This window comes from Lathamus discolor, chromosome 5, assembly GCF_037157495.1.
Source record: "Lathamus discolor isolate bLatDis1 chromosome 5, bLatDis1.hap1, whole genome shotgun sequence".
NCBI classification, from domain to species: domain Eukaryota; kingdom Metazoa; phylum Chordata; class Aves; order Psittaciformes; family Psittacidae; genus Lathamus; species Lathamus discolor.
In genome coordinates, this window is record NC_088888.1 from 45,145,538 (window position 1) to 45,433,895 (window position 288,358).

The window sequence follows — 288,358 nt, forward strand, 5'->3', positions numbered from 1 at the left end:
AGGACAGAATTAGAAAAAAACCCCACCCAAACAGTGATTTAATTGTATTAATTCAATGTCAGTTATTAAAGTACGTTTATAAAAATGTATGTCTAAAGTCCAGGAATCCCTGGAACAGACCTCTCTTCTCCATTTTTAACTTCAGTCTGTGTGGGTTTTTTTGTAATTGTTTTGCTTATAGCTGGAGTAAAGTGTAAGTTCTATTTGACTGAAAGACCTTCTTTGTCTTTTTGGTGTTTTCTAGGAAGGCTACGTGGAACTCCATCCTGGTTTTGGCAAGTGTAATGGCTGGCCGCGAAGACAATGCAGAGCATGTTAACTGCTAACTGTGCTCGTGTTTAAGAGTGATTCTACAGGTTTGCTCTTCATTCTATACTATGCTTTTCACCTAAAAGTACTAAGGGATAGATGTAGGAATGTTAAAATATATAGACTCTAGGAGATTAGATTATGCTTTTGCAGTGGCTTATTTTGACAAAATTTTAATGAGGCTATAGGATATTCTCCTAAGAGTGATAGTCTGAGATACGACATGCAAAGAAGCATAGTGCCAATGGAAAACCACTTTGATGTTATTTCTGTAAATTACAAAACAATGAAGATTTGCTCCAAATAACAAAAAGAACAGATCAATCTTTTTTACTTTGGGGTACACTTTATGTAGGTCCAAAATCTTCAGTCATTTCACTGGGGCAATTTGACTGCTCCAGTGTGTGCTATTCACTGTGAATTCAGTAAAAAGCTGGAAAGCATTTTGCTAACTGAACTACCAAACTGTGCCATGCTGAACAAACATAATACTGTTTTGTGCTGTAATGGAAGATGAGGCTATTCAATAACCAAGTTATTTTTTATTTGGATTTTCTTTTTCCTTTATCCTGGATTGACTCCACTTAAACACAAAGTTGGGGTTTGCTGAACAGTTCACTGAGGCAACACTTGGTTGCAGAGAAACCAGCCAAGCTGAAACTGCAGTGGGCTTGTCTCTTGAAAGAAGGGATTTCTTTGAAAGTACAGTTCACTTTATGTTTAAGTTATGATTATCTTGCTGTCTCCCTTTCATTATGCCATTGTTCTGGGGAGCCAGAGATTTTGTAAATTATAAGAAAAGGACGTTGCCAAGGGTGTGGGTGGAGAAAGGTGTTGACATGATTTCAATGGAGTTAGATTCCAGCTTTATAACAGAGGGGCAATGAACCATACAGAGAATAGGCTTTCCTAGCCTGCCCTTAAAAGAAGTTCAGTTATGAATTTAATGTTGTAAATGGCTATTTAATGGCTTTTTTTAAAAAAAAAACAATTGTTTCATATTATTTTTAAAGAGGCACTTTCCTGTGTAGATGGTAAAAATGGGCTGTTACTTTTCGCTGTCTAATAGCCATTGTTTCTAATGAAACTCTACTTAATTTAGTGGAAAATGGGGAATTCAGAAAGCCAATACAGTCTTCAGGGATCGAAAAATCATGCTGCTGCTACAGCCAGTTCCAAGCAGAAGCCTTGTTCTCTGAAAATTCGCAGCATTCATGCTAAAGATGAGAAGTCTTGCTCTATGCATGGATGGGGACATACCAATAGTGGCTCAAACTACAAATCAAGGTCTCTTGCCAGAAGCTGCCTTTCACACTTCAAGAGTAGTCAGCCTTATTCATCTAGACTCGGTGACACTGTGGTGAAGGTCTCTAAAACCAATGCCCATGCCAAACACAGGGCAAATGCCTCAGGGGACTACTACCAAGGAAGTAGCACGGTGTTTTTGCCAGAGAACGGTTTCCACTATATTGGCCTTCAAGCTGGAAGCAATCACACTGCCTCTCGAGAATGCAATGGGCACATTTTAAATTGCTACGGAAAGAATGAGATTCTTTCATCAACCTCCCCATCAGAGGACAGGAGAAGTCCAAAAGTTCTCATTAAAACATTGGGAAAGCTGGATGGTTGTTTGCGGGTCGAGTTCCACAATAGCAGCAACAGCAAGGTACCAACTGAGGAGTCCAGTGGACCAGTCCAGTTGCTGAGGTATTCACCTGCGTTGGAATCTAAGCCAAATAACCTGCTTGATGTTAGGAGGAACTCCAGCACAGACTGTTCTTCAAGCCATCGTCTGTCACCTACTGATTCAAGGCTTCGATCTAGTAAAGGAAGCTCCCTCAGTTCCGAGTCTTCATGGTATGACTCTCTCTGGGGAAATGCTGGGGATATCAATGAGCTGGATGGTCCATACTTGACCAGGAGCACTCCAGATACAAGCATTCATGCAAGTTTCCCAGCAAGTGACAACAAGAAGTCCTTCAACCAAAGTTCATCTCTTTCCTCACTCCGAGATCTCTATAAGGATACAAATTTGGAAAGCACTCCTTCACCTGGGATCAGGCTGTCTGACGAGTACATTGACACTCATGGAAGCCTAAGCAACCGTGTCTCATTTGCCTCAGACATTGATGTTCCCTCCAGGGTAGAGCAGGGAAGTCCTGCACATTACTCCTCCTACACGCTCCCATGCAGAAAGTCCAAGCCCCTCAGTGAGGATGCATCCAAGAAGGATACATTAAAAAACCGAATGCGACGCATCAGTGACTGGACGGGAAGCCTCTCGAGGAAGAAGAGGAAGCTGCAGGTATGTAGGAAACCCCAGCTTAAGTGCCTGAAAGTTGGTTTGTAAATTCTTCTTACAAATGTAGCGATTGCATCATGTTTGTCTTTCTCACAAGATAATTACTTGCTAATCTGATTTAGTAATTTGTGGAATTCTGAGAAGCATTACATCCCTGGAGCTGTCTGAAATTACAATAGCAAAAAAAGATTAATGTTAGTATGTGCAAATTTTCCCTTCCTATTTTGTCAGTTTCTTAGTTAACTTCAGTCTCTGCAGCCTAATCTCTCAGTGAATTAGCTTTTGAAATAATTTTTTAAATCATTGCATCACTTAAAAAGTAACTTGGAGTTTTTAAGCCTTCTCTTTTTTTCACCTGTGCCATGAATCAGCATATGTTTCTGAAGAGTGTGGAAACAGCAGTGGAAGGAGGATGTTATAAATATCTTTGAAAGTATTCTCTATTCGTATTATTGGCTTTACCATTCACTTTGGTTTCATTGCCGGTCCATCTCTAGCAAGCAACTGTAGAGTATGGACTAGGGCTGCTGGTTCTGCCTCCACCTCCACTAAGGCATTACATGCTGCTTAGTTCACCAGATGGGAAAGCTTGAGTTGGCATCTGGCTCGCTGGGAGATGGTGGTGTGAAGAAAGAGATGGGAGGGGAGGATAAGATGGAGGGAAAGGATGTTTCCTTAGAATTTAAGGCTAATCCCATTAACAGGAATTTAGGATGCCTGTGGTTAGTAATGAAATTCTCATCTCTAGCTGTAGGTCCCAGAACTGGCTCTTTAAATGCCAGACTGTGCCTGGACTTCTGCCTCTGAGTTCAAAAGCTGAAATGGAGGGCACAGACTGATTTTGGTTTTGGTTTGGATTTTTTTTATTTATTTTTTAATTTTTTTAATCTTCCCTGGTGTTTCTTGTACAGGAAGAGTCACTGTGCTTTCCTAAATGACGGACCTGCTCCTTTTCAGAAACATTGGAGTGCTGACCGCTTCAGAAGTGAGCAGAGTGAAGGCAACGCCTTCTTCTGTAACTTAGGCAGGAGCTATGCAGTAGATCATAACACATGTTTTATGTGGCATGTAAAGCAAATATTGTCTCCCGTGTTGGAAATTCAGACAGGTATCATGCTTAGCAGGCACCTGTCATTGCGATGTAAACCACTGACAGACCCTTAGGCTCAGAAGTAAGGTCAGCATAAGGTTTGACAGTGTAAATCCTAGGTATAGGCTACAGAACTGGGAAGATGAAAATGAAAGCTGTTTATTTGGATCACTTCTTTTGTGAGTTGGTGCTCATGTACTTTAGCAGATGCTGTCTCCTCACCTTTTTACTCTGCTGCGAAAGAGAAGGCAAGGCAGAAAAACCGGAATCAGTGAAAAGCCTCAGCACCTAGATAGAGCTGGGATTCTTCACTGGTTTCAACATCTGTAGCTGTTCTGGATTTTACAGCCAGGCTTTACATATGATCTTTGCATCCCAGGCCTTTGCCATGTATTACTTAGTTATGACATTTTCAGAATGGTATTTGTGGTGCACGATTCATAGCTGTTTTGAATTCACTCTGCAGTGAGCTGACTTCAGACGCAGCAAGGAAATTTGGCTGGTGAGATTGCATCAAGCTTGAATCTGATTCTGGAAGAAGGAAATGAGCCCTAGCTCAAAAATGGTGATTTCTTAGAAAAATGCATAGGGTATAGTAATTGATTTTTATCAGACAAATACCCAGTGACAGGAAGGATAAGAGGGGTGCTGAATGCTTTATGGTTTTGCCTTCCTCATGAGGCTTGGTCAGTTCCTTTCTGCCTTGCACACTTTCAGTACCTGCCATCTCTTCTGGGGGTTGCTGTGTTGTAGTTTGGTAATGATTAAACTCTCACTGGGTCCTTTGGCTTAAAAATGCAGAAGTACCGTGTGCGGTTATGATGTGTCAGAGGGTTAAATCGCTGTTTGTAAGACTGTTAATCACAGTGATTGTAGCCTTCGTGCTTTGCTCTGAACAATGTGTCCCTTCCTCAGCACATTACTAATAACTGACTGTGAGTCACTTGGGCTGAATGTAGGTGAAAGCTGGAATATTTCCCTATAAGTAGGCCTAAGCACCGGTGGATAGGTCCCTCCAGCTGACCTAGCGGAAACAAGGTGGCCAAGCCTCCTGCTTCGCAGGGCACAGGATCAGGAGGCGCAGTCTTGGGGTATTGAGGCCAGTGCCCTGCTGCTAGAAAGGCAGTGGAGTTTAATCTCCTTTGTGAGCAAATTGCAATTTAAAATCAAGTGGGCTTTTCCCCATCTTGAAGCCTATTTCCAGATCCTCTTACTCCACTACTTGCTAATTCGTAGAGTAAATGTAGTCCTGGCCAGTTTGTTCTGATGCCAGCATTGTCTGCTACATTAATTATTCTTCCCTATTATTTAATCTGTTATGATTTGGTTAAAGGGAGAAATGGTTTATTTTCTTGGGCCACATTTGAGGGGTTATGCAGACTCTTTTTTGTCTCCTGTCTGAAGATAGGAAGTCTGTTTCCTTTTTAATTCTGGCACCCTTCCTCTGCACCTGTTTTAAATCATCCATAAACAGATTTGGAAATGGGATATTTCAGAGGAGCCTATGGCTGTACCCTGTCTAGTGACTTGGATGTTTCCTTATGTCTGACTTGATCTGATACTTGATCTGATATATCCTGGAATTTAGTTTGCCTTTCTAATAATGATCTCATGTTAAGACTTGCAGCCATTCTGTGCCATGACCCAGCTTTCGGGGCATGAGAGTGTCCCAGTGTGTTCCCTGGCGCTCAGCTGCACAGCATGTCTTCACTTGGTTTAATCGTTGCTGAAATGGCATTAGGTAGATGATGTATACATTCTGTGTGAGCAGCAAGGTATATATGATGCATGTGCAACCTGTGGAGAGAATTTAGGCAGACTTGTTGCAGAGTCAGCCACCGCTAATGTGGTGGTGTAAAGTCAGTGTGCAGCTGTATAACATGGAGAAATTGCTATCTATAATGAAAATCCAGCCACCAGATACTGCTGTTGTAGATAGATTAAATAGTAAATAGTTTCTCTATGAGAATAATTTCTGAAATTTCCTGACTTCATAAGCCAGAGCCTTGAAGTGTGGTGTAAAGAGAATTTGAAGTAAAAGTACTTTGAGACAACCTCTTTCTTTGGCTTGAAAATTAGTATTAGATTCTACTTTGAGCTTGGGCCCTAATGAATTTAGCAGGCTGCATTGTTTCCTGTATTGTTCTTCACAGCTTATTATTACATGCATCACTTTGTCTAATTGATATTTTAGCCACTCTTTCTTTTGCATAATCTACAACTATTCCAGGGTGTATCTCAGACATTGAGAGGTCTCCTTGAGTGCAGCTGAGCAGAAACAGTGGCAGTTTCCTTTCACTGCTAGATACAACAGAGAGTAAACAAGTGGTGAGTTGCCCGGCAGGGAAACCACCACCAGCAGTAATTTGGGTCAGACCTTTTCGGTGGTGAACAGATACTGCTACAGTGACACCCTCACTGAGGACCAGCAGAGACTGTGTGACTCTGCCAATTCTGTTCTTTAAAGAGAAAAACAAAATACAAGTGATGTTGTCATGGTGAACTGCACATATTAATTTTGGTTCCTGTGTTTGCTCTGCTCTGGTACTTCCTCATTTCTACCCTTTCTGCATGCATGGAAAAAAATTAGGATGTGGTTAGTGGCTGTTCATGGAAAGGTTGTATCCCACCCTTTTCATTAATGCTGCTTGTTTCAGTAGTGGCCCTTCACAGGAGACACCCTCTCACGTTGTTTTTCTCACTAGTGCTTTGGGGCTGAAAGAAACACATATTTTTAATAAACTGTATGTTAGTCTTCTAGAGGACACTGTCAGTTAGTTCCTGGAGAATAATCAAACAATTAAAATAGAGGCTTTTGGCACACATGTACAGTGACAATAATTAAAAAGAGGATGAAGAAAGCTTCCAGTTTCCCACTGAACTGCAGATGGCCGGCGCAGTTGTACGACATGTACAGTCGCTTTGTGGGCATAAACACGTTGCACGTGTGATTATTGCCTTCCCTCTATTTCTCTCCCTTTACCACATAGAAAGCAAAACTGCTGATATTTAGGGAGTTACTCTGCCTAGGGAGATGTTTAAGGAGTTCTGTCAGAGAACTCTGATTAACAGTCTGCAACAAGATTTGAAGATGGTGCTCCATTACCAGAAGAATTGAATTCTTGTCACCAGACACAGTGATCTGAAAAGCCAGACTTGAACTTCAGTGCACTTTAAGAGAATGTGGGTTTCTGTTCAAGTTGGCTTTTGTGAGGCCATGACCAGCAGTGTCCTGCTGTTTGAGAAGTGGCTTGTCTGGTGACACTTGGGAGGGTGTGTGATCCCAGTGTTGCTCTTGGCTCCATTCTGGAGGTCCTGATGCTATCAAAACATGGCACAGCTTTTCCACTGAAGTCTTGAAGAGCACTGGGTAGGAAGCAAAGGAACAACAAAGTAGTTGCTTTCAAAGCAGCTGATGAGTGCAGCTCACAGGAGACCAAGGTTTATTTACTTCATTCGTGTACAGAAATCTATGAGCAAATAAATACTCTTAGAGAGGCAGTCTAAACTTGAAAGTGTAATAGCTTTATTATTACTGAGGCTAATAGCTTTGCTTTTTGAATTGTTGATAGCAGTCTCTTCCCTCACATGTTTACTGCGAAAGGCATCAGGTTCTTTTGTGTTCTTAAATCATAGTTGCTTTTAAAAAGCATCAGCAATGCTTCAGTTGAGACCTCACTTGGACTATTGTGTACAGTTCTGGTGTCCTCAACATAAAAAGGACATGGAACTGTTGGAACAAGTCCAGAGGAGGGCCACGAGGATGATCAGGGGGCTGGAGCACCTCCCGTATGAAGACAGGCTGAGGAAGTTGGGGCTGTTCAGCCTGGAGAAGAGAAGGCTGCGTGGAGACCTCATAGCAGCCTTCCAGTACCTGAAGGGGGCCTATAGGGATGCTGGGAAGGGACTCTTCATTAGGGACTGTAGTGATAGGACAAGGGGTGACAGGTTAAAACTTAAACAAGGGAAGTTTAGATTGGATATAAGGAAGAAGCTCTTTACTATGAGGGTGGTGAGGCACTGGAATGGGTTGCCCAGGGAGGTTGTGAATGCTCCATCCCTGGTGGTGTTCAAGCCCAGGCTGGACAGAACCTTGGGTGACATGGTTTAGTGTGAGGTGTCCCTGCCTATGGCAGGGGGGTTGGAACTAGATGATGTTAAGGTCCTTTCCAACCCTAACTATTCTATGATTCTATGATTCAGTTGGAAAGACAATAAATGGCTTTGTATGATGGATGATGTGATTCTCAATAGTGAAGTTAGACCAAGGGGTCTAACCAAGGATGAAAATCCCTGTCCATTACTGGACCCTGGGAGAGTTGGGACCATTCAGCACATTACTGGGAAAGGCTTAAGAAAGAAAAGGCCTAATCTGCCGACAACGTCCCGTGTTAACAAGCAATTGCAAGAAATGGGCTTAGGTTAGCATCTATACCATCAGGTCTAAGTATTTCAAATAACATTAGCCAGCCCTTTCAATACAGGGGATGAAGTTGCACAATGCAATTAGGAGAAACGCCTGGCAGTGCTTGATGAAATAGTCAAGCTTCTGAGGGGTTTCCAAGAAGTAAGAAAATGCACACCTCTGCGGTCTGGAGACCGGCTTTGTGCCAGTCAGCAAGCACATCTTTTGTTTTTTTAATCACGTTAGATTTTTGCCAATTGGTCAATACTGTCAGCTAAAAATAGTCTCAACTTTTGACCCTTTTTGTGTTGGCTAAGCGAAGTTTATATGGCTAATAGAAAGTGAAGGTAAAATCAGCCTAGCTCTGCTGAAGCTAAATATAGGTGTCACCAAAGTATTGAAAATCCTGCAATAATAAAGAAACTTGTTGTAACACTGTTCCTGCTTATATTCAAACAGGCATGTAAGTAGTGGTTGTTGGGTTTCAGCTGGATGATGTGGTTGTCTCCTGCAGTCCCTCAGGTTTCAGCCAAAGGAAGCCCAAGTAGTTAGTAGTGAATTTGGGTATTACTCTCAGGTGTCTGGCTGACCACAGACTTAGTGGTTAAAGTTTAACAGGGTCCTTTTGAGAAAACTGTAAATGGTGACACTGTCAGTGTCAGTGACTGCTGAGGCAAAGCCTATGATGTAATGATGAAAAGAGGTGGCCCTTGATGAAGGATTTGGCTGTGGCTAAACTTGAAGGAAATTTAAATACCAAATATGTGTGTCTTTTCATCGTAGCTCTGTTGACTGATCGCCGACAAATTCCTTTTTCCTTTGCACAGGAGCCAAAGTGTAAGGATGGGAGTGAATACTTTGACAGCAGAATGGACAACTTCAGTACAGACATGTTGGCACCATCACAGCTCTCTGCTTTGCTGTGGTCACCCGGCTCCAGCCACGTCCTGTCCCAGAGAAGCGAGTCGACCAACGCAGTCAGCAGTGATGCTCTGAGACAGAACATTTATGAAAACTTCATGCGGGAGCTGGAGATGAGCAGGACGAACCTAGAGAACACTGAGACTTCTTCAGAAACAGAGGACTCCAGTGGCGAGTCCCTCAGCTCCTTGGAACAGCTGGATTTGTTGTATGAGAAAGAGCAAGGAGTGGTGCGCAAGGCAGGGTGGCTGTTCTTCAAGCCCCTGGTGACCCTGCAGAAGGAGAAGAAGCTGGAGCTGGTCACACGGCGGAAGTGGAAGCAGTACTGGGTCACACTCAAAGGTAAACCATCGTGTTGCTCGTTAGGCTTGGCAGTGGCAGTTGTTTTCATTGTGTCTCGGCAACTTTTCATGCGTGCTGGTTCCTGTGGGCGGCTTAAGTGGGATCAGAAGTTCGTGCCTAACTTTACATGGTTTACATATAATGCTTAAAGTGGAGCATGTGCCTAAGCAGCCTGCTTAATCGAGGTGGTGCTCATGTCTTTGGGATTGTATGTGCAGGCTTGTGGTTCATACCATGGCAAGAGTGTTGTTTTGTTTGACTTCCCAGTTTCTAGAACTGGAGGTCTAGAAGATCCTTTTGGATGGAGGAGATCCAAGACCAAACTGAACCAAAATTGAGAAAAATACAGAAGCCACACCACTGTCTCAAGGGGAGTCAAAATTTAAGGATCAGGACAAGTCCTGGGTGCCCAATTCCCAGTCACAGGCACACAATTCCCTGGGCTTTGCTATGAGGTTTACTTAAAGTTGGGTTAAGTTAATGTGAAAATTTTTAATTCATGTGCAGAACTTCATGTTGCAACATAGTGAAGAGGTTAACTCCCATGCTAGAGCATTTACACTGAAAAGTGTGCAATTCAGGGCAAAGGAGGCTGAAGCAGGAGCAGGGGAAACCGTGAGGTGCCTGAGGCTTAGCTGCCATGGACAACATGAATGCCATGGCTTGCCATTCTCCCTCCTTTCCCCGATGACCTTTCACTTTACCCCGCAGTGCCAATCCCTTCTGGCTTTCAGCATGCCCATCTTCCCATTTTCCCTGCCTGCTCCTGCTGTGAAACAGCCCTTTAGGAGGGGAATCTGCTTAAAAGGGGCTGCTGCTAATGGGGCTGTGGTGCGATTGCTGCTCTCACAGTGCACACGCGTGGCTCAAAGTAATCGAGCAGGTAGGTGTGCCGCAAGAAGTGCATGGGTGTCAGGCAGTGTGAGATGAAAAATAATATCTATTGTGGGGAGGAAGAGTAATTTAATGGGTGAGTTCATAGTCTTATTTTTATTTTTTGAATTGCATCCAAAGGATTTGCCTTTCAGTAAATATAATGCTAAGTTAATGAGTAAGGAAATGATCAAACTTAATAATTTCCTAGCATATCTGTGACTGGAAGAGAGAAAATAACAGCTTTCCCACAGGTTGCCCTTTTCAAAATCCTGCATGGGTGTAGACCTGAAGGAAAATGAACAGCAAACAGCAAGTGTTGGGCATGTTGCTGTTGATAGCGCTGATTTGAAAGAAGCACACATGCAGGAATGTAGCAGTTCTGCCTAATAATTCAGAGACCCGTTATCAAGGGATCAAAATGTAGGCAGTCTTAAGAGTTTAAATCACTTATCTTGATCATCAGATAGCGTGATTCATGCTTGCAAGCAGTGTATACAAAAGGGAAACACAATATCTGAGTTCTACCCTCTTATTGTATGTGTTTGTGTTCTGGAGTATGAATATGAGTTTGATTTGCCTCTTCTAAAATTCAAGTAATTTCTAAACTTATCAACACTCTAAACTGAAGTACATTCTATACTAGTACATGCATTTATAGGATAATGAAGCTCTGGAAAGGAATTTAGGTACTTCATGTGCAGTTCTTTGCTATAAAATTGGCCCATTGGTGACCTTGAACAAGTGGCATCCCTTCTTGCTTCCTGAATTTTCCCAGCTATAAAAAGGAATAATAAAATTCTTTGAAATAAACTTTTATTAACATCTAACATTATAAGAAGTATTAAATACAGCTTTGTACTTCGAGTGCATGATATGGCTGCATTCGTGGTGCAGAATCTCTTCCGCTTTGTTAGCTGTTTTAAATATACATTCCTCATTTCCTTGATCTTGTACCTTTATTGTCCTGTGGCGACTTCTGATGCCAAAATAAACTTGCCTGTCTGGATATCAAGGCGTAGTTCTGTTTTCATAATATGCTATATCCAGATCAAGGTGCTTGCTTTGGTTCTCCTTATACCGAGTTTTGAATAAATCTGTATTTAATTTGTTCTTGAAGTTTAAATAGCCAAGGTATTTAAAAATATGGCTAAAAATAGCCATGTATGCAAATGGAGAACAGCATGTTTCTTTGCACTCCGTTGAGATGTGTTTAATTATAAATATGCAGAAGGCTTATAACCATCTGGTTACCTGCCAGACTTCAAAGTATACATGTCCTGAGGCCCCTTGCTCTACTTTCAGGGCCACCAAGACCTGAGCTGGAATAGAAACCCATTAACAAGAGGAACTCTCTTTTCCATCTGTCCTGTCTAATTAGTTTATTTTAACAAGGGAAATTGCATTCCCATTGCCCTCCCCCTTCGGTTCCAGTTCTGATTAAAGTGCTTGGATGCTTATCATCCCAGTGGGTCTGTCAGTTTATGAAACTAGCTGCTTCCTGGGATCACTTGGCTTGACCTAAACATATACCTGGGGTGCCATACACCTGAACACACATGCATGCCCTTCAGAATTTTTTATTAATGTACATATAAACTGTCAGGATAAAAGTGACATATCTTTAGTTACCTTTTTGATAACACATAGGGGAGCATATGGGAGTTTAAAATAGAACTTAATGTTCTTTCCTAAAATGCAGAACTTGAAGTGGTTGTACAGTCCTGCTACTGCTGCTGAGTACAAGAGGGGACTTGGTTTTGTTGGTGTAGTTTGCACTGTTACGTTAAAATGATGACAAGTGCCATGCCTGATATGCAGAATATAACAAACCATATCCTTCTTTTCCAACAGCAGAGATTTCCAATTGTTTCTGTGTCCTAAAGATCAAGCAAGGGCTGCTAAGGGGAAAGGATGGGACCAACTCTGTAGGATTTGTTCTTATCCTAAATATTCTGCCAGAAACTCTGGACACTAATAGGAAAAGTTGCACTGAAGTAGTATACAAGCATTTCTATTTGTTGGATTCCTTCCTTTGACAACTGTTCAACTATCAGATGATTTGGTCAGTAAGCTCTGATACATACTTCCCTTTTTCTTGTAACTGTACATTAGCACTGGAGAATGTGACAGCCTGAATGCAGTGGAGGAGCAGGTATAAAGTATTTCCATTGAGGATCAGTGGCATCTGTCTCTTCCAAACATAGCAGCAGAGAGCTTCTGGCCCTCTGGAGAGTTGTCCTGGCCATTTCCGATGCTTGTTCTGCGATGGACCTCACTTTTTGTACACTTGAAATCTGGGCTTTGTGAGGGCAAGTGTATTCCACCTCATAACTTGTTACAGCAAATGTGTTCCATGAACTCTAGTAGGCCCAGCTTTCCCCTTTATTGGACAGAAGAATCAAAAAATCCCCTTGATTTTGTTTCTGATGTTGGATTTTACCCTTGAGGAAGTTCCCCTCAAATTTATGTGGCTTTAGATGATGTGTTTGGGATTTTTAGTGCAGCATTAAGTGCAAATGTTAGAGAACTGCTAAAATAAAGTTTGAACTCTGGTTTTACCTAAGTCTTGTGCAAGCATTCACAGAGGAAACATTTCTGTTTTACAAGTTTTGCTATATCCCCTTGATACACTCCTAGGTGCATGTGCACATATTGTGTCACACAGAGAAACACCAAATGACTGAAAATCAGCATGTCAACCCAAAATCTCAGTTTTGGTGCTGCCGTGTGTTGTGGTGCCTTTTTGATTTTAAAGAAAAAACAGCAAAGAGCAGTCTAGATAGACGACAGTGCTGTAGCTCTAGCAAACTCAATCCTTGTATTGGCTGAATTTTAAGTCCTCTACTGAATATGTATTGGTCCTACAGAAGTAATATATACATGGATTACTAGGCCCTAAGGGACCACTGTGATCCTTTGGTCTGACTTGCTATGTAAAATAGCCATAGGTCATCTTTAAATTAATTCCTGAATGAGTGTGAGCTTATCTTTTGGGGAAGGCTTGCCTTCCTGGAGAGTCCATCATCAGCCTCAGATTTTTCTAACTGCTTAGATTATCCTCAGTTTTCAAAATGTATTTACAGTACCTGGTCTTGGTTCTTCCAGCTTAAGCCTTCAGCCACAGTATAGTATTAATTATCTTCCAAATTAAAAGGAAGAAAAAGGCACCAAACCCTCCATTATTAAACTGCCATTTCCCAGGGGTGAAAGTGAGGATTATTTACTTTTTTTCTGGATGCATAACTAGCCTTAGAAATTCTTGAGAAGTCTAATTTAGAGCTAGATTAGTTTAGTTGGTGATCCCTTGAACAGTCAAATTGATGCATCTTAGGGGAGAGTGGATTTTAACATGAGGCAGGAATGGAAGGGCTAGTGGGGATGGAGGGGACAAGGCCTCCTTGAGCCAGCTTCCCTCCTAAAGGCAACATGGCAGTGTAGTCATATTGTCTAGGACTAGGAACAGGTCTCCTGTGCTGTTCTCCAGAAGTGATTCCTGTTGTTACACTCAGGATTGTCATCATCAAGGATGATGCATGCTTTCTCAATGCAAGTTTTGTACCTTGGATATTACACTGTTTGCAAGACTGAACAGCCTAAACTCAGCCCCTTTAAACTTTAAATTAATCAGAATTGTCTTAGTCTCCAGTTTGCGGATAGGTGCAGGGAAATCCAGTTTAAATTTGAGAAGTTTATTCACTATGCATGTTGTATAAAGGTAAGAGTTTCTGCAAATCATTTCAACAAATACAAAGATTTCTTAGGTGCCTCTTACGAAAAAGTTGGTTTAATCTAATAAACAGAAAAGCCAATTTAACTAAGCAGGCATGAATCTTTTCTACAGGCTTTAAAGTTTTAATAAACTGAGTTTATTCATAGGATCACAGAATGGTTTGGGTTAGAAGGTACCTTTAAAGACACAGAGTCCAATCCCCTATCGTGGACATCAACATCTTTCACTAAATCAGGTTACTCAAGCCCCATCCGATTTGACCTCTGACACTTCCATTCTGAGTTATCCTATTTTATTTTTTAAATCCACGAATGTTTATTATGTCCCTACCAGATACCTGTTCCAACTTTTCATTGGCAAATTCATCACTGTCTTTGCCTTTTTTCCAGTTTAGATGATCTTCATTTGTTCTTTTTTGTTCAGAAGAGGGACTGATCAGATCTGATGTTCCCAGTTGCTGAAGGATGTCTTAATTAATTCACAAAAGCATTAAAGTAAGAAAACTCAAATGGGAGATCCAGAACTTACCTTCTCCTTCTATTTTTTTTTCCTTTTGTTCTCTGAACTGCAAAGGTTGCACTCTGCTGTTTTATGAGACCTACGGAAGGAACTCGATGGAGCAGAGCAGTTTGCCTCGATACGCCCTGTTTGCAGAAGACAGTATAGTCCAGTCTGTTCCAGAACATCCCAAGAAAGAAAATGTGTTCTGTCTCAGCAATTCATTTGGAGATGTCTACCTATTTCAGGTAACAGCATGTATACGGAAGTTTGTAGTTGTTTCTATTTTAGAATGTATTTATGAGTATGGACATGGGTACATGTGTTTGTATATACACATGCACACAGACATCATGCTTGTGCCTTTAACTTAAAAAGAATAGCATAATCGCACTATTACACTCTGCTATTATAATACTGATTTATGTGTATGACATGACTTCAGGTGTATGATATTTCACCAGTTGGCTCAGTCAATTATGGTTCAGATACAAAAAGAAGAAAGATCACAAATCTGCAAAACCCTTTTGCTACATGGTTGTTACAGGCTTCTAAAAAAATCAGCTTTTTTATCAATTTCTTTTGCATGTGTTAGCATTCCACCCTTACAGAATGGTGTGCTCAACCCTGAATCTGCTGGCCTTGAAGAGAACATCCCAAAATGTGCAAAACCGAAAGCTAAAAGTAATCTAAAGATCTTGGCTGCTTATCTGCACCACCGGCAATGTTAATGAAGAACAGCATTATGTAGAACAGCCTGCATAGAAACATGTTGATTCATAGTCAACGCTTGTAAATAACTCCAGAGATAGCTTGTGCATAGATACCTGTGTGTTCTCTCTCCACTAACTTTTTTAAGGAAGGAAACACTTTTCCTCAGACCTTACATGTACAGTCTTCTCTGTTGCAATGTTACCCGCAGAAGAGGAGGTTTATCTTTGTAGTCTGGTGGGGTTTACCTTAATTAATTGAGTTACATCTTTCCCACAGCTCATGAGGTTCTGTTGTGCTCCTGGAGCTCTCAGACCTTACAGGTCTAAGAAGCAGAAGGTGAAGATTGGAAGCAAGTTATGGTGGAGTGGAGGAAAAGCTCAAGCTTCCTTTCTTTGCACGGTTTTAAAGATAAAACCTTATTTCACTTGTTTTAAGATAAACTCCTAAGATCACAGAGATCCTGTCAAGCACTTCATGTCCTAGAGCTGCTGATTTTTATTATCTTTTTTTTTCCTCTCTTTTCTGGTCATAATGTTGTGCTGTTGATTTGTTTCACAGGCAACAAGCCAGACGGATCTAGAAAACTGGGTTACTGCCATACATTCAGCCTGTGCTTCCCTCTTTGCGAAGAAGCTTGGGAAAGAGGACACCGTTAGGCTGCTAAAAAATCAAACCAAGAGTCTATTCCAGAAGATTGACATGGATGGCAAGATGAAAAAAATGGCAGAGTTGCAGCTTTCAATTGTTAGCGATCCAAAAAACAGGAAGGCCATAGAGAATCAGGTACTGGAAATAATATTTTTACATGAGCGTATTTACCATTATTTTGGACTCTGACTGATGCTAGCAGTTTATTTAGAGTGAGCTGAAGAGTATTAATGCTGCTTTTTAATATCTGCTAATTAGACGCTCTGTCCTTGACAACTGACATTGTTTTCCAGCTCAGTCCCTGGAAGAAGTTGGCTGTATTTTCCTGGAATAGAAATCCATCACTAGGGCTGCAGATTTATGCCTGTTAATCTTCTGCCTATGAAAGAATATTGAATGAGGGCAGACCAGAGAGACAGAGTGTGAGATGGATCATGTGCAAATATCCACTAGTTAGCAAATGGTAAATCTATAATGAGCCTTTCCTCTGGTCTTGATCCCTTTGATCTTTATAAAATCTTACCTTACTGTTGCTGAAGCTTTGTGGCAAAGTCACTTCAGGGAAAAGTCAATAGATAACTGGGTTTCCTAATCTTCTGATTTGACATCTCAGAGATTGACTTTTGCAAAGAAAAAAAAAGCTTGATGCAATTAGTAACCAAGAATTTTTGATATACTTAGTAAGCTAACAGTTCTGAAAAAACATTATTCCGGAGGGAAAGGTTTGCATGTATGTAGCTCAGTTGCTTAGTAACTGTGGTTATTTAGTTGTCTTTTTCCCACTTTGAATAACAAGAGGAATATGAATTCTGTGTGTAAATTTTGTGGTGTTTTCAATCATGTGGCAGTTACCATTCCACCATGCTGATGTATATTGTATTGCTAACACTGTAGTTTATAAGCTTGCCCTACGTCCTGTGCTGGAAAACTTCACTGGTGATATATTTTGGGAAGTCAGCAGAAATAGTATTATTGACTTCAGAAGGCCCATGGTGGTTTTTTTATGTAGAAAAATGAGGCACAGTCTTAATTTACTTCCACTGGGGAATTACCTTGGAAACTGTGATTTCTATATCCTTTCTCGTTTTCCTTCCTCTTCCTCAGAAAAGCAACCACCCAACCTCAACTTTCTATTTTCTTTCAAATCTGTATTGATTTAAAACTAATACTTCTTTGCTGAAGACTTGGTAATTCACTGGGCTTTACAAGCAAGCAAAACCTTTTGTTTCACAGTTACCATCACCCAAAAGGCAGTTGCAGTATGTAAACCTGGACTTCTAAATTTGCTATACCTGTTTTAATGTACATACATGTTTCTTTTTGGTGTTCAGCAAATGAGCGGGAGAAACTCATCTGATAGAGTCTTCTAAATTTGGTGGTTTTGCAGGTTATCAATTGATAAACCTAGTGCTAAACAGAAATGCAACCAAAAAAGTTCCAAGGAAAATTTGGGTTTTCTTAAAGTAATGATTGTATTGAACTGCTTGAAAAATGTCTTCAGCCTTGTGGCCTAGATCAGGGAGTCTTGTCTATCTGGTCCAGTAATAATAATAGACTTAATAACTGTTTAAGAGAAAATGGCAGCTGTTCACACAGCTGTTGGTATTTTGGGGCAGTTTAGAAGAGGTAAGTGAAGCATCTGCAAGAACATTGTACATAGAGCAGGTAGTACCAGTAGTAGCAGTGCCAGTGCCACTGGCAGTATGGCTGGAAATCCCAAGTTGGCACATACTACCTACAACCACATGTGTTTCTGTTTCTATATGCAATAAATATGTTGTGGGTGTTGGTATTCCCTCAGGGTGTAACTTCTCCCCTAAACTGAAGAGAATTAGGATGAAAGTTTGAAAATCCCCTGGCACCAACATGAATTTCAAAGCCTGTCTTGAAGAAAAAATTACTTTTTCCTCAGTGTTTAACCTGCTAGAGAAATCACTGTGCTTTCTGTGAGTATGCAGCCCTGACTAACTGCTACTGAAATTAGTGAAATGGATTATTAGCATTTATTTGGAGCTCTTTTAACAAAATATTGCACTCTAAGTCTGAAGTGGGGCTGTCTGTGCCTGTAGAACTGGTTTTAAGGGGATGGAAAACCTACCTCATAGTGGGGGCACCACAGCTCTGGGTGTACTTTATGTACTTGGTACATAAATCTATTCCATTGTCTCACTTTAGAGCAATGATATGAACAATAGTTGCTTGAAAGCATTATGGGGTTTTCTTTTCAAATTTAAATGTGTTGGTACAATCATGTTTTCCAAGCTATTCAGAGGTTTCTGATGTGATTCATATTTTCTTTGTACATGATACTCAACTTATCAGATGGGTTATGAACACAGGTATTTACTTGCAGGCACTGAAATGATAAGGCATTAATGAGAAGAACAGGCACATGCTTGGAGATATTTTGAATGGAACTTTTCGTGTGTCCTCCAACTAAAAGTTACTGTAAAAAAGAAAGGGGGGACGGTGTAGGTAAGGTGGTAGTCTGTTTACTCTGGGCAGTCATTAAATCTGTTAGTACCTTTCTTCCCTTCCATTTAGTGGTCTTTGGCTTTTTACACAGAGCGTAACTTCATTAAATTTTTTCGTTTAAAATGTACTAGACCCTTTCTCTTTTCTCTCACATTTATAGGAAGAGGACAGGTATAGTTTGGGGAATTTTATTCTTCAGGCCTCCTAAATCCCAAGTTACATGTCTTAATTTTCTGTAAACCATCTGATGAAGACTCACAATAACAACACTCAAAAAGAATCTTTTCAGGGAACTTTGCTAATATTTGCCAGTTTTGCCTCATGCAAATTCAACTTGAATCATGATACATAGTTACTTTTTTTCCATACAATCCTACACTAAAAAAAAATTCATCTAAACTGGTTAGAACAGTCTTTCAGGTTGGGTGGTCTTTGAACTGGCTAGAGCAAGGCTTCACTTGCTGAGAGGTTCAGTACTCTTTTCAGGTATCACTCTTCAGTGTAGGATGGTCCCTCCCTGCATCATTCACAAAATCCTTCTATTTAGTGGTAGTGGACTGTCTCTAAGGAATGAAATGAGTAGGCAGACAACAGGTTAGGGGAGGTCATCCTCATTCTTCTGACCATTCTAATTACTGTTTTGCAGATGGATGAATTTCCGTCTTTGTATTGCAAGGATTTAGTATAAAATAATGAAAAATGAATAAACTGTTCCTGAACATGGAGTTGCACATCATGTACAATGAAGCTGGTGGGGGAAACGTGTAGGAAGGGCTCATCTTCTGGGGTTTTTTTTTGAGGGAGTGGCAGCTGATTAATAAGATTCATTGGCTTTCTTAATTGCATCCCTAGCTGTAGATATACATGTGGTACTGCCAGTTTCGATCGGATTATTAACAAGAATGTAAATTGGGTACATGTGTGTGCAGTTTTGTGCTGTCCGTGGTATTGGGAATAAGATTTGCCCTGTGCTGGTTAGAAATAATGAAAATGCTGTTCTCCCACAGCAAGCAGAAAAATAGCATTTATTGTGAAAAAAACTATTGTTATTTCAGGAACTTTTCTTAATAATTTTTTAAGTCACTAGGAAGAATTAAGATTAAAGGGTATTGCTAATTGCGCATCATTGTTATTGAGCTCTATTATGTTCCCTTTTTATTTCTTTGAGCTAAAAGTTATGATGGTATCTCTGTCGTGTCCTTTAAAGTAATGGAATTTCTGGGAGAGTGATGTTTTTGCTTCTTTGAGTGTTCTTTAGGAAGTAATGACAATAAAAATCTTTTTCTTGTCCCCAGAAACCAAGTGACTCATTTATCCAGATGGATACAGTATGAATTGTGTCTGAGAACCAGGGACTGGAATGCAGTTTGGTGTTGTTTGTAATGTGGTTGAAAAGCTGTTCATATAAAACAGCAGCAGAAGTTCCTTTTAAATCTGTAGAGTTCCCTACATCAGCTTGCAGAGATTCTTTCCATCTGGGAAGATGATGTTGCTTAGGGGAAAATTCTGAATTTTTTACTGCTATAGATAGTGAATTGTGTCAGCCAGGAGCTCGTGTTTCTATACGGTATATGAAGTGTTACTAAATCCAGTCAGTTTTTTTTAAGCACTGAGAGAAGGCCGTCCTTCCTGTGTGTCTTCTTTTGTGTAGTCTTAAATAAGTGCCAAGTGGAAAACTGGTATTTTGTTATTAGCTGAGCTCTCCAGGAAGTTTCTTGTGTCCTTCCTGGAGGTTCTTGAAGTATTGCTACTTCCAGTTGATATGGTGTCATTTCTGGCACTGCTTTTCACAGTTCATGTACTGGTTTGGCTTTTATTACACTGAACTGCTCTTGCTTTTTACAAAACAGGTTTTTGAAAGTGAGACAGTCCTTCCCCAGCCACTCAAAAGATGCTGTTTGCACTGTAGTGTAAGATGGGCAAGGAGACAGGGACCATTCCAGAGCCATACTGTTGGGTCTGTAAACCGTAAGCATGTTCAAGTGAAGGTACACTAGAAATGTCACCTACAGAGAGAACTGTGTAACATGTAAGAGCTATGGATCTCCGTATCGCCTGCTGGAAACCATAGATCTGTATTGTCTAGTCTGAATGTATTTACTCCTTTACTGTTCCCAAGCTCCCACTTCAGAGTTTACCTATAGAAAACCTAGCAGGGTTATTGAATTAGCAGTCACCTGCTTTCAAGCATCTTCCTTTATGCCATCTGTTCATGAGATTTAAAATGTAATTAATTTACAATTGTTTCTTGGTGTCTGAATAGATTTTTCATTAACCTGGAGGACAATCGGCTATTTATGTTCTGAAATTGGTCATTCCAATGAAAGTACTGCTGAAAGTATCATGCTGATGTTCCTTTGTATGGTAACTCTAAACAACTCATTCCTGAAACTGTTTCTGATGCAAAAGCTTGTCCCCTCACTTAGCACTCCCCATGTAATTACTGTCTTGCTCCTGCATGAGGCTTACTTGCACGAGTTCTTCTGGGGGCCCAGGCTAAATAATTAATGACCCTAATTCTTAAGGTTTTCTACATTTTACTCCTTTCTGTCTCTCTTCCACAGCCTCCTTTTCATCTCTGCCTTACAGGGCTCCTGTTAGGCTGAAGATATTTATTTGGGTGGCCCCTCCTTGCTTTTCTCCCAGGCTTTCCCAGGCTGCCACTAAACCTAGAAATTCTTGCCTAGCATGTGCCTGTACTGAGAATGACATCCTCCCTTTCCTCTAGGAAAAGCCTTTAATGCTCTTACTAGAAATTCACATGGAGGTTTTGAAGCAGTGACTGAGAGAGGATGGTTTGGATACCCTGGGTACTGTAGCTGGTATTACAGGCAACAGCTGAGCAGGTCATGTGGGGAGCATTTCATGTGTGCTTGGTTGTTTTCGTGTGCCTTACATTGGGACGTATATCTTACCTCTTTGCAGACTTGTTTCACACTGCTATTAGCTTTGTCACTCATTGTTGCTCTCATGGCTGCCTGGTGCCTCCACTTTTTCCTGTTTGCTTTTGAGCAGATTTTGAAAGGGCCTTTTTGTCTGTGCATGATGAAGTTAAGCCCTTGAGCATCTTTTGGGCAGTTCTCCCACGTGGGGTGGAGATTTGCCTCACACAATAGCAGAATAAGGATAGCAGTGGCTAGTCTGCAGGCTATAAATTAACTTCATGGACCAGGTCATACTGTGCTTTGAAGTTGTTGCTTTTTTATTTGTGTGCTTCCCCCATTTACTCTTCAAGAATATAAATCTTTACGAAGAATTATCATAGTTTAAAAGGCTTAGACAAATAGCAGCTGGTATTGCTTCGTGGTCTCCAATTGTTTCCAGACATCCCTGGTTTTGATAAGACTACAAGACAATCCCAGAAATTCCCTGCCTACAGCTTTTGCTAATGCCATTAAATGTAACATTGTGATTACCGATGCTTTTGGAGCTGATTAGCTAGCATCCTGCGTGACTGATAAACACCGTAATTTAATTATTTCTTCAGAGTGTCCTTGTGTTATACCCCACTCCCTCTTCTTTAGATTATTTTTATTTTAAAATACAACTCAGTACAGTGTTTAATGGAGATTTTGAAGAAGGCCACAGAACCAGATGGATGCCTGTGTTCAGCTTGTGCTCAACAGGGACAGGATGCTCCACTCCAGCAGCATCCAGAACAAGCCTTGCTCTGTTCCTGAGCTATTAGAAGTTGGATTGGCTCTGTACCCATGAAGGTGTCATCCCAAAGGGAAAGACTTCACCGGAGCTTGTAGCTTTTGGCTTTGTGAATAACTGACAACCACGTTTTCATTCTGGTTGAGTGCTGACACAGAGAAAGAGCTCATCACAAAACCTCCTATTGGATTTGTACCATCTGTAAAGTACTGGCAAGCAGAAACTTGTACTCTGTGAGGACTGTCTGAGAGCACAAAGGAAGCAAACTAAAGGGCAATGATCAAATAAACCAAAGAAAAAAAATTGTTATCCTTTCAAAGATGCATGTTTTGAATGTTTGTGGTGAGAGATTAGATGTGCCATCTTCACAATGTGGATATGTCTGTTCTTTTTTTGTGGACTTTGGGGAATTGCTCTCATAATATTTTGTAAATTCTGTCTTTTGCTTTTAATATTGATTCCCTGAAAAACTCTTTTTTAGTGTGCTGTAAATCATAATTTTGCATTTGCAAATGTACAAAACAGTATCTTGTCTTCCCTTTCTTCACTCTACCTGCTTAATAAGTTTACCTCTTCCTTCCAAAAGTATAGCCGTAACTGATAACACAGTTTGTGAGCACACGTGTAAGAAAGCCAGCCTAGGTAAGGTTTCTATCAGTTGTAGTACAAGTCTCAGCACTGTTTTAACAGGGCCGTTTTTTTCCCTTTTATTGCTCACTTCTTCATGGTTGAAAGAAGCAAGATACTCGTTTAGCTCTTAGGATATTTGGCAGCATTATAAGGAAACAACTGATTTTGCTTCTAGATGAGCCTGCAGGTCATAGTTCACCTGAGATTTTTATTTTGTGTGTCAGCTTGTTTTCTAAGTCACAAAGGTGCTTGCCCAGCCTTGGCTAATCTCAAAGCAGGGTGATAATGTCCTGTGTGCACAGGGTCAGGCAAGGTGTGCCAGGGAAAGGTATGAAGTCAATGCACCTTAGAGAAAATATTAAGAACTTTCTCCACAGCCCTAAACCACTGGTTGAACAAACAAAACACAGTGATTGGAGCAGATCAGCATTGTTAGAAGATTTTCAGTATCTTCAGTACATGAACTTGGTGTACATTAACCTAATGGATGTGCCTTTTCTGCCTTCCCGTGTGTGAATGTACCTACTCCATTAAACACAACTGCCTTTCTATTTGAACTATTGATTGTTATTAATGGATATTGTACACTACAGGGCAAATTGTAGCTGCAACTACCAATCTATAAGTTGGGGAAATGAAAAGGAAAATTTTACTTTCTTGCAGTGCATAAGCATACGTGCTTGTGTAAATGAGTGTGTATGTACACAGATACTTAAGATCTGTCATCTAAGCCTTGATTCAGAATTTTATCTGTCTAGTAAATATTTAAGTCTCTTTCCTTTGCCTATTTTTACGTTGAAACTGGATTAAGCTGTCTGTTACATCTGTACCTGTGTTAGATATGTTCAATAGTTGTATGAGGAGTATACGTACGTTCTTACTTTTGGTCCAGTGGTTTGTGTCATGTGTATATATAGCTCATATTTGCAGTTTGCCAGAACATAAGCATGTTCTAACCTATTAGTCAGACAAAGAACCACACATGCTTGTGTTGGCAGTATTGTCTCTTGTTCACAGATAGCAAGGCCATAGGATGGTAGTAAATTATGAGTGAGACCTATCAGTGTTACTTCACTTTGCCCAGTGTATTGGTGTAGCTATGCTGCTTTGCTTTCAGCCAGCCAGCTATACAATCTAAGCTTGTAAAAATGAAGGAAACAAAATTAATCTCCAAAAGGGAGAGACAGAGAAGTGGAGAAACAACAACAAAAAAAAGCCTTCATGAACCACAGGGTTGTGTTTTTATGTAACTGCTTTTGTGACTATCAAACTACCCGAAGTTCATGGTATGTTCATCTTGTCAGTATGCATTTAAGACCACCAGCTTTGTTTTATTTCAAGCCATCTTTTGGGTTGATGTAACACAATATGACTGAATGTGTCTTGGCAGGGAATAACTAATCTAATCCATACACTAGCAGATGAAAGTAATTTACTATGGGTTTGGGGAAGAGCTTGAATTTTCAGTGCAGCCCGCAAAGACATTTTTTCCCCCTTTTAATTATCCCTTTTTATACCTAAACAGATCCAGCAGTGGGAACAGAACCTGGAAAAATTCAACATGGACCTTTTCCGAATGCGATGTTACCTAGCCAGTTTGCAAGGTGGGGAGCTCCCAAACCCAAAGAGCCTTTTGGCTGCTGCCAGTCGTCCTTCAAAATTGGCACTGGGACGGCTCGGCATTTTCTCTGTCTCATCCTTCCATGCGTTGGTAAGTTAAATGCTCTTTTCATGTGTGCGTTGCACAAAGTCTTTGTTAGTATTGTACTTAGATGTGGAACTGTGCTGGGGTAATAAGTGGTTGCAGCCTCATGCATTGCTTAGACAGTCCTGTTCCCTTCTCACTCTTTTTGCCTATCCCTTGACTGCAAATAAGTTGTCTTCCCGAGACAGACTTTGAAACCATCCCTATATGGCTATGACTTTTTTTGGTCCCTGAGGACTCCAAAATTGGGTACTTCCGACCTATGCCAAAAAAATAAAAAAAGAAAGAGACAAACCAAAATATTCTGCAGATGTAAATGAATCATTGTGCTGGAATGGTGTCACTGTGATTTCACCTGCATTGAGTCAAGAGTTTATAGGAGCTAAGCCGCTTCAAGTGGCTAACACTGAAATTTCCAAAAGTTCAGCTGGTCTTGAGCTGGCTTTTTTTGGAGGTGCCAGATGGCTCCATTTTTCAGAAACAGTCTGAATACCCTCCTGAAGAGGAAGTATTTGTAGAAGACTAAAAGTAGAGACAATCCAAAATTGTCAATCACTTTTTAAGAACTGTGGGCTGTGTTTGCAAAGAAGAATGAGGGAGATCCTCAACTGCCGTGAGTTGTCACCCTGTTGGCTTCAAGGGAAGTACAGCAACAGCAGGTTCAGCTCTGCTGTTTAGCCTTGGCAGGGTTGTGAGGCTGATCTTGGCAGAGAGGGATGGACCACATTTGCTGCCTGAGAAATCAGGACTACCACTATCTTGGAATGTGTTTCTATCTGCCACTGGTTTTGTCTGTGTGGTTTGTGTCATTGCTTGTTAATAACTTCATGCCATCACACATTTATCTCTGGCAATTCTGAGAGTCTTTCTTCCTCTAATAATTTCATATTTGAATTGATAGGTTCTCATTCTTCTTCAGAGCCTTTTCATTAACTTCTTTTGTTGTAGAATGCAATATTTTCTCAGTTCCTCCCTTCTTATTTCACCTCATGACAAAAAAATTACACTATCACACCGTTAGAATATCAAAATAAGCATCACTGCTGAAAGTTTAAAGCATTGTCCTTGCACTTTGGCATGTTACATTGGGATGAACTGAAGTAACTCTTATTTGATGTCTCATGCTGAAATAACTGCCAATATTTTGCTGTTATGAAAGTGATATAGAAAGGCTTGTCTCTGTTTTTAAATAGATCTGCTCCAGGGATGAAGCTGCTCTCAGGAAACGTACCCTATCCCTGTCACAAAGGGTCCGAAATAAGAAGGGTTTATTTTCTTCGCTAAAAGGACTGGACACATTGGCAAGAAAAGGAAAAGAGAAGCGACCTTCTATAACTCAGGTATATCTTGTTTGCTGTGGATAGCATAGAATTGTTTTTTTTTCTGCTGGAGCTCATCCCACAAAGTGCTGTTGCTGCATGGGGTAGGAGATGTCTGTCTCTCAAACCTGTGTTCGCAGTTTCAGTACACATGGCAGAATTGTGATGGAAGCATCCAGTTGAGAAGAATGTATATCTAATTTTGTGTTTCTTTGTGATAAATAAGATTATAGTGAATGAGAGGTTTGGCCCAGTGGGTTGATTTATTAGCAGCAGCACAAGACCATCAGGTTTGAATTTGTAAGAAAACCTGTCTTCTGGCACACCGCATACTGGAATCAGGGATTCTTTGGAGACAGCCTGTATGCACAGTCCTTAACACAGTGAGTGCTGGTTTAGGATTGAGACTCTGAAGTACTACTGCAATGTAATATAGAGTAACACAAGTGAGTCTTCAAGGAAGAAACCAAAGATACGGCTGCAAAGACATCAGTCTTTGGTATGGCCTCTCAACACACGCTGCTTGGAGAAACATTTTAGCCAACAAGAGTATATTGCTGTCATGCAGGAGGTCAGCTGTAAATGTAGACAGCTGGCAAATAAAGCCATGCCACTTTATACCAGATGAAGGCTTGGTGCAGGTTTGATGTGCTAGATCAGGCTGGCCACAGGGAGAGGGGCTGGGCTCATGTGCCCCCACTGAAGGGCTGCATTGCTAATGAAATGACAGCCCCTCGCATGGTTTCTTTCTCCCTGTGAAATAAATGCCCCATGCATGCACATAGTGTAAACCTTGCACTTCAGGAGTCTGCATTTTCTCAATAAAACCACAGTGAAATGTGGAACAAAAGTTGGCTGCCTTCTTCATGGGGAAAAAAAAAAAGGTAAATTACAACAGAGACGATCCTTTGATAAGAAGGCAGAATGTATATTGGTGCACCCACACTCAGGACATTACTGATTTTACCAGCCCTGCTATGTCTGCTCTTTCTCCTGCAAAGCAGTATCATGTGCATTGTTTATTAGGTGACTATGTTCCTGTTGTTCCCTGGCCCTTGTATTTTGATTTTATTAGTCAAGAAATCTATGATCAGCACTTGAAAATTGGCTGTTTCTGCATGTCTGGTAATCTGCTTGTGGAATATTTAAACAAGCCTACCTGTGCACATACTACAGTAGTCCCAGAGCTGATGCAACAGATTTAATGTTGTGAAATAACATGTCAGGATTTTCTGGTCTAGTGGTTTCTATTTTTAATAGGTAAATATTTATCTATATGTTACACTAGGAGTAAGCTTCCTTGGGTGACTGTTGCACATTTTAGCATATCGATCAAGAAACATGGTGAAACTGAATAAGAGAAGAACTCAAGTCAGTCTTATGAAAGAAGGAATTGAAGGTGAAATTTTGTCCAGGCCATCCATTTCACGTTGTTTTCCCTCTGTTCCCCAGTAGTCGAGGCTGGTCTGCAAGTCCTGCACCTTTATTTCTCTGCTCGAGAGCCCTGAGGGAAGGAATGTTATGCCCCTTAGCTCTGTTCCCAGCAGAGCTGATACCTCACACTGTCTTAACTAGGCAATACATCTTCCCATATGCTTTATAGTCCATGAAGGGGATTCTGCAGAGCTTGGGAATAGGGAATCTTATATCCATGGCAAGGAGAGGAGCCTCCTGCTGCCCTCCCAGCACTTTTCCAGGCATAGAGGAGGGAGCCATGGCACAGGTGAAGGTGTCCTTGGCATGTCCTCACTCTCCTTATTCCAAACCTTGCAACCAGCTGGCCCCAAAGCATGTTCATTTTTAATCCATGAGGTAAGTTCTTGCCTTTTTAATTTTATTTTTTTTTAATCAAACATCCTACAGTAAAATTAAGGAAATGTAAATGCTGAGCTTTGCATATGAATAACTCTGGGCTATGACTCATACTCATAAAAGTAAGGAATTTTTAAGGGAATTTCTTGAAAACTGACCCTTAAACCTAAGAAGGTAGCTGAAAAGGGAGTCACATCCTTGCTCAGACTTCTGTGTTTGCACGTAATTGTATAGCAAAATCAGAATAGGCCTGAGGCTGCCTTTCTTCTTTTCTCTTTCAGCCCACTGGGAAACTGGGTTAAGCAGAGAAGCAGAGCTTGCTTCTCTGCTCATTGTGCTGTGATGTCTGTGTCAAACAATAGGTTAAAAATCTCTTGCCTTCTTGGATTTAATTAAATTTCATTTGACAGGAGCTGGTATGTTTTAATCTGCTGTACCCTGGCTTCAAACTTAGTTGGTATATTCTTGAGCATTATTGTGTCAGAGAAGTTTTTAATTTTATCTTAAGTTTAATTTTATGGTATTAATAAAAAGAGGTTCAGAGATTCTGTGCTGGGAGGCTTTTGTAAACATTAATGAGTCTTTTACAAATCAGTTAATAAAACTGCACCGTAGCAGATGGGGGATGTCTAGGCTCACATTATCCTCAGTTTCTTAAATGCTTATCTGCTTTCTTGTATCTAAATACTAAAGTGTTCTGAGGAATCATAAACAATAAAATACTTTGTATCTGTGGACGAGACAAGGAAGAGGAAGTTCAGAAGTGGTGCTTTTTATTTGCATTGGCAGAAATTGGATTTTGTATGAAATTTTTGAGAGAGTTTGTTGTTGTCTTGGATTATCCAAAAGGCTTTTGCTAGTACCAAAAAAGAAGAAAAGAAACAAAGCTCATATATAAGTTTGGTATTGTCTGATGTATTGACTGAGAACTGTAATGTTTTTACCTGCACATCTCAACATTACGTATAAATTGTGTAGGTCTATCCATGTGTTTTTACGACCCTTATCATCAAAATATCTGATTGTATCCATAGCTATTTATTGGATCTTTAAAAATGCCATTAATAAGCCTAAAACCTTTGGGAGATACAAGCACTTAAGCTTTCAAAACAGATGGGGAACGTAAGTCTCAGTTTCTGCTTTCAGCACTTTCAAAGCAGACATGGTAGTCAGCTATTTTTATTACTTCATAGTGCAGGTTTTGGGTCAAGTATGCCTTTAAAGATAAGCTAAAAGTTTCCATCAATACTGTCAAGCTAAATGCTTGGTTAGAAGAGATGGAGAACTATAGGGTAAGAAGTTTTAGAAAAAAAGCAACAATTATTTGAAATAGTTCCTTTATATCATTATGGGATTTGTAGCTGTACCTAACAGGATCCCAAAAGGTGAAACTGTTACTTCCGGCATAGTACAGGATTTGAAGGTAAATGACTTCAGTCTTATTGCTGAACAGTAGATAGGAAAAACCTATGACATTAATGCTTTTATACATATTTGAGTGCGAGTGTGCATGGAGCCTGAAAGAGAACACTCCCTTAAATTTTCCTTATAGAAGATCTATATTTCTTTAATACTCCTTCCAGTCAGAATAAAATGATAAAAAATTCAAAAGTATCTCCAGGTTTTAGCAGGTTGATAGGTATTTATTAATTTTGTTTTCATTTTTATTTTTTTCAAAGAATTAACACAGGAAACCCATTTATTCATTTGTAATATTTTTAATAGATTTTTGATTCAGCTGGAGGACATGGATTTGCTGGTGTCCAGGATTCGGCCAACTCTGCTGAGGTAATATATGCCTGTCCTCATTCTGCACCATCTTGGTTTTAAATTCCTGAATGTAGATCACTAAGCATCTCATCAGACTGGTTCAGAAACCCCTCAGAGTTTCGTAAAACGCAGTTAGCATTAGATAGCAGGATTATAACTGTGCTAATGAAGCCACTTTAACTAAGTTTCTGAACATGCGTGGTAGTCTTTTTTAAAATAATAATGGTTTAAAAAAATTCCTGGAATCTTCTTCATAGCACTAATCCTTACAAAGCCTACACTCTCTGAGAGAGATTTGGTACTGACCTTGTTTGAAAGCATCCTTCACAGTATGGTGAAACCCAAGGTGTATTTTTCCCAATTGCGTGCTTCAACAGAACCTGTGTATTTTGGGTATGAAGCCTAATTAAAGTCTGTGGAGAGTACCAGCAGAGAAGCGTGAGTTAATGTATGGCTGGAGACTGCCCAAGCAAAGGAAGAGGAAATGATGTCCCCTCAACAGCATTACTCAAGTAAATAGCTGTGGCTGATGTTCTCCAGTGCTCAGAGGAGGAGAGCTGCTGCTCATCCCTGCCTGGTGTGAGTCACAGTCCCTCTCAGCTCCCACAGCCTCCCTGGGGATAACATCACTGTGCCCCAGTCTGGAAGCAAAGCAGGATGCTCCAAAATCCATAACTACATTTAGGACCACTGTTTGTGTACTGTGGGGCTTATGCAGACAGAGTCCTTCTCCCTTGGTAGGCTTGTGCAGGCTCTAAGTGACAAATTCAAACTAAGTCTTAGGCACAGGATTTCTGAACTTCGTTTCCTGTATGCTGCAGCTGGATTTCTTTAATGGCAACATCTGCTGGACTCAAAGGGGTATTTGTCTTCCCATCTACCCCGTCTCTTTTCCTCCTTTGTTCCCTGAACCAGATACTCCCCCAATACAGTTTAAGACTTGAAAGAAGACTAAAAAATGATCCCACAGTACTGTTCCCTCTCAGCTGAGTTTGTGTGCCAGGTATTTGACAAAAAGTCAAAACCTGCATTTAAAAATGAAATATTACTCTTGAAAATTATTAACTATAATGAAGACCTGTAATGAATCGCATGAGGGAGGTTTGGACAAAGTTCATAATTTCTTACACGTTTTTAGGTTGGTTTTCTTGTATCATTATGTGCTACATGGTTTATTTTCTCATCAAGTGTATTCATTTAATGGCTAGGTAAGAAAGAAATGTATAATTACACAGAAGTTATACCACTGAGAGAGGCATCTCGCACTGACAGCAGCTAATCCTATAATGCTGTTATGTATCCTCAAAGGATCTTCACGTTTTGTCTGCTCTTTGAAGAAATATATTGAAACACTTGAATTCCCTGAGTTACTTGGACCACTTGCTCATTTTTTTTTCCTGGGGCAGGAAAGCATTTAAATGAAATAACTCCTCTCCTTTCAAAATAAATTATAATTATGAGGGATTTTTGGGTGAAATGATCTCCTGTAGAGAGCACTTACAAATTCCTTCAGAATGTACCACTGGGTGTGGTGTGAGATGGCATCTATTTCCCACCCTAGAGACAGCAAACTCAATTCATTCCTGCCCAATCTTGTTAAAACATGGACAGCTTTGGTCCCTTCTAAAACTGAGAACAGGCAAAATCTCTTGGGTGCACTCCCTGAAGGTTTCTCCTGAAGGGATGTGAGGCCAGTCCCTCAGTTCGGCACCGACCCTCTCAGGGCTGGGAGATCGATGGCGCTGCCTTATGCAGCGGAGTCTGCCGTGGGTCACTGGTCCTCTGGCCTAGCAAGAATATCTGTTTTTCCTGAATCCTTCTGAGGAGACACAGAAAGGTACCAGGGAGAGGCAAAATTAAATCCTTTCCCTTTGGTGCCATGTCAGGGAATGGATGAAGTCTGACTTCCTGACCCAGCTCTGGATAAAAGCATCTTCTCCAAATTCAGGCAGGGGCTCGTAGCCCCACTCCCCAAGCAAAGGGGGACAGTGTCACTTCAGATTTTGGGCCGGGCTTTTACGAAGTTTGGCAGGGTTGTGTTTCAAAACTTAAAACCCGTGTCAATTTAGGTGCTGAAGCAGACCTCTGGAGCTCAACCTTATTTCTAGAAAAACTGTTATTATTATTTCAGCCTTATTTCTAAACTTTTTTTTTTTCTTTTTAATGGCAATTAAATATAGCATGGGCATTTGTAAGATCCTGACATTTGGTGATTCATACGACAACTCAGAAATGATTCATCATAACTCTGAAAACCGTTACCTTGGCATCAACCTGGTTTCACTGGCTGATTTCAAAAGAAAAACAAACTGGCATCAAAACATTTATAAACTGTTACCTGAGGAGTGCAGAGAGTGACAAATAGTGAAGTCTGCCACGGAGGCTGTCTTTTTCCTGAAAAAGATGATAAAACCAGAAGCAAATAGGGGAAGGAAATTATGAAGTAACCTATTGGTCCTGCAGCTGCCCTGTGGCACAACATGTGACAGTCTGCAAATCCTGGCGCCTATTTCTGGAAAACTGGATGGGTTGTTATAACTTTATGTGGCAACGAATGAATGAACTATTGTAGAATTAGTCACTGCAGGCATAACAGGAAAAAAACCCCTCTCTTTTCATGTCAGATTTTCTGAGATGGAAAATGTGGGTGAAGCAACAGTACCTTGACTGCAGTTAAGGAACATAGTCATGTTTAATAACAGAGGCCAGTTTATGTCAAGGCATATACTTGAGCACCAATGTACATGGCAAAGAAGGGGAAGTATCTCACACTGGCTGCAGAACTTTATGTCCTTTCTTAAAAGCTCCTGAAACAAAAGGTGGCCTTAAAAACCTCTTTCTCGTCACCTTAATCCTCAGTGTTTTGGGGTTTGGTTTGGGTTGTTTTTTTTTTTTCTACATGTCTGGCAATAGTATTTCAGTTGCACAGATTTGAAGAACTGCTATTGCAGTGCAATAAACCACTGTGGCACTTGCAAACCTCTGAGCTGCTGGGAGCATCAGCCTTGCTGTGGCAACTTAGCTTTGGTTTTCCCTAGAGGAAGCCACTGGAGAATTTAACCTAACTCATTCTTGCTAAACTCTCACAGCCTGGCTGCCTTGGCCTTTCTCTTTTCTGTTATTTACATCGTGGAAGGAGGTCAGCATTAACTCCCAGTACTTGATTTAGTGCTGAGAGGACCACATTTCTGTGGGAATTACCTTCTTCAACAAAACCAGTGTGTTATGTTTTATGAGCAGTCTGGAACCACAGATACCAAGGTGAAACTTAACCTGGTGTAGATTTAATCACTCCGTTAATTGCAGCAGCCTAACAGGATTCCTGTTATATTTAGTAGTTGCTTGAATTTTAGTAGGATTTCATGGACCTGTGTTAACTGAAGTTTCATTTTCAACTAACTAAAAGGAACAGTTGAGCAAGAGATAGATGATATGTGAATACCATTAGTTCATTAGTATTATTCCATCAAAACTAGCATTACTTTAGCATCAGATTGTTAATGTGCCATACTCTGGATTGGCTGCAACCTGAATTTCTGCATTGTTTGGTAATTATCTGGATAGGACTGCTTACTACATTGTTTTCATAGCCATGGTTGTTATTTGAAAAACAAAATAATACTGATCTCTGTTGCTACTGGTAGATTGCTGTCAATAACTTTGCTGCCTGTAGCTAAGGAAGCAGTCCCTATGTAGTGATTTTACTACAGCTTTTAATTGCAGTGCACCCGGGACTTGTGTCCCTGCAGAGCCAGGAGGAAGAATTGGATAATCAAGGGGCTTTATGTAGGCACAACCCCCCTACTTCCCCACACCAAAACAAATATTCACACAAACATACAAAGAAAAAGCATTAGGGAGGTAGGTGCTACTGAGAACAGCTCAGGACATCTGAAGATATGTCTTGGATGGCAGTTCTGCCTGTTTATGGAGTTATTGTTGCTTTCCATTGCCTATAAGGGGAATCGAGGGACCCTACCTGCCTAAATTTAAATGCCTTGATATGGGTATTTAAGTGATGTGCAGAATACGCAGACACCAATATCAAGATGAAGTTCCAAATTCCGAACGGCTTTCAGTGTTTTAATTCTCCTTGTGTGGTGGCTTCCTTTGAAACCTGTAGCCTGAAGTGCAGTACAGGAGGAAGTGTGAAAATGAAGGGTGAGAAAGCGACAGGGAATTTATTCAGGGTGGATACTGTTATTTGACCGAGTGGAGTGTCTTTGGAACGAGGATGACTGTGAAGTTGAATGGTAAACAAGCAAATATCCTGTGCAACCAATGAAAGAATTTGTTCTTAAACTCTAAATAGAATACGAACACTTTGTTCCTGCTTTAGTCCTTTATTATGTTATGACAAGCCTTGCTCCACAGTGCTCTCTGCTGGAAGTTTACTATGTTATTTTCTGTCAGCAGTAATTTTGCTTGGTTTTTTACATTTGTGAATTAGGTAAAATTGTAGTAGTTGGTTTTCCTTAGGAATTTGTTCCCACTGTGATATAGTGAAATCTGTTTCAAGATTTCTTCAATCAAGAGAATCAAGTCTTTGATAGTGAATGAGAGCAGGTAATAGAACTTTGTCCCTGTCTTGCCATGGGGAAACACACAGTACCATCAAAATACATATCCACGGCAAACTGCCAATATAAGTGTACTTTTGGTGGGTTTGTTTTGGTGGTTTTTTCAACATCCACATATGTTGAACATTTCTTCCTTGTTCCCAGCAGCAAGTCGATGACTTTTTGAATGTCTACTGCTCAGTGCCTGAAAGCATCCAGAAGGAGAGTGCTTGGGAAACACAGACGTATGTTCATTTCTGTGATGGCCAAGGAGTGGCACTGACCCTCAAGCCAGAGCACAGGGTGGAAGATGTTTTGTCTTTGGCATGCAAGGTACTCGTTTTTTTGGTGCATGATTGCCCTTTGTTAATAGATGTGGACTTGAGAAAGAATGTAATATATCAGAGGATGCCTAAATAGTGAGAGCATAATACCAGCATCTCTCTCTCACTGTATTTAAGGACAGTCTCAAGTTTCCTTTAGTTGTGTCATTTATGTGTTGCAGCCAAAGAAGCAGGGCTGCAGAAGGGTTTTCAAGAAGCATTGCTTGAGACAACACACAGGGAATACTTAAAGAGCAGTGGTGGTTTGCCAGGTAGTCAGCGCACGTCATTGTGCTATGTTGTCATTGCAGTGAACCCAATTGTTCTGTGCAAATTAATCACAGAGGAGTAATGAGGACTGGTTTAGTTAATGCTAGGAGATTAGACATTCAAGACTGCTGTGACAAAGGCTATCATGTATGTTTGTTCCTTAAAGAACCCTTTTAAGCTTTTAATTAAATGCCAGCTCTACTTGTGAATGTCAAAGAGTGCATTCCCTTCTGAAAGCAAGTGCCAGCAATTTGAGAGGGATTGCTATGGATCTTAGGACAGAAAACTGAGTCACAGGTTGAAGATAAAGTAGAAATATGAATTTTAACTACAGGCAAAAGACCAGCACCTCTAAAACATACCAATGTGCCTGGCACCTTTGTCTCTTCACGTGTCAGTGCTTGAATTTAGCTCTAATGAATCATGCAAAAAAGCTTTTTAGAAAAACTAGCTTCTTACACACATGTTCAGTTTTCTGACAACTGGTAAATACAGTTTATTTACTTCACGAGTACAGGGGAAAACAGGAAAAAGGGAGTCCTGCTCCGTACAAAATCCAGCTGTAGTTTTGGCGTCAGTTAGCGTGAACTTTCAGGTGAGCTCATTCAACTGGCTTGAAGTTAATAACTTCTGAGTCTTCTAATGGAGGAAAGGACCCAATTTAATGGTTCTTTGCAGCTGGTAATGTTATAAACAAACCAAAAATTATACAAGTTTTTAAAAATCCGGGGTGAACTATGTTTTTTTAAATCAAAACCAGCACGCTGGTTTAGCCAAGTGGCAATGCATCTCCCTGGCATCACTGAGAAGAAATTATCTCCTCATTGCTTTTGCTGGTGGAAACTGAATCCTGGAGAAACAGTTTAATGCCTGGCTTTACTGTTTAAACAGTCACTAAAGCAGTTGTCTGAGATGTTATTTGACCACGAGATGGCACGGTAGAGCTGAAACATTTGGAAACAGTTGCAAAACAGTGCTTTGCGAGACCCCTGAAAGAGGAAATAAAATTTATAAACTTAGAATTAAGTTGAAAAGGAAATTCCTTACCTCTCTTACTCCATCATTCCAAAATAGTTGTAACTGTGAAGCTGTTTTGTAATTTTCATTGTCTGTATCGCATTAAAAAAAAAAAAATAGTTTTGAATTATTTGATTTTTTTTCTTAAATGTTTTTCTGTTTTATTTGTTCTTTCTATTTTGTGTGTAAAGCTTTTCATAAGCATTCTCTAATGCTGAATACTTTCTGCTCATCTGTCCTGGTTGTTTTCCTTCTTACATTTTCATTCTGCTCTGGTGAGTGTAAGGAATCTTTCTTCTTAACAGAACATGTTTGGATTTTATGTGCGTAAGGATAAAGTTCAAAGGGGTTGTTGTTTTTTTTTTTTCCCCCTCTTCATTCATACTTTATTGGGTTTATACTTTTCTCATTTCTCTTTTCCATCCAAGGGTTTTGGATAGCACATATAGGAAAAAAGTACGTATTTGAATATAGTTGTTAAGGATACAGAACATATGCAACTCGTAAACTGTTGCACATAATAAAACTTTAAGGTAATTACTAGTTACTCAGTAGATTTAGATTTTGTGAGCTGCGGAGATGCGTTAAAGAGGTTAAATAACCCTCAGGGATGCAGTCATTCTTCGTCTTTTAGAAATGTTGCTTCCTCCTGCTTTAGAAATGTTGTTCTATTAATAAGCAAAAATGAAATGCTTTTGTGCAGTGGTCTCACCAGCATCCTGATTCTCAGAGACTTCCATCAGGGGCTCGGAACTTTCAGGCTAATATCCTTTGGGAATATTCTTATTTCCCTTTGACTTCCTGTTAAGACAGGATTTTTGCTTTGACCTCACGTGGTGAAAAAAAAAATAGGCAAAACTCTCTGATCGTAGATTAAAACCAGCAATAAAAATAAAATCCAATAAAGGTAAACCCTTAGGGAACCTGCTTTCCATCCCATCCCCTCTCCTAACAGCCCATACATGCATATACATATTCTACATCAGAAGAAAAAGTTGCTGAGCAAAACTGAGTCATTAAATATAGTCACAGAAAAAGGTGGTTGTGAGTGCAAGTTCAAAAGGACAGAAAATAGTTCTGGTATCTTTGGAAACATACAGTAGTGCTCACTTAATCTAATAGCCAAGATACAGTGTTTATGAAAGGATTTGGGAGGATCATAAGGGAAAATGGAAATTGCACTTGAACCTTATCTTCTAAGCAATGCAGCTAGTTTTGTTTATACCACAAAAATAGTTAGAAAATGACTTGAGGATTGCTTTTGCATGATTTCTAGAGGGGGGGTTTTGTGTGTGTCACTTCTTTGTCTTCTGGGACTCTGGAAATCCAAACCCCGTTTTCTTTATTCCTTAGATGAAACAGCTGGAGCCAAGACATTATGGCCTACAACTCAGAAGACTGGTTGATGAAAATACTGAGTATTGTGCTCCTGAACCATATGAATACATAGTAGACCAGGAAAGTGTGACTCCTTTTAGATAAAGCTTCATGATGTCTGTAACTACAGTTGAATTATCACCTAGGGATGTGTGAGATTTATATCTAAATGGAAGTTTTAAAGCTGTTCCTGGATTGCATTCTACCATCTTCATTCGCACACTCCGTGCCTATGCAGACATAAGTGGGGTTTCTGGTGGAAAAGCAAAGTGTCAGTCTCTCCTGCAGGCTGGGTTTACTGTCTTTAGCTTACTATGCATTTAGTCCCACTGATAACAGTGATGCTTGCACAGTAATGCAAGTTCTATATGTAAAACGAACAAAGTTTAGCTCTTTGTTGATAGAAATAATATTATGCTTATTTCTTGTGCTATACGTTTGGGTTTTGATGTTTGCAGTTTCATAATTTGATGACTGCTGTTGTTTTTTCCCAACAGGTGTATGATGAAATAGAAATTTGTCCATTAAATGTTTATCACATTCATCTTACAAAGACTGAAAACATAAGTGATTTTGGTAAGCTCTCGGGAATTTTTCTTTTTATTCTTCTCATTACTTTCTTTCTTTCTTTAGGACTTTTCTATATCTGAGAGCAGGTAGAGCCATCCTTGATAGGTCAAAGTCTAAGTCTGCAAAGGATTTGAGGCATTACAACAAAGACAAAACTGGTTGTTTTACACTGGCAAGCAAACTTTTTATGTTTGAGAAGGGTCCACTGCTGCGCTGGGAAAATGACTGAAGCATGGAATTATCACAAGACAAATGTCCTTTACCAGGATTAATAAAATTGGTCAAGGTCTGCCCTTTTTTGGTAGTGGGATCCTCTGTTGGCACACTATCAACAGTGTGTCTTTTGGCACAAATTCTAACAGGCTTTTTATCTGTGGGAGAAAGTTATACCTAGGAATAATTATGTCCCTTGCAAAGATACTTCTGTAAGGCTGTTCTTTAATTGCAAGTGTGTTGGTATAAACTATTCTTTTCTGGGCTGTCTCACTCATGGTGTATATGGATTTTCTGCTTTACAGTTTGGGTTTCCAGGTTTTGGATCTCTTTAAGACACCTCTATACCTGATGGATGCACTACAGAACTCTTACTGTAACAATGGGCTGTGTTATTGAAATGTCATATGGGGCTGAGGTAGAAATATTTTTTTAATATAATTTGGGTTTTTTTACAGCACAGCGTGACTTTTCCTGGAAGTCGAAAAGTTCTGTTAACTTTAACTTAACCTCGCAATGACTGAGAAACAATGTGAAAATTTCTTTGCTCTGTGGGTGTGTTCTCACGAGAAATATTCTTCCTCTTGTTGTGTGCAGCCTTCTAAATACACACAAAAAAGGGAAATGTTCCCGAGGGAGTTTATTTTACTTAAACCTCTTTTGCTTTAGGCTTTGCTGTCACAGCACAAGTTGACGAAAATCAGCGTCTTGCCCATATATTTGTAAGTGATGTTCTCCCTGATGGTCTGGCGTACAAGGAAGGTATTGTATCATACTTATGTTCAACTGTACTTCATTATCTTTTTAAAGCCCCAAACATGAAGGAACTTTAGTACTGCTGTCTGAAATGGTTCTTGTCTTTTATTATTCATAGTTTTCTTTCCTGAAGACCATGGAAAGCATGTGATATTAGGAAAGATAATGTACAAAGAGTAACTGAATTATCCTTTGAATATAGCTGGGAGAGTTCTTGTTCACCCTTGGAAACAAAACCTTTGTTCAGCCGTCTGACCAAGTGCTTTTGCTCAAAGGAGTTCATCTCACACTGGGGAACCTCGTGGGCTTGGTCAGTCTCCAAGACCCATCATTTCCACTTTTGCTGGCAATGCAAAGTAGCCTCCCTTCCCAAAACAGTTTTCTGCATATGTTTCTGTGAGTGCCTTCTTTACTGCACTGCTCAGAAACTGTGCTTCTCTTCATTGGCACACCAGGATCACATGAATTCTGCTCTTCAAAAAGCAGAGAGAGAAACCTGGAAAAAAGACAACAGTGAGTTCCATCTGCTGTCTGAGGGTAATGACCTCTTGGCTGTAGCTGACCTTGAAAGGCAGTGATTGCCACTGTTTAGATTTATACAAAAGCTGAGAAAGACTCCATCCCCTGTTCTAGTTTTGCATGAATTATTTGACCTGTGTGACTAGTGCCTTGTTCTTCCCACGTAACGAACTAGGTGTTATGGTGCTATACACTGGTGGTATCCGATTCATGAGAGGTGCCTCTATGCTAATCTTCTTGAAAGTTGTGCTGCCCTCTCATCTGCAAATTCTGTAGTATCTTTTGAAAGACACAACTCAATTGCTTTACTGTGTGTAACACCTATCAAAGTAAGCATGAGGTCAGTGGGTGTATTTATAGCACAAATAAAGCTCCCATGGATTCTAATGGATTTCTTGCAGGATTAGGCTATTTGAATTAAAACCATAAAAATAGAAGGTGAATCAGTGTAAGCTTTGTTTTGTGACCCTTTACAATTGTATTCCCTATTTTTTTTTTCTCTTTCTCCTTCTTTCCTTTCATATGCTCCCAGGGCTCCGAGTAGGCAATGAAATTCTGAGCGTAAATGGAGAGGCAGTGTCTGATCTTGACCTCAGGCAGATGGAGTTACTGTTTTCAGAGAGAAGTGTAATGCTCACTCTGAGAATGAACCAGTATGGGACCCAGCAACCCTTATGTGCGTCCTGGTCTGATAGTGACATTTCCAGGGACCCAAAGACTTTGTTGCCCCCTCCAAACCAGTCACAGCTCCTAGAAGAGTTTCTAGATAACTTCAAAAAGAACACAGCAAATGGTAAGAGGTTGACAGTAATTCCATTAATTCCACCTTACTTCCACTACCACTGTTTTTTAAAGCTCAGTTATGTTTAAAATCCTGCGCTTGCCTTAGTGAGAAACCCAAGTACAAATTAAGTTCCATTTATGCTCTGCATCCGTTGTTATATTAGTTTCTAGAAAGTAGAAATGGAAGAGAATATGAATTTCTGCATGAAAATTATATTCTTTTAATCTGTTTAGTTGCACATCCAGTATTACCGAGTGCTCTCTTAACTGTTCTGTGTCATTTTGGGTACCTCTAGTGCATCTATTTCCCAGGTACTGGTGGTTGAAATGATGCAATGACTTTTTGAGGCAGAAATATTGTTCTATGTTTACCATGCTTTACATATGGTAAAGTACCACATGCATTCAGAGTACCTTAAATGCAAAAATCATCTTTGCCTCAGAAAGGAGTCATTTAGCTCTGCTCCCGCCCAATGATATTGTGTTCCCATTGGACACAGCTACTCACTGCGTAGAAGAAAGTCTGTGAAAACAACTTTCATAGGAATTGTTTTGCTACTACCTGCTAATATTTCTTACTTAATGTGATATCACTGTATTAAGCATTGCATGGAGGTCATATTCTAAAAATGCTGTTTCAGAGTGAGCTCTTGATGAGTTTCCATATGAGGAGCATCAGGCAGGGAAGGTGCTAAAAGCCTACATGATAAGAACTGCTCCCGGATGGCACACGGCCCTCCCTAGCCTCCAAGAAGGTTCTAGTGCTCGCTGCTGGATTGCCTTTTCATGTGAAAATAGATGGTGCAATATAGAGAGGTACTGCTGCACTGGGTTGAAGAGAGCTGTGGTCACCCTTTCCTTCCTTTAGCTGCTCTTACTTCATATGAGAATCTCATCTTGTGATAACAGAATACTTGCAGACGCCTGTCTGAAGTAGAAAGTATGTGGGGATTTGCTCTCCTTCCTTCCCACGTCTTGATTATTTTTCAAACAAGATAGAAGCAAATTCTCTAATTTCTTGACTGTAAAAGGTGCAGTTTCCTAACTGCACCTCTGGGGGATGCTAGTAAAATTCTGCGGGAAGGCTAGTCAATGTGCACAGCTGTGTGAGGAGAGCAGCAAGAGGTGCAAAAAGGGATCCTGATTTTTGTATATAATTGCGGTGGCAAGTGTTTTCTGATTGGATTTTTTTTCGTAATTAAAAATGGGAGAAGAAAAAGAATCACATAGGAGAAGTTGTTAGAATGGATTTAATTATAAAGCAATTTTATTAGGTCATCTTTTGAAATTAAAAGAAATCTGAATGCAAGATTTGTGATATAGTAAGTAGCATCTCTCTCAGGGGCCTTGTTTCAATTTAAAATGCCATTAAATTGACTAGTGGCACATAAAAGTTAGTGTCATAAACCAAAAATTATGATAGAGCTAATTAATTACATAATTATACCAGGGCTATCATTCAGCTTGTTGGCTTGCTATCATAGGCCAGCATTACCTGGAGTATTCCATATAATAAATGTATGTGTCCATTCACTAGATTCTTCATTCCTTCGGGATAAATTTGCAACCTGTGCAAATATTCCATTATAATAGGAAATTACTGGAGTATGTATTATACTCTAAGCACTAGTGGATAAAGGGACATAGTGTATTTGCTTTTCTGCTTAAAAGCAACTAAGGAAGATTTATTTTATTTTGCAAAGGAACAAATAGTTCTAAATTAAGCTTCGTGAGAAGGACTTTCATGTTTATTGAACTCAGTGCTTAGTGTCCGATCACCTGATCGAGTTCAAATAGAAACAGAAGAAAATGGCATTACTTTGAATTAATAGATAATCATAAAGGGTTTAACTGTTCTGTGTCCTGTTGCTCAGGATTTTAATAAGATTTTAGATAAGAAGAGGGAGTGTTTAATGATCCAAGCGGGGATTTGGGGGCCGGTGCCTCCTAAATTCATATCCAGTGTTTAATACTGTTCTGTCTCCTTTGGTACAGTTGAGTGAGTCACTCTTAAGACCACAGCTGAAGGAAATAATTTGTGACATTTACTTGTCCATGTTGAGCCTGTTCTTCCAAGGCAGTGCTTTTGAAAGTCAGTTAATGCCAGCGGAGGGGAACATCTTTCAAAAATCAAGCACGGTTTGGCTCAAGGTACATACCTGGAGTTAAAAACATAAATGGTTCTGCTGGCACCTGCCTGCTTTTAAAAATTAACTGACTGTATTTATCTTTCTAGAGTATTATGAGGGTTAATGAGCTAAAATTAACAAAGTGTTTGGAAAATGGAAATTTTCGGCACTGAGTCATATGGTAATACCCTGCCTCGTGCTTGGTGGCAACCACCAGGCAAAAGCAAACCAGAATTTACTTTAAATCAGTGGCTTCATATAACTTGGATGGTAATAGTTTGTCCACATTTGTTTATGGTTTTGTAACTGCTTAGCATGACTGTGATGAATGCCTTTTTCTATGTATTATGCTATCTTAAGGATACCCAAGTATATCTCATGGCAACTTTGGCAGCCTTTACTGTACAGAAGGGAAGTGATTGACTTTCTCCAAAGCCGCTAGCTCTGCCGGTCCTAAAAGTAATTCCCAGGGAATTTTCTATGAGAGTGATTCATTTTCTCCAAGAGGTTGCTGTACCCTTGTTATAGCTGTATTTTGGACCTGCTGTGGTCATATCATTTGATCTCCCACATGGCAATGCTATGTGGTGACTGTTTAGCCACTTGGCTAGCAATAAGCTTATCCTGGAAAAGAAATGAGATCAAGTACTTTTAAAAAATGCACTTGTAAATGTGGAAAACCAAATAACAGAGCAACTAAATTTGCTCCAAGCTCCAGTGCTAAGGAAATTAAACAAATATTTGTGTAGAAATAAAAAATGAGGGAATTGGACTGGAATTCTTATAACTGGGGAAAAAGAAAAAGCCTCATTTTTTCCTCCCAGTGGATATTTGAGGAATAAACAACAGAAAAGGCACAAGATTGAAAACTGTATATTTAGGGCAATCCTGTGTGGGTTAATGGTATATCTATAGAGTGCTGAGGTAGGAGGTAGAAGTGTTAGTAGGTGTGAAAACCCATTGCAGTATGTGGGTTGCTGTCTGAGTAGTACTTACTTTTTTTTTTCCCCAGAAAGTGGGGTTTTGCCACAAAAGCTGTCATTTCTGGTTAGCTGGCACTGTTGAAATCAACCCTAACTTGTAAATAGGTCTCTGTGATTAAGAGTTAAAAAATAAAAAGGGGGAAGGAGAGAAAAAAGTGGTGAATTGCAGTTTGGATATGCTTTAATGAGTTAACACACTTTCATCTTGGTGGGATAGAGAGCTAAATGGGAAAAGAAAGATGGTCGTACTGTTCCTTTGCTCCCTGTTGTAGTCCTCAGCTTTGGGGAAAGGCACTTACCTTCTGTATGGGATCTTGGTTCCTGTCTGGCCTGTCTTTCTAGAGGTGTGGTCCCAGGAGCATGAAGAAGTCTTGGGTGCTGCCGACAAAGGGGAGGCTTGCTCCTCCTCTTCCTCCTCCCCTGCACTGCCTTAGCCTTCCCTTCCAGCCCCACAGCACTCACCCCACCCCTGTGCTGGCAGCGGCACTTGCTGGAGCCTTTGAAGAAGCTAGTTGAGGAGAAAACTTTCTTTCCCCCTCCCCTGCAAACTCGGTGAGTTGAACCAGTGGGTGCAGAGGTCTGACAAGAGCCAGAGCCAGGCAAGGAGGATAAGGATGAGAGTGAGCAGGCAGGTGCCAGGGGAGAGCTGGTTGCAAGGAGAGTTACTGTCAGAGAGGGCAAGCTCTCTTTCAGTTGACCTTCCCACAGAACACCTCTTCAGCCATTTTCATAGAATCCTAGAATGGTTTAAGTTGGAAGGAACCTTAAAGATCATCTAGTTCCAGGCAACCTGACATGAGCAGGGAAACCCTGCACTAGGCCAGGTTCCTCAAAGCCCTGTCCAACCTTGCCTTGAACATCTTCCGGAAATGTTCCCATTTTGGAGCATGGCTTTTGCCCTCTGCTTTCCCACCCCTTGCACTGATTCCTGAAAAAGAGCATAGTCTGTGACATGCTGTTTTGAGTCACTCCTGAGGAACCTGTTTCACATTGTATAAAGCATGGCTGGAGTCAGAGAGTCAGTCTTCGTGGTGTTTGACAAGTAGCTGGGATGTGTGTTGGAGAGGAGCAATGACATTTCAGCTCTTAATCTGCTGAGAACCGAGATATTTTTGCAACATGCAGTTGCTTCAGGAGGAGGATCAGGAGGATCCCCCTCACGTGGGAAGTGGCTCTTCTGTTTCTGAAGACATGAGCCATTTCTGATTTTTATCTTAGTAAGCACTCACGGAAGCAAAGCACATCAGCCGGCCACAAGCGAAATTTTGACATGACTAAATCGTTATTAAGACCGCATTTTTTAAATTAATTGGTTTGGATTAAATTCCAAGGTGCTTTCTGTGTCAAATGAGCTTCACTAGATGGTTTAGATGCCTCTGTAAAGTGTAATTGCGACTCACAGCTTCTCCAGAAAACTTTGCTCCAACCAGGTTTGTCAGATACCACCAAGCTGAGGGAGGAAAAGAAGGGGGAGAGGTTGACTCTGCAGCCAGCTGGCTGTATGCATGTTGCTGTACACACCTCCTGAGGCAGCAGTCCCTGTATCCTACTCCAGCCCCAATCCAGCCTGAATATCAGAAAGACCTGTGCGTCCCTCTTAAGAATAGAGATCAGTCAGGAGGATGTGAAACTAAGATGGTCTATAGCCTCCAGCAGCTGGGAACTGCCTGGAGCACTGTCTCAGACCACTCTGCTTGTTGCTGTTTGCCTGTAGTTTTTAAAGCATTTTGTATGTGTCTTTTAATATAAAGTTTTGATATAAAGTTTAGTTTTTACAAAAGTAAAACTGAAACTTAACTGAGAAACATTTCTAAAATAACTTCTATGTTTAGCTGTTCCCAAATGGAGTCCTGTTTGTTCACCTAGCTGCTGTTTCAACATTTAAATTCTCTTGATTGTGCTGTAGGTCATGGCCTTCTTTCCATTCCATGTGTGGGGAATCAAAGAAACTTTTTATTCTTTCACAGGAAACTTTTGAGCTCAGAAGAGGTACATATTGCTTCTTAGCTTCCCAAGTTCTAAGGGCACCCTCAGTCCTGATCTGTTAGTTGTGCAGGTCTGCACACATTGCTCACTCTTGCCTAGTAGGTCTCATCCGGTGGTTTTGTGTGGTGTGAGGCAACACATTAGAAATGCATTGCTTCTTTTTAACATACACATATAGTTGCCTATGCAGCATGACTACTTATTTGTCTGAAGGTAGATGACTGCTGTGTTTTCTTGTTTTTAATCACTACCTAATTTACTTCAGCAGGAAGCCACATAGATGTGATTGAACACTCAGTGGCTGTTCGTCAAAGCAAGCTCAGAAGTGAGGTGTGTGTTTACAGTAGTCTTGGACAATTGTGGGAGGTTGGCTCCCACTCCAGCCATTTGTGTGCTGTTAATGCAAGTCTCTGTCCTGTGCTCATATGAATCACTGGGAAAAGACTAGGTCTGGCGTGTGACAATACCCAGAACCTTAGCAGGATAAAGGTTAATTCAAAGAAAATGTTTGCCTCTTCAGTATATGCTAGCCTTCAGAAGCTGGATCTACAGGAGCACTCATTGCCTGCTGCATGTTTTGCAATGCAGAGTGTTTCCCAAGAGTGTTGGTTTAATGCGCTCTTGCTGGCACTTGACAAACTGTCCTGTTGGCTTCCTGCTAGATGTGTATGCTGCAAATTAGAAGATTGTTTATGCTATAAAATGGAACAGCCTTAAATACTCTTCATTGTGCTTTTCTAATGAAAGAGCATTCTGTTCTGCTTTGCTAAGTGATGCTATGATTTAGTCCCTGTAAAATCAGTGGGCCTAATTGTTCTTTCCTGGTATAAACTCCATTAAACCATGTGGAGCTGCACCTTCAGGCTCGGTGACAATATGTAAGCATAAATCATGACATTGCCTGTCCTACTGAATTCTGTGGCATGATAATATGGACAGCAAGAAGATTTATTATGATGATAAAGTTGGAGTCATGACTTACAGCACATCAGCAGATATTTTGTGTTTCACAGAGGTAAGATAGGTTGAGTAATTATAAAACCTGTTTAAGCTAGCCGCAAATTCTTGCTAAACTATTAAGTAACTTTTGGGGGGTTGTTTTGGTGGTTTTTTTTTTTTCTTTTTTCTTTCTGTTTTCACTACTTTTATGCCTATGAATCTGAGATGAAGAAGAAAATGTACCAGTAAGGTGGTACACTTGGTACCTGGAAAGGGCCAGCTCCATTTGCTTTCCAACTCTCCTCAGTGCAAATGACCTCTGAGAATGGCCAAAAACATTCTATGTGAGCAGTCCTACAGTAGCAGCAGAAACCAGGAGAAGAACCACTGGCAGCGCCTCTGCATGTCCAGTAGCCCCAGCCTGGAATCCTAATGACAACTGTGGGCTGCAGCCTTTGCTGACACTTGTAGAGGACGGTGGCCACCCAGCATGGGCTCTGCTACATCTTCTTCCTCCATATCCCAAGCACATAGCCCCAGTTGTTGAACTGGAGTAGAAAGGTGATACATAACTACAGCTAACACTGGCTTCCAGTGAGACTGTATAAAGAAGGCATTTGTTATGCACTTAGGAAATTAATGTATTTAAGTAAGAATTTGAGAAGCAAATGTGAAGCATTAAGCTTAAAACTGAAAAGCCTGAACAGTCGTCCGACTGGCAGAACTTGGACAGAGAAAGTTTAGAAAGCTAAATAACCTTACATAAACATACCATTGACATGCAGAGGGCTAATAGGCATTGCTACAGAATTGCAGGCAGCTATTCCCTATTATGTTGCTAATTTGTATCTCCTATGGATTACTGAATTAGCAAATGAGTCAAATTACTTTGCTTCATCATGAACAGTTAAATTAACAAAGGAACTCCTAAGGGATCTAAAGGACTCTGCTCCAGCTTCAAAATGGATATTTCTGCAGATATTAAAAAAAATACAAACCCCAAAATACCCCCCAAAAAACAGCATAAAGCAACCTACAGAAAGTCACACTTGCAGAAGTAGGTGGCTGACTGGAGCTAAGCCACTGTTCAGCATGTGGCACAACATGTCTTAAGCAAGCTGTAAGATACAAGAATATTTGCATGAACATACTGGCTTTTTCTAAACAAGAAAATGTGGCGTGTTTAAAGGAAAGCATCACTTGCCTCACTGAAGGATGAGAAAAAAGGAGAGTCTTGTCCTGCCTGAGCATTTCAGACCCTGTCCAGAAGTATGAGTTTCTCTTTGTCTAGGCAGTATCAGATCTGCAAAAGGAAGCAGCCTGGTTGCACTGTCCTTCGGGAAGCGTGTAGAGCACCTTCCAGTGTTTCCTAGTTTGCTCCCTGAAGGCAAAACATATGCATGAGAGGGGCCATGAAGGGAACTTTCTTCTCTGGCCTGTGATTGCATGTCTTGTTTGGTAACAATTTGTCATGTCAGTGACAGGCATCTAGTAATTCTGTGCTCAAGAACCCTATTTGAAGACTGGTGTTATGACAGCTGTATGCTAATTTTCTTCCCAGATTTAACATCTTGAATGAATTTCTGAATGAAGTTTCTAGCTACACCGAAGAGTCAGTTGTTACAGCCTTTATGCTAAGCTGAGAACATACCTTCTAGCCAGTCCCAAAACAGGTTACAAAATGCCTTGGACGGCAATAAATGATAAAAGCCAAAATACCTTGCAGAGATTAAAAGATTTCTGAATTATTAAAATCCAGCGCATTTTTTGTGAATTTTCTTTAACGTGTTTAGTTTTAATTGTCTAGAAACTAAAGTTATATCTACTAAGAGACTCAAGTCATATTAATTCAGCAATATGTGCTAGCTGGTATCTGAAGTTAGGTCAGAGGCTTTCAGAAGAACTTGAAAATTTTCTAGACAAAAAGAGGAATGGGTTTTGAATTGGTAACAAATTTATTGTTTCACTATCTTTTTATCTGTTGGCTAAAGCAGCATGAAAGCTGTAAACCACTGTACAGTTAATAATCACAGTTACCACCCACAAATTGATTTTAATTTACTTCGGCATTGGAGTGTGAATGCCTAAGTAATAATACATGCCTGTTAGTATCAGCTGTGGGGTATAACAACTGAATTGGCACTGTGCAATAGTTAAAAACTTTAATAAATTCCAGTTAAAATTACTGAATTGAACTAACACTCCCATAAGTCTACAAAACTTAATTGGAGATTAATAGGAGCCTACACTTAGGGTCCATGGTACCTTACTTATTTGCCCAGATTCACAGAGAACCCCAGTGAAGATGAAAGGTGAATCAAATTGCTCTGGCTTTCAGATTGATGTTTCGATTGGTATTTCTCATACGTGGCTGCAACCTACCTGCCTTCTCTTATATCTGTTTCCTTAGTGCAGAAGGTACCTGGAGACAACTTTTAGTCTAGAAATGAAATGTGGCTGTAAAAAATCTTTGTGCTAAGCTCAGTGCTTAGCAGCCAGTTTTCATATATGGAGACTTGTACTGGTAGGGCAGAAGAGTGCAAAAAACCCCCCAAAAACAAAGCCCCAAAATTATTTGTTTGTTTGCTGCTGCGACATGCAGAGGAAATAGATCAACAGCTTGAGGTAAAGTAGGACCTTTCAGTGTACTTTTCCTAGGTGGAAAGTAGCTCTTCAGACATCACTTCAGCTCGACCATTCTTCTGCTACAAGCTCTGAATTTTTTTCAGCTGCCTTTTCATTGAATTTGTAGTCATCATTCTCTGGCCAAAGATGGTTTAGAGGAAGAAATCTACTTTCATGTGAAGGTCTTACAGAACTTTATGCCTCCAAATGCCTCCTGATGTTTCCAGACACGGACCTTCATGATGGAAACTCTGGAGCAAGTCCAGTATCCTCTTGTATTACAGCTTTACTGAACCTACCTAGCTTTATCCCCACACCTCATCTTCTAGACCCTCCTCACTTTTACTAGCAATTTCTCCAGTGCAAATGGCTGTTGTGGGACAGTTAATGAATCCTCCATGGGAGTTTGAATTCTCCTTCCAAAACTCTCTTGCTTTTGTCCTGATCACAGTTAACGTGCTCTTTGCAACCTATATAGAAATTTAAAGGACTGCAGAGATTGCATGGGCTCTGTACTGGATGCCAGTTACAGGCTGTTCCCTGCTGATCTCAGGGGATAACATGAGCCAAAAGAACTGAAAGGTCTGATCTTCAAATAACAAGACGCATGAGTTATGAATAACTGAACTAGTGAACCCAGCACCCTTCATATCTCTCTGGTGAAACTTGGATGCCTTCTTTAACAGAGATTGTGAGAATGTCTCTTGAAAGACATTCAGTAAATTCCTTCAGATCAACTGTTACTTTCTGAAAGATCTCTCTTGAAGTCAGAAAGGAAAAGCAAACAGAAGGAAATGCTTACATACCTATTTTTAAACTTCACTACAAAAGAATAAATATACTGTTGAAAACCTGAAATATATTTGGTTGTATCAAACCAAAAGTAATAAGCACATATATGCTACCTGCCAGGTTGGGCCATTTAAGTTATAGGTATTAGACCTAGAGTTAGAGTTCACCACACTGATACTTCTCCAGGCAATGCTGGAATGCTTCACCTACCACTCCCTGTTTTTTCAGTAAGTTTGAAGGCATTAAGACCACCAAGGCTTTGTACCTTTCTGAGAGTTGGCTCAGACTTTAGTATGATTTGCACCAGGGATTTTGGAAATACTTATCTTCTCTTGGAAATTTACTTTTCTCTTGATAGTAACATTGGCTAGAAGAATATGGGAACTGCAAGCTTATCATAATTAACTGATCAGTCTGGAGAATAAACACAACAATAAAAAATGCAGCATTCCATACACCTGGCTCAACTTTATTACCCAAACGTAGTATCTCATTTCCATCCAAACCATGCAGCTGTGTTATGGAAAAGCTCTGTAATGGGGAGGGGGAGAATATTCTACATGCTGAAGATTGGCTGTATTGTGTTTTATTGTCAGTTTCTAGAGCATTTGGGAATTAGTGAAAATATTGAATGCATTCTTTCCTAGTGGATAGACTGGACCTCCTATAATTCCTTGTAATTACAGCTCCTAATTTTTTTTCAAGCTAAAATTCCTATTAGTATTCTCAGAAATAAGTTGATGCCCACTTTTTTGGTAACAGCTATCTGAAATCACTGGATAATACCAGTGTTTAAAAATGCTGTCAGTTGCTCTGATTTGAGATCAGGGTATCTGTACTTTATAGCCTAGACCAAGCTCGAAGCTCTGCGTGTGTGTTTTAAGTACTGCAGATAAAAAACTGCATCAGCAAGGACATGAAATGAGAGCCCCATTTCCCTCTCAGGTGCCAAAGAACTACAAATGAGAAAAAGATCAGTTTGTAGCAGAATAACCACTGGAGTTCATTATTAAATGAACATCTGAGCTGGAATCAGCAAGTGACTGGGGTGTAGGGCAGCTCTTGGCATTTCTTCACCAATGTGCACTTGTGATATAAGCATTCTTTTACCCATAAACACTCTTTGCCAGTATCTTTACACACCACTACTAATGAAACTTAAACTATTTCTTGTGCTCTACTGAACAGACAGAGCCTTTCAGTGATGTGTCCATGCAGCTGTATTTGGGCATCTGTGTAACACTTGTGCTACATTGGTGACAGAGAAACATAGAATGGGAAAGAATTTCCAGACTCAGTGAGCCCAGTACTCTGCTAGTTGAGGCTTTCAGCAACCCTATTGATACATTTATCCTATTCCATTTTTAAATAGGATAGAGTGTTTTGTTGTTTACTCTCAGGTAAGTTGTTTATGTGATGGTTGAAAGCTAGTCTTTTAACTGAAGACATATATATTGAAGACAAGTATATTGAAGAGAGGGGCATATTCCTGGCCGATGTTATAACTGAACAATATCTGCTGGCCTTGACAATTGCTGAAGTAGCTCTATCTCACAACTACATGTTGTTAACCCCTTCTTCACACTTCCATGCTTCTTTTCTTTCATGTTTCCAGCTGAGGAGCCACAGCTTATAGAAGGAATTGCTCTTACTGGTCCCTGATACCTTGTTCTATGTAATTTCATTATGGCACTGTGGCCCCATCTTCAAGGTCATCTTGCACCTCCTTTATGCATCTCCAGTCATGCTTTTAATTAATGCTGTGTATTAACTTTGAATGATTAAAGTATTTAATAAGAATAATTCCTATTGTACTTTCTTTAATAAAACAAATAATGAAAACACTAAGTAAAATTGGTCCCCAAATCCATGCTAGACAAAATCTATCATTAGCTTCTCCTGGGCTTAGAAATACATTCAGGCTGATCTACTGTTACATTATCTGCTAGCAGTTCTGCCTTAATTCCTATCCTTTTCATTTTAGCTAATAATTTCCCTTGGGATATTATAAAGACTTATTTATTTATTTACTTACTTTTTTATTTTTAAGTAAGTTTCCAGAAGGTTGAATTTACCAAAGGCAGATGTCAGGTTAGTTTGACACGGTCTGTTTACCCATACCATATGTATATAACTTTCCATTTATCTCCACATTGTAAATTTTTCTTTCCTAAAATTGATTGCAAAAGCTTTAGATTACTACATAGGTCACAGATCTCATTAGATTTCCCCAGCATTTTTGTTTCTTCTTTAAACATAGCTACTGCTTGTTATTCACCAGCTGCATCATCCACTTTTCCCCATCATCAGTAAAATCATTTATTAAAATCAGTGCTCTTTGAGTTTCAATTTCATATGCCAGGTTTACAGTGTTGAGAGCTAAAGAAAGTTTAATCCTCTGATGAGTTGCATGAGTTCAAATCGGATTGCACCCACCTCAGATATGTAATTTTCTAGTCATTAATTGCTACCCTGCCTCACTCTCCTCTGTTGAGGACAGGCAAATTTCAGCCTGAGTCAGTCACATCCTATGGGACTAGCTTTACCATGAACTTTAGGCTCTGAATCTATTCGCTGTAAGGAATGTTTGGTGATATGGTTAAGTGGATCGGTGGAGTTGTGGATACCAGGAAAGATTTACAGCTGCTAGCTGTTAATCAAGCATCTTAGCTTCATTGAAACAGACCCAGGTTTGGTTTCCTCACCTGAATCTGACAGAACAGGTGATTTCACCTCTTTCTCCTGCATCATGGATAAACATCTTGGTGTCAAGCTACTTCTTTTTGCTCTCTGTTAAGGATAATGTAAAGGATATGGTTTCATTCTGATGCAAAGCAAACTGTCTTTGAAATCTCAGAAACACTGCAGAATGGAAACCTGATTTTCTTTATTGGCATAGTCACTATATTTTTACTGAGGTCAGGACTGCCTGTCAGGGCGCCTCTACTTGCTGAGGGTAGTTATCAAGTGATACACGGAACTGCTGCACCTGCTAGGCCTGAAAATGATGCCCTACAGTGGTCTTAGTTTGTCTTGGAATGAGAGACTGAGTACATTTAATTTTGCTGTGTTATCTTCTCATGTAGAGCTAGAAGGAATGTTGTGTTCTATTATCATTGTCTAGAGTGGCAGGTGGAAACACACCCTCTTGCTGTAGTTTGAAAAGGGGGTGGTTACACCACCTGCGTAGTACTCGACATGTGATAACACTTGACATGCTTGTGATGGCTATTTGGCATTTTTTTTTTAAATTAGTGAAAAAAAAAATATAAACCAGAACAAGTTCTGAAGTATTATGGGGAAAAAAGAAATCATTAAAGAAACAGGATCCTCAGTTCCTATTTTCTTCTCATGGTAATTTTGCCTTTGCAGTGAGTGGCTAAAGTGGTAAGAGCAGTGCTGACTAGAAAGTAATTAAGGCTTCTTCATTAATTAAACAGAAAAAAAAAAAAAGAGAGATAAGTGACATTTGCATTTGTTGATGGCTTCTTTATGGTAAATGAATTGCCGGATGGTCGATGTTGATGTTTTCCAGTTGATTTCCTTTGGTATCTTGGCTGGGATTGTAGCACAGATTATTATTGTCTCGCACATCTGCTAGAGGATGTGTTTCCACTGTACCTCACTGCTCACAAACATGTGAATAACTTCCATATTGACCACTTGTATGTGTATCACCACAGTGATGTGGGAAGAGACATTGCTGTAGGCGTACAGAGCTCCAGGATATGCTGTATGTGTTTGTTTTTCTCACCAACTGCCCCATCTGTGTGTTCTATGCCTACTTTTAACTGAATTGTTGAGTAGTGAGGAGCATGACTTAGGAAGTATGCTTTCTTTCGGTTTTAAGTGCTTACATTGTAATTTCTCTTGAGTGACTGTGAGTCACGTATCTGCCTGCGAGCAAGACACAACATTGTAGGAGTAATGGCATTCTTCTTTGGTGATGCCATTGGCAGATGAAGGTGCTAAGCAGGTTCTTAGTACTTGGTTGTTCATTCCTAGAAACCAAGCAAAAAGTTCGTTACGCATTTCATATGATGTAGTTAATTAAGCTTTTCACATAATGGCATTTTCCATCTGTACTTTTCTAAGAATTTTAGTGTTTATCTGAGGTTGTGACTCTTCTTGTTTGCTGACTGTATTGGGTTTGCGTGGCAAGGTTTCAGTAGTGGGGACTCTACAGGGGTGGCTTTTGTGAGAAGCTGTTAGAAGCTTACCCTTGTGTCTGATAGAGCCAATGCCAGCCGGCTCCAAGTTTTGTTTAACTCAGTATTATCACTCCCTTTTTTCTTCCAGACAGGTTTATCACAAGTATGTTAATAGAATAAATCTGATGTACTACTGTAATGGAGCTGTATAGTCAGACTGAGTCATGGTATACTCACCACTACTATGCTGGAAAGCCCTTTAAGCAATGTTTCCAGAAAAGCAGTCCGTGTTCTCTTTAACTAGTCAGTTAATGTAATTATAGTGAGGTAAGTAATGTTAGAGAGCTTTCTAAAAATAATAATATTAATTAAAAAAACTGTCAGGAAGTGCTGATTTGACCTCACATTTGGATGATTTTTAGGAATGTGTATCTCCTTGCATTCTTTCCTGTGCTCATGCCCAGTAATAATCCAGAATATTATATACTGGAATGATTTCATATTCTCACAGTTTTGAATTAATTGTGTTCATAGTCTCTGCAGTTTTATTGCTAGTTTTCCCTGAAAGGATAGTGGTTACCTGCCTGTAAGGTAACAGTTTACACTGCTACTTTTGAACATCTTTGTTAGTAAGAATCCCATTGTAGAGCTAAATCTAAATTTGAATGTTCAAAGAAAATACCTTTTGTGTGGTTTGGCTTGATGCTCCCTTTCCGTGTAGTACTAGAAGCAGAGAGAATTCCAGTATTAAACTTGCTGCTGTATTGATGTCCTTAGGCTTTGCACTTGAAGTTACCCATTCTCCAAGGTAATACTCATTTTCTTTGCCCCTTCATTTGGTTGGGGTTTTTTGTTTGTTTTGTTTTAGCTATGCAGCTGATACTGGTGTTTTGTGCTCTTTGGGGATAATTTGGTGGTTTATAGAAGCAGATCCAAAGGAAGTCTGCTTCCACAGTAAGAGAAGGAAAGGGAGACAGGATATGGATGCTAAACTGATCAGCAAGCCATATGTCCTTCCTTCCTTCCCTCCCCCTGTTAGTTTGTCATGCAACGTGCAGTAGGATGTCCTTTTTCACCTTGGATCCTTTCCATGTAACTTTTTTTAGGTTTTACTATTTAAAATAACATTTACTGTTGCTTACCCTAACTACCATCAGCAACGCGTTCTGCCAATAGCAAGTGCTATAAAAATGCTAAAAGCTATATAGACCTACTACTGACAGTCCTATAGACTACAAAGGAAAAACAAAGATTGGGGTGAAGGGCGGAAAAGATATATCATCTGGACAAAGTGATATAATGTTCTGTTTACCTACTTGGGTGGTGTTACCCTGATTTCTTCCGTTCTTGTTGTCTGCTGATCATTTTATCTTGCTTTCCTCTTCCTACTTTTATACTTTCTCTTCATTGCTTGCATAGGTTAGTTTTACTTCCTGTTTTGTAGAGGACAAATGTGTTGAATGCTCACTTTGTAAAATCAGAGAAAAGACATAAGGTTTTTTTCTCATTAGATAGTTACCTAAGGTTAAACTCTAGATCTTTTATGCCACTGCAGAATCTGTCTCAGTTGCATGTTCCTTGGAGGTATAGCGAAGAGTGATAAAACCCAGAAGGCAAGTACAAAGAGTACAACCAAGAAAAAAATGGGAAATAATAATATCCTTGGCATTGGCTCACCCCCAAAAAAATGTTGTTTAAAAGTCAGTTCAAATTTTAGGAGTTGGCTTACCTTTTGTATACCCAGGAGTAGACAGTGGTGAAAGTCAATAGGCATTCCTGGTTTTACCCATATATGGAAGAGAGACTCAAAATTACTACAAAAGTAGAGGGCAGGAGAAAATTTTTCACGCTTGGTGGAGGAAGAGGGATAAAAGCATAATAAAATAAATAGGCAAGTCACACTCCTTGTTAAGTTCTTAAAGAAGGTGGGTGGTTGTTTGATGGAGCTGTGTAAAATGTTTTTCCTGCAAAGATGGTAACTTGGGGTATTGCATGTTATGTAGGCTCTGAAATATCAGGAGCCACACCTGTCTCCAGGGAGAAAAGGTAAAAAGCTTAGAGTAGGGAAAAGCAGTGGGACCTTGGTTCTGCAAGGATGAGGAAATAACAGAGTAGTCGCATCTTTGGTATCTGGGTGGAAAGTGTCAACCTTTATGCTAAGCTTGGCATAGGCACCTTAATAACATATGGAAAAATAAAATATCAAGGTGACATCATGCTTAGGTATTTGCATAGGTCTGTCTGCCATGTTTAGTCTTCCCAGGAAGACTCCTCATGGACCTAAGGTGCTCTTTTGGCCATAAAATTCCCATTTTCCTCCCTGCTTCAGTCCATATTTGTCAATTCTTGATGAGAGGAGCTGGTCCTGCTCTGCAGGGACAACAGCAGCACCGAGGCAGAGAGATACTATTGTCCTTCACAGTTCATTATTGCTAACTCTCATAATTTTGCTGCAAGATGAGTGATATTTAATTACCACCTCAGTTGCTGGAGTCAGTGATTAAATGAGAATCTTGCCTTTCACTTAAAAATAAATCTCCAGCATTTGTAGGTGTTGAGAAAGATCTTGAAAATGTGGTAATATGGTGTGAATTATACCCTAGAGGCTTAAAAGCTAAAAAATAAAGCAGCAAATTAAAACAAGGCTTCATTTTATTACTATTTTATCATTTGAGGCTATTCAGATTGATAATACTGCAGCTCAAAAATCAGTTCTTCAGTTCTAGGAATTTTAATTAGAATTTCCATGTAAATGTCTCTGCAGATTTTAAGCAGCCAATTGAGGAACTGTAAAGAAAAAACCCATCATTTTTATACAAATGTTCAGTATTGTTGAATAGATCTTGAGTTTACACATAAATGTTATTAAAAGCTACAGTGTGTCAATAAGTAGAGCAGGGCAGCGCGGCCTCTGGTTTTTACAATGTGCCAGCTACTATGTGCATGGACTCCAAACTTAGTAAACTTGGTGAACTATTAGTAGCAAGAAGAGATGGTGTCTCTATTATGAACTGTGGTGCCTATTCCAAGGCAAAATTCTCTTTTCTTAAATCTTTAAGGGATTCAGGATGTAAGTCACGATGAACAATAGTGTGCTCATCTGAGAAGAACTACTGAGTGCATTTAATTATCCTCACTGGTTGTCTCAGCACAGAGTGTGCTTATTACAGTTAATGCTACCTTTGAAAGCACACTGCTAGAAAGAGCGTTAGGTTTATTTTGGTAGATCAGATTTGTACATTGCTTTAGACAGTCTTAGGTGCCCAGCTGCTGTTTTGAAAACAGAGTTTCCAGGCATAGTTGCTCCTTGCTTTGACCTTTTGTGTTTTTTTCTGGTAGGTGGAGAGGATCACAGATTTTGTATTCCTTCTCTACTATTATTTTGGCTAGTACCAAAAGTATTTGCAGATAAAAGCAAATAATTTTCCTGTTCCTGTCCTATAACCCTCTAATTTCTTTATTTGTTTTCTTTTGAATGCAGACTTTAGTAATGTGCCTGATGTCACATCCAGCTTGAAAAGGAGCAGTACTGATGGCATTCTGGACCAAGTGCCACACAGGGAGAAGACTGATCCACCTTTCAGGGTAAGAACATGCTTGATGTAATGGTCATTATGAACAAAAAGACAGTGTTGTAGTGTTAACGCTCTGCATTTTGTGAGAAAAAAATTAATGTATCCACTAATTTTGGAAAAAAAAAAAAAAAAAGGAAAGCCCAACAAAAACAAAGAAACAAACAGGCAAACCCCCCCCCCCCCCCCCAAAAAAAAAAAAACCAATTATGTGTATTACCTTTATTTAGTGTTTTATTATCTTGAGGTCACCTGACAGGTCGTCGTCTTTGTCATAGCTGCTGGGTCACCAAAAGCAGTGAGATGAGCGCAAATGGCAAATAGGTTGAGACTTGTCAAATTCATCTTTCTTTGTTGCTTGAAGCCAGTTCTCAGAGAACAGTAAAGCTGCTACAGCCTTCAGATTGATTCAGTTTGGTTCATGTTTTCTTTTTGCTTGTACTTCTATGGCTGTTGTTAAGACTGCAGTGACCATAGCAACACTTGCTCAATGTCAGTGGTTTTAGACTGGACTGCAGACTTGGAGAGGAACAGTGTTTAAGAGCCCAGTCTCTAATTTGGAGTGCCTTTGTGTGTCTGCAGCTACTGTTTGACTTCAGTTGAAGTAATGGATGCTCAGACCTTCTCTCAGTCAGGACCTTGGAAGGTGAGGCAGGGACCCCCAGAATCAGTGTCCACCTTCAAATGTGTTGGTCTTCTAAGAGCAATTTTGGTCTCAGAGCAATTTTGCTCTGAGCCAGTCAAATTGCAACTTGTGTCCAACGCAAGCGTATATTGTTTTGAACCCCATAACTGCTACTGTGGGAGTGTTTTCATGTTGGTGGCCGTAATTTTACTAGGCATTGCAATCCTGACAACAGAAACATTTTTTTACTTCTGTTGAGTTGGTTATATCTCCAAGCAAATTTATGATAACACTTGCATTACACTCTTGCATAATACAAATGAAGTTATAAAGTTCTTATGGTTCTGCAATATATTACTGTCTTGTACTAGGTTGTATGAAAAATTGGTAGAGATAAGGCAGAACGTAAAACCTCAGAAGACGAGAATAGGGAGCTGATCCTCCCTTACTTTTGGAATTATTTTGTAATCTGCCTTAGTCTATATAGGTGACTTTATGCAGTTTCCTGACAGAGTAAGGAGAAGCCCAGTGACTGTGACTCTTCAGCCCATCTCCTGCTGCACAGGGGATTCCCACAGAGATAGTCTATATCCTGTGAAACGTATTGCTTACACTACTAAAAGTCTCTGCAACCAGACAAGAATGAACTGGATTTTCCTCCCCCCAGGACACATTGTTCCTTTGGAAGGGGAAATGTGGATTTCTGTACTCTCCTGTTTCAAGGCTTCTGCAGTGTTTTAGGGGCAAGGATCTCTGCAGAAGCACAGAAGAGGTGACCCCAAGGCTTAGGATGACTGTACCTGACTGCACCAGCAGGCTAGTGCTTGGTCAGGTTCCCCCAGGTGCCTCGGGGTGCCCTGCTTGCCCTGGCTATGTGCACACCCACTCATACACTGTATGGATATACGTGGCTGAGCTCCTGTGCTGATAAAGGGGAGGAGGTTTTGGAGCATCAGCTTTACTTTAGCAGAAAAACAAAGCCAGTCCTGATCATCTGTGTCAAATACACCAGATGACAGAAAGGGAGAGTTCAAGAGGATTTAAATACACCAAAACCAATTCATGTACACTAGTTGTTGCGCTGAATGCGCTAAATATGCTCCAGTGCTCTAAATGATGTGCTGCAATTAAAGATATAAAAAAAGGAGAGGGGGAAACACAGGTCCACTCCTTGCCCTCTCTGCAGCCTCAAATCTGTCATGTCTAGCAGTATTAATGGCTTGTACACAATTTGCTGAAGTAATGGGCTAGTGCCCTTTTAGAAAATTATCTGAAGCTGTCCTAGTTTTGTAGGTACAAGGGGAGAAAACGGCTTGGCAGAGGCAGTCTGACTTGAACTGCAGCTGTAAACGAGCCTGTGACAGCTCTACAATTTCTGCAAATGGTTTGTAATTGATTGCTGTCTTTCTGTTGGAAGGTGCCTATTACTGTCAGAGCTTTTTATCTGAGCTTTTTGATTTCTCCAATAGATGTGGAATTAAAAACACCCAGACCTTACAGTAAATGTAGGTAATGTGTATATAGTAGGTGCTTTTGTGGTTGGCTATTAAAGGAATTAAAATGATTTCTGTCTTTATAGCTGTGATTTGAGACTGCTCGCCAGATGAACAACAGCTATTGCTAATAAAAGCTACTTTGAGGAAATTGTGCAGCCTCCAAAAGCACGGCATCTGGATTTGGGTTTATTTTTTCTTTTCTCCTTTGCCTTCTGTTTCCTGCACGTGCTAACTTGACCCACGCCTGTGGGAGAGCAGGAGTGCAGACACCTCAGCATTAGGCAATGCTGCAGAAGTATGGGGGAGAGGAGATCTGTAGGCTCTGCTCTGTAGAGGAGACGTTGGTGGCGCTAAGAGGTTCTGAGCACAGCCTGGAACAGGCAGCTTGGGATATTTCAGGGGAGAGACAGCTAGAGATGCTCACTTCCCAGTTGACAGAAACTGTAGATACAATTACTTGGCTCTGAGGGAGCAGACTCCTTTGAAGCTGGGTTGATTTTTGTCCCATAACATGTAAGTAAATAACGGAAGTCTTAAAGCTTTTGATTTAATGGTTGCATGTCTGATTTCTAGATTTTGTGTTTTTCATTTGGAGCATTTTTGTTTGTTTTTCATTATTATCCTTTTCATCTGATACCAGCCTAAGCTTAAGCATCATCCTAACTGAAAGTACAGTGAGGCATTTCAGAAGTTCCTTGTAATCTCACAAGAATGAGTCTTTTGTTGCATGTGTGCTACATTCAAACATGGGTTCATTCAGTCATTCATTTTTTGTAGCCGAAGAAATGAATCATTTTAGAATAGTTGTACGTTTGTGTTTCATGTGAGAACTAAGAAATTAATTAGAAGGGCAATAGAAGATTGTTTCATTTGAGAAAAGGAAGCCATTCCTTAAGTTATAAAATAATATTAAAAACACATGGACATCAAGAGCCATCCATTCCAGATGCTCATTAGTTTTGTCAGCTCTGTAGTTCTGGGATGCCCATTTATACCTTTAATACCTTTAACACCTTTAATTTTATTTTCTGTTTTATTTAACAAGGTTAGGTGTTATATTTCTAACACGTTCTAACACGTACATTTTCAAACTGTGCTAAACCACTGTTTGCTGTGGCATATCGTCCTTACAATTGTTGGTTATGGATTATGTAGGCGTGCTGTTGACAGAAGAATAGAGGACCTCAGAAAATGTGGGAATTGAGTATGCCTGTCAGTGCAATTAGTTTTAGTTGTGTTTATTCATTTTGAGAAGTAATTATCTGTGTTTCTGGTGCTCAGTTAAATCCTGGTATGTTGACAGTTGCCAAGAATCAAGTTCTCTGTACATCCAAGTAGCATGAAGCTGAATAAATAAAAAATGCAACTTTTCCTTTAGCTACTCATGATTTCTAATTGCAAACTGCATTGGTTAGAAATAGTTTCTCTAACCCACAGTTTCTTTAAAGATGAAGTTTAGTAGTCTGTTACTAATTAATTTGTATTTTCAATGTATTAAAAATATCCTTTTATGAAAGACAAACATAGCTAAAAGGTGAAATTTTACCATATAAGTAGCTCTTATTCTATGGTCTCTTGTAAGAGTGCTGCAGTCTGACTTCCGGTTGCTCTGAATCTTTTGAGTGTCATCGGAGATAAGTATTTCCAAAATCATATTAAATTTGAACAGACAGAAAGAAGGAACTTCATATAAATGCATGTGTGAGGGGGAAGATATTTTACAGATCTTAAGAAAAAGCCTTAAAGTCTGTGCAAATATTTCACATACCTTCATTATATTCTCAGCTGTATCTTAGAGTTCTTTATGAAACCTAAGAAACCCAGTAAAAATAGCTAATGCAATGCTTTGTAATCATGATAAAAATAGTAAATGAATGCAGAATGGTTTTATGCTGGCATCTTCAAAAATTAACATTGCAGATGCAGAAATGGAAGCTACTCTTCTCAGTGATGAGACATTTTGGATGTTAACAAGAATTTGCTCTCTAAAGAATGGCCAACTGGTTTGATTTCATAATGTTTTTGAAGTAGTGCTGTATTTCTTTCAAACAATGAAGCAAAATTGATTCTGGCAATAAGTTGGGCATAGAGACTTACAGAAATTGCCTTTGCTTTACTGTTAACTCTTAAAATAGTCAGTCTACTCTCAGGATGGGTTATTGATCATTCATTAGTACGCATATATATGGCCAAGTCTATCCCAGCACCTCTTAATAAAAAGTAAGTAGAAAATACTACACACTGCAGAGGGAGAAAACATTTTTTCTTGGAACTACCATTCTTAATGCAATGAACAGAAAATATGATGAAAAATTTCTGAACACCTTTCGTTAGCATGGACTGCTTTAGATTAACTCAGCTCACTGCTTCTCCACTCCTGTGTTCACTTTCCGTCTATCTGGTGTGGGAATGAAGGATTCGTGACAAGTCTGGTCAGCAGACCGAATGGCATCTTTGGTAAATGAAAATCTTCATCTCCTGCAGGATGGAACAGTTTCATCAAATACTTTCAACTTTTTATAGGGACGAGATGCAGATTAGTGTTATGGCCCTACTTGAAATGTCTATATTTATAGATATAAGGGAAAAAAATAAAGTACAAAAACCTTTGTACTTGGGCGTTTCAGAAGTCTGCTTTTGGATGCTCACATTTCCTGTGCAATGTCAAATCATCCTTCCAGTGCTGTTGAAGTTTGTGTATACTGTTCATTGTGATGCCAGTTGTGGACAGTCCTCCATTTGCCAGACAGGAGTTTTTGCAAGTGCAGTGAGAAGCAGATGTTTCCATGAACTCTGTGTGTCTGGGACGATGTTGAGGAATCTGATTTTTGGTCTTCCTGCATACAGTCCTGCTTCCTGTGCTCAAGGAGCCAATGTGCAAATGTGCCTAAATTGGATAACTGTCGAGGTTTTTCTCCAACCCTTCCAATCTAAAGTGTATGTGCAATTGAGCTGCTGATTTGCATGTCAAGTGCTGCCCAAGTAGTGTGAATGCTGAGGCTGAGGCTGGGTCAGAAAGCAAACCCATATTCCCACTTCTGCATCATCCAACTACCACCACAAGTTTCCCAAGATAGTGCTTTCAACAGATGAAAAACATGTGTCATGATTTCAAAAGGGAAATCCTTGTGTTACCTATTAGCTGACTTCATATGGCTATTTCTGTAATGCAAATCAACAAGTATTGTAAAGAGTTTGCTACATTTTTGGTTTTGGCCTCTTGTATATACAGCATACCCATGTACCCAAGGGATGGCTTTCATAAATTGAAGAAATTAGTATTTTATCTTCAAAGTGGCTCAAACTGATTTTGAAACCCCTTCATCAGAAGTAGTGCTAAAGCCATCAAGTTCTCATTCAGACAGAGTAATTTAAGGGTAAAAATCCTGAGATATAATATGCGTTCAGGTCTAGGTTTAAACCTGAATTAAAGAATGTCTGTCCTGTTACTAGTGGCTGAATTCTCAATTGTTAAACTGAAAAATGTGGTTTGATTTTTGGGGGGAGGAAGTGGGCAACTATGACAGTTGCTATGGAATAGTAGAGGCAAAAGCAGTTAGTAATCGTTATTCATGTATTCCAATCCCAGCAGAAAATTAACACAGTTGTTCAATGTTTATGGTTTATTGGAATGGTATTTTATTTTCCAGAAGAAAGCAAGTGAATGCTAGGAATGATATATTCTTCTTACTTGTTACCTAGAAAACATTGTACAAGCATGTGATTTGTAGCATATGTGCTGTAGGATAGCTAAGTACACCATTACTCAAAACATACCCAACGACCTTCTGTTGGCACTGCCAGGAAATGCTGTATATACGGTCATGGTGGTTAAATTACTTATTTTGATCTGGTGGCAACACTCACTTCCAGAGATGAGATAAGGATCATCAGTCTGAGTGTGTGTATTTAAGATTTGGATGATTGTCTTTCAGTGGGTAAATGTCAAGAGATGCGGGGTTTTTTTCCCATCAAAGTCCAACAGCTTCCTAGTAAAAATTTTCAGAGTGAAAGTTAAGGATTTACCAAAATATACTGAATCAGAAAGAAGGTTTGCAATGATATGGTGCATAAAACATAAAAACTGACAAGTACAAATTGCATTTTGATTACATTTAGGATGGTGTGGCAGTGTATGTATGTATGTCAACATGTGTCTGGTAGGTTTCAGAGCCATATTTCTCTCCATTTGATATAAGTGGCATCCTTTCTTGCTCGTCAGTTAGTGACCTTTATACCCAGAACATCCCAAAAGAAATGTTAACATTGAAATAAAACTCAAGGAAATCTAAAACAAACCAACCAACAACAAAAAAGACACCCCCCCCCCAACAAACAAACAAACAGAAAAACCAAAACAAACCAAAATAAAAATGTGTGTGGGTTAATTTTAAGCAGACTGTAAAATGTCATTCTTCAAGTAAACATCAATTGTTGAGTTACATTGAAAGAAAGCCAAGCAGAAATGACCAGAAGCTCAACAGAGGTCCCTCTGGGAAAAGTAAAATAAGAGGAAGAAAAAACTACTGGGATGCCCATAAGGCTCCAAACCTATTTCTTGCATGGAGGCAATCTCAGTTAAATGATGTTCATGGTGATAGCTTCTCATTAGCTCTATTTTGCATTGCCCAGGCAGTTTGCACTTGCACAGCATGTCATTAATTGCAGGAGAGCTGCCTGCCTGAAGGTTTACTCAGCATCCATAGGACATTAAGATCTTTATTTTAATTGTGAGAACTTCGTTTTAGCAGTTGATGAGATCCAGAAGCTTGGGGAGTAGTCTGCAATTAACATCCTTTTTTTTTTTTTTCTGTTCTTTGTAGGAAGGGGTTTAGCAATGTAGTACTCTCAAAATCATGTATACTTCTCTGCAATACAAGTGTCATTTCCTTCCAGATGCAAGATGTATTTAGGGAGTGTAAGAGGTAACATGGGAACGTCGCATGTTCCTCAGCAGTGGTTTTCCTTGATTCCATTGTGCCTGGAGGAGACAGTTCTGCATCAAAAGCTAAGGAGAAGCCTGCGGGGAGCTCTGCTAATTATTGTGCTTCCCTTGCAGACAGCCCAGCCTATAGTGAGCCCAGCCAGAGTTGCTGTCTCCAGAAGTGTGGAGCCATGGCTGGGCCCCTGCTCTGCCCTTTCATCATGTGCCTTTTGAGAAGAGTATCAGTGATATGAATGAAATTGTAGCCTGTTAGAAGTCTGTAAGATTTTTTTCTAATTAATTTAGGTTTCAGTATTTTATTCCATCCCTCAGAGAAGACACCAAAATTGATGGGTTTACGGGTTACAGACCTGGATTTCACTGTGTTGGTTTGATCCTGTAGTTCTTTAAATGCATCAGACCCACAGTATAGATTGTGCGAAATTCAAATACAGCAGTTGACTGGCTAACACAGCAAGGAGCCTTGAAACCATAAAGCTCAAAAATGAAAGGTGCTATATTTAGAGTGAAATCTGTAGCCAGATGTTAGGTCAAGATAGGGTCAAGGATGGAGACCTGTATGCATAGTTACTGGTAGTGAGGCACAAGAATTGCAAGAAAGAAGAGCAAAGGGAAACTGCAGTTCTTGCATGCAGAGGTGTGAACTTGTGTTGCTCTGTTTTGTGGTATTACACTGAGTCACTGGCATTTGGGGGTGATATTTGTTGTCTTTCCTCTGGCTGAAGGAAATGTCCTTTCAAAAATACCATGGCAGTTGTTGGTGCAAAATGTGCAGATGTTTTTGATCAGGAGAAGAAATTGTGATGTGTGGATGCTTGCAAATGAAAGAAGCCAGCGAGAGAATCACTTTCAATGCAGCTTTTCTTTGTAGTCTTCCGGGAAAAATCCACAAGGCTTGCCTGCAGGTGAAAAGAGAAGCATATGACAGCAGTCCTGGTTCATTGCGACAGGATACAGTTAGCAGTGTCTCTGGAGATGCTTGTGACTTCACTGATGAGGGGCAGGAAGTTGCCTGGGAGCCCACCACCCTGGGCCTCCAAAGGCTATCCTTGTCACCTGCAGTGCAGGATATGATGGTAGCCTTTCACTTTGCAATGAAAGGCAGTTATCTAATCGCACTTCTGACAGACCCAGGGAACTGGGTAACCTCTTTGCCCATTGTAGATTATTTGGTGGGCCTGTTTTAAGACTGTGATACTATTCGGTTACTGTGCTGACTATAATGTATGTGTTTTCCCCTTGTGATGCAGAACATTGGAGCACAATTTTAGTGCATGTCAAGGTATGTCATGTTGCCCAGCAGTTACCCATAAGACACAAAGTCTCTTAAGGTTTCACAAAGTTGCAATACAGAATTTCAGACAAATATCGCATCCTGAGTGCTATTACATAGTTCAATGAGGCTTTGATCCGTGTTTTGTGCTGTCAGGAATATGTAAGACGCCAGGTAAACCTGCAATTCCAAAACTTAATAAAATCTGCTACCTGCAGCTGATTCTGCAAAATCAGAGATAGATAGTAAGAGGTCGGTTGAGTCAGATGCACAGGGAAGCTCCATCAGATTTTCCTGTTTTGTTACGTGTTGTCCATAGCACTGTGTGCCTGCCTGTACTTAATAATTTACATAACCTTTACTCACACGGTGATTATTTTCTTCTGAGGAAGCAAAATCCTTCTGTAGTGCCTAAATGAAACCCCAACAAAACTAGGGGAGTGTGATGTGGAGTTTGGAGGGTCTGTATTTGTATTTTACAGAGATATTATTTGGTCTTTTAGCATCTGAAACACAATATACCTGCTACTAACAAGAAGAGATTAAGTGTTGCCCTCTCTGACTCCAAAGAAGGCACAGCGCGAAAAGATATTGTGAAAGATGAATGCAAAGATAATGTCTCAGTGGTTGCCATAGTTTCTAATTCAGCACTCGAGAAAAGTTTTAACATTCAGCCCAAACCACTTTGGGTGAGAATGTTACAAACAGTATTTCAGATGCTTGGAATTAAAAATTAAACAGTAATTCATTTTAAACATTTGGAATGTTAACTATTTTTTTCAGCACTGGCATTCAAGTAGATGTCTTCACTGTGGCAAATTATGCTTTGAAAATACATCTTGAAGGCATTTAAAGGCCATGTTATTAGTATAATAAGTGCAATAGAAAAATACTCAGAAAAATCATCCCTCCCCCTCCCCATTTGAAAAAAGTAAAAAGCAGAGCCCCTCTAGATCACTGTAGAGATTTGGAGACCAGCTGTATTAAATCTGAGCTTATAACGCTTAGAGACCACTAATGTCACAGGGCTTCTCTTAATCCAAGATACGTATGTACATATTGTACGTTAATGTAGATATGTGTATACATATGTATGCATATATGTACATATATACACACACATACAAATATCTAAAAAATACAAAATGTATATACAAATTATGCTTCTGCTTCACTGGTGGTCCAGACTGAACTTACAAAGTAGCCTGCAAGTGCTCAGAATCGTCCCGGAGGCAAGCTGCTGTTTCCTTTCATTCAAAGTATATACAGGCCGAGCAAAATTAGCCTTTTTCCTTCATGCATTAAGGGCAGAAGCAGGATGGGAAATGAGCTCGATGACGGTAAGTGCACCTAGACATATCAGGACAATAGAGGGAAGCCTGTATTACAAAGGATGTTACTGTTATGTTAACTATCAAGCCTAGTGCCTCTAAAATGAGAAGATGAAAACCAGATGTCTGTAAAGGGAATGTGTGTTACTCAAAGCACACAGGAACAAACAACAAGGCTATGTAATTTTCCCAGTCGTCTTAGAAGTATTTCAAGGTGATTGATTATTTTACATGTACATTTTACATAGGAGACGTTCTTGAAAAGGGCTTGAGTGTGTGTTTGTGTGCTTCTAGAGGAGAAGAATGGCTAAAGAAAATGCTTTCATTAACTTGGCTTATTTTAGCTTCTTTTTAACTTTTTTGATTTACCCAATGTCCCTCAATACAAGCTGGAAGGATTACTAAAACATAGTTGGGTTTTATTCTAATGAATGCATACTTTTAAAAAAGCTGTTAATTGGTAACATCTTTTAGCTGGCATATGGCTAGCTAATAACACAGGTTTAATTAACAAATCTGGGCAGAATAACTCCTAATATGGAATTGAAAAGGCCTGTCATTGTTTTTCATCAAGATTGACAATATTGCTTGGACCTGAAATTTAGCAGCCTGGCTTTTTTTTTTTCCCAGGTCCCAGTGGATGAGCTGTGTTTTAAGACATAAACTGTTATGAGCTTGAAATTGCCACAACTCATGCTGATAGGAAACGAAGAAACAGTACTTTTCTAGACAGTATAGTTATATTCTTAGTAAATGTGGATCTGGTGACCTGACCTGTGTTATTTTTAAAATGCCATATGTGGTGCTGCAAACCTTTAATTTCCGCAGAGTAGTGATTTTTTCTTTCCTTCTCTTCAGAACTGCTCTGTGTATCTATCCCTAGGGTCTGTGGACTACTGCAAAAGCAACCACTGATGGTGGATAAGAAAAGCCTCGTAACGAAGGTTGTAAGAAGCCACACAGTAGTCCATATAACTGGATTTTTAAACCAAGCTGTGTGACCATTTTAAAATGAAATGTTAGGGAGCAGGTAAAACCTTTCTCAATTCTTTAAGGCCATTTCCTCAGTTTTCTGTTACATAGTCTTCTCACCCATTGAATCTGTCTCCACAAAGGAAGAAAGGGCAGAATACATCAGCTAAGCAAGAGGTTCCTACTACATCATTATCAGCAGAGTGTTGTTTCAGGGCTCGCATCATTGTTCCTCTGATAAGCAGCTGCTCAGCAACTGAGCTCTGCAGTTTGGCAAATGCTGAGCTGTCAAGTTGTGCTAATGATTTGGAAAGAGATGGATGTAAGTTTAATTGCAGTAATTAAAGGAGAAGGCTGCACCATTCACTTGCTTGTATGAAGGTGAATATCCTTGAAACCTCTGAAGCAGCACCCTCATAGCCAAGGATATAGATACCCAGGTTGGATGTATCATTTGGGTTCTAGAAAAGAGTTTTCTGGAGAGCAGTAGGCTGTCACAAGGGCAGTGTGGAATGAAGCCTTATAGCTCAGCTTCATTGCATACTCTCAGTGCTGTGACAGACGGAGCATTAGAGTTTTATTATGCCACTGGTATTGTTGTCTTTTCAATGAATTGCTTGTCAGTCTTATAACTTAAGCTCAGTGGTGTCATGTCCTATTACATTTTGTTTAAAGTTACATTGGTTTTAGAAAAATCTATCTGTAGACCTGATTGGTTTTGTGAGAATATGTATCAGCATGCGGACTTTGCCTTTCAAGCCTGAATTTATTAGTGAGCACAATTTAGATTTCTTTTTATTGATGTAATTATGACTAAAAAGTTCAAACAAAGGACAAGCACAATTATGTAAAGAAAACATCCAAAGAACTGCCTGTTTGTTTTTCATTTTATCATTGTAAGAATATTTGTATGCCACACCTTTTAGCAGCATATACCCTTGAGGGAGCATCAGTACCATTGATAATTCATGCTGACCTTCAGGGCGGTCAGCACCCTCTAGATATTTTTAGGTATTTGGCTAACTTTCTCAAAGCACCTGATGTTTTGTTTATGCAGTAAATTTAACAGGCAGGTACCTTTCTGGGGAGCTAAAACCCATCTTCCCTTGCCATGACTGCACTTTGTCCTGCATTCACTACATCAAGCTATTTATAAAAACACCATTCTCATCTGGCACATTTTCCCTGCATTTGTAGTAATAAAGGGGGAGGCATTGCAGGTCTGTTTGTGCTCTCTTGTACGCTGCTTAGCTCTGTTACACTGGTATGTCATCAGTGTCTCCGATTTTTGTTAATTGGCACAAAAGAGAAACTTGAGCAGCTGAGCTCAGAGAGAAGGTGTGTTTGTGGGGGATCGCAGCGTCTGTGGCTTCCTTCTGAGGGGCCTTTTCCTTTGGCAAAGTTTGTATTCGCAAGCCACAATGCCCGCCTTCAGGAGGAGTAAAGCCAGAGCTAAGAGTTTGGCGCTGGCTCGCAAAACCCAGCAGCAGGCAGCAGCAGCGTACGGCTCCCTGCACAGGATGTTTTCTGTGGTGAGTTCTGCAGCGGCACGGGTTAAGCTGTGGGGTGCTACTTAATTAGGCTAAGGTAGATGATGGGGCTGCAGGAGCATTCCAGGCTGTCTGAGCTTTATAAGCAGTGACTGTCGCAGCATTAGTAATCAAATAATGGAGTCAGGTAAGGTGTAGTGTTGGGTGATTTTTCTACCAGTACTCTGCATGAGAAAAGGCTTGGGCTTTTTGAAGTTTGGGGGAGGGAAGGGTGGGTTGGTTGCCTGCACTGTTTGCTGCTGGGCTCAAGCAAATAGTTATTTCTCACTTCTGTCAGAGGAAGGACTAAGTCATGATCCAGATTTTGACAAGAAGTGGGATGGTTGTAACAAGATTCTTCAGGGAAATTTGGAAAGAACTGCAGCAAGAATGTTGTAACTATTTTCCTGGATTTTCACAAATAATGTAGGACTGTGGAAACAGGGATAAAAAAAAAAAATAAGAGCTACAATCAAGGTACTGCTGTGGGAAGTGGGAATATAAGAAGGATGTAAATATGTTACCCAGGCGGTAGAAAAATAAATTAAAAGTTGACAACATCAGGATAAGGACATGCGGAATGAAAGAGTGACTATTTTCACAAGATCAGAGTTTGGGAAAACTTGCATTGTGTGCTTTAATATTGCCTGACAAGAGTCTCCTTTTTGTGACCTGGGCTGTTAAGGCTCCTCGCTTTTCATTTTACTGATGTTCTGAGCTTTACAATTTGTATGGTCAGGATTTAGCATTCCACAATAGAAGTGACTTCTGTTTTGCCTTTGACTTTGTTATGCACTGGGTCAGGTGACTTTGGAGACTGATTTTAGAGAAGCTGAGCACAGCATCTATGCAAGTGGGAGCTGCTGGTCCTTGGGACCTGGTCGATGCAGGCTCCTGGGCCCAGATCCCTGCTGTGTGACTTGGTTTGTAGCAACCATTTCAGTCAAGTACCCAAATCACCAGCAGTCCTTCCTTTACACCCAAGGAGAAGGATGGGCATCTCTCTCTGTATGGCAGGTGAGAGGGAAGATTTGTTACTCCGCAACTCATTTTAATAGTTCAGGCACCATGTTAGGCAGGTTGCATCTTGGCTGTAGAGTGCATTCAAGCCTTCTTTCAGATCTTGGTCTGTACTGTCAGGAAAGAGTTACTAGGTCATCAACCCCTCTTCTTACTGCACTTGTGATTTCTAACTGAGGTTGGTGACACCTACTTGAGTTATGGAACAGGTTGACTTTGCTAATGTCAATCTCCCTGAAATTAGGAAATTCTGACTCAAAGACTAAAGCTGATAGTTAATTCCTCCCCTGTTGGCTGGTCTGGTAGTGTTTGGTAGGGCAACTTTTCATAATGCAGTGTAGAGGGCTTGTTTCTTCCTCTTTAAAGCATTATTGTAACTATGCTTGGCTTATTGCTACAAAGGATCTGAGTGGACACTTTAAAAAAACTACCTTTTCTTTAGCAGTGTTTTACACATTTTAATTAGAAGACATACAAGATACACGGCAAAACAAAACAGACCCCTAAGATTTTGGAAGTGTCAGTCAGGAACAGTTTCATGTTCTTGGAAAGTGGGATAAAAAAGAGAAGTGCCAAACGGTAAGCGATGACTGAGGCTACTACTTTGTTTTAGCTTCTCTTGCCTGAAGCTGAGTGGCAGTTTTGCCCAGATACATGTAGTGGAGTCCCACAAGGCATTTTTTAGTAAAACTCTACTAACATTTTTAAGTCTTAATAAACAGTTAAGGGGAGTGCACACACTGCATTGGTGCATATTATAAGGCAGTGGTCTTCAAGGAAGCTAAGCCCTGCAGCTCTGTAGGCATTCACATTGCTTGGTTACAAAGTACTTCCTGGTCTGAGGATGACAGAGATGTCTGTAGAGTGATGGACCTGAAGAAAAAAAGAAAAAAAAAGGCCTGTTGTGACTGCCTTTGTTCTGGAGAGAAGCATCTTCTAACACAAAGGAAAAGTGATGGACATCTCCAAAAGCTTTCTCTTTCGGAAGACTGAGGATTTTAAGAGGTCTCAGGCCAGCTGTTCAGTTCTCAAAATCCCATGTAATTGTATTTGTTCTGTTGAATGGTGCATTCAGTCTTCCCGGAAATACATACATCAAGCTGAGCTGAACTGTTAGCTGTTTGGGTTTGGAGGGTACAAGACTAATCTGTTTCTGCAGGATGTTTTCTGAGCATGCTTCCTCTTTGGATAAGGAATTTAAAAGACTGGTGATCACCCTGTAGATGTGGGCAATGTCCTGTGCAAGGCTACAGAAATCTGGAAACCTGCCAAAAGGCATGGCTTTAAGCCCCCCCCCGGGCTCTTTCTTAAGTTGTAGAGTTTTCTAAGCCTACTCAAAATACTCTTTTTCATCACTTTTTTCAAACAAACCCTGACAGAGTGATGGAGTGTATGAGGTGTATAAATGAGGGTGAAATAAACAGCAATGAGCAGAGACACCATAACGCTAATTGACCTTGTGCAGCATTTATGCTCAATCAGTATCATTCAGTAGAAAGTCACAGGGTAGCCATGAAATTGTTCTACTGATGCTTAACCACTGCTGATTAATGTCTTCTGCTCTCTCACCAATTAATTTTATGGAGTTTTTAAATTCTGGTGGGGATAGCACAGCCTCAAATTATGATATGCTTGTCTTCAAGAAGCAAAGAAAATCCGCAAGAGGTTCTTTGTAAGAGTATTCTTTTGCTCAGTTTAACGGAATGATCTTTTAACATTTCATATTAGGAGTATTATTGAAAATGGGATGTGCTTCATCTCCATCTGACAATCTGAGCATCACTGTGATAGCTGACTCCTATGGGTCAAGCTGACAACTATGTGCACTGGAACTCTCCCTTCTAAGGTTACTGTGAGCAATCCACATTCACAGAGAATACTCCCTGCAAAAGGACACGGGTACAAGTCCAAACATCCAGGGATGAAAAAAAACTCCATTCTCAAGGCTGCTTCTACACATCTGTCTGTTCTCTTAGAGGCCAGGAGAGAGGCAGGAGGCTGTTTCCCTTAACTGCTAGGTCTGTAGAAGGATTTATACAGCTTTGTGGGAAATCTGTGAAAACGGCCAATAAAACTGTACAGTGCTGCTTAACTTCATCCTCTCTAGAGTGCAAGTATTGTTTTTTTTCTATAAGCCCTGCATAAGCTCCAGTTGTCTTTCCCAACTCTTATCACTATTAGTCTAAATTTTTGCATTTTCAACCTTACCTGTTTCTGTTCAGTGCCAAAGGTAAGCTGAAGATGCTTGCAGTCTCCTGCGCGTGTTGCTGACAGTGGCATATGTGAGCTCAAGTGACGGATTTTGGAGAAAGTTTGTAGCTTCCACTGTATGCTCTCCTCAGCTTTTTCTCTGCACCCAGTTAATTTGCAGCCTTGCTCATAGTCAGGCATCTGCACTTTTCTTTTTTTGTCAGTGTAAATTATTTTGTTCTGATAAGCTGCACACTATAAAGGTTGTCATAAATAATTTCTTTTTGCCATTTACTAAGTAGAGACAGTCTTGTTGAAAATAAAAGAAGCTATATTCTTGAGGAGTTTAGCAGATGTACAAGAGAGTCACATCTGCCTGTGTTAGCTAATGCAGTGTCATTGTCAGAGCAAATTCAGGGTTAATTCAAGATTATGGTGAGTGTCTGTGGTATCAGCTTGGGACTCCACTTGAGACTTCTTGGCTTAAGGACACTGGACTGCTTGAACTATGCTTTGGCATCCAGAATGCCCAGGTAGTTTTGGTAGCTTTGAAATCGCAGCTACAATCAGTAATGGGGCAGAGGCTGAGCCTCTTCTGCCTATACATAAAAGTTATAAAGGAGGTGTTCACAGGGGTTGTGACTAGAACCTTTCTAAAAAAGATTTGTTTTAAACAGCAAAAATAATGGAGTGCAGGACATTCTTTAATGCAGGAGGCAGAGAGTAGCATCCAGAGCAGTGTGGAAAAAAGTAGAGATCCCAGCCTGGGTGGTAAGGGTGTTTTGGGAAGAAATCTAAGCAAGAATGGCTTATATTAGTCTCCACTTATTTGTTATGATGAAATTTCTTATGCTCAAATAGTATTTATGTTGAAGGATATCATCTCTTTCCATATGCTTTCTCATCGAGTGCCTCTTGGTGGCAGATGCAGCTCTGGCCCCAGAATGGAAGAGGATAGAGAACATAACATGTTCTCCAGTGTCTGCCTGCCCTATGTGCAAAGGTAGTTTGGGAAGAATAGAGGACTTCTAAGTCTTCCTTATAAAGTTGCGCCTCATGATGATGTTTATGACTCTCTTTCAATAGGCTGTCTCATATCCTTTAGTGTCCTTGACTGGGTATCCAGTAGCTGCCCACGCACATCTCGAGCTGTAGAGAGAAAAAAATCTGAGTAATTCTGATACAAATACAAATCTTTCTGACGTCAGAAATAAAGAAAACAAAGCTCAAGTACATTGGCATTCAGCTATTTAAAAGCTGCTTTAAAATACACACACATTTCCTAAATTAGGATGTGATTTATTTGTAAAGCAGTAATTAATTTTAGTGTCAGAGTGTGGCTGTGATTTCTAAATATATTCCATCAATGTGCAGCTGTAATTCCAGCAAACATTCAGTTTACGTTATGTTTTGTTGGGTCCTAATAAATGTTGTAAATACAGAATGTATCAAAATTTCATAGTCGTGCAAGGACTGTGAAGATGGTGGCACATATTAGCGAGAAAAGTAATTTTTTTTTTTTTTTTAGGGTCATGGCATTGTTAAAAACTGGGGGCTGGAAACTACAGAGATTACATTTGATACTTTAGCATATATTCCCATCATATGCGTGTGATGTACTTATGTTTTGTCACATGAATGTTTGTGATTTAGTATTGTTAGTGCATTTAGCCTCCACCTTACAGAAGGCTTTGTATAGCTCAGTTCAGTTTTAGAATAACTTTTACATTTGCTTATTTGATGGCCTAGTATGTTGGTGAATCTAGCTATACAGACAACCAGTGGTGAATCAGGAGACCCCCAAAAAACCACTTGAAAGAGCATGGGGAATAAATTAGTGCAGATTAAGACAGTTCTGAAATGCACTCATCCCAATTTCTTAACTGAAACACAACTTCCACTTGAAATAAGGCAGCGTTAATGTATTCCTCATTTGCACGCATTTGCTCAAGAAGATATATATAAGAATATAGAAGATATTAGATGGCACAGCCTTATGAAAGACAGTACTGAAGAATTGTTTCATGTAGTACAAAGAGATGGATACCAACAGCTGTTATGGTAGAATTGAGTAATGGCAGGAATACTCCAGCTTTCAGGAAAACATCATGTAAGGAGAACAGTGGAATAATTTTCAAATTAAGCATTAACTATTATTGCCTGCAGAAGTAGCTCTTGGATATTAGTGGTGGCGATCATGCAAGAGTGAGCTACACAACCATTTCTTATTGTCAGAAAAATCTCTTTCTCTTCCATCTTTTCCTTACCAGATTAACTGTTGTTCCATCTCAAATTCCTACCTTGCTTGAAAATTTCCTGGTGTTTGGGGTTTTTTTTGGTTTTGGGTTTTTTGTTTTGGTTTGGTTTTATTTGGTTGGTTGGGTTTTTTTTTTTGTTTTGTTTTTTTTTTGTTTTTTTTTTTTAATCTTTATCATTCTTCCAAAGAATCTCAAAGGTTTTTGTTTCCATTTGCCATTCTTGAAAGCAAAAAATCTTGATATGTATTTGTCTACTTGGAGAGAAAGCATCTAAACATCTTTTGACAACCCAGGACATTGGAATCTGAACCTTCAGCTCCATGTCTCATTGTCTGAAAAAAACACCGCACAATGTAGGCAGCAGGTGACAAATAAAACATGCTTAAAATTCTTTCTGTTTTGTGAAGTCAGTGTTGCAAAATAAGAGAGATGGAAAACAGTGTGATGCTAGTGTCATAAGAAGCAAAGTATATGATATACCTTAGTGCTCTCTCATCTTTTGCACCCCATAAGCTTGTATCTGAAGACAGAAAATAATCTGTGCTGGAAAATCACTAGAAAATTTTCATTTCATTTTACTAGTGTGATCTGGATCTGCTATATATTCAAGCTGTTTGGAGCTGTCAGGGTACATATTTGACAAAAATCAATGGCATGCTCTGGCCTCTGAATTTGGAACATGAGCAAAATTTGAGAAATAATTGTAGTATAGCTTGTAGTCTAAAACGTTGGCGCTTGTCCTTTCCTCTCGTTTAACAGAGTGCAGAACAGATCAGTGCGTTGTGCCGGAACTTCCAAGAAGTCCAAACAAGCAGTATGGAAGGGCAGAAGGACAACCAGGACCCACCACCACGGCCACTGGCTCGCCACCTTTCTGATGCAGATAGATTGAGGAAAGTCATCCAAGAACTTATGGACACTGAGAAATCTTATGTTAAGGTAAAAAGTAAAATAAAATCTGGCTGCCTACAGCCTTGTTTTTGAGACTGACTGTGATTTACGGATGGTCTTAACATATTCATGCTTACCCTTTATATAACCAGCCCTCTACAAGGGTCATAAAGTCTGCTTTTATCCTGTTGTTTTCAACAGCCTTGCTCCTGTAATAGAGGCTGTAGGATTCAATCTAGTACCTTTAGGTCTAGTCAATTTGTATTGATATTGGAGAGTGGCAATTTGTGGGGAGTAGATACCTGCAATATGTTAACATAGGGGTTTTCCAGGGGATGTTTCCCTAATTTTCAAGATTGAAAATAAATCTGGTAGAGGAACAGAATATTCTCCTACAAAATGGAAAAAGGTTTAATTGTGGAAAATGATGCATAATTATTTTTTAATCAGCACAACTAAAAGGCACGACTCCAGTTGGTTGTAGCATCACACGTGTTATTTCTCCCTTGATAAGTCCATGATTTGTTAGATGTATGTCTCTTCTTTCTGTAAACCCCAAATTCATGTGACTGGATGCCAAAACCTGAAAACATTGAATTCACTGACCTTCAGAAAGGAGGAATCATCTACTTCACCAGATCAAAGCACATGCTTACAGATAACAGTACTTACTGCAATAATGTATATGGAAAAAAGAGAAATCACTTCCAGGCTTTTATTATTAGTACCTCCATCAGTGCACTAATGCAGCCATATGCTGAAAAGCTCGAGGAAGCATTACAGAACATGAACCCCCACATATGTCCAGCTGGTGTTTATTGTAGGGGAATTGCTTGGAGAAAGACATGACCCTGGAGGTCACTGACATATGGGAAATTTTGCACCAGGCAAAATCCTGGCACATACTCATTGCATATACTCATTATGGCATTCTCAGGGAGATGCTCATTACTCCTCCATAAGAATTGCTGCTGTTTCCTTTCTCGGCACCAGAGAGCCCTTTGTTGGATCTCAGCCTTGCTGTCATGCTTTGGTATGGGATAGTAAGTCTTCAGAAGTGGCACCAATTCTTTGAAGAAGTGACTGAAAAAGCCCTTGATCACATCCTCCCTGAAAACATAACTGAATATTTTAATAACTAATAGGATTTTAAAATCTTAGGTGTCCTTCTGAATAGTACTGCTGAAGTTTAAATGAGTGGCTATCTATGTGGTTCATCTAACATACACGATTAAGACATTTGGTGCTGTCCATATACATGGACTCTTTAGAAAGCTATCATCTTTAACATTTCTCCTTGTGCTATTCTGAGTATAATTCATTATAATCGAGCTGTAAAGCCTGAAAGATGAAACAAAAACATTACTCAAATCAATTTGTGTCCAATTTAGCAATCACTTTAGGGCTAGTGACATGCAGGTATTATTTATTATAGAAAAGCATCTCTAGTTTGCTCCCAAAAATTATCCCTATCCCACAGCTGTCACATAAAGAACAATTTCAAATGGTTACATAGAAGTGAACAAGTTCTCTCTTTTGCAGGACTTGAGCTGCCTCTTTGAGCTATACTTGGAGCCTCTTCAGAATGAAACCTTCCTTACCCAGGATGAGGTGAGGGAAAAACTGAAAGATGTGCTTTTCATTCTTTTATGGGTTAAGAGTTTGCCGCTTGGGTTTTTTGTTGCTGAGAGCATGACAGAAAAAGCAAACAACAAAGATTACAATAGGAATTACATCAGTCAGTGCCTTTCTATCTTGTGCTTCAGTCAGTTTAAAGGATAATTGTTCTTCTGACTTAACTGCTGAGAAATCCTTGCTTTTTTGTGAGGACTTTTTTAATAAAAAAACAGTTTGAAAAGCATTAATGAAGACGTTACTGGCCTTTACAACCTCTTTGTGTGCACATCTCCATATGGGACTGTATTTCTCAAGACCAGTGGTAGGTGCATGAAGTGCTGTCCCTCATAGCCTGATGTTTTTCACAGATGGAGTCCTTGTTCGGCAGTCTGCCAGAAATGCTGAATTTCCAGAAGGTGTTTTTGGAGACCCTTGAAGAAGGAATATCTTCATCCTCAGATTTTAATACACTGGAAACGCCATCCCAGTTCCGGGTAAATATTTTGTCATTTAATACTTTGTAGTATGCCTGCAAATGTTTGTGAAATCTGGCTTTAAGAACTCTAAGTTTCATATGGCTGCTTTTATGTTTAAAGCTTTACTTAGGATTACAGACATCTATTCAGCTGTGAAAGTGCATTTTGTCATGGTTTTATCTTCCTCTTTGCCATGGCAGAAAATGAAATGTAGAAGATGCAGAGTAGACTTTGAGTATGTTATAAACTAGCAATGCTTATGATGCAGAACTCCTTTGTAGAAAGGTTATGTTGCTCTGCTGAATTCTGCCCTGTCAGGTGCACCTCCCAGCTGTGCCCAGTTCACCCACTACTGTCTGGGAGCTTTTACTGTTAAATGCTGCATGAGTTCCTCATGTGTGGCTCGGGACTGGGTGAGACTGTTGGCAGGTCTCCCAGACACTCGCTGCCTTTTGTGGAGCAAACATTGATTTAAAGAGGGAGAGGGCTGCTCTCCTCTTCCTCCTCCTCACTCACTACTCCTCTTTCTTATCTTTGCTTTGTGAAGCAGTTTTCTAAAAACATCTCCCTTGTGATTGAGTCCCTCCCACATCTTCCCAACCTCTCCTTCATCCAAGAACATCAGAGATGCCCTGTGATTACCACCTCATGAAAGAAGGAAAACAGCTGGAAAGCAATCCTTTGTGTTTGTTTTACACTGTCCCCTCTGGCTTTGGCACTTTTATGCCTTGCTTCCTATTGCTCATGCTTTTTGCCAGCACAGTATATCCTGCTATGTGTCTGTTAATTTTTGTTCCCATGCTGCCTGAAGGATACAGTAAGACAAAGTATCTGCAGTGGTGTTACCTGTTTGGGCAGAAAGGAGAAAATTGAAGGGTTTGACTAAATAGGCTGAACTCTACACTCAGAGAAATGCAGAAACGTCATGAAGTTACTACCAGTAGTGTATTCATGTAAAATACATATACATATAAAAAATATAGGATATATATAGAAAGAGCAGACATGTGTGCTATGCACCTGAATATTTATTTATGATTCTAGTAATGAATTAATATTTTGACTGTGTTTTCAGAAATTGCTCTTTTCCCTCGGAGGCTCCTTTCTGTATTATGCTGACCACTTTAAACTGTACAGCGGCTTCTGTGCAAACCACATCAAAGTTCAGAAAGTTCTTGAGAGAGGTAATTTACTTTCTTCATTATTGTAATTAGTTTGCATAAGTTTAAACTGCTGAGAACTACTGTAACATCTCATTGACTTGTAGAAAATATTGGTGCAAAGTAAGGACTAATAGATGTCTTTCAATTGAAATAGCTAAGATCTGCGTTTCTGCAGAACTGAAGGGGTAAGATCCTCTTTGTAACATCCAGGCAGTAGCTTGAAGAGCTACAGAAACATCTTCCACAAGTTTGTCCTGCTTGCAGATCCAACTCATGCTCTAAAAAGCAGCAACAAATGGTAGAATAAGTTACTTCCTCTGTCATCCACTGCAGTGTGGTGGAAAAATTGCATTGGAAGATAATCTTATCTTGATATAATTGCTGTCTTAGCCCTTATATATGTTACTTAATGCAGGAAGTGATTATGAAATGAATAGTGTGAACTACTTTGTAAACCATCTATTAAAAATGGTGAGGCTTTTGGTGTGGTTACAAGTTGCAATTCTGTGTTTTCAAATGATTTTAGCTTCTACTGTGCTTTTGCCAAGAAAGGTTGGACCAGATGATCCTTGAGGTTTCATCCAGCCTGGTGTTCTGTGATTCTGACTTCCATGTTCAACTGACTAACTATTTTATTTACTTCTAGCTAAAACAGATAGTGCCTTTAAGGCCTTTCTGGATGCCCGAAATCCCACAAAGCAACATTCTTCTACATTGGAGTCGTATCTTATAAAGCCAGTTCAGAGAGTGCTGAAATATCCTCTGCTTTTAAAAGAGCTGGTGTCTCTGACAGACAACGAGAGTGAGGAGCACTATCATTTGACAGGTAACTTCCTCTTTTTTCTACAGGAATGAATATGAGTTAAAGTTTTCTTTCCAGCCCTTTCTAAAGATGCAGGTAGCCATTCTGGTAGATAGCACAGACTTGTCAAAAACCTAGAGGAAATTCTCTCTCTCTTTCCTTAAAAATACGAAGTAAATTTTTCATGCTTATAGCAAAAAGTCCTGCTTGGTATGTCCAAGTCCCTTTAAGAAGTAGATATGCCCAGGATTTGCCGTGACAAATAGGACTGGCGTCTTTCTCCTCGCTTCCTGCGCAGGAGCATGTCAGGTCAGTGTCGCTTTTTTCCCCACTTGGAAACACTGAGCAAAGCTCCATCTTGTGGTTATTACTTAGCTCTTGAACTCAAAGTTGAAGAGTGCCACAGAAGGAAATTTTAGTTGTTTGAGGTTGGCTGTGACTCTTGCATGCATAGAGGAGATCTGTGTCAAAAGCTTTGCAGTCTTCCCATGTAGAATGACATGTTTGTCTAACGTATATTAGGATTGATTGCTTTTCTAGGCTCAGATGCTTGTGACTTGACCCTGGCAAATTCCAGTTCAGGTCTGTCAGCACCTGGTAGATGAAAGTCTAGAGATCTATTTCATGGTTGATTGTCATTTTAACAAAATACATTCAGGCAAAATACACTGTCAGCAAAAAGTCACAAGGCTGTTACTGACTTTAAAGGGAGTTTCTAATACTGTTCCCTTGCGCTTACAACCAAGCTGGGGGTAACTTACTTGCAGGTCAATTACGAGCTGGTAGGACTAGAGAAATCTTGTCCAACTCCTTTCTAAATTAACACAGAAGTCTAATGAATTCTAGCATCATTCTTGCTTCGAAAACAAAAATTAAACCTGGCCCCCAGCATTTATTTTATACATACAGTCTATAAGGCACTTATACAATCTAGCACTGTATTTCTTTGTCCGTTCTGTGGTGAGCCAAATGGCCCTATATATACAAGAAGCAAAACTTAAGTGGGGTTACTATCATGTTGCTATAAGTATCTGCTATAAATATCTGAGGCTTATAACTGGAATACTACTGAAATCTTTCCAGGCACTTATGACACTACATGAGCATTTTTCACTTACCCTGATCAGGAAGCATTTCTTCCACTGCTGCTATGAGAAAATACTGTCCACCAAACCTTGGGGACATTGGGTCATTTTGCCTGCCTCAAGTGGAATTCAGTAAAAAATGTCACGTTTAGAAAATACAACTGAATTACATAGCTGTCTATGAAATTTTTAAACCTTGTAGAAGCACTGAAGGCAATGGAAAAAGTAGCAAGTCACATCAATGAGATGCAGAAGATATATGAAGATTACGGCACTGTATTTGACCAACTGGTTGCAGATCAAAGTGGAACAGAGAAGGAGGTAAGAGAAGGAACAGCACTTTTTATTCATCTCACTTGCCATTGGGTCTTTATCTCTCCCTGAAGTTGGTTTTGGCAAATTATTTGTGCTGGGCTACCTCCATTTTCCTTTAATATTTTAACTTCTATTTCATATCTGCCTGTCAAGTTTCTTTTTGTCAGCAGGTTACGGTAAAATTTTCAGACAGCTGCCAGAGATGCCTTCTGGACTGACAAGAATTGCAAGCAGGAGTAGATATAGTTCTCAGTAGGAAAAATCTTCTCAAATGTTGCACAGATTATCCATGCCCCAAGGCATTCAGGTTTTATGCTATAGAATTCTTAAGATATTTTTTTCACCCGTATAAATGAAAATGGCAATTCAAGGGATTTCACATTGAGGTCTGTTATTCTCATTCTCTACACTTCCAGTGCTGAGGCATCCATGGGTATTTGTCAGAGCAAAAGCCATTAGTTAAACAGACTGTGTGCATGCATCTCCCAGAACTGGGGCAGCAAGGTCTAAACTTAGCCATTTACATCAAACAATTATAAGCAGATGAAATCCATGAAGGTAGAGATCAAATATGAGAGATGCTGGCTCAGTTGTTTTATTTCCTCCTAGTAAAAGCACCAAATTGCTCCCATTGGCTGCTTGGTATCTCATCATTTATGGAGAAACAAAACTTGACAGCCTGGGAGATTCTTCACAGTGTCATGTTGTCCCACAGAAGAAAGCAGCCCCAGAGTACACGACCTCCATTAATTCTGCCATTGGCAGTGTCATTAATACTAATTACTCTATAGAAATTAAAGATACTTACAGCTAATAAATCAGCCAGTTCAGAACTGGCTATATGTAAGTGACAGATCATCTGATGTACTTAATATTCTTCTAAGTTATTAACAGTAAGAACTTCTATCCAGGTTCCATAACTCAGGGGCTATTACTTTTTACAGCTGTTACCTATTTTAAAAGGGAATTACTCATGCTCATCCTTCTGTAGTACAGATCTCTCTGCCTTTCTCTCTGTACATACATAGAGAAAACATAGTTTCTTAAAGTTATTGATGTGTGCTCATTAATGTTTCACTCACATATTATCTACTGTTTTAATTTAATATAGGTGACAGAGCTTTCAATGGGAGAACTTCTGATGCACTCCACAGTTTCCTGGCTGAATCCTTTCCCATCTCTGGGAAAAGCAAGAAAAGATCTTGAACTTACAGTGTTTGGTAAGTGCCTTCCTTAATGACTCGCTGCTCTTTCAAATATAAAGATTACCACATTAAATCTTCTAACAAGGTGAAAGCCACCAGCTCCTTTCCCTGTAGCCATGTGATAATCTAGGGCAGACTTACCATCTGAAAAAGTACAGTCGTATTTGCTAATATGAGAAAAGTTTCCATTCATTTGCTTGCTGTTGCTGGTTGCCCTGTAAGCTAGCCTCAGCTGCTCTCCTGCCTATATGTAAAGTGTGGAAAGCAGTGATTTTCAAGAGGCAATATTGTCATTAGAGCAATCTGCTAAACCAAGCTTAGGAAGGAGGCTGGTAGAATAATTGTGGTTTATTCTACTCTTGTGTAACTTCTGCTTTACAATTACTGCATCAAAATCCCTGTTCAGATTATTTTAACCTGAAAAATGGATGTGGAAAAGAGAGCATACAAACAAGAGTTTTATTTAATAGTATATATGCTATTAATCATTTAATAATTACCTAAGTAATTAAATCTTCCAGTGAAACATCTTAGGCACTTGTCCAAAATGGATAAACTATGACAGAATAACTCCAGGTTGACAAGACACAAGTTTGTTTTTCTCAGGGCTGTCATGCACTTCTTCCCTCAGAAGCATCATGGGTTGGAGACGGGTTGCTCCTAACAGAACAAACAGTAACTACATGCCAGATTCCTTGGATGAGCTTCTTGATGATCTGTGTATGCCACATACTTCCCAGAAGGACATGTATGAATGAAAGGACTCTGGCCTGATGCTTAGTTTAGACTGATCATCTGCCACTTGGGAAACCAAATTTTATTCTCACTTTAAACCTTATATGGCCGCTTAGAAAATGTACCTAATATGGAACCGAAAGAAACTGACAAGCTCTAGGGTTAATGCTGTGCTTGCTATGGTTGCATCCAGGCTTTTCATGTTGGGATGACAACTGTGTATCATCATCATCGTCATCATCCCTCTCTCCTCTTCCACTGGAAGGAAATATGGATGCACAAGTAGAGCTATACTGCCCTAAAGTCCAATCTGGACTCTGGTACTGCTCTGTAGAGCCATCCCCTAGCTCCCTGAAGCTTCATTGCCCCCATGTTTCTGTTCCTCCTTACAGCTGAGAGAGAACATGTCCCTGCCTCCCTGGAAGCTGAAAGATGAGGTAACATTAGTAAGCCACTCCAGTCAGATGTTGTGGAAGCCAGAGAATTCCTGCAGATGGAAAAGTAGGAATTGAGATGTTTGAGTTTCCAACAAATGCTGAACTGCAGGAAGGACAGACTTAAGAGTCCTTTTACATGGCATTCCCTTGCTATATAGGCCTTTCTGATTATAAAAAGGAAATCTGAGCTTTTGCATCTAACCTACATCTGCTATATTTGTTTATGTGAAGACTTACAGGAGACAAGTTGCTGCTAATTTCAGAATAATGTGCAGAATGGCTTAATCCTAAATGTTCGGAACAAAATCTGAGGAAATAATACTGCCATTGCATGAACAAGTGTAGGATGAAAAACCTAGTTGTCATTTTAATGCAAGGCAGGTGCTTTTAAATCCATGTGCTTATCTCATCCTTCGCATTCCCATGACTACAATAAACAGCTTCTCTGAGACAGTATGTTCGTTGAATATTACACCTTTAATTAAGTTTTCCTGTTCTGATTTCTTTTTTAGTTTTTAAGAGGGCTGTAATACTGGTGTATAAGGAGAACTACAAACTGAAAAAGAAAATGGTAAGTCAGGTATCAGTGGCAGTGGTGGGTGTTTAAGCACAGGATCCTACTGCAGTGTGCGATGCACACCACCAGCATTGAAGGGGGAGTGACTGTGGTGACACCACATTCCCTTACTAAGCTGGAATTTTACCTATCACAGCCAGAACAAGTGCGTCAGTATCTGTGTACCCATAAATATTTTTTGTTACTTAGTAAGCAGCAGCATCTTCTCTGCCTGAGCCCCATTTTAGTTTTGTCAGGTGGAATATGAAGCATTGCCATGTAGGAATCATTAATTCTTTCAGATGGCATTTATAATGGCCTCCTTAACATTAGTGCATAGGCTAAAAACCTCTGTTTATAGACACGTGGTCACCTTGGAAGGGAAGGAAAAGGGGCATTATAAACATAACCTCCTCTGTCCCCCATTTAAAAAACTGGAATGCTGAAGTCAAGTAGCAGGTTGCATATTCTGAGTACCAGTGGTGAAGTACTGCACCAAGACTATCATAACAGACGGAGGGGCTCTAAAAGTAGCAGCAGCAGCTACATGATTAATGTATTCTGCTAATCAACAGTCTGCGGGTTCCTTCATGGAAGGCTTGTTCACTAGTAGTACTTATACGCAAAGTATTATTTTTATCCATTAAAAACAAGTGCTTTTAAAAGTTGAAGCAATTACAAATTCCAAATGTTGTGTCTATCACCATTTCAGCTACGTTTGCAAGCACGTATTAGGGTACCAAAGTCTAATGAATTTAGTTTCTCTTCAGAGGCAGGTCTTCAAGAGTAATTAAAAAAAAAAAACCACCCAGTTTTTTTACTTCTTGGAAATATCCTTGGTTGTTTTCCTTTTTGCAGCCTACTAATGTTCGTGCTATACATAATTATGGTGACTTGGATCCATTTAAATTTCGTTGGCTGATTCCTCTATCTGCTCTTCAAGTTCGACTGGGGAACACAGCAGGTAATCCCCTCCGTCTGAATAATTTAGGGTTGAATGCTTTTCTGGGATTTTGTAATACTGCTTCTTCCGTATGTCTTTCTGGAGCCTCTGGAAACAGGCAGGTGCGGAGAAAATACCATCTGCTGTTGTGTCTTGCATGCAGAGGAGCTTGATACATTAACAGACTTTCTTCATTTGGTATGTTGGGGTCTTCCACAAGTTCAGGAAGATGCAACATGATGTAAAGGAATGACAGAACGGAAATCCACAATGAAAAGATACCATGAACAGAAATTTACTGTGGTTGATGTCCTGGTGATGCCCTTACACTGTGTGTGGGCTGACCCTTCTGTTTTTCCAAATGTGGGAAAGATGACTGTAATTTGTGGTAGTAGAGGGCTGCGCTTTTATTCTCCCTTTGAGTTGATGTTTATGATCCTATCCAGTTCTGTATCTTCCGTAAAAGGTGACACGAGGTTTTTAGAGGAAAATTCAATGCTTTGTGCACCCCAGAACAGGCGCTTAAGGCTGGAAAGCAGCAAGAAGCAGTAAGAATGGGGAAAGCAACTCTCCAAGAAAGCACCTTTTAAAGGGAGTGATAGGCTGCTGCAACAGGAGAGTTCAGGAGACTTTCCTTTGGGTTCCATCTTGGGTGAGGTCTTCTGTGGATCCACCCATGGCTATGTTAACACCACCTTCAGGAGTGAAGGAGCTCTACACTCATCTTTCTAATGACAAAGGTTTTGTGAAGTATATACAGAAATAATGTTTTCTTCCATGTGCAGGAACAGAGAACAGCTGTATCTGGGAACTGATTCACACCAAGTCAGAACTGGAAGGCAGGCCAGAAACAATTTTTCAGTTGTGCAGCAGGTAAGTTTTACATGAAGGTTGTACTCGATGAATCACATTAATGGAATTAAAAAAATTATATATATTTTCCCCTGCCGTGACCCTTGCATCAGTACTTCCAATGCATCTCTCCTTGAATCCAGGCCCTATGCCAGCGTTTAACTGCATAAAGTGTAACAGTTTGAAATTGGAGGGAATTTGGCACAGTGATCCAGTGTCAGAAATCTGCACAGACATATGATCATAAGTTCCAGTATGAAATGGGCAAAGTAACTGCTTTTATCAGATTCTCAGTTGCTTAGCAGAAATTACTTTCTGACAAATGCCACTTAAGGGGTGATCCCTTTGTATAAAGTTACCTTTCGGGCTGTTTGTCTAAGGGGAAGTAACTAAGATCTTGAAGTGTGTGAAACGCCTAGTAAGACATAAAGATGTTAGCTGCAAAACCACTCCTAAAGCAAGTTACTGAAAAACCCCACTGCACTAAAGCATGTCAGCAGAAAGAAGGCAAGCAAAATTTATCCCAGTAGTGTCTTCTTCAGAGGGGAAAATTAAGTAAGTTATCTGTTTCCTTAAACTTGCAGTGACTGTGAGAACAAGACTAACATTGTGAAGGTGATCCGTTCTATTTTGCGGGAGAATTTCAGACGCCACATAAAATGTGAGCTACCACTGGAGAAAACAAGTAAAGATCGCCTTGTTCCACTCAAGAACCGTGTACCTGCAACAGCCAAACTGGGTAAGAAAGAAATGTGTTCTCAAAGTGAAAAATGGAGTCTGTTCTTCAGCACTGGCAGGTTTGCAATGATTACCATGACTGTAGTGTGTCATGGTAGAATTTCACCACCACTCAGTGCATGGCAAAGGCTAGAGGAGATAAGCAGGCTTTCCATCCCCCCATGCTGTGCTGTGTCATTAGCTCTCTTAAGGAAAGACTTAATAAGGCCCAAATTAATTGTGCTGGGAAGAAACAGACTCCCTTTGGCATGCAGTATTAGTGTTCTTTCCTCTGGGTTCCCTTTTGTAACTCAGCCCTGATAACATTTAGAGCTAAAACAACTGGCAAAAGGCAGGAGTCTTGCTTCTTTCAGTGCCCTAAACTGGCATCCCAGCAGATACCCTAATTAAGTACAGGCTTTAAACATTCTAGTTAAATGAGTAGGTACTAGTATTTCAAGTTTGCCATCTGATCAGTTGTCTATAAAATCCCCTTAACATCACAGGAACCAGGACAGCTCAACCTCCACCTACAATCTGGCCTTCCAGTGCTTGAGGTGCCTGAATCAATCTTGCTTTCCTGCATAAGTATATAAATCATTACTGCAGTTTTTGGAAGATTTTGTATATAGTACACATGAAGGCAAGCATAGAGCCCTGGGGTAGGTAGAATGAAAACTCTGTGGAATTGCACTGTATGATACGGGCAAAGTAACTTTTAAAAAAAACTAACAAAGTAGCAAAGAATGCTGCCACATCCCACCTGGGATGATTATCAAATGAGACTATGTATGCTGTCATTGTAAGTGGGTGATTGAGACAAAGAGTATAACCAGCTGATGTTCTGCTGCAAAAATAAACATGTCTTTTTCTTCTGCACAGCTTCCACGAGGTCCTTGAAGGTACTGAAGAATTCATCCAGTAGTGAGTGGAACGGTGATCCAGGGAAGGGAACTTTCCAGGACTCTGATGAATGCAGCCTGAGCAGCAGTACTCAGAGCAGCAGCTGCCACACCACTGAGAGCATACAGGAGCCCAAAAATTCATCTCTCGATAAACATGGACAGAGTTGTGCATCTGACTTTTCTAATGTTCTTGTCAAAGAATCTGATATTCTCAGTGATGATGATGATGATGATGATGACTATCGAAACCTAAAGAAGGGCAGCCCTACAAAAGACATTGAAATACAGTTCCAGCGGCTGAAAATTTCAGAGGAGCCAAGTACTGACTCTGAACGGGATCAGGCTGCTGAAAATGAGGAAGGAGATGGCTTTGAGACAGGAGACATGCACGAGCATCCAAAGCTCGTGCGTGGCCATTTCTGCCCAGTGAAGAGAAAAGTAAACAGTACAAAGCGCAACAGGGGAACTTTAATGGCAATGCAAGAACGCCACCAATCCCTCGACAGTCACTCTGATGCTGCAAATCTGGATCTGAACTGTATTTTAGAGAGAGAATTTAGTGTCCAGAGTTTAACATCTGTAGTTAATGAGGACTGTTTTTATGAAGCGGCGGAGAGACATGGGAAATCCTAGCTTTCTAAGCACTATTTTTAAAATATTCATTTGAAGTCCGCATAAAATTCAACAAACTTATTTTGCTTTAAAACTAGTAAATTCATGGAAGCTGCAGGAAAACTTCTGATTTTGTGCACTAAGACATTTTTCCACAAAAACAGCTGTAAAGGATTCTTAAGTTATTTTAATTTATTGTGGTTCAAAAATAGATTAAGTTAGCCAAGGTCTGTAAATTAGTTCATCCCTTTCAAGCAGTTATTAAGATGATGTAGTATTCCAGGGGAGGGGAAGGACGGCCTCATTAGTAGATTAAGTAAGTAAGTAATGTAGAAAAGGTGCTAGCGAGCGGCAAAAGGGTTTACAATGGGAAGCAGCATTGCAAAACGAATTTTTCAATACCTTGGGCATTTGAGTATTTTGGTTTTCATTTTTGCTTTATTTAAAGCAGAATTAAGTTATTTTAATGTGTTTTAGTGCACAATAGTGCAAGAATTTCATTTTTGTAAGTTTCAAGATGCTGTTTATACTTTATACATGTGTGTAAATACAAAAACAAAGCTTGGCCTGTAATCTTTTATTTGACTGTATTTTTTATTTTCTATACCAGCCTGTACAGTAAAAGACAAATAAGTATTGTACTTAGCCATGTTCTCTACTTTTTATTGTGCTGCTTTTCCCTAGTTGGAGCTTTAAATCCCAAATTCTTTGCTTTTGCATAAATGAGGAGAGTATTAGCAGACCTTGAGACAATCTGTGCACTTTACCCTCCTGTAAGCCCGTCACTTGAGTATATTTATACAGGAGTTTTGGTTTTTGTTTTTTTCAGTTACCCTGCACAGTAGGCTGTTCCAGGATAAAAAGAGCACAAAACACCAAATATTGTCTACATGCTGGAGTATGAAAAGTATTTTTTCTTACATTTTAATAATGCACTTTCGTTCATACAGAACTGAGTTATTTCAGAAGTATCCCAACTTAATTCCATGTCTTACAACATACCTTGTTCTTGGTATGTGTTCTAGCCATTCCCCTGAAGTAAAAAAAACCCATAGGCACCTTGTAACTGGACTGTCTTTTCACTTTTGTCTGCAGCTGAATGGAATGAATAAATAAAATGGGAAAGCCCTTTCTCTCCACCACTTTCTCAAAAGTAATTCTTCCAACCCTGCACAGATGTAGGAATATATAAACCTCCTTTTACTGAATCAACACCTCTCGATTAAGGAGTTAAAACTAATAAAAAAATCAGTCTGCTCCAATTACAGCTGTTACAGCTCATTTTCCTCTTCAGTCTCTTCAGTACTTTTAAGTAATTTTCTTGTCTTCTTTTCCTTTAGTTCTTCTCTATAATTGTACACAAAAAGGCTAGAGTCTTCATCACACATTTTCCTGTATGTATTGCACAGATTTCTAAATTGTGACATGGAAAGCTGAAAAGGACGCAGAGTTGGATCAACATTTGCTGTCATCATCAGCTGTTCTGTCCTTTTCAAACGTCCACTTTCAGGAAACAAGGTCCTAAAAGGTGTGAGGAGAAGACAACCAAATTCAGAGTTCAGACAGACAATTCAGTTTCCCTTAAGAGTAGCAGAATCCTTTTAAGCATGTACTTAATAGTAAACCTGTATTAAATATGTCATTATTTTAGTTTTAGCACTCAATATAGCTCATTATCTAAGCAAATGGAAATATGTAAGGGCCCCTTTTCTGCAAATTATGACAACATAGAAAAGCATATACATACATTGTATGTTAATGTTAACAAACAGTAACAAACACGCATGTGTTTAAAGGGAGCTTTGGGTACAGATACAGTCACAGAGTTAGAATTCACCTCATATTTAGAGAGCAACAACAGATTAAACTGTGGGAAACAGATCAGATCCAAACCATCTGACTTTCATGGTAAGTAAGTGTTTCATTCCCATGAGAAAAATATTATTATCACTTGTCATTAATATTGTAATTCTAATGCCAGAAAAAAAACAACAAACCAAGGAGGAGGAAAGGAATATTTAATTATCATTCACTTTTTAATATTTAGAACTTGGAGTATGTGCTAGGAGTCCTAGATTTTGTTTTCAGCTGTCACTGTTCAGAGTCGTATGAGTTAATCATCTACTCTGTTGCCAGATGCATTAGCACCTCTCTCTCACAAGTTCCCTAAATTTCAATGAATAGTATTAATTCGAGTAATTTTAATGTCTCAGAAAAACGCATACTACAAAATGCAAGCTACTGAAAGTACTGGCTTTTATTAGCAGTAGCTCTCAGTCTACAATGGGTCAGGAAGGCAGAAAATTTGCACATGGTTGAGGTGTATGTCTCAATTTTCAAATGATCTGCCTCTATCATACATACCTAAGACCTATAAATGCTATGCACCTAATACATTAACACCCCCACGCTGTGTTCCACAGGTTGGCTGGACAAGCTACTCAAAATGTTTTGTTCAAGTAAGTGATAGGTGGCTCTTGGTGAGCAGATGGAATACAAAGATAAGAAAGGGTTTAAAATTACAAGAGAAGGATGGAACTTCTAGGAATAACCCGGTTTCAAGTATGGACTACTCCAGGCCTTGGTCAAAAACATCTCCATTACTTCAGCATCTAGGGCAACAAGGTTAAAATGGACCAATCCTTCTTTTGATATCCCTCCTTAACTTACTTACTCTGATTTGCTAGTTGAAAGAAGCCAGAAATGCTTAATCACCATTTATATACAGAACCATCTTATAAATGTCCATGAACATCAACTTGTGCTACAATACATTTCTTTGTGAATTTAATAGCTTTATACACTATGTCTATCTCAGATCCCAGAATTTACACACAGATGTCAACTGATTCTATTACCTTGGTTTTGTACAGTGTATGTGATGCATAGGTAGACAAATACCTTATAATGAACTCAAGACTTATTACACACCAAAATGTGCTATTTTTTTCAAGTCAGCTGAAGAATAAGAGGATTGTATTTCTTAGCTGCACGCTAGGACTAAAGCAGAAGTTGCTATGGGATATGTGATGTGCAAAAGTTCAGGCTCCCGCTCCTCGCCTCAAAAAAACCCCATTGAGCAGTTAGTTAGTAGCCATTTGAGATTAGTTGGTTTGTTGTTTCTTTAACTTTGCCAAATATATTCTACATAAAGTAGATAAGCTAACTGCACATGCCTTCTGCTTACACTGTCAACTGAAACGAGAAAAAAAACCAACAAAATAAAAAACCCAAACCACCATCCTGTAAATCAAACTGATCTAGAGATTGACTACATCATTTTCTAACTACCTTAAACCTTAACACAGGTAAATTAATACTCATTTTAGATCCAGTGTCTGCCTCCATTACATCAATGGCATTTACTACTTCAAGGAAAAAAATAACAACCCCACAAAATTTCTATAATCACTTTTAAAATAGTGATAGTTAAGGCTTGTAGTTCCATAAGGTGGCATCCTTTCTAACTCTGGACTACATGAGGGCCAAGACTATGCCCAGTAACATTCAGCTAGCCCACCCTGCAACAGCACACCTCTAGTCCTACCAGCAGCAATCTCCCACATTCTACAATGCTGAATGCTGGGTTTTTCCCATACCAAGCCAGACAAGTGGCCATGCTGGAGTTTTAACAGGATCCTTGGTGAACAGGCTGCAGATTTCTCACATTGCTTAGAGAACCTAGTAAATTCCCTCAGTAAACCTAGGGATTTTTAAAGAGTCAGTAAGAACTCTATAAGCAAGCACAGAAAGAATTTAATCTTTTGACATTAACCCCAAATAAGTAAAATTTCCCACAGGCGATGCTCTCCCTCCTCATGCTGCCATCTTTGGTTCTGAATTTTGACACTTAAATTTTGTAACGCAACAAAAAAATGCCATAGTTTTTGTTGTTTGCTTCTTTCCGAGACATAAACTATCACTAATTTATCCTAGTAATTTTAACAACTTGAATTACACTAACAAAACCACACAATAATTACTACATAATTACAGAAGAGATTCATCTCATATTTTGTCTCCAGAAATTATTCAGAAATGGAAAGATCTGATAAACTATGATGACAAATTTAAAATGGGAGGAATAAAATCAAATGTATATAGCTGTAAGTGCCGATGCATTTTCTAAAACAGTATCTGAGACTTTATCATAAGAGATCCTTACTCAAGTCCACGGAAGCAGTATTTTCTTCTAAACTGAAAAACACTTTGAACCACTTTTTCTACGAGCTCAAACGGCTGCTCTATCTTTGGTTGTACCAGTGGAGTGAAATGCACCACAGCCACATCCACCTATATGGAAAAGAAAGAGAAATTTGAGTAGATATATTCCTCTGAGACACATTATTTCTATGTTAACTGGCTAGACTTGAGGAAACAGGCAGAACATAGGAAGACATTATTGTGACAGGTAACGTAACTGCAGTGACAAATGTCATGGTATTTGAATATAAAAATTCAGCTCAAATTTCATGGCCCTACAGAATTTTAGTTGTACTTATCTACATATTTCCAATTAGTTCACATGCCATTAATACTCAGTACCTTTTTCCCCATGGCACTTCCTCAATCTAGAACAACTTCCATGTAATCTGTAAAGTAATTAGCACTCTGTTCTTCAGATCCTTCCACAAGATAATTCTGACATGATATACAAATTGGGCAATATTTCATATACAGGCTGAAGGGCAGCTGGAGAAAATTGGTATTATAATTAGAAATCAAACCCATTCCCTATATGTTTTCTGTTGCTCTAGGGCTTTTCTCAAATGTAAGCCAAGGAATTAAGTTTTCAGCATACTAGAGTGTAAAATTCTTGTTCATTTAAAGGAATGGTAGGTAAAAATAAGTTTGCACCCATTTTAAGTGACCATACAACTCTGTATTTATAGTGTGTATCACAGTTCATCCAAAATTACATCGAAATAATTCTACAAAGACCTTTTTCAACTTTATTTTTTATAGTTCTAAAATCAGCTCTGTTCACAAAATACTTTCCCTTTGTCTGAAAACACATATATATAAAACCCCAAAATATGTATATATGTCATGCAGTTATAGAGATACTGTATTACACAAAGATACCCTAAATTCAGACTTCCGTATTAAAAAAATAGAGGCTGTGCTAAAAATCCAGTTCTGCACAACACCAAGTAAAGCAGTTTGCCTTCCATGCTAGATATTAACAACAATATAAATGAAAAATTCCTGTGAAGAAGTACACTGACAATTTATATGATTTCTACAAGTACTGTTACTATATGACTACAAAATTTTTAAGTTCCAGACTTTTAAAAATATTCAGTTTCTTATTAAAAATGTCTGCTAGTATGATGGACAAAAAATAATCCATCTTTTTAAAAGGTCTGAAAGCCAATATTGTCATTCATGGAACAGTCTATGTCACATTAAACTGAAGACATGCTTGTTCTGGCTGAAATAAGAGATACACTCAGACCAAAGAACACCTTTTGTTCTAAGCACATTCTCAGTGTACCAATTGTTTGAGAAAACCCATAGCAAAAGAGTACTTCAAAAAAAGTGAGGTTTTTTTCTAATGCTTTAACCAAAACTGCTCTAAGTTTGTGGAGGGTTTTTAAATCAATTAAATAGTAATAACCTCTGATGTGGACATATTCTTCTGGCACAAACATACCACCCATTCACGTTGTACTTTCAGTGAAACAGCTGTCGAATACATCCATCCACTACAACTGCTCCAACAACAGAGGTATTGTATTTGCTTTCAACAGAAATTATTAAATTCAAACAAAAAGTTTCTTCACATAGACAGAACTTATGAAGCTGAATGAAAATACTAGCTAGGAAAAGGAAAAAACCCACTGATTAACGGTGCTGATGAAAAAAACTACAGTAAGTTTCCAGTATCAGCAGTGCTAACCTAAGTAAATGTTACAGATGATGGTTTTTTTCTGTTTTTCCACCTTTTCTGAAAGCTAGAGCTAAGAATAAGATAGGAAAAAACCCGATATATTATTAAAATGTAACTACACAAGAACTTATTTAAAAATTATGTAACAAAGAAAATTTGACATATGGAATCTGCAGTGAAAGACACATAAACTTGTTTTCCAAAGCAGTCTGTGAATTTCTGAAGTGCCAATAGTTTCTGCCTTTGCCACAGGTTGCTGATACCTGTCAGGGAGACCACAGGAAGGCAGCGAAACCTTGTGCTGACACTGAGGCAGAACAGGGCAAATACGTATTTCACATAAACAACCAGCTGTTTTCACAGACATACTGTAGGCTTTCATTCACACATGTATATGTTTACTTCTGCTTTAGTCAAGAAATGAAACAAAGTATTTTTTCCACAAAATTAGGGATAAGAAAACAACCAGAAAGACCTTTGGAGACCTCAGTTTTGTAGAACTGCTCACAGGTGATATATGAGGTCTCTGAGAGCTGGAGCTGCACCTTTAACAAAAATTTCTGAAGAAGAAAAAAAAAAAGAACACTACATGCCGTGTACAGTTTAAAAGAAAAACAGCTCAATTTGTAATCTCAAGGCCAGTGGGCAATAATTTCTGCTTCTGAAACAAAACACAGCACTTCTCAGCATTTGTTCCTTTATAAACGCTGTTTTCTTTCGACCCCAGGAAAGCTGGCTGGTTACTATAGCAACAGATACAGGGGAAAGCTTTTGGCTTGTAATTGGCCACTCCTTTAAAATTATACATGCTATTTTTCTCTAACCTTTTTAATATGCATAGAGTAGAATTATGAAAGCCAATAGAGTACACAACAGCATACATTAATTCGCTGATAATTTTACCAGTAAAACTTTTCTTTTTCACCCTACCAAGTATGTCAGAAATATTTACAAAACAATACTCAATTCTCACAACATAATGAATATGAATATTACTCAACTCATATACCCTGAACTGTCAGTAGTATGGCAATTATTCTCCCCTTGCTGGCTTAGGGTATCTGAACACTGAAGGTTTATGCTCTGGTAGGGTAGGAAGAACACAATTTAATTCAGAGAAGTCTGCTGCCTTACTGGTGAAACCAATACTATAAATCAGAATAAGCTTAAATGAGGCAACTTCTACTTAATAATTGTTGACAAATAAGGGTCTCATGATGGTCAATACATGTATCTTGTAACAGGGCTGTATTAAAAGAAACCCAAAGATCCTTTTTCAAGCTACAATTTCCTCACAGGGAACTGAAACCTAAGCAGCATATTACAACTTCATTAAAACAGACTGCTTGAGATCTTACTAAGACACTTCTAAGCAAGCACTCTCACCAGCTAAATGTTCAGTACCAGCATTTTATCTGTCTACTACAGATAAATGTTACGTCTAACACCACATATGAGTACCTCTTAGCAACCTTGCTCTGATGCGAAGGTTTCATTTTGGTTCACTTTTCAGCAGAAAATAACTGTGCCACTACACTAATGGCAATAATCTAATTCCTCTGTAAGAACAGCTTTGTTAATTAGTCCATTCATACTAGGATCACAAACAGGATCACAGGAAGCTAAAAGTCAGGTGCAGAACCCATGTGTATATATCACTGCTGCAGTTGGCAAGATTTTTCTCCTAACTTCTTGATTTAACACAGCAAATTGTCAAGGACACTTCTTTGATGTGCTGCAGTTACCACACAAGCCTTTCTAGCAGCTTTATCCTTTCATCCTTTTATACAGACTCATACAAAGGTAGTAAGTTATAGAATGACCTACAGAAGGCCAAGGCTACCAAGAATAGACAAAAAGTAGACTTGAATAGAAATGCCCTGCTGTTCCAATTACAAGTTAAAATAAATTGCATAGTTCTTTCCCAGGAAATTTAAACTCTTAATAAGATTATCTGTGATGAAAAAAACCCAAAACCAAACCCCCTCCCCCCCAAAACCCAACAACTGACAACCAACAAAACCCTCTGGGTCTCGGTTCAACTTACATGAAACCTACCCTCCCCCCTCAGCATCTAACCCACCTCTCACCCCCTCACCCCCCAATCCCTAAGTTTACAGTTTCTGGATTCCCAAGATTTTATTCCTTTTAATCACTGTTCACAGTTTTCAACATAGAACACAGAGCTTTCATCACAGAACCTGGATATCATTATGTATTTAGGACTAAGGGCCTCTATGTGTTTTCCTCCATAATCTCTTTGCTTTCCCTAACTGAGCATTTTGTCAAACAAAACTCATTAAACAAAGTACTCCTTTATTCTCGGGTGGATGGAACTAAGGGAGCGAACAAACAGCAGTAATGCACTTGCTGTAGAGAAGAGAAAAAAAACAACATTCCAAGAAATTTTGCTAATGCAGTTTTATATGAGAAAGGACAGTTCCATTCAAGAAAAACTGCATTTTTCTAGGACATCTGCAGTGAAGAACACATCTCAGACCTCACATCCAGCAGTAAGTGCTACAAAACCAGGAATGAAACATAACTATTTTTTATTACACTTGCAGTGCATATACTTAGATTTATTTGCTTTAATTTGGTTCATCACATTAAATGTAATGTATGACTACCACTTGCAGTGATTTGCATTTATGCTCGTGTGTTTTTATATGCTAAAATTTTAAAAAGGAAGCAATGAAAAAAGCTAACTCAAGACCCTAATTAGCTGCCCCAGAATATGCTTTTGAATGAGTTCCGAGCTACCAAGACATGTCAGTTCCTTCTGTAAAAGGAAGTTAAGCAAGTCATCTTTCTCATAGGCCTGATACAGCAAACAACATACTCTTCAGTCTGAACAAAATTAAGGGATTTGGAAATAGGCATGTCTGTGAAGGAAGATTTTAAGAATAAGTAGCTGTGAATAGTCAAATACTTAACTATAATAATTTTTAAATAGATGTATGCTGGACAAAATGAGCACATCCTTGAACAATTACCTGGACTAAGTACAATACATAAATTAGAGAATTACATGTTATGTAATGCCACCAAATACTGATACATACTGATCAGAACCTTGCTGTCTTAAGTATCATGGAGTATAATGTGACAAATACCGTGTTCAACTTATTTCAGCCTTAACCCTTATTATCAGAGCTTTTCAAAAAAGTTCTAATGCTAAACAGCAATTTTAATATTATTGTTCATATTTAGAGAGAATGTCTCAGGAAGCATAATCCAGACAAAGGACTACCCTTTCTGTTATCACTCTGATAAAAGACAAAACTTGCCAATCACACAGACCCACTTGAAAGGCAGGCCACCATTTCTAATCCTCCTTACAGAGATCTAAACCCATTGTTCTTCATCTGCTGTCCCAATGGTCCAGCTGCTGTAACAGCAATGGTTCTGTCTTCCCAGGTGCAGTTATCATACTGCTTAAAATGTTCTCATCTGGCAAATGAAATTTGACTCTTTATGCAGGAATAGCAGGGAGCATTTTTTTAATGAATTTTTAAAACTGCCACTTCGTAGCAAATTTGTAAATTCTTTCAGACAGGTAAGTGACTGATACTGCTGCTCTAAGTCAAGGACTGAGAATCACTGACAAAATAAAATACTGATTTACAAAAGTCACAGGACTTAATTGTGAAAATACTGCAAAAAATAAATTCAATCCTATTCTCCTTCAAACCCAGGAAATGTTGTAAATTATTAAACAAAAGAACAGGCAATATTAAAATAACTGAAATAAAGGGTTACCTTTAACCACTCTTCAAACAAAAGATTATCAATAGTCATTGTAATAAAACAGTCAACAGGAACTGACTACAGCCATAAACACATTTAAGGAAGGTACTTGAAGGGTAGAATACATTTTCTACCACAGTGTTTTTCTGCAGTGATTTCTAATCTGCAAGTTTCTAATATTCCATTGACAATGCACATTTGTCTAGCAAGCCTGCAATCTGCATACTATTACTACAAACAACTAGAGTAAAATAAGTTTTGCCTAATGGCTTGCAATCATGTAGGAAAGGGCAGCAGCTCCTTGTTACATGCAATTCTAAAACACTGTCCATTTGCCATCATTTATGCTCAAGTACCTTGTGTACAGCTGCTCAGCTGCTCTCATCTGCTTCAGGGTCATGTTCAGATATTAATTCAGATAGCTCTAATTTTAAATGCAAGCTTTTGTTGTTTGCTGATTTCTTTTTCTTTCTCCTTCGCATTTCTCCTCCCTCCCCTTCCTCCCTGTTACACAGGGCTACAGCCTTGGCTACGAAGCTACCGACCAGTTACACTCATTTACAAGAGAGAAAGAGCAGACAAAAGGTGACAGCAGATAATCAACATGGCATCAGCAAGTCTGCAGTTCTTTGCTTTTATTCTGGCTTTGTTTGGTGTTTTTGGAGATATCACAGCCACCTTGCTACCAAACTGGAAGGTAAATGCAGATGTGGGTTCAAATATCATAACAGCTATAACACAGATGCAAGGACTTTGGATGGACTGCACATGGTACAGCACTGGGATGTTTAGCTGTACCCTAAAATACTCTGTTCTCTCTCTCCCCATCTACATTCAAGCTGCACGGACCACCATGGTACTGTCTTGTATCTTATCGGCCTTTGGGATCTGCATCACTACGGTTGGAATGAAGTGCACAAAGTTGGGAGGGAACACTGACAGCAAAAGTCACGCCTGTTTTGCTGGAGGAGTCTGCTTCATTCTTGCAGGAATTTTTGGATTAGTACCAACATCCTGGTATACAAGAGAAATTATTTCAAATTTTCTGGACCAGACCGTTCCAGAGAGCAGTAAACATGAACCAGGAGGCGCAGTCTATACAGGCTTTATTTCAGCAGGGTTTCTGCTTACTGCAGGTGTTATCTTCTGCACTTCATGTTTTAAAAAGCAGCAAGGAGCATGGATTTACCCTCCAAAGCAGCACCATTTCCCATCTACAGAGCAGGAGAGCAACACAGGCTACAACCTGAAGGACTATGTGTAAATACAGTTATTTCTATCCATTGACGCAATTTTTTTTGTGCTAAGTGTAGTTTGATTATTTCAAAGAATGTGTAACATAGCACTTTACTTACATCTGAGCTGAAGATATGTTTAAGCAAAGTACTTAATTTACAGCGGCATTCACAAAAATAATAAAATTAAGAAATAATGCTTAAGTCTGCTACAAGAGTACTTTTCTGCTGATTTTTCAAACCATTCTTTGTGACTTTCCAAGTAACATTTACTGAAGAAAACAGGAACTATTTAAAAACATAATTGACAGTACAGTTAATGTACTGATGACTTATTGCAGCAAAGATGCTTAAAAACTAACTGCCTTCTATTTAGCAAATTAGGCTATCAATAACATATAATGTTTTATAGCGTATTTTACATTTTGATCTTTAATTATGGTGCAAGGAAAAAAAACCCTCAACCACTCTTTGTCCAAGGAGCCAAATTGAGTGGTTTTTAAATAGCAGACCAATCTGCTTTTAATTTTCAGTTCTAAATTGACTCAGTAACTAGATTTCTTAAAATACAAAACAAAAAAACCACACAAAACCCTCAAAACGAAACCCCCAAAACAAAACCCCACCAAAACTCCGTAAGCTCCAAACCTCAACTGCATTGTATATTCTGCATATCAGACTGAAGAATCAGCAGTGCCATTCAGATCTTGCCAAAAATGGCTCTCCCGCCCCAAATTGCCACCTGCTGTGGGTTTCATTTATTATTCTTAAAGAAATGTCTACTCGACATTCGGTGAACTAACAGCTACTAATCTATCACTACACAATGAATGTTAGATTTGAGGAGCAATACAACAGAAATGTAACCACAACTATGAAAAACACCTGCAAACTGTAACATACAGGATACAAACTACATAATCTATGTTCAAAACAAATCTGGAAACATTCTGGCTTACACTTTCTCAAAGTAGCTTTTAACAGCCCAAATAATATAGCTACCATTTATTGTCTTCTACGTTTCTGGCCACCTAAAAGAACTTTGTAAGTCTTTTTAATTATTACTTTAGGCTCTCTTTCAGGCCCACACCCACATATTTTGTTACTGTAAGATGTTAATATACAGTGGTGATAAGGAGACAAGTAACTCCCTTATTTTGATTAATAATCTTAGATCCTTTAACCTTTTCTTCCAACACACAGATTTTGTTTTGTACTGATCTCTGGCAGAGTATGGTCTATCTAAATGCTTCCCTAAATGAGAATGAAACTGATGTGAATTTGCTAGCACAGGTAAGAGAATGAAAGGGGTATAATACAGGCCTTTAATTTTGGGAATATGATAATGCTGGACAAGTCATTTAACATGACAGACTGCCATTTATTTATATACAACTTAATATACAACTTTCATTTCCCATATTATTAGCTTGAAATTCGCTAAAACAGTATAAAGGGGCCTTAACATTATATGTATAGTTTGATGGAAAAAGATCTTCTGTTATAGCATTTGAGAAAGTGGAATGTTTTATGCATCTAATGTGTAAAGAGGCTTTATTCTAATACACATAGAATGGAATTACACCTTGCTTGTGTTACTAACGTTACGTAATTGCTTTGAGTTTCCTATGTATTCATCAAGGAGCTTGTTTTATGCTAATCCTAATGCTAGTATCAGTAGTTATTCAGCACTGCAGAGACCTAACTGACCAAAAATCCAAATTTTCTTTTGCTTAGACAGTGCTGTGCAGCACCATTCCACTCCATAAACCAAGAGTCTTTTGCGTCTCAACATCCATAGTATTGTTGAAATACTATTCATTCAATGAGCAAATGAGGTAAACAACTCATTCCCAAAACCATGCATTTCCACCTGTTGTAAGGGGGTTGACATGACACTGATGAGTGATCACTGCTATGTACGTGAATTAAAATTAACACTGTAAAATAAGAACCAACAGCATTTTTACATGAGGGCATAAGTGAAGTGGAAGAATTGTAAAATATAAGCAAAATGAAGTATTCATTGGTTAAAAAAGCAGTAAATTTTATACAGAAGTACCTAAACTTCTTTTCATACTTATGAAACAAAAATCAAACACTGAGCCATTTTGTTCAAAATATGCTGAAGAGCTTTCCGCGAAAACAAAAGATTTTATCAGAAATGGAAGTACCTAAACCCACATGTCAATCTACAGTTAAAAGAACAGGGACAAAGCAGAGGATCCACGTAAAACAGAAGTTTGAAGGAAATAAAATATATTGAAAACAGGTGCTAGGTCTGTCTGAAAAATTTGTACTTTCTGCTTTTGCAATATAAATGGTGTTTTAAGTCAAAGAAATATATTAAATAAAGATATGCTTGCCTTTAGTGGTACTGACTTTTTTATTCAACAGAGCACCAACTGACTGTAGGATTTTGCTTATACTAAAACATTTATCAGAATTTTATGAGTTATCTATCCCTCAACTAATTGTTGTCTTTTCAGCACAGGAAAATGGGAATATCGGGTATAGCTTCCTAATTCTGAGGCACAGTCTGCACAAGACTTTTGTCTACACTTGCTCTACTGTGCCCTCACATTGCATCCACACCTGAGAAACCACCATAAAAGTGGAATTTTGGCCTTATTGGAGATTTTTTTCACATATTTAAAAGCGAGATGATATACTGAATTTATGTTTCATTCACTTAGGAGACAGGAAAAAATCCCCACCACCAATCTAAAAATGTAAAGCAAAAAATGTCTTAAGCATGGTCATTCTTCTTCAGTTATGAAGACTGCTGTCACGATTAAAAACTGAACACACTTGATCAATTACTTGCTCAAAAAATAGTAACAAAACTTTAAATTATCATCAGAGTATGCCCAGATAGAGGCCTTAAAATTTATTGTGATAAATCCAGAGGGGCTATCCAGAGGGACCTTGACACACTTGTGAGGTGGGCTAATGCCAATCTTATGAAGTTCAACCATGCAAACTGCAAGGTCCTACACCTGGGTCGGAGCAATCCCAGGCACAGCTACAGGCTGGGTGGAGAAAAGATTCAGAGCAGCCCTGCGGAGAAAGACTTGGGGGTGTTGGTCAATCAGAAAATGAACATGAGCTGGCTTCAGTGTGCACTCACAGACCAGAAAGCCAACAGTATCCTGGGCTGTATCAAAAGAAGCATCACCAGCAGGTTGAAGGAGGTGATCCTGCCCCTCTACTCTGCTCTCCTGAGACCTCACTTGAGTACTGTGTACAGTTCTGGTGTCCTCAACATAAAAAGGACATGGAACTGTTGGAACAAGTCCAGAGGAGGGCCACGAGGATGATCAGGGGGCTGGAGCACCTCCTGTATGAAGACAGGCTGAGAAAGTTGGGGCTGTTCAGCCTGGAGAAGAGAAGGCTGCGTGGAGACCTCATAGCAGCCTTCCAGCATCTGAAGGTGCTGGGGATGGACTATTCATTAGGGACTGTAGTGACAGGACAAGGTGTAATGGGTTCAAACTTAAACAAGGAAAGTTTAGATTGGTTATAAGGAAGAAATTCTTTACTGTTAGGGTGGTGAGGCACTGGAATGGGTTGCCCAGGGAGGTTGTGAGTGCTCCATCCCTGGCGGTGTTAAAGGCCAGGTTGGACAAAGCCTTGGGTGGCATGATTTAGTGTGAGATGTCCCTGCTCATGGCAGGGGGGTTGGAACTAGATGATCTTAAGGTCCTTTCCAACCCTAACTATTCTATGTGAAAAAGAGAGAGAATAACCTTCCAAAGGTTCTCAAGAGGTAAGCCTTAAAGAGTAAAAAGACCAGGAAATAGACTGCAATAAGGGAGAAGTGATATGTACTGATAAGTTGAACTAACCAGTTTAAGAAGAACTTTCAGAAGCTGAAAGTTCATCTCTGAAACAGAACAGTACATTTCCACATGCATTCAGGGAAAACAGACCCCACTCAAGTGTCAGGCACACATTTTTACATAACAAACAACCAACCAAATAAGGTACATTCTTGCCCAAAATACAGTTTATTAATTTTTGACTCCTATAATCATAATGGCTATTAATAAAAACCAGCAGATAACAAGACAGTAAAGAGACTGTTCTCTACTCAAGAAACAGAGGGAGAAAAGATCATTACTTTTTTAAATAGGCAGTGGGATGTAACTGACAAAGTGCTATAGTGAATAGCAGGGAGTTAAACATGCTAAAGATGAGTAGGGTGGAATGTAAAGATTACAGACATGGTAAAATTAGAGATCTTTGACAAAGATGACAAATGAAAAGCTTTTATTTATGAGGGGCTTTCTAAAGACCCATCAACTTTTCTAGGCATAATTCCCAAACTGTTTATAAATGCAAACTGTAAAACTGTACACTTTCCAAAGATGCTACAATCCTAACAAAATATCATATCATTAAATCCTGATCAGCTTTTCAGAAGCGCCCAAAGAAGTATTCTGATCTTGCAGACAAGCTTCAAGGACAAAGCTACATCCTGAGTAACCAAAAAGCACCTTCTTGAAGCAAGTAAGTTTTGTTTACAGGAAAATCACATCACTTCATAGTATGGAGATGAACTACAGCACCTGTGTTCCTTACTCAAAATCAGATATACTGTTTTACTAACAAATGAACAAAAAAGCCCCAGAAGAAAGAATCAAAATTTACCTCTGGCTTTGGAACAAAAGCTTCGCCTGGAATCACGAAACAGTTTTCAACAGTGCAGAGATGCTGAGACATGATGGACAGCCTGCTACGTTGCTTACCTCCTGGATTAGCTGTAAGCCTCTATTTAAGAATCAAAACATAGTCAATTCAGTTTCACAGGTTTACATGTGGTGAGTTACATTAAAGCTTGACTTTCAGTATAATCAAAGGTTAACACAAACTAAACCAAACAATTGTTAAAAACTTGTGTCAAAGTCTATGCCCAGTTAATCTAGATTTTTTCCCTCCAGCATAGCAGCATTTCACTAAAATACCATGCTAATTTACAACCCATATCCTGCAATGTGAAAAGATGCATGTGAAAAGATGCTCTTTGAACTTCTGCAGAACTTAATGGATGTCAAATAATTCTGTGTGAGCACGAGAGAAAATTAAAACTATTCTGACTGCAGGATTCAAAACAAACATCAGCTGACATAGTCTCACAGCCTTTTCTTCCACTGTTTCTGTATCAAATAATACTATTTTTTTTCCTCTTTCAAGATAAAATAAAGTTCCATAAACTCGTAATCAGATAGAAAACAAAATTTTCTACATTATTGACTGGTCTACGCTTACAATATATGCAGGGAAGCTGGATCTACTTTACATAAATTTAGCAGACCAAACAGTAAGAGCATTTAATACTTAATATGCTCATTTTAGCATTCCTCTGATTTTCCCAAGAGATTTCTTATAAACATTATCAAAACGGTAGCCGGGACAGAAGCCGTCTACACTTTCATAACCTGGCAAGAAACGTGTTCTGTGTGTTCTGCTAGCACAAAGTTGAAACAAAAAAAGCATCCAGTAGGACAAGTCTCAAATGGTAAAAGACATCGCACTAACTATTCAGAAATAGAATTTTCAAGATTCCTGTTCTTATTTAACAGTACCTTAATAAAAAAAATGAAATATGAAAACCAATTTGCATATCTGGCAATATCTGTACATTACATAGATTCAGATGAAAAGAGTACTCATGAAACGCTGCCATGCTTATTAAAAATATCCCTGAAAAATAAAAATTAAACCTATTGCTGAAGTTTTGTTTTTTAAAAACAACTCTCCTGAAAGGCAGTTTTGGTATGAGCATAGAGCAAATAAAATACTTCTCAATGACTTTTCAGAAAGCTCGGCGCTTTTTGCCTACATCAGCATTTAAAACTACTGTCATCATTGTTCCAGAGGAAACCTACTACAAAGAAACCCTCTCTATCGGCCATTATTATTCTCTGAATAAAAACCCCAACAAAACACCAAAACTAAACCAAACCAAAAACCAAACCAGCCTGCAAAGTCTACACACTTCTTTCACCTCTGAAGTAGAAATGAAGCAGACCTAATGACATTGCTTGCAGTCCTTCCAATGCCAATTTAAACAAGCCAGTCTTCCTGCAAAACCCATGTAACAAGCCTCAGCCAGCTAGTTCCTCAACTAGACCAGGTTCCTCACACTCCCATCCAACCTGACCTTGAATGTTTCCAGGGATGGGGTATCTACACCCCTCTGGGCAATCTGTTCCACAGTTTCACTACCTGCATTGTAAAAAATTTCTTCCTTATGTAGTCTAAATCTACCCTTTTTTAGTTTAAAACCATTACCCCTTGCCCTGTTGTAACAGGCCCTGCTAAAAAGTTTGTCCTCATACTTCTGTAACATCCTATTTTTGTAGGGTTTTTTCTCCTCAGTTCTCAAAATTTAGTTAGCTCCTACGTTTAAAATACAGATAGCATCTGAAACTGCATAGGAACACATGCTGAAGTTCAGCTAACTAGGAAACATTCTGCTATTAGAATTTTTGCAAGGCATGAAGCACAACAAAGATTCTGAAGCTTAATACAATCCAGCGGTACCTGACATCTCTTTTAATGCTGCTCACTATCAACCACTGACTAACTTCAAGAACAACTGTTTTGTTCTTCAGTAAGCTATACCACACAATTGTATGAGCTAATATGACATGAAGTTCTTCTGGAAAAGTGATCCTAGATTTTTTTAATACCTGAAACCACATGAGCTCAGAGCTGAATTAAGAAATCCAGTTTATTTCATGTTTGTCCCTGGTGTTCTCTAGAGCCATCTACTGGAAATATCAGTACTTGTCTTGAATGTTGACTGCAGGGCTAGAGTGATGACAGCACAATATGGTTTTCTGTGACCCCCAAAAATGACTACAGACATCCCACTTGCATATATACTTATTACTAATTTATGCACAAAAAACCCCCAGCAAAATTGTATTAGAATTTTTATGTTGAAAGATTAAAATTAAAATCACCCACACATTTTAGGTTGCACACCAAACCCCTGATATTTACGAACACTGGACTAATTAGATGGAAATTCAATTTTCAGATGGATGTGCAATTCCTTCTTTTTTTCTTTTTTTTTTTTTTTTTTTAAGCAAGTGAGATGCTGGTAAGAAGCCATACTGCTTTCGTAAATACAAAGAAAAAAGTCTTCCAGCCTTTTTAATATGATACATTTCATCCAATGGCAACAGAAATATACTGTTCAAATCTGAAAGCACTGAGGAGTATCAACTGATCTAGAATTAATGATACTACATAGATTCTCAAAGCTAAACTAATCTGCTAATTATTGACACAAAGTAAAATCTCAATTTGCTCTTGGACTTCCTCTGACAGAACTCCAGTGATGCCTTTCTACATACATAAAACTGGCAGCAATCCATTAATAATTCTGATTATGAAGTCTCATTCAAAAAAGCAAAAGTCAGCTTCCATGGTCTTGCCGAACACTTTGTGTGTGTGTGAAGTGTTTAATCACAACTGGAAATAATACAAACCTTCCATTCTTCCTTATTTCAAGGAAGGTATTTTTTAAAAGAAAATATTTTTAATTAAGAGAGCAAAGGAAAAAACTGTCGGTGTATTTCATGAGAGGATTGAAAGGTAAGGAAAAATAGACTGACGAAATGGTGCATGAACGATTGAGAGAGAAGATAGTTAAAAACAGAAGAGTGCTGTGGAATCTATTAATGTTTAAGAAACCTATACTTCAGAAAATAACAGATTAAGTACCTCAAAGAAATATATCTCTCCATAAGGAAAAAAAAAAAAATAAATATGGGCTGTGAAAGAATCAGAGCAGATGATTAACTCAACATTAAAATTCATAATTTACAGCCACAGAAACTAAAAATCAAACCCTCTCTTTTTAAAGCCATCTAAGATTAGGTTTGTACTTTCAAACAAGAGGCTGCAAATTTTTGTTCAACTTAGCATCTGTAAAATTTTGGGAAAACATTAATAACTTACCTCTGCAACTTCCTTCTGAAAAGTCAATGTCATCTGTGTCCTGCCATAAATAAAAGGTCCATCCTTTTTGGAAACATTTTCAAGCCATTTGATGATTAGAGGAGTTGAAACACTGAATGGGAGATTCCCAATGATATGTATACCTGGTGGCTCTGTTAACATTCGATGGAAGAAAAACAACTGTCAAAGAATTTTGAATGAGATTTTGCCATGAAAGAACGTTTAAGAAAGAAAGATATGTGAGTATCAACTTAGACTTAAAACACAAAAACAATTTTTATTGTGCCTCACCAGAATTATGCCTTTCCATTTACATTTGTCTTACACTGACAAAATTGTGTTACTATTCTCAGTAATTACTTGGAAAAAAGTGGTTAGGTTTGGTTCTCATTTACATTTGAATAGACCAGTAGCTTTCAGCTGACTTTCAGCTCATCAGCAGATTTCAACTGAGCTAGCCCAGAACAGCAAAACTGTAACAGCAAAACTACAACAGTGTAGTTCATGAAGTCTTCATAATCCCGAAAATAATCATCTAGATCAAATTGGACAGAGATCTCCTTCTGTACAGAGTCCTCTGAAATCAAAAGGGTTTAGGGCAAGTACAAGACTTAACCATTAAGAATTGATAGGTATCTTTCAATTATGGATCCTATCAGTGTATGTGTGTTGTACAAACACAAAGCAGGCACTGAATTAGTGGGGATCCTTATGTCTACCCAGCAGTGCAATAGAATTGGGCAAAACAAATGCACGTGTGCTGTGTCTTAGACACTACAGCATTTAATAACATGCATTTAACGGCTGGACTTGATGATCTTAAAGGTCTTCTCCAACCTGGTTGATTCTATGATAATATTAATTCAGGCTGCTTTTCTGGCACACTTATTATGCACTTTTTAGGCTGTGATATTTCTAGAATATTTGTGATATTACATGTGTATCAGATATGGCCAAGTATCTTTCTAAAACCCACCAGCCTTTCAGATTTTCATATGACAGTATTACAGAAAAATTATTTGCTTTTATACTTTCCAAGAGTCATTATTGTACAGTCAAGACATTCAAAGGTTAATCACTGCAAGCTCCTCACTGTTGACTAAGATGGATGTCACATCAGTTTCACTGTTTTGTCTTAGAAGAGGTTTCTGTTTCCTTCTGGAAAGGAAGAAAACAAGCTCATCTCTCCTCACCTTCAAAATGTACCAGAAGAGAGTAACACCTGCACTCAGTGAACTCCAATTATACCACCACACTTAAGATATAAGAAGCCTTAAAAATAAACCAAATCCAAATACTAACCATCCTCCCAGTTCTTTTTTAAGTGCTTTGGAAAAGCCTTCTCCATCTTGTACGTCAGGATATCTCCATGAACAATGTGCACTTTTCCTGGAGCTGCTTCAGATAACAACTGTTTGTAAGCAAGCAAGGAGAATTCACAGTGAGTATTAACCAAAGGATTTCCAGTTTCAGCCACAGCAGAAATGAAAACATTGCTATGTATTTATCTTCAATACACAAAAGAGCACAACAGTAGTTAAAATTGAGGTACTATTAGTAAGTATTTACTTTCAAAGAGCAAACACTAACAAAAAAAGTTTAGTGTGTGACTCTGTAAACACTGTTCACAGCCACAGAATTCTCAACAGTGAATTTAAACTTGAAAAGACTACTAAGAGTGTCTTCAACAATTAACAAACCTGGGCCAACAACAGAAACCCACCTGATTTAAGTAATAATGCAAGCAGCAGATTTTGAAAGGTTTTTAGATCCATTACCTTTGGAAACAATGCTCATGTTGTTTATTCTGTCTCCCCTGCAGTTGCAGGGTCTATTATCCAATTTTAGCCATATGTGATAGAAGGCTGCACAAATATTCAGTTAAGTTTTTCTTTTACATAAAAAAGGGGAAAACAATCTCTCAATACTCCCTCTGTAGTAGCTTGTACTCACACCACTAAAAGCCAAGGAGTTCCCCAAAATGAGGGAATGAGTATTTAGCAGTAGAGAAACATCTCAAAAAATTGTATCTTTTTAAACATTCCAGAAAAATTCACCCTGTTGCCAACTTCTCTATCCTACTTCTGCAGCTTACCTCATATTTAATAAAGACTGAAATGCAAACTCAGAACAAGCTGTGGTTTGATGACCAGCTCTTTCATTTCTGGTGTCAGTTTACAAAATCACAACTAGCTAAGTTTTTTAGTGATGCACTAATCTTTCTCTTAAGTATGAAGCTTTGCACAAACAGCACAACTCAAAAGCAAAGTCAACTTTTACAAAGATTTCAGAGATATTTATTGTTCCTACATCAGAATAATGAAAAATGGCTCAAAGAACAATTTTGCTTTTGCACAGAAATCCAAAACCGTAAGCATTTAAGTGCTAGTGACTTGACTGCTGAAATAAACTGCTCATCATTGTTAGTTCCATCTCCAGTCTGAATCCTGTTTATATGCTCAGGGGCACAAACAGCTTACACAGGTCTCTTGAGCCAAAGGAAGAGCTGCTTTCTCATACTGTTCTACAGTCCTTGGCATGACATTTTTCTGAGTAAATGTGTTTTTTTTACCATCAAAACAGCTAATTTTTGTGTAGAATACTAAATAAAAATAAAAAAATCTTAACTAAATCTATATGTTCCTATGTGATTTAAATGCAATTATTTTCAAATAGAAGAAACACATCTAACCTCAACTCCAAACTATTTTATGTCTTTTCCAGCATTACACTAGCAATTATATGGCATACAGATTCACTAATCTGACATGACTTGTCAAATCTTTCTTTGAAGCTGTAATAAATGCTATAACAGGATGAATGATAATGTAAGATCAATAAAGTTAGAAAACAGCATAAGAGGAAGCAGACAGCTGCCTACACAGCAATGGATTAACATATACTGTTTTTTAATAACGGTTTTCATGTCAAGAGGACCTTCGGGGTTTTTTGAGTATCACAACATAAATGAGAACTGGATTTAATTTGTGAGTAGAAAAATCACAGTTGTATATTTATAATTGGAAATAACGACTTGGAAACCCACTGAAACGTTTTCCACTTTAAGGCTGATGTGTGCAGCTAACAGTTCCAGGAGCTCTTGTGCACCAAGCACACTAGCCAAGTGATTCTCCAAAAGGGCATGAAGAAAACATGAAGGGCACAGTTTAAAAAATAAAATGGTGTTCCTGGAAGAATTCTGTATTCAATCCACTCTTTGGCCGAGAGCCCCCTTTCTCTCCTCATCAATCTTCCCAGCCTAACAACTGTAAGGGCATATGGCACAGGGAGTTTGTGATTCTTTAAGAGTGAGACAGAACTGACAGACTCCCAGCTTGTGTAAACTTTTACTCTGTACACATATGTTTTTCGCTATATTTCAGTTTTGCAGTAAAGAGGATCACAACTTCAGTTTTCTGATAGAGAACACAGCCTGAAAAAGTTAATAAAAAACATTGTACACTTTAGATTGGTGATTTCATAAGTATCTAAAGAAACATTTTTAAGTAAGAGCCCCCAGCTGTTATTTTAATCTCTGTTATTTTGTTATTCAAACCTCAACCCATTTATGAGCATCTGGTTTTGATGTTTTTAACAGGAAACTAGAAAAAATAGGTATTACAACCTGCATTATCACAAAAGAAAGATTCATTCTATTATGCATCGTCTTATTTGGAGGGAAAAACCAAATTTAACAATAATGGATGCAACATGTCTAGTTTTCATTCACATCCACTGCTACCAAGTTATAACACCTTTATATTCAACAACCTCATTCAGGCACATTTATTTCTACTTGAAGGAAGTTTAATGTTTAAAGTTTAATGACTAATGTTAATTCACTTGAACAGTAAAGATAATTACATACAAAAACCTCATTAGAGACCCTGAAAAGTATACTTTTATTCAGACAAATCTGTTGTAGTGGCTGCATTTTGGAAGATGAGGAAAATCGTGTAAATACTTAAAAACCTGTTACCAAGTACCACTGAACCTCAAATTCTCTCCAAACTCAAAGCAGTTCTTAAAATCTGAAACAGAAATGCAGATTTGCCCCCACTCAAGAGAAGTGAAAACATGAAGTTTTCATACTTCATAAAGTAAGGATGGCATACTATAAATTATTAATCGCTAAGCCTACAAAGACATAGTTACATCCATATTCAGGTTTAAGCATATGAGCATTTTCATTCTTATCTTAGATTGGTTTTGTCCTACAAAGGGATGGTAGCAGTTCTCAACTGAACTGCCTATTTATTTTCACTCCTGATTTACTACAGAAGACACAGCATAATACAAGGAAAGACCTTTTGAGATTGTAGAGGCACAAGAAAACAGTTAAATCTGATTTAAATTGAGATTTTTTACTGTTTTTCTTCATAGATTTATACATCCAAATTCCATAAGCATGGAAATTTAATAGCAACACAAGTAAATGGCATTTGAAAAAATGCCACAATTACTTATGAAGCCATACCACCTTTAAAAGAAAGGAACCAAAGTTTAAGGGCATTTTTATTTTTTAATGTAAAGTAAACACTGGTTTATTCTTCTGTATTTGGACATAAAAGGATATAAAAAAGAAGTGTGACCAGCAGGTCAAAGTAGGTCATCCTGCCCCTCTACTCTGACCTCCTGAGACCTCACTTGGAGTACTGTGTACAGTTCTGGTGTCTTCAACATAAAAAGGACGTGGAACTGTTGGAACATGTCCAGAGGAGGGCCACAAGGATGATCAGGGGACTGGAGCACCTCCCATATGAGACAGGCTGAGAAAGTTGGGGCTGTTCAGCCTGGAGAAGAGAAGGCTGCGTGGAGACCTCATAGCAGCCTTCCAGTATCTGAAGGGGCCTATAAGATGCTGGAGAGGGACTCTTCATTAGGTACTGCAGTGACAGGACAAGGGGTTAACGGGTTAAAACTTAAACAGGGAAAGTTCAGATTGGATATAAGGAGGAAATTCTTTACTGTTAGGGTGGTGAGGCACTGGAATGGGTTGTTCAGGGAAGTTATGAATGCTCCATCCCTGGCGGTGTTAAAGGCCAGGTTGGACAGAGCCTTGGGTGACATGGTTTAGTGTGAGGTGTCCCTGCCCATGGCAGGGGGGTTGGAACTAGATGGTCTTAAGGTCCTTTCCAACCCTAACTATTCTATGATATTATCCATACTGAACAGGAACCGGAGTGAAAATGTGATTTCACAATTTTATAAAGCATAATTGTTAGGTTTAAAATTCAAAAGAAGACCAAAAGACATTACATTCAGCCTTCAAACTACTAGTGCATCTGAATGGTGAAATGCAACCGAAACATCTCACTCAGAAGAAAAAAAGAAAAAAAAAAAAGGTAAGACTCAGCACTAATTCAGTTGTAGGATCAGGTCCCAAGGGGCCTAGGAGAAAGCAGGAGCAACTAATTGCTATACTGTGCATTTTTATCTTCAAGCAAACAATAGCTCTGATTTAAGCCAAAGAAGCAAACCTGTTTTCAATGCTGAGATCTCAGCAAGGCACCTGGCACCTTTCTATGTTCTTAAGGTGTTCTTATTCAATAGTGTGGATACATTTATACAAATTACTCTCCAGCTGGTACCTGTAATCCTGGAATAAATCGAGCATCTTTCTCAATTAAAAGGAGTTGTTCAACACCAGCACTGAGAATGGATCTGGTAATCCCTCCTGGCCCGGGGCCCACTTCACAAACATGGGCATTTTTCAGATTGCCAGCGTGTTTCACTATCTTGTCTGTAAGACACAAAGAACATACAAAGCTTTTATTCTGCAGAAGATCCAGCTCACTTAGATAAACTCATTGTTTACTGTTAAAACACAAGTGTGCTTACCTCAGAACAGACATAAACAGTGACACATCCCAGTTAATCACACAGCTGCTACACTGTACAGAAATCAGATTTGTTTCATACTACAAGATACCCTCAGCTATTTTAAAACAGTATTTTCAGCTTAATGCAATATACGTTGTTGCTCATTACAGAATCAAATGAAAACAAAATATTACTTCTCATCTATAAACCATCAGGACTATTCTCCTGCAAGTAAGCACTTCTGTTCAACATTCTAAAGTCTCGCTACAGTATTTCACTACATTTCTTTAGAGCCTATGTTTCAAGGAAATTTAAGAATGTAACAAGATTTCAATATGAACCCAGCAATTATATGAGGGAGGAGCTGGAGTAAACTAAGAGTTGGAATACAGGCAATTGGTAGTCACAGAAAGTGGGTCAGATGAAAGGTAAGGAAAGAATACCTATCCATTAATGGAAAGATACAATATTGGAAGGTATTACAGCCAGGAAATAAAACAGACTGAGGTTTTAAACATTAAAAATGCAGCCAATGAAAAAAGGGGATCCTTAGGAAGCATGGAGAGAAGATGCTGAGAGAAACTCTACTGCTCATTCCATAGCTTCTTAAATATGCAATAAGAAATACCTGAAGACTTGCCTATTGACAAGGTTTTACTAAATGCATGCAGCCATTTTAAATTCCAAGGTAAGAGTCTAGCTGTTCAGGAAGTGGAGCTATGTTTCATGTTCGTACTCTAAATCTTTATCAACCCGAATCTTCAAATGTATTCAAACCATCAGCTACAGGTGCTGCACTGTGTTTCTTACTGCAAAACCCAGCCACCACTAGAACAGTGAAGAAACCCACCACTGACTGAACAGTGCCAGTTTTGCCATCACTGCAGACATGAAAATTCAGAAAACTGTTCAGAACAATAAAACTGGTTCAAAAAAAGCTACATTTCTGATAAACTAAGACAAATTACCTTCCTAGCCAGGCTATACAGTAAATAAAATTGCACAATTAGTTGCAGTACTATGATACATAATAAGCCAAAAAAATAGTATTTTTTAAAATCAAACTTGCAAACTATAATAGCACCTGAATGGTAAAAAGACTATTAAGGCTTGGACTTTTGCATTTCAATCAATAATCCATAGTTCGTATAGGAATACAGTTTCTACCTAAAAGTTACTGTTATTTATACAAAAACACATTTTCTAGGCATTTAAAAGTAAAGTTTGTCTAAGCTAAAACTAAAATAAGTCTTTAAAGGTTTACCACTAAGTTGCTATTAACTTGACAGATTTCATCATACAAACACCATCTCCTTAGCTACAACTGGGATTTTGAAGAAAACCAGGATATATGTTTTATAGAGGATAAAAATATAACAATAAAATACTTAACCTGTCAGTCGCAAATCCAGTAGAAAATTCTGGGAAAGTTGTTTCTGTGCTTTAAGGCGATAGAGTTTAATTATCTCTCCAATAGTTGGCAGGGGAGGCAGACGGAAAGCTGCGGCCTTTCCTGGAGCTGCCATACGACAACTTTTCCCCCTTCCTCCTAAAGAGACATTTAAGAGATGGTTCTAGCATACTCAATAAATTCTAATATACTTAACACTAAAGACACTACAAAGTTTACAAATACATGATTTATAAATCATTATGCAAGTGCTCGATTTTAAACATCAGTATTTTGACTATTGTATGCAGTGCTTTGACGCGTTCATGGGATTCAGGCAACTCTCATTCTGCAGCTTTGCCAAAATACCAGGTAAAAAATACCCTCTCACAATTGTTCAATGTCAATTCCTCTCACAATTGCCCAGTGTCTATCTTTCATTACTGTATAAAACGACCATTAAGGATAATCTGCTTGAATTCATGGCATCACAGAAAGAATATATTTAAAGCGTCATCAAAAAAGAATTATTTTTTATTAATCACCTGCCTTTCTGAACAGAAGAATCAAAAGCGTAAACAGTAACATTAACTAATTAAGGATAAAAATTCTTTTTACTTTGAGGATGACAGGTCCAAATGTTTCACCTTCCTCTACCTGCACCTGGCACCCCTGACCTCGCCATTACAGGCCCTGGGGACAAGAAGCTCCAGCACCGAGCGCCCGCCCTGTGGTAGCACGGCCTGCCACACAACGCTGCAGCCCAGCACGCAGCAGCCTGTCCGAGGAGCGGCCGCCAAGCGCACTTTAGCTCTTAGCGGCTTCACGACAGGGACCGATGGCGGCAAAGCCGTGGAGCAGCAGGACTAGACGGCGGGAGGAGAGCCTCCAAGTGCAAACGCCACTGGCAGCGGGGACAGCACACGGAGCACAAGCCGCTCCGCTTGGGCCAGAGCCCCTCGCAGGAAGCGGAGCCCCAGTTCCACCCCATAACGGCCCCGATCCCGGCCACGCGAAGCACCGTGGCGTGCAAGCTCCACCCCACGTTGGCTTCCACCCCCTAACCCCCGGAAGACGGGCTCCGTAGTGCGCATGCTCCTAGTCACAGCACGAGAGGGATGGCACGGCAGTGCCCGCACAGGCGCGGAGGCCCTTAGCGTAGGGACAAGCGGGGCGGCGCAAGGTGCAGAGGAGAAGCGGAGCGGGCCGGGACCAGGGCGGAGCCGCCATCCCGCCGCGCACAGGTTTCCCATCCTCTTCTCCTAGGAAAAGGAAGGCTCAGAGCAGCACCGCGGCAGCTCCTTACTGTGTGCGGTGGGAGCTGACCCGGAAAAGGAAGTGTCTGTCCTCTGCCCCGGCGCGTCTCCGTACGGGCGCATCCGGCTGCTCGGCGCCAGGATTGGCTCTGTGTCCCGGGGAGGCATGGCTACGAGTATGCTGCTAGGAGCGCAGCCGCGGTGGGCTCTGTGCGTTACCCATGCCGTTCCGAGGGTTAAGGGCTCTGCCTGTTCGGGTCGGCCGCAGAGGTATCTCTGCGCACGGAGTGTGCACTGTACAGAAGGCGTTCACTTGCAGCTGCCCGGGACGGGTTATGTTGTCTCTAGTCCCTGAGCAAGGCCGCGCTGGAGCTGGGCTTTGCTGGCTGGGGAGGGCATGGTTGGGGTGGCTCCGGGTGTGTGCATTACTACCACGATGGAAGTTCTAGACAGTAAAAACACCCTGTTGTCAGTCATCATTGTGGGTTAAAGTGTACTTTGTTCTGGGGTAACTCGATTCGTCTGACACCCGTTTCGGATGGGTAGAACTGGTGTTTGCAGGCTCCAGGAAGAGGCGTTTGGGTGTTGATGGTATGTTTTCAGATGGCATGGAAGTAAGATTGGAATGCAGGTTCGCAGGATTTGCAGATCAGGCTAGAATTGAATTGGCCTCCGTACTTAAGAGTGGAGTTTTTTCTATTTTCATTTTTATTCTTATTGCTAGGCCATTTTACAGGTAGCCTGGATACTGCATGGATGGTTCATCTTATTTCTAGGTATCAAAATTATTAATAGAATGTAATCAGATTATTAATATAGTGTGATCAGAACTGATAGCTCATTTTCTTTGAAAATACCAATCTTTCTGTATTTCTATAAAAGTTTTTTTTCAGTTTTACCTTACAACACACAGGTCTTGATCCGACTGGGAAATTAACATGGAAGAAAAAGATGCAATAATAGTGTTCTTATGAATAATTACACTGTATAAACTGAGAAATTGCATATTGCAACAGATTATAGCTGCAATAAATTGTACCCACATGTAAGTCCATGTGTTCATATATATGGGCATGTATGTATATGTATATATTGTCCAGTTTTGGTAATCCTAAAATTAACTGGTAGCATCAAGAGCCATTTTGACAGAGTATTTTTGCATTATTTCTTGTCACAGTGGATTAAGGAAGTTCCATTCCCCACAGCACTTTGAACAATTATTGGATTTTAAGGTTTTTTTCCCATTTTGAATTAAAATTCTGTGTTTAATGACTGTTATCACAGTGAAATTGAATGTTAAGATGTTTCCAGAAGGCTCAGCAGCTATTAAAAAACTACAGATAATTGAGGATGTTGTTAGGTAGATGTAAGAAAATGAAGACATTGAAGCATTTGAAGAAAGTAATTCGTCACTCAGGATAAATAATGGGTGCAATTGTAAATAGCTTTATGCATTAGACATGGCTTCAGCCATCAGTAGCGTGTTCTAGTTCAGTAATAACAGCAGATGTGGTAAGGTATTCTGCTGGTGTCCTGTGAAGAATTGAGTGGAAGAAGGTTGATGAACAATACCTGCATCAGTATCTCTCTAGAGATGAGGGTTCAGTCATGTTCTGAGATCAGTTTATCACAGTTAGACCCTAGGCATGTGAGACAAGTAAGATGTGTGTGAACATTAGCAGAGCCAACAAGAAAGAGAATATATTGTGAAGGGTCCACACTTCAAAGAAAAATGAAAATGGAACTAATTTTTTAGTCATTAAAAACATTGTGAACTTTGCAGTTGGTGTCAGAAAAGAAACTGGCCTAGGTTTCAATGTTTACATACAGTGGAATATTGGGATAAAATGTCATGGTCCTACTCTTGCCTGAAACACTGGAGTTTTAAGTTCATGAGGTATAAAGCATTCATCTTAATATATATTATTTGATTTTAAAATAATTATAAATTAAGTATAAAATGTAACCTCCACCTGGGATGACAGTGTGAGATTTCAAATAAAATTTGTTACTTTGTCCAGTTCCAAAAGAGCTTTACAAGAAAATTGTATGGCGATTTTTCGACTTAAAATCTGGAGAAATTTGAAGAAATATGGGCTGTGTCTTACGAGGAGCAGGTGTGAAACTGGCATGGGATGGATCAGTTTCCTGACCACATGAGGCATCCAGGCTGTTTTAGCACTAAAACAAAAATGATGTCAGTTTGAAATTTTTTCTCAGTACATAAAAAACGTTAGAATATTGTTTTAATGATGCATTTCATACTTAATTGTCACCAAGGCTGAGCTTTTTCATCTTGAAACCTCAAGTCCCCTGAGTCTTTGTATACAAACATTGTTCTGCCATAGTTAAAGTACAAGCTTTTTGTTGATTAGATGCACATACATAAGTCTTCAGGTACTTCACGTGGTCATAACTCTTATGGTGATAAGAGTGATAGGACTGATTTTCTGGTATTTGTGTAAAAGCAAAGGGTTATGAGCACCATGGTCAGGACAGTCCTTAAATATGTAGAAAGCAGCTGAAATATGGAAAGCACTACCATAAATAGCAATAATAAAACTTTCATGATTCCTCAACTTGGACTTTGAACAGCTGCATTTTGATGCTGGATGTTGGCCTAAGAATCTATTAAAGAAGTTTTAAATCTGTTTTCTTTCCTTCCTTCAGGGTGACAGAAGTTGACCAAAAAAAAAAAAAAAAAAAAAACCAACCAAAAAACCCCACAAAAAACAAACCCCAAAACCAAAAATCAACCCACCAGTGAATGGCAGGAACCCGTCATCTGAAGTATTTCATTGTTCAGTTTTGTCTTTACCTTAGAGACAGAGCCTGATAATTTTGAAGCCAATGAAACATTAAGCATGTTTTCCACAGATCAGATAGATGCCAGGGAAAAACAAACTGGGCATTTGAAGCAGCTCAGATTCAGGTCCTGAGATCAGTTGCGGGGGAACACCCTAATGGGATTACTTGGAGTTTCTTTCTTGACTGCAGCTTCAGGTTGCAAGGGTTAAAACCAAAGTTGCAGCCTTTATCATGAAGGAGCATATGCACCAGTGGAAGGCTTCTACAGTAGTTACAGAACTTCAGTGGCAATTTTAGATCTTTTACAGACTTGCTGAGCTCATTCATAGGTACTAAAATTATTTACTGGTTCTGTTCAGGTTGTTATAATTTAAAAATAATCCCCTCTAAAGGGAGACACAGTATGACTGACCTAAAACGATTGTGTTGCTGGGATTATTATTACTAGTTTCATGTTATGACATCATGTTGTAGAAAATGGGGTTCACACCATGCTTTTGAAATGCCACACTCCATTAAAAATGTAGAAAGAAAAATATATTTGACAGTTATTTTACATCATCTTAAGGTAAATAAGATGATAAGTTAGTGGTCAGATTGCAGTGAAAAATTATAGCGAAATGTAATACCCAGAAGAGGTTAGATACAGAAAATCTTTTATTTTCCACGCTGCTGGAAGTACTTTCATACCACAAGGCCTCTATTCTTTGGCTTGTTCTCAAAGACACTATTTTCTGTTGTTTGTTAAAATAAGATGTTTATTATTTCTATTGTGCTAGCTCATAAGGATCCTAAATAGATTTTAGAAGCCCATTGCACCAGGCACTGTACAAGCACACAGTGACTGCCCTCCCTCAGGAAAACTTATGTTACTGGATAAAAAGCAGAAGAAAATAAATTAGCAAATAGGAAAAGGGTTAGGTAAGATAACAGCAGAGAGGTGTGCATTTCCACAGTCACAGTAATTTTAGAAGCCACAGGCTGCAAAAACTGTCATGAAACAGCTTCGGTATTAACTCTGTAGAGGATCTGCAAGATCGTTTCTTGCTCTTTAGTGTGGAGGCAATGCATTTTAGAATACCATTTTTGAACTAAATGTTTTGCTTAGTGCAATAGTTAAATTCAGTGTTAAATAAAACAGGATATTACTATATTACTATATCAATGTCTTCCACTAGAGCAAAACAATCCAGTTATGGGGAGAATCTTTCTACTTTTGTCAGTCTACCACTGTGGATTCATCAAGCCGCATTATGATCAAGAACAGTGTTTTCCTTGTTACTACTTCAGTTATATTGTGTGGCAAAAACTAAACAGTCAAGGAACAAAGAATTCCTGTTAACAGAAAACTGGCAGAAAATTTTGTCCAGACTGCTGAGTTCTTTGCTGTCATAACTCAGGAAGTACAAAGATCTATGGCTTTCAGTATTGCCACAGCAGATGTCTAAAAATCATTATATTTATTTTGAAACATTAGAATTTCTTTTAATGCTTGATTCTTCTGGTGTGCCTTTTGATTTGTGGGCCATTTAATTTACTTGGGTCACATTGCCAAGCTCTAGCTATAGCCATCCATACTAGAACATTTATTTTTAGTTGACAGTTTTGATTTCCTCTTGATCATACTGTTTTAGGTGCTAGAGCATTTAGAAGGAATATCAGTTAATGCAAAGTAAAATTTTCGTAGTGCCAGGAAATAAGGAGAATCAAAACTATTCTCACTTTATCTGCTGGACTCTGTAGAAATGGGGATTTTCACACTGCAAGTGGAACCCAAACCCACAAAACTAGTGGTGCAGACTCAGCACTGCAAGCCGCTGCACCATTATCACCCATTTATCATGAGGAATGTTACAGCATTGTGGAGCATTCGTGTTTTTGTGAGCTTGGTCTTGTTCACTCAATACCCAGGTCTCCATCTTGGAGAATGTTTCTATGAAGCTAATAGTTGTTTGCATCTTAGTTAAGCTGTCTGGCAGAGTGTTTTCAAAATTGATGTTCCAGTTTTAAGCATTAAGTATCCCTAAGTTAAAGAAAAAAAAATGAGAGCAAAAGCTTTCTCCCTACTTGCAACAGCTCCCAAAAAGAATTTCATTAAAAGCACAGCATACCGTATTAACTGAAAGCCAGACTTATAGTCTGATTGTATATCGTGAAAAATTAATACAAAATCACATGAACCTCTGAGAGGCCTGTGAAGTGTATACCATCACACAGGTAACAGCGTTCATCACCACACTGTGTCATCATCTACGACCTATGCCTCCTTTGCAGTAATCTAATTTATGGTCTTGTAAAACCAAACCCAGCCACAGACTGGGAGCAGCACAGAGCCTGTGTGTTCCCCATGAGGGGAGATCAAAAAGCAGGCTCCATCCCTGGTTCTCCTTTCCTGATGCTACATTTTCTGTGGGACGGTTTAAAAACATGTTTACCTTATCTGGACTTACTGGACAATGTGTTAGAGTTAGATGAGGTCTTTGAACTCCTTCTGTGCTTATGTTGGTGTCGTGGTTTAAACTGATCCACACAGCTTGTCCACTCACTCCCCCCCCTTCTTGCCCTTCCCCTGCTCCTGGGGGGACGGAGAGGAGAGTCGAAAAGAATGCAACTCCCACGGGTTGAGATAAGAACAGTTTAGTAACTAAGGTATAACACAAATCACTGCTGCTACCACCAATAATAATAATGATAAGGGAAATAACAAGAGGAAAGAATACAACACCTCAACACCAGCCGACCAATAACTCGCCCCACTCCCCCCAGCTGAGCACTGACCGATACCTTGTCCAACGCTGCAGTCCCTTCCCTTCTGGGGTAACTCCCCGTTACCTCCTGGGCATGACGTGCTGTGGTATGGAATACCTCTTTGGTCAGTTTGGGTCAGGTGTCCCGTCTCTGCTTCCTCCCGGCCTCCCCTCCTCCCTGGCAGAGCATGAGGCTCAGAAAGTCCTTGGCCAGACCAAACATTTGAACAGCAACTGAAAACATCGGCGTTATCAGCTCTCTTCGCAGGCCAAAAAATGAAAATACAGCACTGCACTAGCTACTAAGAAGGAGAAAAACAACTGCTACTGCTGAACCCAGGACAGTTGGGCAAGTCAGTCACTGCCTAATCCCTCAGAAATAAGTGGTACCCTTTTGAAAGTGCTGTAATACCTGTGGTGGATTATTTAGGCTCTCAGAAAAAGTGATACTCAAAAAGAATACAGAGAGGAAGCCTTTTGGCTTCAGTTCTCCACCTTCTGCCTTTCAAGTACAGAGGTAGGAGAGGGGTCTGCAAACTTGAGCACAGAAGGATTTCTGTCTTCAAGATGCTGGGAGGGGATTTGTGAAATGCAGAAGGCAGACACTTCAAGACATGAGTATTGGTTCAAGCTCTCTGGCCACTGGGTGCCACTCTTGTTCCATGGCGAGTGAAGTGTATAGTCGTTAGCAAGGACCAGAAAGTTAACTGACTCCACCTTATGTCCTTATGTCGAGTCAGGCTGCCAGAATACGAATGCTGTGTACTCCGCCTAGCAGAAATAAAAAGCAGAAGGTCACTTAGACACTTACGGTAAACAAGAATGGAAAGATTTAGGAAGCAAAATCGAAGCCGTGACACCTGGAGATTCAGGTTTACTGAATGTACCACATGAAAGTGTAGGTCGTTGATCATAGTTGCTCTGCTTTTTGGGAGCTCCTAAGTAGGCTAGGTCAGAATTTGTATTTTTCTAAGAAAGAGGTAGGAAGACTGATCAAAACTATGTTTTAAAAAGAAAGCATTTCATTAACTGCTAAATTTTAAGTCAGTTTTTTGCATCTAATGCAGCTGGTACAATAAAACATAATGCCTCTGTCTGAACCTTGACCTTCATACATCATGGGGTTGCTGTAGCTACTGCAGTGTTCTGACCATATGTTTCTGAGGTGGCAACTGACCACCACTGCTATAGTGATGAGCATGGGACAGTAATGCTAGCTGGAATGATTTCTCTGTTGAGACTAAGGGAAGTGCTGAACTGAAATTAAAAATTATCAGCAAGAAATTGCTCCTCTAATCAGCAGTGTCAGCTTTTTCTAAGTATATTGTGCTGAGGCTTTACCTGGCATAAATTGCTACAGTTCTGTTAAAGTCATGGTGACTGTGCTGACTTCTAGCAGGTGGGAATACTTTTTAATTCTTTTATGTTGTCTTAGTTTGATTTGGTTTAAAACCAAAATTAACATCTTTGAAAATACAACAGTGATCTGCTTGCTTATAGATATTTTCTGTCAGACTGCAGTCTGAAAACGTAGGTAGATGGAGGATAGACTGATCTTTTTTTTTTTCTGGCTCTTCACTTGTTAAACTCTTGTTTGAAGTTAATTTGAAATGAATGTGTCTGCTTAGCCCTGTGTACTAAATAGGCACTATTCAATGTTGTATTCAAAGCTTAGAATGGATTTTTTTTTTAAATTGCAGTTACACCCAGAAGCCCCCAGCAGAATTCCATGTCAGAAATTGTACTAACACAGCAGAAGGTATGACCTCTGTCAGCAAAACCTCGCCGTGTGATCCAGAAGAATAGGGAAAAGCGGATACTAACAGATTAAGAGAATAAGGAGGCAGTGAGTTAGTACTGGTCAGCATGACAAACTGTGGTCTCAGCAAGGCAGCATTTTTCATGTGGCATCACAAAAGAAGGATCTGAAGGGTAAAATAAGGGAACTTTGAAGATGTTTACAGGGAGGGCAGAGAGGAAGAAACATCAAGGTGCTTCTTTGAAACATGGGCTGCTCTCATGAACCAGCTGTCCTCTTAACAATGAGTAAGTTTCCAGGAAGCAGACTCAGAAAACTGTGAAGGGGCAAGTGAACATGTGGGTTTGTGGCATGTGTTGCAACATAAAAGGGGAAGCAGTGGAAGGTGTAAAGAGAGGATGGATTTGGCCAGAGTGAGAGGTAGATAGATACTTGATGAAGGATAAATACGACAGGTGGGACAAGGAAGCATTTATGAAGGCCAGAGTTAAGGTGGTTTCCATATGCGAGGTATGAAGACTTGGGAATTGGATGCAAATTTTAACTACATGACTGAAAAGGTATCTTACAGACATTGTGCAGAAAGATCTGCAAGACGAAGGTTGGGAATGAGGCCCAGTTAGAGGTCCAAGGTGATAATGATAATCTGATTGTAAGAATAGATAGGAGCACAGTGGTAATATAGTTGACAGTGATCAGAAAACATATAGTTAAGAATGTGCACAAAGAACATGTTTTTTGTCCAGACCATGCCATCCCAGGCCTCATTCTGGGCACACAGGTACACACCAGAAGCTTTTAACTTTTGCCCCCTACTCTTAGCATATGCTAAGAGTAAAGTGAGATGATCAAGATCAAAAAGCACTCTTGAAAGAATCCACGTAGTGGATACTGAGAAAAAAATAGGAAAGTATTTAAAGGATAGGAGGAGACTACTAGGATTGAAGCTATAAATGAGAAGGATACAATCAAGAAGAACAGCTGAGCATGGAGAAGGAGACCAAACCAAGACTCTCAAAGTTTGTTGCTTCGAGTACCTCAGAAAATTTGTTTCCATGTTAAATAAAAGGCTTTAAACCAGGAATTAAAATCAGCAGGAATCCACTTACTGACTTGCAGTATTACACTGGTGAACAAGAGATTATAAGAGGAGTGGAAATAGGGCATTGGGGGATTTTTGGGTGAAGATTAGTGACTTATATTTGATGTGAGAGAAATGGAGGCTTCCTTTGATTAAACCCACTCTAACTAAGCTGCAGAGGATCTAAACACCTTATTAGTTATTACTAAAGCCTGCAGTCAATTATGCGACACTGTTATAGAAAAAGTCCTTAGAGATCTGAAGAGTTGTCTATGCAAGAACTCAGTTCACTAGGTGGTGTATCAAGGTGTATGTCTGAATATCCACAGTAACAAAGTATCTCCTCTTCAAGTTGTCAAACCATTCCATTTAGCCTTAACAGCAGGATGTGGAACAGGTACAGCTGATACAAGAACTGGAGAGGCAGTTAATGTAACTTGGTTTTCAGGAATAACAGAGCTTGCCAATATATATTCATTAACTCAAGATTGTTTTTTCAATGGCTGTTCCCCAAGTCTCTTGCATTTCATCAGTTCAAAGCACCAGACTGGGACAAATTCAGCTGCTTTGTTTTTAGTACCCTTGTAGTAATCAATACAAAATGCAGATACTACAAGCTAAAACAATTGGGACTTTTCAAAGATGCTTAAATGAACTGGTTCTTGCAAGTATTTCTTGGTCTTCGACAAACACTTTGCAAAACATTAACTTAGGCAGTGATTCCATATAGTTAGGTGCTTAGCTGACCTGGTTGTAAACATATCTGACACCTTCCTGACCAGTGATGTCACTTCCTCTTTGAGATTGATAGGTTTTCTCTGAGGAGTCATTCAGGTCCTCTGCCAAGACAGATACTTGAATTGTTATGGTTAGTTTGGACAGGCATCTTTGAATTTAACACGTCTTCCCTGTTTTCCAGAATTGCAGTAGACTATCATGGCCAAATTTCCCTTCTAAAAAAATGACATTTTCAGATTCCCCCCTAACCTTGATATCTCAAACGAGACATGACAGTTACTGACAGTTTGGTGTTGTATTTCATCAGAAAGCAAAATCTCAGCTTTTTGGTAAGCTACTGAGTTTCATTACTATGGAGAATACTGTGTGGCATATAGGTTCTTGGCAAAGGATCCAACTCTGTGCAACGTCTTCAGATTGAGTGTGTGTCAGATCCCATTCTTACTTCTGGTCCCTGGTAGTTTGTTTTTTTCTTTGTGTATGGGTTGGGTTGGGGTTTTTGTGTTTGTTTGGTTGGTTGGTTGGTTGTTGGTTTTTTTGTATTTTTTTTTTTCCCTGCATGTTCAATATTCCTTGGTGCTACCTTATGTATAATAATGGAAAGGGAGAATTCCACAGATGACCCTGAGACTTGTAAATTGCAAACAAGAAACAGAGCAGTGTCTTTAAAGAATCACAGAACTATTTAGGTTGGAAGGGAGCTTCTGAGATAATCTAGTCCAGTGTTTCAGTTTGTGCTTATATCCTCCTGTCACTAGGAACCACTGAGAAGAGTCTGGATCTCTTTTCTTTGTTTTCTCTCGCTGAGTACTTACACACACTGATAAGATCCCCTTGAACCTTCTCTTCTCCAGGCATTCTCAGCCTGTCCTTTTATGAAAAATGCTCTGGCCCCATAACTGGTTTTGTGGCTCTTTGCTGGACTCACTCCAGTAAGTCTTGTTATCTTATACTGGGTAGCTCAGCACTGGACCAAGCAATCCTGATATGTTTCACCAGCACTGAGTAGAGGGGCAGGATCACTTTTCTCAACTGGTTCTCCATAATGCAGCCTGGGATTCTGTTGCTCTTGAATGATCTTGTCATACTGGGAATCAAGTTCTGGTGTTGGGAAGCCCTGATCACTTCTTTCGGTGCTGTCGTCAGGATGCCTACCTTCCCTGTGGTACTGGGAATCCTATTAAGGGATAAACTGGCATCTTATTTGCCAGTCATTTGAACAACCTGGTCACCTCTCTTGGTATATTTTCTGCCCCTGAAAGTCAACCTGCAGAGCCTGTTTTTTTGAGGGTACCCTATTATCCTTCAGTGAGCAACCATCCTGGACTTAATTTTCATTGGTTTGAAGTGATAAGAGAAAAGGATGGTTTCTTCTAAGCAGTTACACAAGTGTACAGAACTTGATCATAGTGATCCATAACAGGAATCAGTGTCCTAGGTCCCAGTTTCAAGACTAAACCTATATACAGCAGGGTCACAGCCATCTATCATCATCACCTTACATGACTGTAGCATCAGTGTCTCTGGCCACATGGCAGGATCCACAGCTGCATCCATAAATATGCCTGGGGCCTGTTACTCAGCTTTGGGAGTTCTGAGTTGTCTGCTGTGTTCTTCCCATTCTACTTTTAGAAGCTTTTCATCAACCTTTGAGATACATACTTGTACTGAATATGAGGGAACCATAGACATTAAGTTTGTGACTTGTGCACTGTGGAATAAATTAAGGACCTCTCCTTTCTGCTAAGGTGCTCACTGCTCCTAAATCACTTCTGTTGTCTACCATGGTTCCCAGTGTATATGCACAGAAGAAAGTTGATCCAGTCTAGAAGGGGAGCTGCCTAGAAGTTCAGGAGGAGTTGACAAACTTAAGAACTCAAGACTTTAGGCTTTTAGCTTTTTTGGTTGTCTAAAGCCTCAAGTCAAAATTTTATCAGTTTTCTGCATGTTCCATCATTTCCTCAGGGCTAGAGACATTGCTGGAAGCAAAACTTTGTATAGTGCAAGGTAGAAAGCTATTGCAAAATCAATTATTCATCAGGGGAACATGCTTCTGGGGGAGCTGCACAAACTTCTGAGCTGCAGTGATGTTGTCCTGAAAGAACATTTCCTGCCTAAGTCATCATCAGTAGACATCTTCACTCACATAGCTACAGTCAGGGATGGCTGATCTACGCACCATTTCAGTCATGCAAAGACAACCCATACATGCCCAGGGTATTTCTAGGCCTTTCATATGACTCTGGAACATCTGTAAAGAAGCTGCTGCTATATTAGCCTTCCCTCTCCTTGTGTGCCACTATGTTAAGTGACACATCTGAGCCCTGTCCAAAGGCTAGAAACAGAATTGTTTGTTGCTGGGCCTCCACAGGCTTTACAACTTCCTACAGCCCCTGCTTCCCTAGCACCCATTCTTCCATGACTGTGGCCTCATTGTCCACATTTGCTCCACTGTGGGACTAATCTTCATATCTTCTGACTATTACAAAAAATTGCCAAAGCCTTGCTGGTTTGCATCTCACAAGCAATCTTAGTTTGCATAAATCACAACAAATCCAAACACCATGCAGAAGAAGATGCTAATTCTCCTTCAGGGCAGCATGAGGAAGCCTTCCAGCTATTCCTGGTTGAGGACAAAACTGCTTCACTGAATGACCTCTACAAATGCTGAGCCCTCTGGTATGCTTCCTCTGCCCCCACTTTCCCTTAGCTTCTTCTGAATTACAGTGTGCTGTTTCCCAATTCAGTGAAAGGCCTCATACCTTTAACATGGGTTAGTATTGAAAATTCTAATCTATATATGTCATATATTTATGTCACATAGATGCCTGCATTGTATTGAAAGTCAATGTGATTTAGTCTTCTAACTCAATTCTTTTTGAAATGTTATTTTTGATAATCCCATGTATTTGATGAAAATTCCAGTTGTAAATATAATTGTGATTTAGTTGATAACCTAGCCAAGTAAATGTTATGATTTTCAGCAGCTGTAGCATCATTTAGAGACATCAGCAGATGTGGTTTTATAGCCATATACATCTGATCGTCTTCTCCCAGCCTAAACACACGTTGAAATCTCATTCTTGCCCATTTGAGAAAGCGAAGTATCCAAACAAGAGCAGCTAGGAATGCAAATAAACTGGAAGAGTTTGAAAGGACTGTTATGGACAATGTCCCAAGTTAAAGTCATTTTGCAAAATATGAAAGTAACTTGGAAATATTCCTGTCTCATAGCCTATGTAAGAATGATCTGTGTTGTTTCCCACTCCTAAGGGAAAGCGATCTGCTCAGTCTATGCTTGGTTTTTATTTTTATTATTCTTCCAGACATCTGTATGGACAAATTCTTCTGGTTAAAAAAATATGAATAGTTGATGCTGCCAGTGTCATTGTTGTGCTTTGATACTAGGATATTCCAGTCCTTTATTGAAGCAACTATGTAAGACTGAGCTGACAAAGGTATCTCCTCTAGAGCTTCCCAGCAGAGCTGTGCAAGGAGTAACTGTGCAGATAATTAAAGGATGCTTTTTGCATAAAGCTTTTTTTTTTTGTGCACTATTAAGTTGTTTTGTATTTAAATATCTTAGGTGATCTTTGTTTTGTAGGAGATTTTAATTTAATTGTTCATCTTTTCCCTTCCCATAGCAGAATTTAATCATGTGCTCCATTCTTTTAGTGACTGGGAGGAATTTTAAGGGGCAGCATACTAAAAAACTAATTCAGCTGTGGAGCTGCTATAGTTCTGGTGGTTTGGGTTCAACCCTACATGAGAGCATTAATTAGCTTCAGTTCATGAAGCAAGCTTTCAATAACTGAATTTCTCAATTCATGTTGTCTTTTAGAATAGTTTTCATTCCCCTGCTTAACAGTCTGTCCCAGTGCTTTGTGGTGTTGTCAGCTAGCAGAGTTGTACTTACACAGTAAAGTGTGAATTACTTCTCCCCCTCCTCCCCAACTTATTTTATTGACAGGGAATTTTGAAAATTTATAGATCCATTTTCTCCGATGAGTTTCATTTTTTGTACACTAGTTAACACCAGCCAAAGGAAATAGGATATAATCAGCATAATAAAATGCCTTCTGTTCTCTTCCTTGCATCACAATTGCAAATGTTCATAAATGTTTTCTCATTACTTCTGCAGGAGGTGAAGTGTACTAAATCCTTCCTCCCCTAGCATTAATTTAATAGAAAATATTAGTGGATTGAATGAGAAGGAATGAATTTACTCTGTAAATAGTATTATTGCAGACACAGCTTTAGTGTACCTCTAAGTAGGGTAATAACCAGATACCATTAGGACTTTGGAGCCAGTAAGAGAGGTGATAAAGAGTTGGGATGAAGACTTCGTATCTGATTCTTTTAGAATTTATTTTAAGCTGTTAATGGAGGGTAGACATAAGAAGTAGCAGGGTCCACCTTTGTAATCTTAGAAAATTCTCTAAGTATAGGCAAGATGGCAGAAATCAGAAAGGAAGCAAATATAGGGTGGCCTCAAATAGTCAGAAAGGGGTAAGTGTATCCCAGAAAAATTAAGCAGAATTTTATTTATTTATTATTTATTACTTGTTATTGTATATTCTTTTCATGAAATATTTGAAGAGTTTTAATACCGTTGAGAATTTCCTGATGTTCTACATGAAAATGAAATCTTGGCTCTTCTGACAGCACATTGCTGTGCTATGTGGTGTTTAGCTGGATCCTGTTACAGTGTGAGGCAACAAGCATTTTCCTGTGCTCTTTGCTCAAAGTAGGATCAGGCTTGAGTCCAGCATCAAAATCTGTACTCAGACATTTAGATAATGCCACTTAGTAGAAAATCTTGATTCTTTTCTGATACTTTTTTTTCTTTTAACCACCTGTTTTATCACAGAAATTACTCATTGTATGTCAGGGGACCTACTTTTCATGCAAAGACTTTATATCATACATATAATTTGAAGAGTGAGCAAGCATGTATCATGCTGGTCCTGGGAATCAGAATACTTGCCTTTCAAACCATGCTGCCTAGTAACAATATTAACCATGGCAACTAATAAGATAATAATTCAGTTCAGTTTTATGTTAATTCAGAAAGCTCACAGACATTTTTAAGGATCATGTAAACTATACGTAATGCAGTTTATGGGAGAGGATGATTGCTGTAGTAGCTCAAGGAATAGTTTTGGTCCTGAAGACTGTGGTTTAATCCTTGTTCTGCCATTTGAGAGCTTGAGGCAAATCGCTTAGTATTTCTATGTGTCAGTTCCCCATCTAAAACTGGAAGTAATAAATTTTTGACCTGACAAGGATATTATGAGGAAACATACATTCAAAAGCATTTTGAGCCCCAGAAGGACCATTACATCTTTTACCCTTGGTGCTTTAGTAGCAGCAGCCAATAGTTTGAACTCAGTAAGTGAGTTGCACCAATAACTTCAATTTAACTGAGCCTAACTTGTATATAGTGAGCATAGATCTCTTCTAGAGTAGCACCCAGGCTTGACTGGATGACAGCAAGAGATAGAGGTTTCACCATTTCCACTGGGGCCTTCTAGTAGCTAACCACCTCCTCTGTTGCAAGTGAGTGCCTATTTTCCTCTTTGAAATGGTTCTGTTATGCTTTAAAATATGCTAGATTAAAGAGCCTGCTAGTGCCTAGATTTTCTCCACATGAAGGTACTTGTATGCTGTTATAGAGTCATCTCATAATCTAATTTTTGATATGCTAAACAGATTGAGCCATTTAATTGCAAGGTGTTTTCTGAAGTCCTTGAATATGTTTGTGACTCTTTTCTCTACCCTAATTTCCTAACATCCTAAGATGTTCAATAGAATAATTTGCAATATGCCAGCATTAGTCTCATCCCTCCCATGTTTAAAGGAACAATTATCTGTTTTGCTGCATTATTTTACTGAGTGATTGTGATGAGATGTTTATCTAGCAAAACAAAGCCTGAGTTTCTTCTTCAGTGTCACTAATTTCCAGAGTCCAGCAGTGTCCTATGAGTTTGGCATGCTTCCCATGCCCTGAGGTGTGCATCTTCTCAGTTGCCTGTGTTCAGACAGTTTATCTTTGAGTGACTGCTCTGTGACTTTGCCCATTTGTTAAAGCTTTTGCAGTATTCAGACCTTTTTTGGTGAAAGAGGCTAAGAGTTTAGAATAAGATTACGTATTTTAGATCTTGGTTGAAACTGGTTGGCAAATTAAGCAGTATTTGCTGAGGAGTAGAGGTGCAGAAAAGAGAACCAACCAGTAGACAGACAGACACATCCTAACTGCATAAATCTTATTTCTTTAAGGAACCACATTACAACCAGTTATTATGGAAAATGCAAATCTAAGAATTGAGATTGGTCATACTTGGCTCCCCAGAAAAGGGGACAACCAGTTTCATACCCCTATATAAGATTTATTCGGAGAGCAAGGCCAAGGAGACTCCCAGTTTCTTCATTAAACCCGTAAGAAAAGTCTCTTCTAATTAGGAAAAACTTCCCTGTGGAGGCATTTGGTGTCTTGCTTGAACAAAGCTCTCAAGATACGGACTGAGCCTTGGGCATTTGTCTAATCCCCTTGTAACAAAAACCCCATCTTAAACGCTTTCAACTAAGCATAAGCACAAATGCTCTCCTGAACTGGAGCCTTGTCTAGTAACATTAATAATTGAATATGTATTATATATATGGATATAATTGCATCCATCCCCAAAAAGGTGCGTCCCCACTTACAGGTTTAATTATTGATGGCTGCCTAAACATATAGCAATAAGACAGTTGGCATGTGGTAAGGCACTGGCTATTTGATTATAAACAAGTCAGACAATTTGAAGTGAATTATTTTTTTTTCCTTCAAAGTTCAGTGTTCGATATTTGCAATATATCATTCTGCACTGACATTGACTAACTGAGCCAGATTCTACTGTCCTCATTTTGGCAAAACTCCAGTTAATTTCATTGTCTGGACTCCAAAGGTCTGGTTCCAGAGAATGCCAAGGAGATGCAGTTTCTTTTGGTTTCACTAAAAGTTCTCTCAGCTCAGCATCTCCCAGCATCAGACCATTTTTAGATTGTTTTCAGGCCTGTTTATGAATGCACAGTGTTACAGAAGGATGATGATGTACTTGCTCTAATATATAGGGTGGCCAGCATTTGTGATTATGCTTGATGTCTTTTTATATAGATGCATCTTTGTAACGATGACCACAGCTTCCATTAAATAATAAAATATTTGATGTACATTCCTGCCAGAGAAATTATATTTGGGCATGTTTGTATTACGCAAGGTCCAGTTCAGTCAAATCTAGCTGTTCTCCACATGATTTATATTTGAAGTAACTCCTGTATTAACTAGTATCACAGCATACATTTGTTTGTTTCATCCTCAAACCTTTGATATTGCATTCAAAGTTCTCCAGCTGTGCCTCTTAACTATCTTCCTCTTGCCAGTATGGTAAGGAATCTAAAAAAGAGAGATCTTAAATGGCTAACTCTACATTGGTATGCGTTCTGTGTAGCCCTATGAATTTCCTTAGCAGAACATAAACTCAGAAAATTGCATGGATATTTTCCTAATATTAATGAGCAAATGATGGGCATTCATCAGTCTGAACAGTTTTATCTAAATGTAATCTAATTGTATAGTAATGTATAATTAATGAGTGTGATGTGTTGCAGGTTGATTGTATGCCTGTGACCTTTTAAATTCAAAGTTTGTCTTTAATTTTTTTAACCTTGATCAATTCCTGGAAACATGAGAATAAATACATTGTTCTTGTTACCATAAGAGGGAGTTGTGGACATCAGCTTCTGTGACACCTAAACCAGATAGATTTCTACAGATTTCCTATGTGCATTCATGCTACAGCTACTGTATGCTAATTTGCACTCGTGCATGTTCCCTTATTGTTGCTTACAAAGTCCCACTTTGTTCAGGCTTTTTTGACAGCAGTGAGGGTTTTTGCAGCCTTGGACAGTAGAAAGAAGAAAGATCTGCTCTTGTGCAGAGAACCCCTCTCTCAAGCAAGGGCACAGGCCTTTGAATGGACCAAGATATTCAATGTTCAAGGCAGTGATGCTGGGGAATGATCAGCAGTAGGCTGAACACCAGGACTTCTGTCTCAAAAGAACGGGCTTGTGTCTGCCCTCTTTCCTGCTGATTTGCTATATTCACATAATAAAATGTTCAGATCTGTGTGTTTGTCATTTGACCAAAATAAGAGAAAAACTTTACTCAAACCCACAGTTTTTTGCTTAATAGAAGCTGTAAGACCCCTGAAAAACAGACTTTTATTAAAGTAAGTGCAGTCTCATTTGTGTACCTTAAGACAGGCATGACTGTAAATTGTCTTTCATGTTCAGAATTACTGTACCAGAGAAATGGTCTTTAGACAAGAATCAAGACAGTCCAGTAGTTTAACAGCTGAATAATACAGATCAGCCTTCAGGACCCAGCCTTGAGCCTGACATCAGTCTTCTGTGCATGAGCTTCAAAGGAAACCGTATTTAGTCCTCTAGGACAGTAAAAAGATTGTTTGAAGTTAGTAAAGCTCATGTGTAAGTATTGGCAGGCTCTGGGCTTTTATCCTCAATGAATACAAATGTCTTACCATGTTAGAAGTCATTATTGTTTAGTAATAATAGTTGCAAATACTTGAAGCAGATAGCCTTCAAAATATGCTGACTTGAGTGGCTGACTATACTATACAACTTTTGTTTGCTTCTATATATTCTGGAAGGCTATTAACATATATTTTAAAGTGTTTAAGCCTTTTTGTCCTTTCCTGTTTTTGAAAGGAGAAAAAGTATGTTTCCATGTCAACTAACACATTTTTTCAGATATATTAAGACCATTGTGTAATTGAGATTTTTTCACCATAAGGTGTAATTTGTTGAAGGTCAAGAAGACTCCTGTTAGATAGTCTTAACTAGTTAGAGTTTTAAAATGCAGATCATCAGTCCACTGTCAGTGAACATGATCAGTAACATGTAAGTAGACATTCTTGGAAAATTATTCTTTTTGTGGCTGCAGCTTTAGTTTCAATAAATTGAATGCTCAAATTTATTCCACAGAAATGCACACATAAGTGCTTGAAGGAGTTAGAGTTGCTGCTGCAGGATAGATAACCTGACTTTGGTGAGAAAGCCTCAGCTCAGCCAATTTTCAGCACTAGGAAGGTTCAGGCCAGCCAGTCATTTGTAGAGTGCCCACCACCTTACATGTGGTCACCAAGATGACTTCACACCTGGTATTTGATGGTCTAAGAAGTGTCAGGAGAAGAGCTGATGACCTAGGGACAATTTGCCTTTGCTGCATATGGGTTTGCTTTCCTTATTAGTTGACTATGTATGTTTCATTTAAGCTTTTAGTATTCAGAGGGCAAGCTGGGTGGAAGCACTCACATTTTTCTTTAAATTTTTTCTGCTCCTGAGGAAACTCGGGTTAATTTCCCTCAAAAAACCCCACAACCCAATGCCCCCCCCCCCCCCAAATAAGCCCAAACCAGACCCAAAAAACAACCCACACTGAAATTGTTTACCAGTTTTAATTATAAACCTACCATGTTATTTAGCTTATTATTTCTCCAGTGCATGTGACCTGTCTTTAAAGCAGTTCTTATAAAATCTCCTACAAATCAGGAGAACTCAAGCCTATGAAAAATTTGTCACTTTTTTGCTGTTAACAGTTGTCCTGGGTTCAGCAGTAGCAGTCATTTTTCTCCTTCTTAGTAGCTGGTGCAGTGCTGTGGTTTTGACTTTCAGCCTGGGAACAGCACTGATAACACCGATGTTTTTAGTTGTTGCTCAGTAATGTTTAGTCTGACCAAGGACTTTCTGAGTCTCATGTTCTGCCAGGAAGGAGGGGAAGCCAGGAGGAAGCAGAGACAGGACACCTGACCCAAACTAGCCAAAGAGGTATTCCATACCACAGCACATCATGCCCAGCATATAAACTGGGGGCAGTTACCCAGAAGGGCTAGATCAGTGCTCAGGTCAGGCTGGGTATCAGTTGGCGGGTGGTGAGCGGTTGTATTCTCTTCCCCTGTTATTTCCCTTATCATTATTACTGGCGGTAGCAGTGGTGATTTGTGTTATACCTTAGTTACTGGACTGTTCTTATGTCAACCCATGGGAGTTATATTCTTTCGATTCTCCTGCTCATCCATCTGGGAGCTGTGGGGGAAGAAGTTGAGGGGGGAGTGAGAGAGCGGCTGTGTGGCTCTGGTTTACAGCTGGGCTTAAACCACGACAACAGTATTTTGTCTTAACCATTTAATTATATCTAAAAGCTGGAAAGAAGCAAGAGAGTCCTTATAATGGTGATGATACAGGCACCATATGATGGACCTTCTATTATAAATGACGTTTTCTGTTTAATCTTTCAGTGTAAACTAAAGAGCAAACTTATTCAAATAATTTCTACTACATGCAAAATGTAGGAGGAGAGGGGGAGGGGGGAAACCCAGAACATAGAAACCCATGTATTTCAATTTATACTTGCTAGTGAATAAGCTTAAATTATCATAACACAACTTCAATCATTATAATACCATTCTTTTTATTGTAAGAGCCAAAGTAATTAATCTGTATATTTACGATCCTTGTCTACAATTAGTTTTCTGTCACAGGATGTGGTGAGTCTGTGCTGTTATGACTATATTTTATTTAATAATATTTTCCTATACGGTGCTGAATGCTTCCCTCTGAAGAAGCTGAATGGACAAATCCATGAAGATATCTTTCATTTTTCTTGACAGTGAATGATGTTTACATGTATAAACATAATAATAGTGTCATTACATATGTACTAACATTATCATAGCTGCTGTGTGCTCAATGTTATTCAAAACAAGGCAGGAAGCCAAATCTTCCAAGTTCCCATTTTGATTTAAATTGTATTTGTAATAAAGGGATTTTCTTTCAACTAAAATGAAGTTTTCTCCTAGTCCAACAAACCTCCCCACTTCATTTTTTTTTTCAATTATTATTATTTTTCCTCTATTCTAGGTCAGTCAGTCCTGACACAAGTGAAATTCTCCTCTGGTGGTGACAACAGCAGTGCTACTCAATGAACTGTAACAAGGGCTCTAAATGCATCTCCTGCAGCATACCACAGTGATTTGCAAAAGTGGGAATAAATCAAAGCAGTGAAGAGATGCCATGTTGAGCCAGAAGCTAAATGTTACATCTTGTTGCATGAGGCTAGGGGAAGAACAGATCCTGTTTTTCTGGCAGCACAATATCTTTGTGCTTGTTACCTCCGATCCAACCCCATTAAAACAATCATTCAGAATCTGCAGGAAATTGTCACCTCTTTCTTTGATGCAATGGCAGCTGGTATTGGTGCCTACACACATTTCTCATTTCCTTCAAGATTTTCAACACACATAAAAAAAAGAAGCTTAATTTATATTAAAAAATGTGTCAGCTTACCCTGAGGCTCAGCATGGGCACCAGGGGAAAAAATAAAAGATAAATGTCTCTAGGTGAACTGGCAGAGGCTCTAATTCTCCACTCACTCTACTGCTACACAGTATGCACCACATTAATCATTTCACATAGGCAGGCATTTAAAAATACTTCAACAATTTTAAAACAAAGATTCATTGCCCTAAACTTAATAATAATACAACTGTATCTTGTACACAATCTCTCTTCACACATACTCTATCCCCTAACAGAAGAGGTATAAAATAATATGGAGTCTTCTGGGACATAAATTTTATTATTCTGTTTCTTTTGTCTGTGCAGTTACGTCCCCTCTAGTGGGCATTTTGTGTGTGTGTGTGTATAAGTATACATATATAATGTTGTCATTTGTCTTACTTGAGTGTTGACATACACAGGATGTTTTCTACCTTCTGGTTTTATTGTGTGGCTGAGTAAATGTATTATAGGATGCTAGTTAACACCTCAGTCCAACTCAAATATAGTTTTTCTTTAATTTTCTGTGCTGGAAGATAGGGAAATACGATTCTCATTTTTCTAGCTTATGTGCACGTTACAACATTCCCGTATTTTGTATTTTGCTTCTCCCTCATTCCAAAATTATCCTGTGCTCCATGTACTTAATAGTGCTAAAGTCACAAAGCTAAGTGGGTGCAAGGTGGAAGACAACAAGCAAGTGCCTACAGGACAGCTGTAACACCTCTTCTGGAAAACCCATCTGACTGGACATCTATCTGAAGTGCCTGTACACTAACACATGTGGCATGGAGAGGACACAGATTGAATTCCATGCTTGGAAGGATCCCATGTGATATGGCCCCAGAGAAAAGAGGAGTCTAGGAAAACTGGATGATTTTCAAGAATTGCTTCTTCCAAGTTCAAAAATTATTCCTCTTCAGTGGAGTAAGTCACACAAATGTGATAGGACTCCTGCATGGACAAACAAATGCCTCCTGACAAAACTCAAGCACAGAGGAGGTTACAAGAGGTGGAAGAAGGGACAGGTAATGCAGGAAGAATATAGAGACTGAGTGTGGAGGGGTGGGGTTAGGGAAGCCAAAGCCCATTGGGAGTTGAATCTGAAAGGTGAAGGGCTAGAAGGGCTGTTACGTGTGCATGAAGAGCAAAAGGAAGACTAGGAAAATGTTGGTCCACTTCTGAATGGGATGGGGATGCCAAGGGCCATGGCAAAGGTAGCAGTACTCAGTAACTTTCACCTCAGGTAAGGCTGACCTTCAGGGGTCACAGGCTTCTCAAACAAGTGGGAAAATCTGAAGCAATTCAGACTTAGTGAAGGAGGATCAGACAAGGAAGCTTTTAAATAAGCCCGTAGAAACTGATGGGATTCACCCACAAGTGCTGAGGGAGCTGGCCATTCTTCATTATCTTTGAATGGTCATGGTGATGGGATGAGGTCCTGACAACTGGAAGAGTGCTCCTGTGTTCAAAGAATAAGCTTTGAGAAAGGGGTTTAGGGTAGATGATCTCTATGGGTGCCTTCCCACCTCGGTCACTCTGTCATATATCTGTGATTCTGTACCTATTAAAGCCCATTCTTCAATGCCCATGAAGCCATGTGACATTTAAAAGGCTCCTGGAACTTTCTTCCATAGTTTCAGTTGCCTGTCTCAGGACATCCATTTGCTGAGTGCAAAAATTTCTGGAGTCTCCTTAAACATACTAATTCTCAGAATGTATTAGCTTATGGCATGCATAAGCCACCATCACTGTGGAAATGGCAGGTTTAAATGGTGCATGGTTTGGTAAGGAAAAGGATTTGTTGGACAGTGTACATATAAACAGTATTGCTACAGCACAAAAAGGGATGTGGATATGGATGTGTGTGCAGTGGGAGGCTATAAGCAGTGCAAAATCAAAACACCAGGAAGGAAAAAGCTTTGAATGCCTGGGCATGATTTAAACAGCAGGAATGTGAGTATTGCCTGCGGTAGTAGTTTGATCATACACAACAGTGAGGAACAGTTCTAAATGTCCATTTTACTCATGCCTTTTGCTTCAGAGGTTAGTGGTTTGTGGTTGTTTTCACACAGATGTAGACAGATTCACAGCATCATTAACTAAGAAAGGAGAATTAGCTCTTCAGTTCTTTGAAGGAGAGGCTAAGGATGGGGTCCAACTCTTTTAGTGGCCTTAAGATGACATTTTTCTATTGAAGTTAATGTACCTATGTCAATTTACAGTTCCTAATATCTGGCCTAAATGATGCAGATTGAGTAGAGGACAGGAGAAAGTGAGATAAAAATACAGGATTTGGTAATACCTATTATACAGTTAAGAAATACAGCCTAGAAACTTTCTTTGTTGTAGTGAAAATGAACTCCTCTTGGATCAAGTGATGAATACGAGTTGCATGTCTTTTGAAGGATCTTAGAGAGATTCTTGGGTCCACAGAAGAATACTCCAATACTGTTGCTGTAATTGCAATAACAACAAAAAAAATGAAAGTTCGGAGAGTAAATGCATAAACTGTACCTTTTGGCTGCCTCCGGCTTTGCATCTTTTGAAATGGCTTTTTGAAAAATACATTTGAAAAAAACTTGTGTTACTATCACAAGGTATTACAGTATAATTATTTTAATACATTACTGTTTATTATGTCTTACTGCATTGTTTATTTGGATTGCTATGTTAGAAGTCACAAACTTGTTTAAATGGTAGTTATTTGGGTTTGATCTTCATAGCTTTTTTTAATCAGAGAAAAACACTACTTGGGCTGAAAAATTTCACTACATTTCCTCCAGCTGAGTTAATTTTTAGTATTTTTTTTTATAAAAATATACCCAAAATTCCTAAGTTTTCTTCCTTTTTTTTTTTTTCTTTCTGCTTTTATTTTAACATGTTTCTGCCTATGGGCAATTTTTAGATGTCTGGTTTAATAATAAAATTTGTAAATATGTAGTTCTGGTAAAATAAGGACATGACCAGTGTAACAAATAATTGTGTTCATAAGCACACAAGTCTGTTACAGCAAGCTAGAAACCTGGTTACTTGCTTCAAAATGCCTTAGAGGGTTTGCTTCTAAGTACATAGCACATATTGCTTTAAAACCTATATATGTACACACAGATGCACATGCTGTGTTGCTGGGGAAAGCTCAGTCTATGTACACACAGTGCAAGTGACAAGTGACAGCATGAGCTTCAAAAAGTTTGCTCCTGTGAAGGAGGGGCTCTAGATACGATTTTGGCACCCCAGTCATAGTCTCCAGAAGTAGTGCCAATGTTACTGTGGTGCTTGATTGCACTGGGTTTAACCTGGAGTGGTATATTCCTGCTAATCCACTAAAAGATACTTTTGCAGCCAAGGGAAATTCCACGGACCTAAGTGTGGGGATCCAAAATTTAGTCAGCTTGTAAAAGCTGATTGTTCCGTGACAGATTAGAAACTCTTGAGTTTCTTTGCCTCTTGAACCTTCTGTAGCTCAGAACATGAAAAGGTAGGGTATTTTATTTTCTCATAAGGAATCCATATGTCATGCAAGGTTTTCTTTAAAAGGTTCAACTATAAACAAGGGCATTTAGGTTCAGAACCAAATGCAGATTTTTGCTGTCATTTTAGCACTGGCTTTCTGAGGAAGTACCACAAGATCCAGTATAGAAAGTTAATGCTCTTCTCCCACCTTGAGCATCAGAAAACAGGTTTTTCTCAGTTGTACTTAACAAAGACAGCGAAGAGTAATATTTCAACTATAACTTTGAAAGCTCTGTTTATGAAGTAGAATCCCTATAAATGGTCTTTCAAAAATAATATTTTCTACTCTTGGCCTTTTTCTATTTTTAATCTTTCATATTTCCTGATTGTATTTATTTTGATCTCCATCAAGTAGTTTCTCTATTACTGTTATTTTTGCACTTTTATGGTATTCTTGTAGCTTACTGTATTCTCTTTGATCTTATCCTTTTCAGCTTTTTCTTGGGTCTTTTTCATCTTAAAAAGAAAGTTTTCTTCTTTTTGTATCTCTGTCTGCCAAGCGCAAGCCTTTATTTTGTATGAGCAGGTAAATGTTTGGAAATCATAAAGAGTCACAAAGATTCTGGAATTTTCTACTGCTGAACACAAAATATTTCAAATTCTTGCTTCAAAGGCTTCCAGGTACAAAGAAGCTTTTCTCAGACCAGTAGTGAATCCACCAAGTTCAAATGAACTGTCTTTGCCAGCAGAGATGAACTAATAACAGAACAGCATAGTCTTGCAAGAGCAGCCAAATATGTTAGGGAACAAACATATCCTTGACATCATAAGAAAAAAAATCACAGTTTATCTCTTTAATAACCATCTTCAAGGGAAATTAATGCTACTTTGTCCTTTGTGCAGAACAGTAATTGGATTGTGTGTTTCAATTATATCTGGACAAAGGCCAGGATATTGAAATACTTCTAAATATTAGATTTTCTTGTCCAAAAATTAGATTTTATTGGCATTCTCTTTCCGAGATTTCTTCATTAAAAGCTTCATTAAGCATAAATCTTCTTTCCACACAGGAAAAAATGAAATTATTTTAAAAGGGTCATTTAGAAAGGTTTGCCCTCCCCTTCTCCCACTGTTTATGCTGAGAGAAGAGTTACCTAAACAAACTTAGAAGCCAACCTACCTTACTTACCTAGGATGGCTTTCAGCTAGTTGCTTGAACTCATTGTCCCAGTTTGGCCTTCCATAGTAGGTCTTCTGTCTCAATCCAGTAATTACGTCCATCTTGTCATCATAGTGTAGGGCTATGTGAGTAGCCTAAAGGCAAATTTACAAGATAGTAATTTTAGAGTCAACAACATATACTCCAGGTAAGAGGAGAGAGCAATATTGCTGCTTAGCTGTGAGAGATGCAAGTATTAATGAGAGAAAGGAAACTGTACTTATCAAATGGCAGGAGAGGCAAAGAGGAGAGGAGAGGAAAGGAAAGAGAAGTATGAAGACAGGCTGAGGAAGTTGGGGCTTTTCAGCCTGGAGAAGAGAAGGCTGCGTGGGGACCGAATAGCAGCCTTCCAGTACCTGAAGGGGGCCTATAGGGATGCTGGGGAGGGACTCTTTGTCAGGGACTGTAGTGACAGGACGAGGGGTAATGGGTTAAAACTTAAACAGGGGAAGTTTAGATGATTGGATATAAGGAGGAAATTCTTTCCTGTTAGGGTGGTGAGACACTGGAATCGGTTGCCCAGGGAGGTTGTGAGTGCTCCATCCCTGGCGGTGTTCAAGGCCAGGTTGGATGAAGCCTTGTGTGGGATGGTTTAGTGTGAGATGTCCCTGCCCATGGCAGGGGGTTTGGAACTAGATGATCTTGAGGTCCTTTCCAACCCTAACTATTCTATGATTCTATGATTCTATGATTCTATGATTCTATGAGTGGAGTGGAAAGAAGGGGAGACATTCACAAAGTTACTAGAATTGTGAAAAGCTCTTCCAAAAGTGCCCAAGACCTTAAAGGAGTTAGGTTTCCTGAGATGGAATTTTTGAGATGAGCTGGGATTAAACACCTGTCTTTGTTAGCCCGGGCCTAAGTGCCTCAATCACTTTTACAGGCAGCTCTCAGCCTTTAAATATCTCACTCTACACTTCCTTCATTGCAGATCCTGAAGTGACAGTCACCATTTTAAGGCTGAGTTGGAGTTTAGGAAAGGGAGTAAAGTGTACTCTAGTAGAGTTTGACAATAAATATTATCAATTACGTGCACTTTAAGTAAGTACAGAGCATTTTGCTGCTGATGGAAGAGATAGCGGATGTACCAGCTCAGCAGGGATAAATCCCTGAATGTTTTGACTCTTTTGCTTAGGTGGAGGCAGGTGCAGAAAGTGGATCATCTCAGGTGAAGCACTGAACTAAGTGAACTGCACAGCTCCCAGTGCCAAGAAAACAAATCCTGATTTTCATGATCATTTAGTGTCTCTCATCCCCTATGCTATGCCCATTACTGTGCTATCTGAGTACTTCTTGGATGCATTTAAAAACAAAACCACCATCTATCCTAATTGTGCTGTGATTGTGTAGGAGTAATACGCTTGTTTTCACTACAGACTATCATCATTACTATCACTGTCAAGAAATTACCAGAGCAAAGCTAAGATAAAAAATGGGCTTTGTGTTTAGTTCAGGCCCTAGCATGAACTAGGCATCATTATAATCTCTTGCAGAAGTGGTTGCTGAAATTTATTATGGAATATTGTTTATTTCTTGTGCTAATGAGTCTTCCATGTTGCTTAAAAACTCAGTCATTCTGGTCGAGCACAGTTGTCACAAAAGGTCATGTTTCTGAGAGGCTCTTGTTAGTTCAGGCCAATGTCATGGACAACTTGGAATAGTCTAAGAAATAACTGAAAGTACTTGGGGGAGTGGGAGGTGGGGAACTGTGGGATTTTTAATCTTTTACAGTGAAATTTTGCCACTAAGCAGATGGGCTATTTCTGTCCACATTAAGTGGAACTTCTCCAGAAACATTGGTGTCGGCCCTTGCTATTGCTCACAGCATTAAAGTTGCCTAGAAATGTCAGGGGCAGCATAGGGAGCAATAGGTTGAAACAGAAGTTCTTGTTCAAGCAGAGGCAAACACATGCCGTAACTGCCCATCAGTTGCCAACATGGAATCCACAAAGATCTTGAAGCATTGAACAAATATTATATGCAAGGAATAAACACCTGCCAGTAGTGGAGGGTTTACTAGAAAGTGTAAATTGCCCCTCCTAACTGAGTTCAGCCTCACCTGACTACTGGTCAGGACTATGTGGTGAGACAGGGAGAGAATGTTGGTTTTGTTAAGGCACAAGTGAAGTAAAGCGTCATCCAAATATTACTGGTGCTGAAGCTCAGATTTTGAGGAGAGCTGAAGTGGAATTTAGTACGGATACAGTAAGACTTGTAAGAAGAAGGAGCTTTGTGGATGCCTGAAGAAGGTGGAGCTGTTACCCAGCACAGTTCCCTAGGGTTGGTCAAAGTAGGAGGAGTGGCCACTGAAACACATTCCTTTTCCTCCACAACCTTTTAGAGGTAGGGTGATAGAGGCTTTAGGGAGGCAGCACAGTTTCAGGGATGTTCCTATGTCACCTAACCAGCAGCATGGGATAACGAGGCAGCGGTGACAGGAGACTGGAAAATGGGGTTTGAAGAGAAGAAGGAGGCACTTCAGAAAAGTGCAGGGCACATGAGTGAAGAGTCAGGCATTTCAGCAAGAATAGATGTCTCCCTACCTGATGGCTGGCCTGATGTTTGCCCAGGAGGGAAGTGGGATGATGACAGTTGAGAGATAAGGGCAACTTTGTGTTTTGTTAGGTTCCTCAATAGTTTCCGTTAAAGCAGGTTTTAGGTAATACCCTGTGATATTGCTAATGCAGAGTGGTAGTTTCTGTAACTGCCATATAGTTCACAATGAGAGTAGATTTTTGTGAGTACAGGTTTATGCACATGCCTAATTACTTGACAGAAACCCTAAGGAAAACAGAAAGAAACAATGGTGGGGTTTTTGTGTGTCAACAGAGCCAGGAAGGAAAAAGCTCTATGCAATCTATTTTTTTAATCTATGCTAGACAGTCCTTCATTCAACAGAGGCAGCAGGAAATAAAACAGTAAAGACTTTTCTGTGAGAGTTTTACTGGCAGGTGCCTAACTGGTCAAAGTGTGATCCAAGTGATTCATTTAAAGAAAAGAGAAAGTAACTCATTTGGGTGTAGGTAAAGACTAAAGAAGTTGAGTAAAATCACCCTGTCTAAGGACTAAGTGCCAATAAAATTATGAGATGACAAATTTAGAGTCAATCAGAGAAAATGTCTTTTCAAACAATATGAATTAGACCATACAGTTTGTTGGCAAAATGTTCTGAGCATAGCAGGTTTCAAAAATGCACTGGCTGTATATGTGAACAACCAAAATTACAGTAAAGAATACAGGGTAAATAAAACTAACACTTTTTATACAACCCTCCATGTTTCAGAACAAAAATGCCAGAATCTATTTAAAGACCATTCCAAGGATGTGGACAAAGCGTCCCTTCACAAGCTCCTGAAAGGCTCTCTGCACTTTTCTGTGAGACATCTGGTAATCAGTGCTCCCCAAGACAAGATATAGGACTGGAAAGATGGCTGGCCTGATTTCTCCATTCCTGTTTTCCTAAATGCAAGATGCAAACAGACAGCTTGGTGTCTTTATATTTACAATCCTTCAGCTCTCTGCTCCATCCATCATTTATTCAACTGTTCCTGTTCCATATGTTACCATACTGGAAAAGCAAGGTACATTAACTCAGATTCATAAGAGTTTCATTATTACCTGACTTTCATCCCAGCCTGTAAGAAATATATGATAGCTTAGAAAATCATTTTTCCCTTTTTCAGCCATTTTTGATTCCAAATGGAACAGAAGATCAGCAAACCACTCAAATGCTGATGGGTCTCTACAAATCCAGTAAAAATAAACCTGTCAGATAAAAGTAAATAGATTTAACAAGAAGCAAAATTTCAGTCAAACTTCTTAATGATTGGCTCAACTCATTAATCAATAGTGTGTGACTCTTCTCCACTATAAAATATAAACATAATTGCACATCATTTTTTTATGTAGTTTCTATCTCTTAAAAATTTCATTTTCATCTTAAACATTGAGTTAATACATTAATGCACTAGTGAAGGTAGGCAGTGTACATCTCCCCCTGCCACTGCATCTCAACTTTGACTTACACTGTCTAATGCTGCATTTCTTGCAAATAACTTCATTATTCTTTAAAATTTTGGATTTATTTTCAGTTATGTTTAAAATAGAATTTCGGTTTCTCAAAACCTTAATGCCATAGGTTAACAGCTGAAGTGGTAAAAAGATAGAGTTATGTTCTTCAAGTCAGATGCCCTGTATAAAACAGGGTATAAAATGCCCCTACTTCTTTTATAATGTATTTCTTGTTTAAATTTGAGCACATAATTTCTAGAGAAACATGAAGTTCTAATTTTAAAGTTGCCAGAGGGGTAAGTTGAACCACTATCCCATGACCGGTTTTCTGTTGGTTGAAAACCTCCTCTCTATGAAAAATTTGCACAGTTTTTCTCATCCGGATTTCTCTAGCTTCATCTTCCATATGCTGGATCTTGTTACAGTTGTCTATTGATTTGGAGAGCCTGTTATTAACGTTTTGTTCCCCCGGTAGGAATTAGAGACTGGCATCTATATAGTCATAATATAATCCTCTCAATGATAAACCAAACATTCCTGGGATCTGTCGCTGAGAGACTAATTTTTCATCCTTAAAGTATTCCTGTGGCTTGTTTCTGTCTATTCCTCCTTGACTGCAGTCAGTTAGAAACAAAGCAGAGAGTTTAGCTGCTTTTTTTTTGGTAAGAAGCTAATTCATTAGGATCTTGGCATAGGGTAATGCTTGCATAGGGAATAAAGTACTTCAAACAAGATGGTTAGTCAGTGTCCATATGATGAGAATTTCTATTTCAGGAGTTATTGATGTGGCATTTTTGGCCGGATCAGCTGAGACTCCTCCAAGCCCTTTTTCTGCTCAGTTCTTATAGCCAGTTGGCCCAGGGACTGCTGTGACCACTCAAGCATGTGCATGATATAGTGTGATCTATTGCCCTTTACATGCAAAGCATTTTCTAGCTAATTAACTATGTATAAATGACTGTCCTGTGTGACCACTCCTGCATTAACAGTTTCTGCTGACCATTTGCAAATGTCTTATCTGTGAACAAGTGCATCAGTTTTGCAGCAGGAACCGTCTGTGGAGTCTTGGGACTGATGAGATTCCCTTCTCAGGATCTGAAACAAGACACTGAGACATAGATTGTCCCAGGCCGAGCAGGAGCTACCGCAGGGAGTCTTCAGGGCAGTCAAAATTTGCTACCTGGAAATCTCCTCCAGCAATGCTGTGCTGCACAGAGGAGTAGGAGCACAGCCCATCCCTGGATTTCAGCTCCATTCCCTGTCTCAGGGATGTACGGATGTGCAGTTGACTAGACTGGGAGTTCCTTCACCATCCAGAGGATGAATGTCTGAAGTTCCCTGGCTGTCTGTCTAGGCACCACCCTGGTGCCCGGCTGAACCACAATTACAAGGCAAATCTGACTGCCATTCTTAGAACCTGAATTCTGTAGCTCTTGCCACGCAATCCATCATTACTTTTGAAAAGAGGCTGCCAGACCTTGAATGGGCCTCCGTGAACAGTGTAATTTTGAGTGTAATTATTTTCATAGTGCCTCCAAAGAAATAATTCACAAACACAGTGGAAACCTGAAAATACACTATTTCAGGTTAAAAAGGAATGGCACTGAGGACAATGTATAAGCTTATAACAAAGGGGTGGTTGGAACTTGTTTTATTGGAACTGTGATTTTTATTTTGTTGCAAAATCCCTTCATTTCCTCCAACCCCTCTCACTTTGTGCTCAGCAGTCCCTCTGTCTTTTATTATACCTCAATGTCAAAGGTAACCTGAAAGGTCTGTCCCTAGGGCAATCACTATGGGAGCTCTGATGTTTTGGAAATTGTAGCCCTTTTCTGTAGGATCAATGAGATAAAGATGCATATTAGACACTTCTGAAGTGAAAAATCAGAGAAGAAACCAGAAAGCTATAAATTGGTTTCCCAAAGATTTAATATACTAGCTTGTCAGACTTCTGGTAAAGTGGTGGGAGAAAAATGTGGTAACACCATGCTTCACTGGAGATTTGGTGACAGAGACTAACAGTAATTCTAGATGTTTCCTAGATCTGAGTGTACTGTAAGGGACCATCTGTGGTTTCTGTGAGAAATATAAATTAAGTATGAACCCAGGAAACAGGGATAAAGTATTCAGGGTTAAGTAGTGTATTTTTACAGCCCAGGAATAGGACTGCCTGCAGAACTTTAGTACCAACAATCTTGGCTGTTTGCTTTTTCCCCTCCTGTTTCAATGTTTTGCCTTAAATATGACCTTACTACTTTACAGGGGTGTTGCTGTTGATTTACACTGGCATATGTAAGGAGGAGAAAGCCCACTCACTTTATAGCATTTCATTTCTGTGACCAACAATAGCATTATTTTAAATTACCCAAACTCGATAAGATTTAGAGCCTTAACCTTTACGTATATTTTTGTGTCTGAATCCTGAATTTCCTGCTTGTTCCACATCCCCAGCACCTCAAAAATCAGCCCACTGAGTGCTGTCAGTCTGTATCACACCACGGCTGTTGATTTGTAGTGAGAAATTTCTTCCCCCAGCTTCTACTTGATCAGCTTATTTCTCAAGTCTTTTCAGCAGTTCATTTTATGGAAATGTATATTTAGTACATGTGTATGGAGTGCTTCTAAATGAATAATGAATTGTGCATGGGGTAGCAATTGGGAGCATGTGGGCAGGACTGGGAGCCAAGCACATTCAGGGAAGGAGGAAGAAAAGCTAGCTGATGAGCTGAGATGATGTAGTCTTCCCCCAAATGGGGGGCTGGTTTCCAGAATATCAGGCTATGGAGCTTGAAGAATGCTTTTAGCTGGTTGCAAACCTAGCTGTTACAGTAACACCCAGTCCAACTGAATTGGGTTAAGCCGCCTCTGTCGCAGTCCTCTCAATAAAAGATGTAGCTTTCTGAAGCTGCAGTAATTCCTTAAACTCATCCCTGGTGCGGTTCTGCTGAAGCAGTACCCCTTGCACTGCTCCTGATTTTCATGTTAGAGGTGCAAAGCATTTGGTAATGAAGAAAGACTGTCTCTCTAAGAAGTATTTTGTACCAGGATTATAATTTTAGGCAGAAAAGAGGTAGTGAAGAAGGATGGCCTATGGGCAAAAAGTTCCCGTTCTCCTTAATCAAAGAGGACTTCTAGGTGTTTACAAAGAAGTCTTCCTTTCTTTACACTGACTGCCCATAGCATAGCATATTACACATATAATTAAAATACAATAAACGCACAATAAAATTAATCCTTATTAAAACTGTAGAATAAGGCCAGCATCAGTGCATTTCTATAATTAAACAATTATTCTGAATCTTTTCTTTTTCTTTTTGTAAGCCTCATGCTATTAACTGACTGCAATTATTTAGGACCCTTAAAATCTGGTTTAGATTTATTTTTCATTAGTCTCCACCCACCCTACCCCCATTGACTACATTCATCAGCTTGATGGCTTGCCCAAGTAAACTGTCTTAAATTTTCCAAGTGCTCTTTTTGCAAATTGAGTTAGATGCAGTATTGCTATTAATCAGATCCATAATGCAGGGTTATGAGTAGCTGCTTATGTCTTTAATACTCTGCTTTCTTATAATGCGTACATATTTATCATTCAGTTTCCCACATCCTGAGCGTTGTACAACAGATTAGAGCAAGAGTTCTGATACCTTCTTCCTGTAAGGTGAAAAAAGGTACCTTGTAAATCAGCTTCCATCATGTGGAAAGTCATTAATAATTATCTGTTGTTGACCATCCATCTGGTTCTCTCTGAAGACAGAGGTGGAGCAGCAGCTCAGGGCAAAGCCAGCTTTTCATCAAAGGGTTGTAAAAGGTGATGAAGCCGGGGATGCCCAGGGAGGCACCTTCATCCCTGACTTTTGTTTCTCCCTCTTAGGACTAGTCCCTGCAAAACCTTCTTACACATTGCACCTGAGTACTTCCCTGCAAAACCCCAGTCCTTTCTGCTCCTGAGTATACCACACTACCTGTGGGCTGCAGCATACCAGAAAAAGATCTGACATCTTCTTCAGCCTAATCAATGGATCCAGCGGAACACTAGAGGTAAGGTGCAACAGTGCCTGCAGCCTGGAGCATGCAGGGGAGGATGGGGGTTTGGGCACCTACATGAGGCACTGACTTAGAGCTAGGGTGGCAGCAAGCAGCCTTTTGTGTAAATGCAGGACAAGGCTTGAATTCATGCCTCTAAATTTGAAGCAGGAGTCCTAAACTGTTCTCAAATGCAGCTCTGAAAGATGGTTATGTTTGACAGAAAAAAGAGCCCAGGTTTTTAGGTCTCTGGGGGAAGATGTTTTTTGGGAGAAGGCTGTGGACTAGGGTAGAGCTTGCAGCAGAAGGTTACCTCAGGCAGGGACAGTTGGTCTCAAAGCAAATGGAAAAGGCTAGTTTTGTTTTCCTCACAGTCTGTAGTTGAACTTACTACCACAGCATGCTCTAATTGTCTAATGTCTGCATGGATTCAAACAGCAATTATACAAATTCATAGAAGAAAAAACTGCTAAGGATATTAAGCAGAGAGCTGCAGCTCTTGTATCAAGACATTACTGAACTGGAAGCCGCTCAAAGGTGAGAGAGTGTCCACTAAAGGCTTATCACCACATGATTTTCAGGGCTGTATACTTCTCCCTAGACGTTCATGACGAGCCACTGTTGGAGACAGGATATTGGGCTAGATGGATCTTTGGTGATACTCAGTAGGATGTTTCTTACATCCTTATATAGGTAAAAGTAAAAGTGGGTGTTTGCTAGTATTAGTGTCTGATGGATCAGTATGATTTCATCAGTTTCAGCATGAATTGATTTGAAAAATGAGACCACTAATGTGAAAGAAAGATCATTTTACGCATAACTAAAGCTGGTAGAAACTTTCCAGCCATGACTAGTAGTAGTGCCCTTCCTCACTGCAGAAAAATGACAAGGAAATTAAGGCTCTAAGGCTATTTAACTGTGAAGAATCAATTAGATAAATGTGTATTCCTTTTGATTTGCTGGGTTTTTTAAATTATACAGCTGCAGACATTATGGAAGCTATGAGTATATCTAAACCGTATGTGGGCAACACTGAGAAATATTAGTTCAATAAGCGTAATGATAGCTGTACTCAAATCAAAACGAAGTTGTTAAAAAAAGAAAAACCTCTTATTTATTTCCTTAATAGACATTTCTATGGTACTCATCATGGCAGAAAGAGAGTGCTGAATACTTTGAGGAAGATTAAATTATTTGTAATTATACCACAAGTGGAAGCTTTTAACCAATGGGAAAAAAATAAATGTGGAGCTACCCTGAGATTAATTGTTCTTACTAAGATGACTGCTAAATTTTTTAAGTATTGCTGTGAACTTCCCCAGGACCTTTCATCCAGGCTTTCAAAATATTTTACAAGCACCAATGAAGTTTAGCCTCTTAACACCTGTGAAAAATAAGCATCACTGTTCCCACTGCACCAGTAAGGATGCCAAGATACAGAGAAAGGACATGGAGAAGTCATGATACTTTTGTATTTCACAAGAATTCAGGAAAACTGAACTCTCTAGCGGAAAAAAATGTGGCAGAATGCACCATGCATTTATATTTGCAGGCACACTTACCCAAGATTCTCCCTAAGCTATGGATGAACACCCTGAAGTATATTATACTCTCAATGCATAGTTAAATTCTGTTATTTTCCCCATAAGATAACAGCAATGACAATAAGAACAATTTTACTTGTGCACGTATAGAATATACATGATACACATATCTAATGTGCATATATTTAGCTCTGCTGGAGACGATAATTCTGGTACAATCGTAGTGTTTGCAAATACACTTCTCTTCACATCTAACACATATTTTCATTTATATTTCCCTCCCTTCTCACTGCTTTTTCTGCCTCAAAGATCCCCCCTGGCAATTTGAACCTGTCCTCAACTGCTCAGTTACTAAAATCCCAGCTGCTTTTTCAGTGGCAGCTTGTCATTAAGATGCCAGTTTTAACACTCTTTCATTTAAAAAGATCAGCCCGTGGGTCCTGCAATCAGCTCCATATGTACTGACCCTCTCAGAGATCTCTCCACTCCAATGTAATTTCAACATTTGTCCTTAAATGTGAATGAGGAACAGTTCCTGATTCAGCTTTTACATTGGAAAATTAGCTAAAAGAAGCTCTAAGGTCCAGAAACTACCACTTATTATGATGGGTAGCGAACAACATCTTTAATGCCGATTTTCTTTTCTGTTACTCACTTATCGTTCTCCCTATTTCACCCATATTATCTCTTCTTTGTCTATCCTTCCCCTGTGCTGTCTCACGTATCTTTAGCAGAAGATGTGTAACAGGTAAGCAGATCGAGAGTATGTTAACTTAATTGGTGCCATCCATGCCTTACAGACCCCGATATATTTCTTCAACAGAATAATTAAAGTGGTTTAAAGCAGTAATATGCATCTTGATATATGCACCTCATCCACAGCTTAAATGCCTTTTTTTTTATTCCTTCTATGCTGGATAATATCCTGACTTTGCAAGGTGTGAAAAGCAGATAATGGTTACTGAATGCAGCATTCTCAACCAGGACAAGCAGCCAAAGGGCCTTCACGAAAACTAGGGCTGGACCAGGAGCAAGTGCCATCCTTCACTTCTGTCTGAGGTGACCTTGGAGGATTTATTTTTCATAGGAGAGAGGTCAGATTTCTATTCAAGCTCTCAGACTATCTGTGCAGCTATGAAAGACGTTCCATGTTTACCTCCAGTTGCTATTGAAAACTGAATTCTTCAGTTTTTACTAAAAACACTGCAGCTAGGGCTACCTGCTTCCTCAGGGAATGACAGTGAATTCACCTCCTGACACAAATGGAAAATGACTGGCTGCTTCTGAGAGCGAGTTAAAGCACTCAAGTGAGTCTCCAGCTCTGAACTGCCTCTCTCACCTGGTGAAATAGGCTTGTTTGTGTAACTTTTTGATGGAGCAATAAACTTCCCTACGTACCTTCTGCAGCACCAGTTCTGTGTTAGGGTTGCAGCATTTGTACCAAATGGATTTTAAAATAGAGGCGAATGGTGTGACTCCGATTCCTGCTGCAATGCACACACTCACTCGGTAGTGGAAGACATCTGTGGTTGCTGATCCATATGGTCCATCCACAGCCAGTCTACAGCAACAAGACATTTAGTCAAGGGTCAGCAACATGTAAAATGACAGAAAGGTTGCCATTTGTTGGGCTACATATTTTCAAAACTGACATTCTGTTAAAATAAAAGAGAAAAGACATGTCTAAGCTGGCACACAAATTACCCATAGAAACACATTTAATTTTCAGGGGGGGCCATTTAATAGCAAAGCAAATGTTTTTTCTGAAGTGAGAGAACAAGAGCACCCATGTGGGTTTGAGGCCTGGCCATCTATTTAAGCATGCAATTGCAATTTTCTGGCTTTCTGAAATGTGATTAGTCATATAATTGCGTGTCCAAATTTAGCTGTGGAATTTGCATATTTAATTACGAATTACTGAAAAGCATCCTGGTTTAGAGCTTTATTTTCTGTATTGTGTATATCAAAGTAAAGAGGAACGGATTATATGAATAATTTTGAAAAATTCTTTATATCTGTTAAAGTAATAAGAGAGAAAGCAAGAAAGAGGTCATCATATGCAAGGAAACCACTGTTTTCTCAGCTCTTTCTGAAAAAAATCCAATATTTTAAAAATACATTTTGGAAATAAAACTATATTTAGCATCTGATATAAAGGCAAAATATAAGTAAAAATGCTTGTTTATGTTTTTACCTCCTATAATTAAGGTTGCTGATGCTAAGGCCTTCATTTTGGTCAGTATTAGAAATGAAAAAGTTTATTAAATAATCAGTTTCATTCCTCTAGCAACATGAATGTAAATATATGCAGTACTTTGGAGATCTCTGTCCAGCCTGTCTTTACACAATGTAAGTGCTCTGGAAGATGGTTTCACTAACACCCAGTCCTTAGGAAAAATTATTTTTTTCCTTCCTTCAGATTTTGTATTGTTTTGTGCACTTTGTTACATTAATCATCTTTAAAATTCAGCTTAAATACACAAGAAGAATGAAATGCTCTATCAGGAAAAGAAGGAGGGATCACCAAGTAATTGGTACACACAAATATGGAGACACGATGTATCTGAAACCTTATCCTTGCTTTCTTAATGTGTGCCAAAGTTGTAGCAAGTATTTCCCCCTTCATTTGTAGTTGTCACTTTTATTTCAAGATTCCAAATGCTCTGCATGTGCTGTATCAAATGAAACAGCTACTCAGGGATGACTTTTGGAAAACTGGCCTCAGATAAAAAACAAAGTAATATTTTCTTTAAAATTGTATTCTTATTCAGATTATTGCCCAGTTCTTTACTTTTTAAGCACTTTTAACACTGTAAAATATGATTAATTTAGGGTATATATGTGAAGTGCCTAAGAAGTGCTTTTAGGTGAGCTTCCTGTGAAGTTCAATGTGGGTTTGGAAGCAATTCTCATTATTGTTAGTAGATTGAGAAAAAATTGATTGGGAAGGAATTTGAAGAGGTTATTTAATCTGTTTCTCTGATACAAGACAGGATCAATTATTTCTGAATCATTCCTTACAGATATTTGTCTCATCAGTCTGCTCCTAACTCCTTAGGTGACAGAAATCTTGTTACTGGTTTGAACACATTGCTCAACTGTAGCTAAAGAGCTTAGCCAAATACAGTGGCTCAGAGAAGTAGAGAGGAGAAAGCAGAGTAAAATAAACTGAGTTATACAACCCATTCATTTGATCTAGAGGGGGTGGGGAAAGGTAAAAAGATAGGAAGCAAAATGAAAACAAATGCTACATTTGTGCTCGCCAAGGGAGGAGTAGAAAATAGGGCTATAGACTGGTTCTAACTATGCATTGGATTGTCCGTATTCTTTGGGTCCACCTACACAATTTGATTATAAAGAAGCTTTATACCTTTCGGGAAGGCAGGAGAAGTATTTAGTTTTGGAAATGTAACAGTAATGGATTCTTGTACTATTTTTAGAATTTAAACATTTGCTCATCATCATGATTGTGTAGTACTCCTGACTGTAAGAGAAGCTAGATTCTTGGACAATGTGCTAAACCAGCAATTAAGTGAGCCAAAAATCCAAAAGAGGCATAATACAGAACTTAATTATTTTCACAGCAGTAGTCTTTTTTATGGTCTTATCTCTCAACTTGGCCATAAATCACAACTAACTGTCTTTGCTACCTATACATATGTATGTACCTTTTATTTTAGTCTTCATTTATTACTTATAATATAAAGAATTTAATTTTAGAACCTTACCTTATCATTCAGTTTCTAAAGGTCTTCTGTCCTCTGCTCAGTTTCTGCTGTTATTTTTTAATATAGTCACCAATTTGGTGTTTAGATATTGAAACCTTTGAAAAAGACTTTTTTTTTTTTTTTTTTTTTTTGCTTTATTGCTAGCTTAAATATTGAAATATTCTTTTTAATATATTGCAAGAAAGCAACTGAATTATGGCATTAGGCACCTTAAAAAGATTAAAGAGTCTTTATATACGACACCACTGTTAATTTCAGCTCTGCATTGTTGCCAGCAGCATTTGATAACAGTTTTCTCTTTCTCATTCTGTACACTGGCTGTCAATCACCTTGGACCGTTTTTGCTCCAGTTCTGCTGAAATGGTATACTTCTCATTCCAGTTGCCTTTAACAAAGGTATGTCTTTCGGCTGTAATTTTTATTAACTGATACAATGCAAGGACTAGAACAGACTTTCTTCTCTGGCCTTACCTTCTAGTATGCCTCTGTAGCTCAGTGGTATCTATAAGCTTTTTGTGGGAATGTTCTCTAACATCCAAGTCCCATTAAATTATATAAATCCAGTTAAACAAGTGCCTTTTGCCATTCAGTTTTACTTGAACTGCTTCATCAAAAGCAATTTTCCAGGGGGAAAATAGGCCTTTCAGTCCCAGGCTCTACACACTCCACCAGAATTGAAATGATCCTGTGCCAGACCTTCCTTTGCTGAAAATCGCCACTATGCCTGCAAGGAGCTACATGGTTTGAATCCATTATGTATAAAGCCAGATGCTTAGCTGGTGTAGGTCAAGGTGGCTCCATTAACTTCAGAGGAGCCCTCCTGACTTGCAACAACGAAGCATCAACATTTTGCTGGGATTAAGTTGTCACAGATACAGAATTTGAACACCAGTAACCTTTATAAACTGGAGCAGAGTTTGGAAATTAGAGACAGAGTTGAGGGACACTGTTGGAAAGAAGTAAGGTTCAAGCATAAGTTTCTGAGGCCATATGTCTAAGTAATGAAAAATGTCTAAATAAGTGAAAGGGAAAAGCTGGAATTTTGGATGGCAGGAGATGGGTGCCATGAGAGCATAAACACAGAGGCACAAAGGTAGCAGATACATTCCAGTGTTGTTCTAATTCAGCTCTTAATCTGTCAAAATGGATTACTTTAGGTGTAGATATAGAGGTTAGAGATTTAAATGATAGTGACAGAGATATAGATATGGATATGGACTTTAAATCTTGGATTAGTCATTATGTCATCTTGGTAGCTGTGGCCTAAGTTCATGACTGTGTTCTTCTGCGTTCCTTTTAGCATAATGGCATATTTTGTATCCAGAACTACTATCTAATACTCTAACATAAAGAACACATACGAAGTTAATGAAATTTAAAATATTAACATTTATTTTAAAATGTAGCATTAACATTTTAAAATGTATTTTTCTGTAAATCAAACCTTGGTAACATCCACAATTCCTTGAAAGCTTTTTCCTGTGCTCCGAAGGCCTTGAAGAGGGCTGCAGTCCAATCCCCAACGACCCGTATGTGAACACTGAAGAAGTCCTCCTCAGGAGCTGAGGTGAGGGTGAAAGGGTGCCACTCCAGCCATGAGACAGATGGGCACTGTAGAAAGATATATTGACCAGGTCCCATTTTAAAGCCGCATTTCTTCATGTGAAGCTCAAGGACTCCAGAGGAATATGTCGCCACCTAAACAGTAATAAAACGACCTGTTTTATTTTCCTTCAGAAGAGTAGCTGTTTGTTTTCATTAGGTTACAGGTGACTTTGCAATCACTTCTACTTGAGTTCCACAACAAGTTAATGCAAATTGGTATGCAAAGTAATTATTAAGTGTCTTGTAGATTATATCCTAAACTGCATGTTGCAGTGCTGGTATTGCCCAGTAGCTTGAGAGCACGTACAATGTGTATCGTGGGGCAGCTTGCTTTGTGAGTGCAAGAGGCAGAGGAAGGGCTGTAACAATTCAACAATTTGTGAACTTTCTGTTTTAGTTGAGCCTCTTCCTTAATGGACTGGAATAATTTCCCACTTTTGCTGTTGTGTAACAGTATTAACATGAGTGGGATTATTGTTGGTTCAGCAAGAAGAAAAAAAGCCCTATGAGCTCAGTTCTAACATACTATTATTAAGAGGTAATCTCAGTTAAGCAGCCAGTTTTATATGTCATATATACTGAGATTCTCAGATCACAGACACTCTGTGAAATCAGCAGCAAGATTTATCTAACATGCTTTTCCCCTCACAAAAAAAACCCAGTTTCTGATCTTTGTCTTGATACATGTGGACTCAGCTACTTCAATAGCACCATTCTCCATCCATTTTGCTGTGACTTAAATAGGCCCTTAGCACACAGAGATATTTACAACTGAGATAAATTGTTACATTGGTATTAATGAAGCTTAGATTATTATGCTGATAATATAACCCTTAATCTTCTCAGAAGCCTCCAGATTTGAAAGTAAAAACCATATCCTACTGAAGGCAAGGGCATCTCTGGCATTTACTGGAGTGGAACATGGTTGCAGTTCATTAAAAAGAGCAAACCTCTGTGCAGATGTTTGTGTTATGATGGTGTAAAGCCTGGCACCTCATTAATCAAGTCTGGATCTGTATGGAATATTCTTATGGCCTCGCTGTTGGAATAAATGCAAAATCTGATATCGATACTTGTCTGAAACCATGGTAGTGATGGAAGAGCTGCTGAAGCTAGGAGTGAAAAGTGAGGTCATAATATGGAGAAGTTACCTGTAAAAATAAAAAATGTCATTGACATGGGGTTTTTTTTTGACACAGACATGCAACTTATGTTACACACCTTAGTAATGATCACCTCCTGTCGAAATCTCCAAAAGCGAATAACTCTTTCACAGATGTACAACACCACAGGACTTAAAACCCACTTCCAAGCCTGTAGACAGTTTTATATTAAAAAAGAACATTTATCTGAATGTCTACAAAAATGCTTTGCATCACTGGCTTAAATCAGCGGGTAGCGTAAAATTAAATTATTTGATTTTTCTTCGTGATTTCTGATTTGCTTTTCTCAAGGGAGTATTTTTGTTGCTACTGTAGCAGTTCTGGCTTTCTTGTGGAACAGACATATGGGACTCCTTCACAGATGCACTCTAAAACCAGTGCTAACATCTATCTGTAGCCTGGCCAAGAAGAGTCCTTTTAAATCTTTTCCTACTAAAAGGCAAAAGGATTAATGAATTTAGGTGTTACATATAGATATCATTAGACCTGAAGACATAGGGCTGCATACATTTATACAAAATTACCCATAGCCTTATTATTTTTTTGCTCTTCAAAGTCTAAAATATTTCAGAAGGGTCAGATAGGAGTAGCTGTTATTGTCAGCTGCAAGTTTTCTGATAGTGTATGAGTAAGCACTAAGTCACAAGTATTCAATTAGAGGAACGGGATACATTTCCATTTAACCCATGACTTGGCTCTGTATCAATAAATGTGTTTTTTTGATCTAGGATACTAAGCTGGTCATACTTTAAGTGTTGCGGGTAATTGTGCTTCTAGTTTCTAAGCTCATGTACTGAACACTGTAACAGAGATACTTGGCTATTCAAGTATACTATCTAACAATTTCACTGACTTGTACTGATAGCCAAGATAATTGGCTGTTATTGAAACTTCATGATATTTTTTTTCTAGAAGAGATACTGTTTTATTTCCAATTTTTCTAATTACAGAGCTCATTCTAGAAAACTGAAGACTCTACAATTGTGTGGCTTTTAAAACCTCCAAAGAGTAACTTCACTTGCTGAAACATTGACTTTGCTCCACAAGCTGGGTAACAGGGGTTATAAAGTATGTTTTATGAGAAGCAAGCCATAAAATTATGTGGCTTCCTTAGAAAGTGCTAAGAGGATGGAGTGGCAATTTCCCAAGGTTAAGTCTTGAAAATTAAATAAAAATATGCATGATTTAATAATGGGAAGCAACCAGCATAAGCCAGAAGATTGTTGGTTAAAGCAGAAACTCATCACATCCGTTGTCCTTAAATACTACAGGTGTCTCTGCACAGTGGGTAATCTCACTTCTTGAATATATTTGCATATATCAAGCCACAATAATGATGAGACCTGTTTTTCCTCCTTTCCATTTGTGCTACTTGTAAATAAAAGCATGTGACAGGAATGTTAAGGTTGGAGGCTACCCTCTGTGAGCTCAGCTGATATTTCAAATGTGCCATTGCTCCAGCACAGCAGAGCATTCAGTCCAAAATATCTTCTGGCTGTCTTGGGGCAACACGGCTTCCACCAGGAAGGATGGGCTGCTAGGAAACACAGCTCCTGGCTGGCTAATCGGGGCATCTGTATTCTTGCCCAAGTGGTGTTTCCTCCTGTAATGAGAATGAACTGAGATGGGACAGTGATGGCCCAGGAGAGGCTGCAAGGATAAAAGTCCAGGCACCGTGGGTGCAACAGAAATGCTTCATTGTCCTCAAGCAGGATCCAGATCAGGCTGAAATATGAAGCAGGGGATCATAGGTAACATGGCTGAGAGAGGGTCTCTGCTGTGGTAGCCTCCCTTGGGAACCGTGGCCGGCACGGTGTGCACTCCAGTGTCAACCTCGTGCAATTCCAGCTGTTTGCAAGGCTGTCCCTTCCCTTCTCAGCCTTCACCTGCCCCTGCTTGTGCTGCACAAGATTTGCCACGGCTTTTTAGCCTCTGAATGAATGCGTGCTATCTGCAGTGTCTAGCAGGTATCACACCATAGTGTATTACCCATCCAGCAAAGCACTGTTGCACTGTTCTTACATATGGTATTATCACAATTCATTTAAAATAATGTGACTTTGCAAATATGGCCTTGGGTATGCATGAAAGTCTGGCAAAATAGGTTTAACACAGTGGAAGTTCTCTTCAGTTGGCTTTATGATAATGCATGTCAAGATATGCTGTTGGAAGCAAGATTGTGTCTGTATTCATGGTGCGTAGCCATGTATTGATTTTTATGGTGACATTGTAGCTGAAATTTTTAGAGAGGCATTCATTTTCTCATTAATATGCAGCTTGGATAGGGGCTAACAATAGTTTAGTTTAAGAAAAATCTATGTCAGCCATTAAAAGAGCTACAAGACACTGAATGCTAATTTTTCTCCTTTACTTCAGGATTTCCTTTGGTATGCTTTTTTCTTTTTGGAAGAAACAACAAAAACTTGCATATGAGCAAGCTAAATCTTGAGCTGTAAATGTTAAATGATTGTGTTTGGATGCGAGACATCTGACATACTGTACAAGTCTGCTACTTAATTACCCCCTGTGGATTTGCAATCTTGTTGCAGGAAAGTCACCCTTCGGTGGGACATTTTTCCTGCCTTTTCCTTTCATAATTCATTGTTTCAATTTCTCTCCTTTTTACCTAACTTAAGACATCAAGGCTGGATGATATGAAGAATGTGCCCTAAAACAAGGACATAATTTTAACTCTGACTTATTCTCCCATGGTATTTAGACTATCCATATTAAAGTACAGTTAGTTAGAATAATAATACTAACTTGAATTCCTAGCTTTACTGTTCCATTGTATTTTCTGCATCTCTGCCCTCATAAGGTTTTTACGTGGAGCCTATGTTTGTGCAGTGAGCACATCAAGGATATTGTTGATACCGAATAATTAAAAAATAAATGTACAGAAGAGTTTTAAACAGAGTATAATTCTGAAATCCATACCCTTCATGAAATCCATACAAAGGGAATGTTGCTTACCAAAACGATCTTCCAGAAATAAAAATTGTTATTAATGACACCAAAATTTTATTCATCACTCTTCATCTGTACCTGTCTATACTGATTATAAAAGAGGTCAGGATCACAGTTTTAATGCACAGGGAGACGCCATGGAACAGAAATGTGCAGCTACTCTGTAAACAGTCACTAGCATACACTTCAGCTCCCTGCTTCCTAAGACATTTAGCCTTCCAAGGAAGGACACTGACTTACAACCAGAAGGCAAACATCACTCTTACCACAGGTTTGTTGCCAGAAAACTGCGGCAAAGGGCACTGAGTGGCATTCTCCCATTCCAAGTAGTGATCTTTACAGTAAGTGACGTTGTGGAGCAGCAGACTCTGAGGCGTCTGACCTCGGACAAGCTGACTTAAAACAAAAATGTCCATCAGTGATATGCTTTGCAAGGTTTCTGTGCATCTGTGCATTTTGAATTACTAGTCAAATTCAGATTCGGAGATAGCCGAAAGTTTAAGAACTGGCCATTTCAACCCTGCTCTGCTCTCTTGTCCAAATTACCTTTCCTTTAGCTTTGCTATGACATTTTGTCCAAATGTAAGAAGTATGTTATAGTATCAGTATACATCAGTGCAGCTGAAGTGTTTAGAGTCCTTGCATAGAGAATGTACATTTTGCTGTTTGTGGCAAAAATCAGAATGATTTCCAAGTTCTTTAGAACAGACACTTTGACTTCCTCTCTATATGAGCATCTTGTATTGTTTAGAGAAATAATAAAACTTAATAGTGACAGACCTTCTTTTCTTTTGCTGCTTTCTAAATGCATTTTTAAAAGCTGCAAATACAGTTGGAGTACTGTAATTAGATGTACACTCTCTAAACATATTAAATACTAGCTTTTTTACTTCTGAGAATGTTAATGATATGAATTCTCCCAAACATATCAGTCCTGACTGTTCAGTTTAAATGGGTTTCAGCTGGTGTTGATTATGGGTAGAGAAGGAAGATTTTTATGGGGAAATGGTGTTTGTTTCATATTCTTCTCTGAATTTTCCATTTTTTCCACACATACTTTGGCTGTACAATATTAGCCAGTCTTGCCCATGAGTCTAACAAGAGACAAGGAGGTAAGGAGTACTGCCTTCCTTTACATGGCAGTGTTATCACATGCCACCAGTTCAGGCAGAAGGACAGAAAAGGAGGTAGACTTGAGTGAGTTTTGTTCAGTCACATGGGAAGGAGAAAGAGATGGGAAGAGAACAAAACCTTGTGTTTTGGCTTCTTTTCAGAAATCAGGTAGCGGTAGGGATGTGCTGGGGCAGCAGGCAGCTGCTCTGTTGTGGTGCACTCCCAGCCTGGAGCAAGCAATGTGCTCATTGAATGCTATTGACAGAGCTGTTAAAGAAGTGTACCCTATTCAGGGAAGTCTCTTGCTGAGGAGTGTCAATCAGCTGGCTGGGCAGAGGGTGCTTGCAAAGCTGGAGGCTTACAGGGTTCATTATAGTTGTTTGAAATTGGAGTCTAAAAGATTTGCTGGAGAGAGGGGAGGGGGCCATTTTAATCAGGCCAGGATACAGTTTACAGCATTTGTTTGCAGCTGTGTCTCTGAAACTTGGGACTAATTAATTGAGCCAATTTCAGGAACACTCAATGCCAAACCGAATGTGGCAGCTCTCAAATTGCAAGGAAAGAGGTGAGAAAAGTAACACACCACAAAACATTGTACTGCCTGTTCCTTGCTCCATGGAGACATCATGTACCTCCTGAACACAGGCACATGCACATGGTACTAGGAAGTTCCTCTGTGTCAGAGAATAGTGGTCTTTAGTACTGGGAGATACCAATCTGCAGTCTGACTCCAAGCAAAGACCCCAGCAGCTGGTTAATAGGAAAGCACAGGATTAGATATTTGAATCATGTTTCATCTCATACTGTGTACATATACACCATGTAGTTTATTCAGACACTTACCCCATACCATGGATTATTAAACCAATGAAGAAAGGCACAAAGAGATGATGGGTGTACCAGAACACCTCATAGCATGACCTTCTGATGAGCTCAGTAGATGAAGTCATGATCAGAATTAAAGCCACAGTTATCACAACTCCAGTTATTCCAGCAATGGTAGTTAGTACCTCTCTTGTTGTGTTCTTGAATAAGAAGACATTGTTAGTATTAGTAGTTATTGTTGTTATAATCGTTACTTTTATTACTACTTCTGTTACTGTTACTATTGCTACTGTTGCTGCTATTATATATGAAGCCAAAATCTAAGATATATTTTCAGTAAACAAAGAAAAGCAGAACAAGATGTGGAGGCAAACCTCCATTTTACCACAGAAAAGCATGGAAAAACATCCCTTTGCTCTATTTCCACTCAGGCTTTTCACAAACACGTGTAAATGTTTACTGTCACTTATTTATTTCAGGAATTGAAAGAAGGAGATCAGATAGTCTCATTAGTAGAATCATATAATCGTAAAATGGTTTGGGTTAGAAATTACCTTAAGATCATCAAGTTCTAACCCTCCTGCCTCGGTCAGGGACACCTCACACTAGACCATCTCATGCAAGGCACTGTCCAGCCGGGCCTTGAACACTGCCAGGGATGGGGCATTTACCACTTCGTTGGGCAAACTGTTCCAGTGCCGTAGTACTTTTATTTAGTTTACTTTTGTAAAAGTGTCTCAGAAAAAAAGGCAAATTATTAGAGAAGTGAGATTAGTCCTAGAGATAAAATAAGTAAAACAGCACTAGAAACCAGCTTATTCATGTTAAAGTGATAAAATGAGGTGCCAAGACACCTGGAACCATAAGGGCGTGGAGTTCTTTCGTGATTAATTTACTTCAAAGTTTGTGGGGTTTTTAGCAGCCCTGAAATGGTGTATTAAAATGGTATGCTCTCATTTACCTAACAGAATACCTTATTTACTTGTTTCTTACATTTACTTGGAGATACACTGGATAATACTTGGGTTTATTATTTAAAAGACATATTTAAATTCACATTTCTATGCTTGTCAGTGATGAAACATCAATAGGCTGGGCTAGAACATGTTCCTTCTTGTTTATGACTCACAGGAATCAGCACAGGTTTGTTACATCTGTCTAAACCCACCAAAATAAACTGAAGTGAGAATGAAGATGTATTTTGAAGACAACAGTCAGATGCTGATCTCAGTTATAATGTGCAAATCATGAAGAACAGCAGTAAAAATCTCACATACAAGACGAGACTCAAGCTAAATATGCCAGCAGAACGTAAATGAAGTCCCATTTGGCCTGTGAGGCATATATATCAGTTTTCTTGGTGCTGATGCGCAAGAATGAAGGAACTCAGCATGCCTTCTGGATCCTGAGTTGGTTCTACAGCTTAATACACTAGAAGTAAAAAAACCTCTATATTGTACTTGTAAAGTGCTCTGATTTGATATGGAAATCCTAGAGGTGATAAAATACCACTGCCATTTTTCCAGTCACTTTTTACAGTAAAATCATTCTTTCAAATGTTCACACTTGACAGCACACAGTACATTTTCAAATTGGTGCCTGTGAAGAGTGTGTTCAGATCCTATTACATATTAGCAGCATTGATCTAGGTAATATTTTGAACATTTTCACTACAGTGGCTAGTTTGAATGTTGAGATGAAACAAGAAAAAATGTCAGATGCTTAGTACATTGCTACTACAGGGGTAGGATGAAGCTGAAATAGAAGCCTGAATTGTTGCTCTCAGAACTTTCTTCTCCAAAGGCAGAAACAATCTTTTATTTGCTTTCCTTCATAATTTATTAATTCTGAATGTAGCTACTGAGGCATAAGTGGCTGTTGAAAGAAATATAAATATTAGAGGTTAGGGTAAAATCTAGACTGTAAATTAGAAGGCAACTGTGGGGCATATTAGTGTGAAAAATCTAGGAAAGTATCTCAAAAAATGCTAGCCTTCTTCCTCAAGGGTATTTAGGATGTTAATGCTAATTAGAGGCGTACCTCACAATTGTATCACCTATGAGAAGGCTTAGTGAAAAAAAAAAAAGCATACTGAAAAATAGTAGGTTCACGTTCACAGCTGTGACCTTTTTTTTGGTTCCTGGGGAATCTCTCATGTGCAGTGAGAGTGGGCACTCTGTTCTGAAAGACTGTGCAGCTGCGTCCTTGGCTCACTGTCCTGTTCTCTTAAACCTGACTACTTTGTCAACACTAACATGAAGACTTTTGTGTTCCTATTGCTGAGACCATTTATTTGCTTGATTTTTTCAAACTTGAGAATTATTTACTTTTTTATTTTGAAAGATGCAAAAATCACACTATCTAAACTGGAAAGGAAGTGAGAGAAAACAGAACAACATGGTTTGGATCTGAAAAGTACTGTCAAATCCTGCTGATGGTTGTGCAGCCATTGTCTCACTTTGTTTCTTGATTCAATGAAGCACACTACTGATCAAAAGAGCTTCACTACATGGTGTTCAAGCAATCTTTATTGCATGCTGACTATGTGGAAATTTTCTGAAGAGCAGAAACAACACATGTGGAAGTCTCACCAGGGCCATTTCAACCCTGGAATATGTAACAGTATATTACATTATACACAAGCAAACATGTAAGTGTGATATACAGAGTAATGGAGAAAGGAAAAAACCTGATGAGCTTTTGCATGTTTTACATGCACACCTTGCAGAAAGGGGCTGTTTTTCTTTAGGTTATGAGTATTATAAGGATTAGCTTATAATGCTCTTGTGAGATACCAAGGAGGTGGACAGGAGGCACAGTTACTTTTTTCCACAAAGTAAGTATAACCATTTATCTGCAGGGCTGAGGTGCCCACAGACCTGCTTAGCTCAGAAGAGTACACAGTTTCCCCATGCACTGCTTCCTATACACAGAAAGCCTCCGGGTGTTTTTGCATTTGTAGTGGTTTAAACCCAACCACAAAACTCGTTCGCTCACTTCCCCCCCCTTCTTGCCCTCCCCCTGCTCCTGGAGGGACGGAGAGGAGAATCGAAAAGAGTGCAACTCCCACGGGTTGAGGTAAGAACAGTTCAGTAACTAAGGTATAACACAAATCACTGCTGCTACCACCAATAATAATAATGATAAGGGAAATAACAAGAGGAAAGAATACAACACCTCAACACCAGCCGACCAATAACTTGCCCCACTCCCCCCAGCCAAGCACCGACCGATACCTTGTCCAACCCTGCAGTCCTCCCAGCCCTTCCGGGTAACTCTTCGTTACCTCCTGGGCATGACGTGCTGTGGTATGGAATACCTCTTTGGTCAGTTTGGGTCAGGTGTCCTGTCTCTGCTTCCTCCCAGCCTCCCCTCGTCCCCGACAGAACATGAGACTCACAAAGTCCTTGGCCAGAATAAACATTACTTAGCAACAATTAAAACCAATCGGTGTTATCAGCTCTCTGCCCAGGCTGGAAGTCAAAACACAGAGCTTGCACCAGTTACTAAGAAGGAGCAAAACGGCTACTGGTAAACCCAGGACAGCATTGCTCTTCCATGGGCCACCACGCTCAATATGTAACAAGGCAGAATCAACCCCCAGGTTGGGAAAATACTGCATAACCTTCGGGAGAGGCAAATAGCCACTGTGAAAGAGGTATTATTAAGTGCTATTTCTGTTTTGTTTGGGGTTTGGTTTATTTATCTTTTCTTCTTTCTAGAAAGAAGTTGTGTTTGTTCCATGTATTAATAGTTTAGGTTTTGTTGTTTGGGTTGGGCTTCTTTTTTCAATTCTTTGCAGGTTTATTTCATTGTCTACTATTCACAACACTCCTTATCCTTCCCCCACCAGCTGTCTCCTGACAAACTAATTAAAATACTGTGGACATTTCTTTGAGCTTAGTAACCTGAAAATTGCAGCTCTCAGTAAGTGTTTTCAGCTGAAATTGAGGTTAACCTTTGGCAGCACCTTCTCGCTCTGGTTAAAAGGCTTTGAAATACAGTTTTACCGACAATAGAATCCACAGAGGAAAACTTTTTAGATGAGGAAAACCAAAAAGTGACAGCTTACTGTTTCATAGGTCCTGATTGGGTTCAAATAGCTTTCATTTGGACCCTTGCCAAGGCCAGAAAGTTTATTCCGTAACTCCCCAGCTTCCGTAGATTGGCTGGTATGATACCGCTCAATGTTGATCAAGTGGGCAACAATATGGATGGCTGCATGAGAGAAAGAGTGGTGTGAAATTACAGACACACTTGTACATGTCCACAGTGCAGAAGTAACTTCATTAAGCACATTACAAACTATTTGGAAACCTTGGGCATACATTGAGGACTTTGCAGGGTTAAGGGGACAAGAAAAGGAAAATTTTATGAAATACATGTCTAATGTGAAGCAGCTGCTTCACATTGGAGAGGAGACAACAAGCTCTGGGGTCACCTCCGTGATTACAGTCAAGTGCCCGCACAGTCTTTGATGTCATCAAAGGAGAACCACTTGAGAGATGAGGTAAAGGTGTTTGCCTCTGATTTTAAATTGTTCAAAATGAGCTAAACTGATTAAAATCCCTTTTTTCCCCCCATTAATATATTAGGACGTGCAATGGTCTCATATTGCTAAGCAGATCACTAATTTATCTCCTTTAGGCATAGACCAGTTTGCAGCTTGCGCTGGGGATAAGAGATGTGTCCAATATCTGTCTCCTATTAACAAGTAGCTATAGCATTACTTTACACAGGTGGAGCCTGAGAAAACCACCAGAACTATGGCTTTAAGGGAGAAGTCTGAATCACAATGTTAGATCTGACTTGCTCTGAGCTTCATGTATCACTTCTACTTCTGGCCTGCTCCTGAAGGTATATCAAATGGTCAGTTTAGGAAAATACCTTAGAGTGAAGTGAGACCCCCTGTAATTCTTTTCCTCAGTGGAAAGGCAATAATTACAAAAGAAGAAAAGAGAAAGAATTTTGGTTTATAATTGGCTAACAGGTAAAGTCGTAATCATGCAGTTTCAGTTTTCAGGATGAGAGATTCTCAAATCCATTACAGTAAAGTTGTAATTAATGCAAAATATTAAATGCCAAAGGATGAAAAAATGATAATGAAAAACAATTATATGTTTACAGTAGAGCTATTAGGATATGCTATCTCTAGTTTTTATAATTAGCTTCCCGTTATCATCTCTCCTTCAGCGTTTATCTGTTCCTGTCCCTGACCATTTAAAAAACCTTTCTAAAAGGCAGTATTTGTAGTAAACCGAATGCGACCCTTTTCCCTGAACAACATTCTCTCAAAATAAGGTTATTTTTCTTCTTTTTTCTTTTTTGTTATCTTTTTTATTTCTCAATTTTCCTTTTTTAATTCTTTTTTCCTTTTTTCTTATTTCTCCTTTTCATTTTCCGTATAGTTTTCCTTTTTCTTTTCCTTTTCTCCTTTTCTCTCTTCTCTCTCTCTTATTCCTTCTTTCTTTCCTTTTTCTTCCTTTTTTTTCTCTCATTTTTTTTATTTGTAACTGTTTGCATAAAACTAATGTCTTACTGTGCTAGTTGTGCTAGTCACTGTGTAATCACAAATGAAAACACAGGATTAAATGCATCGATACTTTGGTATTGCTAAGTCTTTTAGCTGCTTATCCACTTAGAGAGCTCCCTCACTCTGGTGCTGGAGTCCAAGCTCCTCTGCAGCACCTATGGAGATCTGTGGGCATGGTAATATGAGTTGAGGTAGGCTGCTGGCCATGGACATGCTTAAAGCAGACAGAACAAAAAGGTAGAAGACTGCTCTCTTCCCCAACAGTAGGTTAGTCCATGTGTCCAGGCTGAAGCAAGGTCATTTTCACTCTCTTCTTCTGAGGTGATCTTTCTAGAGCAGTAGATGTGCTGGGGTTGGTTGACTTTCAGGTTTCATTTCATTCAAAATGTTACGTCACCTTAGGGACTCGCCCTGCCACTCCTGCTTCACCTCATTGCCCCATGCTGAGGTACTCACTAGGAGATGAAAGACCTATTTGAAAATCCTTGTTACACTGAATCTGAAGTCGGGCTTTAAACTGAATCACATGTCCTAGTCACTGGGCTGACTCTTTATTCGCTTGTGAGCTGTTTCCCAGCGAAACCCTTAATAATCAAACATTTACTGACACAAGCATCCCAAGGGAATGCCCTGAGCACCCAAACTGCAAAACCAAGCGCCCATTTTTTCTGAATCTTTGGCCCAATGAATAATAAATTATTTATACAAGCTGGAATAGCTTCAGCAGAATGGAGACTGAATCCAAATGGGTATGAACTGCACAGAGATAAAATGAGCCTGGAAATTAGAAGACAGATTCAAGCCATCAAAGGAATGAGACTCTAAAATAACCTTTCAATAAACGGGATAATGGGATCAAGCAATCTAAGCAGCTTTCAGCTGAAGGTTGGTCATTTTATGAAATAGCATATATGACGTGACTGTGAGCATTAGAGGGTATTGGACTCAGTGACCTGGCATGTCGCTGTTATGGATTAGGTGCTGCATGTGAAACAACCCAGCCAGCGTCAGGCAGAAAATGCTCCCGCAAACCTGTATGTGAGAGGGTGCTCCCAGCACCTCTGCAGTGCTGGGATGCTGGAAGGAAGGTTACACTAGACCACAGGCAGCAAGTGAAATGTGTGGATTCAGGCTGTCAAAACCTAAAAGCCTGAGAGTTTCTGAGCTGCAGGGTTTAGGTGGCAGCTGTGTGGGGGCTGTGGCAATCTGTTCCCCAGCGTACAACTGATGTATAAGCAGTATATAAACACTGCTTATGTATTTAAGTGTAACAGCACTTTTAAGTGCTGAGTGAGAAGGGGGGAAACTGTTCAAACAAGAGACTCCTTTCAGAACAGATGTTTTGGCCTGGTAAGGGTGCTATCAGATCCAGCTGGAAGAGAGCCAAGTCATTGCTTGACAAGGACCTGATTTCTCTGACATCTCAAAGTGAACTCGGAGGACAGGAGTGTGGGGTAACAGACCACAGTCTGTGTTAGGTTGTGGAGTTACATGCTGCATGTAGTGCGGTACTGGACTACGGGAAAGGGGAGAGAAATCTTTAAAAGGACGGAAAGCCCTGACAGTGATTCTCTGAGTGAATCTACTGAGCAGTTATATCTTGGCATTTGCTAGCAATTACTGGTGCTTGGGCCTCTTGTCCTCTCCACCTTCAGGATGCTCTTTATAACTCTGGTATGATATAATAGTCACCATGGCCTTGGGACCATGTAAGTTTCACACAGCTATAATCCGTAGTATTGTTTTACCAAGGGTTCTGTGCAGCATGTAAACTGCAGGTTTTTGACTGTCCTTGCTCATTTAGAATAGTAACTGACTACAGGCAGAGGTTTGAATCTGTTCATACCACAACACACTTTCTCTCTTTCACCTCCAAAACACATAGATTATTTAAAAAGCAGTGCTGCAGATTCTGAAGTCTTTGAATGAAATGATGGCATTTCCGTTGTTTAGGAGGTTATGAAATCCCACACTTTACTCAAAGTGCAGGGTTGTACATGATTTGTACAATTTCTAGTTATGTCAGCAGCAATAGGAAACTTGGTGCTATCTGGTATATGCCAGGTGTTGAGAGTGAAATGAGCTGGTAGTTTCTTTCAGACAGACAGAGGTCCACATTTCCTATCAGAGTATTTATTTCTAGTCTTGAACAGAAAAAAAATGGGTTGAATGGAGGTAGCTTCCCAAGGTCCTGAGCCACAGATTTAATGAAGAGTAGTCATGTTGCAATTTTTCCCTGAAAGAAAAGATCCACTTTCTGCAACTTTACCTAGTCAGATTTTTCTGCAGGCTTTTAAAGGACACCATTTTGTCTATCTGCATGTTGTTCTGCTTTCCTGTAAGTATTATGTCAATGGAAATATCATACCTACTTCTCTGAGATTTACCACATCTTCCCTTCTGGGTGACATTCCCTCCAGGTTTCAGCTAATGGGTAGAGGATATTGAAAGCATAGAAGACTTCCAGAACGAACAGAAGAGTTTTGTTTTGTTTTTTTTTTTTTTCTACAAGCTTTTCTGTGGAAGCTGTTAATGTACAGAGTATAATGGTACACTGAAAATATTAGCATTCAAACTAATGATATACTGAATATGTTGGTTTACCTGAGTGTCTCATCATCTTAAATATTGCCTAGAGTGTTATTAGATTAATACCTCTGATGGGTTTTGTGTGCTGCTAGGAAAAAATGATGCAATCTAAAAGTGAATTATAGCTGGATGGTAAGAGTAATGCAAAGATCTAATTCCCGTTTCAGTGTGGTTCATTTAATGTACAATAGTTGTGGCAGACTAAAAAGTCTGGCACTGGATACATTGCCATTAGCTAAAATATTTTACATCCCTAAAGTGCATTTTCTGAAGGTCTTTGCATCTGCAGTGTATAGAATTTACTAAGCAATTCCAAAATTAATATACAAATTTCTAAAATCTGAGCTTAGAACAATTGTAAGGTTTTTTTCCGTGCACCATTTAGGGAAGATAACCATGAGAGCAAAGTTTAAGGTATTATATCTTAGGATTTTCAGTTCAATTTTTTTTCTCATTCTGCATAACCAAATATAAAGTACAGAATAAATAATGTAATCTTTTAAACAAAGGGGTTTTTTTATAACTGTACATGAAGACTGAAGGATTTTCATTGTTGTTTTTAGCAACATCTGGAAACTCTGAAGCACTTAACATACATTAATTTGTATTTGACCCCAAGATGTTATATCTAATCCACCTCTGAGATCAAATAAAAGGTTTTATTGGGAAGAGGGAGGGAGGAAAAGGGATGCTATTAGAGCAGGGTGTTTACTGTACATATTCTTAAATACAAAGAGATGTAATTAAATTATCTTGAAAGTCTGGTCAATTTAGCTAGTCTTATTCAGCCAATTGTGCCTTCAGTGGAGCATGCACAACTCTGATTGAACTAAACAGAAATTGCATGTGTTTATCTGAGAACAAGATTTCACTCTTTTTCTGCATGCCTGTACAGGATAATAATCAAACTGGAGCTTGCTGCTAGCAGTTAAATGTTTTGGTTAACAAACCCATCATGACAAAATCAAAGGGTCAAATCCTGGGTTTTCTTCCCACAGTGAAGAGAATAGCTTTGCAAGCAGCTAACCTAGGCATGGGGAATCCTGCGCCTGACCAAGCCTGGACTCTTTAGCCACACACTGCCTTGTGCGTTTTCTAGTTACACAGAAACCTTCGTTCAGTTTCATGCTGTCTTTGTGGGCTAAAACTTGCAGGTTCTGTAAAAATTACAACAATAGTGACCACACACATACTTGCACTGGATATTTTTTTTTTTAGAATGGTCATAAACATCAAAGAAGAATCCAATGACTTGGACCATTTTTTATCCTAGCTGGAAGCTTATAATATTTAATTTGATGTAGTTTCTTTCCTAGTCCTTGCACTAAGTCTGGATTTAAGCAGCATGACTAAAAAAAAAATGCAGTTTAATGGAAACTGGGTTTCCTGTCATTTCTGGAAGTACAACACTGAGATATCACTCAACCTCTTGTGAAGATAAGCTTCTGCTTCCCTGAAAACTTCATCACTTCTACAAAAATGTGACTCGGGTCACCAAAGCTTTTTGCATAGCCACCACTACCAAAATGTGGTTGCAAATGGAAAGGTTTTCTGGTATTTTTAGCTATAGATTTTTCAGTGCTTGGAAGGAGCCAAACATACCTGGCGTTGCTGTATTTCAGTCTGCGTTTTGCATGTTTCTAAAGAAAATTGCAGTGGTAGAATTTTTAAGGAGCAGCAACCACCATTTCAAACAGCCTAACTACAAAAAGCCTTATTGTCCTTCCCCTACTTTCCCTTAATTGTTTAAGCTTTATTCATATCATAGTTCAAAAGGTGTTTGAGCAATATATCTATATAACCTTTCTGCAAACATCAAAACAAGAAGCAGTTTGCTCTTCAAAATATGCACCTTATATCAAAGTAAAATAAAAATCTCCCAACACTTCCCACATCAGAAAATGTATGAATGTACTTTCTTAAGAGGCTAAAAACAATACATTAAGAGGAAGGATTTATATGAAATGTTATTTACTATCTCTTGTATGTATCTTTAGGCTCCAGACAACTGAGTCTCAACTGAAAAGTCTCTTTTGCATTAGAAAGCATAGAATGATTTGCACTGATCAAACTGAGAGTGCATGAAACTATGATTTTGTTCTAGCAGAGTTATGGGTCTATAAGGAAGATTTATTAGTGGGTGAATAACTCCCAGACAGCTCTTATCACAGACAGGCATGCAGAATGCAGGAAGCCAAACTAAGCAGAATTCCCTTTACTGAATTTTCAATGATGCCCTTGATTATAGATAGCATGGTTTACTCTCTCTCTTTCCTCCAACTTCCCTCTTCCACTAGTCTCTAATTATATCCCTTTATGACCTGACCAATTAAAGCCTGCTCTTGAATTTGTATTAGAGCTGATGAAAAATTAAAGGTACAGATGTAGTTCTTCCAAGGCCATGCGCACCTCAGCTGAGCTGGCTGCCTGTTAGAAGCCAGACAATACTAACGTTGTACTATTTTTAGCACACTATTAAATAAATATGCTGGAATAACACCACCTGGCATGCTGAGATGAATACATGTTACTTTAATAATAAAGGCGTCTACAATTTCATATTGTGAGGCTAAGATTACTGATCTGATCTTCAAATTGGTTTAACTTCTTGCCACCACATTTAGGCTATTGATCATACAGGGAAGAACATTAATTTAACTAAAAATTACTAAATTGAAATAGACTGTTGACTATGTTTTTGTGTAACAAAAGCAATATAGGTAGTACTTAGATAAATAATGTGTCAGTTGAAAGGAAAATGGCATGTTTACACATCATTTTAACACTTAAATTTTATTAGAAGGGACTCAGTATACATACGGGTACCTCTTTACTCTGAAATGTATCTCTCATCATATGTACTGTATTTTTATTTTTAATTAATTTGAAATTTAATTTCAGGCAACTGTGTTTCTGGCCATTCTTTCCCCAAGTCTGACTATGCAGTAATGCAGTGTTTTCCCAAATATGATAATTGTTTCTTGCTTGTCTGTTAGGGAAGCATGAGTTCATAAGTCATCATGCTTTGCTCATTAGACATCCTTGTATTTTATTTTCTTCCTCAAATATCTCATCGACTATTTGTTCATTTTATATTCTGGAAAAAACACCTAACCCAAATAACAACCCAACAATGAACCCTCATTTTCTCCCTAGAGAGTGACAGAATTAAATAATGGTGCTTTCTGTCATTTCACATCAGCTCCTGTGTCTTTTGTCCTTGGAATTACTGAAGCCATAAAGTAATCACTTTTCTGATAGACTTGCACTTCCCAAAATGTCCACCTTAATGCACTAGCAAACATTTTTATATGAATGTAAAAAACAAAAACATTAAAGGTTTGACTGTGCAGTTTTGCTTTCTTTCTGGAGCATGACAAATTATACACCAAGTAGAAGTTGGTTAATTTACATTCCTGGGTTGATTTGTTAATTAAAGAAGCAATGTTGCGTTCTGTAAGAATCTGCTTTATGCTGAAACTGAACTCTGATAAATGAATGGCCATGACAGATAAGTAAATCATCATAATGCCCTATAAGATGCATGTTCTCATCCCTAATCTTCTCCTTTGAATTCTTTAGCACTCCATACAAAGGACAAATTTCAGCTATTGATTCCTGATGGCAATCCTGACTTCATATTCTCATCTCGCTACGTGGGAACATTAGAAGCCTATACACACAAAAGCAGCTCCACCATGTAGACTGGAAAAATGTTGGGTCCAGGATCCACTCTAACAGCCTGGGGGTAGAACTGTTACCCTGCAGTGTCTTATGCTTGCAAATAACCCTGTGCCTCCTTCACATTTTCTAAGAAAACTATATGCCCCAGATACCTCTCCATCTCTATGTGCTTACATCCTTCCTCATGTTGCCTTTTGTTCTTCCTTCTCTGCACATCCCTTTTCCCCATACTATCTCCTGTTTGCCTCATGTTCACTTAATTCCTACAAGCTTCAGTCTTCTCTAGGTCCTTTAATCACTTGGAGAACAGGAAGGTGCCATGTCTTCTTCCCAGCCAGGCTCAACCTACAGCTCAGTAAGTCACTAGCACCAGCAGAACAGATAACTTTTGATTTCAAGGTCCAGTTTTTCCCTCAAAGGTGCCATTAGTTCCCTGCATCCATCCTCTATTTAAAATAAACAAATAAATAAATAAATATAGAAACCTAATGTTTTTGAGGCAGCTGCCTGTCAAAAATTCAGATTAAACTTATTACCTGGTTGAAAAATTGTTGAAGAAGAGGTAGCGGTGTACAGATGAGTGGTTTTACTCATATGCACAATCTCCTTAGGAAATCGGGCTGTAATGCCATGTCATCTCTGCAACATCTACCCTCAGGAGTTTAATGAAAGTTATTTACACTAAATGTTAAGAGCATACAAGCTGCTCACATTGACTAAATGGCAGCTAGTACTTGTTATCCAGGTTGGGAAGTTATTGACTTAACAAACTTTTCTCAAGCAAAAAGGGTTACAAATAGTTAATCAGACGGGAATCCTACACCTATTTAAAGCTGCAGTCACCAAATGATTGCACTAAAATAGCATGTCTGAGAGCTGATAGGGATTACAGCATTATGCAGAATCACTGTGAAATTCAAAACAGTTCAAAGGCAAAGAAAAAAAGAGGAAAAGCTTACTTGCATTTATAGCTATTCCATAGGCAACCATCTTGTGAAATGTGATGTTTTTGTCAAGCTGTCTCCTCAGTGCTCCTCCACAGCACTTGGTGAAAAAGCAGAACTTCTTTTATATCATTCCTATTACTCTTTACAACTCACATTTTGGAGAGAAGAGAGGAGTTCAGTACTTTTAAAAATGGAATGTTGAAGGATTTCAGTGGAAGTTTTGGGTTATCCTTAACTTTGGGGGTCAGGTGACTATTTTCAGCATAGTGACACTCCAGAGTTTCTTAAGCTATTTAGCTGATGTGCAGGCTCAATAACAGTCTTGATAAAACTCCTCTACATTTAACTGTGATTTGCAAGTGGCTTGTCTGGGCTGGTGATTAACTCGTTTGGTGGTATAAGGATACCATCATGGGCTACCACTGCTCTGCAAGCTCAGGTTTGGCTGCATAAACACAGCTGAACTGCTGGCAAAACCAGCTTGCAATGTAAACATTTTCACTGCTTTCATGAAATGCACACCCCAGGAGGGTGAGGCTGTCTAGACCTCAGGTGTCTTCTGCGTTACTGAGCTGTCTTCCCATTACTGGAAGTGCTCATGGTGGTGTGCTCACGGCCAGCTGGCTGCCTCTGCAAAGAGCTAGCCTGGCGCTGGGGCAGGCTGCAGTGAGCCAAAATGAACATGCTCTGCTGGAACCTAGACAGCTCTCATGGACCTAATTCAGTCTCTGAATGGTGCTGTGGGTGCCTGGATTGATCTCTTGACCTGGCACAGTGCCATGCCAAAGATCCTGGTGTGTATCTGCATTGTTTCCTAACTAGTAAATCTTCCAAGTATCTGGAGCACTGCTGGGTGCAATGCCAACAACACAGCACCTCATTGGAGAATCACTGGATGCAGCCCTGTGCTGGCCATGCTGGAGCCAGTCAAGTTGCTATGTACCATGCTCCTTGAAGCAGAATATTGTCCAGAGATCAAAACATTGATTTTCTATGAGAAGAGTTCCAGTTCTCAGAGTTCTTACTCAGCATGTAACTGGGCATGCATATATTTAATCCTAATTCACAAACTGATTTAGAAGTCCAATGAGACTTTGCTTTCTTGAATGCTCAGCTCCTGGTCTCAGACTATGATAAAACAGTGTTGATTCCCAGCCTAAAGACTGCTTGAAATGTATTTCTAACTCTAAAGGGAAAAAAAAAAAAAAAAAAGAAAAAAAAAAGAAAAAAAAAAAAGGTAGGACTGAACTGAGAACCAGCTTACAATAAAATAATGTTACCATTTCTAAATTCCTGTTTTCTTGGAGTCATGAAGTGATCAGTGATTTTTTTACCCAAATGTGTGGTACTGGAATTGCCCTGACTGTAGTAATTCACTGCAAGTGAATTCACAAAACATGTAAAAAAAGTAAGACCTGAATGGTGACCATTCAGGCAAAAGGGTTTAAATATGTTCCTTATTATCCCTATGCCCTCACTTTTATCTATCTGTATGTTCTCCCTCTTCAGTTTTTACTTTGTAGCTACACAGGATACACATGATGGATGCATATTTCCTCCATTTGGCCAAGTTGCATTATTACATTCCCTTTTTTGTAGCTCCTCACTTTTCTCTTCATGACTCCATGATATGCAGCGGCTGCCAAAATCAGTGTTGCGTTTACAGCACTGTGTTAAACAAGCCATTTGTTTCTCTTCAGTCATGAATTTAAGTGGTAATAACTAAACAATAGTGTATAGACTTCTCTATCAAAAATTGAAATTCCTTGGAAAATGTTTGATATGGATAATACTGCTGAACTATGGAAATAAAAAAGGGAGAATAATGTGGCTATTTAAGAAATGATACTTACAGTGCTTGCTCCTCTTAAGAATGAAATAAGGTTTCTACTGACGGGTAACAGGATTAGCATGCAGTTAAAATTAAGGCATGTTGCAGAAGCTCTTGCCCAAGCCAGGGTTGGCTGTAGGTATAACAGTATAAAGAAATTAAATTACAAGCTTGGTATAGGAAGACAAAAATAAAGAGAATACTATATTAACTTAATACTCTTGTAGGAGAATATTACTATTGAAGCATCAAAAATATTGTTATGAAGGATGTCAATAAAATCAGACTACGCATACATTCTTCTTGTGGAGCCCGTTAAAAATCAAACTTGTACTTACTCCCAGCATAATCCGTGTATAAATGTAAGCATCTTCGTCTTCGTACCAGTGGAAGGTATCAATAAACAAATAGATATTCAGTCCCAGCCACACCAGCTACAAAGCAGACAGGCTACAGATTAGTGACACAGTATTTTTTAATGCATATAAAGCTGGTTATGGTTATAGTTTTTAAAGTATCTGAGAGATACTTCAAAATCAGCATGCAGTGCAGTTCTTGATCACAGATGATTGAAATCATGAATGCCTGCTGGAATGAGTCTATCTTTTAGGAAATGCACGATTACAATCTTATCCCCATATCCCCAGTAGAGGAGATAGATGGTGTTTACTGTGTGATGCTAAACTTGATCTTAAACATAGGTCTTAGCCTGGTCTCTAAGAAGGCTGTAAAAGCTAAAATGAAAGAATTCCAGAAATGGAGGGAGTTAGAAGCTGAGGAAATTCCTTTCTCTGTCCCCCAGACTTAGTTCATCAAAACCTCGGAAAAATAATTTCAATTACAAATGCAAACCCTTGTTCCCTTTATCTGAGGTCTAAAGTACATGGACTTAAAAATAATTAAAAAAAAACACAATAAGAAAGACTTTAAATTGTTTTTAAGACAAGTTATAAAAAGGCTGATGAATATTTTATAGTAAGTTTTACATTAAGCTTGGGAGTATTACTGTAAGCAAACCATAAAATGTCTTTTAAACAAGCTTAAAATATTTATATGTATCCAATTAGATATATTTTAATGCTAAAAATACTCACTAATAACAGCACCGAGAGTTTTTCATTCAAAATCCAGCATCCCATCCTGAGTGTCTCCCTATGTCAGCAGCAGCTGACTCCTGCCTTCCAGTGTAACCTGAATTCTCCGTCCATTCCTCAGGCTTTTCTACTAACTCCTTTTGTCTTTAGATTTTAATAAGCACATAGTGGGAGCAGGAGCTCTCTCTAGGAATTTTCTAATTAAGGACTGCCTGACAAGAACAGATCACCCAAGTGACATGTCTCATGACCTGTGTAAATAAAATGCTGGTCATTGTCCAGTCCTTTCTCTCTGCAGAGTTATTTCTCAGCAAATGAGAGATGCTGTCATTAAATTGTCCTGCTGTACTAGAATGCTTTGTCTTTGCAGTTATAACAGAGGGCAGCATGTCTTCATGGTTTGTCTTTTAATTTAGTGTCAAATGGGAGCATTCCTTACGTGTACATTGCTAAAAGATCTTGGGAGTGGCAAAGTCAGTCAGAAGTTGGAAATTGTCAGAATGAAGGGTGCCCCTCTAACATTCATCTGGATTTCTTGCAATTATAGATTCTGACAATGTTAAAATGCATGATAGTTTTTCATTCACTTGGCTTCAGTCCTGAAATAAGCAGTTACTTTCTCTTTTTCCTATTATGTTGTTCTGTGTGAGGACATGAATACTACTTCCTTCTCTCTCAGCTAGGAGGAGAGAAGTAACAATTACTGGGCTTCTGTGTCAAGCCTCACAAACATCAGCTGCCTTCACCCATGACCTGTGAGGTGAGGAGAGGATGCTTATTTCAGAGGTCTGAGCCCAGAGGGGCTAGGCAAACCCGTTCTTGACTTGTGCGTGTGGCTTGAGCAGGTCTCTCCATGCGCTCCAGACCCTGCTCCCACATTTTGTCTGCGAGGTGCTGTTGCTTTGGCAGGACTTAAGGTACTCAGGAAGTATAAGACTCTTCCAAATACAATCCACAAACACTGTCCCGCACTAGAGCTTAGCCTTCCCCCCCTCCCCCCCCGATTAGTTTTTTATTTATAGAACCAGATGTTCCTATTCCTCAGAGTTTGTCCTGAGGACTGTTCAGCCTACTTCTTTCTCCTCAGAGGTTTACTCCTGTGAGGATCTAACAAGCCATCTGCAAAAATAAGTCAGCAGGATCCAGTACCTCTCAGCAAGATCAAAACTTTTTGGCAGGCCAGTGTAACAGAGAATGCTGTTAGTCTATTCAAGACTTTTCTATAGTAGGTGGCTATTTGAGCAGCCAACACCATGAGTATATTCAATATGAAGAGCAGATTTCCAGATTTGCTTTTACTAAGAGAATAACTTGTTGATTTTAATACACTTCTCCAGAGGGAAATACATTCCCCTTGGCCTCTGTTACAAAGTAGTACTGACAACACCTGGGGTAAGGAAGGGATTGCTTTAGAGCCTGGTCAGCTCCACTGCAGTGAAGTCCTCTTGGCTGACCAGGTCTTAGCTCCTCTTTTGTCCTGTCCTGGTGAGCGCATTACATTTACCCTTGGCTCCCCTTGCCAGAAGCCATACAAACTCTGCTTGTAGTAAACTCATTCCTTCCCCAGTAAACCCATTTTCTTAAGGCCTTCCTGACTTGGCTGTGAAGGACACCTTTCTGTCACAGAAAAAATTTCTTAAAGTTGAAATGGTATTAAACTCGGCTACTTTTTAAACCAGGGCTAATGACCATTAATATAAGTTAGCAGAGCCATGGGAATGTAGTTTTGAATACTCTGAATGCAAGCAGTTACAAGGGATTTATTTTCAGCTTTATTGTTCTTGGCTGATAAAATTAAACATTATTTTTTAACAAACTTTATGATAAACCATGTGCAGTAATTGGCCACTGTCTATTATGTGACTTGATATAGGCTAATATAGGCTATTCCCACAACCACCCTCTTTATAGTAGCTTTGGTAATGCAGGAGCTAACAAGATAATGAGTATTGCTGTATTTTTCAGAAAGGTCAAAAGAAGAAGAAATAAGGGAGAAGGGAAGAAGAATGTGCAGAGAGTGAGGAGAAATACTGGTAAGGTCAGATGGCAATTTTAACTACTTAAAAAAACCGGGGGGAGAGAAAACCCGCTATCTGGATTAGCTGCACTTCAAAGGGAAGCGCTGCACTGCGATGTTCTGCTTTGAAGTTCAGCCGATCCAGACAGCAATTTTCTAAAATGAGTCAAAACTGGCATCTGAAATAGTCTTTTTTTTAATTATTTTTTTTCTTTCAGAGTACAGCAGATTCATATGCTGGTTTCGGCTCCAAAATTTGTCTGGATCAGCAGCTGTACTTCAAAGCAGTACATTGCAGTACAGCATTTAACTTTGAAGTGCATGTGGTCCAGATGCCAGTCCTCTTAAAGGAGCCAATGAATCAATTGCACTTTATTTTTTGTCTGTTGAAACAGCTATGTTTTTTACTCATATATAAAGGCAACGTGTGTGTTCTTTAGTATGGTATCTATCAATAAAAACATAAAGCTAACACAAAAACTCTTTATTGCTTCATTTTCTATAAAGGAGCTGGTCATCATCATTTTATATTGATTTGCAGTGGTCTCAGCCGATTTCTAGCACACACTATTCAGACAAGACTGAGAGATGTATATTTTATTGATTAAAGATCTAACTAAAGTCACAAGAAATATTCCATTTTGTTATTGTTTTATCATTATCATAACCTGCAACTGTCCTAAAAAGGATATAGAAGAAGGATGAAAAGGGATTTGTTCTGGCAGCTGGGGAAAAAGCAGTGGTGGGCATGCTGAGTTCCTATGCAAGAGATAGGCAACTCTTTCCTTAGCATAAAAGGTCAGTTTTTGCATGGAAAAGGTTTATGAGGTGCTGAATTTTTCCATGTAAGTATCTCAGCATTAATGTCAATGTTTATATCATTACTGCTGCAGAGCTCAATCGCAGTTAGTTATATTCTCTTTGACAGCAACCTCTATCTGAGGTTGTTAGTAATTTTTTTAAGTACTTTCAATAGTACTTACCCTTTACAAGACGAATTCATGATTAGCATGAGACAGTATACATATTCCTATATATATTTCATTTTGCTAAGCTATCCTAATTGTACTATTAGATATGCATTCCTTGTTTTTCAAAGGCAAAATAATTTCAGTTGACTCTAAACTTTGCCCTAGCCATTCCATAGTTTTCCTGTATGCTTGACTTTATGTCTGTTAGTAACCTGGATGAATTTGATAAGCTTTATCATGCTACATATAGAGAAGGATATAGATAAACAAATGATCCAGAGGATTCAGAGTGCTTTAATTTTACAGACCATCCAACAGCCATTTAATTGCCGACTATACCAAGAGCGTATACTTTGAATTAGACTGCACAAAATGGTGGTTCTGCTGTGTTCTCTAATTTTGACATTATTTCTATGTAATGTTTTACAATAATGTTTAAGAAGTAAGAGACAGATTTGTCTCTGTTGAACGGATGAAGAAACGGCACAATATATTTGATAAACCACTCAATTTTTTGGGAGAAACTGCTAAAGCTGATTAGAGTGCAAACATTTTCCTTTTCTCCCCTTTTGTTCTTTTAAAGATGATACTGAAGGAATAGAGGATGAGGCTCAGCTTCAGTTGTTCTTCAGTGCTCTGCTTCTAGCTTTGTAAAAGAAACTTGATGAATTTCTCCTAACAGTGGCTGGGTGACTAGTAGCAGAAAAATAGCTATATAATTTTTAGAGATTTTCTTATAGTGTGGTGTTTGTTTTTTTTTTAACTACCTCATTAATGTTAATGGATATTTTTATGAACTGTACTCACATTATGAATGAGGGAACTGTTTTGTGGTTTGAGAACTGCAAAGGTCTAAAGGACTTGTCAGTGCCAAAGATTCAAAAATTATCAGATTGTTCTAAAGTTTATGAAATTAAGATTATGCAGTTTGGGTGAGAGTGCTGCCTGAGTATTAAGACTTCAAGGGCATCTGGCTTCTTGTTTACAGCTTTTTTCAGTAATGCTGTGTTTATTTTTTTTTTTATAATATTAAAAATATTGACCCCAGAAGTGGGCTTGAACAACAACAAAAAATCATGCAGTTATTAAAACACTTGTGATGCAACTGGCAGAATTAGCAATGGTATAGCAAGTATTGACTATGTTCACAAATCCCATCAGTGGTCACAAGGTATGAAATGGAGAGAAAGTCTTCTGTGTCTATCCAGAAAAGCAGAATAAAGTTTAAGAACCCCTTTAAAAATAAGAAAAGTCTTTTGGTTACAGGTCCAGTTTGGTTACAAGCTAGTGCAATAAAACAGACACAGTGCAATAAACCACTTCCTTTCCCAGCATTAGAAGACCTGATACTGGTATTAGTAATACCTCAATTGCCAAGTAGTGCCAGCATCTGGAATTGCAGCACACCTCAGCGATGCCTACAGGAGTCAAGAAATGGAGTTGAAAAAATGACAGAACGCAAAGGTCTGGGATCAAAATCAAAGGTCATTTTGGATACTAAAAGGGAGACTGTCACTGACCAGTGTGGGAACTGTTGTTTCTGCCTGAAGCGGGACTCGACATCCTGTTTGCAGAGAGCAACCTCAACTCTGACTCTTTCCACAAGCCAGCAGAGAGGTTTATCAATGAGAAACCCAACAGCTCTAGTTTGGGAGATACTCCAAATTATATTAATATTAGACTGCAAATCTTTTTTCTCTCAAGGGCCTCCTTTATTACCAAGCTCACACTGTAATCAAAATATACTCAGGAGCAATTTCGGACACTGAATAACTATTTGTTTCAGTAAATGCCAGAATCTGCCAGCTCTTGAAAGTGCATCTCCAGGAGTATCCTACCTTCCTAACTATATGTGTGAAATTCTGGTTTTCCCACACAAGCTGTTTTCCAGCTTCATAATAACTCCAGCCCCTCAAACAGCTAAGATCTTGTACAAATTGATGTGTCCATAGGTTATTCAGATGAATTTTCCTTTTAGCTACTTCTTAGGAATCAAGCTGTAGAAAACGGATTAAAGATGAGCTGATCGTATCAATGTGTTTAAATACCTGAAGGGTGCAAAGAAGATGGAGCTAGACTATTCCCAGTGGTGCCTGGTGACAGTAGCAGAGGCAATGGGCACAAACTGAAACAAAGGAGGTTCTGTCTGAACATCAGGAAACACTTTCTTACTGTGAAGGTAGCTGGCACAGTTTTCCCAAAGAAGATATGGAGTCTCCCTCTTTGAAGATACTTGAAAGCCACCTGGACAAAGCCTTGAGCAGCCTTGTGTAGGTGATCCAGCTCTTGAGCAGAGAGGTTGGACCAGGCAATTTCAAGTGCTCCTTTCCAGCCTCAGACATTTTGTTATATCTGTGATTTCCACTTAGTTTACTAGAACAAAGTGAATGGAACATTCAGAAGTTTCTCACCCTAGTCTATGAGCACATTTAATTTAACTAAATTAATTTGTCTTTTGTTAAAATTTTTATGAAGAAGTTATTAGATTAGTCTGGTTTTATTTCTGGCTCTTATTCAGAACTTTGTGATCCCATTGGCAGTCTGTTTTTATGAGGATGAAATGTTTTTGAGTGCTAGAATTAATATTTTCAGTGGAATATTTAAAAGCAATTTTTGTTGATGCAGTCTTAAATTCACCAAAAACAAGGATAAGAAGGAAACATAGGTATTTAAGTGACTTCATATACCTGTACAATGAGTAGGAATGACATACATAAAGACTTTCGTTAAATTAATATAAGGACTTGTAGGTATGTTTTTAAGGCTGTGTGCTGAAAATAATTTGTTTCCAAAAAACACATCACCATGTAAATTCCTCATTTGCATAGCAGTAAAATTACAAGAGTTGATAAAACTGTATGTTATCTGAATGGTTTTCAGTGAACTATTTCTCCTCATTTAGACTTTATATTCCTTCCCAAATTCATTCTTATATTGTTATTAAAACCTATTCCATATTAAATTAAAAATGAAATGCATTTTGCCTAGCATAGGAGCATTAAAAGGTCACTCCTATGTACTCCTTGGTGTCAATAATCATATGCACATGCAGGAGGTGTAGCAATATGTGCAACCTTTCCAGATGGCTATTCACAGCTGTGCACAAGAACATAGGTCAAGAGCTAAGAGTTCACCTAGTAGAAAGCATTTTCTAACATTTTTTAAGTGGAAATTGTATTTTAAAGTAATTACAGGCCATCATTTTTAACACTGCAGTATAGCGATATATAAAAGCATAAGCTGTAAGTGTTCTGGACTCATTTCTCTGCCACTAAAATGTTATTTGCTTCCATTACCTTAAATTCAAATAAACCGGTGGCACTGTCTATAAAGTATCTGTTGTGAGAAGCCATGAAGAGGCATAGGTTGGGGAGGGGCGGGGGAAATAAAGATCAGATATACCAAGAAGAGGTGAAGAAACAATGAATAAAGACAAAGTGAGAGGATGACAGACATTTAAACAACATTTTCATAGTCTAAGCAATAGTACCCTTGTGAGCAAAGGTTTCCAAATGATGTCTGATTCCACCTGTTTTTCCTTTCAACATTTTCTCCACACATCTTTATTCCTTCCCTAAACTTCTTATAAAAACCTTGTAGGTTTTAGGGACTAAAAATAATGAGTCTTTTCTCAGGCTTCAACATCTCATGGCAATAGTGTGCATAGCTAAAATGTCTTCAACTTAAAAATTGTGATACATGTGACTTAACATGTTGCAGACAAAGCAGTGAAGTTTTAGGACATTTAATCTGTCCCAAAGGGTCAAGTGTTTGCACATGTTTAACACATATCATGATTTGGTCCTTGCAGTTGGAATTAAATTTTGAGTGATTCTTTTCTGATAAGACCCTGATTTTATTCTCTCTCTCCTGTAGTGGAGTGATTCCAAATCAACAGGGGTCTGAGGCTGAGCATGCAGAAGAAAGCAGCAGACCAGCTCATGCTCTTTTCTCACCTCCTTTCTCCATTGGGCAAGGTACAGGATATTCCTCACTCCCTCCCTGGATGCAGGCTGGTCTTCTGCCACAGTGCTTCATTGAGAAAGCAACACAAACAGCACGTCAGCTCCCATTGTCTCCAACCAGGTAGTAACCAGCAGCGTCTCTGCTGACCCGTCAGCGCCACAAGTACCACCACATTGCCCTGGCCTCATGGTCCTACCCCATGCCTGTTCTCCAACAGGGCTCTGGTAAGACAGCTCTTACATCATTTTGCTCTAAATTTAGATTAATGTTGCAAGTGTGTCTAGGTTTTGAGTTGCCTGCAATTTCTATAGAGCCGTAAATTTACCTTATTGTAAGTGTGCACATAAAGGTAACTGCAAGGACGTGGTGATTATAGTATTTAATGTATGCCGGTTTATATTGTAGTTACAACCTAATCTAATGAATTCAATTTTGTTAAAGGCTTTTCCAACATAGTACTTTAAACCAGAAGAGATTAAAGTTGGTTTATATTCAAATATTGCCCATTTCAGATCTCATAACAGTTGCAACAACTGCCTATGGTTTGCAAATAAAGACATTAAAAGACACTTAAAGGACTAAGAGTAAAATGCTAGTAATTTTAAAGTTGAGCAACATTTTTAAAATTTATTTTTTAGAAATAAAACCTTGAGGAAAATCTAGTTACAAATCATGCTAATCTTTAAATTGTTTTTATTTAATAAGTTAAAATGTTCTGTTTCTTTTACTTCAATACTCAATTGACAGTATTTGTATTATATGTGCTTTATATTATAATGTTATAGTCATATAATTTTATTATATAGTAATGTCTTTTTCATTCAAAAAATGCACTAATTTTTCTGGTACCTCTTGCCATACTTAAATTACTGTTCAAACATTTCTGTTTGGTCTTTACATCAAACTCTGTGAGACAAAGATAAGTTATTAAAAAAATCAGAAGGCAAGATTAAGTGACTTGCCAAAAAGACACTGCAACTCTTAACAGGTTGTAACTTATAAGCAGTTCACAAGACTGATATTTTTTCTGTTGTTTTGAAAGAAGTGGAAACATTCTTCATATGTGAGAACATGAAAACTGCACTCTTAATTGTTATTGTAGTGGAGAAAATGATAATGTCTGATCACTAGACCCAAATGTTTTTACTGTGATTTGATAGATTACTTGAGAGAATGGCAGCAAGAAACAAAAAGTAAGATGACAGGAGATTTATTGCTTAATTCATTATTTGTCTTCTAAAGTCTTTTTTCGCCTATGTATTATTAATACTTCCTAAATGGGAAACCACTGCCATACCTTGTGAGACCTGCTCCAGCATCTCTGTCCTGACATTAGGGCTGATGCTGGTTTTGGCAACTGAGACTTGCCCCTGGGGCAGGATCTGCTGTGTAGGAAGAAGCTCCATCCCCTGCCCAGCCTGGGGAGGATGCACCGGCCACACTTGCACACTGGTTCATCCTGCTGCAGCTTTGACCATTTCAAACAAAATGGACTCTTAAGTGCTAATCTATGTATTTAAGAATAAAATTGCATGCACAGGATGAAGCTTTGTTTCCTGGCAAGGAGTGACTTCAGAAAGGTTCCTGGTTTTGAGCAGAAAACTGAATCATTCTGAATTCCTTACAGTGAGCTGTCTGAGCAAGCCAATGGCTATGTGGTTGTGGGAGTCATGAGTAGGAGTAGGAATATGGCATGCTTTATAGCACTGGTAAAATCAGTAAAACAAAATGTATCCAGAGCTGGTAGTCAAAAATGATGTAGAAGAATTGGTAATGACAGAGAAGACAGACACAAAGATCAGGGCTGAAAATAATACCATCTTTTGAAAAACTTCTGCACACCATCAGTTCCAAATACAGTGGAATACAATGCATCAGCCCAGGACACAGTATTGAATAATCTCAGCTTTCAGTTCACAAATAAATAAAAAACATCCTAGACCTTGTTCTTGTGGTGACAGGCTTGAAAATATAAATCAAATATAAACTGATCTAGTGATGCTTTCCAGACCTTAAAGACATCACAGGATGATTGCTGAGGAACATGGACTGTCCTGCACATATGAATGAACTATTAAGTCAAACCTACAAATAACAGCCAATGGTACATTGAAAACTGAAGTGGCACGGATGCTACGAAGTTAATGTAATACTAGACACTTTATATAAATCATGCTTTGCATTGTTGTAGTTAAATAAAATAATACTTAAAAATGAATATTTGCTGCTGTAAAATTTTCACTGCAGTTCCACAAAACATAAGAAGCTTGCCTCAGATTGTGCTTCCAAGACAGATAAATAAAGAGCTGCAGTGAGTGAATCTTGCATCAAAACTGGCCTAACTTTGGCAACATCATAAAGAGTGACAAGCTGTAGACTGAGCCTTTCAGAGAATGGGTGTATTTATTAAAACATATAATTTATCCCTGAATTTAGGCGCTGCACTAGGTTGATATAGATTGAATGAGATGGGGCAGAAATGCCTACAAGAGAAAAGCAATGATGAGGCTGACTAATTAAAGTTCTAAGGGAACAGATTTTGACTTACACTATCCCATAATTTGCTATCCCTTTAATGACTTCCTTCTGTCTCCTTCACATGTAAATTACACTGTCTGAACGTCAACTGAATGACAATTTTTTTTTTCTACTTCCATGCTCTTTCATCCAATTTCTGATCCTCAAAGCCATTAGACAATTTGTTAATATTCAACTTTCCATCAGAAAATGCTATTTGGTCCAAGATGTAGTGGTCAAAATTATGATAATATGATAATAAATTTGTCAATATCTGTTTACAGTGACATTTTATACTCAAACCATGTTAAACTAACTTCTGGTTTTAATTTTCAATTTTTATTTTTCTCTTTGAAGAGAAAAATTATCAGGAATTACATTAAAATAGTCAAACCCAGCTGCATATATTTTAAATAAAGTAGTTTATCTGTCCTAAGCAGTTTTGGAAATGAGTATCATTAAAGCTGTTTCCTCACCCAATTTTGGATACAAAACATTTCAAAATCTGAAAGTTTCATTGAACAGAAAAATCTTTTTTTGTGAATAACAATGATCTTTATGTACAAACTAAACCCAATAATTTGATAAAAGCATCAGATCTCAATAAAATAGTGTCCCTGATAAAGATTCCATCATCATGACTATGTGTTTGCTTATTACTTTTGGGTTTTGTCCAAGAATTTTACAAATATTTTGATTTTTCTTATTTTTTAACGTGGTGAGTGCATTGAAGAAGTCAAAACAGGATGTTATTTGTGCCCAGTGTTGGTTACCTTCCTACTGATATTGAATTGATCTTCCCAAGCTGATTTTCTCCCCAAAATCTTCTTTCTTTTAAAAGAATCTATAGTTTTCTAAGTATTTATTTGATAAGTGTGTGAGTATATTTCAGCTGAATACATCCTGAAATTACTATAAAATTAAGGTGGTTTATTAATACTGGAAGTGGACTGAGGGGAGCTGGTTTGTACCTTATCTACTTTTTGCCCAAAGGACAGTGAAGGATATGAATCTGACCTTACCCTGACTTGATCAGCGATCAATTTGGGACAATGATCTAAGGAACCTTTCAATACAGCGTCCTGGTGTCAGCTGGGTTAGAGTTAATTTTCTGTCTAGTAGCTGGTACAGTGTTTTGGGTTAGATTTAGCATGAGAATAATATTGGTAACACACTGATGTTTTAGTTGTTGCTGAGCAATGCTTATACTAAGTCAAGGACTTTTCAGCTGTTACTACCCACCAGTGAGGAGGCTGGGAGGCACTAGAAGCTGTCAGGGGGCACAGCCACAACAGCTGATCCCAACTGACCAAGGGGATATCCCATATTATGGCTTCAGGCTAAACAATAAAACTGGGGGGAGTTGGCCAGGGGGTGGTGGCCCTCTGCTTGGGGACTGACTGGGTCAGTGGGTGGTGAGCAGTTGCATTGTGTATTGTATATTCTTTTATTGTGTATATTCTTTTATCATTATTCCCCCTTTTGTTATTATTTATTTCTCCTCCCTTTTCTGTCTTATTAAAGTATCTTTATCTCAATCCACCAGTCTGATCTTTTTTCCAGTTCTCTCCCCCATCCTGCTGGGGGGAAGTGAGGGAACGGCTGTGTGGTGGTTAGCTGCCTGCCAGGTAAAATCATGACAACGGTTTAGGAGTTAATGCTGATATTAAGAAATTTTCAATGCAGTAACTTGAACATAAAGCTAGATTTTTGTCCTTGGGAATTAAGATCGGAAAGATATATCTCACCATGTATTTGTGGATGACCTAGAGGGCTGTTTGTCTGCATAGGTCCTCCATCAGCCAAAATGTCATTGTGAGAGGAGAAACTCGAGTTTTATGACTTTTCTTTAGCTTCCTATTTACTCAGCACCTACTTGCTGGAGGAGGATGAGGGACGAAGTCAACTGCAGGGGAAGTGAGCTGTGCCGTGGTACAGGAAAAGCATATAGGTAAAGGAGGAGCAAATGCAGTTTTGTTTTTTAATGTCATTTTTTTGACTCTTACTCTTTTGACAGAGACGATTGCCTTAGATTCATGATTGCCTTGTATTTGGGTGAAATAGTATATAGCTGATTGATAGGCTTAAAGCTGTTGTACAAATGAAAACCGCTGCCTGTGTATCCATCATTAGCTGGCTATCAAGCCTAAGGCAAAGGTGGAAGTTGTGTTTGCATCTAAAGAAAAATGCCTCAAAGGGACTGGGTTTAAAAAAAGGACTACATGCAATAATTTGAAAAATAATCTCAAGGGGTGGAGGCAGAGAGGGTAGAAGGGAATAAGTTGGAGAACAGACCATGCAGGAAAAATTTGACCTTTCTTTCACGTGTGTTTGTTAAGCTGCAGGTGTCTTCAAAGACAGGGCACACAAGCTATGAAGTTCTTGCGTGTGTTCCTAAACATGAATGGCTAAATGAAGAAGGCTAAAATAGCCTAAGTTGGACTGTTTTCTGGAAATTTGTCTTTGAGTGACTTGGCAGCTTTATCTTTCTGAGTAAAAAGTAGTGATACAAGCAAGTGTAATCCATTACGGCAATCTATTGTGCATCTGTAGCTAACTCTAGCTTCGTTTCCCTGTTCACTGTATGTCTATGGTATGTCTTCGAGGGAGCTAAAGTGGAAACCAGGTGGGTTGCAAGTTTGATGGGAATAATGGAAAAGGGCAAATTTGTATTATGGTGGAAGAGTGATAAAACCAGCTAGTTTAGATGGTTTTCGGTATGTATTTGGGTGATGAAGTAGCTGCTCTCCCCAACAGCAACCTGGTGACTAGATGACAGTGCTAGGCTAGATGCTCTCACAGAGGCATATTTTCAATGTAATAGCTAGAATTGTCCACATATTTAAGTAATGGAAACTGTTTCCAAAGTTGACCATGCATGCAGCCTTTAATCTTTACTTCTTGGCCTTTCATAAATATATTGTGAAAAACTTGTCATAGATTTTTATTTTATTTTTTAGATTACGGATGGCATTTCCAACTTACCTTTTAAAAACTAATGCCTTCTTATGGGAAGTTCTGAAAAAAATTTACATAGAAATAATTCTGTTTCTAGAGCATACATTTTTTTATCACTTTTCCCCATTGATTACTAGAGGTATTTGCATAAAAATATGCGCATAGGAATTTATCAGCTGCTGCTGCTGTTTTTTCCTGACTTGAAATCAAAATCCGTGTGGAAAAAATGTACTTCTAAGCAACAGAAATTTTTATAGGAATATTTCTTTTCAAATAAAAACAAGAAGAGAAAAAAACTCCCTGAAAATATTACTTACTACTTTGGGAAAACAGTTTTTACTAATGGCTTCCAAAAAGCACTGAATACAATAAACATACTTTTAAAGGTCTCTTATAATTTAGTTGCAACCAGCATAGTTTAAAGCAGAAAAATTGATAGCCTGTCCCACATCAGTATTGTTGTCTGTCCTAAAAATCTTGCTCTACTTGTGAGGATGCTTTTGCCAAGATAAAATTAGATTTTTGTCCTACATCTAAAGCTGGTCAAAAGAGTCGTTTTGCAAAACAGTCCATGCTGGTTGGAAAAATGGAGCTATGTTTTATGTCTGTTGATGCATCTTTAGTATTCTCATGTAATCCGTAAAGGAAAGTCATTAAGAACATATACAATCATTTTCTTGTCTGAGTGGCCCCAGGTCTTTCTAGTTATTTTACTTTTGTTTCTGTAATGATAGGAGCACGATAGGAGACTCCTAACTAGCCAAGTTATTTTCAAATCCTTCTTCCTCCTCTGTTTTTACAAGTGGTATTTGTTTCTTTTTTCTTATTCTAAATAGCATGATTCTTATTCATGGTCCTAGAAACAAAAGGGATAAAAAAATCCAGAAAGCACTCAGTCTTGAAGATATTTAAGACTTTACAAAGAGGCCTAAGCAGTATATTACGTTTTGCTTCCTGCAACCTGCCTGAATTTGCACTGGCAAGGATTCTGCTGACTGACACATTTAGTGATGACAATTTAAAGAGTTGTTCCTTCCCCTGTCTACCCAAGCTCCTGTGTGCTTTCTCTTCCTGCCCACCCTCAGGGCTGCTTCAGGGGCAGCCTGCAGGCACAATTAGGGGGCAAAGTATAAACATGGTCTTCTGACAGTGTGCCTGATGGGGGAATTAACATTGGTTTGGCACAACTTCTCCAATGAGCTTCCATTGATTAGAAATGAAAGCTGAATCAATATAACATTCACTAACTACCACAGACATGGTGAAGTTTTGATCTAAGCAGAAATTTCATATGTCTTTGGGAAATTCTAAAGACTAGAGTACACCACTAAATATATAACATACCCTAAGAAATTACTTTTTACCAAAAAAAGCAAATGGAATGGTAATGGCAAGTGAGCCCTCTTTAAGTTCATAGACTCATAGAATCATAGAATAGAATCATAGAATAGTTAGGGCTGGAAAGGACCTTAAGACCATCTAGTTCCAACCCCCCTGCCATGGGCAGGGACACCTCACAGTAAACCGTCTCACCCAAGGCTTCGTCCAACCTGGCCTTGAACACTGCCAGGGATGGAGCACTCACAACCTCCCTGGGCAACCCATTCCAGTGCCTCACCACCCTAACAGGAAAGAATTTCCTCCTTATATCCAATCTAAACTTCCCCTGTTTAAGTTTTAACCCATTACCCCTTGTCCTGTCACTACAGTCCCTGATGAAGAGTCCCTCCTCAGCATCCCTATAAGCCCCCTTCAGATACTGGGAGGCTGCTATGAGGTCTCCACGCAGCCTTCTCTTCTCCAGGCTGAACAGCCCCAACTTCCTCAGCCTGTCTGCATACAGGAGGTACTCCAGTCCCCTGATCATCCTCATGGCCCTCCTCTGGACTTGCTCCAACAGTTCCATGTCCTTATGTTGAGGACACCAGAACTGCACACAGTACTCCAAGTGAGGTCTCAGGAGAGCAGAGTAGAAGGGCAGGATCACCTCCTTCAACCTGCTGGTCACACTTCGTTTTTATATCCTTTTATATCCAAATACAAAAGAATAAACCAGTGTTACTCTGGAGTGCATCTCTGCCAACAGAACCTGCACCAGAGTCATTTCTTGTCTTTGCTTTATAGTGGTGGCATTCACATTCAGCTCATCCCTGTGTTGGAAGGACTGATCATGACATTACCCTGCTTTCAACTGTTTGATGTGCAGAGTAAAAAGCAAAGAAGGTGAAGAGGAAAGAAAAGCTGTCCAAACTTCATCCAGAAGCACAGACCAAGGGGGATGATGATTCATTCCCTCCAGCTATACTGCAGCTGATGAAACAAACCAAATTACTTGAGCTTGTTGCACTGCTGAAAACAACTGTTTTGTCTCTCATTTTCCACCCTAAGAGTCTCTGACGTGATGTTAGCTCAAAGTACTTCTCAGCTGCTGATAGCAAGGAGACACCTGGAAGATGGAAAGGTATCAAAGTTGTTCTCAAAATAGTGTGCTGACATAACTTAAAAAAATTTTTTTAGAGAGCATGAAATGAACTTTTCTATTTTATAGGAAAATATCATAGAACTCGTAACACTTAAGAACAATACAGAAACTATTATTTTCAATGAATTCTAATAGGAACATAGATTCTTTTTGTTTTGTATACTGTCAAATTATCCAGAAGGCTTTTATATTATCAATTATAAAAAAAAAAAAAAAGTGTAATTGCATTTTGCAATAAGATATAGTGATAAAAAAATCTTAATTTGATGAATTTTTCTAAAAGGACAATACATAATCTTTTTCTATTCAAGTGAGTAATTACGGGCATCTCCGTATCTCATTCGTATTTTAAGGCTGCTTGACAGTATCTATAGGTAATATGAGTTCGTATATTATTTTTATCGGGACAGAATCTCAGCATGGTGTGTTCGGGGAATTAGTGAAAAAGTATTTTCATCCAGTTTTCCTAAATTGTGCAAACTGAAGCAGAATATGTATTCCTTGATATGATACAAGTATCTGGTACTCCTGGGGTGATTTTTGTACTCTGTGGCAGGTAAAAGCAAATAAACCCTGGAATATTGGAGTTCTGCAAGACATCTTATAGAATTTACTGGTGCTCCATGCAACAGTCAACTACATCTGTGGAAGCAAGATTACCTCTTCCCTCAGATTTTTTTTCCCACAGCTCTGGAGTTGATCATACACTAGGTCAAGGACTCACTTTGTCTGTGTTTAATCATCTAAAGTGATTTTTAATCTCTGTAAGTGCCTAATATAAATTCAAAAGTTTAGAAATACAAAGATGTTTCTCCCTCTTCATGAAACTAAAATTTAATTCTTCAGTGTCAGATGGGAAAGAACACATCTAAACCTTTTGCCACTATACCTGTAACAGAGTTTTTTGCTCAGTGCTATAATCTGATTTTGTAATCATTGAAGAATCTCTCAGTCTCTGTGCATTGGGATAAAGAGCACATAGCAAGCTCTCTAACGAATTAACAGTATAGGAGGTGCAAAGTCAACTACAAATATGCTTTGCTGATTTCTGGTACCATTTGTACAGTTTAGCACCCGACTTTCCAGTCACAGTACTTTACTTAGTTTGGGTACTGAATTACTTAAAACTTACTTATTTCACTATAATAGCTTCAAACTTCATTCACAATTAAGCTTCATTTTGAAGTGGTTAGGGAAAGATTTGTAGTTAATGATAGTCCAAATCTATTAATTAAATCATTAGCTCAAAACTACAAGCCTAATGAGTCTTTATATAGAGAAATAGGAAAGTATGTACTCAAAGTGGAGTTAGAAGTTATTTCTATTGGTACAAAAGATCATAAACTTGTCTCAAAACCTTTCAAAAACTTAGTTGCATAGGTGGGCCTTCAAGACACTCTTCATTGTAATATCATATTGCTATCACCATGATTCACATACCCATCTGGTATTTCTGCTAGCTACTCTGTATAAACATTGAGTTTTAAAGCATGACCCTGCACATAGTGATTGAAATTGTGTTAACTTTATCAACAACTTAAGCAGAGCAAAGTTATCAGCCGGTGGTTTTCAACTTGCCGTGAAGGTATTTGGGCTTTCAGAGAAAATAGAATAATATAAAATTGGTGAAGAAATTGCATAGAAATCAGCGACTATCTCACCATCCATTAAAAAAAAATTGACTAAAAAAGAAGAGGCAAAATGTAAGAAGCAACATTTTTAAGCCTCTTAATTGATGAACTGTAAATTCTTTCAAGAAAATGAGTAACCTTAGTAAGATTAAAAGGCACTTGAGAACATGTCTTGAAATCTGATAGTTAAGTAATTCAATTGTATTCTATTTCACAGAATAAATCTGACTTATAAGGCTATGCCTGTGTTTGTGCGTTCATTCTGCTTTATACTGCATGTTACATATTATGCTTTGGCTCTGGCATTTCTGGTATTCCAGAAGGTAATATATCTTTAGTTTAAATGATGTCCTCCTGAGATAAAAATAAAAATATTAGTTAAGAAGCCCAAAACAATAAAACATACACATCTAGCTATTATACTGTCTTTAATGCAGTATTGAGACTTTGATTGTACTACTACTGAGTTTATTGCTGAACACTTTTGTATTTTATATGCTTTTTATATAATATTAATATTATGGTAATGTTAATCTCTTTAAACTTCTAAATAGATGTAAATCAGTTAGGATAATATTCAAATATTGAGTTTTAAATTAATTCTATGTATGCTGTTTGGCTAAACATGCACACTTGCTGTCTTGTTGTCCATTTACCTAAACTGAGCAGTTGGAACTTGACACAATTTATCCAGCCAGTCTTCCCTCACACCACTACAGCCCAGAATGAAGAAATGTGATAGCTGAAAATGCTTTCTAGTAGCAGAAGTACTTCGGGAATTTCCATGGGGACAATGCTCTGTCTGGGAAACAGCTAGGTTGTGTGGTGCTTGAGACATGCTTCCAGATCTGACTGTGTTGTCTGGGAACATTCAGGGAGGGTAAAATGGGGTTCAAAGAGGTTGCCCATCTTGCGCAGAGCAAAGAGGAGGAAGCAGAGGAAGTTAAGCGTGTTGCTGGAGGACCAATTTTCACCAGTTTGAGAAGGAAATATTTTCAGACTGGTCTTCTGCTGTAAAGTAAGTGGGGGGTTGGACTAGATGATCTTTAAAGGTTCCTTCCAACCCAAACCATTCCATGATTCTATGAAACTTGGCTCCTCAGCCTTAGTTTGTGAGTCAGATGCTGTGATATGTTTGAGATCTAGAAATAAATGTTTTATGTGGGGGCCTTGAGATCTTTTCCTCCATGAAAGTGAACCCATTAAAAAGGAAAACCACATACTGACGGAAGATACAGAACACTGAGAGGTATCTCCTTTGCTTTTCAACAGCCTCGCTGCCCTTAGCTGTTCACTCTAAGTGACATCAGTGCTTTTGAGAAATTATTAACAATACTAGACTCTGTTCACTGTCCTCAATATGATACAAGAAAACAAGGTGAAACATACATTTAGCAGACACCCTCATTGACTGGTAAAACTACTCAGTTTCTCAGAAATAACTAAGAACCATTACAGGTTCTTTGGTGCAAAGGACAGAAAAGTGCAGATCAGGAGAATAAAGACTTGCTCAGCACCATTCTGCCAAGCCTGTGATTCCTGAGCTGTAGTGTGTAGCCTGTGACAGAGACAACAGCCTCTTACAGCATGCCCAAGGCAGAAAGAATCCGGGGGTATATCACTATTGTTGGAAGAAGCATACTTCCACTGGCTGGAAGAATTAACATTTGCTATGATAAGCTGCCCCTAGGAATAAGTGTGAAATGGAATTAAATGGTTAATTTTACTGATAATGTGTCTGCCATAAACTTTAAGTCTATTTGTTTAAAGGGCAACTGATTACAGAAGCACAACTCTGGCTTACACCACATGCTTCAAATTAAGAGTGAGATCAGTGCCAAATATAATGAGAAATGATTTTGAATTTCTATATCGCTGACACCTAGAAAAAGAAAAGGAGACTGTGGTATATGCAGTTTAACTTTGGTGGCAAACAGCACTTTTGTGAATAAGCATGAGACTTCTTGCTGCTTGAAAAATAATGTCTTTAGGGCTCAATCTTTATACATGCAGTCATTTAAAAATAAACATTTTACCTCTCAAGTGTCTTGAGAACAAAAGATCAAGAACAGAAGCTCTATGCAGAACATTTCAGAAGAGAGAAATTATTTCATCTGCTTATCCCATTTCTGAAATTGTTCCTCCCAGACGTCAGGATATGACTGAGAATCTTGAAGAGATTTATGGATAGCTTTATTCTGGCTTCTTACTTACTTTTTTCAAGCACTTCTGGTCAGGAATTACAGTAGATAAGTGGACATTAAAAATAATCTGTAATACTTGTAAATTGAGCCACAGCCTCTGCCTCCTCCCCCTCTAACTTCATCCCTATTACAGAACATGCATGTGAACCTCCCCCTTGATTTGTCATTTCTAATAGCTCAGAAAGAGTTGCCACTTCTCCCTCCTTCTCAGCCATCCTCCTTTCTACTTAAAAAAGAAGACAAGGGGGATTGAATACATATATCTCTCACTCATAACCTACAGATATTTCACTACTTAAGTAAACTTCTTGATTTCCACATGGTGACTTCTGCTTCAGTAATGACCTTTCTGATACATTCAGTAACAACAATTCTGACTGATACCAGCAGCTGCATTCACAGCCTCTTGGTAATACAACTCATTTGCTTAAACCAAGGCTACAGTGTACCTTTAACTGACACGTTGGCTGATTTGTGAAAATGCCACAATTTCTTTGTAGTCTAAATGATGCTGTTTTCTTCACTAGGATTTTAAATCAATATGAACAAATCACATATAATGCCTTATCAACTAATCCAATCTGTAAAATAATTATAAATTCCATTGGCAAAATTTTCAGATTCACAGAACAGATTTCAGACCATATGTCTGTTGGTGATGCAACTGAGAATTCATCCTTAGTTCTCAGACAAGGTGTATTTAAAATTACTGTGTCATATGGCTTTGTATGTTACCCATTACCATTGTCATGCCATCATTTCAGATGCTTTCAGTCATAGGTCAAATTCATCTACTGACCATGCATTCACATCAAGATATTTAGGTGCAAGAATTGCAAGCTGTAATCCTACATTTCTGTAAACATCCTCTGTGGAAAGATGTGCTGAAAAAGACAAACCAGGTCTATCAAAGGACTGCACAGAGAACAGGGAGAGGGGTATTGGGATCAGCCCCAGAAAACAGACCATTGAAGTAGCTGAGTAGTAGTAATTTAACTCCATTCTGTTGCTCCACCTAGGAAAATAATTCAAGTTCATATATAATATAGTAATATGCTATGTAAGCATACAAAGAGGGGTGAAAATTTTTGATTTACTAAACCAATCTACTTGGGCATTAGCAAAGATAAAAAGGACTTTGCATTGGCAGAAAAACTGCTAAGGTCTCTAGCAGAGTCTTTGAGGAGAGCAGCATTCTTGAGAAATCTTTGCATAAATAAAATGTATTTTCTTACAGTGCAGAGCTGTTCAGATTTCACTGAAACCTGCGCTAAATGGCTTGCGTTCTACTTCTGTTGAGGAAGAGGTAGTCTATCTTTCCCATTGTTTCCTCTTTCTTTGTGTTTCATGGAAGATGAGATATGGTGGAGAACTCTTCTGCTATAAAATAGCTCAATTTAGATTTAGTTTGCCCAGTCCTAAGTCGATTACAACAACAACAACAAAAAAGTCACCTATGAGATCTGGTAGATATTTCGGTGCTCGCAACCAAGATTTGTGCACTTGTCTGTAGAGTTAGGACTCCTGCTGTGCAAATTTCAGCCAACTTGGATGCAGGTTTCTAAGACCTTGATTTTCCTGGCAGCTGGAAGAAATCTGATTCTAATAGCTGACAGTCTGACCTTACTTCTTCTAAAGCTGTTAGTGATGCTGTCAGTTGTATCAAATGCAGATCACATCCTAGAAGTTAAATCATTATCCCTCAGCTTTTGTTATTTAATTTTATATATTCTTGTGTGTAGTACACTATAAAATGTTTAATGTGAAAACAAATTCTTGTGTTGGTCCAATGAAAAAGTAAAGGATTAAACCACTGCCTATTTCTGATTTTTGTAATTTTTCTATAATTTTATTTATGTAACATTTGCTTCACATTTTTTTCTAAATACATATATTTGGAATGCCATAAAACACTAGTTATCAGCAGCTCACTAACAAAGGTGAAAGATTACTTTCATATTTTTCCTGTTAATTATTAGCAATTCATAGACATTTTACTAGCATACATTTTAACTGAAATAGTACAGCTATTACTGGGTAAGTGTACTCAAAATAACCACATTTGAAAACTGGTAATTTCTTTGCACTTAATAACTGCTTTGCTTGATTGCTGAAAAGGAGCTAAAAGTAAGATGTTCTAAGATCTATTTATAGTTGCAGCTTCATAACTTTTTTATTTATTTTCCAAATATTTTTCCTGGTAGTTTCTTAAGTATGGCATTTGTCTGAGTGCTCAGTTAGAGACCCGGTGTGTTTTGTTGTACTCTGTCCCAAGAAGTCCCTGGTACCTCAGAGTGAGCTAGGTTCATACATGTAGCTTAGAAAATACAAAGGTAATTTTTCTTTTATGCTAGTGAGCTGATGACAACTAGTATTTTTTAGTCTGTCGAGCCAAAAAGTATGCATAAGTCTATTGATTACTTTTACTATTTATTTTATTTTTAAGATTTATTGTGACACCTCTGCACAGGACATGCTAGATATGCTAGAAAATTATTTCTGCCCTTTGTATAAAAATAGATTGATTACCCTAATTTTCTGCGTTACACAGAGAATTTCTGTTAGAACAGAACACTGGATAAAAGTGGTTTTATTTATGGGTGTCTATCAAGCAACCATGTCCATTCCCTATTCTGGAATATTTTACTTTAATAAGAAAACACTAAAGATTCAAGAACTTCAAATCCTCTGCATACACTAAAAGCCTCCTTGTGTCACTTGCACAAGGAGGGGCAGAATGCTTCCGGAGTCACTTATGCAGAAAAGATCTAGCACTGGCTTCCCTGCAGCCAGTCTTCACTGCTGTCTGTGAGGGCTCAGTGACAAATTTGGGCTTGGAATACCCATTGTGCAGAGTCTCTTTTCCATTCCTTCCCTAAGAGATGACATTTTATAAACAAGAGTCTCTTTTTTTTTTTTTGCATTGAGCAGGAATACCAGATTGTGGACAGGTACATTTGAATAGTCCCGTTCTTGTGAGGACTGGTATGAAGGAGGGGGAAAAAAGTCATGTCTCTAGGCGTATCTTCAAAGCTATTTAGGTCACTAAAGCCTTTGGGAGTCAGTGGCAGTTCAGGAGCTTCATACCTAAAGTTATTGAAGATCTAGGGGTTAGTTTATACCTGAATGGCCTTTCTATATGTATTCCAGTATTTACAGAGGCTGTGGATATGAGCAAAAACTTTCACGACTTTCAAAGAAAAGTGGTATGAAAGTTTCCTGGCTCCACTGTATTTAGTGAAGGGCATTGCTGTGTGTTTTGATATGTCTCCAGCAAATACAGTGAGTTATCTTTTGGATATCAGGACTCCTGTAGTCCTTGATTTTAAGCTGAGCAGGTTCAAGAACTTACAAACCGTTTCAAGTTTCCTTTTTTTTTCTTTTTTTTTTTTTCTGGAATTTTAAGTAAGAAACTTTAGTGAAAAACAAAATCATGATCCCCAAAATTCATACAGGTCAAACATTAAGCATCAGAGTTTTTGGACATAAGTTGCGTGGCTACTCAACTTACATATTTAGTGATCTAGAGCAACCAGCAACTCTACTAAAAAGGGGAGATTTAAAAGTCTAATTTCAGCCTTCACTCTGAAAAATTCTGTCATGCAGGTGCTCATCCAAAGGTTGGCAGACATTCAGTTCTCTGCCAGAGGAAGCCTGAGAAGTAAAAACATATCAAGATCCCACCCACCCCCCTACCTGTGTATTTTTTGCTGCATAACTTGTTACAACCCTTTGAGACAGAGAAGGTCACCCCAAGGTTGGGACAGGAATGATACCCCACACACACATTGGTTTGAGTTCTCTAGGTAAAAAACTATGTGCTGCTAACAACCTCTTATTGAAAGCATTTCTAGTGCTAACAGAGTTCCCAAAGTCTCATTTTGTTACATTTTAATGTTTAATGTTTATCCGTGCTACTTTTGCACCTTGTGTTACAATACTGCTGATGTCCAGCATTCATGCAAACACTGTGCAAATTTATATTCTCCAACTTGGTTCAGCTGCATTCAGTGTGCAGTGGAGGGGGGAGGATGCAAATAGGCCTTTCCTGCTGTGCCCACAACCCTGAAACAAGCCGTCACTGCATTGCTTCATCCAGCTGCGGAGCTTTCTCCTGGAAACATCCACTGCAGGGGGCTGCTGAAGGAGCCTCTGCCATCGCTAGCTACAGCTGGCTGCTTTCTGCTTTCTATACGAGCAGGCAGGCAGCTAGAACAAGTGCCAGAAATGATTCCATGGAGCCCAATTTCTGATCCATAAATTAAAAACAATTAATATGAATTGGTCCCCTCAGGTCTGAATTATAAATTGTGTGCAGAATCTCCTCCTTTTTCAGACATCCTTGGAAATGAAAAGCTTTTGTCTTCTAATAGTAAGCCTTCAACTCTGAAAATGTCCTGAATACAGATTTCATACGAATTATAAAATCAGGGAGTTTGATTCGTCTTAGGATAGTATAACTGATGAAGTCTATTTTGAACTCACTATAAGCCAGGAAAAAGAAAAGTTAAATCAGTATACTGTTAGTGTGACAACAATGATTCTGGGCTGTTCTACTTAACATTTTATAGCCAGGAAACAACTTGTTCTATAGAAAAAATAACCTAGTTAGCCCTTTTTTAACCTAAGGATCTTCCATAAATTGTCCACGTATCTGTCCAGTTTACAGCAACACCAAAAAATCAACATTCAAATTACAACTGCTAAGCCTGTTAAGTCCACATGAACTAAGATTAATGACTGACAGTGCACAGTTAATGTATCTACTGAGTACTACTTCTATATTCTTTTCCACATTTAAAAGAGCAGTCACTCCTTTCTGTTGACCAAAATTGTTGATTTATATAGACTTACAATCTTAAGAAAATCAGAGGTATTTAAGTCAGAAATAAATTAAATATACAGCAGTGTTCTAAATGAGCTTTAAAACCTCATATTGAACTTAAGAAAACCAGGATATTTTAAGTGGAAAAAAAGTACTTATTGGTAGATCTATTTATTTAGGCATTAATAATCCAGATCACAGGTCTTATATCATATTACTCCAAAACAGTTGACAAATCAGAAATGAGTTCCTATGTTTTTCTAATTTTCTTCTGTGATGAAATTTTGCTTTTTGCAGCATTACTAAAAAGACTTCTTGAGTGTTCAAAAGCCTTTGCATTACACTTTTGAAAACATCTATTTTTCAGATTTACAGACAGTGTTTTTGTGTTCTTATGTACATTTTGGCTTAAAGAAATAATGGAGGTGACTTCAAGAACTAGCAGTAAATTTCAGGAAGCCACATCAGCCTTTTGGAGAAAATTAATTCTTATCAAGACAGATTTTTCCTGGTTTATAATTTCTCAGTTTGTAGCTTTATATTGGTTTAAAATACTGTATTAACTGTCATTCAAGCTGCACTAACAGTTGATGAAAGTTTTTACTGTCACTGAGCTTTTGTTTCAAGTGCCAATTACAATTCTGCTAACATTTTGAAAAATGTATAATGTTCTTGTATAAAATGAGATAGTAGTGACTCACAGAATATAAATCTCTAAGTTCTATACATTTTAACATATGACTGTGAATTATTCAGTACATTAATTACTCTTTAACATCTTCTTTATCTTGCCTCTTATGTATATGAAGTATCTTTTACAACTGAAACAGTGCTTCCTGCTTCTTGGCTTTCAGAAACAAGTTCTGCAATACTTTGAAAACAAACATGAAAAGAAGTGCTTTAGTGAAAAATTACTTGGAGAATATCAACAACAGTTTAGCTATGGAAGGCACTGTTTGTTTTGTACCAGGATATTTTTAAGTCTTGAATTAGAATTTGTTTCTGTAGAGTGGGACTGCCAAAAAATGTACAGAAAAACATTAACTGAACAGATCAAATACATGAGTGCATTTGTATTTTGAATACTGTAAGCCTGTATTATTTCATGACTCTAGCTATAAACCTATATCAGGAGAACTAAAAGGGCAAGAATGTTTGTAATTCCTTATGAGTTTGCAGTCCTTTATTAGAATTTAATTTACATTGTGGTGAAAATTACTCAGCTTACTGTTGATAAGAATTGTCATGTATTTTAATGCAATTGAAATAAGGAAGCTTTTATTACCTTTTACTGGTAATAAAGACTACTTAAGCATCTCATAACTTTGCTGTAGTTTGTTTGCATGTAACTCATGTTTCATACAGAGAATGGTGCTAAGAGAAATATACCTTTGAAAATATAAAGTATTCAGAAATTAGCAAGTACAAGTTTGGCCATGCAGTCAAATTTGAAATCCTTTTTTATCTGTCTTCTGATAGCTGTCACATATGCAGTCTGTGATAGAATCACGGGTACATCCAGCTTTCCTGGGCTTTCATCCTGTGCTGTAACAGAAGGTGCTTTTTTCCCGACTGTAAAACATTCTTCCTTTAATCACAGTACATTCCACACACTTAATGAGGTAGGGGTATGTTATCATGTCATTAAAGACTGTATTATGATATATAATAAATGGGAGCTGATTTAAGAGCGTGTCATCTTTGATGTGCTCTAATTTGCAACTGTAATTTTCTTCTTTTTGTATGTTATTTACAGTGATTATAAAAACAAATTCTGTTATATGCAACTATATTGAAACTGCATCACTACCTGATTTACTTGTCTACTTTCATGACTCTTCAGAGTCTGTGGAATTTCATAGGTTTGTATATTGATTAACTCTTCATAGTTTCTTATAGGTATAACCCCCAAAATCCATACTGTCACCTGAGTAGGATCCCCTCACTGAGTTTCAACCATGTGATGAAAAGATCAAAAATTTTATAGCTCATCAAGTAAATAATAGTTACAAACAAGGCAAAGTTACACTTTGTCCTTACTGTAAGTAATTATTTTGATCATTAATTGGAATTCACCTTGCTGCCTCTCTCCTGGTACCGGGGAGGCAGCATCCCATAACTGAGAACAGGTCAAAGTACTAGAATTATTGAAACACCCGCCTTTATCTGAGAGCCAGTGAATTAATACAAAGAATTGAGAAAAACCAGGTCTTGAAGTTTCCGCTGTCCAGGCACACACACATAGGGTGACCATCTGTCTAGACTGACCTGCAGAACATTTTTGATAGCTTAATGTCAGCCTTTTTAAAATATAATTATTTCTGAAGTAGCAAGCCAAGATAAACAATGGCACCAACACAGTACCAAATTGTCTGTAATGTTTGAGTCAATGACCCCAATTCCTTAACGGTGCTAAGGGGAAAAGAAGCTTAATTAGAATGATGGACAGATTTTGGCACTGGTAGAAACATATTTTGAATAGAGAAGGAACACAAAGAGGCATGGATGACAGGTACATCCTATTCTAATCAGTACATTTCTTATGAATGGAAACTATTAGTTATTAAAACAGATTTTCATACTTTCACCAACTCCATCTAGCTCTTTTTGTTTGAAATTAGCTGCTTTTAAACCACTACTTAACTCTGCATTGTTTTCTCTGAAATAATACCTATAAACAACACACCAAATATACCCAAATCACTCTGATTTTATTTCATTTTACTCCACTTTCAGACTTTCACTTGCGTTATTTCAGAAATAAGCTGTCTTCCATTCTTTCCACAGTATGGCTTTGATGCCATGCTTACAGTAATTGATTTATTTCTGAACCTGTATTGTCAAAAAATGACCACCCCTGCATTCTTGCGTACCTTTGACCTATTGATCTGGATACTAGAGGGACAGTGACAATCTTATTACGTTTTTGGCATTGAGTTCTTTATTAAAAATGGACAGGGTACTCCACAAGTAATTTTGGGCAGGAGTTTAATACCAATTTTCAAGTCACAGAACTGAATTCCTATGTTGGTGAAAAACAGCTATATCATGCAAAGCTGCCTAAAGATGCATGCTCCTCAGAGCATCTTCATGGTATTTCCCTCTCATGCTTTGACAGGCACAGCTGCAGTCTGTCTATCTCCAGAAATAGCTCTGCCAGTGCAAGCACAACTTCCCTGATGCTTGACATGCCCACCTGTATCTGTGCCTAACACAACACAGATCAGTGACCAGAGACACTTTTTTTTTTCCCTCCCTCCAGGAGAACGGTGTCCTGGAGGAGCTGCCTGCCTCCCCTCGTCCTCTTGCGTATGGGCACAGAGTTCAGATGGATGCTCAAGAAAAGTTACCTAAGTTGGCCAGCCTGAATTGCCCCATTAATTTTAGGACACAGTAAACTGATCTGATGCTTTGAAGATATCTTTTCAGTATTGTAATGGAAGCAACTTCTCTGGAATGGACTGACGCAGCTTGGGAAAAATCTGTTAAAAAGTAGAAGCATTATTCCCAAGTTAGATTTATCACTGAGGATGCTGTCAGCACTTTTATGTATGGTGTAGAAATAATACTTGGATGACTTTGAAAATAGCTCTCAGTATTTTGCACCATGGCATTTCACGAAATAGGTTGAAGTAAGGCTAATTAACTTCAAAGAAGGAAGGAGTAGAAAGGTTCTTTTATTTATTTATTTTTTAGCTAAGTTCTGTTTTAAATTAAAAGAATCATGAAAAATTAAAATGGTTACAGTGCCACCCCTATAATTTGATCACTGTTTAATTTGATTTTTTGTTATATTTAATCAGAGCCACAGGATCCAGCTCATTTGTATTGTAAATTGCACAACTTCTGCCCTTTATTTCATATAGAGTTGATCACTTTTGGCAGATAAGATTGGATTATCTAATCATTGGCTATATAAAATTGCCATATAATCAATAGGGAAGGTCAAAATTTCTAAATAATATGATCCAGAAACAAAGTATCCAAGGAAGTTAAAGGCTGGTGAAATCCAACTAAACTTTTATATGTTTGAGACATTATCATCGACTATAGGGTCGTTTCACTGTAACAAATTACTGCCTTTATCTTCTTTTGCCATTTGCCGTCTGATGGCCAAACCAATGGCTCTAGTTATTGATTATAGCTACTGATGACTTGATGGAGTTAGCTCTTTTGCTCATCAGTGTCTTTGATTGTTGTTTGAGTCCAGAGATAATGAGTTTTATACTGCCTGTTCTGCAAATATGTAGTTAATGGATAGACATCTTCAGTCACTGAATATCTCACTGTGAATACAAAGCTGATTTCTTAGTGTTTAGAAAACATATCTGCACTTATTATTTGATAGTCTGCAGATAGTGACAAAGTGGCAGAATATGTTTCATCCTTATTGCTCTGTCAGCAGTCATGCAAGCCAACCAATAATATATAATGTGCTCTATCTTTCAACTTGTGGATGTCTCAGGATGGGGTTTTTGCTCCTTGTTACTCTGCAGGAATGTTTAACTTCTGGTTGGCTGTTACTGTTGTCAGGTTACACCCTGGTTCATGACCACACTGATGACTTTCTCTAATTTCTATCATATATCAACCATTTTGCCAAATGTTTGAAATGTGTACTCTTGATGTCTAGTTTGAACGGCTTCTGCTGTGTGCTTCTCCTACTCTGATGGCATTAATTTTATGCCCTTTTCATCAACACAAATCCAAATATATTTCCTGCTAAGTGAGTCTTGGTAGTCCAGCCTCTGCATTTTACTTCAGCTACTCACTTCAGCTATGGTTGGTTTGTTTGTTTTTAATTTTATACAGTATATTCACTTGTAAGAATGTCCATTAATACCACATTGGCATAGAAGGGTGAATAGCTGCCTGAAAGCTTAATTGTCACAACAAACACATCTGGCTACCCGTGCAGAGGATTTTTCTGCCTTATAGAGACAGAGCAGGAACATCTACTGACTACTGGTAAGGAAACATATTGTTTGGGGAAGAGTCTGTTCCTGGCACATATGATGTTTGTGGAAGATTAGGAACAGAGACTGCTGGTTGTTTTTTGACAGCAAATGTGAGAGACACCAGTTGAACAGTCCAAAGGTGGGGTGAGCAGAAAATACCTTTATCTGGACTTGCATGGAATTTTCTGAGAAGGGCTTGCTCTTCAATAACAACTCAAGATCCTCATGTATCCTACAACTCTTTGTGGAGGTATAGGAGGAAGGAACTGAAAAGGAGGCAATGTGGAGTTTACAAGAGCAGTTCTTGCTAAGGCTTTCTGTGCTTTATTCGGAATTTCCTGCGCAAACTGATACTCTGTAAACAGCAGATGAAATGAATCAGAGGAGCAGAACCATCCTGCAGAAAAGAAAGGTAAAGACAACAGACCAGTGATGGTAGCGATAGGTAATGATAGCCAGATCATAGATCATGTGCTCTGCTCTGTTGCTATCCTGAAGATACCTCCGTATCAGAAACTGTTTTCAAATTCATGGCTAAAATGGCAGTTAATAGCAGTATCAAAAGGATTTCAGTTTGCTTTCAGACAACACCTGAGGCTTCTTCTGATGTGGGAGTTGCTACTGATACCTCTATAGGCCTCACAAAATGACCAAAGGTTGGCAGGAGCAGGTGAAGTTGATCCAAATGGCAATGGAGTACCATAAGAAGAAAACAAGTCATGCATAGTTCTTGTTTTAACTCTCATAACATGCCTCACCAGCTCCCATGATCAAAGCAGATGAGATCAGAGCAGATCTCCATATTCCTGTCACTCCAGTTTTCTCACATGGATGTGTTTTCACTAGTAGGAACCATGTCAGTAATCAAATACCTCTATTTCTAAATCACAGGTATATAGAGGGAAATATTCCAGGTTTTCTTTCCAAATTAACACCGTGGTTAAATATAAATAACTACCTGCTGAACTCAAGTGCAAACATGAGAACCTGCTGTGTTCATTCTGGACCAAATTCAATCACAATATAGTAATGCCTTTTTTTGACCTGAATGAATCAACAGTTATTACTTTTGTATTCAGGTACTTTTTCTAGTGTGAATTTTGTTTTGTTTGTTTCTGGAGCACTGCCTTCACAGTACATGGCAGAACAAGCAAAAAACAACAATAAAAAATAATTTTAAAACATTTTAACGTATACATTATTACCAAAGTCACCTTACTGAAATTTAGGTGTCTTCTCTTATTTATTTTAGTAGTAATTTTACTGGATTCCTGTCATTAGAACTGTAAAACTGAAAAAAAAAAATAATTTCTATGAACTTCTCTTAGTCTTCGAGTCAAAAATATACTGAAAAAACCCACACATGCATTTTGTACAAAAGTTTAAAAGATGAAGCAACAGGTGAAAATCAAGTTGCAAACCTCTCAAGAATAATAAGACAGTAAACTTGACGTTGCATGATATTTGACATACAGCAAATCACTATTTACATTTTATCACAAAACATTTACCTGAGAAAAGGTCATGGCGTTAAATTTGAAGACATTTACAGCAATTGCCAAATGTTTACTATCTACATGAATGTCATGCTGCTTAGTCAAAGGAAGGTTGATGCACCAAATGTCAATTATTTCAAGTTGTTTGATGGCAGCACAGATTGCCAAGCAATATAAAAAGAGGTTTAATAAATATTATATACACTGTTAACCATTAATCTTGCCTAGCAGAGGTTAGAGTTTCACATAGAGAGGATTTATGACAAGCAACAGTGCAGGACATTAAAACTCAATTATTGCTGTCCTGGATGAAGGCATTATCATTAAGTTGTGGAAGCAGTACCTTGTTTCTTCTGATATGGCTGTCAAACTTGGGAAAGCACCAGGGACAATTAAATTACTTCAGGAAATCATTCCATTATGCTTCTTTTTGAAACGTTTTGTCCTTTTTAGAACAAGGAATGAAAAGATTAGTCAGTACCCTTCACAAGAAATCTAGAAATTCACACTGTATCTTCTATGGAACTGTGAGCAAATTTTTATTAGAACCTCAGGTTTTTGGAGCCAACCCAAATGTTACACCTATAACAATACGGGTTAACGACATCAACATTTCATGTTTGTGAAGTACATGTAAGCTATGCATGTTAATAACCTACACATCCATCTATTGCAGAGCAAATACTAGAAGAATACGTTGCTCACAGGGGAGTACTTTGTCAAGTCAGAACTGGAAGCTCCTTGAAAAAGAGTTGTAGAAACAAAGCAATTGGGATTTCAAACTTAGAGTCTGATTTCTATACACAGAATAGAGTTCAGAACATTTAATTGACTTGCTATACAAGTCTGAAGTCCTGGTTGATTCCTGGTGGAGTTAGAAAACATCATTCCTTAAAGTTTAGTCAGAGTGTTTAAAATATATGGAATCATAGAATCCATATTCTCAGTTAGGACTGGAAAGGACCTTAAGACCATCTAGTTCCAACCCCCCTGCCATGGGCAGGGGCACCTCACACTAAACCATCCCACACAAGGCTTCATCCAACCTGGCCTTGTACCCTGCCACAGATGGAGCACTCATAACTTCCTTGGGCAACCCATTCCAGTGCCTCGCCACCCTTACAGCAGAGAACTTTTTCCTTATATCTGACCTAAATTTCCCCTGTTTAATTTTGAACCCACTACCCCTTGTCCTATCACTACAATCCCCATTGAAAAGATCCTCTCTGGCATCCTTGTAGGCCCCCTTCAGATACTGGAAGGCTGCTATGAGGTCTCCACGCAGCCTTCTCTTCTCCAGGCTGAACAACCCCAACTTCCTCAGCCTGTCTTCATACGGGAGGTGCTCCAGCCCCCTGATCATCCTCGTGGCCCTCCTCTGGACTTTTTCCAACAGTTCCATGTCCTTTTTATGTTGAGAACACTAGAACTGCACACAATACTCCAGCTGAGGTCTCAGGAGAGCAGAGTAGAAGGGCAGGATCACCTCCTTCGACCTGCTGGTCACACTCTTTTTGATGCAGCCCAGGATACGGTTGGCTTTCTGGGCTGCAAGCACACACTGAAGTCAGCTCATGTTGAGTTTCTCATCGACCAGCACCCCCAAGTCCTTCTCTGCAGGGCTGCTCTGAATCTCTTTTCTGCCCATCCTGTAGCTGTGCCTGGGATTGCTTCTATCCAGGTGTATTACCTTACACTTGTCATGGTTAAACTTTATAAGGTTGGCATCAGCCCACCTCACAAGCATGTCAAGGTCTCTCTGGATGGCATCCATTCCCTCCAGCATATCAACCAAACCACACAGCTTGGTGTCATCGGCAATCTTGCCAAGGGCGCACTCAATCCCACTGTCCATGTCACTGACAAAGATGTTGAACAAGACCGGTCCCAACACTGATCCTTGAGGGACACCACTCATTACTGGTCTCCAGCTAGAGACTGAACCATTGACTACAACTCTTTCTATGAGGCCATCCAGCCAGTTCTTTATCCACCGGGTGGTTCACCTATCAAATTGATGTCTCTCCAATTTAGAGACAAGGATGTCATGTGGGACAGTGTTGAACGCTTTGCATAAGTCCAGGTAGATGACATCAACTGCTCTGCCCCTGTCTATCAGTTTCATAGCTGCATCACAGAAGGCCACCAAACTGGTCAGGCAGGCTTTTCCCTTAGTGAAGCCATGCTGGCTGCCACCAAGCACCTTGTTGGTTTTCCTGTGCCTTAGCATGCCTTCCAGGAGAATGTGCTCCAAGATTTTACCAGGCACAGAGGTGAGACTGACTGGTCTGTAATTCCCCGGGTCTTCCATTTTCCCCTTCTTGAAAATGGGGGTTATATTTCCCTTTTTCCAGTCGTTGGGAACTTCACCTGACTGCCATGATTTTTCAAATATGATGGCCAGTGGCTTAGCAACTTCATTTGCCAGCTCCTTCAGGACCTGTGGATGGATTTCATCAGGTCCCATGGAGTTGTGTACATTCAGGTTCTTAAGATGATCTTGAACCAGATCCTCTCCTACAGTGGGCCTAAGGTGTTTCTCTGGGCAGATATGAACTTTGGGCTACTGACACTTAGATTTTTTAAGTAGGTATATTTTGCTAGTCTGATAAAAAAATCTCATGTGAAATGTTTACTGCTCAATTTTAGCTGTAAGCTTTTTGCCTTTTAATGAAAATACATGTACTGTATGTACTCATATGTAGTCTATCTGTACATAGTTCTTGTAGGTCATCAGTTTACTTGTGTAACCTAGAGACTGCAAACCTTTTTTTTTTCTTTTTTCCCCAGGTTGTAAATTCATCATTGCTTCAATCTAAATCTCATATCTTGCCTTTCTTACGTTTTTCCTGGAAATCTAAACCAGTCGCCAATAACTGAACATGATCCTCAGCTGCAGTGCTCTGCAATGAATTAGAAATTTTCTGTAAGATAAAATAGGCAAAACCAAAATGAAATAAATTTTTCCGTACAATGCATAAAACTGACTTTTCTGAGTTCTTGTATACACCGCACCCAGACCCACAGTGTGAGAACACCCAATATTACCACCTTTGAAGATAATGCTTTTAGTCTGTTAGAACATAGAATAACCATCAGAAAACAGTCTAGAATTCTTCACTGTCACTGGGGATAAAGCTGCCATTGTAATCTTAGCACCATAGCTAAACAAATTCAGGATAGCGATGTTTACCTAAAAATTTATATTCTCTCTTTTACCATTGAATAATTGAACAGGTATCAAATAGCAATGTTTCAATTATTCATTGTGCTATTTCACTTACCAGAAAGATGGCTGTAGGCAAATAAGTGTCACTTGTGTTAAACTGTGAACATCTTCATGAGGTTTGCCAATCAGATCTTTGTGGCTTAAACCACGGAGGATCTTTATTCCTATATGGAAACACAGTAAAATTACTCAGTATTGGTCACAGAACAATTCTGATAACAAGGAGGATGATTTCCTCTTTCTTCCCTCTCTGTCTTCTGGTAGATGAACTTAAAAGTCTAGTTTATTTGGTGAGATTGCAATAATTTTAATGGGTCTTTACATTTCCAGAAAGATGGTTAACTTTCCATCCTTTCCCCTCCCTACCCTTTAGCATATGAATAGTAGGGTGAAAAAGTTTTTTCTACAAGAGAGCAACTAGACTATTCCATTATGCACACTTCTGACCATATCTATACTAACAAATCAACAGCAGCGACAGGAGTCTGTTCTTTAGCCTTCAGGGCAAGTGCGTGTCCTGGCTTACAACTGTCCAGCTAAACTCCCTCCTCCCTGCTCCTAACCAGATGCTACTATTTATACTCCTTACTGGATCACTTCCTAGCCCATGTTATCTAGAAGTGCATGCCAGGGCACTGTCTGGGAAAATGGTAGCTAGCTCAGCCACAACCGTCGTATAGAGTATGCTAAAAATTAAGCACTGAGCAACTGTGTGACAGTGTGCAAGCTTTGGTCCTACACTTCAGTTTACTATAATATACATAGTTTATATGTCTACTTTTCTGTTGAATGCCTTCTCTGCTTCTCCATTACTAACCAGCATAAACCCACTTCCATTCTGGGTTTTGTCTTCTATTTTTATATTTTACAGCGTTGTTTGCAGATTGAGTGGAGACTTGATTTATTCCTTCTTCGCCCTGTATAAATAGCCACACAATGTGATAGTCTGTAGATGATCAGGTTCTTTTCCCAGCACATTTCTTCCACTACCTGAAAATGCATCCTTTCATAGCTCGTCAGGACAGTGTTGGAAAACTGAAGTTGCAACTGATGTAGCTGAAGCTGGACATCTTTACCATGCTCTAATTCTTTCTGGGGACCTTTCTTTAGTTTCCACTACAGCATATGCAGTAGAAGGGCTGGCAGAAGGTTAAATAAGAATGACTCAGGACTGCAAAGATAAATCGGATCCAGACAAACAATTTTCATGTCTGAGTTAAGTCTCTGTTACATGTTTCATTGCATAAGCTATCACAGTGATAGGCTCACTGTAGGATCCCAAAAAGAAATCTTTGAGCTTCTGTGTTTGGTGAAGTTGTTTATGGCTTTTCCCTAATTATATTAGTGAACACCTACATTAAAAAGTTGTAGATCAAAGCATTCAAGAGTGTGAAAACGTAAATAAAGATGATCTACACAGTCTTTACTGTCTTATTTATATGCGTGAACACATGCTATTGTTACTGAAGGATGCCTTTCTTCCTGGGTGGGATTCATTTCTGTGTAAAGGTTTTGGGTTTAGTTATTTTATGAAAGTTAGCAAGAGAAGACTGGACTTCAGGGAGACAAAGACCTCACTATTTTTTACCAAACTAGAATCTTTAAGGACTGTGGGATAAATAGAATACAGATGATTTATCCTTGATCTAAAAGCCACCTTCTCTTGTTAATTACAGTAGTAAACCTGATGATGTGCTAATTTGTTAGGACTTGAATGTATTTGGACTAAGTCAAGAGAAATATTTTTTTGACAGTGATAAAATATGATGTAAACACTTTTTAATCTAGTGTCTGATATAGGTACAATGGTCAGTAAACATAACACTATGATTTTAACGATTCTGTGCTGAAAGTACAAAATGAACCTGGGCTTTACCAATACAGTACTGTAATTCAGCTTATTATGAAGTCATGTATATATTATATACTTAACTAATGAATAGATCATTTAGCTGATTAGGAGATAAAAATAATAGCTCTTTGGAAATATTTCATTGGTATTATAATACCTGACCCTCATTCTAGATTTATTAGATGTATTTAAACAGCTCTTTGTCCTGAAATATTCGGGGTTTAAACTTTCTCCATACATGGGGTTACTCTGGCTCTTTATACTTGCCTAGGTAGAGTCCTGGTGGCTTCCAACATTGTACCTATACTGATTTTGAAGTAATTCTTTCTCTATTTATGCTTTTGGTTTATGTGCACAAACATTTTGTAATGTCATATGACCCATTTCCTTCCAAAGTCTTCCCCCACTTTTTAAAAACTCTTATTCTCCCATGAAACTTACAGAAAAATACCTGTTAGACAACACTTTACTTCTGTTTTGAAATATTGTTTGCCATTTCTTATTGAGATGCTTTTTGCGTAGTTATACTTTCAGCACACCTTTTCTAAACATTGGAAGTATCAGAGGGATAACCCATTGCAATCATTTCAGCTGATCTGTTGATACAGGGCCAAAGAGCTACTATGCTGAATATATGAGCTGTGGAAATCTGTTTGGTACCACTGAAAGTAGGGAGGCTCAAGCTTTGACTACATTAGACCAGAATCCCTTGTTTCGTATCTATAGTCATCTTTCCCAAGATCTTCCAAGAGATCTTTTCCAATGCTGTGGATCTTGCTGTTGGTGACAGTCATCCTGGCTCAGGTGACATGATACTATCTGAAAATAAATGTTAATCCAGACAAAACCCGGGTAAGCTTATGAATTGTAACAGCTGTACACAGCTGACAGTAGATTTTCCTCAAATTCCATTATTTTAATTAAGGTGGTTTTGGTTGTTTTTTTTTTTTTTTTTTTTTTTAATACACTGGGACAGGGATTTTCACATAGGATTTTTGTACTCAGTATTTCTTTTCTCCAGTCTGTGGAAGGGAAGTTTGAAATTGCCTTCTAGTGTCTCTGGTGGAAGTGATGTCAGTGATGTGGTATGAGCATATGGCATAGAAATTCGTCTTTTCACTGAGATGCATCTTATTGGTACAGATACAACAATGGGGTTTATAGAATTTCAGTCTGTTTTTCTCTAACCCTAAGAAGTCAGGATTTCTTGAATGTCTGTATTACAATAGATATTTCATATATTTAGTTTTAGTTTTGTCCCATTAAGGACAAGCCTCTCTGCATGTATGTTATTGTTGTCTTTGAAATAACAGGTTTTAAACGTCAGCTCTCATTGGGTGTTTTCTACAGCCATTATCCTGGTATCCATTCTCAAAGTAACTTCTTGGTTTATCACACACAATTTCAATTTCACAGAAGAAATTGCTCAGAAAACAATGGGCTAGGTTATCTCAGGTAGCCCATGAGGATTTCTTTTTCATTTGTATCAATCTGCAAATATCAGCCCAGGAGAAAGAGATACTGGAAATGAAAGCCCAGAAGGGCTTCATATCGCCTTTCTGCTGAGGATTCATCAAATAACAGTTTCATTAACTTTTGCTTAGTTTTGTTCTCAGCAATGCAATTTGAAGTCCATGGGCAGTAAGTTATTTCCTGTGTAATTCTGATATGTTTAAACTGCCCATGTGAATGGACATCCACACAAGACAGCGTAAATGAAACAAGCTTTTCATTTGAGACTTTTCAAACATAAATATCAGTCCCAGACATTCAGTGCCACACATGTGAAGACACACATTCATGCAAAGTGGTAACATCCAAGAGTTGTTTCCTGTGCATCTGGTAAGGTATAATACATCACTTACCTAACTTGTCTGTGCTTAATAGGACAGTTGTAAGGCCTCATTCAATAGAAGGGGAATCTTCACAAAGCTGAATGCATACGCTCATGTTTGAGGATTTCAGTGAAAATCATCTTAAAGATATCTGATTTTCAGATACTGAAAATACACAGCGATTTATCTTAAAGAATATTATTCTGAGGCTGCATCAGTTCTTATATAGCAAAGCTGAACACTCATCAAGTAAAATATGTCAAACTCCCTTTTCAAAACAAACAGTGATTCATTGCTTTTCTAAGCTACTATTTAAGGCTTGGTGATTTAAATGAAACTTTGGCTGTCTGAACTCCACTTGAATCCACTGGTAAGCACTAATATAAAAACTTTTCTGTTTGTTTTAATACAAAGGTCTGAGTTATCTTCCAAAGCAAATGAAATGCGTCTTGGGAATTGGGCCCAAAATTTAACCCTGAGCACCTAATATTAGGAGTAGATAAATTACACACCAAACCCTAGGTTTGTTTACCTAATAGTGATGCGCTGTATGTGCTCACTGGGAAACTGTTAGCGCAAAAAGTGGTAGACCACAACACTGTGCCAGAATAAGCTGAATTATGTTTTAGGCACCTAAATTTGAGCTAAGTAGTCTATTTTTCCCTGACAATGTGCAATTCCCATTGTTACTAATTAGGATACATACTTGACAGTACTTTTTGTGGAAGTCTTTTAGAAACACTTCATTAGTCCCTTCTACCATAGCTGTGTAACAAGTTGTTGCTAACAGTCAGTTGTTATTCTTTGGTGTTTATATAAAGTTTGCACAAGTATTTTTTTTAGATGCAGTTTCTGTTCAGGTAATCAGTGAAATACAAATGCTAGCAGTAAGCGTATCTTACAGTTCAGCTTATAACAACAAAAAAAGAAGTTTCACCCCTATAAACTAAATTCCTGATGAAGAATTCCATTCCTAATAAAGCAATCCATCAATATTCCTCCTCTGTTTACTCTGATCTTTAGAACTGATGGTTACGCTGGCTAGATAGATTTACTTAGAACAGTGAAAGACATTCAGAAAGTCCATTCAATTTCTTGATTTATTTGCTATTGATGCATAAAATAAGCTTGTCTGTGAAATAGCCATGTTGAAATTGCTATTCTCTTGCATTTTTCATTGTTATTATTCAGCTAGACTGACTCTTGAGGGTCAGATTATAATTCATTCACCTAAACCTGCACTGGTGACAGCAGATAGCCTCAAATTAGCTCTTCCAGTTAATATCTGCACCAGTATTTGTAAAGCCATTAGTACTGAGAATATTCTGATTGGGCAGTACATGTTTTAACAGAAATTCTTTTAACCTTATGTGCACTGAAAACTTTAAAACCATTGCTTGATATTCTTGACATTTAATTCAGCCTATGCCAGCACAAGCTTGTGGTTTTCACAAAGTCTTTTATTGCTGGTGATGAGAGGTCGTTGCTTATTAGATAATCGCATCCCTTCCCTGCAATACTGTTGATACACATTTAATACAATTACAATGCTTTACACTTATATAGTGCTTTTCTTCCAATTGCTTTTTAATTATGTAATTAAATTCTCAGCATTCTTGGGAAGTAAGCTGACTCCTTATTACAAACAGGAATATTGGGCCAGAGGCAATAGCAGCATTTTCATATAGTCTTTAATATTTAAGCTGGAAATTGTAGCTGAGCATGTCTGAATATCAGGCTGTGTGGCATCAAAATTACTAGTCGTTTAGAAAGCTGTGGAATAAAATGTGCTACCATAGGTCACTGAAGTAGTTGGGGTGAGAAATACGATTGAAAATCCAGTCTTGATTCTTCAGGCTTAGAATGAGATACTGAAATCTCTCCTTCATGTAGATGGATTCTGCAATCTGTATTGAGGCAAAATGCCAGCTGCCTTTGACTGAGTATTCACAGGCAAGCACTGTAAAGCACATCCATTGCTTCCCATCCTCAGATGACACAAGAAGGTTTCTGATGAATAGTCTTAATGCATAATCATATTTAAGCCATAAGTCAACTTTTCCAAGCCTCACTGAATCTTTAGCCTTGTAGGAGCATACTAGAGAGCATGAAGGAGGGCAGCAGGGGAGCAAGCTGGTGCCCCACATGTGGAGCAAGGCAGCTCCATAGGAAGCAAGAGGAGACAACAGCTGTCCGGAAATCCAGTCTTCATCAGCAATCAATGTCCCTCAGCATCATCAGTTTTGACAGCAGCAGGCACAGGAGAAAACATTGCCTTTTGTGGAAGCACTAGCACAGGGTGGCACTTTCTTCCTCTTCCTCTAGGGAAAACTGATGAACCAGACTCAAATATTTCACGGGCCAGGCTGACATTACTGCCTGCCAGCTGGGCTGCACAACAGCCCTTTCCATCCCTCTCTCCCTTCCCCAACAGCTCCATTTCCAAGGCCCTGTCTCCTCTCACCCTTTATTTCTTTTTGTCTTGTTCCCAGCACAGCCCAGCGCTTCACACCTCACATGTCACCTGTTCCGTGACACTGTTGCCAACTCCCTATTCAGCACCCACCTCTCCCTCAGCTGTTGCTGTCATTTGCTCTTCTTTTGCTTCTTCAAACTCATTCTTGAGATGTTTCCATTATGCTAAAAGCAATTATACTTAAGTAGCTAACACCATCCCTGTAGTCAAATGCCACCTTCACCCTTCTTGACTTTTCCTTGGACTTCAGAATTATGGTAACTGCCTTGAAATACTACCTTCCCTTTGTTTTCACAGCTTAGTCCTCTGCTGTTTCATCTTCTGCCTTTCAATATTTATTTAGGTCTTTATTCAAAAAACTGATGAAATTTATTTCTGTTCAAAGCATCAGTGAATCATATGCTCACATGCTTAGATAATGTCTTGAATAAGGATGCCTTTCTGACGCAGAGCCCAAACAGCTGTTTGTATGCTCCTCTTTGCCATTGTTGTCTTTGGGATCAATAATCCATTGCTCTGCACAAAACCACTCAGCATTTTATCTTTAAGAAATCTCCCCCTATGCTCCCATCCTGCTTCCCTCTGCCCAGCCAATGCTGGAGATAAACTCACTCATACATCTTTGTGAGTGTCCATTGTTGATTTAATCTTAACAACCAAAATTGAACTAGGCCTTCTTTCATATGACCTCATTTTGTCCCCTTTGGTTTCCTCTGTGAAAAGTTCTTTCACGCTCCTAAATCACCCTGTGGGTGTCTGAAGTCATTATTTACTATACTTGAGATTATAATAAAATAGACAAGATGATGTTCATCAGTGTTGATTATTGTGAGGCTGTTTATCATGTTCTAGTGTTTCTATATTGTATTACTTACGTCTGTCTGTTGCTTGTACTGTAGGCATGTGTTAGGCAAAAAATAAGAATAAATATTCCCTGACCTAAAATCTTATATTCCAAATCGAAGCACATCATTAAATGAACTAACTTCTAAGCTCCATGCCAAGGGATATAATGCAGTTACAATTGCAGGGTTAGGAGTTTATTTTGACAATTCTGTATTTGCTCTGCTGCTGCGTTTAAAATGTTTTGTGGGGTTTTTTTTTGGTGGGGGTGATATGCATAGACATATATATTAAAATCATGGTGGAGTAAGGGTGTGTTGGCAGTAATGACACAGGGACGAAGCTAAACAGCAGGAGTTTCAAATCCTGGTCAAATCGAGTAGTGATTTTGCTCCCTTCAGTAGGCATTAGATCCTGTCTGAAGAGAGTAAGGCAAGCATCTTGGGAGGGAAGGTATACTAACCAACCAAGCCAGGCAGTCTGGCAGCAAATGGAGAGGAAATGGCAGGTTAAGTTTTCAGAGGTGGTTAAGAGTGGATATGAGGATGCTACTGAAGAAAATAAATCCATGTTAGCAAATGAACATCTCTGGGGAAAAAAAAAAAAACCCACAAAAACAACAATGCATGAAGCATCTCACCCTAGGTGTGTGTGAGGCAGTTGGTGAGTTCGTGTTGGAGAACCAATTTTGTCCCTTGGACTCAAGCCGTCTTGCAATGAGCCATCTGGTGGCTCGCTGTAACGCAGTGTCATAGTGCCTTCCTTTGACTTGGAAGGTGACTGATGGTGACAGTGGGATGGCTTTCATAGTGTGACTCACTACATGTTCCCTGGGGGTGTGAAGGCCATAGCTAATATTTTAGATGTATGGTTAGAGATTTGAAGATGCCACTCCAGAGTCAAATCATAATTATTTTTTAACATAAACCAAACTGTAGGTTATATAACAGAACATAATCTGAGTGCTAATAAAAAATGTAAACACCATTGCCATCTTGTGGTTGAAAGTTGCTTCGACAGACTTTTACAAACGTGCTCCTGATGTTCTGTAAAAATAACGCATTTTCAATTGAATAGGCGAATCAAAGTGGCACAACACAGAAACAGTGTCCAGACCTGCACATCAGAATTAATTACAGAAGCGGAGAAACAATCCTATTTGTCTAGAACAACTAATCACATGGACAGCCGTCGGCAGCTGAGAGCACACACACCATTATTGAATGAAAGAGCACTAGGCATATTTTGTTCCATTGAAATAAAAAGGCATTCTGCAAGAATAAAACTTTTGGATGACTCTACTTCATTTTTTTTTTTTTTTTGAGGAAAAAAATTCTCCTATATAATGTATGAGCCTGTGACATATAAAGTAAATACTGCTTAGATTCCAAACGGTGAAAATGGGCTACTTTTAAAAATAGGTTCTATATTGTGTAATATTAGATACAGCATGCTACAGGTATACTCATGTCTGCAGGAATTATGATTTCATTATTTTTTCCTTTGTTTTCCAGTTTCATAGTTGCCTCTGCAACTGGGCCTCTGAGCACTGTTAGAAATAGGGTACAGCATTAAATAGAGAATGCTGTCCTAGATCAGATGATTTGTCTGTGTGTTCTACAAATGAAGTTCATTGGAAATTTAATATCAAATTATTGTTTCACAAATAATTTAGTATTTGTAAATTGCTGAGCAAATGCATTTTAAGAAACCATGTCAGAGCATCAGAATTATTTTTCTTTTCGTATCTTTGGTGACCAACAGATAATGAATAGAGCTGGGCAGGAAACAATCAATGTGTTTGTCTCACTGAATTGTGATTTTCAAGGCTTTTCTGTGCTTGTTAGACCTCAGACACAGAAGTTTTTTGAGACTTAGGGGGAGACATTGGCCATAGGATAGCTGGTACCCTTGTGTTTATGGTACTTGATCAAGATGCTAACAGCCAAGACAAAGGTCCTCAATGGCTGTTCTCATACCCCTGTATTACATATAACATTGTTCATTGCTACATTGTTCACTTTTATCTCTGCTCTTGAGCAGAAAGACCAGCCTAGACAAAAATCTTTTGCCAATAAGTCATTTTCTGTTTTTTCTCATGCAAACCTTTCCTTGGTTTGGGTTTTTTGTGAACTGTTTTCTTACATTTTCTTTTTCCCCCTTTTTTTTTTTATTTTTTAATCATTATCATTATTGAGGAGCTCTCTCAGCTTTAGCAGAACTATTATAACAAACAGCATGTGAACAATTTAAATATGACACGAAAGACTGATGACCAATGACTATAAAGTTGAAATATACACATTTTGATCTGTTTAGTTATATCCATTTCCACATTCTTTTAGTTTGGGAATACATTAAAACCCCATTCAGAGTTAATTTAAATTTATGCACATTCTGAACTCTGTATATCTATGTCTCATGTGTTCGTGTGTCTGATGTCTTAGAACCTATTGGAGCCCAGATACTACAGATCACCCTCGTGTGATTAATGTAGAGCCATGAATTTTTCTTAGCCTTGTGAGACAAACTCTGTGATTGTATAATATATTAATAGCATCTCTGAATTCAAGCCTTATGAAGAGAATAGTATTTAAAATGTGCAATATTCCTAGACAGTTCTACTTCAGAAAATTTTTACATTGGTGAGATTAGTTTACAGCTGAATGCTAGAGGGATTCTTACTACAGGCGGGAAGGTGAAGTTTAGGTTACTTGTCCGGTGTAGGTTACATTTTTGTTTTACAATGGCCTATTGAAGCAGCAGCTGCCATGGCAGTCAAACAGTATACAGTCTGGATTGAACCAACTCTTTATCACCATCTAGATCCAAATATAAAACTGTACCTAGTATTACAGCACCTGCTGCCCTTGGTGTGACACCTAAACACAATTACAAAGATGCCAGACAGTTCAATCAGGGGACTGGTTGCTAGGAAATGTTGAGAACGCAGATACTGCCCACCTGGCAAACAGGAGCTTCTTCCTCCATATCAGGCTTTATGCAATTAATTTTCTTCCTTTGGATAGGGACAATAAAAAGTGGCTTGGTTGATAGATGGTGTGCTTTTTGGGAAACCCACAATATAGATCCTCCTGTGTCAGGAGTGGATATGTCATTGTGCATCAGAAGCTAGTGGTCAGAATGTGCTCCTAGGAGTTAGATTATGTAAATCCACACAAGAAAGGATATAAAAAAATCTGGGTAACTCTTATATCAGAAAGCTTTCTCTCTTCTGTTTTGCTGCATTTAAGGGCTGATCTGACAGATATCTTCTAGTAGGTAAAGTGGGAAGCCCTTGTTGAACTCTCTGGAGGTCAAAACTTATGGCCTTTGAGCATATTGAGAAGTACCAACACCAGAAATTTACTTCCTTGGGATTGAGACCTTCCAGTGCTTAGCAGACACTGATTGCAGGTTTGGAGAATGTTCAATATTTAATTCCATTATCAGTGAGCTTCTTCACAGACCACATCCACCTAAACAAGTTTAGAGAACTAAAAAAAATGCATCTATTGAATTTTACCAACCCCTATTGTGATACTTAAAACATTTTTATCAGTCTCACTAAGAATACAAATACTGCACATTCAGTTTGTTCATGTGCACAGGAGACAGTTTACTGAAATTCACACTGAAGTTAGGTGTGTAAAACTTTGATGGATTTCACCCAGCATTCCAATACACATTGCTAACAGATACTACATGTATGAATCCAAAAACAGATGAAAAATCACAGGGTATGGATTACGCTGTTAGACTGCAATGTCTGATCTAGACCATAGCCTACAAGATTTGGTCCAATTTTTTGAAAGTATCACCTAGCTATAACATCCCATGAGCAGATCAGAAAAGATGCTGTAATTCAGAGCCATGCTTAAACTCTTTTCTTCCTTGATCTTCTTTCAACCTTACCCCTGTTGGCTGTTGTACAGAGGGGAAGGCAGAGCTATTCCACAGCTCTTATCCTTTATAGGGGATCCCTCGTATATTGTAATATGACAGTGCATTCATAGCAGCACTCAGTCACTTCACTGACTCTCTGCCTTCTGGCCTCTTTGCTTAAGCAGAGCCTGGGAAGGTGGAGCCTGTAACATAACAGCATAGCTAGTTGCCTGACTGCAGGAGATGGATGCTGATATATTTCTAGGGTATGACATCAGTATTGGTAAATTTTCAAACATCACCCATTGCTATATCTTGTATTCATTTAAAGATATATTGACTCTGGCACATGCTGCCATAGATCTAACCTTAGGAGTCTGATTGCAGGTTTGCACCACATGCGTATTTAACATGCATTTGCTGTGTGTCTTCAGATAAAGGGGCTAGGGAGAAAAAAGCCTCTTTGGGAATTGTGCTTTTATTTTGCCTGACGTGCTGCCCATTTTCCTAGGAAAAGATCCTTGAAAGACATAAAATTATGTGAATGTTTCCATAATGTGTACACATGTATGCAGTAACTTAGTATTTCAGAATATATCATATATTCTTTACACTTCCCTATAATATCTTCCTTTTTTTTAGCTGAACAAGCATCATGCTCTGCATTTGTTGGTTTAAATACAATTTTGTTGCTAAGCCAGTGACAGAAACTTTTGATGGTTTCCTTGTGGTAAAACAGGACTTAACTTTGTATGTTCACTGCAGTAAGGATTTTGGTCCCATTTTTCAGCATCTGACAGTTTATTGCTGTAGAATAAAAAGTATGTTCCATTATTTCCCACATTAACATGCAGGTAAGAGGAACACAAACCTGGGGTTGATTATTTTCAATATAATCTCGTCTATATACACTACATATATGTCAATGTCGGTCCATCTTTTAACACTTAGGAGCTACTGATTCACCACTTATGCATGTGTTAAAAAACGTGACTTCAATTTTGAGAGCAAACTGACTGGCCCATTCTAGCTAATGGCAACCCAACATACATGATATATATTAACTGAAATTTCGTTATTATATTTAGGGTTCAAAGGACATTATCATGCACTGGTGGAATGAAACTCAAATATGAGCTCTAATGACATTTTAGTACCTCTGCTAGCTATAACGTTGCTGGGGAATAAGGATTATTATTTTTTGTTTCAGCTTAAAACAAATGAATATTTAAAACCTAAAATTATTCAAATGTGTTAAGTTCTGATTCCCGTAGTTGTAATTCTGGCCTAAAAGTTTGCTGCATTTTCAAGACTGCAAGTACCCATGCACCTAATGCTCATGGGAATGACAGTAGCACACACTTTTGTAGGAAAATGGCTAAAAATAAAGTTGTTATATATGTAATTATATCCGGTCATAGGGGTAAAGGGTTTTAAGTAGCTGTGCATTACTTAATTTAGAGAAAGGTATTTATATACAGTAGAATTGAAAGCAATCATTCAGTGAACTCTGAATCAGATTAGAAAGGAATTACGCCTTTGCTGCAGGTGATACATTCAGGTCTAGTAAATACAGGCTACCTCTTAAACTAGGCCAATAGGAGCTCCTTTAAAATGCTGGTAAACCCCCCCCCCCCCCCCCAAAAAAAAATCTTTAAAAAGCTAGCAGTATCTAAGCCTTTCATTGTTCAGTTTAGAAACCTACAAAACTTAATTTCTTTCTCAAAAGATAACAGATTTTTCATCAGGTTCCTGGAAAGGTGCCATTTTGGAATCCACACACTTTTTCCTCCCTCTTTATATCAGAAAAATAATTACAAATTTTTCTTCCCTCCCCCATCCCACCCAAGATAGTTCAGAATTTTGTTGAGTAAAATATGGTCACTTCTGTGCCAATTTGAGAAAAATCCAGTTTTGACATAACCGGGATGGAGTATTCTGGTCTCTTTTTTATGGTTTGGGTTTTTGTTCTCATCTGGGCCTGCCATAAAATTTGGAAATGTGTGAACTTGTCTTTCCAATTAAATAACTTCTTTTTTTCCTTTTTTTTTTTTTTTCTTTTTTCCTAATTGGTACACCAGGGTGGGTATGGCTACCATTTAAATGGCAAGCAGACCCATCAATAGCTTCCCTATAGAGCTCACAACCAGATGGTGGCAAAAACCCCGCTTGACTCAGGCTTCAATAGCTAATCTGTTTCATAAGTCTCGGGATGTATTTCCAGTGAGCAAAAGATGTTCATAGCATGATTGAAAAGAGATGAAAATACAATGACTGAATCAAAAGGCTATTTTTTTAACATTTCAAGACTCTCCCACCCAGAAAACAATACAAATATTTATCTGGCCAGATTACGATTCTTATGACAAGTGCCTCTTACACACACTGTATCTCTTATTACGCAGAGTTAAAGCAGGCTTTCACTAGCAATTTGTCAGAGTTGATACTGCCTCACAAGAAAACCTGTTACTACCTTTTCTAAAGTTACAAAAATAACAGTAGACTGTCTTTAAAATGAGGCAGCTCTTAAGTGGAGAAATGCAGGGTGAATTCTTAATCCAGAAAGCAGGGAAGATTTCCAGCAATTTTCAGATAATCAGATTTTCCCAGACTTGTGTGCTCTGAAAAATTTCCTTTTATACTGAAGAGTACGTCTTAGAGAGAGAGTGATATGCTGGTGCATGCTATATTAACTCTTAGTTCTGTGGGCTAACTCCCTTCTTGTTTGTTTTTCCTAGTGAACACAAGACAGTGCAGGATGCTGAATACTGCCCAAGTCTACACAAACTACTGAATATCTCAATCTGGTAGATTTATAATTGACACAAAATTGTTCTTCTGTAGGTAGGGTCTGGGAACAAAAGAGGTACAAATAGAAACCTATTTTTCCTTAGAAAAAAAAATCGATTTACAGTCAATGAAAATTTTACTTTATTGAAAGGGTTTAGCTGCTGAGACAGAGCAGAACACCAAATTACCTCGATCACTTACAGTTGCAGACCTTCCTGAAAGACTGTTATAAACAAAGCAGAAGTCTCTTTATGCTTCTTTATTAATGTCTGCAAGAAAATAAGTCACCGTTTGGTGAAGGGACATCCAAAAATGATTTAATTTTAAATGCAGTTTCAAATATCAACTTGTACCTTTTTCAAAAACATTTTTTTACCTTAGAATGGACATTGTTTTACTATTCTGACAGCTGAACCATTTGCTTGCAATGCATATTAGTTATTCAGATAACAAATATCTTCCTGTTCCTAGGCAGATTTTCAATGGAAAGCAAAATGTTCTACTTGGCCAAGCTTTGGAGGAAGTGTGTCAGCTTTGGCAGGCTCATGACATCAAAGAAATCTGAGTCAGTATACAAAGAAAGAATTTTGAGAAATATAACTTAGGAACAACTTGCTATTGCCATGCTTTTCTTATGTCTCTTTGATTCAGTAATTTGCTGGATTTAAGAATTTCCTTTCTATCAAAATGTGATTGTAAGGGTATGTGTGAGAGCAACTGCATGTTTTGCTCAGCCACAACTTTAGTGAAAATGTATGAGTACGCTGGGATCAGGTCCTCATCCAACCAAAAAGTCTTAAAAATTTATTCATTGAATTATTTTAGACCATTTTGAAATTGTTATATTTGAAGTGTTATTCCCTAGTAATTTTTCCAATTTACAATTATAAATCAGATCACTAGATATTGCCCACTGAAAGATGCTTAAGTTTAATCAAGTTAACATCTTTAGCTGTATAACAAATAACTTTTCCTCAATTTTGATAAGGAAAAGTTTTCCAACAAAAAGATAGTGTTAACTTTATTGTCGTCTCAGAGGAAGATCACTTGAAGAATGAACACTGATTTCATCACCAGCTTGAAAGAACCTTTAAATTAAGGGCTGAGCCAAAACACTGGACTATCCACTTGAAGCAGCTTAACAGTGCTTATTAGCAGGATGTGTTTTGTCTCTTTATCAAAGTAATGCTAGTGAGAAAGAAAAACATCATGGCTTGGGAAATAATTTACACTCAGTGTGCTGAAGCCATGAGAAACCTATGCAGCCTGTCCCAAGGCACTGAAATAAACCATAAGGTTATGTTATGCCATCATTCCCTCTATGTATGCTACTTATTCTACCTACCCCTAAAAACATTTTAGAGGCAGAAAATGCAGCACAGTGCTAAGTGTCTCTCTGTACTTGAAGACATAGGCTTGCTTCCTGTTTTGCTCCAGGTTTGTTTTCTAATCTTGGGAAAGTAATTTAGGCTCTGTGGTTTAGTCTTACTTTTTAAGAGGTCCCAAGTCCCAAGAGGTGATAAAAGATGTTTGCACTTAGTGCTAAGAATTCCAGCTGGTGGCACCTTTGTCATGCTGTCACATGTGTAAACCTTGTCATGGCCCTTTAGCTAGCACTGGAGTTATATACTTACCATAGCCTAAAGCAGGAGACCTGAATATTTTCTTTACCTTGCCCCCCTTAAGAAGCTTTCCATCATTGCACTAGCAAAGCAGCAAGAAGAATATGATTTTTTTTTTTTTTTTGGTCCATTTCCTTATAAATTGAAGTTCTCTTGGGAAAGCTTTTCTGTCAAAAAGAAAGAGAAATTGTAACCAATATATTGAAAATGCTTCTAAACCTAGTCTACGAATAAGAGTACCTTAGATTAAACTCCAGTTTTATCAGCCTTGACTGAACAAGTAACAGTGCTGTGCATCTCATCAGTAAATTAGCCTCCTCTTTTTGATGACAGAAGTATCTTGTTTCCAAATCAACAGGATGGGAATGCCACTAGTGGGGGAATGCTTTTCTTGCAGGTTGGCTTTCATAGATATGGGAACAGTTATTTGCATGGAGTGGCTGAAAAAAAAATCAAGAAGAGAGAGATAATGAGGAAGACTGTGTAGGATACAGTGTATGTGGAGTTTTCCATGTATTTATAATACTAATTTAATATTAATATCTGTTATATATTTCTCTGTGGTTGAGAAATGCTTGTAGTTAAAGACACAGCAGCAAAACCTGTTACATGGGTATCACTAGTACACATTAGTCTATAGCAACTCTAAGGATTGTTTCTTAAGATATATTTGGATTGTCTTTCAGTCATGGTATCCAGTCAGTAAGTAGTTGCCTCTTTCTATTTCTAAATTACTAGATCAAATGAAGGTAGTAGATTAAGCATTGCCCTTCTGATCCTATTGTAATTTTTGTACACATACTTCTGCAAATTTCAGTTCAGAGATTGTCAAAAGAAACTTTTCTAACATTTCTTCTGAATCTGCTTCTGAAATACATTAGTGTGAGAAAGATAGGGCAGCAGATTAATTAGTGAGCAAGTGAACCAGTTAATTAATATTACAATTAAATCTGCCTGAGGTATGCTTATAGCATCCTTGGCACTTTTCAAGTAATGAAAAAGCGTTTGCTCTCTCCTTCCTTCTCAAAGCTCCTGTGAAAATGTGTCTTGTCTAAAACCATGCTGGTGTGAAGCTGGTCAGAATGAGGTATACAAGTGAGTTACTGTGGGGTCAGAAGTATTTTGTGTCCTATGATAAGTCTATTCTTCTCCCGTTCACAAGGACTGAAATAAAATAGAAAATTATAATTATATACAATACACTGCCAAGAGATCAACTTTGTTGCTTTTGGCAATCACTAATGATTTTTTATTTTGCAAGAGCAGCATAATGTTTTATTTCTGCCCCCATTTTTCATAAAAACTTAATTTGCATACATTTCTGCAAGAATGAACCATGTTACTATGGGGAAAAATAAGCTCTAAGAATCAACTGAAACAGAGAAAATTTACTGTAAGTAAAAAACAGGAAGGAAAAGCTGAAATAAAATCATATAACACATTTCAGACCCAAGCCTTCATACTGAAAAAAGGGTGCTATTTTGTGTTTCTGGTCCTCACAACATCTTCTGGCTGCTAAATCCACGTAGATGAGCTAGGATAAGTACTGAGCTCTGAACACATGCTCCCCAAGGCTGGTGATGTCCCCAGCACGGTCCCCAGGCTCCAAGTCCAGCACAACCTGACTCTGGGATTTACTGATACTGGATAAGCGATGCAGCAGCGAATAGTGAAAGGAGTACTTATAATCCTCTCTTGCAAAAATAGTCACTTAAAGCTCTGATTGAAGGGTCACTTCAACCCTCCTGGCCCTGGAGTGGAGCCCTTAATGAGACTCCTTTGCTGCCACACAAACCTTGGGAAGCAGCAGCAGCAGCAGCAATCCCTCCTAATTTTGGCCTGACAGGATTACAGCAGTTGTGAGCTTGACCACCGTACTACATTCCTACATGGTCAGAGCCATATCTTTCTTTTCTGGACATGCAGAAGGGTTCAACCCAGGCCCAAGGGACCGCTAGTAATTTATGTATTTATTTATTTATAATCTAAAGATTAATGCAATGAGTTGGAGTAAAAATCACTTGAGAGAGGGAGAAAGGGAGGGAGAACAATGGGCTTGGCAGCCTCAGGAAGATTACTGTATTTCACATCTATGAATGGCAGTGCATTTTAACAAGCAAATGAAGATATCCACTTCTGCTGTTAAGAAATGGGGTAAAGGGAGGGTAAGTTGATTTTTTTTTTCTTCTCTTTGTTTGGTTTTTTGGGGGTTTGGTTTTGATTTTGTTTTGGGTTTTCTTTTAACAGAAGCAAATGCAGTACATCTTTCAGTTGGTATTGGTCAGTGCACAGGTTGATATTTTCAAAGCACATTGGTAAGCCTACCAGCCAGCACAGTCTGGTCCAGCACACACACTCCAGCTGGTGTGACTTGAGTAACTTGGAAGAGGTCATAGGAACACATCACATCCACTCAGGAACCCTATCCTGGTATGCTGTAACTTTGACAGAGCATAACGCTGTCTACCCCACTCAGGGTTGCCAGGCGCAGGAGCTTCAGGGCTGCAAATTCTACTTAACCCCTGGGCCTGTACCAGTGGCCAGGCAGTAACTTGGGCAGGGTTTTACAGCCAAAGAGTCTAAGCCCCTCTGTTCTCCAAGCAGTAAAGAGATTCTGCTCACAAAGACAGATTTCCAAATTTGTCCATCTTCCTTTATGTAAAAAAATTAAGCAGATGTATTAATGGGAATCCTAAACTATTGTAATACCATAATCATGAGTATTTGCAATGCTTCTGTCAGAGATTGCAGTTGTACTCCATATGAATGTCTCAAGTGTAGATATGAACAACTTGGTAGAGCAAGACTGAATTTAATTCAAGTAATCTCACTTCTGCTGCACCTTAAAGGCTGCCACGGTCAGTACCAGAACGATGCACAAGTCACAATAGAACTAGAGGCAGCTACATAAGAAAAGATTAGAAAGACCAAAATACAGATATTTAAAGGGAATTTGAGAAGCTATTGAAAAAATCCTTGAAATTGCTATATTTTTTGCATTCATCATTTACAGCAAAATATTAATTGCCAACTAACAGTCCGAAAGAGACAACAGGACATTTCCCCATTATTTAATCCTATGATCCAGCTCATTTTCTCCTTGCTAGTCCCACTGGGATCTAGGGCTATAACTCACCCTGACCAGCAGAACAAAGCAGCTTACCTTTCTAATGGTGAATGAAGCAGTGGTGAGACATCCGTATTTTAGTAAGGCTTTCCCCACAATGCTCCCTTTTCATTAGGATGCCAGAACATGAAAGACCCTGTAGAAAAGAGGAGCAGGGCCTGCAGAAATCATTTCTGTCTAAGCAGAGCCCCTTCACGTGCCTTTCCTGGACTTGCCAACGTGAGGGAAAGGGCAGCGCAGCCCTACGAGCTCCCCCGAGGAGCTCAGTTGCTGAGGGTTCCTGTGATCCCTCACCAGTGCCCTGGACCACCCCCAGCCCAGGACAGCACAGCAGCCACACTTCCATGGATGTGGAGACTCAATGAGCCATCTTAGTGCTTTTTGCCAGTTCTACCTATTGCCTTTTGGTATCTGAAATGACCTCTATGGATATCGGCTCATCCTGCTCTCACCTGCCTCTTATGCTTGCTCTGCAGGGTTGGTCTTTGGGCCAGAGTGTGATCTGCAACTGTTTCGGGCTATGTTCAGCATGGTGGAGACGCTTGAGTTGCCATCACAAGATTTGCTTTGTCTAGTAAGAATTTGGAGATTTGCCTTCCAGTTGGGTTTCCCACAGCCTGGGGTATAAAAAAACAAATAAATTTATTCCTAAAACTGATTTCAGGGTGTGTTTTGGTTTTTTTTCCTAGACTCATATAGACTCAATGGACTTATCTTTCTTCCTTAGTCAACTATCAGAGTAAGCAGGAAGTGGTTGTTTGGAAACTGAACCCTTCCAGCTTGTTTTCAACCCATTATATTTCATGTATTCCCATTACTTGGCTATTGTTGTTCATATTTTAACACTATTTTAAAAGGAAACTTGCAATTCATGGCAAGTAAAAGGTGTGAATGACTGAATCAATGTCATCATTGATTTCACTGAAAGCAGAATTAAATGCTCAGTCAAAATGAACACCTTGGAACCTAATCCTGCAGACTTTATTCAGATTATATCCCCATTCTAAACACTGGGGAAATTGGTGTAAGCCTTTCATTATCGGAAACGTAGATTTCCATTGTAAGATTGCCACTGGCAATTAAATCTGCTTGTTGCCTGGTATAAAATCTTAATACATATTGTTTAAACCAAACCTGTTTTAAATATACGCTTAGAGGGATAAGGACAGAGAAAAGAGGTTTGATGATGCATCTAAAGAACAGATAGGGTGTATCTGATACATTTTTGTGTTATATCAACACAATAGTACAACTAGAATTAATGTGAAATGTAATTCACAACAATACTCATTTTGTGGGTCAGTGTAGCCATATTTGATTTTCAACTCCACCAGTCCATGAGACATTAGTGATTAACTTAATGCATCTGGTAAAGTACAAATTGGATCTTTTATATACATAGATCATATTTGTTCCATAGGAAGGGGTTTGTATATTAAAGGTGTTTTTTGTTAATTATTCATTTGTATTATTGGAAGTATAATTATATTATAAAAATATAAGATGGCTATAAATCTTATTTGATTTAGATAATGAGTAAATGACTAGTCGGTTGAAAATAGGTTTTACTTAAGCAACAGCTTTGAAAGAAATATTTTTTGATTAACACAAATGGTGCAAAGCATCTGAATATTGCTCCTGTATTGTAAATCACCAACTATTGTAACTACCTATACAGATTCTAACATACCCTTAGTGTATTCACACTGATGAAAAGCATTTTTGCAATAAATACACTTTGCATATGACATTTAAAGCAGTTGATTAAGGGAAAGGGATAATTAAAAGTTGATAGAAGTGTCGAATTTCCATTTATGCACTTTCTATGTTTTATAATTGCATTAGTGTTATACAAATGTATTCCACCATTCCTGCAAGTATTAGGGCTGCCTTACTAGATTATATGGAGTGAAAATATTTTAAGCTATCTCTTAAAGCATGTTTCTTAAAATGAAAGCCTAAATATTTTCAGAGTTAGATTTATTTGTTAGTGTAGTGCACCTGTCAGCATAGAGTTAGAACATGACTAAAGGGTATTAGGAAAAAGACATGGTCAGGTGTGTCCTGGTGCAATGAATGGTAATATGCCTGCAGTAGAAGCACATTATGCTTTTATTTCTGACTGTACACTGAATTATTTACACCTTCAAGGCAGCTGATTGAACTGCAGCATCAGTCAATTAGCAAATCAAAAATTTATATGATTCCAATTTAGCATGGAGTCCTTCTCTCTCTTTTTTTTTTTTCTTTTTAGATTTTCACCCTGACAGTGACAAATTACTCCTCTGCTGGCTGAGATTGGAAATTAAAAGCATTTAGAGTTGCTCATGCATTTATGCTAATGAGAACTTCTGATATGATTTGCATGCAAAAGAGGACAATCTGAAAGCTCATCAGTTTTTCATGCTTCCGCATTTTGATGTAGTAGGATTTTTTCTGTTTTCTGCAGAGCAGAAAGATTTTTCTTGGGGAAACAATACTCTATGTGAACAAAAAGAGTTTTTCTTTTAAGTCAGAAAGTTCCTATTTTTTTTTTTACCCTCCAGATTCTTGTCAAATCATTTGCTTTGCTGTTTCAGAACTGCAGCCCACATTCATTAGCATTTTAGATGTTTATCAAAGGAACGATCCAGTATCTGCCATGCAAGATTATAGCTCAAGCTTCATTTTAAATTCAGCAAGAAAAAAAGACCCGAGGACAGATGAGAAGAGGGACGTGCACTCTGACAATCTTCTTCACAGATACACCCGAATTAATCCTATTTAGAGCAAAATTTGATTAATCACCAGAAGTGGCAGCTTTAAGTTTAGTGAAATAGTTAACTCTGACAAATTTTGGGGACCTCTTTGGCACAGCCTTTCCAGAACACAAATAAAGAACCCAGAGAATACAAATGAGAGAGCAGATAACTTTAAAGTGATATTCTTTAAATGAAAAAGAAAAAAAAAGCTCCTGGTTAGTAAAGAGATTGCTTATTGCATATTTAGGTGTTTAATTTTGCTTTCCAGTTGGCTACGAGACAACATGGCAAAGAATGGTCTCATGGTAACAGAAAGCATCGATGTCTTCATTTTGCTTTTGCAGTACATGAATTTGCAGGTAGTGTGATTAAAATAATTTCCTATGTAGAGGAAGAGAATTGTTTCCTGATTCTTTGCCCAGCTTGAGAAGGTCAATCAGGTTATATATGTGCATGTTTTGCAAATGATCTTTTTGACACCAGTAGTTAGAAGGACACTAACCATTGTCCTGTGTTTACAAAAATATTTGGTGCTATAGTACTTGCTGAACATTAGCATAATCCGATAATTCCTTCAGCCCCAAAAAGGTACTGTTTACAGTTTTAATTGCAATTATTATTTCCATCTTATCATTCAATTGATTGAGTTCCAATGTATTGTCAGTAAAACAAAGGCAAGATACATGTTATGCCTATTTCACATCTCAGTTAAAATTAATAAATTAAATTCAGATCATAACATATTAAAACCATGTTCCAGAATATACTTCACACTTTAGGTCATTTTTCACCCCCAGGTACATGCAGCAGCACTGAAGACTTGCTGGGTTTCAGAGGTGTTATAGAGAGAATTCCACACATTGACTTCACTGGCATTGCAGTGAGGTGCTTTACAACCAGTGCGCTGTATGCTCAAAGACAGCTAACAATGGGTATATACTACGTTTTGATAACATCTCCTGTCTCAAGCCAGTATTCTTGCTTCATGCACTTGAAAATAAAATAACCACTTCTTCTATAAATGCAGCAGTTCCCCTTTATCTTCTGCTGCGTTAATCCCAGCTTCATGGAACAGGTATCTTACTTCATCCCTTGAATGAGAAAGAGAGGGGTGTGATAGGGTAATCATGAACGGGGAAGCAGAATGAAGAGTCAAGAATGGAGACTAGGAGATAAAGGGCCATGCTAGATCATAATTCAGCCTTGCCTATCTTTGGCATATTAGAAGTTATGGTACAGTGGAAAGTAAGATGCTACCTAAAATCTCCCCAGTCCTTGACACTAAGTTTGCCTGACACCACCACCATTAAGTCAAATGAATGGCTTCTTGTCCTTGCTTTAGCCTGGCATCTCAGTATCACCTTTCAGCCCTGCTTCTTTTGACAGCCAGCTGGATGGCTCTCTCACTTCACACCTTTAAAGGTGCCTAGCCAAAATCTCTCACTGGAAGTTTTTCTTCAAAGTCAAGTACTTTGCAGCTGAGCTTCTTATTTTAAATCTCTGAGGTTCTGAACTTTTCAAACAGTCAATGTGCCTTTCCATGGATAGAAATAAGGCTTTCTTCTCTCACCCAATTCTTCTCCCTCACCAAATTCACCCAATGCAAGTGATGTGTCCTTGGCCGTTAAGATTAGGTATCAATGACAGTGACTGTTTTTCAGCTTTCCTTCCACATCCATAGGAAGCCCTCAGGCTCTGTGGATGTTTCTCTGTTACAGTAGATGCACACAAATGGCTCAGAAGTGGTATCAGCAGGGAAGCAGAGAAATCCCTGTTTGCCAGTATCTATGAAGATAGGAAACCCTGAAAACTCCATGAATATGATGTCTTACATGAAGTTCTTCCTTCGCCAAAGTCTTCATGTAACACTGGTTAAAAGGCAATGCCAGAAGAATTATTTTTTCCATTTCCTTCTCCTACAACTAAACTTCTTTTGCCAGGGTTATGTTACTTCTTTCTGAATTGCACAGACTGAACACTTCCATGTGTCTTGTTTTGCTATCTTTCCTGAAAAGCCCTGCTGAGATAACCTACCAAAATGCTAAATTAAGAACATGATTTTCTTAACTTGACACCTCATGCAATGCAAGTTGTCTCCAGAGCCTGTTTCCTAATCTTTGCTGCAATTCACTTTATGTGCCCACAGAACCAAAGGTCTCCTGAACCAAAAATCTACTTTTATGTTCTCAAAAAGAATTTACAAGCCCAGAATTTTCTTTTATCCTTGCAAAGATAGGCGTATTGCTTATTCTGATACACTTCTCTTCAGCAAGAGGATTTGCAAAGGTGTCCATTTGGAGACGCTCCCAAGTTACAACTGACTTGGTTTTGAGTGAGATGGGTTTGCTTCATCATCCTGAATGATCATTGTCTGTGGTAAGGAGGAGTTTTTGCCCTTCAGATACTTCTTTCAAAATTATTCCTCCTTGATTCCAACTGAATAGCTAAGATTCTTCAACCAAAGATTATAAAAAGGAAAAATAATAATTTTGGAATAATTTAGATGCCAGCTTAGTGTCCCAGCATAATACAGCTATATTCTCATCATGGTAAGAGAATGTCTGTCTTTATCACTTACAGTTTATATATATTGAGTTCTCGCTCTTTCATTCTATTGGCAAAACATCATTTTCACAGGCTTCTCATGGCCTATTTTGGGGGGCAAGCCAGCACCTCTTCATCTTTCAGCAGACAGCTCTATAAATCACCCTTTGTCCTTCAGTGAAATAGACTATCAAAAAGTATGGGAAAATAATTCAGAAGCCTCTGATCTGGAGTTGTCGTTTGTCTTGCATTATTTTGGGAATAATCTCCTATCTTGCTCTTGGTCAGCTCTTTGCCAGTACAGACTCTTATCTTGCCAGGCTGATGAGCTCAAGTGGTATATCTTCCAAGGCCTAAAGCTGATTCTCTCCAGGATTTATGGAGAGAATATGTTGGTGAACAGCCTTCCTTGAAGCTAGTTCAATAATCTAACATATATGTTCCCAAACACAGTAAATAAGCAACAATTATATTTGTGAGGAAAGAGTGCTCCACATGTTAAAACTGATGTCCAGTGCAGTAATTGTTGCCATCATCCTATGTTCAGCAGGGAGCTGGGTATATTTGACTATAAATTTACCTGCCCGCTGGAAACATACTACCAGAAAATTGTTTAACAATCACTCACTCTTCCTGGAGATTTCCCAGCACTTTCCATTTCCCATTTATATACCAGTTTAGGTCAGTTATTGTGGAATTTTATGTGTGCCAAAACCTCTGTGTATAGATTTCTATCTATATTGCTTCCTTAGAGGACTTGACTGGTAAATTATTTGCTTTCTCCTGTTCTGGTAGGAACCATAATGTTGCAAACTCTTATTGTCTTCATAACGTACAAAAGTAGAGTATGACAAAAGGAATTACTGAGAATAATTTTCCATTCTTCAGTTTACATCTTAATACCAGTGTAGACAAAGTCATGAATAGTTATAGGAAGTATTTTAGAAGTGTTGCATTATATTGCCATGTTCTCTGTGTGAAACTCCCCTTGAAGTCAGTAAGAGTTGTGTATGCTATTCAGTGGCATAATCAGGCAATAAATTATGAAAGCTCTGCAAACACCAAACACAACAAGCCACAAACAAACGATATTAACAAGTGACAAAAATACCCAGAGTTCTGCTGGTAAAAGAGTTAAAGCTAATAGTTGTGAACGCTATCGTATGTTCTTAGGGTTGGCAGGATTTGGCAACCTATGCATAGGGGTTAACAGGAGAAGCTTACCTTGTACACCTGCCTATTTCCAGCCTCCTCCATTCAGACAATTGCAACTGTAATGGAAAACAGGCCTAAATGGAGACCTGAATGCTCCAGCATTGCAGCATTCTTTTGCTCCGGGACTCCTCGTGGGTGGCTTTGTTTCAAACAGGACTGCTTGTTTGAAATCTCCTCCCAGAAACTTCACTTTAGGAAAAGCTGGCTACAAAAAATACCATTGAAAGCATACTTTTTTCACAGTACATTTTAAATAAAATGTTGAAATATAATTTTCCAAAATGACCACTGTAATCCAAAATGGAATTTACTAAAAAATCTTGATTTACGACGATCTTGACACTGACAAAAGGGACAGAGAAATGTGAGCATTGTGTTGACTAAAAGTGACATTCTGAAATTGTTCTTTCAGAACTTAACAGTCAATTAAGAATAAACAAAGGATCCCAGAGGTATGAGATTGCTCTAGGCTTTAGAGCTGAGTCTAACTTACAAGAAGCAAGGTCTTTGTAGAATACAACCCTGCTTCTTCTCAGACTATTTGTAATGGCAAGATGAATGTGTGCTGAGATGCTGCAGCTGTTATCAGAAGCCAGCAGTTTATCACAACGCAAAGGAAAAACTGGCTGTCATTGCAACCATTCTTCCACTTTCCCATTTGGAGGAGGCATCCATGGTACTCCTTGGACAATGAAGGTTTCTGACTCACTATGAAAGCATTCTTTGCTGCTTGCAGAGTAATTCTGAAGCCCAGGCTATAAAAGGGAGTGTGAAGCCCCAGCCAGCCCTGCTTTTAGAGTAGTGGCAGAATGGGCAAGAATCAATTGGGCTGATTGAGCTTCTTCTGGCATTTGCTTTTGTATTCTTCTCTTTTTTTCTTCTCTTATAGAATTAGCTGAGGCTACTTTCAGGTTATTTTATTTGAAAGAAGACTCATGCTGACCTCCCACTCACTCTTTCTCATTGTAAAAAGTAAAGAAATGAAGTTGCACAACGTGTTTAAGTTTTCTAATGTCCTCTGCTCCTTCCCCAACAACAATTGATTTACCAGGGAGGTGCTATGTTCACTTGTAGGAGTTAAGAATGGCTGGCATGCAGTTTCACCATTCGCTCCTGCCACAGCTCAGTGAATCCATTTACAGTGGTTTAGCTACCACGTGGAGAGGAAGATCACTTTACAGAAACCAAGGAAGAAAAGCTCCATGGAAGGGGCAAATAAATCCCATCTATCTGGGCTTGGTTTAAACTGTATGTGGTACCATAGATATAATGTAAGATTTCAGAGCTGAGAGCCAGATCTAGTCAGAATCCTGTCCTGTGTGGAGTGGGCTGTCACTCTAGACCAATGAGCTGCGCCACCAAAGCAAACAAGGCTCAGTCTCCCTTCTCCCAGGCATTGTTGCTTCTCCTCCCTCAGGGGGAACAAAAGAAATGGTCGATTTGGGAAGAGGAGAATAGGGAAAATCTAAAAGGAGGGAGGGGAGAGCCCCACCATCTGGGGTAAATACATGTTCTCACATCAGGAAGGTCCTTCTATGCATCTGATTTTTTTCTCTCCCCTCTTTGGCCTTACTGTCACTGATTAAGCTCTCTTTTTGCAGGAGTTGTCACTCCCTTGATAATTTGGTTTCACTTTCAAAATGTGATTTTGTAGGCAGATGATAAGTATTTTTCATTTCTGGCAAAGTCTAGGGCTCTTGTGGAGAGAAAGCACTATAGTAAATACTGCTTTCTGATCATTTATCTTTTGTGTGCAGAAAAAAACGCAGAAATGTGTGTGTTCTTCACAGATATACATTTAGTCTTTCATGAGTGACTTAATTTTCTTAAAAAAAATAAAAGCAAGATAGAGGGAGAGGGGAGATATATAATTCCCACAAAATATTCCATAGATGAGTATTTTTTTCCACAATTCAGTGGTGTGGACAGCAAGAAAATGTCTATTAGTATGTTGGTAATTGCAGAAGCGCTTTCCTTCAGTCTACTCTTTCAAAGAGACAGTGTACATTTTTCATGTCTGAAGAAAATTATTGTGGATGTTTAGCCAGCAATAACGTTAGACTTATAAGCAGGTTCTACATTTATTTGAACACAATATGGCTTACCTTTATATTTCTGTTTACTATTTATTGGTTTATACTGTCACAGTAGTTGTTTAGTGTGTAAGGCAACATGGACTACTTTTTCTTGTTCCACTCTGTATGTGTAGTTGACTGTAGCTTTAATGCATGCACTTCATAAGCATGGCTAAGCAGACTGGGAGGGCAGAAATGTAATAGAGCACTAGGGCTGGACATGTGTATGCTTACACTTTTTAAAATATAAACATATCTGCTCCAAGGTAACTTCATGCCTACCGAAGATACCACTTTTTGTCATCCTTTTTCCAGGACATTTAGATTCATTTTAGCATCTGGTGTTACTTGCTCTGTGTCCAAGCTGTGCAGAAACTTTGTTTTATAAAAAAGTCAAGCTTTTAAAGTTGGTTTTGTTGCATTTTTGGATAAAAATGAGATCTTCAGAAATCTCTTGCAAAAATGAGATAGCAAGCCAGGGCCATCATTCACTTCCCCATAGTTCAACGGCAAGCCCACTCACCAATTTCACTTAGAGCATTGACCTTTTTTTTGCCCTGTCCCACCTTACTGAAGGGGCAGGTGGTTGTTGTTTGTCTCAGACTGCTGTATACTTTCATCCCAAGCAGAGCTTGAGAAACTTTACAGAGGTTTCAGTTTAAATGTCCCTGCCCTTTCTACAGCATTAGGTTCAGGCTCATTGCTCTGACTTTTGGAGAGTTTTCCATAGATATCCTCACCACAGTGTTTCATAAGTGTACGTTCTCAGAAAGTCTTTGGTGAAAGCTTCCTATAGCTACTCAAGACCTTGCTTTTGCTTAATACAGTTTAGATTTGATTCTTCCCCAGCTATTTTCTAGGTCTCTCAATAGAATAATCTTATGAAGGCATGCTCAGAGCACAATTTGTCATCTGGTTTCTAAATAACTACAGCAGAGCTCCTCTGCTCTTTGTAAAGTTGACGAGTCATTTTGTACATGCTCTTTGTCTAAATGAGATGTATGAATCTGAATCCAGCTCATTGTCCCCAGTAGAGGAGTAAGAGTGATCATTTTTGTATTCCCTTCTTGGGTTTATGTAACTCTATAGTCGAACGCAAGTTGTTGGTTAGTTTATAGTGACTATTTAATGAGTAAATAGAATAACGGCAAAAGAGAGATACTTTGTCTGCATTTATTTTCTGACACAGCTGACAGCTAGAGTGATATCTTCTTCTTTCTTCTTTTGTTACAGCACTACTAATCATACCACACAGAGACACATTTGTCATTATATATAATTATGTGCAATATGTTTACATTATAATATTTTATATTGGAAATGCATAGGTTTCATAATGTTTTTACTCCCAATCCCTTTCTGCTACAGACTGTTTCAGTTTTTGCATATTTATAAATGATATTTAAAAGTACAATAGCACATTAATTATAATAAAATTGTGATTTGGAAATAGGAGCAAGTAGAGAACTGATCTAAATGACTATGTAACTTCTGACAGAGGGGCAGTGTTTTATTAGTGCACGGGGAGCTTTCCTTTGGCTCATCCAAAGTACTGAGAGTGACCGCAAGTTATTAGGAAAGACTGCCATTTCTTATGTGATTAAAGCAGGTCTGAGCAAACCTTAATCTTTCAGAAACCTTTTGAAAGACCTGTTCCTCTGGACCTGTTACTAATCCCAACAGCAATGTGTTTTCACCTTCTCTCATCACTACTCCTTTTTTTCCCACTTCCTCCTCCCTTTTCTCCAACCCAATTAGCAGATTAGCCAGCAGGCTGTTAAGCCTGCAAAAGTAGAAATTAAATCAACTTTTATCACATGCCAGACTAATGGTGGAGTTATCCAAGACCACAGCCGTACCCTCAGAGAGTCCTTAAGGACAGGACCCCTGAGGGTGGTTAAGAGAATCAAAGATGCCATCAAAGACTCCTTCAAAGTTATGACATTATTCTCCACAAAAATACTTCCCAGTGGTGAACAGATGAGGCCCTGATTGTGTGTTTAGGTGACATGCTGTGGGGCCAGCAGCAGTGGGAAAGCGAGGGGCTGCGTTAGTACAGGTGACCTCAAACGAGAGTGCTTTGTACGGCTGAGCACTACAGGTGAGAGGCAGAAAACAGCAATAACCACAAGTTAATCACAACTCCTACACCTGCTGCCATCAGCAGAAGGTAGAAGATATTTAATTATGGAGGGTTTTAACTGTGTAGTCACAAGTGCAGGCAGTGTGACAGTGCTGGCAAGGCAGATGCTGTCAGTAGGTTTTAGCAGGTTGAGGTAAACTTCATTATTCAGGCAATAAAAATATATATTCTAACTAGAGCCATTTTCCTATGTTGGTATGTTACCACACACAAATTACCATTCATTTGCTAGTGCTTTGTGATGAATATTTTATCTACATTTGAAAACTTCTTCAGAGGTCACTTTTGTACAATTCATGCAACTTGTAGGAGAGATACAAAAATGAAAGATCTGCACCACTTTAGTTGGGTCTCAGTAACTATTTCAGATCTTATTTTATATAAAATAGAATACATGAACACTGTAAAGAATAAAATATTGGGCCAAGCTGATATACACTACATGAGCTGCTCTTACAGGTAGAGAACAGCTCCTAATGTTGCTGAACTGTTTGGGTTTGAAAATATTTTGCAATATACTGTACAAAGTACAACTCCATCAGGTAGCTTAAAGCAAGCTATTACTGCACTTGAAGAAAGGAACATGACTCAGAAAAGCAAATGTTTTACCTTTACAAAAGAGGAGTAAGGAAAAGGGGGAGTACCTCAGCTACTGGACTGCTATGGAGCTACTCACTCCACACTTCCTGAACTCTGTCATAACCAGAGTCTAACCTGAAGATCTACCACACACTTTCACATTGTCATCTCAAAACCAGACCATCAAATGTCTGTCTGCATCCAGAGGATCATACCAATATGAAGTTTGTTCCTGCACACACCACAGCTGACCAACCTGCTCTATCCTGTTTCTTTCCTCTGACTGTTAGTTTTGAATCTTAATTATGACACCCTCTGTAAAAGAAATAAAAATAACTAAAAAGTAGTAAAATATTTTGCCAATTAACTCTATTATTAATCTAATCATGCTGATAAAGAGCATTCAGTGTGAATGTCTTGCCAAAGTAATTAAGGTTTGAGGCTTTCTTTTTCCTTATCTTCATGAAATCAGAGAAACAGAGAAGATCCAAGGATTGAAAAGATCTCTGAGGAGAAAAGCAGAAAAGCTGAATCACAAAAAGAGAAGAACACCAAAAATCATTTCAGAAGAGCAGAAAGATAAAGGACACATTTAACAAAAAAATAATTTTCATACTATCTAATAGAGGAAGAATTTTAAAATGCAGCTACTGATATTTTTAGTTTACTGCACATTTTTCTGTTTTGCTTTTGCATTAATTTACTTTAAAATTACTGTACAAATTTTGACTGCATGTTTTCCAAAAAAGTTTGAGGAACATGTGGGAAAATTCAGTTAAGCAACAACACCCTGTAAAATTTCCAATGGTCCAAGTAATCAACACACAGAAGGTCAAGAAAAATGCATGTTGAAACATGCAGTAATTTGCCATGAATGGTAATAATGTTGTGTCATCCCATTCTGGAGATAGAGAACATGCCACCAAAATCTGGGAACAGACTAATTTTTCAGCTTCAGGGGAAAACTACTTTTTATATCTACCCAGCCACATACTGTGTCATGTTCTACCTCTTCTGCTTCTGACAGCCTGCTGTAGCAAGCTATTTCATGTATGCTATACAGAGAAAGCTTACTTATTTAATATCTTTACAGGCTATAAAAATTAACTTGTAGTGGGAGAGTGATGTTAATGGGCTCTAAATGATAACAGAGTTCTGTTGTACAAAGAAAGTATGAAAGGAGATGGTAAGGGATGGTCAAATTCATATACTTTTGCTATATTCCGCTTGTTCTTTTCATTTCCTTAATACATTTATTTATTAGCAGTCGCTGGTAAAGTTTTACACCTAAAGCTTTGTCGTAAATTTTTCAGAACTTACTGTAGTTTAATACTGCTGAGTAAGTACTTTGTTTATATCCTCTGGTGATTATAGTATGGAGCTGTATTCCTGTATGAAAGGCTAAACAACAGTACAAAAATACAGACTTTATACATTAAAGTTTGGCAACGACATGCAAACACATTCTTGAGGGCATGTAAGGTTTGAAAGGTTAGGTACTGCCAGCACGTGCTGTGGCAGGTTGAAGTCTCTAGGGAACGGCCCACTACAGAACAGATAACATGGGAAAATGCCCAACTCTGACGCTTTATAACAAGAAATGTTGTATGCGCTGCCCGAGGAAGAGTTGCTCTTGCTGATAACCTTCTCAACATCTTTACCTCAGCAGACCTCAGCTGTGTGTCCAGTCTCTTCCATGTACAAATGACACTGGCTAGGTTGGACGACATGCTGCTTAATATTTGTATAAGCACTTTTAAACACTAATCTGAAGGAGCTTTTCCTCCGTCTCTGCCTCCCGCAGAGAGGCACAAGGTGGCAATTGCCCAGTAGTTTTCAACATACATTCATGACTCCCAGTGATCCATTTCTCTCTTTTTTATTTTTTTATGCCTCTGAATGCTGCTGCCTTGAAGATGTTTGCGACCTTTATTTAGAATGGCTAATACTTTTCTCATGGTAAACAAAGAATTGCTCATTATACAACAAATATTAGCTATTTTTTGTCAAACATTAGCTATTTTTTGTCTGTGGCAGGTTGCACCAGCCCTACAGAGAAGAAACCATTTTCAATGCTCAAATTGGAGAGCACAGAGTGGTTTCAGTTTTGAGTGCCTTGTATGGCTAATGCCATGATTGAGCTCATTTGATATGAAGATGAGATATGACTTTTTAAGGGAGCCGTATATGGAAGAAAATGAATGAAGGGGCTCCCACACCAAGCTTTTGGTGAAATAGAAATGTCTAAGTAGAAAACATTCCTTCTATCAGGACAAATCTTTAAAATCCAGTGCTTCCACCCCCTAGTCAATGAAGACAGCACAACACTGTTAGATTTTCTGCACAGGAACAGGAGAATTTCCCAATTGGTTCAGGCAGAGAGGCCATCTCCAAACTGCCATGGGGGAGCTGAGGCTCAGAGAGGTGCTTCAAAATGCAGACACTAGGAGAGAGAGACATAATAAAGCTTAATGTAACAAAGGAAGCAGATTTCAGGTATTATTAAGAGTTTTGAGAACTGAGTGATCACACAGTCTTTCAACCAAGTCCACTTTGGTTTTCACAGCTGATACTAAGCTTCTGAGGCTGGAGAGCTGCTCTGGTTTCCACAAAATTTCAAATTACAGGGAAATATTTTGGATCGATGGTTCAATGAGACACTTTAGAGTTTCTGGTGGTTTTCAAGAATGAAGTCCATATCAGCTTTAAAGAGAATAATTTTCTCTGGGGGTCAGTAGTTCAAGAGTGAGTGACCTACAGAGATATGTCAAAGCCTGTAAAGTCCCTCAAATCCTAGGAAATAAGCAAACAAAATCCGTACCGAGGAGCAGTCAGAATTGGGGTAGATAGAGCACAGCACCAGCTGCCTAGTGCTCTGACTTTCCTTTTTCCTGACGTTAAGGGGACAGACAACCGCAGTCCTTCCTTTTAAATTCTTGCCTCTCACCATACTGTCAACAGTGCCTGTCAGCAGTCCACAGGCCTTTTATTTCCAGCAGATGATGAGCACAAACTTATTCCTTTTGTTCTTAACCCAGCAAATAGGTTAAAACCTTCACCTTGACATCAGCAATGTTAAAAAGAATAACTTCCCATGGAAACTATGATATTCAGATGTGCTGACACCTTGAAATAGTTATGAAAGAGCACATCAAATCATTATCCAGCTGCATCTTGATTGTCATTAAATGCAGTTCGTAATACTATGTTTTTCAGCAAGAAAAGGATTTTACACTAGCGAAGACACCTCTCCCAAATCATATTTTGATTACATGTCATTACAAACTTACATAATTACGGTTATTTGAAATGAATGCAACTGTGTATTTTCCAATATATTTTGTTTTTACCCTAACCCAGCAGCCCATCCTGTTGCAGGCTGATAGAACAAAACTCTTGAAAAGATTTTTTTTTGTACCCTTCAAAGCTTTCTGCTTTATATCATCGGCACCTTTCAGTCAAATGCATAAAGAAGTTTGCACAAGCAACTGTAGTATTTAAGCAGTTTAGAAATAAAAATGCTATAAAAAATGAAATGAGTTCTCAACCAACATTATCCTTCTTTTTAAGCTATGAAGTATTTTGAAAAAAATATCACTTTTCACACAACAGATACCAATTCTAGTTTCCAAATTGAATTCCAAAATAATAAATACAATTTTAATTTTGAACCAAAATAAATCATTTCACCTCGTAGAACATATCTGTCAGAGTTATAAATACTGAGTCATGTTTTTTTTCAAATTGAATTTTTACAAAAATTGTGCAAATTATAAAGTTTTCCGTTCATGTTCATTATGAAGAAACATCCTGTTCAGAGACAGTACTATTTGCAGGGGGGGTTAATTTTGCCCAGCCTCCTAACTGCCTCAGGAATTGTTGCTCCCTGTTTTCACCCTTTATTGACCTTACAGGAGTTACTCCTGAGTTACAGAAGCATAAATAAAATTAATTATGTGGGCCCTTGCCTTGTTGTTCAAGGAAAGGAGAAGAAAACAGAAACCCGACGAGCCCTGAGATGGTAATGCTTACGTGCTGCGTGCCTACTCAAATCTTGGAAAGAGCAATTTAATACGTACAAGGCACCCCTGGCCAGAACTGCTAACAATGAGGCAAGATGATGAACCAACACACTGCGATGATTCTGCCCCTCCTTGCAAGGGGGTTTCTTGCAGGGGTCCTGGAGGAGCTCAGCAAGAACCCCTTCTCCACTTCTGCAGGCTGTATGAAGCATCAGGCTCCAGGTCTGCTCCTCTCCCAGCCTGAATTGAGGGCCCATTGCACCTTGCTGAGCTCAGTGGTGTGCTGCAGTGGGCCAGGTCTCTGTCTACTCAGCTATGGCAAAGTTACAGAGGGAGTTGTGATTCATGAGCCTCTGCCTGTCACCAGGGAGAAAATCCAGCCACTTCTGCAAACCAGAGACTTTCCACTGAGGTGGGATTTTTCTTCTTTCTGAGCAAGCAGCTCCTGGCTCTTTGCTTCTGCTCAGTTCAGCAGGAAACCAGCACCTGTGGCCAAAACATCACCCAGCTGCTTCAATCTGACAGCAAGCACTAGGCTGCACAAAAGAAAGCTAGGGTACTGACCTGAAAAAGAGTTGAAGTAACATAGCGATTGTATTTTCCTCAGATAAGCAGAATAAAAAAAAATTTTCACTCACCATTTAATGGCCATCAAGGCATCTTTGTTGTTAAAAATGGAGTGCTAGGACTTAGAAGAAAATAAGTGAAGAAGATGAAAGTACATAGGCAGTCATTCTGTTCAGATACGCCACATCTTTATTTCTGATAGCATTTTTATGTCTTTCACTCCTGAAATTCATTTTTATAACATGTGCGTGGATGTTTCTGTATGACACTGGTTGAGGAATATGCTGTAAAAGGACTTGCTGAGTTTAATTGGAGGATTTTTGATAAATGTATTCGGACCTTGTTTTCTTTATTCCTTAAGACTGAAGGAAGCAGCAACAATGGTTTAAGAAGCAGCTGTTGCAGTCCATAGAGCTGTTTCTCAGAAAATCCTATTTTCCACCACTGTGTGTGTCCTGGTATCGTGTGACCAGGTAAATATGGCTGATTCACTCATAATCCTAGAGCCTTTCTCATGCCTTCTGATAATTGTGCCTTCATGTGTTCAGGCATCTGTGCAGTAGTGTAACCTAGTGGTTATTAATCAAAAAATTGCTTGGAATTATTTCCTAGAGGTTTGTGGCTGGTAGTTTTTCTGTAGTTAGTACCTTTGAGTAAAATCATTACTTAACATGATTTTGCATGTCAATCAAAACCTGAATGAATGTAAACTAATTTGTGTGTGTGTGTATAGCTACAGTTTTTCCACTTAACTTGATCAACTTCAACTGTTCAAAAAAATAAATCAGATAATCTCATTCGTGAAACTGTATTTTAAAGTGAAGTAAACAGGAGATAAAAAGAATCTCCAGAGACATACAAAATTACAAAATATTTTCTGTTGTGCTACATATGAGACTGCATTTGTTTTGTGGAAAGCCCTGATCTGGATTGCTGCCCTATTGTGTTCAGCCATAGTGATATAAGAAAAGAGAAGGTAAAAAATAGATAATAATGTCAAAGAAGAATTTCTAATAGGCACAAAATGGCAAAGGACAAAGGATTAGCACAACATAATGTGTCTTCTTAGAAGACTTCACAAAGAGATAGATGTATTTGATAAATAGATTTAAGACATGTTCCAAACAACAGGTCCACATAGAAATTGTGCATGTCTTGTGCCTCAAGCAATTCTTGGTGATGAAAGGGGACTTTGCTGCAGTACAAGCTTCATATTCATCTGAGAGCTCCAGGCATACTGGTGTAAGGGTGTCTACATGAAGAGAGATTAGCAGTTACACCTCTTATAGACCTGCTATTATAAGTAGCACTGAAGAGCTAGGGCCCTTTGGAAACTGCTTTTTGGTTATGTGCCCTTGAGAGAGGAGATGCAACTTCAAGTCAAGTACAAGGCCAGTCCGGCAGCTGGGGTGATTACAGTGAAGTTTGCCAGGAAGGTGAAAGGTTGAATCCTTCCATGCTGATTGAAATGTGTGATACTTCTGCTGAAATATTTACTTTCAGAATGGTTTTATTTTTCTTAAACCACACTACATCTCTCTTCCAAGTGCAGTCTTGCAAATATATTGTCCAGAATTTCCGACTCTGCTCTTAATTATCCATCAACCAGCTTTCTTCTTATTAATTAATGCTTAAGTTTTAGCAGCAGCTTGAACCGGGTCACTGTTCACACGTTGAAACAACAGATGCAAAGGAGTTTGTGAGTGACAGGATAAAAATCAGGCACCATCTTGGCATGAAGCTTTGGAAAGATGTTAAGAAACCTCTCTGCAATTCATATTGGAATCTATTCCACATCTCTGAGTACTGTATATACTGTACAAATGCTTTATTTTAAGTCTGCCAACATTGCTACTCCAATTTGTCAATCCTGGAATTCTTTTTACTAAGTGCTACAAATGTACGACTCATCGTTGTTATTATGTTCCATTAGAACATTTGCCAGTTTTGAGTTCTGTCAGATATATGCGATAGCATTTGATGAATCACTGCTGAAATGATCCACTACAAACAACATCCAATTTCTTGGAGTGCTTTCTACCAGTATTGATAAGTATCTGGGGTTTAAATGCAATGCTGCTTCTACACACTCAGTCATATTGCTTATTGCAAACATTTGGAATGAGTTTGCTATCGACTACTTAATTAATTGTCTTGGCTTATACTTTTTTCTGTCAGTCAATGATTCACTAGCTACTTCCACAGTGATATTTTGTTAGCAGAAAGGTGGCACATTCAGCTGCATGACTAATTTGGTAACCTGTTTCCAGCATCAGGGTGCTCTAACTACAGCAAACCTTCATTTGTACTTAAAGCTTGCATTTCTTTCATTTGTACAGTATGTTCAGCTTCTGGGTTACTTCAGTAGACAGGACAAGACTTTGTGAATATGCACACACTCTCCTGAGGAAGTCATTGATCCAGAAAATGTCCTGTAGAGCAAAATACGCAAAGCAGAATGTCTCATCCTGTGAACATAACTCTTCAGATGCAGCCTTATGTAAGTTTTGGGAGAGGGAAGGAAGCAAAAATGAAATAAAAAAAGGAGGGAAAGGTGCAGCTTTGGGAAAACTAGGATATCTCTGTATTCTACTTTTCAACAGAAGTGACAATATTTCAACTAAAAAATAACAGGATTTTTTGAAAGGATTTCTGTAAATCACATCATCTTTTTCATAAAAAATTATTCAGGTAACAAGCAGTTAGAGCCTTTTAAGACATATATATAGATGAAGTCAATAAAGAGTTATACTCTACAATATATTCTGAAGGCAGTATTTCCACTTGGTTCTGCTCTTAATTACGCAGTCAGAACATTTTTTTTTTTGTCACTTCTTTGTTACTTGGGAGGTTTGTCTTATTTTCAGCTGCCCATTTACTTATTTGTGTTCATTTTCCTTCCCTGTGGACTGGAAAAGACCTTAGACTTATGAGTGTTGTTAATACATTGCATTACCAAAATGCCTAGGAAACCTAGCAAAGGAGTAGCCTCCAACCTAGTGAGGCCCTGAGCAGAAACAGATGAAACAACAGACTCTGATCCAAAAGACTTGCTATCTGAATTTAAGGCAGCACCAGTGCAAGGACACAAAAAGATGACAGACAAGGGAATCAGCTTTGTTTTTTGTAACAGTGAGGGAAGAACCAATCAAGGGATGAATAAGAATTCCTTTTGGCAGCTCTTTTGGAGGCAGATCTTAAAGAGGTGGGAGAGCAGCCATGAAAGGTTCAAGAGGTCAGGAAAGATGGCATTTTAAGAGCATGATCAGCTGTGCTGAAAGCACTCCAGCTCACAGAGAATAGACAGACTGAAAAAATAGAACACAGAGGCTAAAACTGCGCCGTATTGTTGGGAGTGTGCTAATTCAGTGCTCTGTGAAGCATATTAGAGCTAATGAGTGTAAAAGAATAACAAGATATCAGCCACATCCTGCAAACTCAGATTTTTGCTTAATATTGCTTATGAAAACATTTGATAACTTTCTGCTTGTTTTAAATTCTAGTGCTTTATTTGGACAGCTGAAAATCCAGCAAAATGGGATATATTTGACTTGCATGTTGAGGAAATTGCAGATCTTTTTAAAGCACTAAATGGCCTCCTGTCCTCTCTTTATTAAAAAAAAAAAAAAAAAAAGAAAAACAAGATGTCTGTTTTAAATCTCTAAGGTGTCATATCATTCTTTCTGTCATTAATTCTTCCTACCACCCGTCAGTGTGTTATTCTAGGTAACAAGTCTCCCATGAGCAATCTTATTTCTTTCACCATTGTATTACCTGCTTTCTGGGAAAAAAGCTATTTAGTTTTCTGCATTCTGGAAGAAATTACTTCTGTTTTAAAGGTCTTGAACTGCCATATAAATAAGTTTGTCATATATCTGCAGTGCAATTCAGATCAGAATCAGGAATACCTCTTCTAAAAAACATTTTTCCCCAGGTTTGAGCTTTAACCTCATAAGCTTCTTTTCCTCTCAGAGGGCAGCTCTACTACCAAGAAGTACTCACAATTCTTTTCAAGTTCTGTCTAGCAAAGAGTATGAAATAGGAACGTAGAGTACAAAGGAAATGTCTCCAAAGAAGCAGTAAAACATCTCTTGCACAGATACTTTAGACTACTAAAATATACCACTGGCTTTTCCAAACAGTTCTAGAAGATTTTAAAGCTACTACCTCCCGCAATTCAGCTTTGAGAAATTTCCCTTCAACAATCAGATTATACCTCCTTTCTCATAAAAGGCGGTGTAATTTTCACTCCCATGCCCTGATATAGCTTAGTCATGCTGCGCGCTCATCCAAATCACATATGAAATGCTGTAGCTTGTAGAAACAAGATAAAAAAACTAAGACTTCTCACTCATTGGTAAAGTGTCTCAAGGCAACCTGAAATTCTCCAACCACATTTTCTCCTTTCTCTAAGGCCCTTGCTGATTATATTTCTCATATTGATAAATTGTATATTTTTCAACAGTCACACTGTTCAGCCACCTAACGATCTATCTAACCATTCAATTGATGCTTCTTCTCTCAGTTAAATACTTCTGGCTTTTACTTGCAACTTTTACTCCTGCTTTTGATTTTCTCCTTATTTCTTGAACCATCTTTTAACAACTTCTCGTTTTTTTTCCCAGATTTTTCCTTATATTTTCCAGTCTGCCACCCAACAGCCTGCTGCTCTGTGGGAGTGAGGCAGTTATGACACAACAGCAATTCAGCAAAAAGTGTGATGTAAACAGTAAGGTTAGCAATATTGCCAGCCTTGGAAATCAGAATAACTGGGCCCTGACTCTGTCTCCAGGTCTGACCTAATCCAAGATGATAGGTCGTTCCCTGGGACCTTTCAATCAGACAGAGATACCCAACTGTCGGGTTTGATTTTGTGCACTTTCACTCAGCATGTACTACTCTCTCTTTCCTGCTTTATCTTTTTCCCTGTGTTAAGCAAGACAGACAATGTTGATTCAAATCCACAGAGGCAAATGCACTTTCCATCTGCTTACAATTGTGGCAGAGGGAAGAGGAGCTAAATTAGATGCAACAAGTGCAATGGGAAACATAGCAGAGGTGTAGTTAAAAGTGCATCATTTTCAGGTAAATAAAGTAATATTGTCAAATCTGCATAAAGTCCAAAGAGTGTGGGAGATAATAGGCCATATCTCTGAAGAATCAGTAATTACATCTAAAGTATCATCTTCCCCTGCCTTGCATAGGCTGTCAGCATTGTAAAGACTTGACTAGCAGCCCAAACTAGTGGGGTTTTTTTGGGTTTTTTTTTTTAAGAGGTCTTAATATCCGTCTGCAGCTGACGGAGTTTTTGGACTTGTCTGCCTATTTAGCTGTTTGTTACAAGAAAATTTTGCATACATACATTGTGCCTGTGAAAGACCACTTACACCATTCTGACGGCAGTATAACACCCAGTAGTTCCCCCGCCTTAATGTGAAAAGATTATATATTCACCAATACGAGGGCTTCAAAACTTTCAAGCACAGATAAAAGCATGAAAAAAAAATACTCTTTGAGCTAGGTGAAGAAATGATCAAAGTTCCCTGAATATAGAAATGGTTCTGTCATAACCTCAATCTCAGACTGAAAAGATCTGAAGGTAACAATCACCTGTATCTGCACACAGGCATACATGGTATGTTCCATACAAATACACTGTCTTCAAAGAACATTGAGTAACAAGACAGAGCATTTAAGAATCAGAAAATGTCAATATAGCAGAATTATTGTTGTAAACCAGCAGAAGATATAGCTTCTACTAAATAATTCATGAAATAATGAAATTAGTTTAAGGAGTAAAATTGTCTCCGGTAGCTTATGCTTATTAAACAGACTGCAATCAAGCAATCTTAACTTGCCAAAATGTGATCACAATTTAAAATTCAGCCAAAGGTAATACATGGAAGATGCCTGGAAAAAAAACCAACACAAAAAAACCCTCAACTACCACAAGGTTAATAGCTATTACTTTTTATATATGGTGCTGAAGGTCAGCCACACAAGAATAGGAGTATAACCATCCAGGAAAGATTTCAATTGGAAGAAACTTTGGATCCCATCCCCCAGAAGGAACCAACACCCTTTGAAAGACAAAAATAGAGACGAGAAGTTGCCTTCTGAAATACAAATCTGTTGCTAAAATGCGAATAAACAAAACACTCTGCCAATTTTATGACCCAAAGGAAAACCAAAAGCAAGAAAAAAGAAAAAAATTAAAAAGTTAAAATCAAATGCATCTAATAATTAATTAGCAGATTGATCGTGTCTGGATATGTCATATATTCAAGCTACTGCTTTACTAACAACAGGCTTTATAAACAGACCAATTTTCAATAAAAATCTACCTTTACTTCTCTGTTCCCTCAGATTCATCTTTAAAAATATTGCTTTTCATTATAATGAAGTATTTCACTGAAAAAAAGTCTCAGGTGGAAAAAAGAGGCTTCCATGCGTAGTGCTTGACTTGAATTAATATTCATCAAGTTTTATCACTTATGCAACTTTGGTTATTCACGCAACATTAAGTTGGACTATTGACATTTGAAAGGATTTGCCAAGTTTTTATAAACTGACTAGAGGTTTAAAGAAGCTGTTTTCCTCTCTTTAATTGTGTTTAATATTCCTTTCAAAATCAGACTACATTGTTTGCTAATTGCAGTACAGTTTGTGTTGCAAAGCATGATGCAGAGGAGTGATATATGATCAAGGTCCACAGACATGTTTGCTGTTCAAAGAAAACTATTCACAATCTATTTCTTTCAGAGATGAACACAGAACACAGGCATTTAATATAATAAATGGGACAAATTATCATCTCTGTGTTCAAATGCCAAAACAACAACAAAAAAATCCTCATAACATTTGGATTGATTTGAAAAATGCCTAACGCATTGAACATTTTCAGATTGAAACACATTCACAGTATATTTTGTTTTATACCACCTGTATTTTAGAACTGCAGAAATCCTACTGTAGAGGATGTAAATTTTGTAGCAGCAACAGCCCATCTTCAGTGTTCAGGAAACAGAGAGCAGACTGTCTCTATTTCAAGGAAGACAAGCGCAGGAAGAATGTATTTAACTGAATTCTATTATTGGCCAGTTAATCACATTTAGAGAAGATATTGGCAGTTCCCAACCTGTAAGATACAAATAGAACAGGGCAATTTATTTATATTTTGGAAAAAAGGAATTTATAATTTTTTCTGGGTCTGAGCCACGCACAAATTAGTAATTTTTAATTAATAGTTTCTAGCAAAAGCAAACAAAAAACAAATTATTATACCAGAACAGTTCACCTCGACATTTCTTATCTTTTGAAAACCTTTGGCTTCAAGGGCTAAGAACTGAATGTTTTCACACCATTAAACAAAATAATGCATTGCTTCAGGGGACAGGAAGCCAGCTGCATCACCTCCTTGAAGTTCTGTCCATAAGTTTTAAAGCCATCTTGTTACTGTCCCTTAAAACTATTGACTATTTTGCAAGATATTAAAAGCAGAAAATGTTCAGACCATACCTGTGGAGGGGTGGACCTCAGTATAGGTCTCCTCCGTTTCAGGTAAGTGTCCTCAGGACACGGTTTATAAGGTTTCTGGGCTCACAGCAATACTCTCATCCATGTTGTGGATAGTATTTAGGCAAACCTTTCATCCCACAAATCCTGTCATCCTCCTAAAAAAGTAGTTTGTGAACATGTAAAATATTATAACATTTATTATTTGGCTTATGAAATTTATGAGTTATGTATAATAGGTAAGCTTTGACAGCCTTTGTGAACTTTTAGTAGCACCAGCAAATTGAAAAATCCTAAAATATGCAAATGAGTAAAAGTCCAGAGCAGTTTCATATTGTATGATTATAAGTAAGATTCATTTGTTTATTAAATCTTTTTTACTATGTCACATTCCTATATTTGAAGAATTGCTCTCATATTCATGCAGTTGTTTATAATCCTTTTGTAAAGTCAGGCATTTATTTTTAAATCATACAAACTGTGCAATCTTTAATTTATATTTAAATTACTTTCTTGGGACTTGTCCTACCTGAAACATAGATGCTTAATTTTAAATTCATAATATTGTAATGTAAAGGTAATTATTTTTATTGATATACAATTTTTCTTCAGGAACAGCTGTTACTTGTTAAGTCAGTGTTTCTCAAGCAAATTTTAAAGTTTTATTAATCAGAGCTACTGTTCACCACTGAGTTCTTTTACACCTTTATGCAAAGTAAACGATGACAATTTCTTCAGTGACAAAATAAATGTTCATTATTTTCAAGTACAGGGAGGAGAATGGACCTAACCTGTCAAGTCTTATATATGCAAAACAACTCAAAACTTGTATTTGTTTGCACCAGAACATAATATGGCTTTGCAATACATTTTACTATGTTACCTAATGGCATTAAAATATCGTGCAAGCTATACAGAACAGAAAAGCTAAGTGCCAACCTTTTTAAAAATTATTGCCTGAAATTAGTTGTAGTGTATTTTAGCATGTATGTTTGTATCAGAAAATATTAAAAATCATTGTTTATTCCCAATTACCATAAACTGAATGGTAGAAAAATTACCCCTAGTTTGAGTTCATTGATTCAAATGCTGGAGTGTTAACTCAATTTATACTTGTATGATTGTTTAAGATAATTGTAACTCGAATCTGTTAAAATTGTTTCACTCTATTGTAATTTGAGCTGAGTCTGACTAAAGTAAGATCTTTTTACAGCAGAAAAATAGTTGGGTTTCTTCACCTGTGTGCTTGCTTCCAGTCTGCTTCAGATGACCATTTTTCCTTTTACTTAACTAATGCTAAGACTGATGTTTTCCTACACACTCCCTTATCATTTCATTGTCCACCCTTGTTTTCATAAGCATTTTCATATCTGCTTTTTCATACTTGATGCATATGTTAGATCTCACTCTGATTTTGCAAAAGACAGAGAACAGGAAGCTTTTGGTCTCAGAAGGTGTACCTGCATTGAGCATACTCAGGAAAAGGCTGGTAGAACTCTACCTTCCCATTTCCATTCCAGATAAAAAGAAAATAATTTGGAGGATTTCTGCATCTCCTCTAAGCAAAGTTGATGGGATTCTTCTCATGTTGGGACCCAGCAGCTGAGGAAGAGCCACCACTTTTCTCTATCCCCAGGCAGGGCTCTGTCCAAAGGACCCCTGGGCCACCTGCCCGAAGGATCTGTGTGCTTCAAGGCTTCTGTAGAAATACAAGTCCTGGATGTCTGTGCTAGAGCTTTCAGGTGCCTACTTCATCAAGACCAGTCTTTCTGCAAACATTTTTTTTGTTTTTTGGGTTGGTTTGGTTTTGTTGTTTTTTTTTTTTTTTTTGGGGGGGGGTGTTTATATTTCCATTTTCTTTTTTTACATTTTTCCACTTAAAATCACATTCAAGTCTGTTACAGTTTTTTTGTACTTTCATTACACCTCCAAGCTGAACACTAAGCACTTCTGCACATTGGAATTAAAAGACAAACACAAAGATCTTCACATTCTGCTCAGATTTCTACAGGAGGTTGGATTGATTGCATTTCTTTTTTCCTGCCTAATCGTGTTTTTTTTATGCCTGAAGTGATTCTAACTCAGAAGATTATGCTTAAGCTAGGGTGCATGGAAGAAAGCTTGAAAAGCCCCACAGAATCATAAAAGAAGATTGTTCAATGAGCAAGAGGGTAAGGCATGAAAAAGCTTGGTAGAGACATGAATTCCTGACCGAATGAAGCTATTTGTCTGGTATGTCTGGAATGCTTAATATCCAATACACTGGGCAACTGCTGCTTAGGGAACATCTTAAACCATGAACGTCTTTATCACAATAAGTGACCTTTCTTCAGGTTCTAGTAGAACTATGCACAACAAAAATAAGGTTCAATGTTTATTGCTACATTTATATTCCTAACTTTATTGTAGTGCATGCATTTAGAAATAAAAGTGTATCCTGGAATTGTTTTTATTTTATAGTGCAGACATTTCATGTTCTTCCTATCCAAGGTACTTCAAAGCATTGTCTGTACATTTACAGGGGGCCTCAGTGGTGTTGTTTTATTATATCCAATGTGTATGCATTAGAAATGCACTCAGCTACCCAGTATTATATAAGATGCATAGTTGGCTCATATGCTCTTGCTCTATTTAAATGTTAATAATACACTTGCACACTGTGGGCCCAATATCAAATATGGATGTTTTAATGGCATGTCTAAATCTCAGACATGCATGCTCAAATCAGCACTTAGATCCACAGAGTGGGCATTTACACATCTAAGCGTCCATGTAAGTACCCAAATGTGCAATTTGGATATTCTATTAAGATGCCTGTATTTGAAAATTAGGCTGACTTTCTGGCATTTTTGGCAACATGTTGCACAGTGATTCTGGCAAAAGTACAGAATTTTAATTCAACTACAATATGGGGGTTTTGATTGCTTGTTTGTAAAAAAAGGAAAAGTACTGTTCTAGAAACAGATTTTGTTCTTCTTTTACTTTCAGTGTTTTATACAGTCTTGTAATTGGGTACTGAGAGAACAAATGAACATTGTTGCCTGAACTCCAGTATACTCATGCAAAAGAAGTTCTAATGTCTCATATTGTGGTTTGTCACATTTTAGTCTGAAGAATCATAAAATGCACTATCAAAGGGTGCTTTAAGTTCAGTACCCACTGAAGCAAGGGAGTTAAATAAGCTTTCTGTTTTATAAATCCTTAAGTTGTGATATTCCGTGCTGTTCATTGTGAGTATGGCTATGAAACAATGTATGTTACATTTTTCTAATTCTCTATAGAATCTGAGTAGAAATCTAAAAGCCCAGTAACCTCAGTGGAGCAAGAGCACCATAAAAGCATCTTCCAGACAACTGTAGTCAAAGTAAATGAATTAAGACTATTCACCACTTTGGAATATTTACAGAAAGAACCACAAAAGAAACACAAGCCATTTTAAAAAGGTCTCCCAACTTTATTATTTTATAAGGAAATAAAATCTTTTCTGGCCACGAATTCTAAAGCTTTTCCCCTTTCTTAAAGTAAGGAAAATGACTCAAAATAAAATAATACAAAGTCAAAACAGAAAGCATGAAGAAAAGAAAGTCTGTCAGTTTGTAACGACACTTATTTTGTCACTTTTATTTCACTCATGAAAACAGAAGTACCTGCTCTGTGACAGCCGTGCCAAGATTTAGCTAAATTTCAGCTATTTCTAAATCAAACCTGAGCCAGGGTGTCTCTTTGAGGCTCAGCATTTTTAACACAAGCCACATATTTATTACAGCAAGCTATTGTTTTATGCTTCTATTCCAGTTCTGATGAAGTACTTACATGTTTGAGAGAGGTTATTTCTGTTTTCCCCATATCATAAGGGGCTAAAATACATTATTCCTCTCAGAAATCTTGCCTGTATGAGAACCATGTATTTCGCATCTTCTGTTTTGTCAGTCTAATAGGCATTTGTAAGATAAAGCCTCTATCTCATATTTTGCATGTTTTTCTATGTCCTATGCTCTATACAGTCTTTATCAGGTCCCAGGTGTTTTCATCTCCCATTTATGAGATCATTTATAATAGTACAGCGGCTTTAACATTTATTTTGCTTTAGATAGAACTTCCCTTTTCAATTGAAAAGACATTCTTTCCCAGTGCTTGAAACAGACCCACTCTGAGTATCTTTTAGATGCATTGTCTTTCCTTTATAATACACTACAAAAGTACAATTTCTACAGCATTTGTCTCCACTTTTACTTTCTAGCTTCCCCCTTCCCCCCCCCCCACCCCGGTCCTATATACAGGTTACTCTTATTCATATTCCAATGAAGATTGTGAGCTGTACACAATGTTGATTTTTAACTTCTCCCATAGTTTCATTTAGAACTACAGTAGGATGTAAACTAAAACCAAAATCATAACAAACAGAATGCTGGCAAGGGTGTGAAAAATTTGAGTGATTCAAACTCTGGTAGACAGATTTCAGTACACACAGGGCTTCTGTGTCACCTCAATGTTTTTTTGTTTAACACAGTAAAGCATGTTTCATTCAAACACATTATTACAATTCAGCGTTTTTTTGTTCTAATGTTAAACTGGCAAAGAACTAAGTCTACAGGAAAAAATATTTTGTGAGATCATGAACCAAAGTTCCTCTGATCATAAATATAAATATACCATCCATGTTCCTGTACAAAGTCAGCATCTTCCTAAGAGTTTTCTACATTAGTAATTTAAGAACTCAAACAAACACTGCATTTTGTTCTGAATTTGGCATGTGCCTGATTTTCACTTCTCTCATTTCCTTTAGTTTATAGGATGTTACAAATCATCGATAGAAATCATCGTTACTTGTTTGATGTGTTGGTTTGGGGTTTTTTTAACTCCTGAATTAGAGCAAAAAGGATTTAACTGCTTTAACAAGAAATAATTACATCTCCATGAAGGGTGAGGATAAATAAACCTGAAAGTGTCTTGCACCTCTCCGAATTTTATAGAGCCAGGCAGTATCAGACTGAGCTGTGGGCTTACCAGGCAAGGCAAGCTTCATGGTCAACACCTGAACAGGAGCACTCCCACAGCACACAAGTCTTGTGGTGAGTAAAGAGCTAAGTTCTCCAGCTGCCTTCAGCTAAGGAAGTACTCTTTGTATTGGATGAGCTGCAAAACCAAATCCTTCCACTTCTACCCATTAACAATCCCACAGCACTTGTCAGAAGGCACCTACACTTTCTACCCCAACTAATGGGCTCTATCCATTTCAGTGCCTTTCAGTTCACTTTAAGGTAGGTGTATGCTTTTAGATGCAATAAAGATGCCATTTAAAATACTACACTCCTAACTGACAAGTCTGCTTTAGGAATTCTCTCCCTCCTCATCTTCTGAGTGTAAAAACAAAGTAACATGCAGCAGGAAAGAACAATGGAACATTTGACCTAAGGAAAACTTCCGTGTTGCAGCAAAATGTCTTCAGATCCTGCAGGGGTTCCCTTTTTCAGTCAAATTATTAGGCAAAAATAACCTTGAATGACTTCATTTAATTACAATACAGCTATGATTAATGTGCCCCATTATGAAGACAGAATTAGTAAATGAAAACTATTTCTGCCTAAATCCCAGATTTTCAGTAAAACATTATTTCTTAGTTTTTCCACAACTACTATTCAAGAGAAGAAAGACACACCCTTTTCCAGAGATCCCTCTATCTCTGTTTCCTGGGTATCGGTTGTATTGTTGAGTATATGCATATATGCATGTATATATACAGGTCAAAATCAGAACAAACTCTTGCAGACTTTTATGCTTAGTCCACTGTGTCCATGTGGCCCATGAAAGCATTAAGAACCAAATTGGCTAAGGAAATCTTACATTTAAGTCTGCCCTCTATCTACGTTCAGAGAGTTCAACTATGCAGTTTTGCATAGTTATGTTTAAAATCCTGGCTGGAATTTTGTCCAAAAAGTCTGCAGTACTTTAAGCTCTTTTCACTCAATTAAGCTGTTAATAATAGTACTCCATATTCTAATTTCCTGGTATAAAACGGGATCTTCTGCAAGAATGCTGTATCAGAGGTAATCAAATAACTTTTCATATGATATCCTTCCTCTGTATAGCATCGTCATGAACTAACTCCAGACTATAATTCTATATCATAATTAATAATTGTCTTGACTCACTTCAATCTTTTTTGCACATTGCCAGTCAAGACTTAGGTTTGTTGATACCTATTTCACCTAGCCAAACATACTCCATATAGATTTTATTCTCCACAGCATGTAGTGTCAATTGTAGAGGCACTGCTCTTCATCTTCATAACATCAGGGCAAGCTAAAGCTGCTTGGAATTATATTCTTTCCTACTATTTGTGAAATTGCAGCTAAAATCTTTTATTCTAATAATAATCAGAGGTCAGCAAATAATCTTTCTATCACCTCCAACTAAATATTCATTAAAATGTTTGATAACCATTGTCAAAGAATTTTAAGTTTCCTTTTCTATCTGTCTGTCCCACATACATAAGTAGTTTCTCAGATACTTTTAAGAGCTAGAACAACTGCTTTAAAGCAATTGCTGCAAAATATTAATGGAGACCCTGATCTAGCAAAAAAAAATACACGCATAGGCTGCAGGTAATTTCTCTGAACTCCATGCAGTGACTTAGAACAAATTAAGTAGATGCTTTGGTCTTTGCAAAACTGGGGTTTGAACATATATTCTAAAATAATTAATATTCCCAATGGGTATATTTAGAACTTACACTGATCAATTAATATTCAGTGCCATACTCTATTACCTACACCTTATAGAAGTGGAGTTTACATACCATCAGACTTAAGGAACCAAATCTTGTAGTAAGTTTAGTGCAATGGATTTAAACAACACAATGGAAAACAATCACGTAGCTGCTCAGTCTACTCATCACTTGCATCTAGCCTTTTTTTTCAGACTCATAGTGACTCACAGCAAAAAGAAGTCCAGAGAAATACCTATATAAGCAACAGTGAACTACTATAAGACGTTCACACCAATGTGCTCTTAGATTTCTCTGAGAACAAAATTGAACATTACATAAAAAAGTTAAGACCTAGCATGGAATTAGACAAAATTATTTTGATAATTTAGGCCCATTGCACTGGAGTCTCACACCCCCATCTGCAACTCTAAATATCTCTAATTTAGAGGCTTGGTCACGTCCTTCCCTCTACACGTCACTTCCCTTCAGCATGTCACTGCAGAAATGAATAAGGTAAATACTGTTATGGAAAGCAACATTCTAAAAATAGTCCCTGTTTCTAGTATTTTTGAAAATCGTTCAGTATTTATTATATTTGATGTACCATAATGTCAGATTAGCTGCATTGAAAAAAAAAATTAAAATAAAGCACCAGAGAAATGCCTTTTCCTTGAACAAAAACATCAGCTTGCATCTCCCTCTGTGGTCCATACATGCTTTTCCCTCCTCACAGAACATTACTTTTTCCCATCCTACCTTACTATCTGCAGAAATTGAGAGTAGGAAAGAAAGGATGTTTTGCAGAGTGGCAGATTATGAGCTGAGTTCCTGATGCTTATAGGATTGCCAGCAGTGTGTCAACTGTCTTTGTTTCCTTAGGACTTAGCTCCTAAAGCAAATCTGTGAGGCTTTCCTCTTTACTAACACGACATTTTCTCCCACTACTCTGAATACAGTCGTAGCTACAATGCTTCCTACAATACGGTCAGTACCTCTTTGAAGTCTTTGCAGGCAAATATTGAAGTGCCCCTAGTAGAAAATATGAACTTCTGTTTCTGCATTTCTTAAATGTGGCTGTAGTAGAAAATGGGGAGCAGAAAAGCAGGCTAGAAGAGAAGAAGCAGGGAATAGTGTAATTGTGTAATGTGTCATGGGAAAAAAAAAGAACAACATGTGGAAAAGGAACTGAAGGGTAATGAAGGATGTAGTGAATAAGAAATAGGAAACTGGAAATCAAGGAAGAGAGATGAAAACTAGAATGCAGGAGTGGGGGGAAAATTGCCAACTCCTAGATTTACCACAGAGAAGCTGATGGGTAGATTTTTAAATGTTGATTGTGGGGTTTCTGACAGCCAGAGGCCTCCTGACTCTTAGGTCAATTTAAGACTAAAGTTAGCGTACTAGAAGAGGCAACTCAGAAAGCCAAAGTAGCATCAAAGAGCAAGAATTAACACTTCCTTTCATACCCAAAGCTAATATTAAAAATAATTGGGAAGTACAAAAAGTTTAGATGCAAAGATACAGTGAAATCAATAGTAAAAGGAAGAAAGGTCTGAAAAAAAACACATTATAGGCTGAAAAATCAATTTTGGAACTTTCAAATACACTGTAATGAAATATTGCAGACAAATGGAAGAATACTCCCAACCATGGAAGTGTGAAATACATCCTTTATATATATATAAAGAGATACAGTGTTGCAATAACCAAGAAATACTTACTATATCAGCTAACATTAGGAAGACAGTAAAATATCTCTATACCATATCTAGTAATATTACAGATACTGGTAAATATGTGCTTAGAGAGTAGTCTATGAAATACTTACAGGAGAAAGAGGAACAAAATTGACTGAATTGAAAAAACATATGCTTTACTATCACTAGGAAAATTGTGAAATACATTTGTACACATACAGAAACACAATGAATTGAGAAACATACAGAACATAATCCTGCTTTCCCTTATGCCGAAATGATACTGTTCAAGAGAATGGAGGTATTCCATATCCACTCAGTAGTAAGCAAAAGAAGAATTTCTCCAATTGAATATATATTATTTAGTCTTTGGGAAACAATAAAAATAGTTTTGGAAGCTAAAAATACCTGCTAAGCATACAATAGAGTTCGCTTTTGAAATATTAATTTTTAATAGCCTCCCCAAGAATCTTCCTCCAACAGTTCGACTGCAAAAAGTCTGTAAAGCAGCTGAACTTATTCCAAATAACAATGCTTTTTCTTAAGCAATATTTACTGTTGCAGACCAAATACAGATATTGTGAGACTGTCTTATGAGATCCTTGCAGTGAATTAAAGTATCGTATTTTGCTGCAGTGCAAATGGAAGTGACAATAGTTTTCTTGCCTTAGTTAGGAAAGAACTCACGCATTCAAGAGGGACTATTCTGTATGCTGGATCTAAACTCTAGATGTTCTTCTATCAGGATAGAAACCTGCAGTGAAAAAAAAAAAAAAAGCATTATTTGGAGGCTGTATTATCAACTCTTGTGATTTTTATTGAGAGCTTTGCGCTATGTGGTGATTTTCCAGGATCTCATCATCTGAATTGATGGTATTATGTGAAAATCTGTTTTCTCTTTCCTTTTAAAAAAATGCCTTGTCCTTACTGTAATGCAAAATGCTTTAGGCACAAAACCTTATATACAAAACCCAGAAGCAAATATAAAATAGTCCAAATATACTCCTTTTAAGATGATGTTATGATTTTTGGGGGAAAAGACTAATAATAATTCTGGCAGCCTGTTTTTGGAATTATGCTTTCCTTCCCTCAGCACGTTATAATTTTTTTCCTTAAAGATCTTCTTATGTATCAATCGGTAACTGGACACAAATTATAGGAAGCACTTGTGTGGATGGGAAGTTGTACTAGCTTCTGTAACACATTGTTTCTTATTAAATACAGGTTTTGCTACTTGCGCATACTTGCAAAACTGTGCATGTTGCTGCCTGTGCATAAATAATATAATCTCTCTAATTATGTATTTTGCCAGGTTATGTGTTGTGTGGTCCGGTCATGTGAAAAAAATATGAAACAAGTAGCAAAAAAGTCTTACAATATCTAGTTAGGCATGGATGTAGTCAAATCTATTTAACCTTCAAAAAAGGCAAAGTTCAGTATCAGACATGCTTTCCATCTCCTTATCCCTAAATGTTGTGATTGAGAAATTTTGTGTTACAGTTCAATTCTCCAACTAGACTGAAGGATAGCTGAGACTGCAAGGGCAGCAATGTTCATTTGAATATATATTAGGCTTAACATAAGATTCAACTGATTTGAAAAGACTATTTATAATCTTTTCTGGTTTTTTTTTCTGCCATATTCATGAGACCCTTATAGAACAGAAAGAAGCAACAGTGATTTGGACAAAGGGGAAAAGATTTCCCAAAGAGAGAAGTGATATTAGTACATTAAGAGGGAAAATAGCTTTTCCAGGATCTAACAGAAGAAATGAAAAAATAAAGGTTTGTGATGAAAAGAGCTGCAAGGGACAGTGCAGGCAAATCTTAAATTAAAGGGCAATCTAGAATTCCTTTGCCCAGGCTTCTCAATGTTAATGCTGGCAACAGAACCCAGCTGTCCCAAGATCACTCACATGCATATTTCTTCCTCTCAGGGTATCCTGACCCAAAGGAATAAAGCAGCTTTCAGACAGAAATATTTTCTTTCTGGCACAGGCAGCAACAGGTTGTTTGTCACCTGGAGAATTTCATTGCAGGCATGGTTACACAATACACACAGGTTTCTCAGAGATATATCTTGTGGTAGAGCTCAGGAGCAAAGAGCTGCATGTTTACCAGATAGTGAAAAATAGAAGCATGTGATGAAGAATAACAGGGGACAGGAAATTCCCATCTCAATCTCTTCTGCAGGAGGGGGGAAAGAAGATGGGAAGGATGTCCATGGGTTCGCATGGGTATGCAAACTCCTTAATCTTCAGTGCAGATGAAAGCACAAGTCATCATTGCTGAGCCTCCTTGACAGTCACTCCCTTTCAAGCAGCTCAGCAGCCAGTGTGCCATCACACGGGGAAACTGCTGTATACTACAGTGAGGAGAAGTCACTAGGGGCATGGAAGACCAAGGTTCAGATGTCTACTTCACAGTATTTTAATTTTCACAAAATAGCTGCCCTCTGGAGAAAATTCAGGATACGCAAGGGACATTTGGAAGGCCAAGAGCTGAGTTTCCAGCCCAAAGCAGGCCTTTTTTGGGGTTTTTTTATGAACTCCCTTGTCATAGCAATGTTGACTAACTTTATGATTTTTGTCGTTATTTCTACCCTGAGCCTGTGAAATCTTTCTGCAAAGGGTAAGGTGAAAGAGAAAGTTTCCACTGAAAGTTTTAGGTTTAATGAATCATTTTTCTATGATGAAAAGCCATTTTGTCACAAAATTCCTGGCTAGCTTTTGTGGTGATGCTATTGTCTAGTATATCTGTCAGACAGCCCTCCTAATTAAGCTATTTTTACACAAGATTCTGGGTATAGTTTATGAATCACAAAGCTTATGACTATAGTTCCATATCACCACAAGGAAATTCTCACAGGGGGAAATCATAATGCTGCACTCCAGAACCCAAACTTGCTATATAAACCATCTACTCTTCCATAGCACAGGGTGGAAAGTGCCAAGAAAGCAGCAATGCCATTGTGTCCCCTAAAATCCAACTCGGATTAGAGCTGCTTTAGTGTGAGGTGTCCCTGCCCATGGCAGGGGGGTTGGAACTAGATGATCTTGAGGTCCTTTCCAACCCTAACTATTCTATGATTCTATGATTCTATATTGGAACAGACTGTCCTACTATCGTAGCAGCCTTTCAATTCCCTCAAAATATGGAACAAAAGGAAGAGACCTTTGTATGAACAGAAAGGCATTTGATCAAAGCTTTTCATGTGTTGCTGGACCTAGAAGAATTTCATAACATAGCAGTTACACATATTCATGTCAAACTTCAGAAAAGGAAAAGGTAAAATGAAAAATAAGGAAGTCTGATGTTTATTTGAAGTACACACAACAGATGTAAAACCATGCCAAACCATCATGTCAGTACTGCCGGGGGGGTTAAATTGTTCCCTGACTTCTACATCATTTTTTCTCCATTAACAAAACTTAACTGGGTAATGAAATAGGTAAATTTTTTTTGGTCAAAATTTAAGTATAGATTTGCAAGAAAAGCATGCTAAAACTCCTGCAGTAATCAGTAAAAAATTAAAATCACAGCAGTCAAACCCATACCTGCTTAGAGAATCCTGGTTTTCATCCCGATGTAGAAAAACAGTTTTCACCATGAAAGTGGAAGGTGGCTGTTGGGTGACGGTAATGTTACATTCCAATTCTGGCACACATCAGCAGGAACAAAGGTTGGTTTGCCATAATACCATCTTCTCTAGATTTGAGTCTTGCCTCATGTTTGTTCCTGCTTCCAAAGCAAGTGCCAATAATAATTTTATAGTATTATTACTATTTTTTCTATTATCATTATTGTTTGTCAGTTCCCAACTCATTTCAAGGGTCTCCTTCAGCCTCTGTCTATGTCACCCACCTGCTTGCTCATGTTTGGCCTCTGGACAGATATGTCTATACTGTTTTGTTTATTCGTACATGTTGTTGAGTTCTAGTTAGCTGTCCAGACAAGCCAGTAACAGGAACGCAATCAACAGCACAGTGGAAGCAGGTACATTACAGCAGTAAGTCCTTTTACATGTTGCACTTGAAGACTGTTGAAGAATTTATCAAAATCAAGACAAATCGCTTGGCTAGTACTCATTCCTTTCTCTTTTAACTATCTATCTCTTTCAAATCCTGCTCTGCTGGGCAGAATAGCACAACTGAAAGCTAGTAATATCAAATGTTGAACTTGTCATGCAGAAAAGCATTCCTTGAAAATGCGTACTTACCATGTAGCTTCCACTGAACTTCTTATTTCCTCCTCACAGAGCTACTGTGTCAGAGGGAAGTGACAAGAGCATCTTTTTAAAAGGGAACGCCACAACAGCTGGCATCCATAAGTGTGCGCTGAGCTTGACATTCACCAAGGAGGAGAAAAATACTGTAGATATGCAAACTCAACATAGATCATATATTTGCAAGTGGCTATATATAATGCCTTATTGAAACTGTTCATAAGAAGATAAAAACGCATGGTGCCTGGCTTTCAGTTAAATAGAAGTGCTTGAAATCTATTGCCTGAAAACTTGATCTTTTAATCAAAAAAAAAAAAATTCAAGTGTGGGAACCTGAAGTTATGAACCCAGCAGACCTTCAGGTATTCAACATCTCAGTGAACCTCTTCAGTAAAGAAGCAACTGAGGATACTAGTGAGGCCAGAAGCTCTCTTGTTGACAGTTTCCGCCACCGTGTTTTCTTCCTGTAACAATAAGTTTATTTTCCAAATATGTATATACCATTTCAATTCTATAGCTGAAAAAACAGCCCTGCATATATTCACTGAAAACTATCTGTGAGTATTTCCTGGGCTGTGTGTTTGGATATACCCAATATATTAAATTATGTCAATATAGCTTCTTTGTGCCACTGTAGCAGGTATTTATGATGACAACAGCAGGTGTCACTCCATGGTGCATCAAATGTTATATTGCATTTTTAAGGATTTCTATTCTATTGACTCTCATTAGAAGGAAAACCATATTTTCTACAACAGTTGCTATCAGTATGCAGTTGCCGAAACTATTATACATATACAACAAATAATAGAAAATATTAGGAATGGAAGAAGCACTTAAGTTTGGAATTGGAGTTTAACACTCCTTAAAGCTGGAAGAAAATCTTCCTGGAAGTTCAGAATTATCTATAACCTTGGCAGTAAAGCTTGGTTCTAGATCACTGTCTGGATACCAGGTTCTCCCACATAGGGGCTTCTCTGGATCTGGGTTTGTTTATAGCTAATAATGTTAACAACATCTGCCATCCATTTGCCTTTTTGATTCCATGCAGATTCCACTTCTGTGTGCCTTTTTTACAAGAACGTAAATTGACACTTCACTTTAAATACACTGAAGCATCAGGTTGCAATATCTGCTTTCAGATTTTGTCTCTATGATTAACCTTATTTTGAAAGAAAATAAGATGAGATTAACACAAACAGGTCTTATTTGAAGATTTTAAAGTTCACTTGAAAATGCAGTATTATCACAATTTCAAGCACTCTTCCATAAATGTTACATAATTGTCTTCTGCCAGACTATTTTAACTCATCTTTTTTTTTGCATTACTTTTCTCAGAAGAGCAAAGTGAAACCTGAGATCTGAAAACTTTGATGCTTTCAGATGCTACTATAATAATAAAATTCCTATTCTATGTGCTTTTACAGACTCACCAGAGGCCATAATACTTGAGAAGCAGCCTGGGTGGTTTTTTTAACTTTGCACTGGATCAGTCTGCCCAATCAGTGCCATTGTGGTGGTGGGTACCAGCACAATTTTGGCTGCTTTGAAGAGTTTTTATTTTAGATTTTGTGCTCATTCCTCAGTGAATCTCATGGGGAGGAGTGGGATGCAGATTCACACAGACTGTGGAGATATATATATATGTATATATATGTGTATATATATATATATGTACATGCACTTGCAAATGTAAAGTCTCAAAGTTTTGCAATACCACAAATGAAGCTTACTTCACAAATTTCCCTAATATATGTCCTGATGTAAACCCCAGCTGCTGCATAATATTAACGAATCAAGTTTATTCCTTAATACAGTCAACACTATTTAATGCTACGTAGGAGACATTACTTCTCCTTTGTCATCTTCTCTACTGCAGCCCTATGCTTCTATAAACTTAATGGTGTTGGAGTATTTTAGTTACAAGCCTCTAACTTTAGATTCCTTCATTCTGTACTATGTAACTTCCGCAGTACAATTCTCTAAGATAGATTTTGTAAGTGTGCCTCCCATAGCTGATGCCACTTAGCCTGCTGCAAATTGATGTGGATGGCTCTCTTACTTTGGAGACTAAACATTTTCACCTTCACAGTACGCTCAGGTTTCATTGGCCTGGGGCTTAAGAACCTGAGACACATTCTTAAATAGGAAATTCCACTTTGCATTGCAACATGCTATAATCATACTAGTGGACTGAAATCTCAAGTATCCTAGAAAAAATTCCACCTTGTCACTCTCCAGAAGGGCAACGGTTCCAAGAATTAGCACATTTCCCTCATCCCCACTTCATATTAACACTTGAAACTAAGTGCAGATTCTAGCTCAACCAATGAAAGTCAAACAAGTCAAGTACAGCAGTAGCTTGTGCATATTTTCTGTTATTATATTAATTATATGCATAGCAATACTGTATTTATGTAATCATTTTCACCCACCCCTTTGGCACTGCTGAATGCTTATCAGTGTTAACATGATGACAAAAATGACAAAAGCCAGGAAGTTCAATGGTAGGAGCGGAACTTTGCCTTATTGTGCAGCTGCAAAGAAAAACACAGGCTGTGACCTATGTTGCATTTTCAGTCTCTTAGGTTTTGTCAGTTGGGGTTACAGTCTTCTAAGCCATGTTTTTATCTGTGGATCCTTTCGATTTTTCTCTTAGTGACAACTTATAAGACAGGTATCTGGAAAAAATATTTCTGGTGAAAAGATGACACCATTCAATGCTTCAAGAGATGCTAAGACTGGATGATCAGACACTTTGCATGTCTGGTGGCTACCCTGGGGTGTTTTATGACCTCCTAGCAAAACCATATATTTATCATTAACTAAAGGGTTCAGTTATTGACCTCCTTAACCTACAAGTGTTTCTTTGTGCACAGTTAACATCAATGCAGTATAAATTACTGAAGCTTCTCCCCAAAGGATTTGTAAATGACATCATTCCTTTCAGTATCTAGAAGCCAGCTATCAGGAGGAAATTTATGTGAGAGTTGAAAATATGAGGTTAATTGTAATTAGCCTTCAGTTGAGAAAAAAGAATCTTGAAGGAATTTTGAACTTCCAGTAAGTATGAAAATAATATTTATTCCCCCGTGGGAGGCAGAAATTAATCTCAGATAAAGAGCTGCAACTGTATTTCTGTTTTTCACTTCTCTTCCAATCATGCTTTCCTTCAACACCCTTGCCACATCCTGGATTTGTTTTTGTGCTGCTTTCCAGTATGTTTCTTTTTTCATCTTTCTTCAGTGGTGGATTCCTTGCAGTCCCCCATAAAAAAGATTTTTTTTTTTCTAACAAGCTTCTCCAGCAACCCATCTGAGGTGCATGCTTCCAGCTTCTCACTGAGTAAAAATATGCCTGTCTTCTGCTGGGCAAAAAGCTCTCTTTACTGTTACCTGTGTGCATATAAATGTAGACTTGCCTTTCTAAAGCAAACACTGAAATTTACGGATTACATTTAAAAGACCTCTACAGCAAAAACTTTATATACTCTAAGACCAAGATCCATGACACCTGACAGGCAGTGGTACAAAAAGCCTGTGATTACAGGTTTGTGTGCAGGACATTCACCTCTGGGAAAGTCAGAACTGGTATTCACTGTGCCACAAGCTTTGCTTCTAAAATAAAGATCTAAATTCTTCATGGAGCTTCACATCCAAGACCAGCCACAGACAACACATTTCTTTATATAGTGCTCAGTCCTAGAGGGTGGTTCCTAAATTGATTCCTGTGGACCACAATGATACATGCTGCTTGTGATCAGGATAGTAACAAACCACAAGTCCGCTTTTCCTTTCTCGCTGTTAAATTACAGTCAATAACACAGAGAGGGAAAAAAAACAGAAAAAGAAAAAAAAAATCAAATGCTCTTCCTTAACATTATGTTTCCATAAAATCAGCTGTTGTAAATACCACTGGGATGCTCTTCAGTCAGCAAAGAAAGGAAAAGACAATCTACAAAATCTTCTTTCTTTTAACATGCCATCCAAGCAATCGAAATATTTGAAAACACCTGTTTGAGGAATAGCAGTAATAACAGCTCGCTGTATGCAGTATGGTTTTCACAAGGGCTTTGGTATGAGGGTGACAGGGACCTCAGGGACATTCAGTGGAGCAAGTAATCTGTTGTAACACTACAAACCTCTGTTCTTCATAATTGCAAGAATCTCACATGCACTGCCATGTGATATTTTAGCATAAACTGAAGACTGGTTTATATTATCATCCCCTTTGTATTTACTGACAGTATAGTTCATAATTAACAGATCTTGAAAGACAAAATAGATGGGACAAGATGCAATGACATGGGAGACATTTTGTGGTTGAGGAAAAGCACTAAGAGGCACTATCATGAACAATGAGTTGGGTCACTGCAATGTTAAAAACAAGGATGGTATAAGCACCAACAATACATTAATGACTTCTTTGCATAAACTTTGAACGGCATATGATCTAGTGAAACTTTTCTCCAGGATTTCTGATAGAAGGGGATGACAAATAAAGGTCAAACTAAGTTGTACTGAGATAACCTAAAGCTATCTTTAAGCATCTTAAGGTTATTAAAGTATTTTTAGACTGTTTACTGGAGGAGGCTTAATGGAGATTTTCACTGTTGTATAGCGCTATGTTCCTTTTTCATTATATCATCACTTTTTCTTCACCTCCTCTGCTCCATACTGTACTGTCAGTTCTCCTTTCATCCTTTTGTGTCATCCTCTCTATCTCTCACTATATATACATCCTGATTTGTCTTCTGCTCAGTAACCTACCTCTTTGTTTCTATCCTTTGTTCCATTTATCTTTCTGATAGCTGACATGATAGAATTTGACAAGACTGACATAATCCACAGTGGGACTCATCTTACTATTATAAAAAAAAAAAAAAATCCAAGTGAAAACTACATTCCCAGAATATTTAATCTCAATATTTTAAACAATTTCACTCTGAAGGCATAAAATTAAAGGCTATAAAAGTTTGTATGTTTAGTCTTCAGTTACCTTAACAATTAGTACCATAAACAGGTAAGAAGGTGGCATAGTATCACAGATGTAAGCAATTGGTTCATGTTCAAAATAACCATTTCTTTCAGCACAAACATACAAGATAGTTTAATTTCAATTTCTCAGGTGGTTTCGCTTCCTTGCTGTGCTAATACTTTTCATCCCGTTGAGTCACAGTGTAAGAGTTGTGGTCTCAGAGCATTTGAAATCTTTTAGCCAGCCTGCCTCTGCCCATATGCAAAGGCAGGAAATTTCTTATCAACATTTAACTGACAAACCAATGGCTTAAATTAAAAGTTTTGGAATTCAGAATTCAGCAGTGCTTCTGAATGAATGGATGGACCAGTGTAGTATGAACTAAAAGACATTAATGCCATTGTAAGATATGTGAGACTAACGTATTATGTTTATAGCTCTTGAGCTTGGGTTTATGAAGCCTTCAAACATATGAAGCTTCAAAGCTCTCATGTATGTTTTCTTATGCTGGGAATCTGAAGGAACATGAAGTCTGTGAGAACATTTTGGTAATGCCAATATGCAATTGTCAAGCTGCCAAGGCAATGCTAGTAGTTTGGAGCAAAAACATTGAACAGAATGATCTCAGTCCAAGAAAAGCATTTCAATTAGATATAGAAAGTATGTTCATTTTAATTTTTGTGAAGTAGAGATTGAATTTGGGAAAATCAGTATTTACTGTTATTAACAAAACCATTAATAACAAAGAAGTAATCTTGCTCTTCTGTCAATAGGCTATCAGATCGCTCTACCTCTACTTGTCCTCTTGATTATCACAGGACCAGAGCTGACCTAAAGCAAAAATAAAAACTTAAGAAATTAGTTGTTATGAGAAGGCTTTTCTGGGCTCTGATGGGTACAGAATCATAAATCAGCTCTTCTAAAAGCTGATCCACTCCCTACTTGAAGGAAGAGTTTCAAAAACAGTGTTCATCTGAAAAAGTAATAAATACCTTATTCCACAGTTCAACAAAGCACATACTGTCTGAAATTTGAACGCACCATTAATCTTCATCAAATCCCATTGAATCTATTAGTACTCAAGTTCACAGCTATCCGTTTTGAGAAATAAAGCTTAACTTTGTGCCAAAGTTCTGTAGTAGTTGTTATCACAAAGCCATTACATCTTCTACTCATCTTACCCAAATATGATATATATGCCTAAACGCGATAGATATTTTATGGTAGATATTAATATTTCTATGAGGGCTATTATAATTAAATCAAAACAAAACAATTGTCAGAACTCCTTAAACACATTTGTCTATGACAGGGAATAAGAAGAATGTAGAATTTGTTTCTTTTCTGTTAGAAGCAGCCACTTCATAATCTTTTTTATTAATGCTTTCCAGATTTTATTGTACTTTTTATTAGCCAAGCATCTGATTTCTCACAAATCAATGTGTTCCAATAACCAGAAAAATCATGTTGGCAATACTGAAGAAGTTAAAACAAAAAGCTCTTTTTCAACCTCAGTATTATCTCTAGTTTCTGAGCAACTTTCATACAGGCACAACAGACATATCTCTCAAAGAGAAAAATGACAGTCAATAACTTAAAAAGGATTTAAAAACCTTTCCAGCTCCTGGGCATTATCCAGCACAACTATAAATATAACTATCAAATTAGAATAATTTGCTGACAATGTCTCCTTTTGTCATTATTATTCCCACAAACTTCTCACCTATTACTCAATTTTCAAACTCCAATCTTTAATCTGCTGAATTAAAGTGTTAAGACAAGTTGCAAGCAATGGATAGCTGCTGTAATCCTTCAGCAGAGTGGAGAGGGTTAAGTAGGACCACTTAGTCATGCCTGAGTTCTGTAACTTGTGAGTGTAAGACCTTTTAACATTATTTGAACATGCCAAGCTGATTTCTTCCCTCCCCCCCCGCCCCGCCCCGTTAAATTGCAAACCAACTTGCTGAATCTCAAAGTGCTCCCATTTTTACACGAACCATGCCAGCGTATTACAGACAAAATGGTTAAATTGGTTCTGGAGGGGACCATAAGCTGTTTAAAACAAGATTAAATTTTATTTTTCTTAAACATCTTGTTTTATGTATGTATGCATGAGTTAGAGTGTTGGTATTCTGTAATTTAACTACGATTTTATGCTTGCTGAACTTTTAGGATGCTCATGAAAATTAGGTGCCTGTTTCTCTTGTTCCTCTGATGAATGAAATTTCAATAAGTATTATCTTGGCCCCTTTTTGCCTGCCTCGTGCTTTCATGCTAACCATTTTCAATCATGGTCTACTACCTTATTTTTTCCTATTTAATTCTCTTATTTGCATGCATCTTTAGATCGTTTCTTGCAATACTCTCTCGTAATCTCTGCATTATAGTGCATATTTCTCTTCTCCTACTTATTTTCTGCATGATGCCTGTTAGAACACCCTTAACCTTATTTTTTTATTTTTTTTTTAATCAGTTTCTCCACAAACTGCTGTAATGGACACTCAAAAATTGCAAAGGAAAGCATAATTCCCAGGGAACCGAGGACAGGTATTTGTGAGAGTCCAGGAAGGACTGGAAAACAGACTCTTCACTGTGGGCTTCCTCTGAAATGCTGCTGCTGGTGGAGATTTCCCTTTCTACATCACTATGCATGTTCGAGGGAAAGCAGAATCAGCCCCCCTGTCTTCTCAGCTTTAAAGAAGAGGAAGATCAGGTAACACCTCTTATTGCACAAACACAATAGCACCTGCCAGAATTACACTGCACCACATCTGTGTTTAACTTGGAAACTGCATTTATCTGCAGAAATTTTAGGCCAAATAAGCCATGAAATAGGAAACAGTGAAATCAAAAAGGATAACTAGTAATCTTCTGCTTCCTGCCTAGCATTACAATGTTGAAAATATGGTGTTTGCAGACAGCAAAACATGATTTTAACAGCAAGGTAGCAAATAGCCCCTCTGTCTAAAAGTCATTCTAATTTAGCTTTCTGACACTGACAAACAAATGAAGGGTATGCTCTATTGGATCTTTAAAATAAAAAGGAAGGAAGAATACTTTTCCCAAACAATGGGAGAATTTGGTGATAGTGTACCCAGTTATTTGACATACAAGCAGACTCTTCCTTTGCTATAATTATGTATTTAAGATACATAATTAGCCAGTTTGTAAACTGATGTCTCAGCTGAAGATCATACTCACTGAATTCATATCCTTGTTTTGATATACAGTTTAAATGAGGACCCTGATATGTATTCTATTAATACAAAATGCACACGTTTCCTTCTCCAGCATTTTATTTTAGAATCAAAGACTGCAAATTCAATGCTCTAACTAAAAATTATTGAAAAAAAATATATACTGGGCTACAAAGTTTCTGTGAATCAGCTTACCTGCCACAAGGGATTAATTTTTCCACACTAGAACAGGTAAAGCCCTATAGTTATTGATAAATAAGAAAACAGACATACGAATAGTCATTGATAAGTACAAAACAGGAAGGAAGGAAGGAGGTGAGGAAGTGAGGAAGGGAGGAAGGGAAGGAGAGACAAAGAAAGAAAGAAAGAAAAAAACCCAAACAGAATTACACTGCATATAAGATCTGTTCACAAATTCATTCCATATTGCCACTTTCTAATGAAAAGGATAAATTCAGCTTTTTCTAGATGGAATATTTTTCAGTATGAAGTCTCATCATCACTGCGGTCCCGGAGCAACTTGTGACATTATAATGAGAGTGCGGTTTTTACTCTCCATAAGGCATGGCTTTTTATTCAAGGTGAGTAAGGAAAATCTGGAGGCTGACACATCATCCCACCAATAAAATTAATATGATAATTGCAGTAGTTCTTTTGGATCAGAACCTCCAGCAACAGAAATGGTCACTGGTCCAGTAACTCCATGGTATCAGTCAAATTCAAGATCAGTAGCAGAAGTATGTGTCACTGCACAACTACTGATCATTAGAAAACCCTGCTGAATTTGCAAACAGTATTTAGCTACATCTCAGAGCACCCACTAAGTTATGCATTATCCCAAATTATATATTAGTAAGATGAAGCAGAGACTCTGCCAGGTGTGAGGAGGGATTCTATCTGTGGTATAACTAAAACCAGAGATAACGTATTTTGAATCCTCATCAGGTAATTTGTCCTTCCAGTCACTCTTCTGACTTGTTGAAAAAAATCAACGTAGACTCTGAATGAAACTGTCAACAAGATGACCATTCTTCTCTACTGAAGCACTTAAGAGAGATATGTTAAGATGAAGAGCATCAACTAACATTGCAAAGTGAGGATTTTTTTCATCGAGAACTCTGTACCTATCTGTTATCCTTAGTTCCTGAATAAGGGGCTAACCTCAAAAAATTAAAAAGACGCGGAAGGGGTTGAGAAGACTGGGTGACGAGTGCTGGATAGCTGTGGCGGTTACTGAAGGGATAAAAAACCCATAAGGGCACATCAGCATAGAAATATGACACTCTGCGAGCCACCCCCCCCCAACCCCAGCTGCCACCTGCATTAGATTAGAATTGTCTTTGTGTCTCGGCAACTAAATGTACATCTAGATAGTGGTGATCTCATCCTAAGAAACAGTTTTTTCACCTTACTCAGGAATATTTTTTAAGCAATGTCATTATTTAGAAATAATTAAAAACAGTTTTGAACTAAAGCACACAAAAAGCTCAGATTCTTATTTACCAAAAACACCAGCAGTTTAGCATTCTAAATCCCAATATTCTTCAGAATGATGTTTCAGTAAAAAATCAGTTTACACTCACTATTCTGTCTAAACAATTCCTTTTATGTGTTTTATATTGCCCAGTACCCTGTTTTGCATAACTATATTGATATGTATTGTAACATATGCATTTTTCAAAGTACCTAAGCATCTCTCAAACGTATCATAAAACCTCAACTTCCTTCACCTAGTCCTCATCTATACAGATAAACATCACCAAATGTCAGTACTGAGATCAGTTAATTGAACAGTAGCTGAAGAGTAAAGGACATATATTAAAACAAAATTGCACACAAAATACACCAGCAAAAGATTCTTCCAAGTAGGTTCATTACTGGTTAGAATTATGACTAGTAATGTCATAAAAACATTAAGGTTTGTAGGTCCTCTCTCTACCTTGCAGGGCATGAAGATGCTCATTCTTACCTTCAATAAATTCACTCTCTCACTGTTTTTATCACAGAGGTGTTTCACCGCTTTCAGATCACCTCCCCATCCAGTTTCTACATAACCTGTGAACCAAACCAGTGCTGTTCAGGCTGGCTGAAAATCAAGACCTTCATACCCCATCTGTGTGCACAATAGACACCTCACGGCATTAACAAGATTAAATTTCAGGAGTCACTTGAGAGGCATCATACACCACAGTGTCAGTAGATTCTGATCTCTTGTGGCTGAGAAGCCAATAACTCTTTCTTTACTTCTCTACCACCCCAGGAGGCATGCTTAGAGAGGGCAGCAGATGCATACCTAGACAGCAACTTGGGCAGTAAATCAGGAGAATGGGCTTCTCAGCCTACCCGTGGCCAGCATGTCAGGTTTGCACCATCTTTATCCATCTGGCCATCTCTCAGACACTCATGGTGTGTTGCTACGGACAAGCATGTCAGAAAGCATTTTAAATTAGGTCAGTGTAGAGTGAACTATGAAGCCACTTCTACACTATGCATGTAAAGTGAACTCCTCCCTCAGCAACAATAGAGATGGAATTACATGAATAGCCTAACTTTTGCCTCCTCAACACACCCTGGAAAAACTCTGCCACATGTTCCCTTTTCCTCTCAGAGACATTGAAGTATTCTCAGTGAAGACCATTTATAATGGAAACTCAGCAGCAGAGCCCAGAGCTGGTTGCGTCCAGCAAAATGCTGTGGGTTTTAGCAACAAAAATGTAGGACTAGTTCAGATTCATATGCATGAGGGTCAGGAAGCCTGAATGTCCCTCCTGGAGCTCCAGCATTAATATAAAATCATAGAACAGAGGAAATTATGTACAAACACCCTTTCTTGGTTGCTCATTACTACACTAAATCTCTGACAGAGCATGTAGCAGACCAGGAACAGCAAAAATCCCCTAAAAGGCTGTATTTCAGTTCTACGATAGAGTTAAATCTTGACAAAGTGTTCATGCTGAGCTGTTAAACTATTTTACAAATCAACAAAGTACAGGAATTGTCAGAGTCATGTATTAAGGCTGGAAACAGGAACTCATTTGACCATTTTTTACTCATTGCTCATTATTTTATGGCCTTCTCCACCACCACTCCCAACCCCCTCAGGATATACATGTGCTTTCTTAGAATCTTTCTTTTTGCTATTGTGCGAGTAACCCAATATTTTACACACTTACTAATGATTGCTATTCATGTACTTCATTAAGTGGTAGACTTACTACATATCTTAAGGGATTTCCAGTTTTCTTTTTGTCAATAGCTTACTTTTCGTTCATGAGTTTTAGGGTACGAGGAATAGGATAGTTCAAAGAGACCAGAAGATCTTTATCCTTTGACAGTGTAGCAAATACGTTATTCTCAAATTAGGTATGGTTTTCCTAATACTTCCACCTGCTGCTCCATAACATACTGGATAGTTGTGAGGAGCATCTTCACTTCAAACATTATTCTTTTGGCCTGTTTTAGTGTAGCAAATAACCTGTAGTTTCCCTAAACTTTTCAGTGAACTTCAAAGTGAAAAATGCTCAGGCGTACCTTATCTAGCACTGAATCCTGCAGGTCTGATCAGCATTTGTAGCAGAACTTTGTCAGCAACTGATCCAGTGACCTTTCAGGGGTCTGAGAAACACTGTGAAATATCACTGGTGCGATAACTCCATGCATACCGTACCAACAGAAAGTGAGAAAATCAGCAATGCTTGTGTGAACTAAGCTGAGTTTTTCACAGCTCAAACAACCCATGTTTCTCTTCAATGTTTTAAGAACTTTTCACCTCTTTAGTAAAAGAAAGGCTGAAAATGGAGGAAATTGAATTCCCTCTCATTCTATCTTCAGATTTTTACACCTATGTACTCTGCCAAAGCATTTTTGCACTAAGATATAATTCTGAAGTTTCTAACACTCTCTGCCCACATCATACCTCTGCCTACGCTTCCATCTTGTTTTCTCTTCACAGTCAACATAGTAGATCAAACAAGCAATCTTTTTATTTGGAATTGTCTGAGAAAATACCCATTTTTTTCATTAGAGATCACTGTGGTATTTATTTACATGAGTTCAAGTGTGTGTGTACTACATATGTGCGTATGTCTTGCATACACTTGTGCTTACGTGTCATTGTACATGCTTGTGCATGCTCTTTGCCATCTCCCTGAAATAATCAGCGTCTTCATTGCACAATTCAGTGACTCAGAAATATGTTATTATTGACCTCCTGATATAGCAAATCAACCACCATTCCTGCTTGTTTCAATTGTTTGTTTCTCTGTCACTGTGCATCTAAGGGAAGAACAGCTAGAAAGAAAACAGATGAAAATGGTGTAGATGAGCCCTACTACTTAAAGGCTAGCAATCCCTTAACTCACAAGTGTCTACTTAAAAACTCACAAGTGTCTACTTAAAAACTCACAAGGTTTTTTTATCAGTTTATTTATAACCAGCTGATACCTGTTTCTACACCAAAACAGAAGGACCTGTAGTTCTGCTCAGCTGTTTTCAGTGACAGTGATCTTAGTCAGTCTGTGAGGATCCCCAGTCCTCATCCACAATGGGATTCATCTTGGATGCATCTTCTCAGCACTAAAACCTCTGGGGCTGAAGTGAGGACAGGAGCAGAGCTGGAAAGAGGGAAGACAGCCAACATCTTTTCTTCTGCCATGTGTTAGGAAGCAAACTGAGAGGAGTTTCAGAAAATCAGAGGAAGCAAACAAAGCTTACTAGAGCCCTACCCTCAGATTGTAACTGGAAATGAGACAACACAGAGAGATTTAGTGCTACACATAACCCATTTTGCAGGGCATCTCTGTAAAGGGTTGAAGGACAATTCCCAGCCCCTATTTATTTTAGAACAACCAAATGATCTGTAGCTATCCTATTCTGCTTTTGGCTTTGGCCTCTGTAATCTTTATCTCTCTCTTCCCTCCTATTTACTGTATGTTGTTGAGACTTAACTAAATCTCTGGGCTACTTGAGACAGGATGACACCTGTTGGTCACTGGCTTGTGGAAAGTGAAAAATGGCAGAGTAGTGATGCTCACATACTGACAAGGATCTCTGGGCAGCACTGGGCAACAGAAGTCCAGCTCAGTTTCAGCAACATTAGTTGGTTGCTGTTAATTTCACAATGAACAGCAGAGGATAGTGGGAAAGGACTGAAACACCTTCCTAAAAATGAAATTTAAATAAAAATGGGGATGTTTTCAAAATAATGGCAAGTGGTACAATAAGACCAAAGATTAACTTGTCCCAGGATGGTTTTTTCCTTCTCATTTTCCTCCATTTATTTAAATAGTAACTCTCTGTTTAGCATTGAACATAGAACTGTAAGAATATGAAATTATCTTATTCTGTTTCAGTATCTGACAGACAAGTTTTACTTTTACAATGAAAGTTGTTTCGTGCTTTCCAGTCTCAAAAAATAGGCAAATGCCCCTTCCATATCTGAGCTGCATGAGACAACCCATCTGCCTGGCTGTATGAACACTAGCTCCTATCTGACACTCTTCCCTTATTGCCTTGTGAGGTGGTTCTGAGCTCTTCCTGGGCTCCTAACAGAATTCATTTTAATAATGCACTGCTGGGATGGATGTTTTATTTGTCTTTTTATGCCAGGCAGCTTGTTTCTATGTAAATAATTTTTGTGATGTTTCTTCTCTGCTCATTTTCAATCCTTCAGGCTTTATAAGAATCTAGATAATTTGGACTTATCCAGGTCAGTATTTAGTCATCCTGTTCCTCATCTGGAGAAGTATGAGTCTCAAAGCTGATGAGTAAGAATATAACAGAGAAATAACTTCCTGAAGGCTAAGGTACAGGAGAGGTCAAGAACTGCAGACTCAAGGGTTGTGCCCTGGGGAGCTATGTGAGAGGTCTTAGTTCTCACCAACAGCATCACAGACTGTAGAGCCCAGACTCCCAATGTATCATCTTCTGGCCTGCTGTGGCACTGCATTCTCCTTTCAATACTAGCAGGACTCAGAGCATCTAAAATGAACCCTTGTATCCTGTGGTACATAGCAGTTATGATCTACCTCTTTATTGCATCCTAAGTGAAGTTCCCTATAAAGAAATATTGATTGAAGAAAAAACTCATAAGAATCAATGTTTTATGTTCCAGCTGTGTTTTATATTACAATAACAGCTCTTTGGAGAGTTGGTGCTGAGTGAGAGCAAAGTGATACCAGTAATTCCCCTTCTCTTGGATCATCTTATACCAAATTCTTCATGGCTCTCACCACTGACTCATGGGTAGAAAATAGCTACTGTGCTCTCAGGGGATACTGTAAAAAAAAGAGAAGGGGGAGGTAGGGGGTGGAATATGAAAAGGAAATCCACTCCAAAGAACAAATGCTTCAGGATTAAGTGCCAGGGTGTGCTGAGGGAGACTGCCAGTCTCTCCCCAGGCACTCAAATGCAATGTTCAGCAGCTGGTATTTAAAACACTACTGACCTGACTCATCATTGCATGGTAGAAGTTGCAGAGGGGTATGTGGGGAACCCCAAATTCCATTACTCTGAGCATGACATGCTTCAAAAGAGAGAATCTTTGTTATACCTCTGTAGATGTTTTTACAATAGGCACAACTTGCCCTGTTGTAGGTGAGTACAAAGTTAGTAGGGTTGTTTACAAAGGGATATGATTTGTATGTCTTCACTATTAAATATTATCTGTATAAAAAGCATGTGGTCTTTGCTACCCAGGGAATAAGAGGGTTACTTTCCCTTCAGCAAGAAACAGTTTTCTTCTGAAAATCTTAGCTTCCTTTCCCAAGAACCTCTCCCAGCCTCTGTCCCTGCTCATTCCCTCACAGACATTTGTCCTTCCCTGAGGTCTCCTTGTCCATGACCCCTCTTGCTCAGACCAGTTCCCCCTGCCCCAGAGAGTGCTTTTCATCCTCACCCATTTCCCAGTGAATGTCCCAGTGTGAGCCCTCCCCATCTTCTTTACCTGCTGTGCAGGCATGCCCTGCACTGCACTGCACTGCACTGCATGCACTGCACTTCACAGCTTTTCCTGTGAGTTAGCTGTATTTCTGATGATCACACCAAGTGTCTTAATTATCATCTGTCATGTACATGTAACTTCACCACCTAATTTGGGCCAAGAGACACCAGAAAGGTGACCAGGCACAGGAGGGTTAAAGAAAAACTCCATAAGCCTGGTGAAGCAAGTCCAGCTCCCTGAAGGATCTTGGAGTCTTAAAGGAGTGATGCTTCATATCAGGGGTGACGGAAGGACTGTGGTCTGCTGTATCCATTCTGTAGAGATGATTATGACTCTGACGCTGAATACATTCACAAAACCACAATTTAAACAAATTTTTTATATGTGTCAAGGACTACTGCTTGAGAGAGCTTCAAAACTGGGAAAAAACTGGACTATTTTTAATGTAAAACCATTGCTACCCACTAAGAAAATGTATTTGTATTCATATAAAGTATTTATTAAGTGTGAGGTTTTATAAATTGTGTAGTCCTCAAGCCTTAAAAAAAATAAAATAACAGAAAAACAAGAAGCAGGTTACTTTGAATGCATTACCAAGTATCCTGTGGAATATTTCACATAAAAAGAAACAGAAGATGTATAAATGTAAACAGGCTAATTGTATGCAGATATAAATTATGCATGTTGGTCTTATGAAAAAGCATCCCTGATTTGCAGGGGTCTTACTCAGCAGCTTTGTGTCTTGTCTAAGGGGATATTTAGTATGGCTGTGATGTGCAGAATTTAAAACAAAACTTTGAATTCTGCAGAAGAAAAATATAGCCCAGCTGTGATAAGACTTCACTGTTGGGAAGAGGAGTGGTTTATTATTTTACTTTATTTTATTTTATTTTATTTTATTTTATTTTATTTTATTTTATTTTATTTTATTATTTTACTTAATTGTATTTTGTTTTATTTATTTTATTTTTATTTTATTTTATTTTATTTTATTTTATTGACTGTTCTGCTCATTAGGACTGTTAATGTGTGTATGACTGCCCACGGCTACAGTGCCAAGTAAAAGATTGTGTTAAGAACTAACGTTTGCAAAGGGATTAGGTTTATTTTGATGTTTCTTAGCAGGGATATGTAAAATATTCTCAAAGTCACAAACCTTTTCATGGTTGAAGCATTTCTGATTAGTCCCAGACATAAGCAGCCTGGCCTGCAGAGGTGCAGAGCAGCTGCGGTTCCCACCAGCTGCCCCAGGGACTGCATGGGGCCAGCACTTGTGAGAAGCGAGGCTAACTGGGACAAATTCTAGAAGTGGTTGCAATGGGTCCCTGCCCAGACAAAACCATGTCACTCGCTGTCTTCTCCCCCCAGTCCTGCAGAGTCCCACTCCTGCAAATAATAGCAGCAGCATATCTGAACTCAAGTTGCAATATTCATGATGAGGGATCCTTCCTAGCAGGGATAGGATTATGTATCCCCTGGATACCCCCTTGTGCGCATGACTCACACCCATGTTTCCTGTCTTTTGGGCATGGATTAGTGAAATGATTCTCAGAGTGGAAGTGCAGGCAAGAAGGCTAATGGAAATAAGTCTGTGGAAACACAAAGTGACACAGCTGAGGTGGAACCAAAACTTAAGGAGCTCACTGCAGTCAAGTCAGGGCAACCTGGTAATCATCATCCTAAATTTCTGAAAGAACTGGTACAAGTAATCAAAAGGCCTGGGTCTATGATTTTTAATGGATCTATCAAACCAGGGGTGATACCGTATGATTAGGGTACAGTAAGTGTGGAGGGAGAAAAAAATGCCAATCCAAGCAGTGACAGCCCCATCCATTTGCTCAGTCCTGCTTGGGGTATGTCTGTTAAATAAAAGATACAAGGGTCCTTCGTTGTTTAGTGATAGAACAAAAGGATCAAGACAAGGTATAAGCACAAGGAAAGGAATTCTTTCTTTGGGGAAAAAATAAAACAGTTACAAAACAAAATACATTCTTTATTACCACTTCTGGCAAAATAGATGCACACTGAATGGTTCAGGAATAAGGCATCAAAAGCCTCTGACACAGCTTCTGACAGTGTGCTGTGGTACACAACTCCATTAAGAGGAGCTACTGTACCTAGATATCCCATCCATGCAGACATCTGATGCTGCTGTTTCAGAAAGCTAAGGTAAAAAAAAAGAAAAGAGAAAGCTATTTCTGACTCATTGTCTGTTGCTTCTTCTGCTACATTGTGTGATGGAGCAAGAGGCACAGCTTGCATATTCACCTGCCATGATAAATTACATCAATTTCAATCCCTCAAGATGGAGCTACTGGTGCAGAGAGCCACTAAACACTACCAGTTGCTTTATGACACTACAGACATAAGACAGAAAAAGGCACACTGTGAGAGTGAAACATAACCCTGTATCCTGGGACAGGCTGGACACAAAGTGGGAGGGAAAGCGGGACATTTCCTTCACTCATACATTGTAAATAAATCCTCATCATGACGTGTCCTTTCCTTAGAATCTGTGCTCTATTAGCTCAAATTAGAACAAGCCTTAAAGGCAGCTATTGCCATCTCTGACCCCATCAGCTTTTCTGTCTCCAGCAATGGCCAGTACCAGCTGCTCTAAAAGAGAAAGAAAAAAAGTCTACAGCCAGCAGCTATTCAATAACAGGCCCTTAGGGGAAATTTCTTCCCAAGCCTCATTAAATGTTGGCTTCATTCTTAAATTCCTCCTAAACTTCCCAGATTCTATTCTGGCCTCTTCGTCTGGTGTCTGAACTGTGGACTGGGGTTTCCAGTGAGGGTTTTCCTTGGCTGGCCCCAGCTCCTTCAGTACCCACACTCACAGCTGGCTCTAGCAGGGAGCAGAGGCTGTGCTCCTCACTGGATCTGAGTGACAGGTAGGGACAGTCGCCACAGTGCGGTTCACAGCTCCTCTGCTTAAATGTAAGCAAGAGAGGTTTTCCCTAACCTGGTTCCTCCTGACTGCTGTCAGCATTTTTCTCTTTTTCTTTGGGTTGAAATCTTTTCCTTGGAGTTTAGGGGTGGAGGGGAAGAGGAGCATTTTCAAAGTCCTCCTTGGATCCTATCTAAAACATTCTGTTGTGTAACAAAAAGAGTGAGTACCTGTCACCAGACATTAGTATATTGTATATTTCACAGCAGAGTGCACCTGGACATTCAGGAGACAGGAATGGCACTCACATATAGGGTGGACTGTAAATTGTTAGTGAATTAAGGCCCTAAGGGTTGTTTAAATATCGCAGTAATCTTCTTGTCAGGCAAAGTCCCACATTCTGCTAAGATTAATCTGACATTCATCAGGAATGGTACAATAGAAGGTTATTTAATTTGGATCACACTGGACTGGAAAACTGGCAGGAAGACAGAAATGACCCAAATTGGAAACATTCTGCAGAAAGTGAGCCAGTCAAGAAAAGCAAGCATAAAAAAAGTGTGTATGTGTTTATTAGACACAGATACATTAATTACAATGTATGCATACATGCATAAACTTGAATGTGTGCACATAAATATACAGGACAGCAGAGCATTCAGTACTGGTCCAACTTTGTTTCAGTATCAACTCCTTGGATTCCACTTCAGACTCAAATGAGAGTAGAGTAGAACTACTGGCAACCACTTTTGGAACACCTCTCCCAGTATCTCTTCTTCCCATTTTTTTCTTTCCTCCCTCACATTGTTGAAAAGGAAAACAACCCCAAACATTTTACATATAGCCGAGAGTAAACACCGGTCCATTAGGTGAATTACTGTCGGGACAGAGGTGCTCTCTTGGTAGCACATTTTAATTCATTGAACATTTAAGTAGTGCAAGAAATTTATCTGCTCTTTTGGCAATTTCACTTTTAAATACTCTCTACATCTTTCCCAACTGCTACAGAGATTTTTCATATTGCCGTAGTCTTCCTATACCTTCAATACAATGACACATCTGGTAGCAGCTGGATATACATTAATGTGCTTCAATCCTGGGAAAACACAAAACAAAAACACATTCCCCTGGACCATTGCCATCTTTTTACTGAATAAGTTACTTGGCTTATTAAACTTGTCAAACAGCAAATACAAATAAAATGATGGTTTATCTTGCTGATTATTCAGCCACTGCACATGGGTGTGGGTAAGCACATGACTGAAACATTCATCACTGTTCACTAGGTGGCTTATACTTGGCTTTCCCTTCTTGCTTCAACATTACCATGGAATGCAATGCTGTGTGATGTGATGTGTGATGCGATGCAACCCCCTGCGCTCCCCACCCCCCACGAAGGAGTGGGAGTTCTTTAGAGAAGACAACTTCTAAATAAAATGTGCAATATTAATTGTGCAGAAGTCAAATGGGCATATTTGCAAAGGGTTTCAAATTCTCAAATTCCCTAACAGTTATCTGCTGTATTTGTAAACTAGCAAACAGCAAAGATTATTTAGGGCTTTGAATACCAGCGCTGAGTATAATCAATGTGAATCAGATGCACATTACCAAATTGAAGACATTTTATATATGCATTGTGTTGGATCATGAACCGAATTTGTGTAAACTGAAATCCTGGAATACAAAACCTTTTGCAAATTCAGCTACAGCCACACCAGTATATAATTGTGTTACATATCAAACAGCAATACAATGCAGCAAACTATCATATTGAGGGACTTTTGCTGCTTTCGGGACATCTACAAAGCCAGGTTTATATGGCACATTACTGCCAATTCATCTATACCCATCTGAGTAAATCAGTTGGCAGAGAGGGGCCATTTAGATTACCACTAATGGCTCTATTATGGAAAGAAGCTGCAAGCATTAGCTATTTTACATATGGACAAAAGAGAATTTAATTGATGGCCCATCACCCAGCAGGCAGAGAAAAATGATGATTTTCACCTTAATGCCAGGCATTAAAAATTCACAGGGCTGTGGAAGAGAGGTTCATTCAGTCTCACTCTGCTTATGGGTCATTTTAAGCATAACTTGAGAAAAGCAGCACAAGGGGAGCTCTTCTGCTTTGAGAAAGATTGAGTCCTCTGGGGAAAAAAAAAATCACAAGTTGCAGTGTTAAGATGTTAAAAAGCCAAGACCACGAGGCTCTTATTTTCCTTAGCTACAGTTTTATTGTTACCAAATAGTACCCAAGCATTCAGCAAAACACATTTGTGTTATCTTTGCAAACGAAGGAAAAAAAGAGCATGTCTGGAGACATTGTACATCATAGTAATAATAAAATTTATTTTCACATATTTAAATACAAATGTGTATTCATGTATTTTTACACAACATTTACTTCATTTAGCATTTGTGTTAGTCTTATGTGTATTTTTATGTCTTCGTTTTTCCATTTACACCTATGCAAAAAGCCGTAGCACCATAGTGTTGTAGCCAGTATTTGTATTAGTCTGGTAGGGCCAGTTTCACCTTCCTTGTTCAAATGAGAAGCTTTTTCTTATCCCCTTCCTCCAAGACATCTTGAGATCTCATTGCATGACCTATGCAATGGTGAAGCATGAAGTTACGGAGGACCCCAAACAGGATCTAACAGGAGAAATCTTAATGCTGGGGCATCTGTCCTCATTCTTGCCTCCTCTTTCTCCACTGGGGGAATTTTCCTGTAGAAGGAAGGGCTGCCTGGTCTGCAGCAATTTCTAAGGTCTTCTTAGATCACCTCCTCCCTCCAGTATGGAAGAGCTGCAGGATATTAATAAACTTTTAGATTGTTATGGCAGTAACTAAAGACCATAGTGGCATAACAAACTCTAAGCTCTGCAGGGCAGAGACTATCCAAATGGGAAACAGAGCTGCTGAGTTGGAGAAAGGGACAAAAATACTGGTTATGTGTACAGTGGCAGGAACTTTTTACATCCCCGATTGATGTAACAGGAAATGTTAATGTGTCGTGTCTGTAATTTATATTTTATATGAGCAGAGAGGGAATTGTAAGAATATATGAGCCTTGTCTCTTTTGTGCTCAGATAACTACAGTCAGGCTGAAAATCTCCAGCCAGGTTGGTCTGCATACAAAAACCGACTTGTCAGGCTAGAACAAAGGGCAGACGGCTTTTTGAATTGGATAGGCAAGAGTAGAAATAAGACCTAAAGCGATGCTGGAAGACACTACTTACTGTTGTAAAAAATTGGACAAGGTAAATAAGGAAGCAAAAGTGTCTGTATGCAATACCGGGCACAATACTGGTGGGATTTTTTGAAACATGCACAGGATGCCTATGATACGACATTAAAATATGCTTGGAGAGGAAGACCCAAGGGAAACAGAGAGGTGGTAAGCCATTCACAGTAACTTCAGAAAGCATTCCTTGAGGATGTTGCAGAAAAGTGAGGAGAAATGGTGTGGCAGAGAAATGGAGGATAACAACAGATTCTTCCAGTTTGTTTTTCTTTTCCAACATTCTGCCATGGTATCAGGCTCTGGAAGCAGAAGTTGCCTTCTTTATTCTGGACTGCATTGCTTTTGTCCATAGCACTGGCAGACCAAGAGCAGGTAATGGTAGCTATCAGTTCCCTCCACACTCTACTTGTCACAACTGCTTGCAAACATCTTCTGGGGATAGTTTTATACCATAGTTGTATGGGATCTGTTGCTATGAACTTGTAGTGACAGAAACAAGTTTTCTCAGTTCCTTTTAATCACTCTGGCCATTTGTCAGTAAAAAAAAAAAATTAAATCACGGTGAAGATTTCACCTCAGAAGTAAGAAACGTTGTACTCATTTCTCTAAAGTAGCCAGCTATTGTTAACCCAAGTCAGCTGCAGTGAAGACTCAGATGGCGGGTGAGATAACTACTGCTTTTGTCAGAACTGATAGCTCTGCCCACACTGACAGCTCTGCCCAAGTTCATGTGCACATTCCTACACTCACATAATAGGTGGCTAGATATTTGCATAGCAGGAACAAACATCTGTCGATCATACAGATTTCCTGGTAAGGAAGGCAGCATCCATGTTGCATCCAGCAAGAATTAGATACAGATGGGAGCGGGGAGTTTGTTCCCTTTTAAAGAAACAAGACGCACATGAAAAGTAAATCTGTGTATTCATTTTAAAAACACTGACATCTCTAGAGATTTTTGACATGTCAGTATCGGAAACAGGAAGGCTGGAGAGAACAGCCAGCAGTAACAAGGAGCAATAACCATGTGGCCTTCTCCTTCCACTCTTCCTTTCTTCCCCTAAATGAGCCATCTGATCAAAGGCTCTTGCAGAAATGCTAATGAAGCCTCATTTTGTTATTTCCATGGAATCCAGCACCCAGGGGAGGGATAAATGGGCAAGAAGGGTAAATCTGCACTTGCAAGATGATGTAGGAGCAGGAGTTTGCTGTGAGAGCAGTGCTGGGAAAACATCTGCCACAAGTCAATACGCCCTGATTTTTTTCAGATGTTCAAGTTTTAAACTTCAAGACTTTAGCACATTTCTCAAAGCAAAATTCCTTCAGGAGCTAGTGGAGCTACCCCTAAAATGATTATAAGAAACAGGAAACTCAAACAGTTTTAAAGTCACCCTGGTCAAAGGGACCATATTCTCATGAAAAAAAAAAAAAGAAAAAAAAGAAAAAAATGTTAGCTAATATGTTATGTTCCTGCTGTAAGCAAGACGGATGAAATTTCACTTGTATGATTTTACTTCTTTACCCTTGGCCTTTGATGCAGACATCAAGAGTGGAAATCCCCTGTGTTCTTAATCACAAAGCTGAAGGACAAAGATTTCTCTTATTACAACCAAGGCTGTGGTCCTCAGAATGTATTAAAATTACTCCTAATTGAAGCATAGACTCATGAGGAGCCCTCCTGAAGTGCATAAGACTTTATAGTTACACAAATAAGAAGTATTAAGAATTTCTGCATTCTTGGAAAAAAAAAGAAACCTTTTCAGGGTATGCAAAATGAGTAAAATGTTCTGTGTTCTTGTTTGTTTGTCTTCTTAATAATAAGGGCAGAGGAGTGGAATTAACTGTTTCTGACTTGATATGAAGGTTAAACTGAAAAATATTTATTCATTTCTATAGGCAGTTAATGGGCAGCTTGTGCAACCATAGTTTGACATGAAGCTGTGCTGTTTCTCTCTCTCTCCAATACTTTAGCTTGACTTTTAGTGATATCAGCTGATTACATCTATCTAGGTAGAGTAGCTGAGTTACTTATATCTCTGAGTTAATTGTTTAATTCCCTTGTACAAAAGATACATTCATATGATATTTTGTCCAAAATCAAATTAATTTTTCACCCTGTCTTTTAAGTATTACAACAAGAGCTGCAATGAAAGTACTTAAAAAATATCAGCATGAAGTCTGTGTAAGTCAATATTGGGTTTAGATTAAAATTTCATAAGTGTTTCCAGCACTGATTCATACAACATTGCATAATACAGTTTCAAACTGTCTATTACAGGTTTCTTTAAAGTACATAGAGATAGCAAGTGATTAAAGGCTTTCTGCTCAAGTCCCCCGTTGGTTTAGAAAACTGTGAAAAAAAAGGAACATTTTCAAGAAACATTACATGATTAGTCTGGGAATGCAATGCTAATAGATATATCTGAAATGAAATTCATACTGAGCTTTTGTAGGATGAAGCTCACGCACAAATGTTCTTGTACCCTTTT

At 38.5% G+C, this 288,358-nt stretch overlaps 4 protein-coding genes across 8 annotated transcripts; 2 read left to right on the plus strand and 2 right to left on the minus strand.

Annotated features, from left to right (window-relative positions):
- Positions 1 to 266: 266 nt before the first annotated feature.
- Positions 267 to 88,856, plus strand: TIAM2 (TIAM Rac1 associated GEF 2). The gene is made up of 26 exons (XM_065680600.1): positions 267 to 356; positions 1,412 to 2,614; positions 8,934 to 9,369; positions 14,549 to 14,721; positions 15,746 to 15,970; positions 24,123 to 24,308; positions 25,496 to 25,642; positions 29,159 to 29,221; positions 33,931 to 34,095; positions 36,726 to 36,827; positions 37,244 to 37,325; positions 38,202 to 38,294; positions 39,340 to 39,600; positions 56,677 to 56,780; positions 75,166 to 75,345; positions 76,840 to 76,908; positions 77,283 to 77,408; positions 78,466 to 78,574; positions 79,200 to 79,379; positions 80,643 to 80,761; positions 81,867 to 81,975; positions 83,645 to 83,703; positions 84,547 to 84,652; positions 85,417 to 85,504; positions 86,068 to 86,222; positions 87,083 to 88,856. Exons 2-26 carry the CDS (start codon positions 1,418 to 1,420, stop codon positions 87,736 to 87,738), a joined length of 5,190 nt encoding a protein of 1,729 aa, XP_065536672.1. The 5' UTR covers positions 267 to 356; positions 1,412 to 1,417; the 3' UTR covers positions 87,739 to 88,856.
- On the minus strand, positions 88,136 to 115,189 carry TFB1M (transcription factor B1, mitochondrial). Of its 5 annotated transcripts, none has more exons than XM_065680607.1 (8): positions 115,092 to 115,189; positions 113,789 to 113,944; positions 112,164 to 112,315; positions 107,875 to 107,983; positions 106,573 to 106,724; positions 103,249 to 103,368; positions 91,883 to 92,010; positions 88,136 to 89,238 (listed from the first exon to the last, which is right to left on the minus strand). In XM_065680607.1, the coding sequence occupies exons 1-8, from the start codon at positions 115,162 to 115,164 to the stop codon at positions 88,989 to 88,991; spliced, it is 1,140 nt and encodes a 379-aa protein (XP_065536679.1). In that variant the 5' UTR covers positions 115,165 to 115,189; the 3' UTR covers positions 88,136 to 88,988. The 5 variants fall into 5 exon arrangements, with proteins under 5 accessions (XP_065536679.1, XP_065536681.1, XP_065536683.1 ...); XM_065680609.1 differs by lacking the exon at positions 115,092 to 115,189 and adding an exon at positions 114,443 to 115,080; XM_065680611.1 differs by lacking the exon at positions 115,092 to 115,189 and adding an exon at positions 114,433 to 115,080.
- CLDN20 (claudin 20) lies at positions 97,965 to 98,635 on the plus strand. The gene has a single exon (XM_065679093.1). It carries the CDS (start codon positions 97,965 to 97,967, stop codon positions 98,622 to 98,624), a length of 660 nt encoding a protein of 219 aa, XP_065535165.1. The 3' UTR covers positions 98,625 to 98,635.
- Positions 115,190 to 137,901: 22,712 nt separating the features above from the next.
- Positions 137,902 to 176,951, minus strand: NOX3 (NADPH oxidase 3). Its single transcript, XM_065679094.1, has 13 exons — positions 176,907 to 176,951; positions 176,151 to 176,246; positions 175,835 to 175,945; positions 173,994 to 174,078; positions 165,301 to 165,446; positions 161,247 to 161,428; positions 159,557 to 159,686; positions 156,382 to 156,474; positions 155,000 to 155,253; positions 151,226 to 151,388; positions 143,865 to 144,011; positions 140,217 to 140,341; positions 137,902 to 138,028 (listed from the first exon to the last, which is right to left on the minus strand). The coding sequence occupies exons 1-13, from the start codon at positions 176,949 to 176,951 to the stop codon at positions 137,902 to 137,904; spliced, it is 1,704 nt and encodes a 567-aa protein (XP_065535166.1).
- Positions 176,952 to 288,358: the final 111,407 nt, after the last annotated feature.

Excerpts from the sequence above, each read along its gene's own strand:
- TIAM2 (XM_065680600.1), top strand. The coding sequence starts at position 1,418 with ATGGGGAATTCAGAAAGCCAATACAGTCTTCAGGGATCGAAAAATCAT. Across the intron at positions 9,370-14,548 it reads GTACTGGGTCACACTCAAAG|GTTGCACTCTGCTGTTTTAT; the intron begins GTAAACCATCGT and ends TGAACTGCAAAG. Across the intron at positions 36,828-37,243 it reads CATATGAATACATAGTAGAC|CAGGTGTATGATGAAATAGA; the intron begins CAGGAAAGTGTG and ends GTTTTTTCCCAA.
- CLDN20 (XM_065679093.1), top strand. The coding sequence starts at position 97,965 with ATGGCATCAGCAAGTCTGCAGTTCTTTGCTTTTATTCTGGCTTTGTTT.
- TFB1M (XM_065680607.1), bottom strand. The coding sequence starts at position 115,164 with ATGCGCCCGTACGGAGACGCGCCGGGGCAGAGGACAGACACTTCCTTT. Across the intron at positions 113,945-115,091 it reads GTCAGCTCCCACCGCACACA|GAGGAAGGGGGAAAAGTTGT; the intron begins GTAAGGAGCTGC and ends ATGTCTCTTTAG. Across the intron at positions 106,725-107,874 it reads AAAAAAGAACTGGGAGGATG|AGCCACCAGGTATACATATC; the intron begins GTTAGTATTTGG and ends GAATGTTAACAG.
- NOX3 (XM_065679094.1), bottom strand. The coding sequence starts at position 176,951 with ATGGGATGCTGGATTTTGAATGAAAAACTCTCGGTGCTGTTATTA. Across the intron at positions 159,687-161,246 it reads TTAATAATCCATGGTATGGG|TCAGCTTGTCCGAGGTCAGA; the intron begins GTAAGTGTCTGA and ends TTTTGTTTTAAG. Across the intron at positions 138,029-140,216 it reads CTAGCTGAAAGCCATCCTAG|CAACAGTATTGGAGTATTCT; the intron begins GTAAGTAAGGTA and ends TTGCAATTACAG.